This window comes from Taudactylus pleione, unplaced genomic scaffold (genome assembly GCF_031769625.1).
Source record: "Taudactylus pleione unplaced genomic scaffold, aTauple2 ptg001274l, whole genome shotgun sequence".
NCBI lineage: Eukaryota > Metazoa > Chordata > Amphibia > Anura > Myobatrachidae > Taudactylus > Taudactylus pleione.
In genome coordinates, this window is record NW_028285674.1 from 377,725 (window position 1) to 666,082 (window position 288,358).

At 43.7% G+C, this 288,358-nt stretch overlaps 1 protein-coding gene and 2 pseudogenes across 1 annotated transcript; all 3 read left to right on the top strand.

The window, feature by feature from the left end:
- Positions 1 to 28,567: 28,567 nt before the first annotated feature.
- On the top strand, positions 28,568 to 207,790 carry LOC148443417 (bromo adjacent homology domain-containing 1 protein-like). Its single transcript, XM_088462840.1, has 7 exons — positions 28,568 to 28,719; positions 150,073 to 151,683; positions 185,473 to 185,831; positions 189,027 to 189,186; positions 189,789 to 189,865; positions 197,387 to 197,478; positions 205,344 to 207,790. Exons 2-7 carry the CDS (start codon positions 150,180 to 150,182, stop codon positions 205,531 to 205,533), a joined length of 2,382 nt encoding a protein of 793 aa, XP_088318966.1. The 5' UTR covers positions 28,568 to 28,719; positions 150,073 to 150,179; the 3' UTR covers positions 205,534 to 207,790.
- Positions 90,494 to 110,957, top strand: LOC148443418 (uncharacterized; annotated as a pseudogene).
- A 64,100-nt stretch (positions 207,791 to 271,890) lies between the features above and the next one.
- LOC148443419 (carbohydrate sulfotransferase 14-like) lies at positions 271,891 to 272,948 on the top strand (annotated as a pseudogene).
- Positions 272,949 to 288,358: the final 15,410 nt, after the last annotated feature.

Here is a 288,358-nt window from a genome sequence, read left to right on the forward strand (position 1 = left end):
CACCTTCAGTGTGAGAATGTGATTCTTGACTGTACAAGTCTTCCTTCTCTCTTATCCTCCACCGGCCTTTGGCTTGGTACGAACTGAGGTGGCTCGGGGGTGGGGTATAAGGAGAGTGGACCCAGTGCATCCCGGTTGCTGAAAGCTTTAACTGTGTGGTGCCCGGATTCAGTTCCATCACCTACACCCCAAGGTCTCCCTGTGGACCCTATGAACTTCGAACCATAACTCTAATTTTTTTTGGCCGAATAAGACGGGATCTAATTGAATTGCCCGAAGGCAATGCAAGCTTTAAAATCCTGTTTTAGTCGCCCAAAAAAATATTGGGTGTAATTGAATTCCTCCCTTGGTTTCATGGCTGTCACCATTATCAGTATGTAATTGCACCAGCCTAATCCCTGGTGCTAAAGATGCATCTGAAAACAGGTGTATTTATGCATACACATATCTCTGCATAGCCTCCAATTCTATTGACATGGCTTCTCTGAGCGTAGGCAATGTGAGTACGCCCCATGACAACACAGTTCCGCATGGTCAAAACTGCAATTGGAGATGCGAGTGAATTGCATATGTATCACCCATAATTCTCCTTCATTCACAGGGGACACTGGAGTCAAGCCTATTGGGTATAGACGGGTGCAGAGTGGAGGCGGCATTTTAAGAATTTATAAGTGTGACTGGCTCCTCCCCCTCTGTGCCCCTCACCTCTTCAGTTTTTAGAAAAGTGCCTTCGAGGGAGCCGGTTCCTAGGGCACTCTCTTGAGAATTTATTTAATTATTATAATTTTTTTAATTTTATTATCTGCAACGCAGGAGCCGCCGGAGGGACCCGTTGCTGATTTTTGAGGCGCGCGCCGGGTCCCTGACCAGGTCTCATCATGACATCATGAAGTTAGCTGGGGACCCGTCGTAGCTCCGTGAAGCTGGGTCCGGGTCCACCGCGCATCGGCTGCAATGGCGGCGTGAGTACTTCCAGCTTAAGAAAGGCCGCGGTGTAGGAGCTGCTCCATAGATGGACAGCTATGTGTAAGCGGCCATTACAGAGGGGGCGGAGCTTCTTCCCCGGACTAGAGGCAGGTAATCTTCACTGCTTCCCGCATTAGAACAGCTTCTGGCCGCCATTAGACGCACAGCTCTCTAGAGAAACACGCTGTATGGAATGTTTAGTTCAGAGGGTGGGTCCTGGTTCTCAGGTCCAGGTGCCACCTCCACATCCTCCGACTAGAAAGAGAGCCGCACCAGCGATTCTGCAGTCGGATGACTTGGAGGATGACCGAGTTTCTTTAGTAGATGAAGGAGATCTCTTTCAGGATTCAGAGGAGGACCCTCAGGAGTTAGAGGGCTCTCAGGGGCTAGATACCCTCATTTTAGCAGTACGCCTGGTACTTAAAGTGTCGGATAAGGAGTCTCTTTTCGCTAAGCAACAAAGATCAGCTATCATATTTGCTCTTTGCTATTTCAAAGGAACTTGATGATCAGATGGCGGTGGCGTGGAAACTTCCGGAAGTTCCAGATCTAAACGTTTTCACTCATCCTATCCATTCCCTACAGACAGTAGGACTCGATGGGAACCTCCTCCACCGGTGGACTCTCCTCTCCTCCATCGGTATCCCGTCTCTTCAAGAAAACAACCCTTCCAGTTTCGGGAGCCATTTCATTGAAAGAGCCTGCTGACCGCAAGTTGGAAACAACTTTAAAATCCATATATACCATAGCGGGGGCCCTCCTTCGTCCGGCCTTGGTAGGTTCTTGGGTCAATAAGGCTACTGAACGATGAGCTGAAGAGTTAGCTAGAGGTTTGCGTGCCGGAACGTCAAGATCAGAACTCCTTTCTTTAGCGGAGCATTTTAGAGAATCAGCCATATATCTTGGTGAGGCTCCCAGGGATGTAGGCTTACTTGGTTCCCGGATTTCAGCTTCAACAATAGCGGCTCGCAGAGTGGCTTCGCTCCTGGCAAGCCGATGCCGAATCTAAGAGGGCGGTGGAGGCTTTACCTTTCACAGGGGATATTCTTTTCGGACCCGTGTTGGATAAGTGGATCTCTCCAGCACAGGAGGCAAATCCACCTTCCTACCATCCTCGTCCTCATCGACCCCGTTACCACTATGGTCTTATTCTGGGACTTCATTTTGCTGCTTTCGGATTCCCTCAAAGTTCCGAGGCCATGCAAGAGGCTCCTCTGTGGCTCCGCAAGGAACAAGAGGTAGAGGAGGTGCAGCTGCTCCCCCTCTCCGTCAGGACACTAAACCTGCCGACAAGCCAGTGGCATGACGGGCTACCAGCCCACCTGGGGGTTCCCATGGTGGGAGCTTGTCTCTCTGTTCAAGGAAATGTGGCTTCAAACTTATTCCGACGCCTGGGTCCGAAATCTAGTTTCACAAGGTTACCATATAGAGTTCTCGATCCATCGTCCTCCTGGTTTCTTCATGGAAGGACTTCTGACCTCGGAAATGAAGAGAACGTTGTAACTGCAGGTTATCACAAGGCTACTAGATTCAGAGGTGGTGGTTCCTGTTCCAAGACACCATAGGAATCACGGCTTTTATTCATATATTTTCATGGTCCCAAAGCCGGATGATTCGGTTCGACCTATTCTGAATCTGAAGTCATTAAATCCTCACTTGACGTTTTTCAGATTCAAGATGGAATCTTTGCGCTCGGTGATAGCAAGCTTGAAACCAAGGGAGTACATGGTGTCTTTGGATATCAAAGACGCTTACTTACACATTCCCATCTGGGAACCACATCAAGCATTTCTCAGATTTGCCATTCAAGATGCACACTATCAGTTTCGGGCTCTTCCGTTCGGACTGTCTTCGCCCCCTCCAGGGTATTCACGAATGTCATGGCCACCATGGTGGATCTTCTTCATCTTCATGCACCGCTTAGTGCGGCAGTCTCCAGAAACGAGAAATTCCCTTCTTTGGTGGCTACAGTCCAACCATCTCCTTGTCGGGAAGTGTTTTGGTCTGTGGGACTGGGTGATTCTTATGACGGACGCCAGTCTCAGTAGCTGGGGAGCAGTGGTTCTGGATCATCATTACCAGGGACGTTAGTTGGCTCAGAAGGCCCTCCTTCCGATAAATGTTCTGGAACTCAGGGCAGTTTACAACGCCCTTCAAGACTCCTTTCCTCTCCTGCCGGGGCTGGCCGTTTGAGTTCAGTCAGACAACGCAAACATGGTGATGTACATAAATCGACAAGGAGGAACTCGAAGCTGGGGAGCCATGAGGGAAGTATCCCACATCCTCCGTTGGGTAGACAAGCACGCCGCGGCGCTGTAAGCTGTCTTCATACTGGGAAGTGGATTACCTAAGCCGCCAGGATCTTCATCCAGGGGAATGGGCTCTTCATCCACAGGTTTTCCAGGATCTGAATCAGCGATGGGGCAGGCACTAGATCCATCTCATGGCGTCCAGACAAAACCATCAGCTCCCTCTTTATTCCTCCCGCTTCCGAGATACGGAGGCAGTGCCGGTGGACATGCTGACAGCTCCATGGCCGTTCCAATTTGTTTATCTGTGTCCACCTTTTCCCCTTCTACCTCGAGTACTCAAGCGCATCAAGAAGGAGAAGGTCAGGGCCATTCTGGTAGCTCCGAACCGGCCTTGCAGAGCCTGGTTCTCTGACCTAAACATGCTTCTCGCAGCGGATCCTTGACCGCTGCCTCTTCGTCCAGATTTCATTCAACAAGGTCCTTTTCTCTACCCCACCTTACACAGACTGCGTTTGACAGCGTTGAAACCATGATCTTGAAGTGGAAGGGTATTCAACATGCGGTTATTCCTACCATGATCTGGGCTAGGAAACTTGTGACCTCGGCCCATTATTATCGGATTTCAAAGGCCTATGTAGCATGGTGCGAAAGACGGGGATTTTATACCTCTTCTTTTCGTTTGGGCCGTCTTTTGGAGTTTCTTCAGTCAGGTCTGGAAAGTGGGCCATCGATTGGGATCATTGAAGGTTCAGGTTTCGGCTCTCTCTGTTTTCTTCCAATGGAAATTGGTGTTGTTTCCTGAGGTTCAGACTTTTTTACAGGGAGTCCTTCGCATTCAACCACCCTTTGGTCCTCCGACGACCCCTTGGGATCTTAACTTAGTTCTTTCTTTCCTTCAGTCTTCCGTTTTTGAACCTTTGGAGGCTGTTGAATTAAGAAATCTTTCTTGGAAAATGGTTTTGTTGCTGGCCTTGGCATCAGCAAGGAGAGTCTCAGAACTTGGCGCGCTGTCATGCCGCTCTCCCTATCTGATTTTTCATGCGAATCGGGCTGCCTTCTTGCCTAAGGTGGTTTCTTCTATTCATATGAACCAACCTATTGTGGTCCCACTTTTGATAGTGGACCTTCCGTCCTCTCGTGCCTTGGATGTGGTGCGGGCCTTGCGTATCTATGTAGACCGGACGGCTACAGGTCCAATTCCTTGTTTGTTCTGTATGAAGTGGCTAAACGAGGGCGTGCTTCTAAACGGGTTCTGGCACATTGGATACGACTGACTATTCATCAGGCTTATTTAGCTGCGTTGCGGTCTCCTCCAGCTTCCATTTCAGTGTATTCTACGCTTTCGGTTGGGCCATCTTGGGCGGCTCGAGGAGTTTTGGTTTCTCAGCTCTGCCGAGTGGCCACTTGATCGGGGACTCATTCGTTTGTTTGGTTCTACTGGTTTGACACTTTTGCGGCTTCTGATGCTCAGTTTGACCGTTCAGTTTTGCAGGTGTCGCAGCGCTCTCCCTCCCATCTGGGTGGCTTTGAGACCCCACAGTCTTGACTTTAGTGTCCTCGTTGGATGAAGGAGAAAACAGGATTTTGGTACTTACTGTTAAATCTGTTTCTCTGAGTCCACAGGGGACACTGGGCGCCCTCCCTGCACTGCTGTTCTGTTGTTTTTGTTGTGGTGTGACTGCTGTGTTCTTGCAGTTTGTTACTGTTCTTAATTTCCTTCTGCTTATTCTAATTTTTTCCTCCTTCCCTAGAGGTTCTTTCTCTAAGTTTCCTTTCGGCTCTTTTCTCTAACTGAAGAGGAGAGGGGCATAGAGGGGGAGGAACCAGTCACACTTATAAATTCTTAAAGTGCCGTCTCCACTCTGCACCCGTCTATACCCCACAGTCTTGACTCCAGTATTTCCTTTGTGAAACATTTTTAATGGTAAGTACCAAAATCCTGTTTTACGCATGTTTGCAGAAACGCAAAATACATTTGGCAAATGTAATGCGTTCAATTCGGCATTGGCCCATTCATGTTTGTTTCAAATCAAATTGTATGTGTAAAAAACAGTTCAGGATATCATGTAAACGCTATAAATCAGAACAAAAACAACCCATACAATGACAATAAAGAAGATCCACCTTACTTTTGAAATAGAGTCAAAAGATTGTGTGTTTTTTTTACAGTGGAGCTTTAGCTGATGACGAGTCCTTAGTTTTGATAATTTTCTAATGCATAGAAAAAATAACAGATACAAAAACAGAAACTTAGTGTATTTAATATGAAAAACACCCAGGTTAGTCAGATAGATTGCATTAAGGTGTCCATCACATGACAGGCTGTATGAAAGTGAAAAGCTAGTAAGGAGATACCCCTGTGGGGGAGTTACTCACTTCTTGGACATAAGACTAAAGGGTCATATAGCCATGGCCAAAAGTTTTGAGAATGACACAAGTATTGGTTTTCACAAAGTTTTCTGCTTCAGTGTTTTTAGATCTTTTTGTCAGATGTTACTATGGTATACTGGTTGGGAGAAGTTGCTCTTGGAGGATGTTTTGGTACTATTCTTTATTCATGGCTGTGTTCTTAGGCAAATGGTGAGTGAACCCAATCCCTTGGCTGAGAAGCAACCCCACACATGAATGGTCTTTGGGTGCTTTACTGTTGGCACTAATGCAGTTGGAGGCATATCAGGACCAAAGATACTTCCTGCCAGCATCGCAGATCCGAGTTCTGCATTCAAAGATGCAGCATCGGATCACCATCACGATCGTGTACTTGTGAATCACTAGTAAGTCATAACTGTGTTGTTCGATGTAATGAACAGGGAATATGTTTTTTTTTTTGTTAAATTGGAAACTACCTTTGTTAATTTCTTAGTAGAGTGGTTCTCCCCTGGTTGCAAAAGTGACCAGAGCAAGGAGTCTATTTAACAACTAGTATGCCCGTGGCAAACTTTTCGCCAATTTGAACCCAGAACATACTTACGGAAAATGCTTCGCTAGATAATGGTTAGATCATATGTTAATACGACGGAATCGGATAATAAAAGATGTATGTGACACATAACCGGCTAAGTCACGCATGCAGTAGTAAAGTGAAGTAAATTGTGCTTACCTGTCATCCTTAGGGTCAGTTATGTAGTGGATGACAGGTTTGTGCTTCTGTTTGTGCACATTTTTACATTACAGTGACCATAAATAATTTGATTTGGTGCTGGACCGCCAACCTGAGGCACCACTGCAAGTGTCCTGAGACACCCCAGAATGCCATGGCGCACAGTTTGGGAACCACTGCTCTAGGCTGTGATCATAACTCCCAACATTAAGTTTGTGATTTGGCATGGTAGGTGTGTCTACAAAAATGGGAAGTCAGCATGCCACCCTGGGGGCGTGTCTTTGTCATGTTGAGGCATGTCAAGTTCCGTGCTTGGGGTGCCTAGAGCTCTGAAGGGACGGTCGCCCCCAACCACTCCCCTAAAACTCTTCTGCATTGATACACACAGAAGTGGAGTGTTTAGTTAGTGCAGTTGTAATTAGAGTCTAGGCTGTCTGTATGGTATCCTAGAATTGGGACCTTTAAACCTAAGGACCTGATTCAGAGACGGATGCTAATGCGATCGCAGCTGTGACTTCGCATGGAATACAGCTGCAAAAATATGCTAATGTCTACAAAGATCACCCGAGACACCCACTGCTTCTTTCTTACCTGCGCGCTACGACGCATACCTGCGTAAATATTGGTAACACCGTCGCACATCGGTGGCCATCTTGCCCTTGCGCCAGCTCTTACCAGCCGCAGCCTTGGGAGCTCTCCTGACACGCAGTGGCTAATTTATGCACGCCCATGTAACGGCGTTCAAACAAACAGACACTCCTGCATTTATCTGACCACTCCATTACCCACCTCAAACACTGACAACCTGTCACTCACTTTACGATGGATTCCTATGTGCGACTGCAGTGCGATCGCTGCACATGCGTGAGAATTGCAATAGCATCCATCTCTGAATCAGGCCCTAATTCAAGATAACTGGGAAGCTTGTGATGGCAGCAAGTTTAAATATTTGCATAAAAAAGATGTCCTGAGCACTATGATTACAGGCAGGCGCTGTCATTCTCATATGTTAAAGATATAAATTAAATTAGCTTTTCTTGCACTTTTCTAGAGATCATGTACAAATTTGCACAGTTCCGTACCTACATGTCATAGAGCAAACTTTCTGTTTCTTTGCATCATTCTTTCCCAAACTTTAGTGGGCTGCGTATTAGTAACAGAGGGAAGAGGATGATCCACACGTTTCTGCTGTAAATATGTTTATTGTTAGGATATTTTTTTTATCTGAGCATGTTTAAATTGCTTGCAGTCTGCTAGAACTTTGTTCAGTAAAATAACATTATAATAGTCACTAGAAAAATAATATATTTGTTTTTAGAAATTAAGTGCTTTAAGGGGCAAGTTGCGGTTGCTGGCATTTCCACGCCGTTGCAACAGCAATGCAACTCGTCTCCCTTGTGGCCCAATCTAGCCCCAAACTCTCATATTTTTGGACACAGGGCTAATTCAGCAAGGAACGCATTTGCTAATATGCACACAATCGGCTGATTGTTGCGTTCTGCACATGCATCGCAGTGTGCATGCGCAAACTGGCCTTGCGATCGGGACTGTGATTGCAGTGACTACGCAGACCCATGACAGAGTGATTGACAGGAAGTGTCGTTTGTGGGTGGTGACAGGGGGGTTGGTCGGAGGAACGCAGGGGTGCCAGTGCGTTTCAGCGCCGTTGCAGGGGCGTGCATAAATTAGCCACTGCGATGACGTACGTAGCCTGAGGACACATAGCGTGCAATGAAGTTAGCAATTTCTGACTAAGGTCAGAGCTTTTGCAAGTGTGCATGAGGCTGCCATGGTACTCGATTGTACTTATGGTTTTGCAGTCTTGCTAAACATTATGGATGTCTGTAAGGTGAAGTGGGCGTCCTTATGTAGTGCTGCAGCGGCATAACAATCGTAATGGATTAGCATACTATCGCAGTTGAAATGCATGCGTAATTGCTATTGCATTCGCAGTTGTGATCCTCAATTAATCAGGCCCACAGCCCACTGAACAAAAATCAGCCAGTCTGGAGAAGTGCGGCATATAGCCGCACCTACTTGTGCCAGGAGCAGACTGACGGCTATTTGAATCGATCCCCTAAGTTTAATGCACTGAAAAGTTGCATTGTACAGTTTTCATGACTAGATTTTATGGGATCCACAGGTAATATGATCCACACCTCACGTGGCAGCCCTAATCTCCCTTTCCCCACCTTTTAATGCCATCTGTTGGGAAAATGCCAGAGATTGGTATACATCTACACCACCTATTGTGGCAAGAAGGCAGGTAAACAAAATGTTCATGCATGTGGATTTTACCTCTCTTTTAAATTAAGCAGCAATCCAATGGAAAAAAGTAGGTATTATTTTAACATATGGAAGGCTGTAAGAAGAATAAGAAGAGATATGGGAAAACCTTACCTTTGTTATCTCTATTTCTGCGAAGTCCATAGGGATCCACAGGAGACCTTGGGGTTTCGGCTGATGACGTCAGTCATCGAACACCTCGATAGTTAAAATTGTGCTCCCACAATGCACCAGGTCCCTCTCCTATACCCCGCCCCCATGCCAAGGCACCTCAGTTTCGTAACAAGCCAATGGCCGGAGGAGAAGAAGAAAGAACTTCTGAACACACAAGTATCACATTCTCACAAACAGAAGGAGACAGAAAACCGGTGACCAGAATATAGCCCATCTGCAGTACAGGTGCGACAGGGTGTTAGTCTTGTGGATCCCTATGGACTTCACAGAAATAGAGATAACAAAGGTAAGGTCTTACAATATCTCTTTTTTTCTACTGCAGGGTCCATATGGCTCCACAGGAGACCTTGGGGATGTCCCAAAGCAGTCTCCTTAAGTGTGGGGACGCTCCTGTGCAGATGAGAATCCACCGCCCGGAGGAGGCATCCTGAGAGGCAAAGGTATCTAATACATAATACCTTAGGAATGTATGGACAGTAGACCAAGTGGCTGCCTTACACAGCTGAGGCGCCACAACGAGATGCCCACGAGGGACCCACAGACCGAGTAGAGTGAGCTTTGACAGAGGATGGAACAGAAAGGCCCTCATGAATGTAAGCCTCTGATATTGCCAGGCGAATCCAGCCTGCCAACGTCTGCTTAGTGGCAGGCCATCCTTTCTTTCGGAAACCAAAAAGGACAAACAATGATTCCGACTTCCGAAATGAGTTGGTACGGTCCACATAGGTCTTTAGGGCCCGTACAACATCCAAGGAGGCCTCACCAGCTGAGATGTCTGGGGAGTTAAAGGCTGGCACTACAATTTCCTCATTAATGTGGAAGTTGGATACCACCTTAGGCAAGAAACCAGGGCGAGTACGAAGAACCGCCCTGTCCCTATGAAAAATCAGAAAGGGAGGACGACATGAAAGAGCCCCCAAATCTGAAACCTTTCTGGCCGAAGCAATGGCTAGAAGAAACACAGTTTTAATAGTAAGCCATTTTAAATCCACAGAGCCCAGTGGTCCTTGTAGAGCCCTAAGTACCACAGTCAAATCCCACGGAGCCACTGGTGGGATAAAAGGAGGTTGGATGCGATAATGGTGTGTACATCTGGAAGGATAGCAATCCTACGGTGAAACAGTACTGACAGGGCAGAAACCTGCACCTTCAGAGAAGCAAGGCGAAGACCGTGATCTAAGCCCGCCTGTAGAAATGCTAAAATCCTGGATAATCCAAATGTATCAGGATTATAACCTCTGGGGCGACACCATTCAATGAATGTGGGCCACACTCTATGATAAATTCTCACTGAAGCAGGTTTGCGAGCTCTGAGCATGGTGTTTACCACCGAGCTGGAAAACCCCTGGAACTCAAGAGGGCAGCCTCAAAAGCCACACCGTCAAAGACAGACGACTCAGGTCCGGGTAGAGGCAAGGACCTTGGGACAACAGGTCCGGATGTTGAGGCAACAGCATCGGGGTGTTTATGGACAGACCCTGAAGATCTGCCTACCAGTGACGTCTGGGCCACGCTGGAGCCACCAGCAACAGTGTACCTCCTTCCTGCTTGAACTTCCGAATCACCTGAGACAGAAGGGAGAACGGAGGAAACAGGTATGCGACCTGGAAGGTCCACTTGACCACCAGAGCGTCTACCAACAAAGTCCCCACGTCTCGTGTCCTTGAGCTGTACCTTGGCAACTTGTGATTGTGCCGAGATGCCATCAGATCTACTTCGGGAAGGCCCCATTTGTCCACCAGAAGCTTAAATACTTCCTGGTGAAGTGACCATTCCCCTGGATGTACGTCCGCTTCCCAGTTCAGGACTCCCGGGATAAACACCGCTGATATGGCTGGGATATTTTCCTCTGCCCAGGTCAGAATGCGGGACACTTCCCTTAGTGCCGCCTGACTTCGAGTGCCTCCTTGGCGGTTTATGTAGGCCACTGTGGTGGCCTTGTCTGACTTTACTTGCACGGGTTTTCCGTGAAGTATGAGACTTGCTTGCTGAAGAGCTCTTAGAACCGTCCTGAGGTCCAATATGTTTATTGGAAGCACGGACTCCTCTATGGTCCACCTTCCTTGGAAGAGGTGTGAACCTGTCATTGCACCCCAAACCCGGGACAGGCGTCCGTTGTCAACAAGACCCACTCTGGGTTCTAAAAATGGCGGCCCTTGGTGAGGTGACCTGTGTGTAACCACCAAGTCAGAGACAGACGTACCTCCGGAGACAGTACCAATGTCTGGGTTCGTATCCGACGTGGAGACCCGTCCCATATGGAAAGGATCAGTGTCTGTAGAGGCCAGGAATGAAACTGGCCATACTCCACCATGACAAATGTCGACACCATGGAGCCCAGTATTTGCATTGCCGAGTGAATCTACTCCCGGCGACTGTGTAAGCAGCTGCAAATCCGCTGCAGTAGTGTGGTTATCTTGTCCCTGGTTAAGAAAATCCACTGTTGTTGAAATCCAACAACGCCCCAAGATGTAGCATCCTCTGTGAGGGCGTCAGCGAGGACTTCTTCCAGTTGATCAACCAACCATGGCTTTGCAGCACTGTTATCGTCAGCTGTAGATGCTGCAGAAGCAAATCCGGAGACCTGGCTAACAGCAGCAGGTCATCCAGATAGGGTAATAGACGGATCCCCTGCAGCCACAGTTGGGCCGCCATTACTGCCATACGTTTTTTGAATACCCTGGGTGCCATAGACAGTCCGAACGGCAAGGCCTGAAACTGGAAGTATTGTTGTAACACTGCGAACCTGAGGTACCTCTGGTGAGCTGAGGCTATCGGGACATGCAGGTATGCATCCTGAATGTCCAGAGACACCATAATCCCCAGGTTCCATAACCAGTATAATCGACCGTAGGGTTTCCATTTTGAACCGAGGCACTCGGAGAAACTTGTTCAGGAACTTGAGGTTTAGGATAGGCCTGTATGTACCATTCGGTTTTGGAACCAAAAAGAGGGTGGAATAATACCCCATTCCCCTCTGGGGAGTAGGTACCGGAAATATAACTCCCTGCAGGAGCATAGATCGTATAACTTTCTGCAGTTCCAATGCCTGTTCGTGATCCCTTTGAAGTCCCGTTGGGAAGAATTGATGAGGAGGTCTGTTCTGGAAGGAAAGGGCGTACCCTTGAGAGACCACTTCCCTTACACAAGTGTCTGTAGTGGTTTGACACCACACTGGGCGAACTGTAGAAGTCGGCCTCCCACCTTGGGGTCCCCCAAGGAGAGGCCCGCCCCGTCAGGCTGGACGGAAGTACAAAAGGACTGAGTTCCTGATCCCGACGGCATTGGGGCCGAGGGTAAGCAGGCCGACTTAGCAGCAGCCAGTGTCCACGATTTTGTCCAAACCTGGCCATTAAAGGGTAAACCTTCTAATCCTTTCTTGGACTCAGCAACTGCTCTCCAAGATTGCAACCAAAGAGAGCATTGAGGCTTATACTGCAGCCGATGAAATGCGAGATGTCAGGAGACTAACATCCAAAGCAGCTTCATTCACATATTTAGCCGAGTCTCTGAGGAAACCTACCAGTTCAATTTGTTCACTGGTAGCCTCTACAGGTAATGATGAATCTAAGGTATTAGCCCAACGTTCCATGGCCCTGGCCACCCAGCATATAGCCATAGCCTAGCGACCGCCCCCCCCCCCCAAGAGGGAATAAATGGACTTTAGGCATAACTCCACTTTTCTGTCCGTAACATCCTTTAATGATGACATGGGCGGCATAGGAAGTGTCGCACTTTTGACAAGGCGTGTAATATGAGAAGCCACCTGAGGTGGAGTTTCCCATTTAGAGAAATACTTATCCTCAAACGGATAAGTGGCCTCCAACAGTCTCTGTGGTTGAAATCTCCTGCTTGGAGTTTTCCAGGCTTCTTCCAGATGCTCAACTAGCTGATCCGACAGGGGAAAAGCTGTCGCTGAGCTTTTGACTTACTTAAAGAAAGCATGCCTGTATTTGGCTGCTGGGGTATCCTCGTCCCCAATATCCATTGCCACACGGCCCGCCCGAATGAGGCCATGTACATGAATTTTGGACTTTGGTTCCGCCTCTTTTTGAGGGAGCTCTGTATCAGATAAGTCCTGAATTTCCCCATCATCAGTCGATACGTCGTCATGATAGTAAGTGGACTGGAACGACAGTACCTCCTTCCCAGCGGTATGCTGGAAGGACTCCCCCTGTAACACCTCCGTCAGGTTTTGCACCGTATTGGAGAGAGTATTAACCCATACAGGTTCAGATGACGCCTGGTAGGAAGAAGGTTGTAAAGGCATATTATGAGCCACAACCAACTGTCGGGGAATTCCCTGTGACGTAGATGGCAAAAGCCACCTGCGGAGTGTACCCCAATTGTGGGGTCACTTGAGGTGTAGCAAGCTGACCCATCAGGGTAGTTAGTGCTTGTGCGAAACAAGCCCAGGGCGGCTCTTGAGAAGAGCTGGGCCCAGCAGGTAATCCTGCATTTATGGTACATAGGGTACACAATCATACCACAATAATCTCTCCCTCTCTTATTCCAGCTAAACATCTGTTGCAGTACTGTGTGAGGGGAATATCAGCTTGTCCAGAATCACTGCCAGACATAATGAATGTATGTGTCAAACTCCTCAGCTCAGTAACAACTGAACTGTGAAGTAATTTGATCCCTCAGCAGCACTGTCACCGCAAGGGCTGGTGAAGTAGAAGTACAGGGGATAGTTAAAATGGCTGACAGAGAAAAGAATACAGTCAGACAGCACTAGCAACAGACACATACAATGCCAGGAAAAACCTTCACTATACTGCACTATCATCAACTAACTAGACTTTCAAAGGTATTCAATATGGGAGCGAAAAGTCCGTGCTGGACTTTTCGCTCCACATCGGAGATTTTCCAAGGATAAAGTATTGGGCGCGCGCCCGTTTTATCCCCGTATTCAGTATAAAAGCTACGAAAACGGGAACCTGCAAAGTGGGATCTGCGAAAACATACAAAATTTTCCTGGAATAAATTGTAGAAACCCCCCATAAGCTGTAAAAACATGGGGGATCGCTATGGGTACACCCATTTTAGCCTGCAAATGAATGTCGGGGTTTTAAATAGCCGCGGCAGGTTTTTTTTTTCCGACATTGAAGAAGTGATGCAGAAGAGCACTTAGGTTATTTTTTTCATTTTTTTAAGTGGTCCCATCAAATTTGGGGTACATAAAAATGGGTACTAGCATATTTTTAAGTCCCTAAAGTCTTTATTTAAAAATTCTGCATTTGTGCACCTGCCACTTATAATCTATTCTAGAATACACCTGCCGCATACTTGCAGAATAGGGAATCTATTTCCCTATTTTTAAACACTTTTTTCCCATTTTTTTTTACCCCAAATTTTAAATAATTTTTTTGGGGTGTCCCTATTTTTTTTTTAAACTTTTTTTGACACAGTTTATTTTAAAATGACATTCCCAGGGATGCAGGCTATTTTTTTTAAGCCTGCACCCCTAAACCCCAATTCTGCATTTTTTTTTGCCACCTATTCAGTGGTGAAAAGTTATCCGCGTTTTTTTTTAAAGACTTTTCGAACCTCCGAAAAGTCTTTGAAATTGAATATGGTGTAAAACCAAAACCAGCGAAAATTACATCATCGGTGCGAAATTATCGCAAAAACTGACTTTTCGCTCCATATTGAATACCCCTGTTTGTGTCTAGTAGGAATAGTGCTACATACACTGACCTACGTGGAGGAGAGGTATGCAGGGGGACCCAGGCTCCGCAGCTCCCGGTGAGACCAGCATTTATAGCACATAAAATGGCCGCCGGAGGACTCACAGGGGGCGTGCCTGAGGGAAGAGAGCTGTCTGCAACCGCCAGACCGCAGTGGAAAGGCGCGCAGAGCAGGGGGGAGGGGCCGGCTGTGCCTTACAGGAAGGCCTGCTCCCCTGGCATGCTGTTAACCCCAGCATGCCAGTCTGCACGCTGTGGCCCCCTTTCCCTGGTGGTCTAGTGTCAGAGCAGGCGCTGTGCCTGTTGACACGCTCAGCTCAACCCAGGGACCCCCACCCTGGGAAGTAAATTGGAACTTTGTATCAGCTGGCGCCTGCCGCGGACAGGGGCGCAGAGAGGGGGGGAGCGGGTACAGATTACCCGGGCCCGGGCTTCCTGAGGGGCCCAGCGCCATTCCCCCCTCCCTCACAGCAGCCCAGCACACAGCATGTGCTGAGCTGCAGTGGAGACTGCTCGTGGCTGCTGAGCAGCAGCCACAGCAGTCTCCGATGCCTGTGGGGGGAGCGATCACACTGATCGCGCCCCCCCTGGCTTTGAGCAGGGCTGAGGGGCTCAGAGCGCCCCCTCCCCAGCGCGCAGTGCAGCTGCATATCTTTATTTTTTCGGGAAGGGGGCATGGCCACGCCTCCCATGATTAGGCCACGCCCCCTATTACCCGGGCCCGCCGCGGCTCTCAGCGGGCCTGGCCGCGGACCCCCGCTGCTTACCTGAACGTCCCCCGTGCAGTCCGGCCACAGTTCTCGGTGTCTGAGGGCTTTTGCTAGCCAGAACCCCCAGACACCCGCCACGATCCCTGGCGCCGTGCCAGCGTCTCGGTGCCGGCGGGGTGTCAGAGTGGACAGCCCATGCTGACCACTCTTGAAGAAAAAAACTATTTTCAGAGGCTGTCCACGCAGCCCCCCTTGAAGTGACCCGACTCTGTGCCGAGCACCTATGAAACTGAGATGCCTTGACATGGAGGCGGGGTATAGGAGAGGGTACTGGGGGCGGGATATAGGAGAGGGACCTGGTACATCCTGGGAGCGCAATTTTAACTATTGAGGTGCTCAACGACTGCTGTCATCAGCCTATACCCCAAGGTCTCCTGTGGAGCCCTATGGACCCTGCAGTAGAAATTGGCATTTTTATTGACTTCTTCAGGTTGCTACTAATAATTTATAGCTACTTCTCCCCCCTCTGCATTCACATATTTTGAAAGTCTGATTCTGAGTCGTGTTTACAGTGGTCGTAATTTCAGGCGCTTTCTTTAAATGGCAATTCATACAAACGTCCGCCTTTATACTGAGTTGGCTGCATCTAATCGACTGCACCAGCCCCAGCCCTCCACTTGTGAGAGGAGCTGTCATCACTATTATCTGCATTAGTCGTATCCTTGGTGCAGGATAACGATTACATTTGGACAGATCTTTGCATATACTCACCTCTGAATAGCCCACAAATGGAACACTTCTCCTATATGCGAACGCCTCATTGACACCCTGTAAAACCCATTCAGCCGTAAGTGAGAAGTGTCCAAATATGTGTACGACTCTGAATTATTTGTAAATGTTCTAAATTCCATATGCCACGGTTTGCTAAAAGATTGCAAGATTTACATGCATTCAGAATTATGTGCAAATCTGAATCAGGCCCTGAGACTGTCAGTATTGAACATTATTGTGGTTTTACAATGAAGTACCAAAAGTCATGGGATAGATGACTAGTATTGTGTAGGATTCCCTCTTCACCAGGGAAGTGCAGCAACTCAACGTGGCATTGATTCCACAAGTAGACAGAAGACCTCTGGAGAGATGTTGACCCATGCTGTCTGGATAGTTTCCCACAGCTCCCTGATATTTGTAGGTGCAGGATCTTGGGTGCGAATGGATCTCTCCACCACGTACCATAAATGCTCGATTGGATTCATGTTGGGCAGAAATGGTTGCCACTCCATTCATCTGAACTCTCTAGAATGCTCCTAAAACCATATCTGGACAACTTGAGACCTATGACATGGTGCATTATCCTGGTGGAATATTCCATCGTTGTGGGGGTACATGAAGTCCATGAAGGGCTGCAAATGGTCTTCAAGCAATGCAACATAGTGGTTACCGGTCAATGATGTATTCAGATAGACCAACAGACTCAACCCATTCCACATTATTATGGAATCACATCAGCCAGCACTGTGCCTTGTTGACAACTAGGGTCCATGGCCTAATGAGGTCTGCGCCAAACACACCCAAACCCTACCATCAGCCCGAAATAACTGGAACCGTGACTCATCGGACCACACCACATTGCCAGTCCTCCAGGGTCCAATTAGCGATTTCACGAGTCCAGGTTAAGCGCTGTATCTGGTGTCGTAGGGGCGCTCTGGTGGGTCTTCTGCTCACATATCCCATGGAAGTTAAAGAATGCTGCACTGACCTGCGGGATATGCGTCTGGTACCTCCTGCATTGAATGTGGATGTGATTTTAACCAGTGTCGCTTGTCTGTTACACACGGACAATTCTGGCCAGACGCCGGTGGTCACGTTCATTAAGCACCTGTGGTCAGCCACTGTGCTTTACACGGTGGGTGGTAATTCCTTCCATGAGGTATTCCCAGTACACACGTGACACTGTAAATCGAGGAATGGTGAATGTCCGCACGACTTCGGAAATCAAATGTTACATCCGTCGGGCTCCCACTATCATTCCCCATTCGAACTCCGATAATTCACGTCACCTTGCCTTGAGCAGCCTAGCCGGTGTTCAAAGTGGCTCACGAGATGTCAGATTACAACTGTACAACTGATGCAGGTCTGGGAATTTCCACAACGTCACAGTACAGTGACGCCACCTACCATTACCTTTACATACTTCTATCCCATTTTGGCACTTCAGTGTAAATTACCTGCTTGCCTTAAACACGCCGAAAAGTGCTTATTAAATTTATCCCTATATGGAATTACTGCTTTATTTTGTTTTCATGGTTAGGTACACTTTCTAGTAGAGTGCGTCTTGCAGTAGTTGGATGTGAAGAATCTGAAGAGAATAAAGATTATTCACTCTTTAATGGCAAGAGCATAGTTTGCAATCCTCAGATGTCCAGCCTCCATGTCATGCCTGAGGGTTGGTTTGGGTTAGAACAGGCGTGGGAGGCTGAAGAGGAGATTTGAGAGGCTCTTGGCAATGCAAGCACCAACATCCACCCTGCAGCCCTTGCCCCTAATTGCAGGGCACCTCCATGCTCTGCAGTGCACCCCTTCATCAACCCCCCCTCCCTGTGCTCCCCGCTATTCCTGGGCGCCTGGGCCTGGGTGCATCTTCTCCCCGGCAATAACAAGCCGTCTAGCTTAAGACGCTGCCCGGCAGCTTCTTAAGCTAGACGGCAGCCTAGACGTCTGGACCTGGGGCATTTTCTCCATGGCAATAACAAGTCGTCTAGAATAAGATGCTGCCGTCTAGCTTAAGACGCTGCCCGTACCCCCGAATAGCCCCTTGAGGCAAACTGCATCAAAAAATGCATAAAAAAACACAAAGTAAACCCCAAAAAGCACTTTGAAAATGTGGGCAAAAAATTCAAAGTGGGGTTACCAATTCAAAAACTAGCGAAATAGCCTTTTGGGGGGGGTCTACAAGTATGGGGGAGGTTTTTCTTTTATTGCAGGTGTTTGCTGAAGGTGCGTTTTTTGGTGCACTTTAAAGCTTGAGTTTAGTGATTTTGTACTATGCTTGCACACATTTTCATGTACCCCAAATTTGATAGGAATACTTATTTTTTTTTAAAAAGTAGCAAAATGCTATTTTTTCACCACTTTCTCAAAGACGCCAAATAGCTCATATTGAGACTAATTAGGAACAAGGCCTGCAAGGTGTAAGTTGGGGCTAGCATTGCCAGGAGCGCTTGCATGGTTGAAAGGGCTGGCTGGGACCTGTAGTTCCACGATTGAAAGTAGCATCTGGAGATCCGCTGTTAGAGGGCAGCGTCTTAAGCTAGACGGATGCGCCCATGTCCAGGATAACGGGGAGCACAGGGGGGGTTGATGAAGGGGTGCACTGCAGCGCATGGGGATGCCCAGCAATTAGGGACAAGGCCTGCAAGGTGTACGTTGGGGCTAGCATTGCCTGGAGCACTTGCATGGATGAAATGGACAACTGGGACCTGTAGTTCCACGGTTGAAAGTAGCGTCGGGGGATGCGCTATTAGCGGGCAGCATGTTGGATATGTAGGCCTTTTTTATTGTCTAAAAGTAACGTGTCAATCTATTATCTGTCGATCTATTAGCTGTCGATCTATTTGATTTTGATCTGTTATTATGTCTATTTGTGTGGTGTGGATCTATTAACTGTTGATCTATTATTTGTCTACCTATTTGGTTTCAAACTTGGAACATTGTCTAACTATTAGTTGTCGATCTACGTTGTGTCGCCCTTATATACCTTTCGATCTTACATATTCGATATATTACATATCGATCTAATGTCCCATTCGACTATATTACTGTCTGACTATTGTTACTGTCGATCTATACTTTGTCTATCTTAACTTCATGTCGAACTAACGTGGTTGACCATTTAATGGTCGAACAAGTTGTGTCCGATCTAATAATCCACACCCTGAGCGGTATCCGGTTGTCTGATGCACTGCGATGCCATACGCAGCCTGAGGCCTGATAGCATGCGATGAATTTAGCAATTTCTAAGTAAGGTCACAGCTTGTGCATGTGTGCATGGGGCTGCGATGGTACTCGATTGTACTAATGTTTTCGCCGTCTTGCCAAACATTACAGATGTGTGTTAGGTAAAGTGGGCGTCTTTATGTTGTGCTGCGGTGGCATTGTGATCGCAATGAATTAGCATGCTATTCGCAGTTGAACTGCGTGCGTAATCGCTATTGCATTCGCAGTTGTGATCCGTAATGAATCAGGCCTTGTGACCATTCAGATACAGAGTACCTGGGAGTCCAGCATAGAGCTGTAACTTCAGCAAGAAGCGATGTTGTACTGGCAACAGAGGCCAGTCAGGTAATGGAATTTGTAGGGGAGGATCCTCAGGGATTGGATGCTACGATCAGCTGGTCTGGGAGCAGTGCTCTGAGTAGAGGCAGTGTCAGGTGACAGAGTCCAATATCTCTGGGGCCCATTTTGCAATTATATTGAGGTAACAGTGTTGACCCCAGAGGATTATTCCATCTTTCAACTACTCAGGGAAAGACATGCTTGAATGGGAGGTTGGGGTAAATATATGTTTGGTGAAATTAATATAACACTGGTTTTATTTATTTCCCTTTATGTTTCCAAAATATATATTTAAATACAAATTAATATAATTTTGCTTATTATCTGAGAATATGTTACAAATCCATTGCAACCATTAAACCGAGTACCACCTTCTATTGTCCCTTTCAAATAATCACCTTATGTTGACCCAAAGCCACCCTTTATGTTTTCTTCATATAAAATACTGTTTTTGCAATACTGAATCTTGTAAGAAAAATGTCAAGGTCCATTAAAAATGTTTCTCATCTGACACCATACCAATGCATTCAGAAATGTATAAAACACAATGAGGAAATGAACCTTATGCCAATTATGTTCCAAAAAAAAACCAATAGTCTTTTCTCACTTCACAATATGAAAAAAACAAAATAACATAAAAAACCAGGTATTAGAAAATTATCTTGCAGAATACTGTATATATACATGTACATTATCTAGGGTGCATGAGTTGTATGCCTTTTACTGAATACCTCAGAGGCTAATAAAAGAAACCTTTATAATGAATGTTAAACACCTTTGGATGTAAGCATTTATGTGACCCATGTTACATACTCCACTTATTGTGGAGGCTTCCTATGGTGGAATGGTTCATATCTAGACTCACCTGCATTCCTATGGAATCTCACCTTTATGCTTCCTGAATTAACACTCAGGGTGTGTATATATATATATATATATATATATATATAGCGTTCCCGCTAGGCTGTTTTAGCGGGGCGCGGCGCCCTGCCCTCCTTCTGGAGGGCAAAAAGCACCCTGCCCTCCAGGAGGAGGGCAAAAAGCGCCCTGCCCTAACAGCCTGCGGGAGCCGTTCTCGGGTGGACAAACATGCGGTGATCCGGTCACCGCCGGAGAATAGACGCCAGGCGCATGCGCCCGGCATCTATTCTCCCTTTCTGCAGCGCTTGGGGGGCTGCCCGGCATGTCCGTAAGCGCCGGGCACGCCCCCAAGTATCACGAAAAGGGGATGCGTCTTCTAGACACGCCCCCTTTTCATAACCACACCCCCTTTTCGGGGGCGCGCGCCTAAGGCACGCGCACAAGATTGCCCTCTCTAGCTCCGGCGCCCTGCCTGCCGCCGGAGCTAGAGGGAACACTATATATATATATATATATATATACAGGTTGAGTCTCCCATATCCAAAATGCTTGGGACCACTGGTGTTTTGGATATTGGAATATTCCGTTGTATGGAATATGTGCATAAAATAGTTAAATATCTTGGGAATGGGACCCAAATCTAAACACAATGCATTTATGTTCTATACACAGTCTGCAGATAATTTCATACAATATTTTTAATAATTTTGTGTATCAAAAAAAGTTTGTGTACATACATGAAATTCATTTATGTTTCATAGACACCTTATACACACAGCCTGAAGGTTATTTTATACTATATTTTAATAATGTTGTTCTTTAAACAAAGTTTGTGTACATTGAACCATCAGAATGCAAAGGTTTCACTTTCTCATTCATGCTAAAAATATTCCGTATTTCGGAATATTTGGATATGGGAGACTCAACCTGTATTAATTTTCTAATGCCTGGCTTTTTATGTTATTTTGTTTTTTCATATTCTGAGAAACTATGACATCATTGAAGGTGAGACAAATGATACATCTCATCTTTGATTTGAAGTGAGAAAAGACTATTATTTTTTTGGGAACAGAATTGGCACAAGGTTCATTTCCTCTTTGTGTTTTAGTTGCAAGTTGTGGTGACTTGTTATAAGGTTGTGATCTGCTGCCATTTCTAGTGCCCAAGTTCGGACTAGTACACTTTGTCATTTACATACAGAGATAAACCTTAGGATTGTGTAGGGTTATGATGCAACTTTTGCTTTTAGTTATTACTAATGATGATACTGCATGGTAATGTCAGTAAAAATAGCTGGCTATCAGTAAATTGGTAAAAATTTATCAAGCAAAATGTTGTCAATGATTGGCAACAATCTAAGGCGGCATTCAATTCCCGACATCAACGGAACGGCACTTCACATCCTCCTGAGAATTGCACGTTTTCTCTTGTGATGTTAACACTACCTTAGGCTTCATTTACTAACGAACGAAAATACCAGCGACAATTGCTCCAGTGTTATGGGCATGATCAACGGTCCGTCTGCGCATGTGCATGACAGTGCCTGGAAGATTTTGCTGAAGCCGGAAAGGCACCGCCGGGTCTCCATTGCCTGCAATGGGGCCCGCATCACTCACACCATCTAAAAGATGGCGAGAGCAATGCTGTAAACACAGCGATAATCTTAGATTACTGCTGTTTATTAAATGCAGGAAGGTGGCATAACCCCTTTAGTGAGCGCTAAAGGGGTTATGTTTCGTTAGTAAATAGAGCCCCATAATAGGACGATATGTGCGCCACAGCTACATCTGCGGCTCTTCCCACCGAATTGAACTCCCACTTGTACCCCTTTCACACTGAAAATCCTGGGTAATTCACTTCTACCCGGCAATTTGTAGAACCTTGGATTTTGCCCTGTGTGAAAGGGTCATCCCGGGGCTAAATTCCCGGGTCTCAGACCCTGGTCGTAGATGTCCCGAGATGAACCTTTCACACTGGGAAAAAACCCGGGTTGTTCTGCAAATTACCGGGTGAAAGTGAATTACTCAGGATTTTCTTTTTCCTGTGTGAAAGGGGTATCAGACCGAAAATGGCAAAAAACCTGGCATGCAAAATGGCAGGTAAAAAACGTTTTTTTGCCATTTTCTGTCTGAAAGTGGTATAGTTACTTTATATAAAAACGGGTGTTTTCAGGTGATTAAACAAATATACAATTATAAATGGGCCCCATTGGATATATAGGAAGTGATGCATTGATTTTCAGTGTGGCTCAAAGTGAAAGTGGCTCAAATATTGACTGTGTGATTTGGGTAGGATCCACAAGTGCCAGTATGCCCTGCAAGCCTTCTATAACCTTGTATGCTCCTAGTAGCTAATATTTAGCAAGAAGCGATGTTGTACTGGCAACAGAGGCCAGTCAGGTAATGGAATTTGTAGGGGAGGATCCTCAGGGATTGGATGCTACGATCAGCTGGTCTGGGAGCAGTGCTCTGAGTAGAGGCAGTGTCAGGTGACAGTCCAATATCTCTGGGGCCCATTTTGCAATTATATTGAGGTAACAGTGTTGACCCCAGAGGATTATTCCATCTTTCAACTACTCAGGGAAAGACATGCTTGAATGGGAGGTTGGGGTAAATATATGTTTGGTGAAATTAATATAACACTGATTTGGGTAGGATCCACAAGTGCCAGTATGCCCTGCAAGCCTTCTATAACCTTGTATGCTCCTAGTAGCTAATATTTAAGATCTACAATGTATTTTTCTGTGATATGATCTGCAGCCACAAAAGCCCACCTTAGTTGTATTACATGCTAGAGGTGAGTACCCTGCATGTTGGTGGTATTACATGAAAGTGGTGAGTAGCTGGCATTTTGATGGTATTACATGCAAGTGGTGAGTAGCTGGCATTTTGATGGTATTACATGCAAGTGGCGAGTAGCTGGCATTTTGATGGTATTATATTAAAGTGGTGAGTAGCTGGCATTTTGATGGTATTACATGCAAGTGGCGAGTACCCTGCAAGTTGGTGGTATTACATGCAAGTGGTGAATAGCTGGCATTTTGATGGTATTACATGCTAGTGGTGAGTAGCTGGCATTTTGATGTTATTACATGCTAGTGGTGAGTAGCTGGCATTTTGATGGTATTAAATGAAAGGGTTGAGTAGCTTGCATTTTGATGGTATTACATGCTAGTGGTTGAGTAGCTGGCATTTTTATGATATTACATGCTAGTGGTGAGTAGCTGGCATTTTGATGGTATTAATGCAAGTGGTGAGTAGCTGGCATTTTTATGATATTACATGCTAGTGGTGAGTAGCTTGCATTTTGATGATATTACATGCTAGTGGTGAGTAGCTTGCATTTTGATGGTATTACATGCTAGTGGTGAGTAGCTTGCATTTTGATGGTATTACATGTTAGTGGTGAGTAGCTGGCATTTTGATGGTATCACATGCTAGTGGTTGAGTAGCTGGCATTTTGATGGTATTAAATGAAAGGGTTGAGTAGCTTGCATTTTGATGGTATTACATGCTAGTGGTGAGTAGCTGGCATTATGATGGTATTACATGTTAGTGGTGAGTAGCTGGCATTTTGATGGTATCACATGCAAGTGGTGAGTAGCTGGCATTTTGATGGTATCACATGCTAGTGGTTGAGTAGCTGGCATTTTGATGGTATTAAATGAAAGGGTTGAGTAGCTGGCATTTTGATGGTATTACATGCTAGTGTTGAGTAGCTGGCATTATGATGGTATTACATGTTAGTGGTGAGTAGCTGGCATTTTGATGGTATCACATGCTAGTGGTTGAGTAGCTGGCATTTTGATGGTATTACATGCAAGTGGTGTGTACCCTGCATGTTGATGGTATTACATGCTAGTGCTGAGTAGCTGGCATTTTGATGGTATTACATGCAAGTGGTGTGTACCCTGCATGTTGATGGTATTACATGCTAGTGCTGAGTAGCTGGCATTATGATGGTATTACATGCAAGTGGTGAGTAGCTGGCATTTTGATGGTATCACATGCAAGTGGTGAGTAGCTTGCATTTTGATGGTATTACATGCTAGAGGTGTGTATACTGCATGTTGATGGTATTACATGCTAGAGGTGTGTATACTGCATGTTGATGGTATTATATGTCAGTGGTGAGTAGCTGGCATTATGATGGTATTACATGCTAGTGGTGAGTAGCTTGCATTTTGATGGTATTACATGCTAGTGGTGAGTAGCTTGCATTTTGATGATATTACATGCTAGTGGTGAGTAGCTTGCATTTTGATGGTATTACATGTTAGTGGTGAGTAGCTGGCATTTTGATGGTATCACATGCTAGTGGTTGAGTAGCTGGCATTTTGATGGTATTAAATGAAAGGGTTGAGTAGCTTGCATTTTGATGGTATTACATGCTAGTGGTGAGTAGCTTGCATTTTGATGGTATTACATGCTAGTGGTGAGTAGCTTGCATTTTGATGATATTACATGCTAGTGGTGAGTAGCTGGCATTATGATGGTATTATATTAAAGTGGTGAGTAGCTGGCATTTTGATGGTATTACATGCAAGTGGCGAGTACCCTGCAAGTTGGTGGTATTACATGCAAGTGGTGAGTAGCTGGCATTTTGATGGTATTACATGCTAGTGGTGAGTAGCTGGCATTTTGATGTTATTACATGCTAGTGGTGAGTAGCTGGCATTTTGATGGTATTAAATGAAAGGGTTGAGTAGCTGGCATTTTTATGATATTACATGCTAGTGGTGAGTAGCTGGCATTTTGATGGTATTAATGCAAGTGGTGAGTAGCTGCCATTTTTATGATATTACATGCTAGTGGTGAGTAGCTTGCATTTTGATGATATTACATGCTAGTGGTGAGTAGCTTGCATTTTGATGGTATTACATGCTAGTGGTGAGTAGCTTGCATTTTGATGGTATTACATGTTAGTGGTGAGTAGCTGGCATTTTGATGGTATCACATGCTAGTGGTTGAGTAGCTGGCATTTTGATGGTATTAAATGAAAGGGTTGAGTAGCTTGCATTTTGATGGTATTACATGCTAATGGTGAGTAGCTGGCATTATGATGGTATTACATGTTAGTGGTGAGTAGCTGGCATTTTGATGGTATCACATGCAAGTGGTGAGTAGCTGGCATTTTGATGGTATCACATGCTAGTGGTTGAGTAGCTGGCATTTTGATGGTATTAAATGAAAGGGTTGAGTAGCTGGCATTTTGATGGTATTACATGCTAGTGTTGAGTAGCTGGCATTATGATGGTATTACATGTTAGTGGTGAGTAGCTGGCATTTTGATGGTATCACATGCTAGTGGTTGAGTAGCTGGCATTTTGATGGTATTACATGCAAGTGGTGTGTACCCTGCATGTTGATGGTATTACATGCTAGTGCTGAGTAGCTGGCATTTTGATGGTATTACATGCAAGTGGTGTGTACCCTGCATGTTGATGGTATTACATGCTAGTGCTGAGTAGCTGGCATTATGATGGTATTACATGCAAGTGGTGAGTAGCTGGCATTTTGATGGTATCACATGCAAGTGGTGAGTAGCTTGCATTTTGATGGTATTACATGCTAGAGGTGTGTATACTGCATGTTGATGGTATTACATGCTAGAGGTGTGTATACTGCATGTTGATGGTATTATATGTCAGTGGTGAGTAGCTGGCATTATGATGGTATTACATGCTAGTGGTGAGTAGCTTGCATTTTGATGGTATTACATGCTAGTGGTGAGTAGCTTGCATTTTGATGATATTACATGCTAGTGGTGAGTAGCTTGCATTTTGATGGTATTACATGTTAGTGGTGAGTAGCTGGCATTTTGATGGTATCACATGCTAGTGGTTGAGTAGCTGGCATTTTGATGGTATTAAATGAAAGGGTTGAGTAGCTTGCATTTTGATGGTATTACATGCTAGTGGTGAGTAGCTTGCATTTTGATGGTATTACATGCTAGTGGTGAGTAGCTTGCATTTTGATGATATTACATGCTAGTGGTGAGTAGCTGGCATTATGATGGTATTACATGTTAGTGGTGAGTAGCTGGCATTTTGATGGTATCACATGCAAGTGGTGAGTAGCTGGCATTTTGATGGTATCACATGCTAGTGGTTGAGTAGCTGGCATTATGATGGTATTACATGTTAGTGGTGAGTAGCTGGCATTTTGATGGTATCACATGCTAGTGGTTGAGTAGCTGGCATTTTGATGGTATTAAATGAAAGGGTTGAGTAGCTTGCATTTTGATGGTATTACATGCTAGTGGTGAGTAGCTTGCATTTTGATGGTATTACATGCTAGTGGTGAGTAGCTGGCATTTTGATGATATTACATGCTAGTGGTGTGTACCCTGCATGTTGATGGTATTACATGCTAGTGCTGAGTAGCTGGCATTTTGATGGTATTACATGCAAGTGGTGTGTACCCTGCATGTTGATGGTATTACATGCTAGTGCTGAGTAGCTGGCATTATGATGGTATTACATGCAAGTGGTGAGTAGCTGGCATTTTGATGGTATCACATGCAAGTGGTGAGTAGCTTGCATTTTGATGGTATTACATGCTAGAGGTGTGTATACTGCATGTTGATGGTATTACATGCTAGAGGTGTGTATACTGCATGTTGATGGTATTATATGTCAGTGGTGAGTAGCTGGCATTATGATGGTATTACATGCTAGTGGTGAGTAGCTTGCATTTTGATGGTATTACATGCTAGTGGTGAGTAGCTTGCATTTTGATGATATTACATGCTAGTGGTGAGTAGCTTGCATTTTGATGGTATTACATGTTAGTGGTGAGTAGCTGGCATTTTGATGGTATCACATGCTAGTGGTTGAGTAGCTGGCATTTTGATGGTATTAAATGAAAGGGTTGAGTAGCTTGCATTTTGATGGTATTACATGCTAGTGGTGAGTAGCTTGCATTTTGATGGTATTACATGCTAGTGGTGAGTAGCTTGCATTTTGATGATATTACATGCTAGTGGTGAGTAGCTGGCATTATGATGGTATTACATGTTAGTGGTGAGTAGCTGGCATTTTGATGGTATCACATGCAAGTGGTGAGTAGCTGGCATTTTGATGGTATCACATGCTAGTGGTTGAGTAGCTGGCATTATGATGGTATTACATGTTAGTGGTGAGTAGCTGGCATTTTGATGGTATTACATGCTAGTGGTTGAGTAGCTGGCATTTTGATGGTATTACATGCAAGTGGTGTGTACCCTGCATGTTGATGGTATTACATGCTAGTGCTGAGTAGCTGGCATTTTGATGGTATTACATGCAAGTGGTGTGTACCCTGCATGTTGATGGTATTACATGCTAGTGCTGAGTAGCTGGCATTTTGATGGTATCACATGCAAGTGGTGAGTAGCTGGCATTATGATGGTGTTACATGCTAGAGGTGTGTATACTGCATGTTGATGGTATTACATGCTAGAGGTGTGTATACTGCATGTTGATGGTATTATATGTCAGTGGTGAGTAGCTGGCATTATGATGGTATTACATGCTAGTGGTGAGTAGCTGGCATTATGATGGTGTTACATGCTAGAGGTGAGTATTACGTGCTATTGGTGAGTTGCCTGCATGTTAGTGGTGTTCATAGCATATGTTACATGGGATTTTACAATAACAGCACAGGTAACCTGCTGTTATGTGCTGGTCACTCTCCATGCGCAGGAGAGCAGAGTAAATGATGCGTCCATGACGTGACGTGACGGGAGATGAAAAGTGACTTTGGTGAGTGACGGGAGGGGAGCAGCACCATGCGGGATAGTGTGTGACAGATAGATTTCCTGTGATCAGAGCGCACTGACACAGGAGGAGTGGGTGACAGACAGATGGCTCAGAGGGCACATGGAGGGGTATCACTATGTGACGGGGTGTGAGTATGGGATGATGGGGATACAGCGAGCTGCCCGTATCCATCTCCTGGGTGTGTGAAGCAGAGCCCCAGCCCTGGCCCCTATTGGAGCGACATAACACTTTGTTCCCCTCCCGAATTGGCCCCTTCACGACGATCACAGACATTGGCTACCAGTGCCGTCCCATCTTTTTTCATTGGTCAGCGCCCCGTCCCCTCCGTCTCCCATTGGTCGATCTGGTTGGGAGAGCGTCCGCAAACGATTGGCCTGACCTTTTTCCGAACGCAGCCATTGGCCGCGGGGGGCGTAGCAGGAAGACGCCACAGTCAGTGAGAGCTGCGGCGTAGCGGATCCCGGAGGGCTCCGTTCCTACCTCCACCGTCACCCGCCGGAGCCCTCCCACCAGCCTCATCGTCCCGGCAACCGCCTCCCTCAGAGCGGCGCCGCCGCCGTATGGTGGAGTTCCTGCGTGACAGGTGAGCGCGTGACAGCGGCGTGGGCGGGAGTGTGGTGACAACACGAGGGACCACGACACCCGGGTATAGGAGGGGGTGAGGAGGCATGGGAGGGGGGCACGGTTACACATTGGGGGGAGCAGAGGCTGAGCATGGTGGGGGCACCAGATGGAGAGATGGGCGACAGTGGCAGGTGTCACACCCAGAGGGGCTGCCAGCAGCTGGCTAGGCGTCACGCACCTACAGCTGGGCAATACATCACACAGGGATGGGAGCATATGTATCCTTATGTACGTTGCAAAGTTCTCCAAACACTGGCTTCTTTGTAAATATACCCATATATTCTGCAGTGCATAGGACTAGGAGCCAACTTTGTAAAATCATTAAAGGTTACCCCCGCCCATAGGCCATGCATAGACATGATTAGTGGCATCACAGATATTGGGGTTGCTCCTGCACCCACAGTGCTGGCTCCTGTGCTCCCATGCAGAATGCTGATAGCCTCTAAATCCACTATGCTAGTGAGCAGCTGCTGTAATATACATGGTGCTGGATTCCTGCTATAACTTTAGTTTGAAAGAGAAGATCAATCTACATGGCTCATGGCCACCTGGCTGTCACTGTGCTACAGGTGACTGAAGGCATATATTTGACATCTAAACAGCTTAATCGTTGATAATGGTTTATCGTTAAGTTATAGGGGTAAATTGAATTAGATGAGAGTTTGGTTCTGCGAGCCATTCTCAATGTGAACTAATACTGCAAATTACATTAGCAATTCAATTCCATACTCGCATTGATTTTCCAGAGCAAATTTGTGGGTTTTTTGTGTGCACCCCTTGAGCAAGTGAAAATGTAGGGAAAACCTTTATTTTAAACTAAAAATATTGGGACACTGCATAACCTCTGGTGCTCCACTCTCAATGAATATGTGTGCACTTGGGATTAAATAGCATCATTTGGCCAATAAAGACATGTCAGTGTTCAGGTGAATTTCTCATAAAAGCTCAATAATGAGTTAAATGATGTGGACCAGGTATGTAGAGGTGTTGTGGGTTTACAAACTTGTATAAAAACACTGAAAAATTACTATGCAGACATTGTTCTGTACCTCAGAATACAGTAAAGACTTTAATATGCTGAAAAACACTTGCTATCATTTTTCAACCATAATTAAAAAGTGCACAAATCAGCCAGTACTGTTCCTATGGCCACTAACTGTCCTCTATATTGTCCTGCTATCTCAGTTGTCACATTTTTGGGGTCCAGGATGTTTTTCTCACTTTTTTTATGCTCTTTTCTTAAGTCGCATTATGTAAAAAACTCAAAGCAACTTCGCTGCGATTACTGCAAATTGGCATTTCTAATTGATTCTCTCTTTTCTCTGGTGTGCGCGTTCATGCAATGTTTGCAAGTTTCATAAAACAAATTTGCTCATAATTGAATTGACCCCGTAATGTGGTAACATAAGACTAAATAAAGGTAGATAAGGGAGATTTACTGTCCGTTTTTCAAAGTCAATTAATGTGAAACCATGATTAAAAACAGCAACAGAAATAAGTGCTAAACCAGGCTTGTTTAGCGTTTATTTCCTTTGCCGCTTCAAATTAATCTTTTGAAAAACAGGTGGATAGTAAACCTAGCCCTTTGTCAGTTTCCCTAATAGTTAAGTGTACGCGCCACAAACATTTTTTATATAGGGTAGCATTTTGGATACATACATAACTTTATTTCTGCATATATTATATATTCATACATTACTCACCACTGATAGTGCATAATCATATTACCTCTCTGACTGTTCCTTAACTTTAAAAGTTGCCATTGCTCTGTTGTGATAAAAGATTTTTAGGAGTGATGATACTTGTTGTTATACCTCTCATAATAGTATGAATGTATTTTCTGGGCTTTATTTGCTTTATGTTCATAAAAATTGTTGTTGTTTTTTTTACATCTGTAAAAAGCATAAGACTATGACATGACAATTTAAAAGGCTAATTTAATTTTGGTGGTGTGTGTGAAAGATACATAAGTAAGAGTATTCTGACTAAAAGCAGTGGTTCTGTCATAATGCCATATTGGTTGTTTCTCCTGTTGGCAAGTACAGATCTTTTTTTTTTTTTTTTTTTCTTTCAGCCAGATATGGGTTTTCTCCAGCACCTTTTTGTGCATTTGATATGTCATGTCTGAAACCCAACATACATTTTATGGTACCATATAAATGCATAAATTATTAAGTAGTTTTACATTCTAGCAATTCCCTGGGTGGGGTGTGACGTCTCCATGCTGTGTAGAATGAAAAAGTTTATTGGCCAGGTCATTGCTCACCTGCTTTCTTTCTTTCCTAGGTTTGAAAGAAATATTGGTCATGTTAATGATCAAAACAAAGTGTGGCTGCCCATGTTTTCTAGACATGCATGCAATTTGTTGGGTACTAACCCAGTATTTTCCACTATGATCAATTTGTACAGTAAAATATAATTAGTTTGAAAATCATTTTAATATAATGCACAGTTAAAATATACTAACTGAGCAACCTGGAGTGATCAATCTGGAATGTGTTATTTCTTGCACACAATATCGTGATGGTACTGTTCTGCTTAGTTTTACATCACTGTGGAATATGTTGAGCACAAAAATAATAGAATTAATATATATGTCTGACCAGGTACACCATCCACATGTTCAAAAGATAATGCAATGACACTTAACATATGTTATAGTTTGTTTTCTATCATATTAACAAGGCAATGTATTATAAGCAATTTATTTCTGTCCTATAAAATTAGAAAACTGAAGTGCCACAAGTGTTGTGTTCTTTTATACTTTTAAGTATATTTTTCCACCTATAAATACAGGTTGAGTCTCCCATATCAAATATTCCGAAATACGGAATATTCCGAAATACAGAATAATTTTGGCATGACTGAGATAATGAAACCTTTGATTTTTGATGGTTCAATGTACACAAACTTTCTCTAAGGCACAAATTATTAAAATATTGTATAACATTACTTTCAGGCTGTGTGAATAAGGTGTTATATAAAACAAATTAATTTCATCTATGTACTCAAACTTTGCTTGAACCACAAAATTATTAAAAATATGGTATAAAATGACCTGTAGGCTGTGTGTATACGGTGTATATAACACATAAATGCGTTCTGTGAGTATATTGGTGTCCTATTCCCAAGATATTTCATTATGAAATGCATACGGAATATTCCGTTATCCAAAATACCTCTGGTCCCAAGCATTTTGGATATGGGAGACTCAACCTGTATAATTTAAAGCACTTTAAATCCCATTTGCAATATTTTGTATTTTATGCAATAATACTGGAAGTGTGTAAAATGCTTACTACACTGACCATGTTCCGGCTGCAAATTTAAATACTTGCTAAAAACGGTGTAGACATTTGCAATTACAGGAATTGATTTTTTTTTTTCTTCTACACCGCTAAAGCAAATTGGGCAATAGCAGTAGCTGGGATTTCTCCTCTATACTCTTCTACAGCAGGTTCAACAGTATATTTACTATACACACGGGGGCAGCACAGTTGGTGTAGTGGTTAGCATTACTGCCTCTCAGAACTGCAGTCATAAGCTCCATAATCGCTCGTAGACCATTTGTGACTCATGATCACAGTTCTGAGAGGCAGTAATGCTAACCACTACACCAACTGTGCTGGTACACAGTTGGTACCAGCACACAATATGTGTATTAACGTATGTTCTCCTTGTGTTTGCATGGGTTTCCTCCCACACTTCAAAAATATATTGGTAGGTTAATTGGCTGCAAATAAATGTATTCTTAGTGTGTGTATTTGTCCATGTAGTAGGGAATATGGATTTCTTGCTTCACTGGGAAGCAAATGCGCGGAATGTGGGCCTGATTCATTATGGAATGCAACAGTGCACGCTGCGGCGTACCTCATATGCATCACAGTGCGCGAAGGCTATACTACGATTACACAGAGCACCACGGTAAGCCACCGCAGAGTGAGTGACAGGTAGTCAGCATTTGGGAGTGGTGGCGGAGGAGTGGTAGGAGAAACGCAGACGTACCTGTCTGTTTGAACGTTGTTGCATGGGCGTGCATAAATTAGCCATTGCGACAGCAAACGCAGCTTGAGTGCTTACTGTGTGCATCGAGGTTAGCAATTTCTATGTAAGGTCAGGGCTGCTGTATTTTTTCGTGAGGGGCTGATGTTACTGATGTATACGCATGACTGCAAGATATTGTGGATGTGAGATAGCGGTAGTGGGAGGCAGTGGCCGTCTCTATCCTGGCAGTGAGACGGCATTGCGATACCATTCATTAGCATATTTTCACAGCAGACCTGTATTCGATTACGGAGCTGCAATAGCAATCCGTAATGAATAAGGCCCTTTGTGCGCTATAAAAATACCTGTTACTAAATAAATAAATGTATTCATCAAGTGATCAATCTTCTGTTGCAGATGTTGAATTTTATCATCAAGTTACAAATGTTCTCTTCTCTCCATCATTTTGTGATCTTTTACTTCCACAATGGTCTTATTTTATTAATTTTTATTATGTGAACTTGCCTATTTGGTGATTCACTGCTGATAGAGCATTGTGGAGACTGTTCACTGACAAGTTCCCGGTTCCAGGTCTGTTTGGAAACAATTTGGCTTGTCTTTAGATCAGCGTTACCATGCAGTCCTCTTGCCTCAGTGATACTTTGCATTGCTCAGCTGGGATCTTTCTGTGTCACAAAATTTTCACTAAACATGAATTAATGTTAAGCTTAGTAGCTCAATACAAATGTAAAGAACTCATATTCAATTGTTTGCGCCGGTGGCTCTGCCTAATGGGTGCACAACAGAGAAATTCAATTGTTGCTCCGTTAGGGTATGATGGGAGCCAGCGCCTCTCCTGAGGTGGCAAGCAGAAATGTGCGAAAAGTCCTGGTTGCCTAACAAGTATTTTAGACTGGTTTACTTGTTTACACTGCTTCACATGTCTAAACCATGTCTTTTTGGGCGCGACTTGTGCGATAAAGCATTGGCGCCCAAAAACAAATATCCATTCACAACCCGATCTCCAGTCTCTTTAGACATGAGATTGTGTGCGAAAAAACAATTGAGTCCCCCCCCCCATGAAATAAAAACCTTATATCAATAAGATTATATTCTACATCATACAACAATATGTCTAGGAGATTGCATTAAAATATGTAAAGAATCGGTAGAAGTGTATTTGTTACTGTAACTTTATTTGTAATCATTGCTTATAGTCAAGTTAATGAAGGTAATTCCTGTGTTTTCTTTTGCTCATATAAAAGTATGACCATAATAGCAACCCCCTGGGGTTCAAACGTTTAGTTGTCGTCATATTTTTTGTTTTTTCCTGACATCTTAACTTTTGCTGTTGTTCAAATAAGTATTCATTTAAATTGCACCTATTACACACCTGCATATAGCAGGCAGGTAATCTGTGGCCTGAACCAATACTGAGAATGCCTAGGTTTATGACCTGATGGATTTTGGTGCCACGCGGAATAGTTACTTCCATATAAGTGACAGAAACATCTAACATATGATGAAATATTTGCAGAGATTATAAATTTGCAGAGATTATAAATTTCCAGCGTTTGATACATCTTGGGGCTCGATTCAATTAAATAGCATCGGGAGGGAGCACCTGGAGCTATTCAATTCTGCGCGCAGTTAGGTTGGGGAATGCCCGTACTCCCGCCCCTTGCGCCTTAAACAGGGTGTTTAGTCACGAGAACGGGCAGTCTCCGACCAAAACTTCCCGGCGCGATGCTGTTTTCCCGGCGCTTTGGACAGAAAACAGCATCACGCCTGTACTTTTGTCGGATATCTGCTTGAGATATCCTTAACAGCGTGCTGAATTGAATAGCCCCGGGAGCTCTCTCCCGGTGCTATTTAATTCGTGGTCAATTGAATTGAATTGAACCCTTAATGTCCATTAGTGGCTGTGCCTTCTCTTTTTGTCCACGAAATTCTAAAAACAGAGACATGAGTGGGATAACATGTATTTATCAGCTGCTGATGGGTGTAATAAATTCTGCTGACTGTCAGGGTATATTCTGGAATTCTTTGTTCTACTTTCGACTGGAAAGTGTTGTATAGTTGTCCTGTATTTACAGTAGGGTACGTTTTCTGTTGCATACCGTAGACTTATGGAGCGTACACACGGTCAGATTTGTCAGACTTGTCAGATTTGTCAGATGAACGATTTGGACGATTTGACCAAAGTTTTGAACGATTTGAACGATTTGAACGATTGAACGATTTTTGACTGCATTAAAATGAATGGAATCGTCCAAGTCTGACTGCAAACCCATCAGATGTCAGATATCGTTATCTGACAAACGGGAACGCGCATCGTTGATCGTCCATCGTTCAGGCATGTCAGATATGAACGATTTTCCATCAGATATGAACGACTGAACGATTATTAAATCGTTATCGTCCATATCTGAAGAAAAAATCTGATCGTGTGTATGCACCATTAGGCATACTTTCATCAGTTAAATAATTTAATTTGTGATGAATAAAGTATGCTTAATTAAAAAGGGCTTTTGTTTTTGTTTTTTTAATAAACATTGGAGGTGATTCAATTGACCGGGATGTTAATAGCACCGCGATGTGGGTCCCTGATCTATTCAATTGTAGTCTGATTCTAATCACTTAAGTCAGAGAATGCCAGTTCTTGAGACTAAAGCATGGTGTTTAGCCGCGAGAACTGGCGTTTTCCGACTAAAGTGCTGGCTGCGAGGTTGGGAAATCCTGTCACGTGCAATCAAAATCTAAGTCATCGTAACTACATTTTCTCTTTCATCCACTAGGGGACACTGGAGGTGCTTACGCTGGGGTATAGAGGCGTGGATGGCTGGAGCCGGCACTTTAAATAATTTAGAAGTGTGAAGCTCCTCCCCTTTATGCCCTGTCAGCCCTCAGTTTAGAAAATGTGCCTCATGGAGCTGGTCACAATCTGCTGTGATCCAGCAGCACATATATGTTTATTATTTTCTTTTATTTAGGTTTATAGTGTTCACTCTAGCTCCGGCGGCAGGCAGGACGCCGGAGCTAGAGAGGGCAACCTTATGCGCGGTCATGAAAAGGGGGCGTGTCTATAAGACGCGTCCCCTTTTCGTCATACTTGGGGGCGTGCCTGGCGCTTACGGACATGCCGGGCAGCCCCCAAGCGCTGCAGAAAGGGAGAATAGATGCCGGGCGCATGCGCCCGTCATCTATTCTCCGGCGGTGACCGGGACACCGCATGTTTCTCCACCCGCGGGACACTGCATCCCGCGGGTGAGAACGGCACCCGCAGGCTGTGAGGGCAGGGCACTTTTTGCCCTCCTCCTGGAGGGCAGGGTGCTTTTGCCCTCCAGAAGGAGGGCAGGGCGCCGCGCCCCGCTAAAACAGCCTAGCGGGAACGCTAGGTTTATTTATTTTGTACACCTTTTACACTATATTAGGTACCCTTCGCCACCTCTCTAAAGGTGGGGTCCGGGTACCTGGCGCCCTGTTCTTAGTAGAACAGGAAGGAGTGCACAGCGCTTATTACAAAAGCACTGACAGCTCCTTATCGCCACAGCACAGCTCTAATAGGAAGAAGAGTGTGCTGCATGCTGTGAGAGCATCCGGGGAGCGCAGTGAGTATTGCTGCGCATTCCCCGCTCCGACCTGCACCCCCCCCCGGCGCACGTCGCCTGCCGCCCGCCCGCTCACCGCCCAGTGTGTACATAGCGCTGCTGCGCTGCTTCAGGCGGGGGCATACAAGAGAACAGCCGGATAGGCTGTAATCAGTCCCTGCTTGCCGCTAAGGTCTGCAGAGGGACGGAGGGGGCGTGCATTGCGGGGCTGAACTCCAACTTGCATCCCCCCGGCGCACGCCGCCTGCCGCCCGCCCGCTCGCCGCCCAGTCTGTACATAGCGCTGCTGCGCTGCTTCAGGCGGGGGCATACAAGAATAAGCTGTAATCAGTCCCTGCTTGCCGCTAAGGGCTGCAGAGGGACGGAGGGGGTGTGCATTGCGGGACTGAACACTCCAGGACTCCGCTGAGTCTATCCTGCACAGTGAGCTCCTCCGTTAGACGGGGCAGCCATTTCAGACTGCAGATAGACTTGATAACGCGGGGGGCGGAGCTACCCAGCGCGGTCTCTCACACTGCTAAGGCACAGAGCTGTTAAAAACAGCGTGCCTGCCATATTTTGCAAAACTTAATGCTTGCATTCTCTCCCTCCTGAAGGCAGAGTGCAGCTGCAGGGCTACAAAAGGCTGGACTCCTGCACAACCATTAGCCCTACATCCCTGGTACAGAAGGCTGTGAGAAAGTGCAGGGAGTCTAATCTGTGGGAGGGGAGGGGGTGTATCTCCTCCTCTGTGTCCCAGACCAGCCTTATGTTTTCAGTGTGTCCTTCTGAGTGACTGTGTGTATCAATGTCAAGCAGAACAAAGGCTTCTCAAAAGCTGTTTGTCTGTTCTTAGTGTAACACGTATGCCGCTGGGTCCACGTTATGTGACGTTTGTATAACAATGGATCCATCTATGGCTGTTACTAACTCACCTCCATGGGCCGCTGACATGGTAGGAGTTATGACGGACTTAACGTCACAGTTAGCTGAGACACGCAGGTCTCAATATTGGTTATCAGTACACGCATATCTGCGTCTACTATTTTCTCCCTGGGTGGCTGGGTTAACCAGATCTCTAGACACCATGGTACAGGTTATGGGTACAGCGTTGTCTGTACCCTCCAATTCACACCATTAACGGGAGTTAGAGTCCGCCTCTCCCGGGGTGGACTCTAATTTTGCCAGTTAGTTATATCCTCAATTTACCTAAGGATATAATTCCTGCGTCCCAGAGTATGAATTAGTTCATGTACACGGCTGTTTTTCCGTTGTCACAGCAGCTTTCTGTGACCTGTAAACAGCCGAATAAGTGGTTCAGAATTCCACGTCTATTTCCGGCTAGCTATCATTTTCCATCGTCCATGTTGGAAAAGTGGGAAGCGTCTCTTCATGTAGATGCGTCAATCTCCCGTCTCTAAGAGAACAGCACTTCTAGTACAGGAGCTACTGTACTAAATGACTATACTGCAGTGGAAGCTCAACATAGACTTACCCTTGTTACCGCCTGGGTTAACAGGGCTGTGGGTTGCCGGGCTGACCAGTTGATACAGGTTTGGACCCAAGTCATTCCAGAGCAGAATTACGTCTACTAGCACACATACGTGTGTCTGCAATTTACCTGGGAGAAGCCTCTAGGGACAGCCAGCAGAGCCCTCTGGTTGCGCGCTTGGCAAGCAGATGCAGAATCCAAGCGTTTTGCGGAGTGTTCACCATTCATTGGTGACTTTCTTTTTGGCCCGAAAATTGGACACGGGGGTGGGGGGGGTTTTGGAAAGTTTTCCTTTATCCCGTCTACTGCTCCATCTCCCAGAAGATCTTACACTGGACCTTGATTTCATTTCTTTCGCCACATTCCTTTTGTGGTAGAGCCAGAGGTGCTCCCACACAAGCAAGAAGCGGCAGAGGTAGAGGTCGACCACACACTGTTGCTTGTTGACAGGAGCCTAAACCAGCTGAGAAACTGGTGACATGACTGTCTTCCGTTCCACCTGGGGTTCCCTGCGATGGGAGCCCGCTTGCAGAAATTTCAACAAGTTCGGAACCAGACCTCTTTAGAACCGTGGAGACTAATTTCCCTGGAGTACCAAATAGACTTCGAGTCCCCCTTCCACCTCGGTTCTTCACTATGAGTCTGCCAGTACCTGCAGACAAGAGGGTTCTACATGAGGCAATCCAGTCTCTAATAGTATCATCTGTGTTAGGTCTGGAGCATCAACGAGGTATGGGATTTACTCAAACCTGTTTGTAGTGCCCAAACCGGATGGTTCGGTCAGACACATCTTAAACCTCAAGTCCTTGATTCTGTATCTGAAGATGTATTGTTTCAAAAATGGAGACTCTGCAGTTAGTCATAGCGAGCTTGGAACCAGGGGAGTTCCTACTATCCTGGATATCAAGGATGCCTTTCTCCATGTTCCCATTTGGGAACCACACCAGGCCTTTCTGCGCTTCGCCATATTGAAGGATCATTATCAGTTTCGGGCATTGCCATTTGGGTTATCCTCGGCTCCCTGCATCTTCACCAGACTCATGTCAGTCATGATCGCCCTCCTTTGGTCATCAGGAGTGAATATAACCCCTTATTTGGATGACCTGTTACTCAAGGCTCCATCGGTATCTCTTCATGCCTTACTGACATATCACACTCTAATCCAACACGGTTGGATAATCAACTTCAAGAAGCCGAATCTCAATACGTTCCAGAAACTTCTGTTTCTGGGCATGATATTGGATATGGAATCGCAGAGGATTTTTCCTTCTAACAGACAAGACCAGGGATATCCGGTTGTTAGTTCAGCTGGTCCTCAGACCAAAGAAGGTGTCAATGCTTCTTTGTCTGCGTCTCTTACGGATGGTGGTAGCTGCTTTCGAGGCACTACAGTTTGGCCGGTTCCAATCCAGGGTGTTTCAGCTCGACCTGCTAGCACAGGGATCAGGGTCCCATCTGCTTCTACATCGACAGATCCGTCTGAGTCTGGTTACCAGAGTGGCCCTTCTTTGGTGGACACAATCTGTTAGCTGGCAGAAGATTCGGAGTGTGGGACTGGATCATCGTAACAACGGATGCCAGCCTTCAAGGATGGGGAGCAGTAGTCCTCGATTATCACTTTCAGGGTCGATGGTCCCTTCTAGAACAGAAGTGGCCCATAAAGGTGTTGGACCTCAGAGCGATTTACAATGCTCTGATACAGGCAACAGAGTTTTCTAAAGGCTCGTCCGGTAAGAGTTCAGTCCGACACAACGGCCTTCACTTGCATCGATCGCCTAGGAGGGACTCTGAGTCGCATGGCTATGCGAGAAGTAACTCTGATCCTCCGGTGGGCCGAGAACCAGTAATCCTGTCGGCGTTATTCATCCCGGGTGTGGACAACTGGGAAGCAGATTATTTAAATCGACAGAATATCCATACCGGGGAATGGAGGCTTCATCCAGGCGTGTTCAACACGCTGATATGTTGATGGGGATGTCCTCAGGTGGACCTCATGGCGTCACGATTGAATCGTCAACTCCCAGTATACGTGTCAAGAACTCGAGATCCGTAGGCGGAAGCAGTAGATGCTCTGAAAAGTCCGTGGGTCTACGACTTCGTTTACCTTTTTTCCTCCGATTCCGCTTCTTCCTCGTCTTCGAAAAAAGCCTCTGTAATTCTCGTGGCTCTGAACTGGCCTCAGAGAAGTTGGTTCTCGGACCTTCGGTTCCTATTGTCAGATGATCAGTGGTCCCTTTCCCTGCCAACGGAGCTTGTACAGCAGGGCCCTTTCATACACCCCAACTTAGCGCAGCTGCGTTTAACGGGGTGGCTCTTGAAACCGGTATCCTAAAACGCAAAAAAATCCCAGACACTGTTATTCCCACCATGCTATGCACCAGGAAGCCAATTTTGGCTGTGATTATCATCGCATCTGGCGTGTTTATATCTCATGGTGTTCCGGTCGGGGTCTTCCGTCTAGGACTTTTAGTTTGTCCCGGTTTTCGGTTTTTCCTTCAGACGGGTCTGGATTCTGGCCTTCGTCTGGGAACCTTAAAGGTGCAGGTTTTCTGTCTTTCCCTTTTCTTTCAAAGAAATTGGCCCTCATTCCTGAGGTGCAGACGTTTCTTCAAGGGGTCTTACGAGTGCTCCTTTTGTACCTCCAATAGCTTCCTGGGACCTAAACTTAGTGCTTCTGTTTCTTCAGTCACCCATGTTTGAACCTTTTGGAGGAGGTTGATCTTAAGTACCTGTCTGGGAAGACGGTACTGCTCCTGGTTCTCGCTTCAGCTCGTAGAGTTTCGGAATTGGGTGCTCTGTCCTATAAGCCACCTTACCTTGTGCTTCATTCTGATAGGGCGGAACTCCGTACGGTAGCAGCTTTCCTTCACAAAGTTGTGTCGGCTTTCCATATCAATCAGCCTATTGTGGTACCATCGTTGGTGGAGGGCACTGGTGGTTCTTCTACCTTGCATGTGGTTAGGGCTCTCCGCATCTATATTGCCAGGACAGCGTCCATCCGTAAGTCTGGGTTGCCTTTTGTCCTCTATGATGCTGTTCGGAGGGGTTGGCTAGCGTCTAAGCAGACTTTGGCAGGTTGGATCCGGCTGACTATTCATCAGGCTTATGTTAGTGCCGACCGTCGGCCTCCTTCGTCCATTTCGGCTCATTCCACACGTTCTGTGGGTGGCCGGTAGAGGAGCCTTCACGTCACAATTGTGCCGTGTGGCCACTTGGTCTTCAGTGCACACGTTTGTCAGATTTTACAAATTTGATACATTTGCCTCTTCGGCATTCTGTTTTGGCCGCCTTGTTCTGCAGGCACCGCAGAGCACTCCCGCCCATGGGGAAATCTTTGGCACGTCCCCAGCGTAAGCACCTCCAGTGTCCCCTAGTGGATGAAAGAGAAAATGGGATTTTTGTACCTACCGGTAAATCCTTTTCTCTGATTCCACAGGGGACTCTGGACGCCCACCTCTGCGCTCTTCGCCTGCCTGTTAGGCTTGTTCAGTATGTTGTATGATTCAGTTATTGTGTGTTCTTCTCTCTTTTTTACTCCGCTTGTTCTCCATCTCCTCTCGGTCTTCATTTTCTAAACTGAGGGCTGATGGGGCATAGAGGGGGAGGAACTTCACACTTCTAAATTATTTAAAGTGCCGGCTCCAGCTATCCACGCCTCTATACCTCAGCATAAGCACCTCCAGTGTCCCCTGTGGAATCAGAGAAAAGGATTTACCGGTAGGTACCAAAATCCCATTTTCACTAGATAGAACCAGCGAAACATAGTCCTTATGATACATTAGGTGTCATGATAGGCTTTTATCATGCATGCAATATACTGTGTAAGTGAGAATAAGGGCGGTATCTAATTAGCCCTGAACATTGTTCAAGCGCCAATGGATCCCTGCAATCGTCGAAAATCGGGGATTTTTCACCGATTATTCCTGTTTTTCGCCGATGTGTTTTTTTCACCCTATCCCATTATTTAGAACAAAATAATAGGATATATCTCACAAAAAACACTTAGGATATTGTGTCCCGAAAAATAATCCACCCGAAAAAAATCCGCAATAAGTGCCGGCATCGGGTGGCACTTCGTGACTAATAGGATATCCCCGCCATGATCATTTAGCAGCGCTACTTTAGTGCTGCTAATTGGATATCCCCCTAAATGTTTATTAAAGCATGTTGGCTAAACTATAACATATGAAGAGTATTTTAAAAATAAAAATGTTTCTGTGAAATTAATCACATACACAACTTATTTTTGCCTATAGATGAGATATGAAACAAACAGCTGTAAGAACCTGCTCCAATCTAGTTCTATCTGGTTTAAGGATGGAAGGAAAATTAGATTTTCATATTGAATACTTGAAGTGTTGGAGAGTGTGAGACATGGGAGCCATACTTTTGTCCATCAAATGAGTGATGTGGCTGATGGGATAAACCATTATAACTAGTTTCTCTGAAACCAGCATTGCTTCTCAAACATTCCCAACATCTCAGCATTTTCAGGTGTGAAAAATAAATCAAGAAACATATTCTGTTGGGGTACTACAGTATAGTAGAGGTTCAAAAACATGCTAACAAAAAAAAAAAAAACGTCATGATTTCTAACTGGACATGACTGGCTAGATAAGTGCATTTTCTATGTATGAGGTTAATCCGGACAGTATAACGGGAATCTTGTAATATAAAGAAAAATAGAAAACTTGAGAAAATGTCCACTATTAATCTTCATACTAGCTGACATTAAAATATAAGTGTTTACTTTAATTCAAAAGGCTACTACAATGCATGTAAATTGATTTGACAGTAAAACTTATTGCTGATGATGAATGCAGTAAATTATGGTACTTGAGTTCGGGCATATTCTAGAATGCTTTGACTTTATGTTGACTGGAAAGTGTATATTTTCTGCATTTACAAAAGGGGTTCTTACATTAACTTTTGGGTACCACAGACATAAGCATACTTTCAGTGGCAGTATTGCCTAGCAAATAAGCCATCAATATAGTCATCAGTACTTAACATCTCCTCCATATATCTAGCCCTTTTGCCTAGTCAGTCAGCAGTGCTGTTGACCACCAGAAACATATTAGAAGAAAAATGAATTAAGCTTTAGTTTTGCTGATGCCAGGTCTCAGGTGGAATGCAGAAGGGCTGAGAGTTGGCTGCCAGATATATTCTCTGTATTATAGTACTACAGAGTAATTCTGTAGGTGTCATTTAGAAGTACAGACTTATAAAAGGCACAGTGCAGGAGATGTATGAAGGGGCTAACAGGTGGTAAATTCTGGACCTGCTTCGCCCATTTTGAGGCAAAACAGTCCAGACGCTGCCTGCATGTATTAAAATTAGTTTTGCCGAAGAGGAAGAGTGCTAATTCACCAGTCTGGTTGCATTGCCCTCTACCTCTTTTGGCTGTGTAACCCTGTCGGAACCAGGGAGGGACAGCACTGTGTGGTGCTGCAACGACAGCTTCAGCTTTTGAAATCAATAGCTGCAGTTGTCGTAACGGTGGCACACTATCTTGAAGTTACAGATGTGTCCACATACATCTATCCTCCGTGCACTACAAATTGCGTTACACAACGCGTGAGCTCTGTGTGACTTGGTAGTGGCGAGCATCTTTTCGTGCGACTTTTTCCTTTAAAATACGTCTCATTCGCAACTCGATGCAAACAGGACGCACAAGCAGCTTATGTTGATTAAGCTGATATGCGTCACCTTCTTAATGCCTATATTCTTTGCGGCTATATCTGCATGCAAAATGCTACGTAACAGTGTCTGCAACTGCAGCTGTATCTGCATGCGAAATGCTACATTACAGTGTCGGGCTGTGACACTGTAATGTAGCATTTCACATGCAGAAACAGCCGATTTGGCACACAAGATATAGGCATGCCACATATCATTTTGTTCGTCCTCTTGGCATCATTTTGCTAATGAGACACATTTTAAGGGCAAAAGTTGCACAAAAAGACGCTTTGCACTCCATGCTATGGAGCGACTAGAAGGGCTGTTTAATGCACGGCACAAGGAGGCTAGTGTATGTGGACACATCTGTAGGAGCGTCTAATGATGGGGGTGCATAGCGCCCACATCATTATGCACACATACTGCATGCGCAGTTACATGTTATCCCCCTAATGCATGATCTACTCCTGTGTTTGCTTGAGAAATATGTCCAACATACCTGTGCTCGTACAGAATATGTCCTGACATAAAATATAGCCAACATATATTAATAAAGTAAGAATTCTATTATGATGTTCACCTTCAGCTTGCATTTATCTTGTATTTATACATTTTGATGAGCTGTTCTGGCATTCATAAAGTGGAACACCCTCGTTCTATTTCCACAGGAGAGAATCCTGATGATCAGATTTAATCAGGCTCTTACTTCCCAAAGGTTCCTTTCAAGAAAGAGAAGTTGTGTTTTTGAATGTAAGCATAAAATCTGAAAATCAAGGAAAATATTTTTTCTATGCGCTCTGCTTACTCGGCCAAGGAAAAGTCTTTCAGAAGTTTTTTTTTTTTAATGATCACACTTTGCTGTTGTTATTGCTGTGCCTTGTGCTTTAATATAAAAATATAAGATTTTTATATTTTCACTCCAGTAAAAACAATTACATTTATTATGTTTGATCAAAGTGATAAAGCAATAATGTTCATTTTATTGCTACTGTGTGACCTTTGACGTATGATCTAAGAAAATGGGTATTTTTAGATAAAGATAACATCAGATAGACTATATGTACAGTCGTACAGTGCCATGCAAAAGTATTCACCCCCTTGGCTTTTTTACATTATTTGTTACATTACAACCTGTAATTTATTTATTTTTTTAATCTGAGTTTTATGTGATGGATCTGCACAAAAGAGTCTAATTTGGTGAAATGAAATGAGAAAAATATATATAAAAAAGAATCTTTATAAATAATAATCTGAAAATTGGCATGTGTATATGTAATCACCCCATTTGCTATAAAGCCCCTCAAAAGTTCTGGTGCAACCAATTACCTTCATAAGTCACACAAATAGTGAAATGAAGCCCACCTGTGTGAAATCTAAGTGTCACATGATCTGTCAATATAAACACACCTTTTCTGAAAGGCCCCAGAGGCTGCAGAGGCATTACACCATGAAGACCAAGGACCTCTCCAAACAAGTCAGGGACAAAGTTGTTGAGAAGTAAAATTCTGGGTTGGGTTATAAAAATAATATCCAAATCTTTGATGATCCCGCGGAGCACCATCAAATAGATCATCAACAAATGGAAAGAACATGGTACCACAACAAACCTGCCCAGAGAGGGACGCCCACCAAAACTCAGACCGGACAAGGAAGGCATTAATTAGAGAGGCAGCACAGAGACCAAAGGTAACCCTGAAGGAGCTGCAGAGTTCCACAGCAGAGACTGGTTTATCTGTGCATGTGACCACAATAAGCCGTACTCTCCATAGAGCCAGGCTTTATGGAAGAGTGGCCAGAAAAAAAGCCATTACTTAGTGTTAAAAATAAGAAGACACGATTTGAGTTTGCCAAAAGGTATGTGGGCGACTCCCCAAGTGTATGGAGGAAGGTACTCTAGTCAAATGAGACTAAAATTTGACTTTTCGGCCACCAAGGAAAACGCTGTGCCTGGCGCAAACCCAGCACATCCCATCCCCATAGTGAAACATGGTGATGGCAGCATCATGCTGTGGGGATGTTTTTCAGCAGCAGGGACTGGGAAACTGATTCGAGTCGAGGAAAAGATGGATGGTGCTAAATACAGGGATATTCTTGAGCAAAATCTGTCTCAGTTTGCCTGTGATTTGAGACTGGGACGGTAAAGCAACACTCGAGTGGTTTAAGGGGAAACATTTAAATGTGTTGGAATGGCCTAGTCAAAGCCCAGATCTCAATCCAATTGAGAATCTGTGGCCAGACTTGAAGATTGCTGTTCACAAGTGGAAACCATCCAACATGAAGGAGCTGGAGCAGTTTTGTCTTGAGAAATGGGCAAAAATCTCACGGGCAAGATGTGGCATATAGCTCATAGAGACTTATCCAAAGCAACTTGCAGCTGTAATTGCCCCAAAAGTTGGCTCGACAAAGTACTGAATGTAGGGGGTGAATAGTTATGCACACTGAAGTTTTCTGTTATGTTGTCCTAAATGTTGTTTGAGTCACAATAGAAAAAAAACACAACTTCACAGTTGTAGGCATGTTCTGTGAATGAAATGATGCACACCTTCACACAGTCCATTTTAATTCCAGGTTGTGAGGCAACAAAACATGAAAAATGCAAAGGGGGGTGAATACTTTTGCAAGGCACTGTATATAACAAGACTTGATCCAAGGGAGCGACTTAATTGTTGTGTGGGCTCCCAGTGTTGCAATCCTATTCTGGGCGCCCATTAATTATTACCATCTTCACACCCAATTAGACAGGCTAAACCCGTGTAAAGTCCTGGTTAGTGCGCCCTAACCATGGGTCTATCGCACATTTTTGCAAACAGAAATTATGTCACCGGCGGCTGTCGCGCTCAGTCGGAGCAACAATTGAATTGCTACATTGTGTGCCTTGAAAAATATATCCTATCCCTGTCAGTGATCAAGAAATACGCGCTATAGCGCATTTTTACGCGATACAGGAAGTGAGGGAAGTTACCGGGTCCCATGGAATCCGGTCTCGAATCCCTCTCGTGTGTGCTCGCTGCAGAGCAGCCGATCAGTGCCGGCGGTGATTGGCTGGGGAGATGCTGCCGGCGGTGACTGCCTGCTGCAGCGAACACTCAGTGGGCGCAGCAGGCAAACAACGCCGGCGGCGTCTTGTCCAATCACCGCCGGCAGCATTCACCAATCAATCTTGCTTATCCCAGGGGTAGTGGATAGATCCCCCTTCTAGGGCTCTGTCGTAGAACAGGGGTTCCCAACCACGGTCCTCAAGGCACACTAACAGTCCAGGTTTTGAGGATAGCCATACTGGAGCACAGGTGACTTAATTAGTACCTCAGTTATTTTGGTTTAACCATCTGTGCACAATCATGGATATCACTAAAACCAAGACTGTTAGTGTGCCTTGAAGACCGAGGTTGGGAATCACTGTTGTAGAAGGACCCTGATGTTGTGAGATGGCTGTGTAGGTAGTATCACTTTTAATGGCAGCAAGTAAATTATATTTATTATAGCACCAGAGGAAATACAGCTGCAGCACCCTCTAGTGCCCTGTTTGTTATATCGGGAGACTGACTTGTGTCCTATTATAATAATAGTGGAGTAAACTATTTATACCCCTTCTGCTCTCCTGTGTAGTCTCCTCTCCCACCCCTGTGCCCCCTGTTCCCCTTCTCTCCTGTGCTCTTTGCCCTCCCACCCCGTTCCCCCTTCCCCATTTCTGTACCCCTTCTGCTCTCTTATGTACTCTCCCCTCCCACCTTTGCCCCTTGTTCCCCACTCCCCCATGTCTGTACCCCTTCTGCTCTACCGTGTACTCTGCCCTCCCACCTCTGTGCCCCGTGTTCCCCTCCCCCCATATCTGTACCCCTTCTGCTCTCCTGTGTCCCCTCTTACCCTCTCCATGTCTTGCCCCTTCTGCTCTCCTGTGTACTCTCCCACCCCTGTGCTCTACTCCCCATGTCATTCTTAGTGCAACATATGTACTATAGCGCGTTTGTACGCACTATAGGCGGTGAGACATAAATTGTGATAGGACCCATACACTGTAGAGTAGGACCCCAATTTTTTAAAGTGAGGGGTCCCTGGGACCCCCATTTTTTTTTCGTTCAGCGCGATCACTGCCTTTTTCGTTCAGCGCGATCACTGCCTTTATCAAAATCCACTGCCAATAGCTTTCTGCTCTGGGTGTCTGAATCCCATAACATTGGCTGAATGACAAGAATAGGTTACCTGTAATCTCATGTTTCCCTGCAATCCAATAGTTTCCAATGGAAAACTAGGGAGCCGATTTCAATTCAGTGCTCTATTGATGGCACCGGGAAGGATTTTCCAGAGCTATTCAATTCAGCGCTCTATTGATGGCACCGGGAAGGATTTCCCGGAGCTATTCAATTCAGTGCTCTATTGATGGCACCGGGAAGGATTTCCCGGAGCTATTCAATTCAGCGCTCTATTAGGTCGACTAAAGGATTTCTCTCTCACCCTCCTGAAGCTGCAGAAATCCGAGTAAAGTGCAGGCTGCGAGGCTGTTTGCCGGCTTAAGGCCATATTCAATTAGAAGCGAAAAGCCACTTTTTCGCAGAAAAAAACTGATCGCCGATCGGGGCTTTTCGCGTGATCGGGATTTATCTCCAAATTCAATTAGATGCTTTTTGCCTACGTGCAATAGTCAATGCAAAGTAATTGGGGGGGAAAAGATTTGCCTAAGAATAGCAGGAGAAAAAAAAGTGCAACATTTTTATTTTTGGGTGCAAACGTGGGGAAACCACTCAGAACCCTTGGGACGGCCCCCCAAAGGACAACTGTGTTAAAAAATCCCTGGAAAAATCATAACACCCCAAAAAAGTACTTTCATTTTGGGGGCAAAAAAAGTAGAAAGTGGTGGAACATGCATGAAAAAATAGCAAAATAGACTTCTTGGGGTGCTATAAGGAGGGGCCAAGTGTTTTTGGGATTGCAGGTGCATGTATGAGGGTGGTTTTTTTAAGTTTTTTAAAAGTTCACTTTAGAGACATAAAAATATGCTAGCACCCATTGTCAAGTACCCCAAATTTGACAGGAGTACTTGTTTTCACCAAAAAATACTGCTTAATGCCATTCTTCACCACTTATGCAAAGACGCTAATAAGAAGCTGTTGAAAGAACTTAAGTACCCCAAATAGTTTTATTAGGGCTATTCGGACACATCTACATTGATCCAAAATGTTAGTGCATTTTTTTGTGGGGTTCAGGCTGGTTTCCCCAATTCTGACAGCACTTTCCGCCTGTTTTGAATTCGCCGCTTGCCGTTTTCGCCTACTTTGTAATTGAGTACGGTGAATACATTCCCGCGTCCAAAACACGCGATGTCGGCGAAACATTTCCACGGATGCAAAACTAAGTGGGCACGATTATATACAACGCAAAGTGAATAGCGCCGGGAATTAGCTCCAGGAAATATTCAATTCATCGCGCTGCTAAGCCCGACTTAGGATTTCTTCTCGCATCCTTCCTGGGATGCAAGCAGAAATCCGACAAAAGTCCAGGCGCGATGCTGACAAGACATATGTTAGACACATTCCACTGTCTTTTTAAACAAACTCTTCTTAAATGTACAAAAAGATTCTCAGAAACTAAACTGCCCTTTGCGCCGGGAAAACAGTATTGCGCCGGGAAGTTTAGTCGGAAAATGCCCGTTTTCGCTCCTAAACACCCTGTTTAAGGTGTGAGAACGAGCCTTCCCCGACCTAATTTTGTGCAGAATTGAATAGCTTCGGGAGATCATTCCCAGCACTATTCACTTTGCGTTTAATTGAATCGTGCCCATTGAATACGGCCCTATGTATGGCGCTAACACCCTCGTGACATACTTTAGTCAGAGAGTGCCAGTTCTCGCGGCTAAACACCCAGGTTAACCGAGAACTGGCATTCTCTGACTTAAGTTGTTTAAAGTCGGACTAAACTATGAGGTGAGGCTCTGGGACCAACTTCCCGCTCTGAATTGATGTAGGTAGTCTTGGTGAGAAAAGAAGCCAATATATGCACCTTAACAGAGTGTAACCATTCTTTTTTATTATTGTATTTGTAATTTATATTATATATGCAGTCTCAGTTTTGATTTGTGTGGAAAGGGAATACACAGGACTTTTTTGTGAATAAGCCCTGAATGTTTTGTCCATTCTTCATTATTTTTACTACAAATCAACTTTATCATCACTAGAATATGACAGAGCGCTCGCTCTGAATCAGGGCCGCCCCTCACTTTTTGGAGCGGCCTCCTGACCGCTCGCATAGCTGTGGGTAACCACCCACAGCTATAGCGAGCGGCCAAAATGATGGTCGCGATGGTCAAGACAATCGGGCTTGCGACGAGACCCTTGTGGTAGGGTCTCATCTGCCGCAAGCCCTGGAGTGCTTTTGGCTCTATCAGAGCCGAGAGTACTCCCACTGACATCACTAGTGATGTCAGTGGGGCCGGCCCCAGACGGTAGGCGTTCCCATGGGAACGCCTCCGTCTGGGCAGCCACGCCATTGGCACGCCCCACCAAAGGGAGCGTGCTGTCAATCACCATCGACAGCACGCCCCCTTTGGTGCGAGACCCATAACGACGGCTTGGCGGCGTTATTCGGGTCTCGTGCATGCGCACGACGGAGCCGCCTCCGTCGTGCGCATGTGCACTTGGGCAACAACGACCCGCTTGCGAGCGCTCGCGAGCGGGTCTGAATCAGGCCCTGAATTCCTTGTATGATGTATGATTTGAAAAATTACTGAAAATCAATTAAATTTCATTTTATGACTGGCAAAATGTGTACTTGCTTAGTTACCTTATATTGTCTGTCAAACACTGATCATTTTATGTGGCAACTTTTTGTGTTTAGTTTTTAATACATTATGAAAGAGAACCTTTTGCTGACCTGGTTACTAATTTGGTTGTTCTCTTTCCATAATCCTGTCTCTCTTTCTGTGTGCAGTGCACCTTATGTCCATAGTCACACTTGTCCATCATCTCTGTTACAGACACAGGAACTGAAAGTATAAAATAAATTTTCATTTATATTCTGTTTCAGTTTCTGTCTTAAACATGTGCATATAAAGATTGTAGAAGTCATGATGGAATGTTAGACACATTCCACTGTCTTTTTAAAGAAACCCTACTTAAATATACAAAAAAGATTCCCAGAAAGTACAATACACTTTTATAGATGCTGTTAAGTGAGAGGATGCTTTTAATGTATTAAAAGCATCCTCTCACTTAACAGTTTCATTACCAATGTAGAAAACGTAATACAAACTCCAGTAATGTTACATAGAAAAACAGTTCAATTGATGCTATTGCCCTTTTCAAGATACATAGAGGGGTATTCAGTTTGGAGCGAAAAGTCCGGAGTTTCCGCATGGTGAGGTTTTGCCAGCGAAAAAGTATCGCACGCACCCCTGCTGAAGGTTTTTGGGGTCTTTAAACTGGCTCAATAGCTGCTATTTTGGGGATTTGGGAAAGTGAAGAATAGTATTTAGGAGTTTTTTTTTTTTCTGAAAATAACTAGTCCTAGCAAATTTGGGGTACTTGAAAATGGGGGTCAGCATATCTAAAAGTTGCTACAGTGAAGTTTTTAAAAAAGTGAAAATCCTCCTGCCGCAAACACCTGCAATGAAAAAAACACCTGGGGCATACTTGGGGACTCCCCTAGATTGTAGTTCGCTAGTTTTTAAGTTTGTTCCCCCCAATTTTTTTTTCTCCCCCAAAATGAAAGTGCTTTTTTCTCTTTCATCCACTAGGGGACACTGGAGGTGCTTACGCTGGGGTATAGAGGCGTGGATAGCTGGAGCTGGCACTTTAAAATTTAGAAATGTGGAGCTACTCCCCCTCTATGCCCCACCAGCCCTCAGTTTAGAAAATGTGCCTACGGAGCTGGTCACAACCTGCTGTGCTCCAGCAAGTCATTTATTTTATTTCTTTTTATTTAACATATTTATTTATTTTTATTTTTTTATTTTATAATATCTTTTACATTGTTTTTGAGGTACCCTTCACCACCTCTCTAAAGGTGGGGTCCGGGTACCTGGCGACCTGTTAATCTCCTGGGTTAATATGGAAGGAGTGTGCAGTGCTTAAACTAAAAGCTACTGACAGTTCCTTAACGCCAGCACACACAGCACAGACTGCCTCCAGGAAGAAGCTGTGAGGAGAGTGCTGTTAATACAGAGGAGCCGTCCAGAGGGGAGCGCAGTGAGTATGATCACATGCACTTTCCCCGACTCCTGCCCCGCTGCAAGCGCTGGTTTCAGAGAGCACTAGAAGCGCTGCTCAATGATTTGCTTCTCCCCGCTGACGAGTGCGACTAGCGGCTCCTTCTCAGCGGGGCTAGCGCAGGGGGGAGGTGATAACAGCGTGGTGGCCATTTTACAGTCCCTCGGACTTGAGAATAAGGGGGCGGAGCCTAATAGCGCGGGCTCCCTGGTCTAATTAACGCGGCAGCGGCTGTTAGAGCAGCATGGAGCCGCGTTTTAACCTGTTGTTTGCCTGCATCTCTCCACCACAGGTAGTGTGCAGGCACATGCAGAAGGCTGATTCTCCTGTCTACATCCCTGGCAAGAGGCTGTGAGTAACACTGGGGTGTCAGTGCAGGGAATCTAATCTGTGGGAGGGGGTACCTCTTCCTCTGTGTCCCAACCAGCCTTCTGTTTTATTTCTCATCACTGCTGTGTGTCTGGGTGACTGTTGTTTATCCATGTCAAACAAAACAAAAGCGGCTCAAAAGATGTTTGTCTGTTCTAAGTGTAACAACGAACTATCTAAGCCGCATGCCATTGGGTCCACGTTATGTGATGCTTGTATAAGAATTGATCCACCGATGGCTATTCCTGACTCAGTTGCTCAGCCATGGGCCGCTGACATGGTCGGAGTGATGTCAGACTTAGCTGAGGCGCGCAAGTCTCAACCTCCCTGGGTGGCGGAGCTAACTAAGTCTCTAGACACCTTGGTACAGGTTATGGGCACAGCGGCATCCGCACCCTCCACTTCCTACCAGAGACCGAAGCGTACACTGACGACTGTTCTCCAGTCAGAGGAGTCGGAGGAAGAATTCCTTACTATGGAGGATACCGAAGAAGGACAATTGGAGGTTGCGTTACAGGACGACACACCTCAGGAATTAGAGTCCGCCTCTCCCGGGGTGGAATCTTTAATTTTGGCGGTCAGAAAGACTCTGAATTTACCTGAGGATATAATTCCTCCATCACAGGAGTTTGAATTATTTAACGAACAACCGAAGAGCTCTGCAGTTTTTCCGTTCTCGCAGCAACTTCAGCAACAGCTCTCGGTAGCTTGGAAACAGCCAGATAAGAGGTTCCAGATTCCGTGCCGGTTTTCATCTAGTTACCCTTTTCCTTCATCCATGATGGAGAAGTGGGAAAACCCTCCTCCAGTAGATGCGTCTGTCTCCCGTCTCTCAAAGAAAACAGCACTCCCAGTACCGGGAGCTACAGTGCTAAAAGATCCGTCGGATCGTAAGTTGGAGACAACGTTAAGATCTATTTATACAGCAGCGGGTGCTTAACACGTGTTACCGCTTGGGTTAACAAGGCGGTGGTTTCCTGGGCCGATCAATTGATTACAGGATTGGACTCAGGTAACTCCAGAGCAGAGTTACATCTACTAGCAGACCACATCCGTGAATCTGCAGTTTACATGTGAGAAGCTTCAAAGGATATCAGTCAGATTAGTGCTCGCATATCTGCTTCTGCGATTTCGGCCCGCAGAGCCCTCTGGCTACGCGCTTGGCAAGCTGATGCAGAATCCAAGCGTGCGATGGAAAGTCTACCATTCACTGGCGACATGCTGTTCGGGCCGGAATTAGACAAATGGATATCCCAAGCCACATGGGGTAAATCTTCTTTCCTCCCGTCAGCTGCACCGGCTCTCAGAAGAAATTACACGGGACCTTCGTTTAATTCCTTTCGGGCGACACATTATTTTTGTGGTAGGACCAGAGGTGTGCCCACGCAACCAAGAGGTGGCAGAGGTAGAGGTCGTCCACACACGGTTGCTCGTAGACCAGACCCTAAACCAGCTGAGAAACAAGTGGCATGACGGTCTTCCGTCCTACCTGGGACCATCTGCAGTGGGAGGCCGCCTGCAAAGATTTCAACGAGTTTGGAACCAGACTTCCATAGAACCATGGATCCGAAGACTAATTACCCTGGGGTACCGAATAGATTTCGAGACCTCCCCTCCACATCGGTTCTTCACTACAAGTCTGCCAATACAGGCAGAAAGAGCCAAGGTTCTACAGGAGGCTATCCAGTCTCTAGTAGTATCTTCTGTGATGGTTCCAGTTCCGGAACTTCAACGAGGTATGGGGTTTTACTCAAACCTGTTTGTAGTACCCAAACCGGATGGCTCGGTCAGGCCCATCTTAAACCTAAAGTCCTTGAACCGGTATCTGAAGATGTATCGTTTCAAGATGGAGTCTCTAAGGTCAGTAATAGCGAGCTTGGAACCAGGGGAGTTCCTATTATCCCTGGATATCAAGGACGCATATCTCCATGTTTCCATTTGGGAACCACACCAGGCCTTTCTGCGTTTCGCCATTTTGAAGGATCATTATCAATTTCGGGCATTGCCGTTCGGGTTATCCTCGGCTCCCCGCATCTTCACCAAACTCATGTCAGTCTTGATCGCTCACGTTCGGTCATCAGGAGTGAACATAATACCTTATTTGGACGATCTGTTACTCAAGGCTCCATCGGTGCCTCTTCTATCAGATCATGCCTTACTGACATATCACATTCTAATCCAACATGGTTGGATAATCAACTTCAAGAAGTCGAATCTCAGTCCGTCCCAGAAACTTTTATTTCTGGGCATGATATTGGATACGAAAGCTCAGAGGATTTTTCTTCTAACAGCCAAGGATATCCGAGTGTTAGTTCAGCTGGTCCTCAAAACAAAGACTGTGTCAATGCTTCTTTGTCTGTGTCTCTTGGGGAAAATGGTAGCTGCTTTCGAGGCACTACAGTTCGGCCGGTTCCAGTCCAGGGTGTTTCAGCTGGACCTGTTATCACAGGGGTCAGGGTCTCATCTGTTCCTACATCGACAGATCCGTCTGAGCCCGGTTACCAGAGTAGCCCTTCTTTGGTGGACACAATCCAGCAATCTGTTATCGGGAAAACGGTTCAGCATGTGGGACTGGATCATCATAACCACGGATGTCAGCCTTCGAGGATGGGGCGCAGTAGTCCTCGATTATCACTTTCAAGGTCAATGGTCCCCTCTAGAACAGAAGTGGCCCATAAATGTGTTGGAACTCAGAGCGATTTACAATGCTCTGTTAGAGGCAACAGAGTTGCTAAAGGCTCGTCCGGTAAGAGTTCAGTCCGACAACACGACGGCTGTCGCTTACATCAACTGGCAAAGAGGGACTCTGAGTCGCATGGCTATGCGAGAGGTAACTCTGATCCTCCGATGGGCCGAGTATCAGTCAATAATCCTGTCAGCGGTATTCATTCCGGGTGTGGACAACTGGGAAGCAGATTACCTAAATCGACAGGATTCCATCCTGGGGAATGGAAGCTTCATCCAGACGTGTTCAACGCGCTGATACGTCGATGGGGATGTCCTCAGGTGGATCTCATGGCGTTACGATTGAATCGTCAGCTTCCAGTATACGTGTCAAGAACTCGAGATCCGCAGGCGGAAGCAGTTGACAATCTGACAAGTCCGTGGACCTACGACTTCGTTTACCTTTTCCCTCCGATTCCACTTCCTCGTCTTCTAAAAAGAATAAAACAGGAGTCAGCATCGGTAATTCTCGTGGCCCCGTACTTGCCTTGGAGAAGTTGGTTCTCGGACCTTTGGTCCCTATTATCAGACGATCCGTGGCCCCTTCCTCTGCGCCTGGATCTTCTACAGCAGGGCCCTTTCATACACCCCAACTTAGCGCAGCTACGTTTAACGGGGTGGCTCTTGAAACCGATATCCTAAGACTTAGGGTTATCCCAGACGCGGTTATTCCCTCCATGCTACGCGCCAGGAAGCCAGTTTCAGCTGCGCATTATCATCGCATCTGGCGCGCTTAAATCTCATGGTGTTCCAGTCGGGATCTTCCGTCTAGGACCTTTCGCTTATCCCGGTTTCTGCTTTTCCTTCAGACGGGTCTGGATTCTGGCCTTCGTCTGGGAACCTTAAAGGTGCAAGTTTCTGCCCTTTCCATTTTCTTTCAAAGGAAATTGGCCCTCATTCCTGAGGTGCAGACGTTTCTTCAAGGGGTCTTGCGCGTGCAACCTCCTTTTGTACATCCAATTGAACCTTGGGATCTTAATCTAGTTCTTCTGTTCCTTCAGTCGGCCATGTTTGAACCTTTGGAGGAGGTTGATCTTAAGTACCTATCTTGGAAGACTGTAATCCTCCTGGCTCTCTCTTCGGCTCGTAGGGTTTCGGAATTGGGGGCTCTTTCCTATAAACCTCCTTACCTAGTGTTTCATGCGGATAGAGCGGAACTCCGGACGATAGCCGCTTTCCTTCCTATGGTCCTGTTGGCTTTCCATATCAATCAGGCTATTGTGGTACGATCGTTGGTGGAGGACTCTGGTTCTTCTACCTTGGATGTAGTTAGGGCTCTCCGCATCTATGTTGACAGGACTGCTTCCCTTCGTAAGTCTGAGTCGCTTTTTGTCCTGTATGATGCGGTTCGGAGGGGTTGGCCAGCGTCTAAGCAGACTTTAGCACGTTGGATCCGGCTGACTATTCATCAAGCTTATGTTAGTGCTAACCGTCTGCCTCCTTCGTCAATTTCGGCTCATTCCACACGTTCTGTGTTTGCGTCATGGGCGGCCGGTAGAGGAGCATCTACGTCACAATTGTGCCTGGGGGCCACTTGGTCTTCAGTTCACACGTTTGTCAAGTTTTACAAATTTGATACGTTTGCCTCTTCGGCGTCCCGTTTCGGCCGCCTTGTTCTACAGGCGCCACAGTGCACTCCCGCCCGTTGGGATAACTTTGGGACGTCTCCAGCGTAAGCACCTCCAGTGTCCCCTAGGGGATGAAAGAGAAAATGGGATTTTGGTACCTACCGGTAAATCCTTTTCTCTGATCCCACAGAGGACACTGGACTCCCACCTCTGCGCTCTATGCCTGCCTGTTCCGTTTTGTTCTGTATGTTGCAGTTATTGTGTATTCTTCTCTCCCTTTCACTTCGCTTGTTCTCCACCACCTCTCGGTCTTCATTTTCTAAACTGAGGGCTGGTGGGGCATAGAGGGGGAGGAGCTCCACACTTCTAAATTTTAAAGTGCCAGCTCCAGCCATCCACGCCTCTATACCTCAGCGTAAGCACCTCCAGTGTCCCCTGTGGAATCAGAGAAAAGGATTTACCGGCTGCACAGGTGTTCCCGCAACGTTGCACCCCAAAGCCCCAATTCTGCACTTTTTTCCGCCACCTATTCATATGCGATACTTTTTCGACGAGTTGAATGCATTAGACTTTCCGCCTAGGCGAAAAGTTTTCAAATTGAATACGGGGATAACTTTCCGCCGGGCGAAACGACGTCATCGGCGAAACTTTTTCGCCGATTCCGGCTTTTCGCTTCAAATTGAATACCCCTATAAGACAGGAAAGGATTACATTATAAGGGTAAAGAACACAATAAGAATGCTCACATAGTGCAGTATTTTAAAATGCTAGCACCTTTTTTTCCCAAAGTAGTGCACTCTGAAATAAAAGTATAGAGGATTATCTGGGTGGAAATGTAGTTACCAAACAACCTTGGCAGCAGTATTACCCCAATTTGAGGTCCTGGATGTTGAATCTGCATTTCACACTTAAAATTTGTTTTTTCTGCGTTTAAATAAATCCATTAGGACTTTACACATTGTATTTATTTTTTTAAGCAAATCGCTTTCCAACCGGTAGCTGGGACGATGTTGTGCCGATTTGGCCAGATTTGATCGACAAATCAGGTATTGTAGTAGTGTTCCCTCTAGCTCCGGCGGCAGGCAGGGCGTCGAAGCTAGAGAGGGCAATCTTGTGCGCGTGAAAAGGGGGCGTGGTTATGAAAAGGGGCATGTCTATAAGACGCGTCCCCTTTTCGTCATACTTGGGGGCGTGCCGGGCAGCCCCCAAGCGCTGTAGAAAGGGAGAATAGATGCCGGGCGCATGCGCCCGGCGTCTATTCTCTGGCGGTGACCGGATCACCGCATGTTTGTCCACCCGCGGGACACTGCGTCCCGCGGGTGGGAACAGCTCCCGCAGGCTGTTAGGGCAGGGCGCTTTTTGCCCTCCTCCTGGAGGGCAGGGTGCTTTCTGCCCTCCAAAACAGCCTAGCGGGAACACTATGTAGTGTGTATGCACGATATACACACTCCCGCAGCCGCAGGCGACGTGGTCAGGCTTGATGTACTGCACATCAAACCTTACAATATTGCATGCGGCCCCATTCATGGTAATTAAGGATGAAACTAGTGATTTTTCCGTTATTCATTACATAGTGCTGATGTGTACCCGCGGTACAATATGTCTGGTCGACATATCGTTCCGGTACCCGTCGTCCAATGTGTATCCACCTTTACTGTAAAAATGACCAGTTAGGCTTCACTTTCCACTGACATGGTAACAAAGTTTCAACAGCTGAAAACACTTCCTGTGTTAAACGGTTTCACATGAAATTAAGGCACAAACCATCTGTGATTTCTGTCTGATAGAAGCTCCATAATTTTCCTCTTCATTGCCTGCACACTCTAGGAAGATGGGCCCATCCCTGCTAAACTGTAGCTTATGCTAATTATTACTGAGAGTGTAAGGAAACAAGTAAAAGGCCTGAATAGGAATGAGGCTCTGAATATGTGGGTATGAGACATGGCATTAATGGGCATGAAGCTGGACACAGGGATGTGTGTAGTGGGCTTTAGACAGTAAGGGGGCTATCCAATTAGCAGCGCTAAAGTAGTGGCAGGGCTATCCTATTAGCCCCAAAGTGCTGCCCAAAGCCGGCACTTATCGTGGATATTTTTTGGGACCTGTTAACTCCTGAAAAATAATCCATGATGAGTGTCGTTTTTTCAAGACCTAAATGGCGAAAACATATAGGTCTGTGAACTTATTGCGGGTCTTATTTGTTTTCAGGAGAATAATAATAGGATAGGGTGAAAAAAAATCACCAAAAAATGGGTATATTCCCCATTATTCGATGATCGCGGCTATCCATTAGCAACTGAACTATGTTCAGAGCAAATTGGATACCGCCCTATGACTTTGTACAAGGTTGTGTGGGAGAAATATCGCGGGTGTTAAACTAATTGAATACGGCCCATTGTTGGGTTTTTGAGCATTTCCTGGAAAAAGACCTATTTCACATTGCGCATTTCCTGTCATTATATACTTGTATTTAATGAGTGACCGTCTGTCATGGGCTATTTATTATTATCCTATGATGCCATAAAGGGTCCGCAGCGCAAAGCACAGAAACCGTATGAACAAAACAAGAAAAAAAAAAGGAATCATACTGGATATGCAATATATTATTAGTACAGCCGATGAAAGATATATTAAGTGCATCGGAATTTGTGTACACAATACATCTGCAGCATAGCAGATGCAATACATCTGAAAGATATAACATTCACATCGGCCTATGTGCATGCACGTCAGACCAACCGACCGGCCCATAGTCCATTTCACACAATGACGAGCTGCCTCACCTACGCCACAGGCTCACAACCTGAGGGGGTGAGGTTATGTCACCTGACAAGCTAATCATAGCCCACCATAGCCATTTGCATGGTAATGCGTTAAGGCTTGTGTCTCCATGCGTGAGCACGGCACCACGAAGTTACATGCCCATAGTCAGTGGCTGAACTTTGTGGCCAACCTCCCACAAGGGGCGGACAGAGACTGCTGCAGGAGGGTGTGGGTTCAGAGGTGAATACAGCAGCACCATCTTGGTTAGAGAGCCTGTGGCAGCAGGACCAGGGTATGTGTATGTGCACATATCATTTGTATAAAGCCCTCACCAAATCACTACATTGGTCAGCCATACGGTCTGTCTGCCAATCCGTCATTACAGTACGAAACAATGTAGCACTTGGACTACAAGTATATAAACATCGCTGCATCAGCAGTCATAATACCCAAATAAGCTGTGCTGGCTGAACCCAAAAGTTTGATGCAGTTATTGGCAGTGGGGAGGAGATAATGGTATAAGTGAGGGAAGGAAAAGCACATGAGGGCAAGGGCTCTGCTTGTGAAAGTTTACCATCTAAAGGGGATTGGCAGATAGAAAGGGGTGACACAGGGGAGAGAGAGCGAGGCGCATGGAGCAGTGGATTAGAATGAGAGCTGGAAGACTTTGATAAAGAAGTGGGTCTTGAAAGCCTTTTTGACGCTTTTTGGAGAACCTGATAGGCAGAGGGAGAGTTTGTGTTACTGTTACATAATTTGTAGTTTGATAAAATTATACTTAACTAGTAAAAGCATGATTTAAGACACAAGTGTTAAAGAGCCTTAGATTCAGATTACACTGTTACAGTACTGACTGTAATATACTTCCATGCAGGGGCAACGGAGACCAGAGGCTCACTTAACATTTACTAGTTAATTTTCTAATGACAGTGAGGTCACCGATCTCTCCTATAACCTTACTGGTGTACTTTTCCACATTGAGTAACGCAGAGTTGGTCTATGTGTGGAATGATGTATTGGTTTCTGCACAACCTCCAGGAAGGCTCCAAATGTATGCATTGTATCCTTCCACACAGGCACCATATAAAGTGGCTGGACTTGTCCCCTTTGCTCAAAGTACCAGTGTGTTGCAAAATGTCAACATTTAGTATGTTGACATGTCATAAGTTGACATTCACAATGTTGACATTGTGAATGTCAACAGTCCGTATGTCAACAATGCGGTTTTCTATTACCGAGGTAAGTATCACTAACCCTAATCTCATCCTAAATCTAACCCTAAGGTCATTAAAAATCATCTGTCAACATTCTATTTTTTACATCCACGATGTAGACATGTCATTTAGACATCCTGTCATTTTTTTACATTGTGAATGTGAACATTCTGTACATGTCGACATTCTGCACGTATACTCTGAGTACTGCATAGGCAAAGAACAATAAAAATTCTATGATGTAACATGTTTGAGCCAAGTCCTGCCTTGACCCACCAAACTGCAAATTAAGCAATGGGTAATTATAGAAAATAAAGTAATGGGAGAGAACTTGATTGAATTTATCCCATGGATCCACAAACAGAACAGACCAAAATCGTTTCTTTTTATTTCCACAGTTACTCTGGCCCTCTTATATGAAGATAGTGTTATTATGGTCTCGGCATCGAGCATTTCCCAGCCTTTAAGCTCGTCTGATGTCTAGTCTTGTCATGCACCTGGGAAGTGGTGTCATTGTATAATTACAACTTGTGTTATTTTATTAGTGATAAGGCAGGCAGTCGTTTTTAAAAGATCCCTGGTGGCTGCCACGTATACAGTACACATTATATTCTGACGGGTCACTGTTAATCCCTATGAGGAAACAAATTTTGGATTGAAAACACACCTTGGGGTCTAGTTACTAAGCAGTGTTAGGAGACAAACTGAAAAGTGATAAGTAAGTGATAAGGTGCCAGCCAATCAGCTCCCAGCTGTCATTTTTCAAACACAGCCTGTGAGATGACAGTTGGGAGCTGATTGGCTGGCACCTTATCACTTTCTTATCACTTTTCACTCTGTCTCCTAACACTGCTTAGTAAATAGGCCCCCTAATGACTTAAGCTGCAAAGCAGTGGGGGTAATCAGGCAAGTATTGAATTACAGTCCCTTTGTTCCCTGTGTTTACCAGTCTTTGTCAATCTCTAAGTTCTAGCAGGGAAGGTTACCTGGAATAATGCTGGGTACACACTGACAGATATATTGGCTGATCAATTGATCTGCCAATATATCTGCTGCACGTCGGCCAATGTGTACCAGCGATATGTCTGAACGGCGTCGTTCACAGACCATATCGCATTGGCTGCACTGCACAGCCGATGGACAGATATGTCTGCAGACATATCTCTCCATCGGCAGGTGTGTACGGGTGGACTGCAGACTGTTCATGCAGAGCGACAGCCGCAGGGAGGGGCGCGGGACACGCCCCCGGCCACCGGGACACTCCTCCGTCACGGCTGCCGGGACCTGCTGCAGCATGCAGATGATGGTTGTTCAGTATGTATGAACAACCATCACCTGCAGATATATCTGCAGATCACTCGATCTGCAGATATATCGCTTAAGTTCAGGTCAAACAATTGTGGTTGTACACACTGATACATATCTGTGCTCTCAGGAGGTTGGGTCATTCTCCCTGTATGCCTCTCCCATGGTGACTGGTCATACAGACCTCTGTATCCTACTAGGCCTGAGGCTGTTCGTAGTGAACTAAGAGCTAATATGCATATACAGGTTGAGTCTCCCATATCCAAATATTCCGAAATACGGAATTTTCCGAAATACGGAATAATTTTGGCATGACTGAGATAATGAAACCTTTGATTTTTGATGGTTCAATGTACACAAACTTTGTCTAAGGCACAAATTATTAAAAAATATTGTATAAAATTACCTTCAGGCTGTGTGTATATGAAACATAAATTAATTTGATTTCTGTACACAAACTTTGTTTGAGCCACAAACTACTTGAATATATTGTATAAAATGACCTGCAGGCTGCATGTATAAGGTGTATGTACTACACAAATGCATTCTGTGTGTTTATTTGGGTCCTATTCCCAAGATATATCTTTTATGGTATGAAATTATTCCAAAATACAGAATATTCCGTTATTAAAATACCCCTGGTCCTAAGCATTTTGGATATGGGAGACTCAACCTGTACTCATATAAGGGGATTTATTATGCATTGCATGTGACTTTGAAAGCTGCTGTGTGTGGTATTGCCTTTTATGTCTTTATAACTGTCAGTCTGTTAACCTATCACTGCTGTTTCTCCTTATAACCCTCTACTACAGGTGTGTGGTGTAGTTGTCACCTGCGCTCAGAACTGTGCATAAAGATTTATTATGTCTAAAGAATCTGAAAGACAGGTGGTGGAGGCCCCTGTGCTGGTGTCATGTATGGCCTGCAAAGCGGGGTTATCCCCACAGGATTTCATACAAAATGGATTATGTGGTCACTGTTTTAAGGAGTCACCATATCAGTCAAACTTACCAGCCTCTGGACAAGAGCCCCCTTGGGCTTCTTTTTCCCAGATCATGGCACAGGTTACGGAACAACTGGCAGCCTCAGTATTGAGAGATCCTCAGCAGTTGCAACCAGCTATGTTTATGCATCCATGCCTTCTATCTTGGGTGGACATGTATGTGCACTCTGGTCATGGTATGGCCTCATCTTCAGCAGCTTTTCAGCAGCCGCTACAAGTAGCTAGATCAGTGCAGCCAAAGACCAGAAGGCGTTCGGTCTCGCATGCAGGCCAGGCCTCAGACTCCGGTACGTCCTCTGATGGGGTTGAGGAGGCGCATGATTCCTCTCAAGAATCTCTTTTGGGAGAGGACGGGGATCATTTTCCAGCAGCAAATGTCCATTTTTTTTCCTTCATCCACTAGGGGACACTGGAGTATCAGTACAGTGGGGTATAGATGTGGGTTAATCGGGAGCTAGCACTTTAATAATTTTGAATGGTAACTAGCTCCTTCCCCTCTATACCCCCCTACAGGTCAGTCTAAATTTTGTGCCCAGGGAGCTGGTACACTCTTTTAGGGCTTTCTATAATAACAGAAAAGATCCTCTATCAAGGCAAGCTGCAAGCTGATGATCAGACAGGCAGCTCACTGCCCCTGCTTGGCTGCTGCGTTGGAGCTGCCGGGGAGACCTCACTGCAACTGCTTGCGGTGTGCAATGGGGTCTTCTGCTCTAGGGTCACAGTCTCTGGGGAGTACCAAGACCTGCGGCGCACGTCGCGGTGTCCCACTAGCAATGCCCCCGCTGGCAGCACTAGGCAGCATCAGGTTCCCTCGGGGAAGCTTCAAAGAACATATGTAACCTTTCCGCTAGATCCTCGGCTTTGGCTATCTCAGCCCTGTCAAGCTCTTTGGCTACGACAGTGGCAGGCCGATGCGGAATTTAAAAGAGCAGTGGAAGCCATTCCTTACACAGGGGATGTTCTGTTCGGAACCAAATTGGATAAGTGGATTTCGCAGGCCACAGTTGGTAAGTCCACTTATCTCCCATTGGCTGCTCCGCCTCCTAGGAAACCTGTTGCAGGACCGTCTTTTCGGTCCTTTCATATTCGAGGGAGATTTAGAGACCTTTACAGTGGAGCCCCTGCTATTTCCCATGGTTCCAGAGGCCGAAGTAGATCCACTGCATCCTCGTCCCAACAGGACAAGCCTGCGGTCAAACCCTCTGCATGACTCACTCCCTTCTCACTTGGGGGACCCCAAGGTGGGAGCTTGCCTGCAGAACTTCAAAGTAGTATGGATCCGGTCTTGCCAGGACGCCTGGGTCCGGGACATCATTACTCAGGGGTTGAAGTTGGATTTCAAGATTCAACCACCTCCTCGCTTTTTCATGACCGGTTTGTCACAGTCAGTGGCAAAACGAGTTGTGATGCAGGGAGCAATAGACTGGCTTCTGTTGTCTCGAGTGGTAGTGAATGTCCCAACCCATCAGCGAGGTCATGGTTTTTATTCCAGCTTGTTTGTAGTTCCCAAGCCGGACGGTTCGGTGAGACCCATTCTTTACCTGAAGGAACTTAATCCTTATCTGCGTGCTTTCAAGTTCAAATGGAGTCTCTAATGTCTGTACTCGCAGGCCTTGAGAAGTAAGAGTTTCTCGTGTCCTTGGATATAAAGGATGCCTACCTCCACATTCCCATCTGGCCTCCTCATCAGGCATTCCTTCAGTTTGCAGGACAGAACTCTCATTTTTAATTTCATGCCTTATTTTTCGGTCTTTCCTCAGCACCAAGAGTTTTCACAAAGGTCATGGCCGTGATGATGGCCCTACTTCGGATTCAGGGTGTTACTATCGTCCCGTATTTGGACGATCTTCTTATCAAAGCCCCATTATTAACTCAATTGTTGCAAGATATACAGTTAACTCAGAGTCTGCTCTTGAAACACTGTTGGATGCTCAATTTCCAAAAGTCTTATCTACAACCAACACAGCGCCTGCCATTCCTAGGGATGATTTTGGACACTGTGGAATAGAGGGTGTTTCTTCCTCAAGACAAGGCCTCCTCCATTCAATACATGGTGCTGCTGATACTGCATCCTTGCAGAGTGTCAGTACTTCTCTGTATTCGCCTATTGGGAAAAATGGTGGCGACCTTCGAAGCCATCCAGTACGGGAGATTTCATGCCCGTCCATTTCAATTGGACCTTCTTTCCCAGTGATTGGGGTCCCATCTCTTTCTTCACCAGCGAGTTCTATTGTCTCCCAGAACTTACCTGTTAGCAGGCAAGCGGTTTGCAGTGTGGGAATGGATTCTCCTCACCACGGACGCAAGTCTGAGAGGGTGGGGGGCAGTGACTCTGGGAAGACACTTCCAGGGCCGCTGGGCTCAGCGGGAGGCAGCACTGCCCATTAAAATTCTCAAATTAATGGCAGTGTTCTATGCTCTTCATCTAGCACATACTCTGTTGCAGGGTCAAGCAATCAGAGTGCAGTCGGACAATGCCACGGCTGTGGCGTATATAAACGGACAAGGCGGCACCAAAAGTCATGCCGCCATGAGGGAGGTAAACCGCATTCTGCTTTGGGCAGAGGAATTTGCAATAGCGATTTTCAGCAATTTTCATCCAAGGAGTAGAGAATTGGGAGGCCGACTACTTCAGTCGACAGGACATTCATCCGGGAGAATGGTCGCTCAATCCGAAGGGGTTTCAACAGCTGATTCAGCATTGAGGTCGACCTTACGCGGATCTCATGGCGTCGAGGTTGAACCATCAATTGCCTCTTTACTGCTCACGAACAAGGAATCCACAAGCAGTGGCAGTGGATACGCCTTGGCAGTTTCAGTACGTGTACCTGTTCCTGCCAATTCCGCTTCTTCCTCGTCTGCTTCAAAGAATCAAAAGTGAAAGGGCCTAGGTGTTACTGGTGGCTCTAGATTGGCCCAGACGAGCATGATACTCAAACCTACGACGTCTGTTGTTAGACGATCCGTGGCCTCTGCCTCTACAAGGCGACCTCCTTCTACAGGGTCCATTTATCTATCAGGATTTAAAGTGGCTTAGTTTGACGACGTGGCTGTTGAAAGGGCCATCCTAAGAAAAAAGGGTATCCCTTCAAGTGTGATTCCTACTATTCGGGCTCGGAAGGACGTTACGTCAAAACATTTATCGTATCTGGAAGACGTACATAACTTGGGGTGAACCTCTGTCTGAGTTCAAGGTGTCCCGTCTTCTTTTTCTGCAGGCTGGTTTATCAGCAGGCCTTCGTCTAGGATCTTTGAAGGTTGAGGTGTCGGCGCTGTCCGTTTTCTTTCAGAGAAAATTAGCATTATTGCCGGATGTACAAACCTTTCTACAAGGAGTAATCAGGATACAGCCCCCATTTGCGCCTCCAACGGCCCCATCGGACATGGATTTAGTCCTTTCCTTTCTTCAGTATGCTATGTTTGAGCCTTTACAGACGGTGCAGATAAGTTTTTAACTTGGAAGGTGGTTCTCCTTTTGACACTCGCCTCCATAGACGTGTGTTGGAGCTTGGGGCTCTCTCCTGTCGCCCGCCTTATCTAATTTTTCATGTGGATAGGGCTGAGCTTCGTACGCAGATGTCTTTCCTTCCTACAGTGGTGTCTGCGTTTCACATAAACCAACCAATTGTGATTCCGGTGTTTACAGAAGACTCTCTGGCTTCCAAATCATTAGATATTGTTAGAGCTCTTCATATCTATGTTGAGAGGACAGCATCTATACGAAAATCGGATGTGCTTTTTGTTCGGTTTGATCTGGCGCTACCAGGTTGACCGGCTTCCAAACAAACTATTTCTCGTTGGATTTGTCTGACAATCAGACAGGCTTATCTAGCTGCTTTAAGTCAGCCGCCTGTTTCTATTACTGCGCATTCAACACGCTCGGTAGGTCCTTCATGGGCGACTGCCCGTGTTGTATCCTTGACTCATCTTTGTCGAGCGGCCACTTGCTCAGGCAGGCATACTTTTTTATAAAGTTTTGACACCTTTGCAGCCTCTGCTCCGCAGTATGGCCGTGCTGTTTTGCAGAGTTCTCATCCACAAGTATTTCAGAGCCTGGTGGACAGATTTGGTCTTCCAGAATAGACCTCATGGCCTCAAGGCACAACCACAGGGTGCCTTGGTACGGGTCCAGGACCAAGGATCTGATGGCTGAATTTGTAGACACTCTGGCAGTGAGGTGGAATTTCAGACTAGCGTTTCTGTTTCCGCCTTTGCCCCTTCCCAGGGTCATCAGGAAGGTCACACAGGAAAGCAGTATGGTAATGCTAATGGCTCCTGTGTGGCCCAGATGCCATTGGTTCACTGATCTACAGAGTCTCTCCATAGACAGTGGCCTCTTCCTCTAAGGCTGGACCTGTTAATACAGGGGCCTTGCTTGTACCCAGATCTTCCTCGTCTGTCTTTGACGGCATGGCTCTTGAGGCCTCCATCCTAAAGACAAAGGGTTTTTCGGATTCTGTAATACGGACAATGTTGAGGGCACGAAAACCTTCCTCTGCCCACATTTATTATAGAATTTGGCACTCATTTTTTCAGTGGTGTGAACTGAGATAATATGACCCTAAAGTGTTTAGGGTGTCTCGAGTGCTTTCTTTTCTTCAGACAGGTTTAGAGCGGGGTCTCAGTCTAGCTCCCTGAAAGTTCAGGTTTCTGCACTTTCAGTTTGGTTTCAGAGGAAGATCGCTCCGCTGCCTGAGGTAAGGAAATTTTTTCAGGTTTTCTAATGGTTCAGCCAACCTTTGTTCCCCCAGTAGCCCCTTGGGATTTGACAATAGTTCTCAGGGCTTTACAGGCTCTCCCATTTGGCAGCTCTTTCTGTCCGCTATCCTTTTTTGATATTCTATCAGGATAGAGCGGTACTGGGTACTAGGGCTGGATACTTTCCTAAAGTGGTATCGCGTTTTCATATAAATGAAGAAATTGTGGTCCCAGCTTTTCAGACTTCAGGCCTTTCGGTAGGTGAGGCTTCTCTGGATGTTGTCCATGCGCTATGTATTTATGTGGATCGCGCCAACAACCTGAGGAAGTCCGATTCTCTGTTTTTGTTCTGTATGGCTGTCATAAGCGTGGCTGGCCAGCCAATAAGCAGACTCTGGCCAGATGGCTTCGTGTGGCAATTTCTCAGGTATACACTCTATATAGGTCTCTAGGTCTGGTGGTGAAGGACTCAGTAACTGCACATTCTAGTCGATCAGTGTGACCTTTATGGGCGGCTCGCTGGGGTGCCTCTGCGGAACAATTATGCAAGGCAGCCACATGGTCTTCCATCCACACCTTTGTCAAGTTCTATACATTTGACACCTTTGCCTCTCAGGATGCTTCCTTTGAGTGTAGGATTCTCCTTTCTACTAAGACACAGTAGCGTCCCGACGCTTAGGGGAACTGCTATGGGACATCCCCAGCGTATTTGCTGTGGACCCCGAAGAAGAAAATAAGCGTTATGGTATAACATACCTTCGTTAACTCTTTTTCTTTGAGGTCCATGGGGTCCACAGACACCCACCCTAACGCACCTGGTGTTATTGGGTAATCTTTTGTATCTCTGTGATTTCCCTCTTCTGTGAGAGAATGGTCTAGAGAACAAGGGTTCTTCCTTCTTATCCTTTGCCTACTCCTGCTTGGGCTTTGTAACAAACTGACTGCCTGTATCCGGGGGTGGGGTATATGTGGGGAGGACCCTATGGATACCTACTTAAAACCTCTATGCAATCCTGTTTATAGCTTCTAAAATCCTGCCTATATCTTCCAAAATTGTCGTTATTTAGCGTAATGAGTCGCACAGTAAATAAATGCTTTCAGACTGAGTGTGGTTCAAAAGCACAAAAAGTTATTATTCAATATAAAACAGATGGTTACACGCTGTGATCTAAAGACAATTAGCGCAGATAAATCATACAGACCCAAGGTACAGTTGTTATATACGCACGCGCTCTGGGCCCAGATACCGGCATCAGCTTTAGAAACCTCAGTCAACAGCACAGCAAGAAGACTCTCGATTGGGGTCAGAGAGCGCACATATATACTCTTACAGGGATAGGCAATACAATAGACAAGTTTGGCATGATTCCATTGGTTCTTCTTAAAGGTGCTTCTGTTACAGGATAGTTCATAGGTCAATTTGAATGGACACAAACAGCCTCTAACAACCCTTTGTGTCCTTTTTCCTGCTGCATGCTAATCTAAGCTGCTAACATTACAGAGTACATTTTAATGTTTTAACTCTCCATAGTCCATAGTTTGCAGATGCATGTTGCGATCTTTTCACCGATGATACCGGAAATCTGTGGAGACACAGTGGAGACACAACACCAAACATTGTCTGCTTACCATGTACTAAACCTTAGATATCAAATAACCTTTATTACACAACATTAATAATTACTGCATAAACCTTGGATATTACACTTTAATGCTAGGGAACCTTTTATGTAAGTGTGCAGTGTGTAAGTATTGTGGGAAAAGGTGCTAGTTAGCGCTGTGCGACTGTTTTGTGGAGTACACCATGGTACGTGTTTTGCAGGGATAATCATTTTATACGTATTAGTGACTGTCTGTTTTTATGTGGTGAGGACTTTTAACTTTCTATTGCATGGGAATCGCACGACGCTAAATAATAGCATCGCCGTATTTACTTATAATGGTGAGTTTCACTAAAATGGCGCTGGGCGGCCAGTCGCAAAATGGCGTCTCATTGCCATTCGCAAGATGGCGTCGCCCCAATCTAATTTTAAACCGATCCTGTCTCAGCCAATTATTCGGCTTCGACAACTCAGTGCATCCTGTGAACTGAGAGCTTGTTTTAACTGTTTGGTGCCTGGATCACTCCAACCATATACCCCAACGTATTTGCTGTGGACCCCATGGACCTCGAAGAAAAAGAGTTAACGGAGGTATTTTATACCATAACTCTTATTTTTTACAGGCCAATCTTTACAAAATCGGCTAAGTTGGCGAGCATGCATGAAAAACCATAGATATCGTTCATGTGGGAACGCGCATCGTTGGTCGTTGTCAGGTTGGTGACTGCAAAAAAGTGAACGATAATGATATGAACGATATTGTTAAAATCGCTCATAAAAGTCGTACCGTGTGTACGCACCATTAGGTGTGTGTACCCACCATAAGACTTCTAGATGAGGAAAAGCGGATGGAGCGCAGTATTGTCTCCACCTATCTGAACCTATGGGAGGACCCTTCCTATGACCAAGTGGGAAAGTGGGTTAGAAAGCATGGGGATATCAGGTTCAATGTGCTGTTCTTGGGGACTGACTAAAGATGGCCATACACTAGACCAACTTACATTCAGCCATCCAACTAGTTGGTTGGAATGAAAATCTGGTGAGGTATGGAAGCCAATGACAATCAACCGTTTGCTCCCAAATCCCGGAAAATTGATAAAAAATGTTATTTAAACAAACTGTTTAAATCAAACATTTAACTAACTTGTCTGAATGACCATTTCTGTATGTTTTCCAGCATTTTGGAGCAAGTTGCTGATTATCATTTGGATAACAACAAACCATTTCTTCCTTTGTTAATCACTATTTTACATTCTGACTAAAAAAAAAAAAGTAAGCCATTATAATTAATTATCTACAGAGGAATTACATGTAATATTTGGGCTTTCCAAGGTATTTAGCTTGGTGTAACTTTGTAAAAAAAAAAAATTGGAGTTTGATATTCCATGTGGAACAATTACCCCTCATAGAGTACTGTGTATGCTGTGAATTTGAATTTGTTTTTATCAGTTCCCCCACCAGAGATAGAGGTCAATTTAGGGGAAAAATTAGCAATGTCAAAGTTCTCTAATAAAAAAAAGTAGACAAGATTGATAACTCAAAATGTGTTTGCCAAATCTTTGAGCATATAGCTATTCCTCCCCAAAAAAATACAGCTCTGAAATGTTATTCCTTCCCACTGACATACAATCCACAAAAATAAAAATCTGACAATTAACTTTGGGCTTGAATTTCAATCATAAGGAAGTGACGTAGGGAAATAGTTATATGACAAAAAATGTAGCTTCAAATGTACTTAAAATATTTTTTTATCCCAGCTCTCTGACTTTTCTGAGCTGCGATATTGCATTTACCCCAAATGTCCGGAACAGTGAAAAATGTCATACGCCATGATACAAAAATGGCCGCCATCTTCATATGAAGGTAAATAAAAATAAAGTAATGGTGGTTTCTGACTACTAACTTACAGGGGGTCATCACACCACACAAAATATATTTTCCCAAAAAAATGGTCAAGCAACCAATTAATTTAATTCTAGACCATTTGATATAGATTGACCCATTTGAGACCTTAGTCACTGTAGTGGAGGGTACACACTGTCAGACTGCTCAACGGTCAGATAACGATTGTTATCTGATCGTCCTGCATGTGCTGGATCGAACATCCAGCACAGGCAGCAACCCCAACTACTATAACGACCTATAGTAAACAGGCAAACACGGTTGATATCGACCATGTTGGCCTGCATGCATGGGTGATAGTCGATATCTATATTGACCATTCCTGCCCGCGCATCGACCATTGTTTGGACGTTGAAATGGGCAATATTCCGGACGATATAAACAATTGAACGATGAACTATATCATTATCGTTTATATCGACCAGAATGTCTGACCGTGTGTATGCAGCATAACTCACCTGACAATTGTTAATGTGTGATTTATAGATTAGTATTGTAATTTTCAGTTGCTGTGCATAAAATATGTATTGTATTGTTGCCTGAGTCATCTAAAGAACGCCTAAGGGAAATGGGTTCACTTTCCAGCATAATAGGCTGCCAGGGTCAGACAGCTGGTTAGAGATATTGCGACGGTTTTCTCACACTCGCCACTAAGCACCTCTTTGGGAAGGTATTAATTTGGCAGTATGTCCCACATTGCTGCAAAACCTGGCTGTGCACTGTGAGGTTCTGGTTTTGTTGTGGGCCCGGGGTAGTAATAGGAGCAGACACTGAAGCAGATTTAAAAATAAACGTGGAGTTTTTATGAGTGACTTAACAGACATGAATGTGGAAAAACAAAAAGTCTGGGTATAGCACTAAAGTGCACTTGGGAACTGTAGTGAGGCAATGGGAAAAAGTCCAGGTAGTAATAACAGAAGGTAGTCCAGTATTCCAGGGTTCGTGAGGCTGAAATGAGTTGCAGGCTGAAGTGAATGGCAGGCTGAGAAATAATGTCCAGAGGAATGCAAGTGGAGGCAAGGTGCAGGGTAACAGCTGACACAGGTACTCAAGCAAGGGAGAGGAAATGGAGGAGGCAGGAGAATCCAGTGGGCTGGAACTGGTAGGGTGAAGCAGGCTAGGTAATAATCCCAACAGACAGGTGAACAAGCACAGGAACTCTCTCTCAGCTCTCGCTGAGAAACACGTTGCACTGGCAATGAAAGGAAGCTCTGCACTCCCTTAAATACCCAGTGCCGCACTGTGACAGGCTAGAGAGAGCATGTGACACACCAGGATAGGGCAACTAGGTCACATGTCCGGAGGCAAGATGGCGGCGCCCATGCCAGAGCAGAACGGAAGCACCACCAGACCTAAACAGACCAGAGTGACAGTATGCCCACACAGGACTACGCACAGCCAATGCACCCCGCCAGATACAATTGCCAGACGCCACTCGCCATAGCGTCCTCACAGGTAATACCTGCCGGCATGCCGAAAAACCCTGGTCGTGACATGCACGTATCAGCCAATTATGGTAGTACAGGCACAAAAAATTTTCCCTCGCACCTTTAAGGGGTGCGAGGGAAAACTTGCAATGCCGGCAGGACACAATGTACCGTTTGGAACAGCACACAGAGTTGATGCCGGGAATTGAATTCCCCCTACAGTATGTGATTATACCTTATTCCCACCAGGACAAAGCAGTGAGATGGCCACTTCAATGAAAGCAGCAGGTATCATGCGTTTCCATGTGATGGGGAACTTCGCTCCACTATGATTGTGTCCTACAAGACAAATGTTCATTACAAGTTTTGGGGCAATTCAATTCAGCGCAAAGTTGAATAGCCCCGGGAGGGAGTTTCCGGGGCTATTCAGTTGACTGCATTGTTAAGTCAGACTACAGGATTTCTCCTCGCACCCTCCTGAGGTGCGAGCAGAAATCTGACTTAAGTGCCATCCGCTATGCTGGGAGGAATACTTACCAGAATGTTGGAGCTTTGGAGGTCTGACCCGGAAGCAACAGTTACATGAACACCAGCACCTGGAAGCCACGCTGGATCTGCGGCAGCTGCCAGGAGCAGGTAATTGACCACTAGGCCAACAGGGATGATATGTCGACATTCTAACATGTTAACATTTAGTGTCTTCATGATGGCTGTTGACATATCCTACCAAACCCACATGAAGACAGCACTGCATATATCCTCACACCTATAATCCCCAATAAAAGATGTTAACAAGCATTCAGACTCATAATCCAAGTACTGCACCTTATTGCACGTCACTGAAAAAAAAACTATACCCACACAACAAGAAGCAATAACCCTTTTTTATTGCGTGACTATATAACCAGCCTACTGAAAATATCACCATAAAGAAACTCTGCAAATTGTAAGACGCATGGTACAGTACAAATACCATTCTTTTCCAAGTTCCTCATAAGGCATAGATATTTAGTGGACACCCCACAACTGACTTTCTCTGCTCCCTCCATATCCTCTTTTTTGTTTTCTCCTCTCCACCTGCCTCATCCTTCCATCACACCTTCAAATCCCCTTAACTTACTCCTTTAACTACACAACCTAAGATGAAAAGAAAATCTTCCCAGCACTCCCTACATTTGATAAATTTGCAAAACAGAAACGTAACACAGAAGGCAAGCTTGTATTTTTTAATTTTATATACTGACGTGTTCTTTAAAGTTGGGTACACACTAAACTATGTGTAGCCAGCACGATATCGCGAGTGGCGGGATCCGGCAGGGTTGCTGGCATCTGCAAGTGCATATATACTTGCCGAGGGATCATATATACTAGGGAGCATTTGGCAGCATGGCCCCTGCTGGCGATGTCGCTGAAGATGCACGGAAGCACGTATCAGCAACATAGCGGGTACACACTGACCGGTATGTCGTCAGATCTGGCGGATTGGACAAGATACCGTCTATTTGCTCACAGACACTGGAAAATAGCCAAAAATGGTCGTTCAGACAAATTGGTTAAAACACACAAATGTAACCAATTTGAACACAATTTTTTTGTCCTTTTTTCAGTGTTTAAAACCTTATGATCGACTGTCATTTTCTCCCATACATTACCAGGTTTTCATTTCAACCAGCCAGATTGGACAGATATCTGACAGATAAGTGTATAGTGGATGCCCAGCTTTAGAGGGCCAACCAGTTGGATAACCCTGATCTACATAATGTTAAAATTAGTAACATTTCCAATAATATCCGTAATATGTGCACATATTTAACATTCTACAGTGCCAAACATGTACAATTCATTAACAGGTTAACTTAAAGTAAACATAAACCAATTTGGCATGTGTATATACAAAAGGATACACAGTGTAAAATAGTTTAGATATTTTGGGTTATGTCTTCATTTATGAAATCTTTTACTGATGAATGAGAGCACATTCCAGAGGTGTGACTCAGTCATTCAAGGAGGTTGTATTTATACATGGATATAGAGTATATGTTTCTGTTTTCAGTTGTCAAAGGGTCCTTGTCACCAGGTTTGCTGATGTCATTTTATTGCTGTAAATCATAGTTCCTTGTGCATTTTATAGTTAGCAAATGTATAAAGCAAGATTTGCCCAGGAGAGAGCAATTAAATCCAGCATATTTTTATAGGCTATTCTCTCTCCTGTGTCTAGCAGAAAAGCTGAGAGGTATAGAGGAAGCTGGCCAGGGAGAGAGATCTTCACGCTTGTGCGTCTCTCAGACTGTTCTATGTTAGCTCCCGGGCATTAGTCTAATATGCTGTCCATGGTGAAGATTGATTTCTGCTGGACATTATGTTCTCCCAGAAATTATCTGCCTCTGAAAATGTGTGTAGTTTTTTCCATGGGATCTGAGCTACAGAATCGCTACTGTGACTGACAGACTGACCAATGAAACAATTCATTTTAGTGGCACAATATTTTGGCTGTAAAAAGAGCTATAATAAAATCTGTGAGAAAACCCCAAAGGTGACACAATCCTTTCCCCCCCCAGCTGATTTTTCAACTTTAAGTAAAGTTGCCCACGGTTGTGTTACAGCATGCATGGGTAGGCTCAGTTCAGCTAAGTATGTACTCATTGGGTCTGCGTTTCTGGATAGTGAAAGTGGTTTTAGCAGACATGAGATCTGCTTTATTTTGATCACAATGAGAATTCTTTGGCTTTACTGGTTGCTGGAAAGATCAAACATAAAAGAAGTTGTGGTAAGATTCTCTTCTTGTGAACTTTTTCCGCAGTTTTGCTATTTCTTCCTCAATTTCTCCTTCATTAAGCAGGGGACACTGGAGTGATACTCATGGGGAGATGTAGACGGGTGGAGAGTGGAGCCGTCACTTTTAAGAACTTAAATCTATATGCCTCCTCACATCCTCAGTTTTTTAAGAAATGTGCTGAGGGAGCCGGTTCTTGGCAGCATATCCTGCATTTTTTTTTTAATATATATTTATTTAATTGGCACAGGCAGACAGTAGCCCCTGTCTGCCAGCACCGTGGGAGCCGCCCGGGAGGACCCCGCCGCCTCATGAGGCCCGTGTCCCTTTCTACAGCAGCTTTGGCTGCTGTAAAAGGGAGACCAGCCGCAGCTGCACATGGCTGGGTCCGGGTCAACCCAGGTCCACCGAGCGGCATGGCGGGGTGAGGCAACCCAGGTCCCCGTTGGCGGAGTTAGGCTGGGTTAGCGGTTTAGGAGCGCACATACCTCCTGTGTGTCAGCGCCTGTCTCCCGGCGGCTCTCCTTAGGGCTTGCCGGGAAGGACATTACAAGGCCGACGGTGGCCGGAGCTTCTTCCTGGGCCTGGCGGTCACTCAACGCGGGCTTATTCCCCCTGCAGAGGAACGCCCGCGCTCCTTCCTCCAGCTTCCCAACAATCACCTTCCCTGTGCTCTGCCTGCAGCAGCTTTGGTGTAGGGATGGACATCGGAAGCCCACCATCATATGATGGCAGTGCTTCCACCATTGAATCTTTCGATGAAATGGTAACTAACTATCGCATCAAAATAATTCAATTTAAAAACTATTACCTATGAATAATAAAGGGATGGGTTGGGGCTCAGACTCGAAGCAAAAAATAAAATAAATAAACAGCGCAGGCAGAGCTGACTGAGGAGGAGAATGAGAAACACTGCCATACTGCTGTGGGCACTTAAAGCAAAAAAAAACCTGGTCTAAAAACATGCAATAGATATACACTCAGTAATACACAAAGAAAATAAACCTCTTAGAGCACCTGCAGAGAAATCACTCTCCATCTCTGCTGGTGTAAACGTTGTTAGCTGTCACTGTGTGTGTCTGTGAGTGACTGCTGTTGCAGGGCCAGGGCTACTAACTGATGTAGCTCTCGCTGTCTCAGAGAGCCAATCAGAGCTAGCAGAGAGATTGGGGGGGGGGGGGGGGAAGGTCTCAGGCAGTGAGACACAGCCTCCAACGATCCAGCAGCATGAACCAGGAAGTTTATCCGAGGCAGAGACACAGCACGACGGCAGTTAGGGGAGGCATAGCCTTTAGAAATTAAAGAACAGAAGCCACCATCGGAACACCATTGAATGATTACCATTTGATTGCAGCAAACATCGGAATGCTGCCATCGAATGGTAAAAACGCTAACATTGGAAGAAAAACATCGATGGTCTGCAAACATCGACCATCGATATCCATCCTTAGTATGGTGGGAGTGAGCATACAGCACCCGGGCCTCATTCCTCCAGCAGCCTCCAGACTCCTCTGTCATCACCCTGTTCAGCTTGCACTCGGGGACAGTGAGTTTATCATTGGAGTGAGAGGGCTGGTGTTGGGGAGCCCTGCAGAGGGATTTGTATGACATTCCTCCCTCTCTATTGCTGTGCCTCTCCTCAATTTCTCTTTTCCTCACTGTCACTGTGTGCCTGTGTGTTGAGTTGATTTATTTTGCTGTATCTGTTTCCTCTGTACTCATTATGGCAGGAAGAGGGACAGCGACAAAGGCTTCTTAGAAGCTCTATGCATGTAACAAGTGCAACACTAAGTTCACTCGGGCTCACTCTGATGGCACCCTGCTTTGTGATTCCTGCGAGGGGGGCCGACCCTGCTCCTCCAATGATCTCTCTTCCACAAGACCCAACTCCGTCCTGGGTTGCCGCACTTACTGGAGTAATATTGGATCTTCAGCAGAGTTAATAGAGTCCCGCAGGGAAAGAGACGGCAAGGATGCAATCTGAACCAGCTTGGGCTCAGGCCTTCCATGTGTCTGGTCCATGTGGTGGGTTTTTCCTCACAGGGGCAGCCTTCACCACCACAGCCGCCGCCTAAACTTTTTTGCCCTCTGGAGGAGGGTGAATTCCTGCAGTATTCAGTTGAACAGGTCCCTCCGGAGGATAATATTCAGGAGGTGGACGTGGGCCCTCAGGGCTTGGAAGATCTCATCCTCGCGGTGCGTGAGGTACTTAAGGTGACGGACAATGAGTCTCTGGCCCAGGCGTCACTATTGGGTAAGAAACAGAGGTCCTCAGACACTTTTCCCATTTCCCAGCAGCTCGACGACCAACTGGCTGTAGCATGGAAGCATCCGGACAGGAAGTTCCGGATATTCAAGCGTCTCCTGGCTACTTATGCTGGGAAACAGACTACCTCAGCCATCAGGATCTTCATCCTAGGGAATGGGCCCTTCATCCGCAGCCTGCTTCAATGTTGGGGCGTTCCCCAAATCGACCTCATGGTGTCCAGATTCAATCAGCTTCCCCGATATTGCTCCTGCACTCGGGACCCGGTGGCAATGGTGGTCATCGCCTTGACAGCTTTGTTGCAGTTCCAGTTTGCGTATTTGTTCCCGACAAACCCTCTTTCCTTGGCTGCTCAAGCGCATCAAGAGCGAGAAAGCCACTGTTATCCTGGTAGCCCTGAACTGGCCCTGCAGAAGCTGGTGCTCCAACCTCCGGATGCTCCTGATAGACGAACCATGGCAGCTTCCTCTGTGGCCAGACCTCCTCCAACAGGGTCCGTTCCGTCACCCTGCCTTTCAGTGGCTACGTTTAACGGCATGGCTGTTGAGTCAGTGCTTTTGAGACGCCGGGGCATTCCACTGGCGGTCATTCCAACTATGCTGCAGACTAGGAAGCCTGTTACTTCAGTTCACCATCATCGGATGTGGAAGTCCTACGTGCCTTGGTGCGAAAGGTGGGATTTTCCTACAACCTCTTTTTGCCTGGGACGGTTTCTGTTATTTTTGCAGGCGGACCTGGATGCCGTCCTTCGGCTGGGATCCCTGAAGGTTCAAGTTTCCGCCCTGTCAATTTTCTTTCAACGCCGGTTAGCCTTGCTACTGGAGGTTCAAACCTTCCTACAGGGGATCCTTCAGATTCAGCCTCCCTTTGTACCCCTGACAGCACCATGGGATCTTTCCTTGGTTCTATCCTTTCTTCAGTCGGTGCTTTTTAAGCCTCTGGAAACTGTTAATTTCGGTCTCCCCTCGGACTCATTTCTGTAACTGAGGATATGAGGGGGCATAGAGAGGGAGTAGCAAGTCACAGGTTTAAGTTCTTAAAGTGCCGGCTCCACCCTCCACCTGTATATACCCCCCCATGAGTATCACTCCAGTGTTCCCTGCTGAATTTGTAGAAACTGATTTAATGGTGAGTACCAAAATCCTAGTTTTGCTTCGTAGGGCCAGATTCAATTAGGCTTGATACTTACCACGCAAAGAAAAGGTTTTGTAGCCTCTGACTTTCGTCAATCGAGCGTTAACACATAGCTTCCAGGATAAGTGCCCAGAGCTATGGGTTAATGTGTTTGAAGCAACAATGATAAGTGCACAAAGCCCTACTTTCTGCAGATTTCTGTTTAGGCCTCAGGAGGGGACTAACAGAAATCTACGTTAAGTGCAGCATGTGGGATGCTGCAGGCTGCAATCGAATAGCCCTGGGCACTGCTTATAGAGCCTAATAGGTGCTTTGAGGCTAATTGAATCCGGCCCTTAGTACGCAAATAGTGTACTAAGTACTTAATATTACTTTTTTCCAGAATTTTGGCATCTACATAGTCCCATACGTGAGCATTTTCAAAATTCACAGATTCTGCGATTTGCCCCTCCTCCCCAAATCACAGATCTACCGACTGTTGGCAAATCAGTTGATTGTCTCCATACACTCCCAATGCCCCCCATGTGTCCCGATCACTGCCGATACAAATAAAAATCCCAATAAGTACACCAGAGTTCAGAAAATATTCTTGGTAATTCCAGTGATAATATGGACTTCAGAACAGACTCTCAAGATTGGGAGTTTTATTTGTATGCAGTTTGCATTGTATGTTTTATATAATTAATTGAAATGTACACTTTGTTACTGAATAACATTTGTGCTCATTTATGAAAGGTTTCTTTTATAATTCTATTTTATTATGGAGGATTTTTGAGAATACTTATTAGGAGCTTCATTTGAAATAGGAGATCATTGGATATATATCTTCCTATCTCTTTGATTTGTGCCTCAATTTTATAGTAATTCCTAGAAATAACCTGCACTTTGGTTCATCTTAATCCATCAAGGTATGTATGTATGTGTATATATATATATATATATATATATATATATATATATATATATATATATATATATATAATATATATAATCTCTCGCAGAGTGAAAAAAATTGTGGGTCCCGGGGACTTTACACTTTAAAAAATTGGGGTCCTACTTCACGGTTTCTGGCTCTCGTCACATATTATACAGGTTGAGAGCAGGCAGGAGTTCGGACAGTGCTGGGGGCAGGTAGCAGTTGGGGTAGAGTTGCGGGTAAAGGCAGATAAAAGGTGGCGTAGAGGGGATTAAGGGCAGGCAAGGCTGGGGGAGAGTAGGGAGGGGATAAGTGCAGACAACAGTTGCGACAGTGCTGTGGGACAAGGAGGGGGCTAGTACTGGGGGGCAAGGAGGTGGTTAGGGGCTATTACTGGCATTGCACAGTAGGGTCCCATCACAGACTGGCAGCACCCTGGCACTGCACAGAAGGCTCTCACTATACCCTGGCCCTGCACAGAAGGCTCTTGCCATAAACTGCCAGCACCCTGGCACTGCACAGAAGGCTTCTATCACATACTGGCAGCAACCTGGCACCACACAGAAGGCTCTCACTACACAGTAGAACCACCCTGGCATTGCACAAAAGAGTCCCACCACACATGGGCACAACAGAGCAGGGTCCCACCACACAATGGGAAATGAGGGTCCCAAAACACAATGGAGAACACCTGGTGCAACACAAAGGGCCTCAGCTCACCCTGGTAACCCCATGTACCGCACAGTAAAGCAACACTACACACTGGTACCACTTTGGCACTGCACATCATAGGAGAGCCCCCTCCCCACTGGGCACCGATTAACTGATTAACACAGGATGTGGCCCCAGAGAGCGGCTACTCACAGTCCAGGTGCTTTTTTTGGGGGCAATCTCATGGTTGCTGGCCTTGGAGATGATCCTGATGCAATCTGTGTTGCTCTGGTCGGACATTGTAGCTCCAGACGGGGGTATGACATGAAGAGGATGGGGCCCGGGAAGAGGGAGGGGGATCCGGCATCACCTGACCGCAGAATGGAGCATGGAGGCCTGGAGCACAATCACGCTGTTAGCCCATGCGGCGCAGGGAACAGCAGCTGCTGAAGAGAGCCTGGAGGCATGACGAGACTGGGAGGGTGGGATCCGGAGTCACCTAGCCGTATACCTGTGCATGGAGGCCTGGATCAGTCACGCTGTCAGCCCGTGCGGCTCAGGGAACGGCTGCTGCTGCAGAGAGCCCGGTGGCATCACGTGACCGGGAGGCGGAGGTCTCAGGAACCAATTGGAAGATGAGACGCCGACATCCGCGGCCATTGGTTGGTAGACACTAATGGATGTCACTGAGCCAGCAGCTGCGGCGCGCACACACAGCACGTCCTGCAGGACCCGGGTACTTTTAAAAACTGGGTGCCTTAGTGCCTGTAGCACGTCATATATAATAGTATATCTAATTATTTCATTAATACTGGATCAACTCCGCCTCGTCCCGTCCTCCACTGTCTAGCCCTGCCTCCCGTTCTCACAGCTCCATCCTGTCCACGGTGCTAACACGGTAAAGTTTTTTGTTTTTGTTTTTTTTAAACTATAAACTATTTTTTTTTTGCAAAAATGTCCCCAAGATTGTATATTCTGTTTTAATTATCACATTATTTAAATAGCTATTTAAACTTGATTTTACATGTTATGTTTAACAAAATATATATTGAATCAGGCTTAAATAGCACTTATTTAAAAAATATTAGCCCGTCAAATGGTTAATCGCAGATGTTTTGGGGCCTTTATTTATAGTGTACTAGGTACTTAGGATTACTGTTTTGACGTGACTCAGTAGCAAAGCCCTGGGCGTGATAAACCTGGCTACTTGGGGTGATTTGAGGATAGGTGTTTGCGGACATATCTGTATGTGCAGTGTTTGTCTATAAACTGCACTACCTAATTATAAGTGTTCCATATAGTGATGCATAGATTGCCACTTTGAGTTTGCTTAGACTCTGTTCACTTCACTGCACTTCAATGCAGAGCTGCACAAAACATTTGTGACTACAAATCTGTACCTATTTCCCTCTACTTTTATTTTTTTGCATTAGTGGATCCAAACTTCTGATTTAACTTTAGGGGGGAATTAATTTAGCCTCGGTAATTTACCTTGTGCTAATTGTTCCCCCGGGGCTATTCAATCAGCCCCAAAAGCAGCCTGCAGGCTGTTAAATGTTGAAAAGACCCTGTTAACACACAGGTCCGTGAACATTTTACTGATTCTATGTGTTAACGCACCAATTAATTTAATGGGAGTGAAAAAGGGGCTCTGATTGAATAGCCCTGGGCATTAAAGCCCGAGGCTACTACACTTTGTCACATCCTTTACATTAACGGGTCTAATTGAATTCCCCACCTTAGTCTATAATAGTGAATTCAGTATTTCAGCATGATAATTTGTGGAAAAGACAAAAAACTATGTATTTTTAAGATTATTAAAGTCCTCTGTATACCGCCGTCTTAATCATGCCAAAATCAGCATTTCAGGAAGGTGGCATTATAAAGAAGGAGAGGAAACTTGTGAGAGCACATCTTGTGTTTGTGGTGGTGTTATAAAGAGGGAGTATTTTAGTTAATTCTACTGTCTACTACATATTGTTGGTGTTAGAATAATTGAAATGTACATTAGAAGTTATGTATAGTAGAAAACTGTAGCATCACAGCTGAGCTACAAATACCCACTAAATTTATGCTTGGAAATATATTGATATTTGGAAGCCTGAGGCATCAAGAAAATTGTGATGATGAGTTAATGCGTTCTGTGGAAAATTATTTGACAAAGTGATTCAGAGTTTTTTATCTTATAATTATTTGATTTAAATGCTCATTAAATACATTGTATAATGTCAGTCCTCACCACTATCTCTTCCAATTTATCGAACCCCTCCAGGCTCTTAGGTTTATGAAATAGTCATAAGGAAATTTGACAGTGAATATATTAGAGTGAATCCGACAGCTTGAAAGGGGTTGGGTATGAAATGCAGACAGCCGGAAGCCGTCTGACTAAATCCCGATGCCGCAAGCCCGAACGCTGAAGATCCTGACTGGGGCTGGTAAGTACCCTAACTCTCCTCCCCTAACCCCCCTCCCTTAGTGGTGCCTAACCTCTCCCCGGTGGTGCCTAACCCTAACCTCCCCCTGGGGGTGCCTAAACCTAACCTCCCCCCTCCCCGCACCCTAAACCTAACCCTCCCGGGGTGATGCCTAACCCTCACCACCTCCCAGGGGTCCCTATCCCTCCCGGGGTGGTACCTAACCCTCCCCTCCCCCGCGGCTAAGCACTAACACTGCCCGGCTTACCTTTGTTCGGGAAGCCGTCTGTCTAGATTCCGGTGTTGGGATATATACGGGCGTTGGGATTTCCACGCGTGTCTTTAGTCCCGCATCGGTATTTAGATGTCGGGATTTAGTCAGACTGCTTGCCGGCCGTCAGCATTTTGACTGTATCCCCTTGAAAGAGCCTATTGTATTTTGTTTCTGATAATGTAAATATTAAATTAGGTCTGAATATAGTTGCTTATTATTATTTTTTATGGAAAAAATTATATATGGGAAAATATAGGAGTAGTCATAATTAATATACAGAATTCAGGAGACTGTTATGTCTGTAAAAGCCAGAAGCTGCTGAAAATTTCAAAAATGCTAAATTTTGGCAATTGTGAGAACACAAAACTTAATTTTTTTTCAGGCCAGTATTAATATATTCTGAACAAAATGTTTTTTGAAAATACAACAGACTTTATTTGATAATACCGTATGACTAGGTATAAGGAAGTCAACATTTCATGGTTAGAAACTCAACAGATTAAATAAAAATTGGTTTAAGATTGTCAAAAATGTGTTTGTTCCTTTAAAATAGTGTATCCCAAATTTGAAGTTGGGATCTCAATGGAATCTTCTATTTTTAGTTGTTTATAACTTTTGATAATTGACTGCAGTATAGTGCAAAAACAAAAAGTTAACAATTTTGGTGTTCTGGTAACATTTTTAATAAATTGGTTTCATTAACTGTCCTTATACCTTGGAGACTGCAACATTAATATGTATTATATTATAAGTTGATTTTTTTTTCTTTCTGAAATTATATTTGGGTAAACTTTTTTGACAATCTATTCTGGAGAGTGGAGGTGTTGACCATAGTCTAGATAGATTCTAGCTATCATTTATCTAGTATAGTCTTGGACAGTGGTTCTCAATCATTCCCCACCTGTGTACCCCCTGGCAGCCTAGTTGCATTATTTGTAACCCCAACATTTGCAAAGCAAATACTTTTGTAATGAATTAATTTATATTAGATAAAATGTAGGCACTACTATATATAAAAGCAATAAATGTGCTATAAACAAAATAAAGAAAATGCACAATAGATTTTAATTGTTTTTATATATTTCTAACCTATCACTATAGTGCACATACAGTATACTTTCTGTTACAAGGATACACTTCTTCATTTTGTTATCAGGGTCCTACTGAGGTACATGGGGCTATAGATTCCTAGGACACTGCATATCCTATGTGTCTAATTATCACCTGGATGTCCCACCACACCATTACAGAATATATTTAAGTACCCCCTAGGTATACTAGTACCCCAGATTGAGCACCACTGGTCTAGGAGATAAAAAAAAAAAAGGAGAAAAGTAGTGGCGTTGCCCATAGCAACCAATTAGATGTTTGTTTGTTTTTTCAAGTTTTGATAAGTGTTGAAATGCTTCACCATAATCTTGTCAGTCTTGTTCAGAAGTGACCAATTCTGAATAATCTGAAAGAAACATTTGAACTGTTCAAAAGTTAGTACCCAACAGAGAAAATTGGGTTTTCAGAATTTGCTTAACTACATCCTAAAAGCAGTATTTTAGGTGGAAGTGGGTACACATTCTGTTTCTGTGTGTGTGTACAACTTATCGTAATGTTAAAATAATTAGTGGAGCAAAGTATTAGGAGATGGTATTGGATGATTTAAAGTGATTGTGATGAGTGATTATAAAGTATGCTTAGCAAAACGAATGTATATGCCAGCAACTCCAGAGTGCCCACGGATCGGTTAAAGAAACATCTGATGAACTAACTGGAAGTGGAGAGGCTAGAAAGATTTATGTACAGTGAGTGACGAGTACCAATTTGAAACAGTTACTAAAAGCACTGAAGATCTTGTCTACCGCAATCTGCATTCTACAACTATCTTAAAGATAACATTAGAAAACGATGCAGCCATTAGTTTAGACTGCATGATGGCGATTCAATTCAGCATGAATCCTGGAGCTGATTCTGGACTATAGATAGACAGTAAAAAGGTTGACAATGTCTAGATAGACACCAGATGTTTGTCTAACATCTGGTGTCTATCTAGACATAGTGAATAGGTCGACTGGGACAAAAGGTCGACACTAAAGGTAGACATTTAAGAAGGTCGACATGAAAATGGTCGACCTGGGTTTTTTGGTTTTTTTTTAGGGTTAGGCACTTACCTAGACGGTAAGGGTAAGGCACCAGGAGGGAGGGTTAGGGTGAAGATTAGGGCTAAAAAGCTAAAAAAATTAGTGTCATCCTTTTGACCTGATCGACCTTCTTACATGTCTACCTTTTGTCCCAGTCGACCTATTGACTGTCTAACATCTGGCATCTATCTAGACACTGTCAACCTTTTTACTGTCTATCTGTTAATCCACAACCCTCGGAGCTATTCAATTGACCAAGCTGTTGAGTCCCACTAATGATTTCTCCTTGCACCCTCATGAGGGTGCGAGGAGAAATCCAACTAAAGTGCCAGCCGCATGGCTGTTTGCCGGCTTAGAGCGGCGCTAACAGCCTCGCGGCCGGCGCTTTAGTCGGAGAATGCCTGCTCTCTCCACTAAATATCATGCTTAAGTTGCGAGAAGTCATCCAGCACTATACATATCACAATGAATTGAATTGCCCCCCATGAAAACTGCTTTTTTATGGTACAGAATGAAGCTCCGTCAAGTGACAGTACATCCCATATTACAGTAATCCAGATGAAATCAAATAGAAAAGTTTTTTTGTATTTATTTTTTTTACTACATACTGTATATGGAAGGCCAAGTCCATACCAACACCAGAGCCCTGGATAGTGTTGCTTTTAAATCTTTCAAAACAATTCACTGTTATGATTTATAATATTACCCAAATGTATCAAATTATATATCTTTTCACATTTCATAGGAAAGAATTCTCAATTTATAATTACTTCATTGTTGCTATCTGAGTTATAAGGCAGTTAATGAAACCAAATTATGGAAAAAACACGGTCATACAAGTAATTTTACTGCAATCTAGTGCAAAATAAAATGTTCATATGTTACTATAAACAAAAATTGCTAAAAACTGAAAATTTGGTATGAAAATTTTTAAAACCTTTAGGAACAAACACAAAGTTAATAAATTTTAAGGTTTTTTTTTTGTGCAATCTATTTTTTTTTATAAGAGTTGATTAAATTAGGTGCGAAGGGGGCTAGTTGCCATGGCAACGGCACCTACTCTCGCCCCCCGCGCAACCCGATCTCATCCCTGACTTGCTTATTTTTGTACACCGCCCTGCGGTAGCCGCACTTACTTGTGGGGGCGAGTTAATTGAATCGACCTCCGTGCATTGAGTCTGTGATTTTCAAATGCTGACTTCTTTAATCCTAGTCATGTGGTATATCAGATTAAAGCCTGAAATGTTTTAATTTTTGAAATGGTTTAATCATGGACTCAGAAAATTTGATTTTTGTATGGAGTAAAAATTTGTAAATTTTTGATGATTTCAAACCCTTGCTCAAAAACTATGAGATCTAAGAAAAAATATAAATATTTGAGACCATTTCTTACAGTATTAAATGTTAGCATAGAATGAAAATAAAAGGTAATTTGCATTGGATCATTTGATATGGAATGGCCAAGCAGTATTTTCTAAGAGCCATAGCTACTTGGCCTATAGGTCTGTGAGAGTTAAGCTGGGTACACAGTAGACGATATTTTTAACGATTTACCGATTTCCGGCCGATCTTAGTGATTGGTCAAATTGGCCACTGTGTATACACTAAGCACGCTCGTGGTGGTTCGTCCTTAGCATCTTCAGATCTGCCGCACATTCTGCTTAATCTGAAGATATAGTCCATGATTTTACGCAAATCGTGCAGTCTGTATGCACTACCAGACAGCAGGGCAATATGTTAACATAATATCTTAATGTTCGAACGACAGAACGATGCACAATATATTGTTTGGAAGATCGCACAGTGTGTATGCACTATATCGCTTGTCCGGGAGTTCAAGGGAATTGGAATGATTTGCACATCGTCTAATGTGTACCCGTCTTAAGTTCCTCCTATTATAACTTACTGGAATTTTAGAATGCACCAAATGATTCCATTAACATTTTTGGTACATGGATTTCAGGTCACAGAAATCAATCAGTTTATAAAGATTGTGCCAACATATATATTTTTACGTACTTATTTATCAACATCATCTGTATTTTCTAATGTTTCTCAGGTATATTTATAGGTAACATTTAGGGTTTATACTGAATTTTTTAGCATGCAGTTGAGTAGTGTTACAGCTTTCAGAACACATCTTGTTCTAATTTGTGTCTCTCCTTCATCCACCAGGGCACACTGGAGCCTCAGTACAATGGGGTATAGGAGTGTGTTAACTGGTAGCTAGCTCCTCTCCCTCTATACCCCCCCCCCCCCAGGTCAGTCTAAAAAAATGTGCCCTGGGAGCTAGACGTAAGCCTCCTTAGGGCCCCGGAAATATACTCTACAGCATGAGGACAGACAGGCAGCCTACTGCCCCTGCCTGTCTGCGACGAGGGAGCTGCCGGGGAGATCCTCACCGCTGCTGCATGCGGTTTGCGCTGAGGTCTCCTGCTACAGAGACCTCAGTCTCTTGGGTACCCAAAGACGCGCTGCATGCAGTGCACGTCGCGGGACCCAGTAGCATATGCCCGCCGCCGGCAGCACAGGCAGGGCTAAGGTTAGTGTTCCCTGGCTCCCTGGTAAGCAGAGGAGCCAGGACAAGTATTTAGGAGGGCATTCACAGTGCGCTCCGCTAGCGCTGAGAGCGCCATAGCGGTGGGGGGGCGGAGCCTAAGTTTCCCTTCTGCTCCTGTCTCCCAGCAGCCTCATCGCTTCCAGAAGGACGCTGGTGGCCATTTTACACGCACTACAGGGTGGAGAGAGAGCTGTGTCAGGAGTCAGGCTAGTACTCTGTGTATCAGCACTTGCAATTTTATTCTTGTTATCAGCACTATTCTGTTAGCGCTGCAAGCATTATAGTTTATCTCCCTCTGTGTCCCTTTCAGGTCTCTGTGTGGTGTGATTGAAAAATATGTTATTGCATTACTGTCCTTTTCTCTGTGTGTTTGGGTGTGGTGCCTGTACTACAGACATGTCTACCAAGGGGTCTAAAGCTGCACAAAAGTCTTTTTCATGCAAGACTTGTGGTGAAAAATTCACACAGGGACAATCTAATGCTTCCTTACTGTGTGATAAATGTGTGTCTTTACCTCAAGATACTGATCTTGAAGTCCAGCCTAGGTAGTCTGAACAATTGACTGCAGTTATATCAAATCTGTCATCAGAGCTGGAATCAGCTCGTAAGGACAGGGAGAGGCTGAGACAAACAGCAGCTGAACCAGATTGGGCTTGCTAGATTATGTGAAACTCCTCCAGCAGTGGACCCGTCAGTAGCCCGTCTTTCTAAGAAAACGGTGCTTCCGGTGCCTGGCGCGGTTTCCCTAAAGGAAACCTCGGATAGGAAGATGGAACACACATTAAAATCCTTGTATACAGTTGCAGGGGTTTTGATCCGTCCAGTTGGGTAAAGAAGCCCATTGAAGCCTGGGCACTGCTGCTGGCTGAGGGGATTAAGTACCTCATTCAGAGTCGGTCGTTGCGGCCGCACGGTCGTACGCCACTGATCGCTAAACTGCGCATGCGTAAAGTTTGCAATGCGCGTGCTCAAACTAGCTGCTATGATCAGAAATTTCTCTCTCCTTGAACACAGCCAGGTCGGTAGTTTGAGTGACAGAATGAGGCGTTTGTGGGTGGTAACGGGAAGATGCTTGAAAACGGGGGAGTGGAGATCCGAACGCAGGCGTGCCTAATTATGCAAACGGCAATTTATGGGAGTGCATAATTAACAAAGTAGTGTCATGGCACACGTGACATGGGTGGTTTGTACACTGACCTGATCGTAGTGCTTAAGAGAGGGTATGGTCAACCTTAAGCTCTACGACCAATTCCGATGGTTACCGATGGTCTTGATTAATCCTTATATGGCCGGAGATGACGTGTAATGCGTACGAGAAGGGGGTGTATTTTTTGTCTGACTGCCGCATCCTCCCCTTGGTCGGCCAGCTAACGATCCGATCTTAAGGACGCAACTTGCGAGTGCATCATTTGCATATCCGGCCCCTTTTTCCTTACGACCATGCGGCCGCAACGACCGACTCTGAATGAGGTCCTAAGACAGGTATGCAAACTGAAGACTTGAATCAGTTAGCCGAACAGATTGCAGAGTCGGCTGCTTTCCTTGGAGAAGCGTCTAAGGACATTTGTAATCTATCCGCCAGATCTTCAGCATTAGCTATATCTGCTAGAAGGGCTCTGTGGCTGCGTCAATGGCAGGCAGATGCAGAGTCCAAGAGAGCGGTAGAGGCCCTTCCCTTTACTGGGGAGGTACTTTTCGGATCGGAGTTAGATAAGTGGATCTCACAAGCTACAGGTGGGAAATCCACTTACCTACCATCTGCAGCTCCTTCTCCTACTAGAAGACCTTTGACAGGTCCCTCCTTTCGATACTTTCGTGCCTCTGGAAGATTTAGAGGGCGTTCCAGAGGAGGTCCTGCCTTAAGAGGTTCCAGAGGCCGAGGTAGAGCTTCAGCATCAGCCACCTCCAACACTCAGCAGGACAAGGCAGCTGCCAAGCCTGCCACATGACGCCCTTCCTTCTCAGTTTGGGGATCCCAGGGTCGGGGCGCGCTTTTTACGCTTCAAGGACATTTGGATCCAGTCTTGCCAGGACGCCGGGGTCAGGGACATCATTATTCACGGCCTGAAATTGGACTTCAGGGTCCAACCTCCTTCTCTTTTTTTCAAAACCGGTTTACCTCTGGTTGCAGAAAAACAAGAAATTCAGGAGACAATACAAAAACTCTTACTGTCTCAGGTAATAGTGAATGTTCCGACCCACCAGAGAGGTCAAGGGTTTTATTCCAGCCTGTTTGTGGTGCCCAAGCCGGACGGCTCCATGAGACCCATACTCAATCTCAAGGATTTAAACACTCATCTTCAAGTTTTCAAATTCAAGATGGAATCTCTCCAATCCGTTATAGTGGGTCTCGACAGGAACGAGTTTCTGGTGTCCTTAGACATAAAGGACGCTTATCTCCACATCCCCATCTGGCCCCCCCATCAGGCTTTTCTTCGTTTTGCTGTCCTAGAGTCGTATTTTCAATTCCAGGCCCTACCTTTCGGACTTTCGTCGGCCCCAAGTATTCACAAAAGTAATGGCGGCAATGATGGCCCTACTGTCTGGTCAGGGGGTCGTCATTGTTCCATACTTAGAGGATCTATTGATAAAGGCCTCTTCGGAAGCTCGGCTGTTAAGGGACATTCGCTTAACTCAGAGCATCCTCCTGCAACACTGTTGGATACTAAATTTCAAAAAGTCCTCCCTGATCCCCTACACAGCGTTTACTATTCCTGGGAATGATACTGGACACAGTGCAGCAATAAGTTTTCCTGCCTCAAGACAGATCGGCCTCCATTCAGCATATGGTGCGCCTGGTCTTAAAACATCGCCGAGTGTCTGTACATCTCTCTATCCGCCTTATTGGGAAGATGGTAGCGGCTTTCGAGGCGATTCAGTATGCAAGAATTCACGACAGTCCTTTTCAACTGGATCTCCTCTCCCAGTGGTCAGGATCCCACCTCTTTCTCCATCAGAGAGTTCTCCTGACGCCTCAGACTCGAACATCTCTCATTTGGTGGCTGAACCTTTCCCACCTGCTGGCGGGGAAAAGGTTTGCGGTGAGGGATTGGACCCTCGTCACCACGGACGCAAGCCTGAGGGGCTTAGGAGGAAATGCTTCTGGGAAAGCATTTTCAGGGGCACTGGACGCAGCAAGAAGCCAGATTGCCCATAAATATTATAGAATTGAGAGCTGTATTTTATGCTCTCCAGCTGGCGCATCCGCTGCTGTAGGGGCAGGCAATCAGAGTCCAGTCGGACAACGCCACTGCAGTGGCCTATATAAACAGGCAGGGTGGCACAAAAAGCAGAGCTGCCATGAGGGAGGTAACAAGGATTCTACTTTGGGCAGAGGAATTTGCAGTAGCGATTTCTGCGATCTTCATCCCAGGAGTAGAAAACTGGGAGGCCGACTATCTCAGTCGGCATGATGTTCATCCAGGGGAATGGTCACTCAATCCTCAGGTGTTCCAGCAACTAACTCTGAGGTGGGGCTGTCCTCAAGCCGACCTTATGGCGTCAAGGTTAAACCACCAACTACCGGTTTACTACTCCAGAACAAGGGACCCACGAGCAGCTGCAGTGGACGCACTGACGGCTCCGTGGAAGTTTCATTACGTCTACCTATTTCCTCCGTTTCCGCTCATTCCGCGCCTGCTTCAAGGAATCAAACGAGAAGGGATCAAGGTGCTTCTGATAGCACCAGATTGGCCCAGACGAGCGTGGTATTCCCAGATACAGAATCTGTTAATAGACGAGCCGTGGCCACTGCCTCTTCAGGACGACCTCCTTCTTCAGGGCCCATTTGTTTATCGCGACTTAAGGCAGCTTCGTTTGACGGCCTGGCTACTGAAAGGGCCGTCCTCAGAAAAAAGGGTATTCCGTCTAGTGTGATTCCCACAATGATTCGGGCTAGGAAGGAAGTCACTTCTCAACATTACTACCGCATATGGAAGACACATGTGGCTTGGTGTGAGAGACGTCATTCTCCTCCGTCAGTCTTTAAGGTATCACGTTTCCTTTTTCTTCAGGTTGGTCTCACAGCAGGCCTTCGTCTTAGTTCATTAAAGGTACAGGTATCCGTGTTGTCCAAATTGGCTTTGCTCCCGGATATACAGACCTTTCTCCAAGGAGTTGTGAGGATTCAACCACCTCTTGTGCCTCCAACGGCACCATGGCATTTGGATTTGGTGTTGGTCTTCCTCCAATCTGATACTTTTGAGCCATTACAGAGAGTGGAGATAAAGTACTTAACCTGGAAGGTGGTTCTGCTTTTGGCACTTGCTTCGGCAAGGCGTGTGTCAGAACTCAGTGCTTTATCCTGCCGCCCTCCTTATCTTATTTTCCATGAAGATAGGGCAGAGCTGCGTACTCAAAGGGCTTTCTTCCCAAAGTGGTAACAGCTTTTCATATAAACCAGCCTATCGTGGTTCCTGTGTTTAAGGATGACTCTTCCAATTCAAGATCTTTGGATGTAGTCAGAGCACTCCAGATTAACGTTGACAGGACTGCCTCCCTCAGTAAATCAGATGCTTTGTTTATTCGGTTTGATGTGGCCGGTCCAGGTTGGCCGGCCTCCAAACAGACCATTTCTAGATGGATTTGCTTCACTATCAGGCAAGCATACGTGGTGGCCTCCAAACAACCACCGGGTCCTATTACGACGCATTCTACACGCTCGGTAGGTCCTTCATGGGCGGCTGCTCGCGGGGTTTCCTTAAACCAGCTTTGTAGAGCCGCCACTTGGTTAGGCACATACCTTCCTTCGATTCTATCGTTTTGATACTTTTGCCGCCTCCGCTTCGGAGTTTGGCTGTGCGGTGTTGCAGCGCTCTCCCACCCGGGATGTAAGCTCTGGGACGTCCCCATTGTACTGAGGCTCCATTGTCCCCTGGTGGATGAAGGAGAAAATAGCATTTTGGTACTTACCGATCCCTTTCTCCGATTCCACAGGGGACACTGGACACCCTCCCTACGCTGTTCTACTTGCATTGTTACTGTTTTACAGGTTCAGACGCTGGTTTGCGTTTAATGTTGTCTGACTGACCTGTTCTTGTTTTTTCATGTATATGTTGTTTTCTTATGTATATGTGATTAATGTAGCTTTTCTGTCTCCTTCTCCTTACTTTCCAGCTCCCCTCGGGCACAGTTGTTTTTAGACTGACCTGGGGGGGGGTATAGAGGGGGAGGAGCTAGCTACCAGTAGTTTTTTATTTAAAGGTGCCAGCTCCCGGTTAACACACTCCTATACCCCATTGTACTGAGGCTCCAGTGTCCCCTGTGGAATCGGAGAAAAGGATTTATCGGCAAGTACCAAAATCCTATTTTAATGCAGATGACCTCCTGACATAGTAACAAATCCATGTCAAGCATAGCTAATAGTTCTTTTAAATGCAAAAGAGGACACTGCTTGTTGTGCCATAGAATACATTGTCATATAAGTCCTGAAATAGTGGTACGGCATCTTTGGGAAATATGGGTATTAGACAGTATTTCCTTGTTGAAGCTGCAAGTATTGAGTCCCTCCTTTCCCCTCATGTTGTGTTTGTTTGGCAAGGTGACACCTTGCTGTGGAGAAGCTGGGGGACGCGCTTTATTATGTTTTATCTTGTAACCATTTATTTTTAGAACATTGAGTTTCAGTTTGACTAAAACAAATTCTCAAAACTGTATTAAGCTGAGCTGGTTGATAATAATTGTAAAGTTGTATTTGAAGGAGCTTAGTTGCACAATTTCACCTTCTGGATGGGTTAATTCAGTGGTCTCCAACGTTAATTGAGGTGTGAGCTACTTAAGAAAAATGAAACCTCCTGAAGAGCTACTAAAATTGTAGAAAAAGAAATCTGGCTAATAACTGAACAATTGATGGTAATTTAATGAAAATGAAAAAAATGTTTCAAAGAAAATAAAAATGTATTTCAATATTAGTGATATTGTTGTAGTTTGTAAATAAAATTTAAGCACAGGCACATTTCACTGTTGATTACTGGCTCCAAGGAGGTACGTGCAGTAGAGGAGCAAAAGTTATAGGCAGGGCTGCTGTGTGATTTTCCGACTGGGCGGGAGTCACTCACTATGCCGTAGCATAGACTACGTGGGCGGAACCACGTGGAAGTACGGCGGGTGATTGCTGTAGAGGCTGCAGCAATCATCTGACGTGTTTCCCTGTGGCTCCACCCATGGCGTCCATGCCACGGGGGAGCACACGTCAGAGGTCACTTCCTCCTAGTTTACTTGGCAGTACTTCAGCGAGGTGAGCTACCAAAATGATGACCGCGAGCTACAGCTTGGAGACCACTGGGTTAATTCAACACTAAAGGAGGTACAATGGGGTAAATTTACTAAAAGTTGATGTTGGTTCCATTTAAAATTTCCCGAATAGAGCCAACATCTCTACAAATTCGACCACAGTGTTTCTATTTAAAATAGATGATTTACCAACAGTCGATATTGAGTTCCATTTGGTGGTGCATTGGTTTCTTTTTGAAGTTCTATTTGAAGTTCAAAATGTGTTCTATTCTCCCTCAGTAGAATCCAGAATCGAACCAAAGTTGACACAAAATTATACAAAAGCATACCTATTGGCCAAAACATGTCACATGCACCTTCATCCCAGTGCTAATTTGCATATCCACAATTTTTAAAAAACATTGTTATGCCTGATTTATACATCCAAAGTGCCCCACATGCTTCTCTCCTATGTTTTTTGCCCATCATAGTGAGTTTTTTTCTTCTAGGACCTGTCCTCCTAGAACAGACAGGAAGTTTATTCAGGGACCGCCCCCTCTGCAGTATATATTCAGGCCTCTTCCTCCTCCTCCTACTTGTCTTTTTCTTTCTGTCTCCTAACAGTATAGAAGTAGTGCAGGGAAGTTTGTTATTTCTACTTCAGGGTCCATAGGGTATCCACAGGATACCTTGGGGTATAGGTGTGACGTCAGTTGCTGTGCACCATAGAGTTAAGCTTTTCAGCCTCCCAGGATGCACTAGGGTCCCCCTCCTATACCCCGCCCCCGAGCCAAGGCACCTCAGTTTAGTTTGGTGCCCGGCCGGCGTCGGGTACACCTGTCGGAGTGGGGGCTAGAAGAGCCCCTGAAGCTTTCTTCAGTGCAGCTGTGGCTGCACATCTGGATGTACAGCATGGACAGTCAGTCCTGACGTCCATGCTGTCTTCCCTACACCCCCGCCGGTACCAGAACGCCGGTGCCGATCCGGGGATGCTGGTGAGCATCTGGGGTCACAGCTAGCGGTGACCCCAGATGTTCCGGACCATGGCCGGATCCAAGGGGGACAAAGGTAAGCAGCGGGGTCCCGCGGTGGGTCCCCGCTGGTCACATGGTCCTAAGTCCCCAGGCAGGGGGCTCCCTGGGGACTGGCTGCAGCGTGGAGCCAGGCGACCAACCTGCGCTTTCCACTACCCCCTGGGACAGCGGACCGCAGCAGAGCGGTAGCGCTGCGGCGTCCCAGGGGTTAAATGCATGCCAGGGGAGCGCGCCTTTCCTGTCTCACAGCCGGCGCCTCCCCCGCTGCACACAGCCCTCTCTGCATGCTGCCGACTGGTCCTGTGTCAGCGCTCCTCCCCCAGGCCAGCCTCCTCTCTGCTCCTCGGCGGCCATCTTCTCCAGAACGCATGGTGAACGCTGCTGGAAGCGCTGGACGGAAGCATCGTGGTCTGGGTCCCCCCGCATACGTCTCCTCCGCTGTGGCTCAGGTCTGTGTATGCAGCGCTGTGTCCTACCAGGCCCTGTGTCTGTGTAGTTGAGTGATCAGCGCTGTTAGTGCAGGAATTGTTATTTCTCTGCATTGTATGTGACTGTGCTAGCGCTGCCTGTAACTTTTCTTCTCTAAACTGTCAGCTTTATTACTGTCCCTGTTCTTTCTGCTAAAGCCCTTGCGGTGCGGTGCTGCAGGGTGGTCTCTCGCCTATTTAATACTTAATTGGTGAGAGAGGTCACATACGTGGTGCCATCATGTCTGAAAGTGATTTTCCCCTCCGGCTACAGTGTACCACGTGCAAAGTACTGTTAGCGGAGGGGGAGGGTAGCGCGGAGGGCCTTTGCCGGCAGTGTTTGTCCATGGCGCGGCCTATTACGGTTACAGCACCGGTACAGGAGCCGCCCTGGGCTTGCTTCGCTCAGGCGTTAACAGCTTTAGTGGGCCAGTTAGCTCCGCAGCCCGCGTTTACTCCGATGGGTTTGCCCCAGCAGTCTGTGGTGTCGTCACCCATGCAGGGGTTCCCACGACAATTGGTGGTACCCCACAGTCTCCCTAATTCCCCGCTCCAGGGTTCTCAGGAGCCAGCGTGGGTTAACTCCCTGACGAGTTCTGTACAGCACTTGTCGGATGTGTTGCAAGGGGAGTCTGTGATGCGGCCTCATAAAAGGCCGGTGGCGTCTCTGTCCGCTCCTTATGAGGATGACGAAGGGACGTCTGATGATGGGGAGATTCTGGATCCTTACGATCAGGAACCTCTCCATACTAAGGACGCTGATGCTAAGTACAAAGTATATATTCTTGGACTTATTCGGGCGGTCCGCACAGCCTTGGTGATTGAGGACGAAGTTCCCCCAGCGGCTAAATCTAAGTATGCCTTTTTCAAAGATGTGAAGGGTGATGCCACAGTCTTTCCTCTTTCGGGTCAGTTGGTGGACCATTTAGAGGAGGCGTGGAAACAACCTGGCAAAAGATACCAGCCGCAGAGACGCCTGGCGGTGGCTTATCCGTTTGCGGATAATTATTTTGCTAAGTGGGAATCCCCTCCACAGGTGGATTCTCACGTGACCCGTCTTGTCCGTAGTGCCACATTGCCGATGCCATCCATGTCCTCCCTTAAGGATGCTACGGACCGCAAGGTAGAAATCTGCCTGAAGTCCGCTTATTCCCTTGCAGGGGGGGCAGCACGGCCGGCTATGGCCATTTGCTGGGTTGCCAGAGCGATGGAGCGCTGGGCGGATTCATTAGAGGCTTCTTTTGAATCCGACTGTCCGGCCGAACAGGTGGAGTTGATTGGCAATCTCCGTGATTCGGCCACCTACATCAACGAGGCGGCTCTAGACATTAGTACTCTGGTGTCTAGAATTTCTTCAGCAGCGGTAGCTGCTCGTCGCACCTTATGGCTGTGATCCTGGAAGGCGGACGCAGATTCCAAGAAAGGTCTGGAAGCGTTGCCGTTTACCGGAGAAGTTCTCTTCGGTCCGGATCTGGATAAGATTGTGGCCACGCTGGCAGCAGCCAAATCTGCTTGTCTCCCGTCGGCCGCTGCTCCTTCTGGTTCTGAACCATCGTCCTTTCGGTCATCTAGGGCCCAGGGCAGGCCCAAACCACAGTCGTTTCCTCGACAGGCTGGCCCTAAGAAATCGGTCAAGCCCCGGAAGCAGGCATGGAGTACCAGACGTCCGGCCCCCAAGCCAGATGACAAGCCTGCGGCCTGACGGTCCGGGCCTCCCTTTGGGGGATCCCAGGGTGGGAGGCCGCCTGCTACAGTTCGCCCAGTGTTGGTCGACCACTACGACAGCCACTTGGGTTCTGGAGGTGGTTTCCCACGGATACGCCCTCTCCTTCCGGCACAGACCCCCGGCTCGCTTCTTCACCACAGGTCTACCATCAGACCGGAACAAGGCTACGGAGCTGCGGAAGGTATTGCATACTATGCTCCAGGCTGGAGTTATAGTGTCTGTTCCATTCTCCCAGAGGGGCCAGGGTTTCTATTCAAATCTATTTTTGGTACAGAAACCCAATGGGTCATATCGTCCAATTCTCAACTTCAAAGCACTCAACAAGTCTTTGCGGGTCCCGAAGTTTCGGATGGAGACCCTACGGTCCATCATTCTGGCGCTGGAACCTGGGGACTACATGGTGTCATTGGACATACAGGACGCTTACCTGCATGTCCCTATTCTTTTGCGCCATCAACAGTTCCTCAGGTTTGCAATCCGCAGCGACCACTTCCAGTTTCGGGCGTTACCTTTTGGCCTGGCAACAGCACCACGTGTTTTCACCAAGGTGATGGCGGTCATGGCGGCTTCTCTGCGGCTGCAGGGAGTCCGCATGTTGCCGTATTTGGACGACCTGTTATTGGTGGCAGGATCTCCAGAGCTCCTGTTACGCCACTTGGACCTGACCATTGCACTGCTGCAACGACACGGCTGGCTAATCAACTGGCAGAAGTCCACTCTAATCCCGTCTCGGAGGATTCTGCATCTTGGAGCCTTATTGGACTCGGGACAGCAAAGGATCTTCGTGACGGAGGACAAGATCTCTGCTTTACAGTCAAGGGTGCGCAGTTGCCTGCACTGCCGCCGGGTGTCCTTACACTCGGCGATGAGGTTACTGGGCTCCATGGTGTCGGTGTTCGATATGGTGGAATACGCCCAGTTTCACTCCAGACCTCTGGAGCACCTGATCCTGTCCAAGTGGAACGGGCTGCCTCAGTCTCTGAAGTCACAGACGATTGTGCTCACCCCGGAGGTTCGCCTGTCCCTTGCGTGGTGGTTACAGACGACCCACCTCAACAAGGGACGTCCGTTCTGGGTTCCAAATTGGGTCCTGTTGACAACGGACGCCAGTCTTCGGGGCTGGGGAGCAGTTTCGGGTCCACACTTGTTCCAGGGCAGGTGGACGCCGACAGAAGCGGAGCTTCCAATAAATATCTTGGAACTCCGTGCGGTCTTCAATGCTCTCCAGCAGGCACAGCGGTTTCTCCAGGGTCGCCCGGTGCAGGTCCAGTCGGACAACGCTACCACCGTGGCCTACATAAACAGGCAAGGAGGAACTCGCAGTCGGGCGGCTCTCGTAGAGGTCTCTCGGATCCTGGTTTGGGCGGAGCGCAATCTTCCGGCCATATCAGCGGTCTTCATCCCGGGAGTGCTAAATTGGGAGGCGGGCTTTCTAAGTCGCCAGGACGTTCATCCGGGGGAATGGTCCCTGCACCCGGACGTTTTTCAACTAGTCTTCCAGAAATCGACCTCATGGCGTCCCGGCACAACAACAAGTTGCCGGTGTACGGGTCTCGCACAAGAGACGAAGGGGCATCTCTGGTGGATGCTCTGTCCGTCCGGTGGACGTTCCGGTTCGCATACCTGTTCCCTCCGGTCTCCCTTCTTCCACGGGTAATCCGGAAATTCAAACAGGAAGGAGGGACGCTCCTGTGATAGCTCCCGCGTGGCCCAGACGGCACTGGTTCTCAGACCTTCAGGGTCTGTCCGTGGACAGTCCTCTGCGGTTGCCGCTACGACCGGACCTTCTGTCTCAGGGTCCTTGCCTTCACCCGGACCTGACTCGGCTGTCTTTGACGGCGTGGCTGTTGAGACGGCCATGCTGAGGTCCCGGGGGTTTTCCAGCTCTGTGGTGCGTACCATGTTACGAGCTCGGAAACCGTCTTCCGCGAGGATATACCATCGCGTGTGGCATACGTTCTTCCAGTGGTGTCGACCGAGAGGTTATGCACCGCGGGAGTTTCGTCTGTCTCGGATTCTCGCCTTCCTGCAAGCGGGACTAGATCATGGGCTTCGCCTTGCTTCTTTGAAGGTACAGGTTTCGGCCCTATCTGTCTGGTTTCACCGTAGGATTGCTACAATCCCGGATGTGCGCACCTTTATGCAGGGTGTTCTCCGCATTCAGCCGCCCTTTGTTCCACCTGTGGCGCCTTGGGATTTGGCTGTGGTCCTGAGGGCTCTCCAAGGACCGCCGTTTGAACCACTGGGCTCAGTGGATCTTAAATGGCTAACAGCTAAGACTGTTTTCCTTCTAGCCATTGCTTCGGCCAGACGTGTTTCTGAGTTAGGGGCTCTTTCTTGTAGACCCCCTTTCTTGGTTTTTTATGGGAACAGGGCAGTGCTCCGCACTCGGCCCGAGTTTCTTCCCAAAGTTGTTTCCCAGTTTCATGTTAACGAGGAAATAGTTGTTCCGGCCTTTAACTCACCGGGTCTTTCCGTGGGTGAGGCCTCTTTGGATGTTGTGCGGGCCTTAAGGACTTATGTTGACCGCACTTCTTCGTTTAGGAAGTCGGACGCTTTGTTTGTCCTCTATGGCTTCCGTAAAAAGGGTTGGCCTGCTTCAAAGCAAACTTTGGCAGCCTGGATCCGTATGGCTATTTCTGAAGCTTATCTTCATGAAGGCCTACCGGTCCCTCCTTCTCTGAAGGCTCATTCCACTAGGTCTGTGGGTCCTTCGTGGGCAGCTCGACGTGGTGCCTCGGCAGTTCAGATCTGCAAGGCTGCTACGTGGTCCTCTGTCCATAACTTCGTGAGGTATTACAGGTTTGACACCTTTGCCTCTCAGGATGCTTCCTTCGGGTGGCGGATTCTCCTTTCTGCACAGGAGCGTCCCCACCCTTAAAGGATACTGCTTTGGGACATCCCCAAGGTATCCTGTGGCTACCCTATGGACCCTGAAGTAGAAAATATGAGATATGGTAAGAACTTACCCTTGTTATCTCTATTTCTACGAAGTCCATAGGGTTCCACAGGACTCCCGCCCTGTCGCACCTGTGCTGCAGATGGGCTCTACTCTGGTCACCGGTTTTTCCGTCTCCCTCTGGTGAGAATGTGATTCTTGTATGTGTCCAGATCTTTTTTCTCTCTCTTCCTTCTCCTCCTCCGGCCTATGGCTTGATAACTAACTGAGGTGCCTTGGCTCGGGGGCGGGGTATAGGAGGGGGACCCTAGTGCATCCTGGGAGGCTGAAAAGCTTAACTCTATGGTGCCCAGCGACTGACGTCACACCTATACCCCAAGGTATCCTGTGGAACCCTATGGACTTCGTAGAAATAGAGATAACAAGGGTAAGTTCTTACCATATCTCATATTTTTACCTAAATAAGGCTTATCTTTCTATTGCCCAGTGTGCCCCTTGTGCCGCAGGCTGAGGGCGGGGTGGCACCTCAGGTTCGTTATCATGAAGGCTGATGTTTAGGACCGGTACTATACCGAAGTTAACTTGACACCCACACTTCAGTCCGGGGATGTTCCTGGAGCCGCTGGAGCATTGAGCTGAAGCTCCCGGCTGATTATGAACAAAGTACGCCCTGCGGCGTGGAGCTGGCCAGCGTGCGCAGGCGCACATCAGTAAATCTGATGATGCGCGGACCAGAATTCAATTCGGCCGTCACTGTGCATGAGTCCGACCGGGTCTTGATCAGAGGGCTTTGAATATGGTGCCGCACACCGGAGGTAGAGAGCTGTGTTCTCTCCTACCTATTATAGCTACCTCTATCGTTTTGATACTTTTGCCGCCTCCGCTTCGGAGTTTGGCTGTGCGGTGTTGCAGCGCTCTCCCACCCGGGATGTAAGCTCTGGGACGTCCCCATTGTACTGAGGCTCCATTGTCCCCTGGTGGATGAAGGAGAAAATAGCATTTTGGTACTTACCGATCCCCTTTCTCCGATTCCACAGGGGGACACTGGACACCCTCCCTACGCTGTTCTACTTGCATTGTTACTGTTTTACAGGTTCAGACGCTGGTTTGCGTTTAATGTTGTCTGACTGACCTGTTCTTGTTTTTTCATGTATATGTTGTTTTCTTATGTATATGTGATTAATGTAGCTTTTCTGTCTCCTTCTCCTTACTTTCCAGCTCCCCTCGGGCACAGTTGTTTTAGACTGACCTGGGGGGGGGGTATAGAGGGGGAGGAGCTAGCTACCAGTAGTTTTTTATTTAAAGGTGCCAGCTCCCGGTTAACACACTCCTATACCCCATTGTACTGAGGCTCCAGTGTCCCCTGTGGAATCGGAGAAAAGGATTTATCGGCAAGTACCAAAATCCTATTTTAATGCAGATGACCTCCTGACATAGTAACAAATCCATGTCAAGCATAGCTAATAGTTCTTTTAAATGCAAAAGAGGACACTGCTTGTTGTGCCATAGAATACATTGTCATATAAGTCCTGAAATAGTGGTACGGCATCTTTGGGAAATATGGGTATTAGACAGTATTTCCTTGTTGAAGCTGCAAGTATTGAGTCCCCTCCTTTCCCCTCATGTTGTGTTTGTTTGGCAAGGTGACACCTTGCTGTGGAGAAGCTGGGGGACGCGCTTTATTATGTTTTATCTTGTAACCATTTATTTTTAGAACATTGAGTTTCAGTTTGACTAAAACAAATTCTCAAAACTGTATTAAGCTGAGCTGGTTGATAATAATTGTAAAGTTGTATTTGAAGGAGCTTAGTTGCACAATTTCACCTTCTGGATGGGTTAATTCAGTGGTCTCCAACGTTAATTGAGGTGTGAGCTACTTAAGAAAAATGAAACCTCCTGAAGAGCTACTAAAATTGTAGAAAAAGAAATCTGGCTAATAACTGAACAATTGATGGTAATTTAATGAAAATGAAAAAAATGTTTCAAAGAAAATAAAAATGTATTTCAATATTAGTGATATTGTTGTAGTTTGTAAATAAAATTTAAGCACAGGCACATTTCACTGTTGATTACTGGCTCCAAGGAGGTACGTGCAGTAGAGGAGCAAAAGTTATAGGCAGGGCTGCTGTGTGATTTTCCGACTGGGCGGGAGTCACTCACTATGCCGTAGCATAGACTACGTGGGCGGAACCACGTGGAAGTACGGCGGGTGATTGCTGTAGAGGCTGCAGCAATCATCTGACGTGTTTCCCTGTGGCTCCACCCATGGCGTCCATGCCACGGGGGAGCACACGTCAGAGGTCACTTCCTCCTAGTTTACTTGGCAGTACTTCAGCGAGGTGAGCTACCAAAATGATGACCGCGAGCTACAGCTTGGAGACCACTGGGTTAATTCAACACTAAAGGAGGTACAATGGGGTAAATTTACTAAAAGTTGATGTTGGTTCCATTTAAAATTTCCCGAATAGAGCCAACATCTCTACAAATTCGACCACAGTGTTTCTATTTAAAATAGATGATTTACCAACAGTCGATATTGAGTTCCATTTGGTGGTGCATTGGTTTCTTTTTGAAGTTCTATTTGAAGTTCAAAATGTGTTCTATTCTCCCTCAGTAGAATCCAAAATCGAACCAAAGTTGACACAAAATTATACAAAAGCATACCTATTGGCCAAAACATGTCACATGCACCTTCATCCCAGTGCTAATTTGCATATCCACAATTTTTAAAAAACATTGTTATGCCTGATTTATACATCCAAAGTGCCCCACATGCTTCTCTCCTATGTTTTTTGCCCATCATAGTGAGTTTTTTTCTTCTAGGACCTGTCCTCCTAGAACAGACAGGAAGTTTATTCAGGGACCGCCCCCTCTGCAGTATATATTCAGGCCTCTTCCTCCTCCTCCTACTTGTCTTTTTCTTTCTGTCTCCTAACAGTATAGAAGTAGTGCAGGGAAGTTTGTTATTTCTACTTCAGGGTCCATAGGGTATCCACAGGATACCTTGGGGTATAGGTGTGACGTCAGTTGCTGTGCACCATAGAGTTAAGCTTTTCAGCCTCCCAGGATGCACTAGGGTCCCCCTCCTATACCCCGCCCCCGAGCCAAGGCACCTCAGTTTAGTTTGGTGCCCGGCCGGCGTCGGGTACACCTGTCGGAGTGGGGGCTAGAAGAGCCCCTGAAGCTTTCTTCAGTGCAGCTGTGGCTGCACATCTGGATGTACAGCATGGACAGTCAGTCCTGACGTCCATGCTGTCTTCCCTACACCCCCGCCGGTACCAGAACGCCGGTGCCGATCCGGGGATGCTGGTGAGCATCTGGGGTCACAGCTAGCGGTGACCCCAGATGTTCCGGACCATGGCCGGATCCAAGGGGGACAAAGGTAAGCAGTGGGGTCCCGCGGTGGGTCCCCGCTGGTCACATGGTCCTAAGTCCCCAGGCAGGGGGCTCCCTGGGGACTGGCTGCAGCGTGGAGCCAGGCGACCAACCTGCGCTTTCCACTACCCCCTGGGACAGCGGACCGCAGCAGAGCGGTAGCGCTGCGGCGTCCCAGGGGTTAAATGCATGCCAGGGGAGCGCGCCTTTCCTGTCTCACAGCCGGCGCCTCCCCCGCTGCACACAGCCCTCTCTGCATGCTGCCGACTGGTCCTGTGTCAGCGCTCCTCCCCCAGGCCAGCCTCCTCTCTGCTCCTCGGCGGCCATCTTCTCCAGAACGCATGGTGAACGCTGCTGGAAGCGCTGGACGGAAGCATCGTGGTCTGGGTCCCCCCGCATACGTCTCCTCCGCTGTGGCTCAGGTCTGTGTATGCAGCGCTGTGTCCTACCAGGCCCTGTGTCTGTGTAGTTGAGTGATCAGCGCTGTTAGTGCAGGAATTGTTATTTCTCTGCATTGTATGTGACTGTGCTAGCGCTGCCTGTAACTTTTCTTCTCTAAACTGTCAGCTTTATTACTGTCCCTGTTCTTTCTGCTAAAGCCCTTGCGGTGCGGTGCTGCAGGGTGGTCTCTCGCCTATTTAATACTTAATTGGTGAGAGAGGTCACATACGTGGTGCCATCATGTCTGAAAGTGATTTTCCCCTCCGGCTACAGTGTACCACGTGCAAAGTACTGTTAGCGGAGGGGGAGGGTAGCGCGGAGGGCCTTTGCCGGCAGTGTTTGTCCATGGCGCGGCCTATTACGGTTACAGCACCGGTACAGGAGCCGCCCTGGGCTTGCTTCGCTCAGGCGTTAACAGCTTTAGTGGGCCAGTTAGCTCCGCAGCCCGCGTTTACTCCGATGGGTTTGCCCCAGCAGTCTGTGGTGTCGTCACCCATGCAGGGGTTCCCACGACAATTGGTGGTACCCCACAGTCTCCCTAATTCCCCGCTCCAGGGTTCTCAGGAGCCAGCGTGGGTTAACTCCCTGACGAGTTCTGTACAGCACTTGTCGGATGTGTTGCAAGGGGAGTCTGTGATGCGGCCTCATAAAAGGCCGGTGGCGTCTCTGTCCGCTCCTTATGAGGATGACGAAGGGACGTCTGATGATGGGGAGATTCTGGATCCTTACGATCAGGAACCTCTCCATACTAAGGACGCTGATGCTAAGTACAAAGTATATATTCCTGGACTTATTCGGGCGGTCCGCACAGCCTTGGTGATTGAGGACGAAGTTCCCCCAGCGGCTAAATCTAAGTATGCCTTTTTCAAAGATGTGAAGGGTGATGCCACAGTCTTTCCTCTTTCGGGTCAGTTGGTGGACCATTTAGAGGAGGCGTGGAAACAACCTGGCAAAAGATACCAGCCGCAGAGACGCCTGGCGGTGGCTTATCCGTTTGCGGATAATTATTTTGCTAAGTGGGAATCCCCTCCACAGGTGGATTCTCACGTGACCCGTCTTGTCCGTAGTGCCACATTGCCGATGCCATCCATGTCCTCCCTTAAGGATGCTACGGACCGCAAGGTAGAAATCTGCCTGAAGTCCGCTTATTCCCTTGCAGGGGGGGCAGCACGGCCGGCTATGGCCATTTGCTGGGTTGCCAGAGCGATGGAGCGCTGGGCGGATTCATTAGAGGCTTCTTTTGAATCCGACTGTCCGGCCGAACAGGTGGAGTTGATTGGCAATCTCCGTGATTCGGCCACCTACATCAACGAGGCGGCTCTAGACATTAGTACTCTGGTGTCTAGAATTTCTTCAGCAGCGGTAGCTGCTCGTCGCACCTTATGGCTGTGATCCTGGAAGGCGGACGCAGATTCCAAGAAAGGTCTGGAAGCGTTGCCGTTTACCGGAGAAGTTCTCTTCGGTCCGGATCTGGATAAGATTGTGGCCACGCTGGCAGCAGCCAAATCTGCTTGTCTCCCGTCGGCCGCTGCTCCTTCTGGTTCTGAACCATCGTCCTTTCGGTCATCTAGGGCCCAGGGCAGGCCCAAACCACAGTCGTTTCCTCGACAGGCTGGCCCTAAGAAATCGGTCAAGCCCCGGAAGCAGGCATGGAGTACCAGACGTCCGGCCCCCAAGCCAGATGACAAGCCTGCGGCCTGACGGTCCGGGCCTCCCTTTGGGGGATCCCAGGGTGGGAGGCCGCCTGCTACAGTTCGCCCAGTGTTGGTCGACCACTACGACAGCCACTTGGGTTCTGGAGGTGGTTTCCCACGGATACGCCCTCTCCTTCCGGCACAGACCCCCGGCTCGCTTCTTCACCACAGGTCTACCATCAGACCGGAACAAGGCTACGGAGCTGCGGAAGGTATTGCATACTATGCTCCAGGCTGGAGTTATAGTGTCTGTTCCATTCTCCCAGAGGGGCCAGGGTTTCTATTCAAATCTATTTTTGGTACAGAAACCCAATGGGTCATATCGTCCGATTCTCAACTTCAAAGCACTCAACAAGTCTTTGCGGGTCCCGAAGTTTCGGATGGAGACCCTACGGTCCATCATTCTGGCGCTGGAACCTGGGGACTACATGGTGTCATTGGACATACAGGACGCTTACCTGCATGTCCCTATTCTTTTGCGCCATCAACAGTTCCTCAGGTTTGCAATCCGCAGCGACCACTTCCAGTTTCGGGCGTTACCTTTTGGCCTGGCAACAGCACCACGTGTTTTCACCAAGGTGATGGCGGTCATGGCGGCTTCTCTGCGGCTGCAGGGAGTCCGCATGTTGCCGTATTTGGACGACCTGTTATTGGTGGCAGGATCTCCAGAGCTCCTGTTACGCCACTTGGACCTGACCATTGCACTGCTGCAACGACACGGCTGGCTAATCAACTGGCAGAAGTCCACTCTAATCCCGTCTCGGAGGATTCTGCATCTTGGAGCCTTATTGGACTCGGGACAGCAAAGGATCTTCGTGACGGAGGACAAGATCTCTGCTTTACAGTCAAGGGTGCGCAGTTGCCTGCACTGCCGCCGGGTGTCCTTACACTCGGCGATGAGGTTACTGGGCTCCATGGTGTCGGTGTTCGATATGGTGGAATACGCCCAGTTTCACTCCAGACCTCTGGAGCACCTGATCCTGTCCAAGTGGAACGGGCTGCCTCAGTCTCTGAAGTCACAGACGATTGTGCTCACCCCGGAGGTTCGCCTGTCCCTTGCGTGGTGGTTACAGACGACCCACCTCAACAAGGGACGTCCGTTCTGGGTTCCAAATTGGGTCCTGTTGACAACGGACGCCAGTCTTCGGGGCTGGGGAGCAGTTTCGGGTCCACACTTGTTCCAGGGCAGGTGGACGCCGACAGAAGCGGAGCTTCCAATAAATATCTTGGAACTCCGTGCGGTCTTCAATGCTCTCCAGCAGGCACAGCGGTTTCTCCAGGGTCGCCCGGTGCAGGTCCAGTCGGACAACGCTACCACCGTGGCCTACATAAACAGGCAAGGAGGAACTCGCAGTCGGGCGGCTCTCGTAGAGGTCTCTCGGATCCTGGTTTGGGCGGAGCGCAATCTTCCGGCCATATCAGCGGTCTTCATCCCGGGAGTGCTAAATTGGGAGGCGGGCTTTCTAAGTCGCCAGGACGTTCATCCGGGGGAATGGTCCCTGCACCCGGACGTTTTTCAACTACTGGTGGACAGGTGGGGTCTTCCAGAAATCGACCTCATGGCGTCCCGGCACAACAACAAGTTGCCGGTGTACGGGTCTCGCACAAGAGACGAAGGGGCGTCTCTGGTGGATGCTCTGTCCGTCCGGTGGACGTTCCGGTTCGCATACTTGTTCCCTCCGGTCTCCCTTCTTCCACGGGTAATCCGGAAATTCAAACAGGAAGGAGGGTAGCTCCCGCGTGGCCCAGACGGCACTGGTTCTCAGACCTTCAGGGTCTGTCCGTGGACAGTCCTCTGCGGTTGCCGCTACGACCGGATCTTCTGTCTCAGGGTCCTTGCCTTCACCCGGACCTGACTCGGCTGTCTTTGACGGCGTGGCTGTTGAGACGGCCATGCTGAGGTCCCGGGGGTTTTCCAGCTCTGTGGTGCGTACCATGTTACGAGCTCGGAAACCGTCTTCCGCGAGGATATACCATCGCGTGTGGCATACGTTCTTCCAGTGGTGTCGACCGAGAGGTTATGCACCGCGGGAGTTTCGTCTGTCTCGGATTCTCGCCTTCCTGCAAGCGGGACTAGATCATGGGCTTCGCCTTGCTTCTTTGAAGGTACAGGTTTCGGCCCTATCTGTCTGGTTTCACCGTAGGATTGCTACAATCCCGGATGTGCGCACCTTTATGCAGGGTGTTCTCCGCATTCAGCCGCCCTTTGTTCCACCTGTGGCGCCTTGGGATTTGGCTGTGGTCCTGAGGGCTCTCCAAGGACCGCCGTTTGAACCACTTGGCTCAGTGGATCTTAAATGGCTAACAGCTAAGACTGTTTTCCTTCTAGCCATTGCTTCGGCCAGACGTGTTTCTGAGTTAGGGGCTCTTTCTTGTAGACCCCCTTTCTTGGTTAAAAATGGGAACAGGGCAGTGCTCCGCACTCGGCCCGAGTTTCTTCCCAAAGTTGTTTCCCAGTTTCATGTTAACGAGGAAATAGTTGTTCCGGCCTTTAACTCATCGGGTCTTTCCGTGGGTGAGGCCTCTTTGGATGTTGTGCGGGCCTTAAGGACTTATGTTGACCGCACTTCTTCGTTTAGGAAGTCGGACGCTTTGTTTGTCCTCTATGGCTTCCGTAAAAAGGGTTGGCCTGCTTCAAAGCAAACTTTGGCAGCCTGGATCCGTATGGCTATTTCTGAAGCTTATCTTCATGAAGGCCTACCGGTCCCTCCTTCTCTGAAGGCTCATTCCACTAGGTCTGTGGGTCCTTCGTGGGCAGCTCGACGTGGTGCCTCGGCAGTTCAGATCTGCAAGGCTGCTACGTGGTCCTCTGTCCATAACTTCGTGAGGTATTACAGGTTTGACACCTTTGCCTCTCAGGATGCTTCCTTCGGGTGGCGGATTCTCCTTTCTGCACAGGAGCGTCCCCACCCTTAAAGGATACTGCTTTGGGACATCCCCAAGGTATCCTGTGGCTACCCTATGGACCCTGAAGTAGAAAATATGAGATATGGTAAGAACTTACCCTTGTTATCTCTATTTCTACGAAGTCCATAGGGTTCCACAGGACTCCCGCCCTGTCGCACCTGTGCTGCAGATGGGCTCTACTCTGGTCACCGGTTTTCCGTCTCCCTCTGGTGAGAATGTGATTCTTGTATGTGTCCAGATCTTTTTTCTCTCTCTTCCTTCTCCTCCTCCGGCCTATGGCTTGATAACTAACTGAGGTGCCTTGGCTCGGGGGCGGGGTATAGGAGGGGGACCCTAGTGCATCCTGGGAGGCTGAAAAGCTTAACTCTATGGTGCCCAGCGACTGACGTCACACCTATACCCCAAGGTATCCTGTGGAACCCTATGGACTTCGTAGAAATAGAGATAACAAGGGTAAGTTCTTACCATATCTCATATTTTTACCTAAATAAGGCTTATCTTTCTATTGCCCAGTGTGCCCCTTGTGCCGCAGGCTGAGGCGGGGTGGCACCTCAGGTTCGTTATCATGAAGGCTGATGTTTAGGACCGGTACTATACCGAAGTTAACTTGACACCCACACTTCAGTCCGGGGATGTTCCTGGAGCCGCTGGAGCATTGAGCTGAAGCTCCCGGCTGATTATGAACAAAGTACGCCCTGCGGCGTGGAGCTGGCCAGCGTGCGCAGGCGCACATCAGTAAATCTGATGATGCGCGGACCAGAATTCAATTCGGCCGTCACTGTGCATGAGTCCGACCGGGTCTTGATCAGAGGGCTTTGAATATGGTGCCGCACACCGGAGGTAGAGAGCTGTGTTCTCTCCTACCTATTATAGCTACCTCTAAATCCCTATACCCAAATATCGCTATTGTGCCCTGCAAATCGCATAAGAAATATTTGCTTTCCAATCCAATTGTGGTTCCAAAGCACAAAAAGTTAAATTATTTCAAGAAAAAGTATAACACCCTTTGATCTAAACAATTAGCGCAAAAAGCAAGTAAATACAAAAGTACATGCTGATACATACGCGTGCGCCCCTGATCCAGGTCCCAGTCATCAATCCTGACGTCTGCGGTCATCAAATGGGTATGACTGAGATCTAGCCCCAAAAGCACAAGCCTATATACCTTCCAGAGTGTTACACCAACAATAGGGACAAGCATACGTGATTTCATTGATTCTTGTCATTCTGGTACGATGCAGGCAATAGGACAGTTCATATTTTGATAACGGGTATATGGTCCATCCCTCCAAACGAGTTAAGACACTACATACAGCGTACACATTCTAACCAATAATTCCCCATAATCCATAACCACTGAACACAAGATGCGACTCCTTCGCCGATAGATTCAGATATCTGGAATTAAACAGGATGTCAGTATGATACCAAACACGACATGTCTACTATCATATATATATACATTTTACACCATAATGATTTGCTAACAAAACCTCTAATATTACGCTCAATGATAGGGAACCTTCTATATATGTGCTTGCATAAGTGAATGTGAGATATTTACGGGAATTCATCAGTATGTATTATGCGTCTGTATATTGAAACAGCAACTAGGTATGTGAGTATGCATGTAAGCGTCTGTGTACGCATGTGGATACACATGCGATCGTCTATATGTATGCATGTATATATGTGTGTGCAAATGTGCATCATTGTGTGTGTCATGGATTTATATATATCTATATATATATATATATAATATTAATATATCTTTATCCATTAACTGGCATTTTTTATATTATATCTGTCTGATTCTAATTCCAAGGTGTCATATACAATGAAGTTGTTCTGCTCACAGGTGACATAGCAAGCCTTTGCAGGAGTGAAGAAGTCTGATTACTCAACAAAGGCTTTCCTATGCTTATTTAGAATGTAAATGTCAGTCCCTCTTAACTACAATAGCATTGAACACAAGGCATACAATTGTTAACGATAGTCAAACTTCTGACAATTGTATCTAACTTTGCAATTGAAATATTCCTAAACACCTCCATAGTATCTTTGTGTATTTTAATTACTAGTCACAGACATGTACCCAGAACCTGTTTCTCATCACTGACTTAACCATGCATAGACATAAATATACATATATATATGCATTTGTGCAAATCGGATTTCGCCAATGCAGAGTAGCGTCCAATCTATTCTTTATCAGCCGACAGACGACTAGATCGTCAGATAATAATTACAAACGATTATAACCAATTATTTGACTTCGACACGATCCACATACTTGCTAAGCGGAGTTCTGCAAACCCAAAAGGATGTAATCTAAGCCTTCACCCAAAAGCCGAATTCTTAGTGGGTGCATAGGTATGTAGTTCTTTAGTATCTGCCTAATATGGGAGCAAAGAAGAAGTTGCCTAAGAAAAAGCATGTGAAGTGTCTGTATGTAGCTTTTGATAAGCCATTTTCATGGATACAAAGGATGGTCTTTTGAAATTTTTTTCAGAAGAGTCCCACACCTGTAATCACTCAGCAGTCTAATCAGTTGCAAGAGTTAATGGACTGAATAAAATAAAAAATCAACCATTTGTATCAAAAGTTTAGAACTATGCATATGTCTAAAAGGTCTAGATCTGAAGCAAGTCTTGATTATGAAAATGATACTCTCATATGAATATGGTCTTTTTGAAGAGTGTGATGATTTATCTAGTGAGGAATCTGTAGAGATTCGTGAGGATGTAAAAGCATTTAATGTAGATCTGGTGGAAAGCAAGTTGAAAAACATTTTTATAAAATCTTGAATTATACAAAGGTCCCAGAACAGAGGAATGAGCAGGTTTACTGTATAAGGACAGAGTTAAAGTGGTAGAAGTGTTCCCGCACACAAGGTGATGAAAGAGTTTGTCATTAAAGATTGGCAGAACCTTGATAGAGACATGTTAATCTGTATCGTGTTGAAAGTATGTACCCTATAGAGATGAAGATATGCTTAAAGGATGTGTGCTAGCTAAGGTGGATGCTGAGATTGCAATAACAAGAACTATCATTCCTTAGAGGATGGTACTGCTTATAAGATGCAATGGATAAGAGAATGGAGAATTTATTTAATAAAAAAATAAATAAAATTATTACATACTTCTACAGCTATAGCTCTAAAGTCTGGTATTGCTATAGTCTCTGTTTCTAGATTCTGGAGTGCATCCTTGCACATTGAAGATCAGATTTTGAAGAAATATCTTCAAAGAAATTCAGAGATTATGCAAAATACTATTGAATACCTATGTGAGGCTTCATTGAATGTTGTATTTTATGTGGCAAGGTCTATGGCTACGCTACAGGGGTAACATAGAATTTGACGGCAGATAAGAACCACTTGGCCCATCTAGTCTGCTCCTTTTTTAAACATATTGTTCTCTCAACCCTTATTGATCCTTACTACTTCTGAAGGATATCTTTAGGTCGATCCCATGCATGTTTAAATTGCTCTACTGTCTTAGCCTCTACCACCTCTGATGGGAGGGCTATTCAACTTGTCCACTACCCTTTCTGTGAAGTCATTTTTCCTAAAATTTCCCCTGAACTTACCACCCTCCAGTTTCAGAACATGTCCTCTTCTCTTTCTTTGAAGAATGTCTCCTTCCTTTACCTTGTTAAAACCCTTTATATATTTGAACGTTTCTATCATGTCCCCCTTTCCTTTCTCTGCTCCAAACTATACATATTAAGATCTTTTAGTCTTTCCTGGTACGTTTTGTCGTGTAGACCTTGCACCATTTTGGTTACCCTTCTTTGTACAATCTCTAATGTATTAATATCCTTCTGGAGATATGGCCTCCAGAAATGAACACAGTATTCGAGATGAGGATGTACCAATGACCTGGTATTATCACTTCTTTCTTTCTACTACTGATTCCTCTCCCTATGCAACCAAGCATCTGACTTGCCTTCCTCATTGCTTTGTTACAATGTTTGCTTGATTTTAAGTCACCTGAAATAGTGATTCCTAGATCCCTTTCCGCTTCAGTATTTTCCAGTATAGTGCCATTAATACTAACTATATTTAGCCTTTGGATTTTTGAGACCCAAGTGCATGATCTTGCATATTTTGGTATTAAACTGTAGTTGCTACGTTCTTGACCATTCCTCTATTCTACCTAGATCATCAATCATTTGTTTTACCCCTCCTGTGTGTGTATACCCTGTTGCATACCTTTGTGTCATCTGCAAAAAGGCATAACTTTTCCTTCAATACCATTTGCAATGTCACAAATAAAGATATTAAAAAGCACTGGTCCAAGTACAGATACCTGTAGCCATGATCTTATGCTTTCAAATATCTTTGTACCCAATCCCATGCTGTCCAGTTTATTTAACAGTCTGCGATGTGGAACAGTGTCAAAAGCCTTAATAAAGTCTTCATAAGCTATATGTATGGCCCCCCCTTTATCTACTTCCTTAGTTACCCAGTCAAAAAGTCAATAAGATTTGTTTGACATGATTCCCCCCCCCCCCCCCCCCAGTAAATCCATGCTACTTGGGATCCTGAAAATTGCTGGATTTTAGATAATTTACAACTTTCTTTTAAGAGTGTTTGTTCCCATCATTTTCCCAACTACAGATTGAGTCTCCGATATCCAAAATGCTTGGGACCAGGGGTATTTTGGATAACGGAATATTCCGTATTTTGGAATATTTGCATATCATAATGAAATATCTTGGGAATGGGACCCAAATATACACACAGAATGCATTTATGTGTTATATACACAAAGCCTGCAGGTAATTTTATACAATATTTTTAATAATTTGTGCCTTAGACAAAGTTTGTGTACATTGAACCATCAAAAATCAAAGGTTTCATTATCTCAGTCATGCCAAAATTATTTCGGAATATTTGGATATGGGAGACTCAACCGGTACTGATGTAAGGCTCACTGGTCGGTAGTTGCTTGCCTCTTCCTTGCTTCCACTTTTGTGCAGTGGGACAACATTTGCTTTTTTTCCAGTCCTCTAGAATTAGTCCAGTAGCTAGTGACTGGTTGAATAATTCTGTTAATGGTGTTACCAGCACCCCTTTAAGTTCATTTAATATCCTTGGATGTATCCCATCAGGCCCCATTGATTTATCCACTTTCAGTTTTGAGAGTTCTGTTAGGATCTTCTCCTCTGTAAATGTGCTTGTTCCTACCTCATTTTTCTAATTACACCTGCAACTTAACTGTGGCCCCTTTCCCTTTCTCTCAGTAGTGCATAACGTACAAAAATAATTAAGATGATCAGCTGTTACATTGTCTCCTTCAACAAGACTCCTTTCGCTTATATACTTAAAAAAGTTTTGCCCCCTTTACCCACTGACTGTGCCATGTTCTCCTCAGCTTTTGCCTTTGCACATCTGATTACTTTTTAGGCTCCTTCTGTTTTACAAGATACACCTCTTTGTCTTCATTATTTTGCGTCTGCTTGTATTTCCTAAAGACCATCTTTTTTGCATTCACAATACTTGCTACCTCTTTCCCAAACCACACTGGCTTCCTTTTCCTTGTGGTTTTCGTAACCCTTTTGATACAAAAGTCTGTTGCCTTTAATATTGCACTTTTTAAATTTTCCCACCTCTCCTGCACTCTTTTCAAGTTCCTCCACTCTGCCAAAGATACGCTTATACATCTTCCCATCCCTGCAAAATCAGCCTTCCTAACATCTAACGCCTTTGTTTTTGTATGGAACGAGTCAGTATCTTTATACTGAACCATACTGCTTGATGATCACTGGATCCCAGGTTTTCACCCACTTTTACATCCGATATTCTGTTTCCATTTGTAAGTACTAAGTCTAATATTGCGTCTTTCCAAGTGGGCTCCCTCACCATTTGCTAGAGGGAGGCTCCGTGCAATGAATTCAGGATGTCCTCTACATGGAACTTGCCACAGACACCTCCCAGTTTATGTCGGGTAGATTAAAATCTCCCATGATGATAACCTCTCCTTTTAATGCCATTTTAGTGATGTCCTGCAATAGTTAATTCGCCAGTTCCTCTACCTGACCTGGTGATCTGTAGATCACTCCATTACGAAGAATCACTTTCTCCCCTGTTTCTATAGTCTCCCAAAGGGACTTGGTTTTTTCTTTAATACTATGTATTAATGTAGTATTTCTGCTTTCCTTGACATACATTGCTGCTACTCCTCCTATTCTTTCCATCCTGTCCTTCCTAAATAAAGTATGTCCCGGCATAACTATGTCCCAGTTACGATTTTCATTACACCATGACTTCGTAATAGCCACAATATCCAGATCATCCCTTGTCATTATTGCAATTAGTTAAGGGATTTTATTTCCTAAACTCCTAGCATTTGCACACAGTAGTAGCTAGAAGAGCATTATGGTTGCGATCTTGGATGGCTGATGCAATTTTTTTAATTAATAATAAAAATATATATAAATAAATATACTGGCAACGTTACCGTGTTATTTGAGATCAAATTAGATTCCCTGATACTAAAGATGACCGGAGGTAAAATCTTATCAACTGCCATAAAGGAGATATGGGTATCAATTACCTTGATCAAAACAATACTGAGACAGGCCAGGGCCTACAGGCCAGGATGCCAATATATAGAAGATATTCTTGAGGAGTGACCAGAAAATCCTTTCGGCAGAATTTTAGGAGAGTTAATTCCTGACAGCTATGACTACAGGACCCCTATAGAACTAGCTGTCTGAGGAAGATTATCTCAGTTTGCCAGCGCATGAATGGGTATCGGATATAATATCCACCAGATATCGAATAGTATTCAAAGAACAGGAAGAGACAAATTTGTACAATCAAAGATGCCATTTGCGAGACTGGAAAACATTAGTATGGTAGACAATTTGGAAAAACTAATTGGGCTACAAGCAATAAAAGCAGTGCCCATTGGAGAAAGGAAAACCGATTTTTAATTCACTTTTTCTGGTAAAATGTCAGGAGACTTCAGGACTATCCTGGATCTAAGGAGACTGAACAAGTACATCCTGACGAAAGAATTTCATATGGAGATGCTAAAATCTATTCTAGCAGGCATAATGAAAGGTTACTTTCTGGCATAAAAATATCTAAAGATGCTTTTTTTCATATACCAGTGAACATTGATGATCAAAAATGAGGTTTTGTGTAGCAGAAAAACATTTCCGGTTCACATGTCTTCCCTTCAGCTTATCAACCTCACCCAGAACATTTACCAAAGTTCTAGTAACTATGATAGCGCACTTAAGAGCTTAAGGCAGTGGTTCCCAAACTTTTTTGAATCACGGGGCACTAGTGCATCAGAATTGTTTTCACGGCACCCTTGAGGCAACAGTTTGTTGAGAAATTCCCAAGGTAATGCTTACCTGTCATCCTTAGGTATGGTTATATAGTGGGTGACAGGTTTGTGCTTCTGTTTGTCCACATATTTATATTACATTGGTCTTACTTAGACAACATATTGCTCTCTGGAAGGACGAAAGAAATTGTGCTGAAAATGGTGGCCAAGTTCTACAGTGTCTAGAAATGCATAATTTGGTCATAAATTAAAAAAAAAAAGGGTTGGTTGAATTCAGTTTCCAGGAGTTATAATAGATAACCAGAATTATGCGGTCAGCCTCTCAGAAGAAAGATGTATGAAAATACAGAAACTGGTCAGAAACGCAGCAAAATTCAACTTGAGACTGATTGGTACGATTTCTTCAACTATAGACGTTGTCCCATGAGCAGAGTGGCACAGGAGACAATAGCAATGGAACATATTAAATTTAATTCACAGGAATGTGCTTCTTTTCCATCATATACGGCTGAGACGAGACGTAAAAAGATCTCTGGACTGGTGGAAAAGTGTAAATTTGGAGAAAAGTTAAACACCACTGTTATAAGTGCGGTACCTAGTCCTACAACAGATGCAGGTTCCTGTCACAAGCCGCCGCACTGCCAATGCTGTGCGGGATGAATGCCGGGCAAGCGTTCGCTGAAGTCACCTCCTTCCTGTTTGGATCTGTGATTAGCAGCACATTATTTGCAGTTCCAGTCTTGGTTGCTGCTGAGCCTCTGCACTAATTACTGCCTGTCTGTGTGCAGTGTCAGGTGCACTCTGATTGATTCTTCTGTCTGTGCACAGCCCAGCTGCTAATTAGGGAGGCTTGCTCTGGTTGGGCCCTGTTTCTGTTAAATTCCAGCCAGCCCTTCACTCCATGCTGGTGATAAAATTTCACGTGTTTCCGGTTTGTTTTGGTCTCCTGTTCACAGTCGAGTTCCAGTATCCAGCCAGCTCCTTTGCTCCTGCCGTTTGTGTCATCCACGCGGCACAGTCTGCATCTGCACTACCTGCCGTTTGTATCATCTGGGCGGCACGGTCTGCACCTGTATTACCTGCCGTTGGTGTCATCTTGGCGGCACGGTCTCCATTCCTGCCTTGCTGTTTGTGCAATCCAGGCGGCACAGGCCACACTCGCAGTCCTGAGTGCGCGACCTAGCGTCCAGAGTGCACAATCCTATGTACACCAGCTTTTGTTATCCCAGTGGCATTTAGCACACTTTGGTGTCCTGAGTATGCAAACTTGTGTACAACCGCTTTGTGTCATCCCAGTGGCATTTAGTACACCTGGGCATTTTTAATACGCATTCCTGTGTACTAACCGCTGGTGTCATCCCGGCGACACTGGCGCACCACAGCGTCTTCTAGTCAAGTTTTCCTGCCCTCAAGGCAGCATCCAGCCTAGAGGCTGCTACTGGCCCAAACGCCGCATCTCAACTAATAGGCCCATAGGCCTCTTCCAGCCCAGAGGCTGCTACCGGACTAAAGGCCGCACCACAACCATTTTCTCTCTAAGCCACATTTGGAGCTAGCTCCCTCAGCCATCAAGGCAACCACCCGGCTGCATTCTGCCAAGGCATTCCAGCCCTCAAGGCTGTTCAAGACTGTTCCTTTTGGCTACCACAGAGTCGTAACAGTTCCTCAGGATGGGGGGCACATTTGTCACGATTGGTAACACAAGGTTAGTGGACTGCACAAGAAAAGTTATTCTTTTCAAACAAAAGAGAGATGAAAGCGGTATGGGAGACAATATATTACTTCCAAAATCATGAGTGAAAGTCATTTAAGAATATTCTCAGACAATTTAACTGTGGTAACATAAATAAATCGTCAAGGGGGTACCAGAAGCAAGGCCGTCATGGAAGAAGTTTAAAAAATTATGACCTGGGAGGAGAAGCATCTTCTTTCTCTTTCAGCACTCCAAAGAAAAACTTTGTGGCAGACTTTCTGAGCAGAGAACAAGAGAATGGAAATTGAAGGCAGAGATATTCCCAGCAATTGTAAAAAGATTTTGGATGTGGTTATTTTCAACAGTGCTGGAAGAACCAGGGATGCTACCAGTCAGGTCGGACATACTAACCCAGGGTCTATTATTGCATCAGAATCCAACAGTCCTCAATTTAGTGGTCTGGAGGTTGAGCAGAAAATTGTTAAAGAAAAAAGGGTTTTCAAGACAGGTGTTATAGCTTTTACTACAAGCAGGGAAAGAGAGTTATTCATAGGTTTACTACAGTATTTTGAAAACCTTTATCTCTTTTGTGGGTAGTGAAGTCGAAACCATGACAGCAGACATAACACAACTATTACAGTTCCTATATGAAGGATTTATTAAAGGTCTGGTGGTTACAACAATTAAAGTACAAATATCAGACCTTGTTACACTTCTGGATAGGAAGTTAGCAGAAGATGAATTGGAAAGATTCTGCCAAGCAATCAAGAGGATACTTCAACAAATCTTTTACAGCTCCATGGGATCTGAATTTAGTCTTGAAAACTGTAATGATGACACCATTTGAACCTCTAGAAAACATTTTCCCTAAAGCATCTAACCGGAAAAGTGTTTTTACTGATCACAATTACGTCAGTTTTATTAAAGACAAATCTGAAATTTGTACCAAAGGTAATTTTGTTCTACCTTCTCAATCAAGATATACTTCCAACCTTTTTTTTACCCAGTCAAAAGATGACGACGGAGAAATACATACACTGGATTTGGTTAGAAGCTATTTCTATTTATCTTAATAGAGTGGGTGAATGCAGGAAGACATAGCACTTAATTGTCTTACCAAAAAGGAATTAGACAGGGCAATAGTCCCACAAAACAGGCCATCGCAAGACAAATACAACATTTTGCCTATGAAAAAGGTGTTCTCAAGGCACCTGGTATCGTTAGAGCACACTTGACTAGGACGTTAGCTACTTCTTGGGCAAAGTAAATGGAAGCATTAATAAAGGAGATCTGTAAAGCAGCAGCATGGTCTTCTGTACTTACATTACTAATCATTATGCTCTGGATCTGTCAGAGTTGCATTTTGGAGATGAGTCCTCAGAGAGTCATTCAAATAGACAACATTTGTTTTGCAGACTTTGAAGCCTTATTGTTATTGCCCTCCCTGTGTTTATGAGCTTTGGTATGTCCCAAGGTGAGGCTGCCATGTTGGAGCGAAGAAGAAAACATCGGATTATACTGATTAATTCTATTCCTTCGAGATACTCCATGGCAGCCTATAAATACCCTCCCTTGAGTGTTTTTTTTCAGGAACCGATTATAAGGAGACACTCAGAAAGACAAGGAGGCGGAGGAAGGGGCCAGAATATATATTGCAGGGGGGCGGTTCCTGAAAAAACATACTATTTATACTATATCCCAAGGTGAGGCTGCCATGGAGTATCTCAAAGAAACAGAATTATCAGTGAGTATAATCCGATCTTTTCAGACAATTCTACATGATTTCAAATCAAATAGAACTGTTTCTGATGGTTCTATTGAAAATGGTGATTTGGGGTCGATATTTGGTCTATTAGTAAATAAGCTTTTTCTACTTTTGGCCATGGGGATGTACCAATAGTCTTTTTGAAATTCTATTTGTCTGTGAAGTCGAATTTCTGGGAATTTTGAGTCTGTTTTGCCTTTATTAAATACCTGATTGTCAAAATCACCACCAATTCCCCTCAAAATCACCACAAAATAGAATGGAACTGAAAATTGACCATTAGTAAATGTACCCCAATGTGTCTAATATTGTTACAAGTCACAGTCACGACTTGACACTTTCTGACAGTATGCCCAGACAGGACGGGGTTACTCCAGTTCTTCCTTTTGCTAGGAGATCGGCACGCCTCAGGAAGTGATTTGTATTGCACTGGGACTTCAGCCTATTTATACTCACTGATCTATTGCACCTGTGCCGACTATAGAGTATCTCTGAGTTCCCTCAGTCTGGCTGCAGAGTCAGGTTGTTCCTGTTCACTGAACTCCCACACGGTATCCTAGCCGCTCCAAGTAGCTTCCGTGCTACTACCAATCTCCAAACGGCTTCCTAGCCGTATCCAGCAGCTCTAGTGCTGCCAACGTTCACCATACGGCTTCCTAGCCGCTAAAAAGTAGCTTCCGTGCTACCACCAATCTCCAAATAGCTTCCTAGACGCATCCAGCAGCTCCCGTGCTGCCAACATTCATCATACGGCACACTTGCCGCACCATCGGCTCTCTTAGCCATTATCAAACCCTAGACTGTTTATCTACGGCAACCCCAACCCAATTACCCCAACATTGGCACCATCGCTGCAACATCGGTGCACTTGCCGCACCATCGGCTCTCAGCCATTATCAAACCATATACTGTTTATCTACGACAATTGCCCCAACATCGGCACCATCGCTGCCACGTCGGCACCCTTGCTGCACCATCGACTCTCAAAGCCATTATCAAACCATAGACTGTTTATCTACGGCTGTTGCCGCACCATTATCGCACCATCTGCATAATTGCCGCACCATCGACACAGCTGCCACACCATCGTCTCCCAAGCTCTTGTCCAAAAAACCAAACTGTACTCTTGCAACATCTGGACCATCGATATCCTTATCATCAACTGTGTCAGTCCTAACTGTACATTATTTACCTATTGAATTCCCCTGTATCTCCATGTGAGCCACTACTACCTCGAGCATAAGTCCAGGTGGCCGCCTAAGTACCGGTGAACGTATCCTAGTTGTAAAGGAACAACGGGCGGTTGTTATTGGCAGAAGATCTTGCTAGCTGGGTTCTTGTGGTGTCACATGGGGTAGTCATCGCAATTCGTAACAAATATACATTTAACCCCCTTCAGTGTGCGGTGTGGTGCAAGGTGTATTTGGAGTGATAACACCTCCCATTGCCCCAGGCTAACTCTCCAGTGTGTGGGCAATACCTGAGAAGGGGTCCCTCACACCTAGATACAGGTGTGAACATATGCAGTAACACCTCTTATTGAATAATTTGGGCACTGCCGTTATTTCTCTGGTTACTGCAAGCTTCTCTCCCTCCAGCTCATAATACTTGGCATGTCAGATGACTTAAGGATATGGTTACAATACATCACTTTATTCACCACCACAATCTTTAAGCACAGTTGCAATAGATGCTTTAAACATACAGGGCCACCTAGCCCTATACTGGCTGGTGCTTGTAGTTCCACAGCTTCAGATACATCTCTGCCCACAGTGGGTTGGGTACGGGATCCCGGCGGTCACAATACTGACAGTCAGAATCCCGACTACTGAGTGTAAGTGCCCTAACCCATCTTTCCTGCAGCCTAACCCTAAACCTCCCCTCCCGCAGCCTAACCCTATCTCCTTCCTCTCCTACCCCCCTCCCCTCCCTTTGCAGTCTAACCTTAACCACTACTCTAACTCCAAGCCTAATACTTACCATCAGGATGCTGTCGGTTGGGATTCCAGTGCTGGGATACTGGCTGCCAACTTTTGGAATGCCAACTACATCCCCCACATCTGTTACTTTAATGGAGTACACACCCTACGCCAGTGCAATAATCCTTAATTGTGTGCTGCTACTACACTCTGCTTTTCTTTGTCTCTCTGCAGACAGAATGCCTCATACCCAGTCTGCCTGGCCGTATACAGATGGTCACTTACACATCTGCCTCTTTCCACCCCTTCTCCTTCACATGGGACAGCAGAATTCAGACTTATAGAATACCCCTGCATAGCTTCAAACGTGCACTGAAAACCCGCCTGTTCATGAAAGCATAGGCTCACGCCACCCTCCTGCCTCAGTTATCTCTACCTTGCCTACTTCCTGCCTTCAGGTCCCCATCCACACTGCCTGATTCCCCTCTCCCCTAGATTGTAAGCTCCTAGGAGCAGTGTCCTCCCTACTGTCTCACAGCCTTCTTCTCTAGCACTTCAATGACAGCCTTCACCTTCCTTGCTGTATTGTGTACTGAGACTTGTGGTGGTAATTCTTACTTATGCTCTATTTATCTATTGGTTACAGTATTGTAATGTAATATTCTGTCTACCCTGTACTGTCGTATAAACAACAAATAAATAAGCAGCGCTTAGAACATTCAATAAATAGGGAAAAAATTAATTTATTCACACATAAGTCAAGTATAAATATAAAAGGACATATACAGTTCAAAGCAAACTAAAAAGAGGAGAAATATATATCCCCACATGTACAAAAAAGCTAAAATACTAAAAAGTCACAGCCTATGCATATAATGACACTGAAGGGTGAAATAATGAAAAACGGAACTTGCATATATTCAATTTAAAGAATCCTTATGTTTAAAATAAGTATACAAATAGTTCCAAAGGCAATGGTGTCTCTTTCTGTTGGAAACAAAAACTGAGTATAAGAAAGAAGTATTCAAGGCAATGTCCCGATGTATTGGAGAGCAATGCGGGATACACTGAATTCACTGTGTAGCCCCGTACCAGCCCTCTATGATATGAAGGTAAATGTCTCACATCCAGGTGGGGGGATAATCACCAGGAATAAATACCTGTATTGCCTGCATTTGCCTCTGACGAAGCTGTGACACATAGGGAAACACGTTAGCCTTTCACTGAAGGGTGGCTGATCCAAAGCCATTTGCCAATACCTGCATCTCTTTGAACTGAGCATTTCATCTATACGGGATATCCTGTTATAGTGACAGGCCAGAGTGGTTACTGCATGTACGGAACCCCCAGGACACATGACAAATATAGGAAGAGCCTGCTCTTGATGCAGACTATCCAGCCGCACAGTATCAGATTTCCTGTCCGTGTGGGTTACTCTGCAGACTACAGTTGCCGAACTTTACCGCATACCCGGCTTGGTCACAAAGCCAGTTACCAATTTTGGATTACAATTTAACTCACTGCCGCTGCCAGTCACGGTATCCAGGGGTGCATTATATCTCTCATCACGAGGGAATACCTCCCACGGCAAGAAATATTACCGCTGGCCGCACTGTTGTCCTAACCTCTCATCTACCAGCTCCACCTGGTGAACACATCAGGGACAATACAGATATTTATTCCAGGTGATTATCTCCCCACCTGGATGTGAGACATTTACCTTCATATCATAGAGGGCTGGTACGGGGCTACACAGTGAATTCAGTGTATCCCGCATTGCTCTCCAATACATCGGGACATTGCCTTGAATACTTCTTTCTTATACTCAGTTTTTGTTTCCAACAGAAAGAGACACCATTGCCTTTGGAACTATTTGGATACTTATTTTAAACATAAGGATTCTTTAAATTGAATATATGCAAGTTCCGTTTTTCATTATTTCACCCTTCAGTGTCATTATATGCATAGGCTGTGACTTTTTAGTATTTTAGTTTTTTTGTACATGTGGGGATATATATTTCTCCTCTTTTTAGTTTGCTTTGAACTGTATATGTCCTTTTATATTTATACTTGACTTATGTGTGAATAAATTAATTTTTTCCCTATTTATTGAATGTTCTAAGCGCTGCTTATTTATTTGTGGTCTATATTTCTATATTATACCAGGGCACTACCTAGGAATTTTTTGCAGCAGCTTTAGCATCCAGAGATAGAGGAACTTTAGAATATTCTATGTAGCGCTACCTTTATTTCTGTTTATTACCCTGTACTGTCGTACTGTTTTGCCGTATGTATGGCGCTGCGGACCACTTGTGGAGCCTTATAACTAAAATGAAATAATAATAATACAGCTAAGATGCTGTCAACAGTGTACTCTCAGCTGTAGTCCACCCCTCTACTACAAGGATTACGTCTATAGGCACACTTCTCCAAACAGTGAACTCCCCCCCCTTCTAGTAGCTGCTGGGGGATCTCCCTCTTTGCAATACCTCTACAACTCTTAACCTCGCCTAGGTGCTGCATGATGGTGAATCTCACTGGGCTGCTCACACTGCAGGCTTCCAGTTTTTTTTTTTTTTCTCTCTCTCTCTCATTAACAGTCATACCTCCGCTCTCGGGACAGACCGGAGGTGCTGACTGTGGAAGCAGGCACCCAATATCCTGCGCTCCCAGGGGTTAATAGTCAGCCAGGGGAGACAGCTCAGCGCGCCTTTCCTCTGAGGTCTGACTTTGCTGAGCTGTTTACTCCTGAAGCCACGTTCCCTCTGAGGACTCCTGTGATGCACCATCCAAGGGAAAATGGCCACCAATCTTCCAGGACAGCGTGTGGTCCAATCCCCCTGCATACTTCTCCCTTGGGTTAGTGTATGCAGCGCTATAGCCTTCCCAGACACTTAATCTGGGCAGTTGATTGTAGTGCCAATTTGCAGTATGTTAGCATTCCCGCTAGGCTGTTTTAGCGGGGCGCTGCGCCCTGCCCTCCTTCAGGAGGGCAAAAAGCGCCCTGCCCTCACAGCATGCGGGTGCCGTCCACCCGCGGGTCACTGTATCCACCGGGTGGGGAAATGTGCGGTGACTCGGTCACCGCCGGTGAATGGGCGCATGTGCCCGGCGTCTATCCTCCCTGTCAGCAGCGCTTGGGGGCTGCCCAGCGTGTCCGTAAGTGCCGGGCACACCCCCAAGAGTGACGAAATGGGGACGTGTCTTATAGACATGCCCCCTTTTTAATGGCCACACCCCCTTTTGCCTTCGGCGCGCGTGTAAGTGCCTTCTCTAGCTCCGGTACCCTGCCTGCTGCCGGAGCTAGAGTGAACACTAGTATTAGTGTTCACTCTAGCTCCGGTGGCAGGCAGGGCGCCGGAGCTAGAGAGGGCAACCTTGTGCGCACGCGCCCGAAAAGGGGGCGTGGTCACGAAAAGGGGGCGTGTCTATAAGACGCGTTCCCTTTTCGTCATACTTGGGGGCGTGCCCGGCGCTTACGGACATGCCGGGCAGCCCCCAAGCGCTGCAGAAAGGGAGAATAGATGGCGGGCGCATGCGCCCGGCGTCTATTCTGCGGCGGTGACCGGGACACCGCATGTTTCTCCACCCGCGGGACACTGCGTCCCACGGGTGAGATTGGCACCCGCAGGCTGTGAGGGCAGGGCACTTTTTGCCCTCCTCCTGGAGGGCAGGGTGCTTTTTGCCCTCCAGAAGGAGGGCAGGGCGCCGAGCCCCGCTAAAACAACCTAGCGGGAACGCTAAGTATATGATATAATTCTGCATTGTATGTGACTTATGCTAGCGCCGACGGTCGGTGTCTTTTCTCTCAACTGTCAGTTTATATCTATCCCTTTCCTTTACTACCATCCGTAACAGGTGTAGTTAGGGTGGTTTTTGTACCTCACATATATAGATTACAGTATTTGTGAAATCTGTCACGTATTGTTGGACCAGTGAGTTGCATACGTTGTAAGTGGGGTCTTACAGCTATTCTTAGCGTTAACCAGTGTAGCGCTGCCTGATTTTCCACTATATTGTCAGACATGTCTGACCAGGAGGTTGAGCGCAATGCTGCACCCACTCTGCTATCCTGCAGGCTATGTGCTGCAGGGGTGAGTCAGGAGGATTTAACTCGAGATGGGTTATGTGTGAGGTGCTATCAATTGCCTGGCCCCTCAAACCCCACAACAACGGGACAGGATCCCCCCTGGGCTTTTTTTTTCCACAAGTCCTGACCTCTATTGCGGGTCGTCTGGAGGACCCGGCCGTTTTGCCCCATATGGGGTTACCTCAACAAGCCACCCTTCCCTCTCAGGGTATCCTGCATTGTTTGCAGTCTACTTCTGTACTACAGTCTGTCACTCCCTACTAGGGATTACCACAGTATATGCAATTCCCTTCGTATCACAACAGTCTGTCGTTCCCTTCCAGGGACTACCACAAGCTGTTTTTATCTAATTCAGTTCAGAGTTTAAGCAGCTTCCTCTACAGCCTTTCAGACCATGTTGCAGAATGAAATACCTAAGAAGGCATCTAAATGCCCTGTGTTGTCATCCCAGTCTACACAACTCAAAAAGACAAAGGAAAAAGTACATCTGCACACTAAAGATATAGTTATGAACGTAACCCCATATTACATTTTGTGAATCACATTCAGACTGAGGGTGCTGCCATTCAGATAGTTAGACAACTAGTACATTTCTAAGGAAAGAAAAAGAAGAGAAAGCTCTGTCCTATTGTATGGCGCACAGTAAGATTTACATAAAATGAAAAATCTTTATTAGATATACATTAAAACAATATATTGAGTAATAATTGTTCGGCGAAATAAAGGTTAATAAAGTGACTAAGTGAAAAATGTGAGAGGTTAATAAAGTGACTAAGTGAAAAATGTCACTTTATTAACCTTTATTTCCCTGAACAATTATTACTCACTATATTGTTTTAATGTATATCTAATAAAGATTTTTCATTTTATGTAAATCTTACTGTGCGCCATACAATAGGACAGAGCTTTCTCTTCTTTTTCTTTCCTTAGAAATGTACTAACAGTCTACACAGCTATCAGACACTGAGGTGTCGTCGATTGATGGGGAAGTGGATGATGCGTCTGATTCCCCTCCACAGGAGGTGCAGCCTAAATCAAGTATTAATGTACCGGCTTTGGTTCGGGCAGTCCGAATCATACTAGATAAATAAGATGACGAACCTGCCCCTAAATCCAAATACCCTCAGTTTAAACAGGTAAAGGTGTTTCCTCTCTCTGACCAGCTGGTATTCTATATGGTGGAGGCTTTGCAAGCATCTGGTAAAAGGTATCAGCCGCTAAAGCGTTTGGCCTCATGTTATCCATTCCCCGAGGGGCACTGTAAGAAGTGGGAATCACCTCCTGTGGTGGATTCTCATGTTACTTGCTTAATTAAAAGTGCCACACTACCCATGCCTTCCATTTCTTTCTTGAAGGATTCTACAGATAGGAAGGTGGAGACGTGGCTGAAATCGTTTTACTCTCTCTCAGGAGCGGTTGCCTGTCTGTGCATGGCTATCTCGTGGGAGGCTTAGGAGATAGAAAGTTGAGTAAATGTTCTGGAGAACACTTTCCCCGAGGAGGCTTCTGAGACTCAGAGGTTTTTGGTGGGCCACATTAGAGATGCAGCTGCTTATATTGGTGAGGCTACTTTGGATGCCAGTCTACTGACCTCCACAGTCTCGGCCGCGGCAGTATCTGCTTGCCGCTCCCTGTGGCTGCGCTCCTGCTGACTCTGTGGCAGATGCGCTCCTGTGCCCTGTGGCAGATGCTGACTCTAAAAAGGGAGTGGAGGCCTTGCACTACAATGGGGAGATATTGTTTGGCCCGGACCTAGACAAAATTGAAGACACACTGGTAAAATCTAAGTCAGCATTTCTGCCATCAGCATCTGCACTTTCCAAGGCTAGAACCTCTTCCTTTCATTCTCAAGGAAAGCCCAAAGGACATTTTTTTCCTAGACAAACAGCGACCAAGTTGACCAACAAGCCTAAGAAACAGGCCTGGAGCGCCAGACGCCCTGCTTCCAAGTTAGCTGATAAACCCTCAGCCTGATGGGATGGGCCTCCCTCTGGGGGATACCAGAGTGGGAGGCCGACTTCTTCAGTTCGCCCCGTGCTGGTGTCACACCACCACGGATGCTTGGGTAAAAGAAGTGGTCTCTCAGGGGTACGCCCTCTCATTCTGACGAAGACCTACCCACCAGTTTTTCTGTACGAGCCCTCTCTCCAACAAGAACAAGGCCTTGCAGATCCAGGAAGCCATAGAGTCCTTGCTGAAAGCAGAGGTAATCGTACCAGTTCCACTATCTCAATGAGGGACTGGTTATTCTTCTACTGTTTCTGGTTCATCGGCCTATCCTCAAATCTATGAACAAGTTCCTCAGGGTGCCCCATTTCAGGATGGAAACTTTTTATGTTCCATCATACTGGCTATGGAACCTGGGCCACCTCCCAGCAATTTCGGCAGTGTTCATTCCAGGAGTTCTCAGTTCGGAAGTGGACTTCTTCAGCCGTCATGACGTGCATCCAGGGAAATGGTCTCTTCACAAAGAGGTGTTTCAACTCCTAGTAGACAAATGTGGCCTCCCAGAAGTGGACCTCATGGCCTCCCGACACAATCACAAGTTACCAGTGTACGGGTCCAGAACAAGAGATACCGAAGGAAGCTTGGTGGACGCTCTGTCAGTAAAGTGGACCTTCCAGTTTGCGTACCTCTTTCCTTCAGTATAGCTGCTTCCTCGAGTTCTTCAAAAGTTCAAACAAGACTGAGGCATAGTCCTACTGGTGGCTTCAGCTTGGCCCAGACTTCATTGGTACCCAGATCTTCAGAGTTTCTCCATCGCCACTCCGTTCCTGCTGCCTCAACGTCCGGCCCTGTTGTCTCAGGGTCCTTGCCTTTACCCGGACCTGGATCGTCTGTCTTTGACGGCATGGCTCTTGAGACATCCATCCTAAAATCCAAGGTATTCTCAAGCTCAGACATCAGAACGATGCTCCGAACTTGTAAACCTGCTTCAGCCAGGACATACCACAGGGTGTGGCATACATATTTCTAGTGGTGTCGCTCACAGGATTACAACCCTCAGTTGTTTCGTATTTCCAGGATTGTAGCATTCCTTCAAGCGGGACTGGACCTAGGCCTTCGCCTGGCCACGTTGAAAGTACATGTCTCTGCACTGTCAGTGTGGTTCCAATGAAGGATAGCTCCGTTCCCGGATATCCACACCTTCCTACAAGGTGTTCTCCAGATTCACCCTCCCCAGTGGCTCTTTGGGATTTGGTGGTTGTTCTTCGGGCCTTCCAGGGTCCTCCATTTGAACCACTAGATTTGGTGGATCTCAAGTGGTTAAAAGCTAAGGGCCTGATTCAGAGCCACTCGTAAGCGACCGCTCGTTCGCTCCGAGCGATGTTTGCCTAACTGCGCATGCGTACGGATCGTTATACGCATGCGCTAACCAGTCAGTGCGGTCGAAATTCATGTGCTCGCAAAATAGCGAATGCCTGAAAATTTGAGTGACAGAAAGAGGCGTATGTGGGTGGTAACGGGGGAAGGTGCTTGAAAACGGGGAGTGGAGATCCGAACGCAGGCATGCTTAAAGGTCAAAACGGGTATTTTATGGGTGTGCATAATTAAAACAGCAGCGTCATTGACCACGTCACTGGGTTATTTTATAGCCAGAACTGCTCGCAAGATTGTGGTAGCAAAAACCAACCCCAAGAATAGCGAGCAGTTCATACCCTGTCGATGTACTCGATTAATCTAATAAATAGCGGACATGACGTAGGATGCGAGTGGCAGGGGGCTTATTTTTCAAAAAAACGGCCGCAAGTTTTGTTCGCTCGTTCAGACCTAGAGGCGTGAAGAGACCGCAAAGAGCGAACGGTTTATTTGAATAGCCACCCCTATTTTCTGGACGAGCGAGCGCTAATTGCGTCCGGCTCTGAATCAGGCCCTAAGTCTCTTTCTTCTGGCTATTGCTTCTGCCAGGAGGGCGCTCTCCTATCGTCCCTCCTTTCTGATATTTCACCTGGACAGGGCTGTGCTTTGCACTCACTCTGAGTTTCTTCCTAAAGTGGTTTCTAATTTCTATATTAATCAGGAGATTATTGTACCGGCCTTTCAAACCTGATCTCTCAGCAGGTGAGGCCTCATTGGATGTGGTCCCTGCTCCGGATTTATGTGGACCGGACCAGTTCCCTTCGGAAATCAGACTCCTTATTTGTGCTCAATGGATTTCACAAGAAAGGATGGCCAGCCAATAAACAAGCATTGGCCAAACCTAATCCCCCCCCTTCCCGCAGCCTAACTCTTCCTTGGGGGGTAACCCCTAATATCAGGATGACGGTTGTTGGGATTCTGATGCCGGTATCCTGATTCGTAAGGATATAGCGGCGTCAGCTTTATGCCCGGCGGCGGGAATCCGGTGTCTGTATATCGACAGCTGGCATCTCGTCCACCGGGATATGCACTACATCCCCTTTAGGGTTCAGGAAGCATTGTGGTAATGTTCCCGAGCTGAGCTGAAATAATAATAGATCTAGCATTGTGAAGAAATGAGATGTTGAGGAAGAAAAGGAAAACATTTACACATAAGGTAGAAATATTAAATGGTAGATAAAGATGCATTGTTACAGCATTTATTATAAACTGTCCCCTTGGATCTAGGCACACTCTCACCTGGTTTCACGTGACACACTCCCATCATTACTGGTACCCTAATATCTTGCCCACATTCCCTGGCACCTTCCCCTCAAATTAACCCCGTAAATGTTACAAAATGTGCTGCTCTAGAAATTGAAACACAGATAGACAGACATATTACAGGTTGAGTCTCCCATATCCAAAATGCTTGGGACCAGGGGTATTTTGGATAACGGAATATTCCGTATTTTGGAATAATTGCATATCATAATGAAATATCTTGGGAATGGGACCCCAATATACACACAGTATGCATATATGTGTTATATGCACCTTATACACACAGCCTGCAGGTCATTTTATACAATATTTTCAATAATTTTGTGGCTCAAGCAAAGTTTGTGTACATACATGAAATAAATTTATGTTTCATTTACACCCTATACACACAGCCTGAAGGTAATTTTATACCATATTTTTAATAATTTGTGCCTTAGACAAAGTTTGTGTACATTGAACCATCAAAAATCAAAGGTTTTATTATCTCAGCTATGCCAAAATTATTCCGTAATTCGGAATATTTGGATATGGGAGACTCAACCTGTATATTAATATTTGTCTATTTTTTGATCTAATAAATAAATGTCTGTGTAGTTGCATAACCCAGAGGGCTATGTCACACATGCCGGTTTTCACCAGCTGGCAAAAAACAGGTTTTTTTTTACCGTGTATAAAATTTAAGAATGAAAACGGATGGGTTCTTTCAGACTGCACGGACGCATTGTTACAGCCAGAAATATCCACTGAAATGGATGGCTGCCGTCCATGGTTTTAATGTTAAAGATTGGGGAAAAAAACATAAACACGGCAAAAGCATCACACACTGCACGAAACCGTTGTGTGTGAAAGGAAAATATCCAATGGGAAAAAACTTCCTAGATTTATGCCGGCTGGTGAAAAACCGGCGTGTGTGACACAGCCCTTAGTCACCTTTCTCCGCCAACAGTGATTTGAACGTCTTGCACCTACTGGATCTTGGAAGTTGATGTTGACGGAACTGAAACTGTTATTATTTCTGAGCTCAGCTTGGGTAGCATATAAGATGTTCTGCAGGAATTGGGTACTGTTGCTGCTGCTTGCAGTTGGCCATCTGACCGCTAGCAGCTGCGACCAAATCAGCTGCTGGGATGATCAATAAAATGAAGTCAAGACATGCAGATTATACAAATATTTACAGAATGTCATTTAACAATTTCCATTGATGTGTATTATAAAACAATACATTTTAATCTGCACCATGCTTTCAAAATGTAGTAATTATATAAAGAATGTTTAAATTTGTTTACTTTTAATGGAGCTTTACTACTTAGTAATACCACTTATGACCCCTTAGCTACCCATTTACATCTGTTTTGTTCTACACAGCATAGACTTCAATACAGGCACCATGATCATTTGATAATAAGTCCACTGGGATCTGTTTGAATGGATGCTATAAACTCCTACTCTGCACACTATAGTTATTCAAGGGATGACTGGCGGTAGTTTGCAACATGTTTCTTCATAGGTAGTCTGAGAGTATACCGTTTCACAACGCATGGCCTGATTCATTACGGATCGCAACTGCGATTACGCAGGCATGTCAGTGCGTTTGAAATCTGTTACAGAGGCGTGCAGAAATTAGCCACTGCGATGGTAGCTCCCACTGCGTGCAACGAGGTTAGCAATTTCTGAGTAAGGACTGACCTTGTGCAATTGTACGTGAGGCTACGATAGTACTGTTACCGATGGCTTTGCAGACTTGCTAAGTATTACGGATGTGAGTAAGGGGATGTGGGCGTCCTTATGTTAGGCTACAACGGCATTGCAATTGCAAATACTAGCATATTTTTGCAGAGAGTCTGCCTGCGTAATCGCAGGTGCGATCGTAATAGCGATCTGTAATGAATCAGGCCCACATTTCTTTCTCTTTATGAACCATAGATAAATGTAACCCACATCATCTTGCGGTTATAAATAACTAGCTGAAGTACCCGGATTTAAATCTTCAAGTTAAGTTTTATTATGTGGTGTCGTCCAAATCCTTCCAGTGGAAGCCCCTGAACAGGCTCTCTGGGCCAAAGTTTTTACCAGCGCACTCCGCCGAAAGGTCTGATCGGGACCCCAATCACTCCATTAGTCATCCCAGGCCAATTGCCACCCCTCTGTGAAGTTTTCATCCAATGGAAGGCCCAGAACAGGGTCCCCAGGTCAAAGTTCTGCCCAGCATACACTAGCGGGAGGTCCGACCAGGACATCAATCCCCAAGTATGTCTTCTGGGATCCAATGTTACCACTCTGTGAAGTTTTCGTCCAAATTGATCCAGTGAAAGGCTCAGAACAGGCTCCTTGGATCAATGTTCTTTCCAGCATACACCAACGGGACTTCCGTCCAGGACCCTAACCCCCCTAAAATCTGGCCAGGATCCAACTGGACCACCTCACGATAGTTTCATCCCAATTGCAGGGGTGTCTGAATGCATAACTGAACAGACAAACAAACAAGCACCAATTAATTTTATATATAAAATTCACACTGTTGACCACTCTCTTCTCATACAAACAGTACAATCCCTGGGTCTTCAATACAAGCCCTTTCTTTGTTCTCATCCTACCTATCTAATCGCTCTTTTACTGTTCGCTTTTCTGATTCTACCTCCACTCTATCAGTTGGAATAACGCAAGGCTCAGTCTTAGGTACTCTGCTTTTCTCATTCTTCATTCTATACCAACTCTCTTGGCAAACTAAACAGCTCTTTTGGTTTTCAGTATCCTCTGTACGTGGACGATATTCAAATCTACTTATCCTCTCCAGATTTGTCACCACCTGTGCTGGTCCGTCCGTGTCACTGAATGTCTCCTCTGCCATTTCATCTTGGAGGGCATCTTGCCACCTCAAACTTATTATATCCAAAACAGAATTAATTATATTTCCACCTGCCAATAGTAGTTACCAACCTGATATCTCTATCACTGTTGACAACTCAACAATCAACCCACTCCACAAGCTCGCTGCCTAGGTGTCATTCTTGACTCTGAACTGTACTTTGTTCCCCACATTCAATCTGTCTCAAAATCCTATTACATACATCTAAAAAACATAGCCAAAATACGACCATATCTTACACAAGACTGCAAAAACTCTAATCGATGCACTCATTATTTCCCGCATTGACTATTGCAATAGTCTCCCTACTGGTCTTCCCATAAACAGACTCTTGCAGCTACAATCCATTATGAATGCAGCTGTGAGGCTGATCTTTCTCACCAAACGTTCATGGTCTGCTGATTCACGCTGTCAGTCCCTCCATTGGCTACTGGTCTTCTACCGTATTTCATATAAAATACTTACTCACACATAATCTCTTAACTCATCTCAAAATATCTCCCAACATTTCCGCTCAGCACAAGATTTGCGTCTCTCATCGCCCGCATTATTTGCCCCCATTCACGGTTACAGGACTTTTTTTCGGGCTGCATCCACCATGTGGAATTCCCTCCCACGCACAATAAGACTTTCTGCTAGTCTCCAAACATTCAAATGTTCTCTGAAAACTGACCTCTTCTATCAGATTCCAGAACCGCCCACATAAGCTTCATAGCTTCCCTATCTAACTCTCTTACAATATACACATATCACATTTTCTTACCTGTCATTGCTGGGTGCTTATTAATTTTATTCAATGATGCCGGGTGATTATTAATATTATTCAATGATATTGAATCGATGGTTAAAGTATGATGTGGATGGAGTACTCTCTCACCTGGTTGTCAGTGAGATCAGTCAGTCTGCCTGCTTAGAGGAGGTGAAAAGGGCTAAAATGTTTCCTCATCCTGTGCAATGGTCCTGCCTGACTGACCATTGCACAGTGCTACATAATATGTTGGCACTTTATCATTAAAGGATAATAATAATAGTCCAGTTTACATTCCGAAGGGTAGGAGCAAGTGGCACAGTTGTAATCATATTTCAGATTGATACAAGCCTCCTAGAATTAGTTTGATGTGTCTTATTTTATCTTTATTCTTTTTTGTGTTGTGTGACCTTGAGGTACTTATTGAATAAGAAAAATGTAAATTAGTGGGTATTATTAGTGCATGAAAATGTTGGTTGCACTGGCACTTTGAAAAAAAAACAGATAGTGGAAATAGAGAGAGACCAAAAAATAAAATTTCTTGAAAAATATTGGATCCAATATATATTTAGCATTTGAAAACTACACCTTTGGTCATTTATGGTGACGGCAAGAAAATTTCCTCAGTTTAGTTACTCTTTTGGACATTAGTACTTGATGCTCCCTATACTTAAAACTAGAGATGAGCGGGTTTGGATTCCAGAGATCCGAACCCACCCGAATTTAGCATAACCGAGTCGGATCCAAGCAGGCTTGGAGTTTCCCTCCTGGTCGGATCTCGAAACCGAGGCAAAACGATAGTTGGAAATCTCGCGGTCAGAAACGCAAGTTGCAACCTAGTGCTGCCTGACTCCAGTCGTCATCAATCGTTGCTCTGAGGCCAAGTTCTTCTGGAGCTGACAAAAAATAAACATCATTTTGTCTTTTTTTCTAATATTTTTGTGTGTGCGCACGACTGCACGTGTGTGAATTTTGTAACCACACCTTGGCTACACTATTGGTGATTGCGACACTGCTTCAAGACTGCAGAAAATATGGAGGTCTGTCAAATGACAGGAGAGCAAGGCCAAGAACCACATATTGTAGCTGCCGCCAGCAGTGCAAGGCGTCAACTTCCTCGTCCTCTATGAAGGCCCATGCCCCAGGGCTTAATTCACGCCATCGAAATGGTAAAGCAAGTTTTACTGAAGTTAATAAAAAAAAATGTAAAGGATATTTGCCTGTAGATAAACAAAAAATTGGCAATATGCCATTCACTACACGAAGTGGCAAGGAAAGGATAAGGTCTTGGCCTTTCTTTATGAAGACTGCTGATTCTGATAGCCCTTCTGCTTGTAGTAGCAGTGTCCGTCCCACTCCAGAGACGTTGTCATCGGGAGAGCGGTGGATCTTGTCAGGTGGTGGCGGGTATCCGGAACCTTCTACCCTGCATTGTTTACAACAAAGATTTGCCGGTATTCCCTGTACAACTGACCCAGAAAGTGCATCTATTTGGTGATGCGATATGTCTGTTATTTTTATTGAAATGTGAGTGCAATATTTTTTTTAATAAATTGTTTTATTTGTGGAACATAATGCACTATTTTCTTTCTCCTCTTTTTGAGAGTTTTCGATCTAAAGATATGCACCATTGATGAACAAAGGTTGAAACCCATTGAGCTCTGAAAAGAACTTGGACACTATTTTAGATGTAAGAACTTTTCCTTTATTAAACAAGACAGCGCTGGACTGGAATTCTATATATTTTTTGCATTCTACTGTTTCAGAGACTTGTAGGTAGTCTCTTTAGATACCAGTATCTGCAGCGTCAATTGCACAGGTTCAGAACTATATTTTTGTATACTTAAGTAAGGCAACAGCTGTTGCCCATGGTTTGAAAAAGCCAAAGACCGTTGTCATGCCGGGACAAAAGACAAAAAAATCTACTTCTCATGTGTGGAATTATTTCCATCCCGATCCGGACAACAGTTGTCAAGCCATATGTGCCGGTTGCAATGCAAGAGTGAGTAGAGGGAGTGACCTAAACCACCTAGGAACCTCCTCCTTGTTACATCATTTGGAGCGCATTCATCAAATATCAAAGTGTACGTTGCCAAGTTCCAAAACTCAAAACGTAACCAGTCCAGTGTCACCTACCTGCTCCCTCTCTGTGAGATCCAAGCGCCTTTGATCTCCCAACACCTGCATCATCAACATCCTCATTCGTCATCGGAAGTAGTCCTGCGGCATCCAATGTTGGTATTCGAAGCATGATCGACTCTTCTATCTGTGATTCCTCAGAAGGATCCTAGATGACTACGCCTGTTGCTGCTGCTGTTGCTGTGAGTGGATCTTCATCCCTGAAGGGGACCAGGAAGAAGACTACTTGTAGCATATCCTCCAAAAAACAATTAACTGGCAAACAATCGGTTGCAAGGGCAAACAAGTACAGTGGGGCAAAAAAGTATTTGGACAGCCACCGATTGTGCAAGTTGTTGCACTTTAAAAGAGGAGAGAGGTCTGTAATTTCCATCATAGGTACACTTTAACTGTGAGAGACAGAATCGGAACAGAAAATTCCGGAAATCATTGTATGATTTTTAAACAATTTATTTGTATATTCTTTCGCAAAAAAAAATATTTGGACAATCATAAAGTTTAACTCAATGCTTTGTAAAGTAACCTCGGTTGGCAATTACAGAGGTGAAACGTTTCCTGTAGTTCTTGACCAGGTTAGCACACACTGCAGCAGGTATTTTGGCCACCTCTTCAATGCAGATCTTCTCTAGATGTGTCATGTTTTGGGGCTGTCGCCGGGCAATACAGACTTTCAATCGTCAATCTATTGAAATCTGAAAAATGTATTTTGGCCACCATTGTGGATCCTAGGTGTAAGTCCTACCTTGTGTTTTTTTTTCCAACAGACCAAAATCTAAAACTATGCAAAGAGCTGTTGGTCGAAAAATTGTCAGCTGCAGCCGCATGTGAAATGCCATCATCTCCTCCTTCAGCTGCCAGGAAAAACTCAATTTTCCTTACAGGATGCCTGCTGGTCATGCAGATCATTCACCAAAAAATGACATCTGGTCGGGCCTGAGAGAACTGCCTACTAGTGACATGTCTTCTACCATGACTGTGTGATACGGTTTCCATTCACAGAATGGTGGAGGACTATTTCAGATATAACATCCTAATAGACATGTCAGACAGTCCCTTTCAATACTGGCAGGAAAATTAGGCAATTTGGGGTCCCATACACAAACTGGCTTTGCATTACTTTGCCCACCCTCCAGTGTGTACTCCGAAAGACTTTTCAGTGCAGCTGGCAACCTTGTCAGTGACCGGCGTAGGAAGTTACTTCCTCAAATTGTGGAAAAGATGATGTTCATTAAAATGAATTACAAATTCCACGAGGAAGACCTCTACCAACAATTACATAAAAAAATTACAGAGGCACCTATGGTGGATTCCAGCGGGGACAAATTAATATTGTGTGAAGGAGAGGATATATACACTGATGGGGATGACGAGGACAACTTGTAATGTAAAGCCAGTTTGTGTATGGGATCATTTTCATTTCCATGTCCAATGCACATTGGCAGCTTATTTTATGGGGGTCCAAACAAACCAATCATTTCAGCCACAATTGGCAGTCATTGTCGCTGAAATGGTTGGTTTGTTAAACTGTCCTGTTTCGTATTCAACATAATGGATGGGAGGGCCCAAGGACTATTCCATCTTGCACCTTTTTCCTTTTCATTATGTGCTGGTTAGGGCATTGCTGCCTGACATTTTAAATTAATGTTATGGTTTGTTTAGGAACCAATGATTTATTTTTAAATTAATTTATGATCAATTTAACATTCAGGGGCTGCACCCAATGAATTGTTTTTAAATTAATTTATGATCAATTTTACACCTGGCTGTCACTGTCATCGGCGTAGCTGCTCAGGGGTGCTGTGCTCCTGTCTGTCGAGGGGCTGCTGCCCAAAATAATAAATAATTTTTTTTGTGTGCATGTCAGCCACACCTGACACTGGCATAGCTGCGCAGGGGTGTTGTGCTGCTGTCTGTCAAGGGGCTGCATGAATATTGCAATGAAAACTTATTGTTAGTTATTGGGTTACAAAAAGTTTTTTTTTTGAATCTTAAACATAGCAGAAATGTTATCCTAACAGCTTATAAAGTTATATGCTCTAAAAAACTAATGCCTATATTTGTAAAAAACTAAAACCTAATTCTGCCAATTTTCAGAGGAATGTATGAATAAAACTGTTCTTGTAATAGACTTCCTAGTTGCTATAATAGCACTAATAAGTCTTCAGGCAGAGCTCATCATTCAGTAAAGATGACATGGTCTCACTACTTTTCTCCAAGTACATTAATCTTCTCAAAGCTCTCTTGCCAATTTCATTGAAGTGTGACAGTTCTGTCACATTATAAAAGGTTCATGGTGTAATATGGTAGCAAGGGATGTGTGACATCACTGAAGCCAGGATATTACCTCATTGATGATGTGGTTAGGCTATCACGAATGGCAGAGAAATGCCACAGGCCCTTGAATGTTCTCTTACCCAGCAGAGAGAGAGAAATTAAAGCATGCATAACATTTGCATTCCTCTGTGGAGACACCTTTAAGAAAATAACAGGTTAAGAAGTGTCAAGTGTGTGGTTCAGTGAATTGCCTGCTAGGTGTTACTGCTCATATTTTAGGGATTGCTGTATATCTTGCATTTGGCTTAAGAAAGCCATATTTGTGCTGTTTCCAATGTTGCCGGTTTCATAGTTCTCTGCTATATTTGATTATTCAGTGATCTACTGAGTGGCAGTTTCCTGTGAGTGTGGATTGTACAGTTGGGATAGCTGCGGAAAAGGTAGAATTACTTTTTACTTTCGTATGGAAATTAAATGCATATAACCGTAATCCTACACCATCCATAGTTCCTCTTCGGTATTGCATTCTATTTTGTTTTTTGTTTTGTTTAGCAATACCTTGTTGAATGCTATTTTACTAACCACTCTATTGATCTAATACACATTACCCCGTGTTCACCAACTCCATGACAGATACCATCATACTACTGTCAGAGTATACGGTCTATACATACATACATATATACACCATATACATCATATACTTATAGTGTATATTGTAACTTGCATTTTTCTTGTAGTCTGCAACAAATTGTATCAAATTCATACAAGAGGATTGATAGTCATTTGAACTTTATTGCTCCCTTATTTTGTTTTATTTAACAATTTTTTGTTCATCAGAAATACTTTGGGGAAATATCTGGTAACTTTTTAAACTACCACTAATAGGTGTAAATGTCGTTTTAATATGTATTAAAGTAGCTGAAAAAGCTACATAATATAAAGTTGTTGTAGCTGTATAGGAGAAGAATTTCTGATGTGGATTTCTTAAGAGTTTTTAAGACCGCATTTGTTAAATGGGGTTGCTTAGGAAATCAAATAATTATGAGCTTGGTTTCGGTTAAAGGAGAATTATAGGTCACAGAACTTGTCTAACTGGGTTGATACTCTGAGACTGCGGGATGTACGGTAGTTAAGATTCAGACATTCAAAACTGAAGGCCCCCATACATCAGAGATTGATTGCAGCAATCGTGCAATTTGCAATTGATTGTGTATAAAAATTTTTCCCTTTTTCAGTCGATTGCAGAGATGCCACAATCGATTGAAAAAGGGAAAGATTTTTACACACAATCGATTGCAAATTGCACGATTGCTGCAATCAATCTCTGATGTATGGGGGCCTTTAGGCAATCAAAAAGTTGATGTATAGTCAAATGGTTGACAGTGAATAAATTTCAAGTCAGGGTCAAAATGTCAACAATGAAAATATTGACACAGTTAAAATATAGTGCAGTGCTTCCCAAACTCATTCCTCAGGGAGCACTAACAGTGCATGTTTTCCAGGTCTCCTCACAGAATTACAAGGGAAATAATTAGCTCCAGCTATGGATTTTTTTAAAATGTCAGCCAGTAATGAATACACCTGTGCATAAACTAGGAAAAATGGAAACCATGCACTGTTAAGCTGGGTTCACACTTAGCGATTTTTTTTTTTAACGATTTGCCGGATTCCGACAGATGGGAATAACAAATTGTTGAAATCACTAAGTGTGTACCCACTAGGACGGGCGGAGCACGCTCCCGTGGGGTCGTCTGTCACATCATCAGGTCAGCTCAACCTGACAATGCAGCTGACGACCCCATGCAGTGGGATGTGGCAGGGTCTGGCATATTGGGCGGACACCAGATCGTCTAATGTGTACCAGCTGCCCTATATGTCGGCAGGGGGAGTCGTCAGTCGGATTACTGGGGTGCACACATCGTATATTGTGTACCCAGCTTTAGTGCTCCCTGAGGAATGAGTTTGGTAAACACTGATCTAGTCAATTCATATGGTCGACAACCAAAATGTAGACAGTTAAAATGTCGACAAATAAGAACTTGTGGTAACCAGTAAATAGTGACCCTGTCATGTGTAGACTGATTGCAATTAGCATGATACTACAAATCCATTGTAATGCCAATTGCAATGAAACTGTTGGAACAGGGCATGTTTTGATTCTCAACATTATGATTTGTTTATATTTTAAAAGTAAACTTTTTTTTACTGTGTCTACATTTTGGTTGTCGACCTTATGATTTGTCTATATTTTAAATGTCTATATTTTGACCCTGTCAACATTTCATAAATTCTATATATTGAATGTCAAATCTTTTTACTGTATATATCTGGTTGTCTAAATATTTTACCTGTCAACATTATGATGTCTGTTTTGAATGTCTGAAATTAGACTGTCTAAGAAATGTATCCAACCCACCCAATGCGCATAGACCTTATTTGTTTTGGACAGCTAAAAGAAAAGTGACAGATGGTCAGTTTTGCTTGCATTTAATCAATCCCTTGAGCACTATGGTTGTGTCCTGATTTCCCTATATTTACTTTCTGATAGAAGTTAGTGAAATTTGGGCTAAAGATTCCAGCGGTCCCAATGCCGACGCCGGCATTTCCGACGCCCTACACTTATCAGAATACCGGCGCCAGCATCCCGACCGCTGGAATCCCGAAGGTAAATACTGGGATTAGGGGGAGGGTAAGGGGTTAGGCACTTGTAAGGAGGGATAGGCTGCAGGGGGGGAGGTTAGGCATCGGGATTCTGCCCGCCGGGATCCCGAGCGACGGCATCTCGTACCCAACCCCAGCTAAAGCAATGCACATGTAGGGATTTGTGGCCGAGTAAAGTATCCAAAGAATATGGATGCCATAGGCAGCACTGGCTATATTTGCATAATGGTGCTACCATTATGCAAATATAAGCAGTAGCCTGAGGTCTCCAGAGCAAGCGTCGCTCCTGTGCAATGGCAAAGCACGACATATTACTTAACATCTAAAATGACATCAAGAGCTCTCATCAAGCATTATGATGAGAAATTGATATAACATTATATCACACTGCAACATAAACTGACAAAATCCAACACCAGGCAGCATGTTGCAGACAGTATGCAATCACAGAGAAATGGTATGAACTATAACACAGGGAAATCATGGCAGAACAGAGCAATGTATATAGTACTGTCATAGGTCTAATGCAGAACACTAGAAAAGCTTGGAGAAATATTTTGTCTGAGTAATGATAGCCTGAGTGGGAGTTTACATGATTTTTGTGATTGGGACGGTTGTCAAGGTAAGGGTGTATGAGGAGATTAAAGGGACTTGGAAATGAAGGAATTGGCTGGGCAGGATAGAGGACTGTTTTAAGAGTAGCTGATTTTGGTGAATGGAGAACAGGTTTGTGATCGCAGCCAAGTATTAGTATACTGTTTTGCTGAAGCATAATGTAGTATTCATCATACAGCATAACGAAGTAAAGGTGGCCATACACGGTGCGAAAAAAGAGGCTGATCCGACGGATTGGTACGATTTGGCTGCTATATCGTACCTTGTCTGGGCATGATATCGGACAGAGTGCGAACCCGTGGGGTCGTACATCGCACCCCCAGATCTTACTGCAGGTTCAGTTGATCTGGGGATGCGATGTGCGATCCCATGCAGCGATATGGGGTGGGCGTTTGGCCACCCGATCACAAGTGTGTAGGGACCGCCCAATATGTTGGACGTTGGATCGCACCGTGTATGACCAGCTTAATACATATATCATTCATCAGACCTATTTTCATGTATTTACATTACATCCAGTTCACTGGGATTCCATTATTTCCAAAAATTACTTAATACAGGTTGAGTCTCCCGTATCCAAAATGCTTGGGACCAAGGGTATTTTGGATATCAGAATAATCCGTATTTTGGAATATTTGCATATCATAATGAAATGTCTTAGGAATAGGGCCCAAATCTACACACAGAATGTATTTATGATTCATATACACCTTATCTACACAGCCTGAAGGTAATTTTATACAATATTTTCAATAATTTTGTGGCTCAAACAAAGTATTTGTACATACATGACATTTATTTGTTTCATATACACCTTATACACAAAGCCTATAGGTGATTTTATACTTTATTTTTACTAATTGTGTGCCTTAAGCAAAGTTTGTGTACTTTGAATCATCAAAAATATGATGGATGTCGTTTCTCCGAAATGGCGTAATAAACACCCTGTGGTTACTTCCCAGTTTCCTCTGCCGTCTAACATAGGGTGAACTGGATGATGTATTGTGCTCCTTCCCTCTCACACGAAGGGAAGCCTAAATCAAGTATTGCTATTATCCCTGCTTTGGTGCTGCCAGTCAGGTCCATCCTAATTATAGAGAATGTCGAACCTGCACCTAAATCAGACTCCCTCAGTTTAAGCATTAACGTGTCTTCGGCTGTGTTCCCCGTCTCTGACCAGCGGGTGGATCTCATGGCGGCAGTCTGGCTATCACCAGATAAGAGGTATCACAAAAGCGTTTGGCCTCATGTTTCCCATTCTCTGAGGGTCATCACAAGTAATGGGAATCACCACCTGGGGTGGATTTTCATGTTACTCTGATTACGAGCGTTACTACGCCTCCCATTCCTGCCCGGACGGATTCTACGGATCCGTAGGTGGTAACTTTGCCTGAAGTCAATATATATCGCTTTCAGGGGCTGTTGCCCATCCTACCATGGCTATCGCATGGTTGGCTAATGCTATTGCATACTGGGCTGATGCATTTGTAAAGCTTTTTCCCTCCAACACTTCTAGGGATCAAAAGTCTTTTGTCGCTCACATAAAATATGCAGTTTTCAAATGTGGGAGTAACTACGTTGGATGCCAGTCTCCTAACTTTCAAGGTTTTGGCTGTGACTGTATCCGCCGCCATACCTTATGGCTGCGCTCTTGGAAAGCGGAGTTGCAGATATCATATATTGGGAACTGACCTTGAGAAAGATTGTAGCAACATTGGCAGTATCACTAACTGAAAGATTTCCGCCTTCAGTTATACAAGGCCTCGGACTAAATCTGTTAAGTATTTTTGTCCTGAGGGTCAGCCTTAAGGCTTGTTTTTTTCCTAGGCTGTCGGCCTCCACAAGGGCCGCCATACCCGGTACCGGGCAGACCTTTGCATCCAGACGCCATGCTACTAAACCTAAGGTTAAACCCTCAGCCTGATAGGACAGGTCTTCATCTGGGGGATTCCAGAGTGCGATACCGACTTTTTCAGTTCGCCCAGTGCTGGTATCAAGTCACCACAGATGCTTGGGTAGGAGTTGTAGTCTCTCACGGATACGCCCTCTCATTGCTCAGACGGCCTCCTCACATGTTTTGTTACACAGGCCCTTCTTCAGACCTGAGCAGGGCCTTTCAAATCCAGAAAGCTATACAGTCCTTGCGGTAAGCAGAGCTATTTATGCCAGCCCCACTATCTCAGCGAGGGACTGGTTATTCTACTTTCATTCTGGTGCAGTAGCCGAATGGTCCTCATTGGCCTGTCCTCTGTCCCAAATCCCTGAACCGGTTCCTAAAGGTGCCTGGGCTCAGGGGGAAAGCCCTACGCTCCATCATCCGAGATTTGGAACCTGGGGACTTTATGGTATTGCTGAATACTCAGCACACGTACCTACGGGTACCTTTAGAGCCCTCTCATCAGCGTTGGCTCAGCTCAGGGTTGCTGATTGTACAATTTTCGGCCTCTGCCCTTTGGACTGTCCACACCACCACCGGGGTTTACCAGATTTATGGATTTTATTACAGCCCACCTGTTCAGTATATCCGACTGCTCCAGTATCTAGACGGCCTCCTGCTCTTAGCAGGATGACCAAACTACTTTGAAGCCATTTCAAGTTAACCATTGCTTTCCTTCACAAGCACAAATGGTTAATCAACTGAGAAAGTCCTCCCTGAATCCCTCACAGGGTATGATTCATCTGGGAGCCTTACTGGATTCTCAGAATCGGAGAATCCTTCTGACGTCAGACGAGATATCCACTCTTTATCTACGAGTGCGCAGATGTCTCCACAATCGACAAGTGTCATTACACTCTGTAATGTGGGTTCTGGATTCCAGGGTGTCTATCTTCGGAAGGGTGGAATATGCTCAGTTCCATTCCAGGCCTTTGCACAAACTAATCCTCTCCTGATGGAACGGGTTTCTCCATCGGATCACGGTTCAGACGATGATGCTGTCTCCGGAGCTTTGTCTGTCTCTATCTGGGTGGCTATGGCCATCTCATCTTGGGTAATCCTTACAACAGACGCCAGTGTCTTGGGCGCAGTGACCGGTCCGCACTCCTTTCGGACAGTTGGATGTCTGGTGATTCCGCCTTGCCAATGATCTTATTGGAACATTAAGCTGTCTTGGGCCCTTGTTCTGGCCTAACACATACTTCACTGTAAACCTGTAAAGGTTAAGTCCGATAATGTCACTACGGTGGCTTACATCTAGTAGACATTCGTAGTTGGGCAGCAATGACAGGAATGTCACACATTCTGACGTAGTCCAAGGGTCTCCACCTGGCCTTCTCTGCAGTGTTCATTACGGAAGTTCTCCATTGGGAACCGGACTTCCTCAGTCGTCATGATGTGCAAGAGAAGTTTCAACTCCTAGTGACCAGAGGAGGCCTCCGAGGGGTGGTCCTCATGGTCTTCTGACTCTATCGCAAACTGCCGGTGGTAGAGTCCAGAACTAGAGGTACTGAAGCAACCTTCGGTGACACATTGTCAGTAAAGGCGACCTTCCACTTTGTGTACCTGTCTCCCTTTATCGATTTCTTCGGAAGTTTCAATCGAGACGGAGGTACTTTCCTGCTGGTGGCTACAGATTGCCCCAGATGTCACTGGTACTTAGATTTTCGGAGTCTCCCCATCGACACTCCGTTCCTGCTGCTTCCATATCTGGACCTGTTGTCTAGAGGACCTTGCCTTTCCCTAGACTTGGATCGTTTGTCTTTGACTGCGTCCCTACTGTGGTCCTAAGGGTTTTCTGGCTCTGTCTTCATCTGGATGTTTAGAGCGTGTAGGCCAGCTTTTGCTGGGCTCTACCACAGAATGTGGCATACATAATTCTTATGGTATCGTTCCTGTAGTTACGATCCTCAGGTGTTTAGGATTTCCAGCAGTTCTAGCATTCCTTCCAGCTGGCTTGGGTCTCTACCTCCGCCTGGCCTTCCTGAAAGTGCGGGTCTCTGCACTGTTAGTATGGTTTGGATGTGGAATTGTTCCACTCTTTGGTATCCATACTCTCCTTCCAGGTGTTTTCTAAATTCCACCTCCCTTTATCCCCCCTAGGGGTTCCCTTTGATTTGCCAGTGGTTCTTCGTGTCATCCTGTGACTTCCATTTGAACCACTAGTTTTGATAGCCCTTACGTGGTTTATGGCTTAGACTCTCTGTCTTATGGCGTTTACATCTGCCAGGAGAGTGGCGGAATTGGGAGCATTCTCATCTGGTTCCCTCTTCTGGATATTTCACCAAGACAGGGTTGTGAGTCGCACTTGCTCTGTGTTTCTTCCTAAAGTGTTTTTTAGGTTCCATATTATTCAGGAACTTATTGTACCTACATTTCAGTCTCCAGTCCACTCGGCTTGGGTGCCCTCATTGACTGTGGTCCGGCCTCTCCGGATTTTCGTGGTCTGTTCAAGTTTCTTCAGGAAATCAGACTCCTTATTTGTAGTCTATGGATTTCACAGGAAAGGAGGGCCTGCCGATAACAGACATTGGGTAGATGGCTTTGTATGTCTATCTCAGGGACCTATACATAGGAAGGCATTTCTGTTTCTATTGATGCTGCTTCTACTCGGGCTGTGGGCCCCTCATGGGCGTCTCGCTGTGGCGCCTCGGCTGTTCTGCCTTGCAAGGTGGCCACGTGGTCTTCTCTCCACACCTTTTCTAAGGATCTATGCATTGGATTCCTTTGCCTCTCAGGATGCTTTCTTTGGGCAATGGATTCTCCTCTCATCACAGGAGTGTCCCCACCCTCATCAGAACTGCTTTGGGACATCCCCAAGGTCAACCCTGTGGACCCCCTATGGACCCTGAAGAAGAAAATGAGAGATATGGTAAGAACTTACCCTTGTTATCTCTCTCTCCGAAGTCCATAGTGTCCACAGGGCACCCGCCCTGACGCTCCTGACTTCATATGGGCTGTGTTACTGGTCACCGGTTTCCAGTCTCCTTCTCTGTGAGTATGGTTCTTGAGTGTTCCAATCTTCTCTCTCTTTCTTTCCTTCTCCGGCTTTTGGCTACTTACAAACTGAGGTGCCTCTGGCTTGGGGGCGGGGTTATAGGGAGAGTGGACCCAGTGCATCCTGGGAGCTAAAAGCTTTAACTGCGTGGTGTCCGGATTTGGTTTCCAACCTATACCCCAAGGTCAACCCTGTGGACCCTATGGACATCGAAGAAAGAGAGATAACAAGGCTAAATTCTTACCATATCTCTAATTTTTTTTATTCCTGTTCCCAAAGGCTTCTCAAAATGATGCTGGCCATACACCTATGCGATTTTGGGCTGATAACCCGATTTTCAATGCGCCGTACAATAAATCGTGTGGTTTTTTTTTTAGGTACGATGTGATGCGCGCTCCTGCAGCTGTCAAAACATATCGTGTGATCAGATGTGCAGTCCATCTTAACCATCGTGTTCGTATGCTGATCGTGCTGTTTAATCAGCATGCGATGCATTGTGCGACCAAACGGCTTCATTTGTAAAAAGACTGATGCACGCACGGGGAGATCCGTAATGCATGCATCTGTCTGTAATAAAATAAGCATAGATGCAGGGATGGTTCAGTGAGAACCATCCATGCACCTGTGAAAAAACTAAATAAATTAAGTATTTTTAAAAAAAATAACTGCGTGCACCCCCCCACCCCCAAGAGCAACCAGCCCAGGCTTTTAGGGACCCACTGCTGGTTAGGCAACATACAGGGGGACAAACGACGATTGGGTCCCCCGTATGTAAGCACAAAAGCACTGGGCTAGTCGGAATCAGCCCTGGTTGCCAAAATACGAGGGGACAAATGACATAGGGGTCCCCCGCATTCTACGCAACCAGCCCCCTGCTAGAAAAAGTCCGATGCTGGTTCTGGAAAATACAGGAGAACTTTACTCATTTTTTTTTCACCTGTTTCTCCAGAACCAGGACGGATCAGAGCCCAGTGCTGGTTGCACAGAATACGGGGGACCCCTATGGCATTGAACCATCCCTGCATCTGTGCTTATTTTATTACAGACAGATGCATGCATCACGGATCTGCATGCATCAGTCTTTTTTTTTTTTTTTTTACAAATTAAGCCACTCACACGACGGAAGCACGATGCATCGTATTGTGAGATCGTATGTACATCGTATGTCATTCATGTGGCCGGGACTGCCAGGGAGCTGCCGCGGAATTGAAGGAAAACGGCACGGTGAGTCGATGCTCATTGTGTAGGTGTATGGCCAGCATTAGTGTATAACATACTTTATGTACAAAAAAAATGAAACATATACTTTTTTTTTTAAAGATATTCATGGTCAAAGGTCACATCATGTGACCTTGAAATTTTGAAGTCAATATTTAAATATAAAACTATTTTTAATATAATTTATGGTCCCTTAGCTTCAAAACCAACATGAAAGTTCTACAATAATTTGAAGCAAAGTTATGATTTGTTGTAGTTGACCAGGCAAGCATAAATGTAACATTTTATTTTGTTGTCCCTGTTGCATGAAGGTTGTGCATCACTGAGGGCTATAATTTTACATATGAAAGTTACTTTATTTTGTCTACCATCCTACCAAATTTGCCGAAAATCTGAGATGGTTGGGTTGAAAAGTAATTTTTTGGTGATGATTTGGCATGGAACGACCCCCAGGTGTGTCCTTTTCCACCTAGCGTTTTGCACTATATGGCATGATTTTAAACACCACAGGAAGCCATTCTCGGATTTTGGCACTTCAGCATCTTTTTTACACTGCACAGCGTCTTTTTCCTTTTTAGGAAACTTACCAGGCGCCGTCAGGATCTTCATCTGCCGGACTTCCGGCTTCGATATTTCATACGCCGGGCTGGCCCGGCGGTATGTCCTACCGATTCCATACAAGGTACACGTACTTTGTGCTTTTATTGCATTAGCAGTGCAAAACATATGCAAATTCAGTAAGAAATGCTGAGTTATGGGAAACATGCCACAGCTTAGTCACACTTTTTATGGCAAGACAATCATTCCTATTTGTCGCGATTTGAGGTTAGGTTAGTGAGGACGTGTAATTTGACGCATCTTGCCTAAAAGACTAAAACACATTTAAACCTTCCCCCTGTCTTTCCTCGCATTACATTTTACATCCTCTTCCTCTTACTGAAGCTGCTAATAGGGCCTGATTCTGATGTGGATGGATTTAGCATCACTGCTGCATGTTTGGATGCAGCAGCGATGCTGTAGTAGGAAGACCTGCTTCAGTGATGTGCAGCCGATGGTTTCACACTACCAGGTCCAGGAAATCTGTGTCGGAAGATTCATTTAGCCTTGTTATCTTACCGCATGAGGAAAAGGGTTGTAGACGCAGACTTTCACGCCTGAAGCTATTCAATTACAAGACCTTTTCCTTGTGCTGTAAATCTGCAGCTAATGTGCAGTAACCCATAGGGGTTTTCAGAAGTGGAGAATGTTGCCCATAGCAACCAATCATCAGATGCTATTTAATCTTTATCTAGCACCAGATAATAGGTAAAATCTGATTGGTTGCTATTGGCAACATCTCCACTTCTATAAACCCGCACGTTAGTAAGTATACCCCATAGATTCTGGTATACGTACCCAGAGCTATGGGTTATGCATTTGATTCAGCCACGATAAGGGCAGAAAGCCCTACTTAATGCAGATTTCTGTTTGAGGCTCAGGACGGAGTGAACAGAAATCTGCGTTAAGTGCAGCCTGCGGGCTGATCTTGGTCTTTGGACGCAGGTGCTGTGCAAAAGTGTTCATCTCTGAATCAGGCCCCACGTCATGGAATAGTCCTGCGAGAGACAAGACAAATTCTGGGTACACACTGGCCGATATATTGGCCGTTCAATAGAATCTACTACCAGCCCAATACATTTATATGTATATAATACATTTATATGTGGGATAGTGAGCTTTCAGCCATTGATCTATAATCATCTGCAGTGGGGAGAGAGTTGTTCTTTTTAATATGTTAATACTGATATCACTGAATTGATATCAGAACTCACTGTTTATACAGCTAGCGTTTACTGGAGTATACTGTATGTATATGTGTGTGTACGTATGTATGTGTGTGTGTGTATGTATGTATGTATGTATATATATTATAATATAAAATTTATAGAAAGATTTTCTGTACATTGTTCTTTAGAAATATTTCTCTCCCCTCCATTTTTTAAATAAAAATATATTTATTTGTTAAACAATGTATTTGTTACCACATTTAGCTGATCATTAGCAGCACAGCTAATTTATTTTATGCACATATGGGCCATTATTATGGTCCCTATACTGACCAGAATTTCACTATTGTAAAGTATTGTCCTGTAGGATACAATAGTTGGGCACAAAATGACAGGACCATGGTTTTGTGACTGGAGACAGAGGTTGGGATAGCAAACTCAGCAGGGTGTGTACAGAATGCCCTGTCATTCTCTGATTAGTCATGTTAACTTTCCAGGGAATTCACAATAGAGAAAGGGGAAGAGAACTGGTGGAATCACAGAACTGCAACATTGCTAGAAGCTAAATTCAGCACCAAAGCTAGTAGCTGCATCTGCCTACGTACGGCATCACACAGCATTGTCAGATTATATACCTTGCTGCCACTACCAGACTTGCCATGCAGGCAAGAGACCAGTCTCATTGTAGGAAAGCTTTGCTAGCGTTAGCTGTATTACTAAAAGTCCTAATTTTAAACTCTTAATTAAAATCCTATTATGCCTCTTGAATTTTTGTTACAGTAATAACTATACTGGTTGTGTTGCTTTGAACAGGCTGTGTGTCTTTTTCTTTTTTTTTTTTTCCTTAAATCTTTTGACCTAATCACTTCATTAGAATTCGCAGAGAAACATCTTACGCAATACATTTTTTTTCTTCGTTTTTATTTTTTTTGAGCCACTGTAATTGTTGAACTAAAATAATTTTGTGCTTTAAATATAATGTTTTAGTGGTATATAGGTTGGCTTTAATATTTAGACCATGTTAAGTTGTATTATTTTGCTTAGTTGCAAGTTTTGCTTGAGAATTCATGATTTTGTTCTGTTTGTAACACAAGTTGTTCTAAATTGAATAAATGTATACACACAATCTAATATAGTTAATTAACCATATTGTATATGTAAATCGCACCATTCTGAATTGCAAAATAAACAACATTAATACACAATGGTTTCCTGATGTTTTTGAGATGTTATTTGTTTGATTGTTGTGTAGTGACTGTTTATAGATCACTTTACTTATCTATATTTACTTATCTCCACAGGTACACAACATAATCACCATGTCTGAAGAGGAGCATTTTCTTTTCCGCTGAAGAAAAAAATAGCTATGTTGTTCCTGTAGACCAAAGTGTGACACACAGCAAGCTTTATGATGGATAGTACCCAAGCAGGTTACACAGGTCAGAGTCTTTTCAAGAACTTAACTTGCCATGGACGGGTTAAAAATAGAGGAAAATTAAATCAGGATATACGAAATTCATACCAATTGCATGGACAACTGTCACCGAAAATGAACGAGAAGACCTGTGCTGTTGTTCTCACTAGGCTGGAAGATGTGACTGGGTCCTGTATTGTGGAGAGTCAGGGTGGGACATCACCAAGCATTTCTTGCTGGGTGGATGAATTTGGAACTCTAAAAGTTCATACTGGCCTTCCCTCAGAACCACGAAGGATGGGTTCTAAAGGAAAACTTTTCCCACGGGTTTCTGCTGGGGCAGGTTCTATAATCGATTTTCCAGAACCCCGAAAACGTAGGCTAGCTTCTCTCAATGCTGAAGCAGTGAATAACTTACTTTTCGAGAGGGCTGATGGTTTTTCTTCCAGGAGAATTAATAAGGATCTAAACAAAGCTGGTGAAAATTGCGAATCTATTGTCGATTGGAATTCCTTAAAAAAGCCAGGTCATCCAGCAGTCAGCAAGAAGAACAAGCAGAGTTGCATAGCCCACCTTAGATCATCTTCAGACGATGTGTTTGATGACGGCGTAAAGAGAGAGGTTAGTGAAGTGTCTTATTCTCCTGCGCCAAAGAGGTTGGCAAGTTTGAACGCTGTAGCTTTTTTAAAGCTTACTAATGAAAAAGGCCATCCTTTGAAGCAAAGGAGCAAATCAAGTGGAGACGGTGGCCGTTCTATAAACACTTGCTCAAAATCTAAACTGAAGTCAACAAGATCTCCTAAAAAGAACTGTATTAAGTCTAAAAAAGTTATTTTGCATCATAAGTCTGAGGACTACCCTGGTTGGCAAGGGGGATCTGAAGTTGGATTTCTGAAACCGAAGCATCAGGAGTCCACAAAGTCCTTGGATAAAATGGAACGCGTTCATGTGGAGCAGTCTTCCAAGCACTGTAGTGGCCCAGAACCTTTGTACCACAGACTTCCTTTGTTAATGGGAGGACAGGCTTCTATGAAGCCAGAGTATGGAAGGCCAGGTGAAAAGTCTCCCACTCCCAAACAAGACTTCCAGCAGCCTTCATTTCCAGTACAGCAGCTTCATCACTTGCCAGTTCCAGGCAGTCACACGGATTGTGTATGTCTCTATGGCTCTTCAGACATACATTCTTTGGACGGAACCTACATTTCTTATGGCCAAAGTGGATTACCATATAATGGGTATTCGGATTTCTCCATGTATCCAAAAGATGAGGTGTTTTCACAGCCAGTTCACTGCGAAGAACTCTTGGTATCACAGAGCTCTTTACACCCCAGTGCAATGTTTGAACATCTTCCCTGGTGCAATTCTCGTTATTCCCATGGAGAAGACACTGGGACCAACACAGATAGTCTCTATGGTGTAATACGGCTGCCACTTGGCAGAGTTGGCAACACTCATACGGGATCTAGTAGCTATCCATATAAAAAGCCTTTAACAGCAGGTATGCAGTACTCATCTTATTCTTACAGTATATTTAAAGTTTCATATTATACTTTCATTCTATACTAATTCAATGTTCAAACTGCAATGCCTGTTATGCAGCAGATCATTAAATGGTAAAATAGGTGCATTTGGTTTTACAGGAGACTAAATTAAATTTTCTCAGTAATAAGTTACATTTGCAGAATCACAAATTTAGCAAAGATTTTAGAAAAAAACAATATGGTCATGAATGGACCACTACACACGGCAAATGAAAATATATTTATATGATCAATGCTACATGTAGAAAAAAAAAAAGCACTGTTAAATAATAACATATATTTCTTTTGGAGCTTTGTTAAATAGACTGCACTATTTAAAAGCAGGGAATATATTCTTTTCTAGCACAAGTTTACCACGTCTAAAGAGTTCCTTTATTAAGCAACATACATTTCAATGGAGCCCTTACTTTATAAGCATACTCCCTGGATATGCACAAGTCAGAAATTGACATTACTGACTTGAAAACAATTACAGATGTGTCCACATACATCTTACTGCTGTGCACTACAAGTCGTAGTACACAATGCTGGAGCTCTGTGTGACTCTGTAGCTTCTTTTCGTGCGACTTTTTACCTTCAGGTGCATCTCTTTTTTTTTTTTTTGTACAGCGATGTGAATAGGACACACAAGCAGCTTCTGCTGATTAAAATGGTATGTGGCATGCCTATATTCGACTGAAAAGACTCTCTGCACTACCATGTCACGGCATGGCGCAACTAGAAGGGCTGTTTAATGCGCAAAGGAGGCTAGATGTATGAGAACAGATCTGTATAATGATGATACAGATGTGTCCACATACATCTTACTTCCTTGCGCGTTAAACAGCTTTCTAGTCGCGCCATGCTGTGGCATGACTCTGTAGCGCCAAGCAACTTTTCATGTGACTTTGTACCATCAAATGTCTTATTCGCAAAGCAATGGAAATATGACGCACAATCAGCTTTTGCTTATTAAAATATGCAGTATGCCTATATTCACAGCCGCTGACACTGTAACGTAGCATTTCGCATGCTGATACACTCACAGTCGCACACAGAATATGGGCATTCTGCTTGTGTGTTCTATTCACATCACTTTGTGAATAAGACTCCTTTCATGGTAAAAAGTCGCATAAAAAAATAACTTGGCGCTATCGAGTTGCACAGCACTGACAGGCGTTATATTTAACGTGACTTGTAGCGCATGGAGGTAAGATGTATGGAGACACATCTGTAGGTGCTAACTACCTAGTGTAGCTTGTTTGAAAACGAAAGTAATATATTTTTAGCTTTTTTATTTTTAAATAAAAAAATCAATGCTGTTAAATTATTTAGGAATACCTAAATGTCACCTATATTTACTGCTATTAGGGTTATTTTACTATTTAACGTAGCTTTTAGGTGCACAATTTGCATTAAATCGCACCAAATATCAGCTTTTATGTGTCTCCAAATTAGACAATGTAACAAGGTGTCATATTTGTTTGTGGTGTTCAGTGAAATGTTAATAAATGGCCCTATTACAGTGGTTCCCAAAGTGGGTGCCATGGTACCATGGAGTGCCGCGGGGCACTTGCAGGGGTGCCACCGGTTGATGGTCCAGGACCAAATCAAATTATTTATGGTCAGTGTGATAGGAAAAACTAGTGCTGCTGGTCATACAATATTTAATAAATAAGTGCAACGCTGTCCACGTAACTGAGCCTAAGTATGACTGACAGGTAAGCACAATTTATGCAGAATTTCTCAATAAGAACCATTTGGCATAGGGGTGCCATGAATAAAATTCTGATACTCTACCGTGATTCAAGAAAGTTTAGGAACCACTGCCTTATCATGTTTCATTATATGCTCTTTATAATCATTTTCTCTTTCATCCACTAGGGGACACTGGAGGTGCTTACGCTGGGGTATAGAGGCGTGGATAGCTGGAGCGGGCACTTTAAAATTTAGAAGTGTGAAGCTCCTCCCCCTCTATGCCCCACCAGCCCTCAGTTTAGAAAATGTGCCTACGGAGCTGGTCACAACATGCATTCAAATCTCTGCTGTGTCTATTGTGTCTGGGTGACTGTTGTTTATCCATGTCAAACAAAACAAAAGCGGCTCAAAAGATGTTTGTCTGTTCTAAATGTAACCACAAACTATCTAAGCCGCATGCCACTGGGTCCACGTTATGTGATGCTTGTATAACAATTGATCCACCGATGGCTATTCCTGACTCACTTGCTCCGCCATGGGCCGCTGACATGGTAGGAGTTATGTCAGACTTAACGTCAGAGTTAGCTGAGGCACGTAAGTCTCAACCTCCCTGGGTGGCGGGGCTAACTAAGTCTCTAGACACCTTGGTACAGGTTATGGGCACAGCGACATCCGCACCCTCCACTTCCTACCAGAGACCGAAGCGTAGTCTGACGACTGTTCTCCAGTCAGAGGAGTCGGAGGAAGAATTCCTTACTATGGAGGATACCAAAGAAGGATAATTGGAGGTTGCGTTACAGGACGACACACCTCAGGAGTTAGAGTCCACCTCTCCCGGGGTGGAATCTTTAATTTTGGCGGTCAGAAAGACCCTGAATTTACCTGAGGATATAATTCCTCCGTCACAGGAGTTTGAATTATTTAACGAACAACCGAAGAGCTCTGCAGTTTTTCCGTTCTCGCAGCAGCTTCAGCAACTGCTCTCGGTAGCTTGGAAACAGCCGGATAAGAGGTTCCAGATTCCGCGCCAGTTTTCATCTACTTACCCTTTTCCTTCATCCATGATGGAGAAGTGGGAAACCCCTCCTCCAGTAGATGCGTCTGTCTCCCGTCTCTCAAAGAAAACAGCACTCCCAGTACCGGGAGCTACAGTGCTAAAAGATCCGTCGGATCGTAAAGTTGGCAACAACGCTAAGATCTATTTATGCAGCAGCGGGTGCTCAACTCAGGCCCACACTTGTTACCGCTTGGGTTAACAAGGCGGTGGTTTCCTGGGCCGATCAATTGATTACAGGATTGGACTCGGGTAATTCCAGAGCAGAGTTACGTCTACTAGCAGAACACATCCGTGAATCTGCAGTTTACATGGGAGACGCTTCAAAGGATATCAGTCAGATTAGTGCTCGCATATCTGCTTCGGCGATTTCAGCCCGCAGAGCCCTCTGGCTACGTGCTTGGCAAGCTGATGCAGAATCCAAGCGTGCGATGGAAAGTCTACCATTCACTGGCGACATGCTGTTCGGCCCGGAATTAGACAGATGGATATCCCAAGCCACAGGGGGTAAGTCTTCCTTCCTCCCGTCAGCTGCACCGGCTCCCAGAAGAATTTACTCTGGACCTTCGTTTAATTCCTTTCGGGCGCCACATTCTTTTCGTGGTAGGACCAGAGGTGCACCCTCGCAACCAAGAGGTGGCAGAGGTAGAGGTCGTCCACACACTGTTGCTCGTAGACCAGAGCCTAAACCAGCTGAGAAACAAGTGGCATGACGGTCTTCCGTCCCATCTGGGACCATCTGCAGTGGAAGGCCGCCTGCAAAGATTTCAAGTTTGGAACCAGACTTCTACAGAACCATGGATCCGAAGACTAATTACCCTGGGGTACCGAATAGATTTCGAGACCTCCCCTCCACATTGGTTTTTCACTACAAGTCTGCCAATACAGGCAGAAAGAGCCAAGGTTCTACAGGAGGCTATCCAGTCTCTAGTAGTATCTTCTGTGAGAGTTCCAATTCTGGAACTTCAACGAGGTATGGGGTTTTACTCAAACCTGTTTGTAGTACCCAAGCCAGATGGCTCGGTCAGGCCCATCTTAAACCTAAAGTCTTTGAACCGGTATCTGAAGATGTATCGTTTCAAGATGGAGTCTCTAAGGTCAGTAATAGCGAGCTTGGAACCAGGGGAGTTCATATTATCCCTGGATATCAAGGACGCATATCTCCATGTTCCCATTTGGGAACCACACCAGGCTTTTCTGCGTTTCGCCATTTTGAAGGATCATTATCAATTTCAGGCATTGCCGTTCGGGTTATCCTCGGCTCCCCACATCTTCACCAAACTCATGTCAGTCATGATAGCTCTCCTTCGGTCATCAGGAGTGAACATAATACCTTATTTGGACGATCTGTTACTCAAGGCTTCATCGGTGCCTCTTCTATCAGATCATGCCTTACTGACATATCACATTCTAATCCAACATGGTTGGATAATCAACTTCAAGAAGTCGAATCTCAATCCGTCCCAGAAACTTTTATTTCTGGGCATGATATTGGATACGAAAGCTCAGAGGATTTTTCTTCCAACAGACAAGGCCAAGGATATCCGAGTGTTAGTTCAGCTGGTCCTCAAAACAAAGACTGTGTCAATTCTTCTTTGTCTGCGTCTCTTTGGGGAAAATGGTAGCTGCTTTCGAGGCACTACAGTTCGGCCGGTTCCACTCCAGGGTGTTTCAGTTGGACCTGTTAGCACAGGGGTCAGGGTCTCATCTGTTCCTACATCGACAGATCCGTCTGAGCCCGGTTACCAGAGTAGCCCTTCTTTGGTGGACACAATCCAGAAATCTGTTATCGGGAAAACTGTTCGGAATGTGGGACTGGATCATCATAACCACGGATGTCAGCCTTCGAGGATGAGGTGCAGTGGTCCTCGATTATCACTTTCAAGGTGGATGGTCCCCTCTAGAACAGAAGTGGCCCATAAATGTGTTGGGATTTACAATGCTCTGATAGAGGCAACAGAGTTGCTAAAGGCTCGTCCGGTAAGATTTCAGTCCGACAACGCGACAGCTGTCGCTTACATCAACCGCCAAGGAGGGACTCTGAGTCGCATGGCTATGCGAGAGGTAACTCTGATCTTCCGATGGGCCGAGTATCAGTCAATAATCCTGTCAGCGGTATTCATTCCGGGTGTGGACAACTGGGAAGCAGATTACCTAAATCGACAGGATTCCATCCCGGGGAATGGAAGCTTCATCCAGACGTGCTCAACGCGCTGATACGTTGATGGGGATGTCCTCAGGTGGATCTCATGGCGTCATGATCGAATTGTCAGCTTCCAGTATACGTGTCAAGAACTCGAGATCCACATGTGGAAGCAGTAGACGCTCTGGCAAGTCCGTGGACCTACGACTTCGTTTACCTTTTCCCTCCGATTCCACTTCTTCCTCGTCTTCTAAAAAGAATAAAACAGGAGTCAGCCTCGGTAATTCTCGCGGCCCCGAACTGGCCTCGGAGAAGTTGGTTCTCGGACCTTCGGTCCCTATTATCAGACGATCCGTGGCCCCTTCCTCTGCGCCTGGATCTTCTACAGCAGGGCCTTTTCATACACCCCAACTTAGCGCATCTACGTTTAACGGGGTGGCTCTTGAAACCGATATTCTAAGACGTAGAGGTATCCCAGACGCGGTTATTCCCACCATGCTACGCGCCAGGAAGCCAGTTTCGACTGCGCATTATCATCGCATCTGGCGTGCTTATATCTCGTGGTGTTCCAGTCGGGATCTTCCGTCTAGGACTTTTCGCTTATCCCGGTTTCTGCTTTTCCTTCAGACGGGTCTGGATTCTAGCCTTCGTCTGGGAACCTTAAAGGTGCAAGTTTCTGCCCTTTCCATTTTCTTTCAAAGGAAATTGGCCCTCATTCCTGAGGTGCAGACGTTTCTTCAAGGGGTCTTGCGCGTGCAACCTCCTTTTGTACATCCAATTGATCCCTGGGATCTTAATCTAGTTCTTCTGTTCCTTCAGTCGCCCATGTTTGAACCTTTGGAGGAGGCTTATCTTAAGTACCTATCTTGGAAGACGGTAATCCTCCTGGCTCTCTCTTCGGCTCGTAGGGTTTCGGAATTGGGGGCTCTTTCCTATAAACCTCCTTACCTAGTGTTTCATGCGGATGGAGCGGAACTCCGGACGATAGCCGCCTTCCTTCCTAAGGTCGTGTTGGCTTTCCATATCAATCAGCCTATTGTGGTACCAGCGTTGGTGGAGGACTCTGGTTCTTCTACCTTGGATGTGGTTAGGGCTCTCCGCATCTATGTGGACAGGACTGCTTCCCTTCGTAAGTCGGAGTCGCTTTTTGTCCTGTATGATGCGGTTCGGAGGGGTTGGCCAGCGTCTAAGCAGACTTTAGCACGCTGGATCCGGCTGACTATTCATCAAGCTTATGTTAGTGCTAACCGTCGGCCTCCTTCGTCAATTTCGGCTCATTCCACACTTTCTGTGGGTGCATCATGGGCGGCTGGTAGAGGAGCATCTACGTCACAATTGTGTCGTGCGGCCACTTGGTCTTCAGTTCACACTTTTGTCAAGTTTTACAAATTTGATACGTTTGCCTCTTCCGCGTCCCGTTTTGGCCGCCTTGTTCTGCAGGCGCCACAGAGCACTCCCGCCCGTGGGGATAACTTTGGGACGTCCCCAGCGTAAGCACCTCCAGTGTCCCCTAGTGGATGAAAGAGAAAATGGGATTTTGGTACCTACCGGTAAATCCTTTTCTCTGATTCCACAGGGGACACTGGACCCCCACCTCTGCGCTCTATGCCTGCCTTGTTCGGTTTTGTTCTGTATGTTGTATGATTTAGTTATTGTGTGTTCTTCTCTCCTTTCACTCCGCTTGTTCTCCACCTCCTCTCGGTCTTAATTTTCTAAACTGAGGCCTGGTGGGGCATAGAGGGGGAGGAGCTTCACACTTCTAAATTATTTAAAGTGCCAGCTCCAGCTATCAACGCATCTATACCCCCCAGCGTAAGCACCTCCAGTGTCCCCTGTGGAATCAGAGAAAAGGATTTACCGGTTGGTACCAAAATCCCATTTTTACAGTGGACACTAGTGGTCTAATTAGAGAACAAATGCAATTGGAATGCTTTTCTGTTTTTAGATGGTGTTTTTTTTTTTTTTTTTAAAAGCTTCTCTCCTTATTTGCATTTACTTTAAACTACCAAAAGCTATACAGTAACTTGACAGTTTATATACTTATCTCAACTTTAAAATAGTTTTCTCAAAGAATCGTTGAGCCGAAAGATAGCTCTAATAACTTGTCTTGAATATCAGAACTGGTCCTGACCAATTTGGTGCCCTAGGCAAGATATTAGCTGATGCCCCTTACATTACAGCCAACTCCACCGCCAAGAATTGTGTTCATGTGCTCACACAGAAACTGCTACGCAGCTGTATGTCTTACAGAGGACGACTATTTCTGCACCCAGTTCGCATTATGAGTCAAATAAGATATAGTGGTCCAACACCAGTTGCTTGACCATTTAAAATTAAATATTATTTTTTTGTCATTCATCACCCTTATATGTCAAGAATTCAAAACCATACAAATTTTTCTTGCACTCCCTTCCTTATAAAAATGGTAGCCATCTTTAAATTATGGCTGACCTGATTTTTTAATTTTTGCTCCACTTGAGCGCAACATTTCTGCTCGCTGTCCCTTGAGGTGACGAGCAGAAATGTGCTAAGGGACCCATGTTTGGGCCCTAACCAGGATTTTAGGCTGGTTTAGCCACTTAATGCTGCTGAACCCGGTGATTTTAGGAGAGACAAGTGCAATAGTTATTGGGCGCCCAAAACAATTGCATTCCTCTGTCAGGAGCCCATTAATTATCACTACCCAAAAAACATTTTGATCGCCCCCTTAATTGTTTCAGATCATCAAACAAAATTGAATATAAGACAGACACTGATTAAATGCGAAATACCATTATCCAACACCTAAATTACCAATGTGAAAAATGACTCTGCCACTTTTACCAGTTGCAACTGCAACCAAACACTCCTGATAGCTAGATATCCATCTTTCACATCTATGTTGAGGGGTTTTGTCAGAATTGCTTTAATCTAGCCATATTGGAGGGCTATGCACTGTCTGTTTAAGTCCTGCCACAGCATTTCAATTGGATTCTAGTCAGCCAATCAAAAACCTTCATTTTGCTTCTTCTGAGCCATTCAGAGGTGGATTTGCCTTGCTTCATAACCCAATTGTGCTTAAGCCTCACATCACAGACTGATGACCTGTAATTCTCCATCAGAATTGTCCGGTAGAGAGCAGAATTCCATCAATTGTGGCTATTCGCCTAGGTCCTGTAGCAGCAAAGCTTCCCCACACCATCACTTTACCACCACCATGTTTAACTGTTGGAATGTTCTACTTGTGGAATGCTGTTAGCTTTACGCCAGATGTAAATAGACCCATGTCTTCCAAAAAGTTCTGTTTGGCTGATCAGTTTACAGAACATTAGCCCAAGCGATTTTGTTTTTTTGGCAAATGTGGGAAAACCTCTTGGTTCCTCTTGGTTAGTAGTGGTTTCAGCCTGGTAACTTTCCCATGGATACTATTTTTGACCTGTTTCCGGTTTATGCTTGAATCATGAATGCTGACATTAACTGATGCGAGCGAGGCCTGCAGCTCCTTAGATATCGTCTGGGATCTTTTGTGACTTCCTAGATGAGTTGTCGATGGGCTTTTGGGGGAATTTTGATAGGTTGGCCACTCCTGGGAAGATTCATCACTGTTCCAAGTTTTCACCATTTGGCGATAATAGCTCTCAATGTAGTTTGCTGAAGTTCCAGAGCCTTAGAAATGACCTTGTAACTCTTTTCAGACTGATATATTTGAATCACTTCTTTCTCATCTCTTCTGGAATTTCTTTTGATCGCGGCATGCTGGGCTGCGTGTTGCGAGATATTAGTCAATTTCAGATTTCTGGAAAGGTTCTATTTAAGTGATGTTTAGATTCAACAGGGTTAACAATAATCAAGCCTGATTGTGTCTAATCTAATTGAACCCATTATCAGTTCAATTTTGTTCATTGGTTAAATGAGTAACTAGGGGGGTAATTATTATCTTGCACAGGGCTAGGTGTTGGTAATTTTTTTAATTTATTGAAGGAAGAAAGTTATTCAAAAAGTGTATTATGTATTTACTCAAAGTATCTTTGTCATAAATACAATTTGGTTTGAAGGTCTTAAACAATTGTGACAAATATGCAAAAATAAAAGAAATCAGGAAGGGGCAACAGTTTTTTCACACCACTGTAACTGATAGAAAATGACATTTAAAAAAAAAATATGGGAAAGCTGAAAATTCAAAATGAAGCCACAAATTGATACCCCCAGTTCAAATGATAATGTCACAAATTGATGTCTCCAGTTCACATAATGAAGCCTCAAATTGATGCTCACAGTCAACATGATTGTTACACATTACTACCCCCAGTGTAAATAATTTTTGTCAAACATGAATATGCCACAGGTTGATGCCCCTTGTTTGATGACTGAGGTGGTCATGCTGCTGGATGAGGATACGTAACCTGTTGGCAGCTCCTCCATTCGACACCTCCCTGGTGCTGACGTACTGGATAGAAGAACAGCCAGTAGACATGACACTTCTCAGCTGCGGTGTTACATCACTGCTTTTTGCAGCATTGTGACAATACAGAAAAAAAAAACACTGTAGTGTTGCTGCTGAGTGGTCACATCTACTGGTGGCTACTGTCAATATGTGCTGGGTGACATGAGGGCAGGCTGCTGGGAATAATTATGAAATCGCGAAAAACATGTTGAGAATATAAATTAAATTAATTCTTGCTTGGGACTTACACACATCTACAGTATATTTCAGTACTATAGTAGTGAACTAGCACTTCCATAATAAAAAGGCTTCTTAGGCACAGCAGCAGTGTTTGCATTTATCTTGGATTGTCATTTAAATAGCAATAATTTATATTTTTTAGATCTGGTTATGATTGAAATTGAAAAAATAAGTATACCATTTTTAGTGAAGTACAAAAAGATAAAATTGGAAGTTCTACTTTGAATGTGGCTTTATACTACAGTCTCCCATATCCAAATATTCTGAAATACGGAATAATTTTGGCATGACTGAGATAATGAAACCTTTGATTTTTGATGGTTCAATGTACACAAACTTTGTCTAAGGCACAAATTATTAAATATTGTATAACATTACCTTCAGGCTGTGTGTGTAAGGTGTATATGAAACATAAATGAATTTCAGTTCTGTAAACCAACTTTGCTTGAGCCACAAAATTATTGAAAATATTGTATAAAATTACCTGCAGGCTGTGTGTATAAGGTGTATATAACACATTTTGTGTGTATATTGGGGTCCCATTTCCAAGATATTTCATTATGATATGCATGTATTCCAAAATACGGAATATTCCGTTATCCAAAATTCCCCTGGTACCAAGAATTTTGGATATGGGAGACTCAACCTGTAATCGTGCAAATCCCCTAGAAGACTCACAGTGGTCCAGTGCTGCAATTATCTCTTCTACTAGCATTGCTATCTATTCCCTTTTTTCTTTTAAACCCATTTTATTAAGTGAATCACAATAAAAATACATCATATATACATAAATCACATAATAATTAAATGGTGTGAAATCTAGAGTGTATCAAACAGAAGCACAGTGATTCATTTTTAAGAAAAATATAAGAGAAAAAAAATAATCTAGTAGTGACAGTGTGGCAAGCCATCCGGCGGAAAAAAAAGTAGAGAAAAGACTGAAGGAAGGGAAATGAAAATAGAAAAAAAAGTACAAAAGAAAAAGGGGACAGTAAGTAAATAGAAGAGGGGATGACCTCTGTTTCAATTCTACTTATGGGCTTTGTGACTAGAGGATTAAATGCTGAATGGGGAAGAGATATTTTGGGAAGTCAGCCAAGGGGACCATATTTGTCAAGGGACTTATCTATTTCCTTTTTTTCTTTCATTTCTCATTTGCATGAATTGAAGTGGGAGGGAGATTTACGAGACTGACATTAGGTTTCAAAATATCTGGCTTTTGTTGGAGAGACGATTGCTATGTTGGACTGTTAAAGCTTTCAGAGGGACTTTCCAGATCAGGGAATTACTAGTAGAGCTTTGTACTTTATCTTGGTAAACATCACCCAAAATACATTTATTCTGTATTTGGTTTTTGGGGGCTCTAAGAGAACTCCAAAAAAACCCCCAAACTTTGTTTTTTATTATTACATTTTATTTATAGGGCGCCACAAGTGGTCCGCAGCGCTGAACATACAGTAAAGAGTACACAGAGCATTACATTACAATACAGTAACCAAAATATAAACAGAACACAAGTAACAGTTATCAACACAATTCTCAAAACACAATACAGCTCTGAAGGTGAAGGCTGTCATAGAAGTGCTAGAGAAGAAGGCTGTGAGACAGTGGGGAGGAGGACCCTGCTCCTAGGAGCTTACAATCCAAGTGATCATGTGATCAGACAGGTCCTGCAATGTTGCTAATGGTCCTATTGGGAGATCCTCTCTACGGTTCAAGGCAACATTTATTTAAGGTGTCCATGAACTTCTCATTCATCTGTGATGGAGGGGCCTTTACAACTGCACTAGCAATTTCAAAAATTATAAATATATATGCTATATTGCACTACTGTGGGGTAACTGCTCGGTTAGTGAAATTTTTTTAACATAATTCCCCGAAGTTCACCAAAAATTAAGTTCATAGTTTTCTGTGGAAACTCCCAAATCAATAATTAAATATTTTTACTGGTATTCTGTTAAAACCATATGAGCAGTTGTCTTACAACCCAATCATGTACAGTATTTGTATTTAACATTTGAGTGAATGGGGGGAATTCAATTAGGTGCGAGTTTGGTCCCGCAAGATGAAATCACTGCAAATTTGCCTTGCCAATTAAATTCCAAACTCGCATTTCTTATTTAGAGTAAATTTGCCTGTTTTTATTTGCACCCCCTAAGCAGGTGAAAAGGAAGGGAAAATCTGTATTTTAAGGTAAAAATGTTGGAACTTGCTACAGAACCCCTTGGCACCCCCCTAATGACTAATTAGGCATTTAGAATTTTTCAATTAGGTTAATTGGGCCAATAATTACATGTCATTTTTGGGGTGAAAAAAATAAATTGCCTCAAATTACCCCAAAATAAGTTTTTTTTTTTTTTTTTGTTTTGTTTTTTTAGCTAAATACACCCCAAATTTAATGAAAGTATTTATTTCAACAAAAAATTATTGTTTTCTATAATTTTTTTACGTTTTAAAGTTGCCTCAAATTACCCCAAAAGCACTTTTTTTTCTACTTTTTAGCATTTTCCGTTTAACTCCTTTGTAATTAAATGAAATTCTACAGCTTTTTACTTTTTATTTGATTTTTTTTTTTTAAATGCACAAATCAGTAATTTGACACCTTTTGAAACTACACAGTACTTTCCTTATGGCCACTAATAGTCTTCTACATGATTCTGCTAATAAAGTTTTTCACTTTTTTGGGATCCAGGATGGTGTCTCCACTTTTTTATGCTATTTTCCCTATTCACTTTTTGGACAAAATTCAAACACTGTAACTGCAAGTAGTGCAAATTTGAATTTCTAATTGAATTGTGCATATCTCGGGTGCGAGCATGATGGCGAAGTGAACGAGTTATAGGGCGAAGTGTGCAAGTCTTTCCGCTTTTTGCAAACTCTCACCTAATTTAATTCCCCTGATTGGCTTGTAGAATCCTAGGTAACAACTGCTCTGTATAAATTTCAAAATCCCCAAACTTCTGTGGTTGGGCCTGCAGTAACCATCAGCGATGGTAAGGAACAATTAGAAATACGTGCACGTTTTAGTCTTTCTTAACTAACATGCAGCTTGCAAGATGTACTTGAGCATTTGTTTGAGTACATTTGCTAATGGTCTCTTAAGTTCACCAATATACAGAAAGAACACATTTATTATATTTGGTCACAAACTTAGATGTTTGATTAGGTGAAATTTCTGCATTTTTAGGCTTGTGGCTAGTTTAGAATTGGCAACAAATAATTTTCTCCTTTGACTTAGCATCTTTTAAAATTATCTACAAGTTATTGGATTAACACTAAACTTAAACTAATTTGCCCTAACAATAGCATGTGCAGCCTGACCCTCACAGCAAATTCTGGTTGTATCTAACAAACTGAGAATAGATGCTGCCACATCACTTATCCTAAAGATCAATGCCTGTCTGACTTACCAGCAGAAGTCAGTGATACTGTCTGGGCTACTGTATATGGTAGAGGTATCTGATACTAATGACTGCATGTAACAAGTGATCTAGCAGGATTCTCATAGTTACGGCAGATGCCTTTTTTTGTCAAATCAGAGCCCTCTCTGTTAATTGATTTTTTGCTAATAAAGACATCCCTACTGTGTTAGTCCTGATTCTACATTATCGCTTAATAAAAGCAGACATTCTACAGTTTGAGTGAATCAATGTAGCTATTTCCAGCGCTGCATGACTTCATGATATATATTTACCTTCTGTGAAAATAATTATATATTTTTTATTTTGTTCATTATTTGCTGCCACCATTGAATCTCCACTGAAATACCACATACATTCTGAGCCTTTTGCATAAGTTTAAGTGGTGAGGGAAAATGTCTTTAACTGCTCTGCCTACTCTTCAGTGTGTTTCCAGGCTGCCAGTCCATCACCTGCTGCAACTTTTGTAAGAAGTTGCCCTGTTTCCAACAGTGTATAAGTTAGACAAACTGTATAATAGGTCAGGTGAATGTGCAGTGATTGGAATGGTTTCATTAGCAACGTAGTTCTAATACATACAGAGCTAAGGGAACCACTTATGGATTTTGCATGAAAACGCAATACTTAAAGAAAAAAAAAACTTGGGCAGTTAAACATATTTGCCTTTATGCATTAATAATGTTTACATCTAGCACAATCCTATATTCTTTAACATCCTTGTTTCTGCAAACGCAACTACCAGTTTATTTTGAGGATTGCTTTATGCTTCATTCACATCTACCTAATGGAAGTGCTTTTGGCTGGTGCCCGAATTACTGCACTTAATCCCAAGGCAAGATATAGCAGCCAGAAGGGAAATTGTGGTTTTTTTTTTTCCTATTCAGAAATGTCCTTGGAGCTGAAATCATTACCTAGCCATATCACTGTATGCGGATCTTACACCGCTCACATTCATGTTCCATATCAGGACTATGCAGTGTGTAGACTACGTGATCCGGATAGCAGCTTAGTTTCAGTTGTTGGGGTTTCCACTGACCTCAGTTTAATCTATGTTGGTACGCATACCATCATGGTAACTGGCTTTTTGGGGCCTATTCACACGGGTGTACAATGCATGCATGTTTCTAAAGGAACGTGCAGTAGTGGTCTTTCTACTGTACAGTTAATGGACTCCTTTTTAACATTTTCAAGGTGTATTTATATCCAAACAAGTGTTTACCATTATTTTAATAACCAATATAATCTAGGAACATACAAGCCAGTAACCTAATGTGACATCAGAGATTAACCCCTCTTTAGATGGATAAATTCAAGGTATTACATGGTATTTACAGACAAATACACATGCTTGCTGCCCTCACATTGTGCAAGACTCTTTTTGTTTGTTTTGTTTTTTTTACAGGCATGGTTGCCACCCAAATTATGTAATGCCATGCACTAAAACATGCCGTAGTATGATTAAATAAATGGGTTAATTTAGCTTCAGATCAGGATGTAAAGTGTGTCCCCAGTTTTGTAATTCCATGCATTTATTACTGTGACAGTATTGACAGATTTCAGCCACAGTACAGTAGGTAGCAATTACTTACCTTTTTCTTCTCCACTGCAAATGCTGGGATTTCTAAACTATAGGTGTTGTCAGTATCTGTACACAGGAGAGTTGCTGAGTTCCATGAGACAGTTTCTAAGCGGCAGGCAAGACCAATAATTTGCATTATATAACCTAAAGTGAGCTTAACGCTCATTCAAATGGGCAGGCCTGCTACTTGTGTACTTAGCAAGGAAGTGGCTAATGCATCTAGTAACAGCTGTGCTGGGGGCATGATACATGTTACTAATGCTTTTGGTTTTGTCTTTTTTTTGTGTGTGTGTAATTCGAACATAACTGTGCATGAGACTGATCTGGAGGAGAGCCATACTTTTGCACGGCTTTGCGAATACCCGCGTGCACTTTACCATAAAATCAATGGAGCCGGAATCATGTTACACGCAAGTGAATGTTGCCATGAGAGCATTGTGCACTTCACAGTGCAAACTTTTGAATATATGCCCCTGTAAACGATCTGTTCTGCTGCTTATACTTAGTAGATGCAGACATAAGTGCTCTGTTTTTGGATAAATATTCAGAGGACAGCTCTTTATGTAAAAGTAACCTGCAGAACAATCATGAAAAGGGGATTTACCTCCAAACTTTCGCTACATAATTTCCATAAAATTAAAAATGTTTGTTCCAGAGCGCTTACCATTCAGACATGAAGTAGTTAAAAAAGAACCACCATTTTATTTAGAAATATATTTATATTATAGTACAGTGGTTTTTTTTTTATACAATGCCCCTTTCGCCCACATTTTTATAATGGTATTTCATAGGCTGTTGGATGCCAGAGTCCAGCCATTAGACCCAAAGGTGTAATAACTTTGTATTGCAGAGCTTAAAACATTTTTCTAAAGGAGCCAGCAAATTGTAAGGAAAAAACCTTGGGGTGTGCAGAGTGTGATGTACAATATTGCCCAATACAGTATATACCAGTGGTCTCCAACCTGTAGCTAGTCAACTACTGCTCGCGGTCTTCATTTTGGTAGCTCACCAAGCTGAAGTACTGCCGAGTCAACTAGAAGGAAGTGCCCTCTGACGTGTGCTCCCCCAGCCCCCACCAGAAAATATGGGGCCCTTGACTGACAAAATAGGTAGGGCCCCCCATAGCCTCTACATTATCCTTATAGTGCCTGACTGTCTGCATTTTTCTTCTAGTGCCCCCGTCTGCATTATTCTTCTAGTGCCCCCTGTCTGTATTTATATTATAGTGCCCCCTTTTTTATTTTGCCTCTCCCCATTATTATTTTCTTTACATACAGTAGCTCCTCACCACACCCCCTGCCGGTTGTTTATTACATTAATGTGCTCCATCCTTACCCCTTTCTCACACACACAGCCTGTCTGTAACTGCCACAATGTGTACTCTGCTCCCCCTCCACCTGTATGTTCCTGATAGGGCTCTCCTTCCCCCACCCACGATTAATATCATGCTCCCCCAGGACTATAGCCTACTTACTGTACCTACCAAGAAAGGCGATCTTCTTTTTGTACCTTCTGTTTTCTCCCGGGCGGCTCCTCTGAGGCATTGACACATCATCATTACCTCATGAGTGCGACGCTTCCAGGAGCTAGGTGCTGCTGCCTGGTCTGCAGTGAACACTGCATAGAGATCATCGGCGCCGGCCATTTTTAGGAAGCAGCACCGGTCTCCGGTAGGCAATTGAAAGGATTGATGTGCAGCTCTCATCAGCATGTGTGGTCCAGCACTGCACTGGTGCTCCCTCCTCACCGGCGATCATGAAACATCCCAGCTTGCCCCACCTTCGTTACGCCACTTATTGCAGTAACGGATGGTACTAGGAGTGAGCAGGCCCCCTAAGTGTCTGGCAACGGTGTTGGTAGGAGGCGGGAGGGCGTCCCTGGGCTGGACCTGTCAATCACTCACTGCTATTGTGTGGTGGCGGCGGGGTAGGAGCAGACAGGCCCCCCGAGTGTCTGGGCCCGGCACTACAGTCCCGGTAGTCCCCCCTGATGACGGCCCTGCTCCCCCATGGCATCGACACCATGGGTGGAGCCACAGGGAAGCATGTCAGGTGATTGCCGCAGCCTCTACAGCAATCACCGGACGTACTTCCCCGTGGTTCCACCCATTGTGTCTACACTACGGCGGAGCGTCTGACTCCCGCCCAGCCCTGTCAGAAAATCACACAGCAGCCCTGCCTATATCTTTTGCTCCTCTACTGCATGTACCTTCTTGGAACCGGTAATTAACTGTAAATAAAATGTAAGCACAGGCACATTTTACTAACTACAACAATATCACTAATAACTAAATGCATTTTTTTCAATGAAATATTTTTTTTCATCAAATTACCTTCAATTGTTCGTTTATTAGCCAGATTTTTTTCTACAATTTTAGTAGCTCTTCAGGAGGTTCCATTTTTCTAAAGTAGCTCACACCTCAATAAACGGAGACCACTGGTATACACCAACAGTACACAGCATGTACCAACAACACCCTACACATTTTCCAAGCATGCTACAGCAGTGCTTAACAAATTAACTCCGTAATACCCAGGATGAACCTGAAAATAAGAGTTATGGTATAACATACCTTCGTTAACTTTTTCTTCGAGGTCCATGGGGTCCACAGCAAATACGTTGGGGTATGTGGTTGGCGTGATCCAGGCACCAAACAGTTAAAACAAGCTCTCAGCTCCCAGGATGCACTGGGTCCTCCCCACATATACCCCGGCTACAGGCAATCAGTTTGTTACAAAGCCCAAGCAGGAGAAGGCATAAGGATAAGAAGGAAGAACCCTTGTTCTCTAGACCATTCTCTCACAGAAGAGGGAAAACACAGAGATATAAAAGATTACCCAATAACACCAGGTGCGTTAGGATGGGTGTCCTGTGGACCCCATGGACCTTGAAGAAAAAGAGTTAACGAAGGCATGTTATACCATAACTCTTATTTTCTTCCCTGGGGTCCATGGGGTCCACAGCAGATACGTTGGGGATGTCCCAAATCAGTTCCCCTGAGGGCGGGGATGCTCCTGTGTTTCAGTAGAAAGGAGACTCCTACGCCCGAAGGAAGCATCCTGAAAGGGAAAGGTATCATGCGTACAATTTGACAAATGTGTGGACGGAAGACCACGTGGCTACCTTGCATATTTGTTCAGCAGAGGCTCCACGACGCACCATCCATGATGTTTCCACAGATCAAGTAGAATGTGCTGTGACCGTGTTCGGCACAACAAGATCAGCTTGTGTGTACGCTTGAGAAATTGTCATATACAACTATCTGAATAGTAGGTTTATGTAGCGCTCAACCTACTGATAGCTGAATTAATTACTTCTAATTAACCCTATATATGTCAAAAGAAAATGGATAATGTGCGGATTTGGTTTAATGGGTTTTACTGTGTAAATAAAATGCTGTATATACAATACATATGTTATACAGATTATGCAACAATGGGTCTTGTAGATAATTATGCAAATAAGTATAAATGCCTAATACACACAACTACAGTATATTAACACAGACAATATGCACAGAAATAAAGGTATATGACTTTAAAACAAACGAAAAAATAGAAAAAAATATTCCTAAAAAGTACACAATAGTAACCCAATCTATTGGTGATGATTGGAAAAAAGGTTGAATGAAAAACCAATTGAAAGTTCAGGTGCTGAAATTGTTGCTGATGGGGAAGCTCAATAAGATGTCAGTAAGTCAGAAATGTAAATAGTCAAACAGACTGCGGCGTCCCGCTAGTCTGTGTGGTACTGATGTAAGTCCGTGCACATACCGTTGCAGCTGATGGTAACCCCCTTTCCCGATCGGAACCTAGATGGTGGTAGGTGCGCCAGGCCGGGTATAGCTGTAGCTCTGGTCTCAGCGCCAAGCCTGGTCACAGGCCTAACACCGGGATCTAGAGTCTCCAACTCGCCGACTATGGTCTGCGGGGGTTCAGTCACGGCTAAGAGCTCCACCGGAACTGATCGCCGGATGAACCGCCGCCTGACAGAGACTTACCCTTGCACTCGATCCTCTCTGGTATCCGTTTCAGATCTCACCATCCCTCGGTGTCTTCTTTCTTCAGGTGCCTGCTGGTGTCTGGTCTCCGTACTCCTGGGTGCGCGTGTCAGCCGACGAGCGCTCAGCTGGTGCAGGATACTGACGATGAGCTTCTCTGTGCAAATGTTAGGTGATCAGTGATGGAACCCCAACGCGCTTCAGCCTCTTCTGGCCTTCCTCTGGGAGTAGATGTGTATGCAACCATCTGGCCAAAGTCTGTCTGTTAGCTGGCCAGCCTCGCTTATGACAACCATACAACACAAATAAAAAAAAACCTTCTAATGGAGTTTGTGTGATCTACAGAGATACGTAATGCACAAACAACATCCAGTGATGCTTCACTAGCCGAAAGGCCTGAAGCTTGCAAAGCCGGATCCACAATTTCTTAATTTCCCATGAAACCGGGAGACCGCCCTAGGAAGGTACACGGCTCTAATACAAAGAACAGCTCTATCCTGCTGAAATATCAGCAAAGGAGAGTGAAAAGACAGGCCAATTCAGAGACCCTACGGGCAGAAGCGAACGATAGCCAGAAGAAAACTGTCTTCGCTGTCAACCACTTTAGGTCTACTGATTTCAGGGGTTCGAATGAAGGAGCCTGCAAAGTCCTGAGAACCAATGTCAAAACCCACGGGCTACCGGGGGGACAAAGGGTGGCTGAACCCTCAGAACACCCTGAAAAAATATTCTAACGTCAGACCAATGGGGCGATCCTTCACTGAACCAAACTGAAAGTGCAGAAGCCTGAACTCACAGGGTGGCCAGACGGAGACCCCGTTCTAAACCAGCCTGACAAAAAGAAAACACTCGAAACCCTAACCACCCTAGGGTGACATTTTCTCAGTTTACATCGCTGAAAATACGAGTGCCAAATTCTGTAATGCGGCCAGAGGAAGGTTTCTGTGCCCTCTGAATTACAGAATTGGAAAAACCTTTTCCCTTTAAGACGGCAGTCTCAAGAGCCACGCCGTCGAAGACAAACGAGGAAGATCTGGATACAGGCAGGGACCCTGTATTAACAGGTCCAGCCTTGGAGGAAGAGGCCACGGAGTGTCTATGGAGACACTCTGTAGGTCGGTGAACCTCTGGTGTGTATATCCTGCTGGCTTAGGAAGTCCGCTTCCAAATTGAGGACTCCTAGTATGAACACAGCTGATCTCGCTGGAAAATGACATTCTGCCCAAATCAGAATGTTTGATACTTTTGCCATGGCAGCCTGGCTCCACGTGCCTTCATGATGAATGAGGTAGGCTACTGCGGTTGCGTTGTTGGAATTGTACCTATACAGGCCTGCTACTTTTAGTATTGCCTGAGTTTGAACAATCGCTCTTGAATACTGCCCTTAGTTCCAGGACGTTTATGGACAGACGGCTTTCCGTTGTCGTACATTTTCCTTGAAACGTATGTCAACCTGTCCCTGCTCACCATGTGTGGAGGCTGGCATCATTCGTGAGGAGTACCCAATCTGGATCCAGAATGGGCGACCCTTGTTGAGACTGTACGTCTGCAACCAGCATGACGGGGACAGTTGTACTTCTGGCGAGAGACAGATCGTCTGTGCCTTTATTTGAAAACCCAGGCCGTAGCCATGGCCAGGCAAATAACAGCTCCTGATAGAGAAAAGACTGCCTTGAGACAGGCTTCAAGTCTTTTATCAGTGGAACATTTAAAGACTGATGCAGATGGTACTGGAAAGGGATATAAGGCCTCAACCTTTCTTGTAATATGGATTTTCCTGTCCGGATAACTCCATACTTCCTCCCTAAGTTCCGAATAGATGCTCAGATTTGGGAAATTGAGCTTTCACAACTTTCTGGCATTTGAATACTGGAGCCTTTCTTTGTACCGGCTCCACATCATTTGTTTAGCACAGCTTTGACCGCTCTAATCAGAGAGGGGACATGTGCTAATGGAAACCAGTCGTCCTCTCCTGAGATTGACTCTTGAGAGGAGACCCGTGTATCCCCCTAATCACCAGAAGATGTACCAGAATCTGAGGGCTGGACGGCATGGGAGACCGACTGCCTTCTGGTTTTTGGCTGTACTGGCCTAGCTGCTTGCGGTTGCTGGAAAGCTGCTGAGGACGAAGCCACCTTCTGACCCGATTGAGTATACATGTCCCTCCAGGATGGATGCATAGGGGGCATAAACATAGTAGGTTGCAGCTACTTGAGGGTACTCCATTATCAGGACCGGCGTAGGAGCCGCCAACCTGTCTGCAACCAGCTCCATGATCTGGCAAAGGCAACCCAAGGAGGCTCCTGTCCAGAAGCTGGTGTGGTGACTCCTTAAAACAGTGACCACATAAACCATCTTGTATTAAATCCTGTGAGGACAAACCCGCTTACAGGCCATACATGACACCAGCACAGGGGCTTCTGCAACCAGTTTTTCAGTTTCTTTGGATAAATTTAGAGATATTGTTATGTCCAAAGTCTGAGTATCAATGTGACAATCGTTTCGCACTCAATATTTTCCACACACCTGTCGTAGAGGGTTAATGAGGAGAAACAGCAGTGATAGGTTATGACTGACAAAGCAGCATAACACGGCAGATTTCATAAGTCACATGCAATGCACACAGATATTACAATCTGAGATATATATATATATATATATATCTATACACACACACACACACACACACACTAAGCTCTCTAGTCAACTACCAAACACCAGGTAGGATATAGAGTGCCTTGCAAAAGTATTCACCCCCTTTGTATTTTTCATGTAGTGAACAAAATAAAAAATATATAATTATTTTCACAGAAGGTAAATATTTATCATGAACTCATGCAGCACTGGAAATGGCTACAATGATTCACTCAAACTTTAGAATGTCAGCTTTTGTTAAGCGTTAATGCAGAATCAGGACTAATACAGTAGGGATGTCTTTATTAGCAAAATATCAATTAACAGAGAGGGCTCTGATTTGACAAAAAAAAGGCATCTGCCGTAACTATGAGAATCCTGCTAGATCACTTGTTACATGCAGTCATTAATATCATATACCACTACCATATACAATACCTTGCAAAAGTATTCACCCCCCCCTTTGCATTTTTCATGTGTTGATGCCTCACAACCTGGAATTAAAATGGATTGTTTGAAGGTGTGCATCATTTCATTCACAGAACATGCCTACAACTGTGAAGTTGTTTTTTTTTATATTGTGAATCAAACAACATTTAGGACAACATAACAGAAAACTTCAGCATGCATAACTATTCACCCCCCTAAAGTCAGTATTTTGTCGAGCCACCTTTTGCGGCAATTACAGCTGCAAGTCACTTTGGAAAAGTCTCTATGAGCTATATGCCACTTCTTGCCCCTGGGATTTTTGCCCATTCCTCAAGGCTCTGCTCCAGCTCCTACATGTTGGATGGTTTCCGCTTGTGAACAGAGATCTTCATGTCTGACCACAGATTCTCAATTGGATTGAGATCTGGGCTTTGACTAGGCCATTCCAACACACTTAAATGTTTCCCCTTAAACCGCTCGAGTGTTGCTTTAGTAATATGCTTCGGGCCATTTTCCTGTTGGAAGCTGAACCTCCATCCCAGTCTCAAATCACAGGCAGACTGAAACAGGTTTTGCTCAAGAATATCCCTGTATATAGCACCATCCATCTTTCCCTCTACTCGAATCAGTTTCCCAGTCCCTGCTGCTGAAAAACATCCCCACAGTATGATGCTGCCAGCACCATGTTTCACTGTGGGGATGGTGTTCTTGGGGTGATGGGATGTGTTGGGTTTGTGCCAGACGTAGCGTTTTCCTTGTTGGCCGAAAAGTTACATTTTAGTCTCATTTGACAAGAGCACCTTCCTCCATACATTTGGGGAGTCGCCCACATGCCTTTTGGCAAACTCAAATCATGTCTTATTATTTTTATCACTAAGTAATGGCTTTTTTTCTGGCCACTCTTCCATAAAGCCCGGCTCTATGGAGTCTATGGCTTATTGTGGTCACATGCACAGATACACCAGTTTCTCCTGTGCAACTCTGCAGCTCCTTCAGGGTTACCTTTGGTCTCTGTGCTTCCGCTCTGATTAATGCCCTCCTTGCCCAGTCTGAGTTTTGGTGGGCGGCCCTCTCTTGGCAGGTTTGATGTGGTACCATGTTCTTTCCATTTGATGATGATGGATTTGATGGTGCTCCGGGGATCATCAAAGATTTGGATATTTTTTTAGAACCCAACTCAGAATTGGACTTCTCAACAACTTTGTCCCTGACTTGTTTGGAGAGCTCCTTGGTCTTCATGGTGTGATGCCTCTTGCTTAGTAGTGTTGCAGCCTCTGGGGCCTTTCAGAAAAGGTGTGTTTATACCCGCAGATCATGTGACACTTATGGTGCGTACACACTGGGCGATTAAAGTGGACGACTGAACGATAACGATATCGTTATCGTTCCGTCGTCCACTTTATCGTCCATTTTTAACACAAAAAAGATGAACGATGACGACGACGCGCGTTCCCGCGGGTCGTTCGTCATCCTCGTTCATCGGGCTGACATGCAGGCCAACCTGACGACCTCGTCAGGTTGCTGCATGTCAGGGAATGGGTGAGAGAGCCCGGCGCTGAACGATATCGCTAATGATATCGTTCAGCGGCTGTGCTCAATGTCATGAACGACATTGAGCACAGCCTGCCGGGGACACACTAGACGATATCGCTCAGGGAGCATATCGTCTAGTGTGTATGCACCTTAAGATTTCACACAGGTGGACTTCATTTCACTAATGATGTGACTTCTGAAGGTAATTGGTTGCACCAGAACTTTTGAGAGGCTTCATAGCAAAGGGGTTGATTACATATGCACGTCAAGTTTCCGAATTTTATTTATAAAGATTCTTTTTTTATATATATATTTTCTCATTTCACTTCACCAAATTAGACTATTTTGTGCATATCCATCACATAAAATTCAGATTAAAAAATAAATAAATTATAGGTTGTAATGTAACAATAAAGATAAAAAGCCAAGGGGAGTGAATACTTTAGCAAGGCACTGTGTATGTATGTATGTATGTATGTATGTATGTGTGTGTGTGTGTGTGTGTGTGTACATTTCTGTACATTGTTCTATGGGAACCATAAGCGACTTGTCATCCAATTTCTGACCACTTTTGCGGGACTTGGTCAGATATGGAGGGAGGTAAAGAGAAAGTGGCGGTCAAGGGCTGTCTTTATTATTAGCCTCAGGATTTCCCCTTCTACAAGAGAACCTGCTTACCCATCCCTGTCATCTAGGAGCATTACTACAGCGGCCCCCATAATTAAATACGGGCTTTTTACAGTTCCTAGGGCCTGAAGGTTATCGGTGTAACGGCTCTCCTGGATTCACAGAGATATTTGCCGCGGTGTACGGAGCAGAGTAAGTGCTCGTATAAGACTTGGAGTTAAGACATCAGCAGTACTTTTCATTCGGAAACCACTAAAAGATTTCAGTCTTCCTATTGAGATTTGTGGACATAAGACTGTCATTTTTGTGGATTGCTATCCGGTGAGATCTACATGCTTTTCAATTTGACTGAAATATATGGTCCTCATTATAGATATTTGTGCATACAGTAATTTGTAGAAATAGAGGGGTTCATATACATGTATATTAGATTAGTCTGTATAGACTTCTGCAGAAGGTTTGTCTATTTTGCATGTTACATTTTATTGTACTGTTATATTTTTAAGCAATTTTGTGTAAAGATTGATGATCTTTTGCTACTTTTGGTGTCTTGATTCCATTTTCTGCTATATTCAGTTATTGCTATACTAATCAGATCACTAGCGCAACATCAGTATTGAATAATTTGTTACTGATCACCATCTGGTGGTCTTTATTGGGTGTACACAGACCCATAGGTGTGTGTAGCTCTTCATTGGATAATAACATTAGCCTTATTTGCGCCAGTCTGATCCATTTTGTTTGCATAAAATATGTATAGTATTATACTTGCATATTTTATTCCTATTAGTTCGTCAATATAAAAACACAAACAAGAGAATATAAATCTTAAAATACCTCATAAACTAGGTACAGATAATTTTCTTTGTCCCAGTAATCTCCATCAAAAACAAATGCTATATCAGACAAACCTTGAATAATCACTGGAAACTCTGTATTTATAAGGTGACACACAATGTATCAATAAATACCTGAATGTTGCAATGGTTATGCGTACTCTAGAGTAGAAAATGACAGTGTGTACATATGCAATTTAAACCTCTACTTATACAACTAATACACCAAGTATAAAAACCATGAAAATATATAACCATATATGCAGCTGTGGCAAACTAGGCTAAAAACCATCAAAATATAGTCTGGATAAATCAAGGCAGATCTGTAGGTATTTTTCTGATGTGCATATAGCCCATGAAACTTCTGCTCAATAGGTGAAGTCCATTAATGTTAAGGAGCTCAGGAATTACTTCTGCTGGGCATACACGGCCAGATAGAATGTCTGTCAGACCGACAGACATTTTATCTGGCAGCCTACCAGCCGCAGATGTCGCCGGCAGGCTGCCAGATAAAATGTCTCAGTGTATCTCACAGTGTATCAGCCCGACATCCGCGCTCCGCCCCCGGGGGAGGAGACATTTCCCTGTTCCTTCCGTAGGAAGGAACACAGGAAATGTCTGTCTATCGGCCGCGGCTGGGCATACACTGCCCGATGCGGCCGACAGTTTAGCGGGTAAATATCGCATCGGATCGGGCATGCTGGACAATCCGGCATGCCCGACCGAGCAATATTTAACCCTCGGTCGCCCGCACACATGCTACAATTATCGGGGAGATCCGCCGATATCAAGTTCCCTATTAGGAACTTGTACGATATGGTCGCTGAGGGACAGGGCTCGTCCTCGAAGTCGGTGTCCCGATTACAGCAGTGAACACAGATGGATGGAATCATATGCCGGCACCTGGACAATGTGTGTCCCACCTTCTCGAGTAGCCGAACTGATTGTGTGCGGCTACAATGAGGGACCGTGCGATGTCTTGCAGTTCTGCTTGTGTGCTCAGGCACAGGGCATTCAGTATGTCAGCCGTGTTGGTTGTACAGGGCTAACAGTGCACGGTTCCAATAGACTTCTGTGTTATGCCGTGAAGCCGCCGGAGTCTGCCGAACAGAGAGAAGTTCTGTCCGGTTGTAGTCACATAACCTGCGATGACGGGCTGGAGAAAAGAGCTGCAGGTGAATATGTAATGTCGGATCTGCTGAAGGGGAGGAGCTCTCTGACTAGTTTCGTCCATGTGACTGGACTTTCTCAAAGTGTGCTCCATGGATCTCCTGCTCCTCCCCTTATAGTACGGGGCTGTATAGGAATAAAGTCCATGCAGATGTAGTTAGTTAATAGCCGGATTGAGCCATATAGGTCAGAGACCCTCTCATTATTGCTAGTATAATTGCTGCTAGCAATTTTTATCAGAGTTAAACATTCTTCAGCCCATATTAAAGCAAATATATAGATAAATAGATAATAAAAAAAATAAAAGTAAAAATAAATCTAAACCTAAAATGAGATGATATACATTGACACATTTTGGATGCAATGTTGTGTGGCATACTATGTATTGGGGGCACTATGGTGTGACATGCTATATATTTGGGCACTGCAGTGTGGCATTCTATTGGGGGGCACTGAGGTGTGGCATGCTATTTACTGGGGTAGTGTGGTGTGGCATACTATGTATTGGCTCTATGGTGCGGCATTCTATGTTTTCGGGTCACTACGATGTGGCATACTGTATGTATGTATTGGGGGAACTAAGGAGTGGAATACTATGTATTGGGGTCATACTATGAATTGGGCACTGAATGTGTGCATTGGGGTCTGCTTCAGTGACTATCATTGAAGGGGCATGAGTGATCTATAGAAGTTTTCGTATACTTTGGTTGCGGACGATAGTCTGGCTCCTTAACTTTTATGCTGGCTCCTATATGTTTGTCAAGCCCTGTTTTGAAGTTATTTTATTTGTATATATTAACGATACTGAATTAGAACCTCTATATACCCCTGCCTATACCTTCTAATAATCCTACCTATAAACCTCTAAGGATGACGCTAATTTGCGTACGCAGTCATACAGCAAATCGAGACTCCAGACTTAGAAAATGTGGTTCCAAAGCACAAAGTAGTATTCAAGTAAAAAGTACAGTCAGTTACACGCTATTGATCCAGACACAATTCGGCGCAAAGGAATTATACAGACCCAAGTACAGTATACATACGCAGCGCTTCCGGACCAGATGTTAGGCATCAGCAAGAAACCCCTCATTTATCAGCATTCAGCACGAAGACTAAGAACCCAGCGTTTGAGCACACATATTTATACCCCCCAGGAATAGACAAAACAATAGAGACGTTTGTTGCTGATGCCATTGGTTCCCAAGGGGGATACATCTGTTACAGAGCATTTAACAGGCTGATTCAAATAGACACAACCCAGCCTCCAGCAACAGAGGGTCCCTAGATTCCCGCCACATGCAACATCCTAACAGTTATTCATATCATATACATTTTGTTGCTTGAAGTCTCTGCAGTCCATAAGTTGAGAATGCATGATGCTATCTCCCCACCGATAATACTGGAATACTGTGGAAAGAGTACGCATCAGTACAAAACCAAACATGGCTTACTCATGTATAAAACCTTAGTTACCAAACAATCTTTATTTCATAGCATTTATACTTAATGAACAAGTTTAAATCTTATACCTTAGAGCTTATGAAACCTTGTATATGAATATGTAATGTGTGAGTATGCTGGGTTTGATATAACAACGCTAGTTAACTGGGGACAGATGCGTGCGCAATTAGCTACTAAACAGCGTTTTCATATAGGGTCTTATGCATTCGCTAATATGCGACCAGTTAACAGCGCAATTGTGCGTATTAATGTGTATATGAGAAATGATGAAAGATGCAATCGCATGGTGCTAATAGTAATATCGCCATATGTACTTATTTGTGAGTTTATCTAACATGGCGCTTGGGCGGCCATTCGCAAAATGGCGTCTTGCGATCTCATTTCCAAGATGGCGTCTTGCGGCCAGTTGCAAGATGGCGTCGCCACGATTCAATTTTATACTGATCTTGTCTCAGCCAATTATCCAGCTTCGACAATATTAACAGTTGGAGTTATATACTAATCACCCCTACTTTGGCCCAGAGCAGCACCTAGGGTTCACCCCCTTTACTTTTTCATCCATCTCGAGGATGCCATTACTTCTGCGTTATGCGTAGTGAGGTGTGGAGTCGGGCACTAACTAATTAAAACTGTCTCCACCCCCTATATAATCCCTCCCCTTCCACTAGAACCTCAGTCTTGTTTTTAGGTCCTAGCTTTTAGTTAGGTTTAATTTCTTTATTTTGCTGTTTGGTTGGGTGCTTAGTTCCTGGCAGCAGACGACAAGCACTACCAGAGTGGGATTTAGATAGAATAGCGGTTTGCGTGTAACCCTGTATCCCACTCTAAAGACAGCCCCTGGGAGAGTCACCAAACTACATAGTCCCTGGGTCTCTCTCCATACCAGTCCTTGTTGCTGTATTTACTGTTTCCCGGCACGCCACTTTTAAGCAGAGCAGCCGGTCATGTTACTACTCACGTGGCTGCAGCTGTAAGGCTGGCGTGACTCACCTCCCCGGGCTTCCACAGTACCCGCCGCTTTCAAACCCTAACGGTTCCTCCTGGAGGACCGCCGGCTGCTATTACAGAGCAGCAACATGCTGCTGGCTTTGTGGAAGAGAGAGGCTTGTTGGGGAAAAAAAAGTCGATCATTTTTGTGTCCACCACTTTCATGTCAAACTTTTGTTCCTGTCTATCTATTGACTGTCAGACACCAGATGTTAATCTAGACATTGTCAATCTAATTACTATCTATAGTCCAGAACCCCCTAAAAGGCTTGGGGGTGTTGGTTCTAGGCAGGCACTTACAGGATCTTTGGTCCGTCCAGGAAGCTTCTCTTTCCATAAATATACTGGAATTAAGGGCGATTTGGTATGCATTGGTTCAGGCTCAATATCATCTAGGGAGCCTACCAGTGTGAATCCAATGAGACAATGCCATGGCAGTTGCTTATTTAAACAAGCAGGGTGGCACACACAGCTGGCAAGCAATGAGGGAGGTTTCTCACATCCTCCATTGGGCAGAAAATTGGGTTCCAGCTATTTCTGCAATTTACACTCCAGGGGTTACCTGGGAGGCAGACTTTTTAAGTCGCCACAGTTTGCATCCAGGGGAATGGGAATTACACCAGGAGGTGTTAGCGGAAATAGTTTCCAGGTGGGGATTGCCAGACATAGATCTAATGGCTTCTCATCTCAACAAGAAACTTCCAAGGTACTGATCTCGGTCCCAGGATCCTCAGGCATCTCTGGTGGATACCTTGACAGCACCTTTGGTATTCCAGCTGGGTTACATCTTTCCTCCTCTGGTAATGTTACCAAAGGTAATTCAGCGGATTCAATCAGTAGCACGGCCGGTCATTCTGGTGGCTCCAGACTGGCCGCTCAGTCATTGATACACAGTTATTCGGAACATGCTGACAGATGTTCTGTATCGTCTGCCCCTGCGTCCAGATCTGTTACTTCAGGGTCCATGTTGTCAGCCCTGTTTACCTTGGTTGTCTTTGACGACATGGTTCTTGAATCCATTATCTTGAGAGCCAAAGGGTTTTCAGAATCTGTTGTGAAAACCATGATACAGGCTCGCAAACTGGTCACTTCCCAGATTTATCATCGGATATGGAAGATATATATTTCTTGGTGTGAACGACACAAGTTCAAATCATAAAAGTTCTGTGTGTCTTGTCTCGTCATTTCTGTGAGAGGGGTTGGTTAAGGGTCTTTGATTGTCCTTTCTTAAAGGACAAATTTGAGCCATATGGAAGGGGAGGGGATATATAGGAGGTGGGAGACAGTTTTAATTAGTTAGTGCCCGACTCCACACCTCACTACGCATGACCCATATGTAATGGCATCCCCCAGATGGACTCCAAGGAAGAGATTTTATGGTGAGTAAAAATCTTATTTTTTTCCCTAGGTACAGTGTCTAGACATTCTCCCCTCAGCTTGGTTTGAAGTTCCAGCAAGCCACTAAGTATGACTCCTGCTTTCAGTACAGATAAACAGGTGGAGAATGTTGTTCTGAGATGGGACTTGATATTAGTGGCTGCTGGTGCTTTATGCAGAGCTGGGGAGAATGGCAGAGCTGTGTTTTGGGCCATAGCTACTAACAGCTGGTGCAGCAGCAGCAAACTCCCAGCTCTTCAACTTTTAAGGGGGCGATTCAATTCACTGGGAGTTGAATAGCGCCAGGAAGGAGCTCCCGGAGCTATTCAATTCACCACGATGTTTACTCTGATGGGAAGCAGTGAAATCAGAGAATGACCGTTCTCGCAACTTAACCATGGGTGTGTATTCGTGAGAACCGGCATTCTCCGACTAAAGTTGCGGCCGCGAGCTGTTAGCACCACACTAAGTTGGAAAACAGCCGCGCGGCCGGCACTTCAGTCGGATTTCTCCTCACACTCCCAGGAGGGTGCAAAAAGAAATCATTAGTCGTACTATACAGCGCGCTAAATTGAATAGTTCCGAGAGCTCCCTCCCAACGTTATTCAATTCCCGCTGAATTGAATCGCCCCCTTTGACTGTGATGGGTGAATTTTGTTTTTTTTAGAATATTTTTCTGCAACCCAATTGTCATTAAGTAGTTGTCATGCAAGTTCATTTTGGTAAGTATCCACAAATTAACATTTAATGATCTGTTAATATACTGTATACGAACTAAATAGTGAGCAGTAAAAGATGAAGGGGTTGCGAAGTGAACAGCAATGTATGCTATGTATTTCATTGCAATGTATCAGTCTTGACATTTCAGAGGTTGAAAACAGTTTAAGCATTGTTTGCTTACATTCGCTATACTACGCTACCCACTTTATTCTGAAAGTAGTAGAAAGTGTCCATTGGTCCTTAAATCTGGGTACGCACCTGTACAATTGTTGGACTGTTCTTTCGATTCCCAACCCGTTCATGCCATAAGAGTGTGTACACACCTCCGATCATGTTTTCTCGGAAGAAACCTGGTCCCATTGAAAGATAGTTTTATGTGCAGATTAATTTTCTTTGGATTTGACGGCACAATATTAGACACAAAGGGCCAAATGCAATAGGCTGCAAATTTGTTACAAATTTAAGTTTAACGCTAAACTCACATTTTTTACTTACTCTCAAATGTAATGAGGTGTAACTATAGTAAAACGCACATTTTTGGGGTTTTACTGTTGCTTGCATAAATACATCTTGCATACAGATGTTTTCCCATTCAATAGATGGAACTTCGGCAATGTAATAGAGTGCAAGTGCTTAACTCGCTCATATTACTGCCTGAGAAATCGCAAAAACAATAGACCAACTTCAGGATAGCGAGTATATCTTGAGAAGGTCAGAGTAACACAGAAACATGCACATATCCATGAGAGATACACAGGCACACAGACCGAAGCCTTCAAGGATCTCGCTGATCCATGAAGGCTTCTGTCGCAGGCTATTACATTTGCGAGTCCCGGCACCAACTCGCACCTTCAAAAAATGCGAGAAGGTGTGAATTAGATTTAAACTAAAACTGTAACCCTATTACTCTTGGCCCAAAGTCTCTAGCTTGTACACACTTTCGACCGTTCTGTCCGAAATCTCTGCCCATACTTCTCCAGCAGCAGCCCTGCCTTTCTGTCTTTTCAGCAGCTATTTTAGACCACAAGTTCTCAAACTCCTCAAGAACCCAAACAGTAAATGTTTTCCAGGTCTCCTCACGGAATTACAAATGAAATAATTAGCTCTGCCTGAGGATCTTTTAAAATGTGTCAGTGAGTAATGAATACACTTCTGCATCTGCAAAATTACCAGGAAAACGTGTACTGTGTGGTGCCCTGTGGACGGAGTTTGAGAACCACTGTTTTAGACAGATGGGGGGGGTCGAAGATTGCAGGTTAGTTTGTTTGGGTGTGTACGCGCTTATCGGCACTGTGATCGGGACTTCCAAAAATAAATAAAATCGAAAGTGTGATTGTACAAGTCTGTACCCATATTCTGGTAAAATGTGTGTTCCATCTATTTACTTCTGTTTACAGCTAAATGCACCAAGACATCAATGCAATTCAAGCACTACATGTACTGTGGGCAAATGAAAACTGAATCCTGAGCGGTGTTAAAACTATTCACGTGTTTGTTTCATCTCCCCCATATACATATTTTTTTTTCCACTAAGTTGTATACATTACATCTTTGTCTCCAACATATTACATGGTATCTGTACCCAATGTCATTTAATGTCTGGAGTAGGACACGTAATTTATTTTCAAACACCTGACAAGACCTAAATCTCTGTGTGGGGATGCTTGGTTGTGGGATCACTCACAATTTTGCCTAAGAACACAGCCATGAATAAAGAATGGTGCCAAAACATCCTCCAAGAGCAACTTCTCCCAACTATCCAAGAACAGTTTGGTGCTGAACAATGCCATTTCCAGTATGATGGAGCACCTTGTCATAAGGCAAAAGTAATAACTAAGTGACTCGGGGAACAAAACATCAAAATTTTGGGTCCATGGCCAGGAAACTCCCCAGACCTTAATCCCATTGAGAACTTGTGGTCAATCCTCAAGAGGCGGGTGGACACACACAACCCACAAATTCTGACAAACTCCAAGCATTAATTAGGCAAGAATGGGCGACCATCAGTCAGTATGTGGCCCAGAAGTTGACTGACAGTATGCCAGGGCGAATTGCAGAGGTCTTGAAAAAGAAGGGTCAACACTGCAAATATTGACTCTTTGTATAAACTTAATGTAATTGTCAATAAAAGCCTGTGACACTTATGACCACTGAAGCAGCAAAGTTTGTGAAAACCAATTCTTGTAATTCTCAAAACTTTTGACCATGGCTGTACAGTATAGAATTCTTGATTCTGACATTGTGCCTCATAAAAGATGAAAGGGCAGGAATATATATGTTTGCGATATGGAATCTACGACTAGCTTTAACTGTCAAACAAAAGAAACTGACTCTTGCAATCACATCTCAACAAATAACAGCATCCAGTTTTATATAGAATTTGTTTTTATTGCTACAGTATCTTTTAGAACCAGATATTTGCATAAGTTTTATAAATAACCGCTGTTTGTTTTAAAGCACGATCTGACGTGCAGCTTCTATTTTTTTGTTTTCATCTTTATCCTAATGTTTTATCAAATGAAGGCGATCCACAGGTTGTTTTTTATATTATTATTATTATTATTATTATTATTATTATTAATAAGCAAAACTTCTTTATAACTCAGATTTAACTGACTACTGTTAATTATTGAGAGAAGCTGATGTGTGTGTGTGCTGGTTTCTACCATTATCATACACTATATTATAACACCGTGTAAGACCAGAATTCTCTCGAAGTCTCTAAATTGTACAATACTTTTATAACTTGATAACATATTGCTCACTAATATTCTTATAAGATAAATGTGTTTTATCCCAAACCAACCAAGTTTACGTTACTTGTGATTAGGGATGTGCAGGCTCGGATAGGTTCGAGTTTGCACGCCGAGTTCGGATTTTTCCCTCCAAAAATCAGGTCTCAGAAAGAGGCAAAAGTCCATGGAAGATGTTTGTCCATGAAAGATGACATTTTGCCTCTTTCTGAGACCCGATTTTTGGAGGGAAACATCAGAACTCTGCGTGCAAACTCGAACCTATCCGAGCCTGCAAATCCCTACTTGTGATCAGTGTAGGACAAATTATTTGGATCATGATAAATATTTACTTCCTAAAGGTTACAGGGCATATGGGCTGTTAATGGGGTTAAAACATACACCAGTGTCTGTTTTTTAATGAATTGGAAGTGTGTGAATGAATCCTCTCTCTTTAGTGTACATAAATGTTGATACTTTCTCAGCGGAGCATGTAATGTAGAAAAATAGCTGGCTGCTCAACTTTCTGTTTTATTGTTGATTGTCTCATACTTCAAGTTATCTACATCAGAGAAAAGTGGAATAATTAGGAGTGCAGCAGGCAAGTGCAGTGGGATGGAGGGAACCTCTGCTTAAAAATTATAAGTTTCTTTTAACTGTTATGTCACTGCTATTAAGCATAATTTGTTATCTCCTGCTCTTTAGAAGGATACAAATCACTAGACCAGCTCAGCATAACAATCCCCACAGCAGGTCACCCTGTGTCTCCTGCTCACCCACTCTCAGGATGCCCAGTACCCAGTGTCCCACCAGCTGCTGAGCCAGTCCCCTACCTACAGACGCCTCAGACAATGACCATGCTGAAAACTGCACGGGAATGCCCACAGAGCTCCAAGCCCCCAAGTGGCTCCAAATCAGGTGTCCGGAACACATTAGGGTGTGTCCATGCAGCTGACGGCAAAACAAGCAAAAACCACCCCAAGCAGCAAAGGATCAGCAGAAGAAGAGCTACAAATGGCTGGATGCCTTTGGGAACAGCTTGTGAGAAAGCAGTTTATGTGGTGGTATGTATTTCAAAGATAAATACTCTGTACAATGTATTCTGCTCTAGATATCCTCAGTAATGACTAAGAACAAAAGCTTGCAGTCGGCTACTTGCCAAGTGAACATACAGTCAGGGCCTGATTCAGAGGTGGACGCACTGCTAATGTCTAATGTAGGGAAGCCATTTTTGTTTTTTTTGCTACTGCACATACATCCCGATTGTGTCCATACAGAGTCTCACTTGTGATTTCAGATGCACGCATGGAGAAGTGTATTGAAAATGAAGTAGGCGTTCCTGTGCAGTGACAGGGAGATGCATTAGTCTTATGGACGTGTTAAACCTTAAAATTGGTTGCATACACTGATGCTCAAATGCTCTCGTAGGATGCCAAACTCAGAAGGAGAAACCTCACCTGCCAAAGGGCTGGTGCAAGTTTCGATGGTGTGACCGATGGTACGTCTAAAGATACACCAATCTGCATTACAGTGTGCATGGAAGCTGAAAGTGGGTGTCTCAGACCTTGCACATCCGGATGCACAAATGTACACCAAGGAAGGGTTTTGTAGCTGAATTTGCATAAAGTTGCAGGCGGGCGACCGTCAATAGATGCACCTCTGAATCAGGCCCTCAGTCTGTCCTAATGTCACTATTAACCATACATTTACAATACAGCTTCAAAGTTTTAGAACACTTCAGTTTTTCCAGTTTTTATTGAAATTTAAGCAGTGCAAGTTTTTAATGAAATTTAAGCAATGCAAGTCCAGCGAATAACCTGAATTGGTACAAAGGTAAACGGATAAATATTTTTTTTTTAAAAGTTTAGGATAGCAAAAACTAAAAAATAATGTATATTTCAGAGTTCTAAAAAAAAAAAGCAGTCGTTTTCAGGGAACAAGTAATGGTCTAGGAAAAAGAGGCTTGCCTAGGCCATGTAGAACCACCAGTGGTCTACTGACCACTTATGGACCAATGAATCAAAATTTTAAATCTTGGTCTTCACACAGGGTTTTGTATGCCTTCAAGTAGGCGAAAGGATGTTTCATCAGCAAAAGAGCCCAAGACCATAACTCATTGTCCTCCACGTTTGACTGTTGGCTTCACAGTGCTTTTTTTTTCTAAACAGCGTCTTTCAGAAGCCGCTGCTTCCCAACATGTTTAATCCCAAAATTTAAAAAGGGAAATGCTTTTAATAGCAAAACAGTGCATGTTTTCCTATTTAAAGGATTAACCTTTTACATTTCGGGCTTAGACACGCATGAGAAACTGTCAAACGTAGAGGAGGAGGAGGCGGCGGCATGATATCTGGGGCTCTTTTGGTAGACCTTAAGTCGGTGACTTGCACAGAGTGGCTGGCATCCTGAACCAGAAGGGCTACCACAGCATGTTGAAGCACCATGCAAAACGCTCTGGTCTACACGTAGTTGGTCAAGGGTTCATCCACCAGCAGGATAATGCCCCCAAACAATACCTCAAGGCTATGTCAAGACTATCTTTGTCGAAAAGAACAAGATGGTAGGCTTCAAACCCATGAACTGGATGGAAGGGTGAAAGCAAAGCAACCTACAGAAGTTCCACAGTGTTGGGAAGAACTACCTGACCAATATTTGATTTCCATTGTAGAAAGACTCAGCAGAATGAGGCTACTATAATTAATATAAAATTTAGATCAAATTTCGTTACAATGCTTTACTGTGAGAGTAAAATTGAGACCTTAAACTGTGTAAATTTCAATAAAAACTGGAAAAATGGGGTGTTTAAAACTCTTGCCTGGAAGTGTAAATGGCCACATTGGGCAGATCTGTTCAGTGTGCATGAAGAAGATGACCACATACACACCCATAACACCCACACTGTATATGGTCATCAGCTGCTCTTGTTTTTAATTGAGTATGCTAGTTGTAAATCAATTGTATGTTCAGAATCCAAAATAAAGTATTTGATGCTGCATGGCTACAAATGATCCCCTCAGCAGTGGCTAAATGAGGAAGAAATTTGCCAACCTTTAGAGAAAAAAACGCATTAAACAATATAGCTGTGTTCACAGGGAATAATTCAGATAAATGACTGATGACATTTTCTTTTTAATTATTTAATCAATAAAAGCATCAAGCACCAACAAAGAAATGTAAACAATACTTACCGTAACATTCTAACATAGCTTTAGATCAATTGCTTGGCTGTGTAAATATAAAAACCAAGTAATTGTTATAGTTGGGTTATGTCCCTTTTTATGCTGATAAAAGAAATGGAGGATAAATACAACCGTCGGATCATTACAGCAGTCCTTTCAGGTTTGTATTGATAGAACATGCAAACGGGAGTCAGTTAAAACTTTAAGGCAACTTCCAGTATCAAATGTCCACTACTGTTCAGGAATTTTTTACAGGGATTCCTATAGCAGAGTTTTAATAATACTGTAATAATAATTTATATAGGGCTATCTAGGAAGATTGAGTATTGGCCAGAGCTTAGAAAAATTCCTCTTGGGAGGGTTATACCCCTTTCGCACTGCCAGCAATTATTGCACGTGAACACGCAGCAACCTGGGTTATTGTGCAGTGTGAAAGGACCCAGTTAAAATAACCTGGGTAGCGAGCAGGGTTGAACACGGGTTAAACCCTGCTCATGGTGCAGTGTGAACGGGTAACCTGGGTCGATGCAACCTGGGTCCCGTTCATAGCCTAGGAAGAGCCGGCTCTTGGAGGTCTCTCCAAGCGTCGGCTCAGCGCCTGATGGTGGTGATGTCATCGACCCGCAATAAGCCGGGTCGGGCCGCCAATCTGAAAGGAGTCTTACCCGGGGTGGACCCATGTACAAAATCCCGGGTGTGACCTGGGTTGGCAGTGTGAAAGGGGTACTATTAAATGTTAGCAAATACTCGGAAAGTTAATGTACAAACCGTCTGGATGCAATGCACACCCCAAACTTAGCCCGACTGGACGCACCTTCTGGGCCCTTGCTATAGTGTGCACCGCTGAGGGACAGGTGCACCACTCAAAATTCTATCTGGCAATCTCAGCGTGTACCTCAAAAGTTCCTAGCACCTTCTATATTCAGGTCTATTTAAGGTCTAGGAACTTTCTCATACAAGTCTATTTTATAACATACCCTTGCATATGGGATTAGCTTTTATTTTAGGTTTAGATGTATAACTTGCATAAATGTGACCTCTCTACACATTTTCCTTTATATTCTACTTCTACTTTGTCCCCAGAATGAGCCTGAGCCTGCTCTCAGAAGGAGTTATCAAGCTGTGGAGAGGAATGGAGAGATTATTCGAGTCCGAGACACTGTCCTTTTAAAATCCGGTCCCAGGAAAAAATCCATGCCATATGTGGCCAAGATATCTGCCCTCTGGGAAGAACCCAAAACCGGTACCAGAAACCTTCAATTGTGTCTATTACTGGCTGGGATTTGTCACTTACAGTCCCTATTAAGAAAACAGGGTTTATGTACAGTTTTTCTGGTCATATATGTTATTTGCACTGCATACTTGCCACTAGATATGAGCAGGTTATAAGAACTGTTCCAGGGAAATATTTGCCTCATTCCACATTTGTCTCTAAGTTGCACATTTTGCTGACTAAATTTTGCCTTAGGCGTTCCCAGTCATTCCCCAACTACACCACATAGCCCAGTGCCTTCACTGTTGTCATCCTAGCTCTATTTATAGCCTAAATGGTGCAAAATTTGCATTTACAAATACATTGCGGAAAAGCAATTTGAGGAATGGTGAAGCAAATGATTGAGTCACAGGAAAGTTTCACCTGCAAAACAGCCTCTTCTACCACAGAACTTAAATTGCATGAAATGTCCCTGCAGCTTCACTTATGTCTATTCGTTATGTTCTACTATCTAGCTGAATAGGCCAGAATCGAACGTTTGGTCCCCAGTTTTATAGAAGTGTGTATTTATTTATGTGACTCTTCATATACAGTGTTTTTGCTACTGAAGCATTGCTTTGTGTTTCTGCCAGGTGAGCTGATGATGAGTCTCTTCTGGTACTACCGGCCAGAGCACACTCAGGGAGGACGTAATCCCAGTATTCACCAGGTGAGTGACACATCTTGAGTACACTAATATTTGATGCTTTAGCTCCACCTAGCTGCTCATATATATATTGCTACCCATTTTTATGCTCATTCAAAGTATTTTTTTCAGTTTACACAGTGAATTCAATTGCTGGCTATGCCCACAATGTACTGTTGCGATAGCATTGGAAAACCAGCAATGGCACGCCCTACTGTAAGTGCGGCATATGCATGCACTAAACTGCCCAGCATCGCCAGCAATTGAATGAACCACTAACATTAAATTAAACCTTGCCATCCCCATACTTTTTTGTGGGACTGTCCCCTAGGAGACACTTCTTTAACCAGCGTTTAGATTTTACGAACCGCTCGTGTCATTTTCTGAGACACATAAGCAGCACTGTAGATGATCAGCTGATGTCCAGGCTGTCCACCCTGCATTCATGCTAAGCACAGCAAGTGGTGGAGGCCACAGGAAAGTAATCTCCACCAGAGTACTCTTATAGAGCAGAAAAGGGTTACAGCGGATAACACGATTAAAGGCATTTTTAAGCTAGCCGTTTTCTATCACTTAGTCTAGTAGGTTGTACATCAAATATCTATATTTGATGGAAAAATTTAAACTATAAACAAAGTGTAGAAAAAATGTGATGAAACGTTATCTGAAATACCAGTTGTGTTTTGATGGAAGATTCTGTTTATTTTAGTTTTATTTCTGAATCTAAATTGAGCTGATAGTTACTATACTTTCTTGTATTTTTTGTGTGCTTCTGAGGTGTCAATTTAATTAGCAAGTTTGGGAAAGCGAGTTTGTTTCATGCAAGTCGCATACATCACGTGAATGTGTGCACCCGAGAAATGCAAGACTCAATGAAAAATGCCAATTCACAGGACATGCAGCGAGTTTGCTCTACTTTTCTACTAAAAGCAACCTGGGAGAAGGGCATGATAAATTGGGGAGACCATCCTGGACCCCAAAAAAGTAGCAATTGAGATAGCAGAACCATATGAAGGTTGTTAGTGGCCATTAGAAAAGTACTGTATGTTCTTAAAAGTTGCGAAATGGCTGATTTTTGCACTTTTTTATTAATGATTCAAGCAAATGTATTTCATCAATTTAAATTCTTTCCAGCATTTTGGGGAACAGAAAAATGTCTGTAGTTATTTTTTTTTAGAGCTTTAATTAAAGTTTGCAAAAAAATACTTTTTAGCTCCAATATGCAAGTTCTAAAACGCCTCTCCCATCAATACAACACTTCACCTTGCATGTCCTACATCATTTAACCCACTATTGAGCTTTTTAGAGAACTGACACGTCTTTATTGGTCACGTTATGCTATTAAAACCCATTCAAGTGCGTGATTATTTATTGGGAGGGGTGTACCAGAGGTTCTGCACTGTGCCCCGACATTTTTACATTATTTTGCAACATTTATTTTTTTTAACAGCTGTTTATATAGCGAAAACAGTGTTCTAGCAGGGCAACGCGCACACTCCCGAAAAGGGAAGGGGCGTGTCCTTGTAATACGCCCCCAATTCGTCACACTTTGTTGGCGTGCCCAGCTGTTACGGAGATGCTGGGCTTTCCCCTCACTGTGAATAGATGCCATGCGCACTGCATCTATTAACCCAGCGGCTTGCGGTAACCGCAATTTTTCCAACTCGTGGGACACTGTGGTCCGCTGGTGGGGAAGACACAGGACATGCTGTTTTAGCAGGGTGCTGCTATAACGGCAGGGCGCATTTTGCCATTTTAAAGTTGGGCAGGGTGCAGCGCCCCGCTGAGACAGCTGAGCTGGAACACTACAAATATATAACGCAGTGCTTTTACAGAGAATATTTGGCCACTCACATCAGTGTCTGCCCCAGTGGACCATACAATTATTATTGATTAACAGTAACTGAATTACAGATGTGTCCTTACACACCTTTGTATATCTGTGTGCAACTGAGCCTCTGAGTCTGTATACATTTTAAAAAAAAATAGATGCCCAACACTAGCAGAGTAGCACACTCACGCCAGGCAAGTCGCGCTCCGTGCCATATTGAGGCTTGATGTATGAGGACACATCTGTAGCACTAGCATATTCAGTTGAGCTTTACAATTAGTAATAAATATACAATTCGTAATAAAATAGTATTACAAAAAAGATTGGATAATAGCAGACAGACAAATAGATAAAGAGTGACCTGAAGTTTACAATGTACAGGGAAATAGGCATTGCTATACAATGTCCAGCCAGATTGCAGATGTCCTTGGTAGGCTGTATGATCCCATCACACAAGAATGTTGGCCTGGGATCAGAATGATGAGTAAGTGATGAAAGAGAAAATATATATAGTTATGCATGGACTGTCTAGAGGGGATGTAATTGGGTAGAATAGCTTATGGAGATTATGCGGGTGAAACCGGGGTTTAATCAGCATTCTTGTGTTTACTGTTTAAATAGTATAATCTACCCTCCAAACATCTAGAAGTTTTCCTGTGGTTGCTTTTACTTGGTCTTTACTCTCTGTGAAATAGACAAGGCTGCCATTCATCTTGTTTGGAGGATTTAAAAACTTCAGGACAGACTGCGGGGGTGGGGGGGAGGTTAGGTTTAGGCTACGGGGATGGAGGTATAGGTTTAGGCACTGGGGAGGGGAGGTTAGGGTTACTTACCTGAGGGCTTCAGCATTCTAACATGTTCGGGATGCTGTTGCCTGGATTCTGATCGTCGGGATCCCGAGCGCCGGCATCCTGTACCCAACACGTTATTGTAGGTCTGATTGTGCCACTGTTTTGGGACTGAAATGCATATGGTTGTGAATGACATTTCAGCAAAAATAAACGGTCAGACAAATATAGGAGGAAGTTGGGACACTGAAAGCAGATACATGCTGTTGCAGTCTGGATGTCTAAGAATAAATAAATATCTGATGACCTGGTGATGGCTTGGTAATGCCTGCCTTGATAACACAGTTAAGGCGGGTATCCACTACCCTATTAAACAGAGTCATTGAACGATAACGACATCGTTATCGTTCAGTCGCTTGTTAATCAGGCAGCTTAATGTCTAGAACGACCAGCGATGCATGCTACCGCTAGTTATTTTTGACATCTATCATCGCCCGAACATGCTGGTCAATCTGCCGATAACGACAGGTTGCCCATGTTCGGGGATAAGGGAGGGTGCTTACACTGAATGACTGATCGTTCAGTGTAGGCACAGCACAGACTGTGAAACGACTGCAAGATGACAATGTCGTAATTGTGCAGTTTCACAGTCTGCTAGTGGATACGCACCATTACACAAACCTCAAATTGTGAACACTAACATTCAAACTAATCTTTCTGGAGAATAATGTATTGCAAAAAGACAGTCATTTATACCTCCCAAATATCCTGAGTTCTACCATCCCATCCGCGAACATGTCTGTCCCATGGTGTGAATGCCAGGAGATATGTGCCGTTCACTGCGGCGCATGCGGCAATTAATGGGTGTTTATAGGGGATGAGGCTAATGAGCAGCAGCGCTTGGCATATCTCTTTGCTAATGGCATACTTGCCCTCTTTTAAGAAAGCATTTCAGGGAAACTGAAAGCAACACCTATGAGCACTGCGTTAAAGTGAACATGTACAAATACATCCGAGAGGTGTGTCATTAAATTGATTTACATATGTGATGTACTGACTGGTTTGTACAGTGTTGCACCACTAGCACCAGGTTCAGGTGTGTTCGGATTGCTTCGGTGGCCGATTTCCCCTTGTTCAGATAGGACACACCGTGACAGAGAGGCAAGCCTGTATTCCCCTTTTGCAGGTACAATGACCAGACAGGAGGGAAGGTGCAAAGCAATTTTATTATTTGTTAATAATTAACAACAAATGACAGGAGATATTTACCATTTACAGATGGAATGAAATTACTTACACTATTCAATGACAAGGTATTTATTTATTACCTCCCCGTCATCTAGCGGTGACCCCAGCTGGCAAGCAATGTGAAACCATCAAGAACTTTAATTCCTGCAGAACTTTACCAAAAAAACAAATGAGACCTAAATATGAAACCTGCTGGTCTAGCTTGAATCAATTGTGCTCTGGCAGTCTATAGCTGTGAAATACAGTCTGGGTTAACGCTCCCTTTTTTGCTGAGAAAAACGTGGGAAAACACATGCAGGTTGGATAGGTTCTTGTAGTGCGCCAGCTGTAACAACAAATAGTCCATGCAAAATAATTAGCTGCAAGCAGGGTTATGCACCTGCAGGTTGGATAGGTTCTTGTAGTGCACCAGCTGTAACAACAAGTAGTATATGCAAAATAATTAGCTGCAAGCAGGATTATGCACATGTAGGTTGGATAGGTTCTTGTAGTGCACCAGCTGTAACAACAAATAGTCTATGCAAAATAATTAGCTCCAAGCAGGGTTATGCACATGTAGGTTGGATAGGTTCTTGTAGTGCACCAGCCGTAACAACAAATAGTCTATGCAAAATAATTAGCTGCAAGCAGGGTTATGCACCTGCCGGTTGGATAGGTTCTTGTAGTGTAGTGTAATTTAAAACACTATGACTCCTTTCTACACCCAGTTGTGTGGGATTCTAACCCCCGGTCCCAGGTTTTACACAAAACCTAGTCTCCCAGCCTAATCATGGTTAGCCACAAGGTAAAGGATAATGCAATAGACCCAGGGGACCCAGATAGGATAGGTGTACAGAGGGGCAGGGCCTTAATGGAGGGAATATAGGAGCTGTGGAGGGACAGAGTTTAGGGAGGTTCTGGTATGATCTCACCCCTGGCAGTGGCCTCCTCCGATGTCCAGGGAAACTCCGGGATGCACAGCACTGCACCAGAGCTCCCAGCTGCAGACCTCCAGCAGGTATTTTACAAGGAGCAACAGGTGCAAAATCCCTTTCCACAGGGGCTCTGTCCAGCAAACACACACAGCAGCAGGAGGAGTCCTGAAGCACTCTTCCTCTGGGGCTGTCTTTTCTTCTGCCCGTGCGGGTGCCAGCAGGGTTTTTGTCACTGGCGGGACCTTTTCCTCAGCTGGGGCTTCATCTGCGACGACGGAGCGATGAGACCTCCTTCCCAGGCAGCTCCTCTTCTCTCCCAGCATGCGCAGACTACCATATGAAGTGACTCCTGATAACAGGCACTTAGGAAGGCAGTCCTTTATTCAGAGGGGGCTTCTTCCAAAGCAGGGTGCTCTAAGCAAATCCCCAGGCAAGCTTCCTCCAGGGACTCACATCCAGCATCAGAGCACCTCTCTCGGCAGATTGGAAAGGTAGCCTTCCAGGCTAATGTGAAGGCCGGTAATTGTAATCCAGGGCAAACATAAAAGTTATAGCATCCTTATTTTTACAGCTCCAAGGGCAGTGCACAGCAACTCATTACAGACAGCATACCAAGTGCAGTATTTGTAATCCTGGGTAAATGAGAGGGGTTACTGCACCCCTATTGTACAGATCTAGGGACACTCCACAGAAGCACCTCACAGACAATCCTTTTTCAGAAATTCCTCCCAGACTCTGACAGCCCTGAGGAAGATATTATATAAGCTCTCCCTCACTCTCCTCCCTGTCGGTCTGGCATCTATGAGTGGACAGGGGGACCCCAGCAACAGGCCGCCTAAAGGGATCTCTGCCTGGACACCTAGGCTACCAATCATTGGGGCAGGATTTTCCCTCCAAAAATGGGTCGCTGACCAAGGGGCACTTTCTACCTCCCTGTCTGCACATGCTCAGTGGGGTTCAGGGAGAGCAAGGTCAGTCAAAGTTCACTATACCTGCCTATTATATGGAATGGGGCTGCAGTATATATATGTAAAAGAAAATTGGGGGACCCCTATTTGGGAACTAACTTGGGGGTACCACACATCCAAATGTAAACGAGCCCCAATGCAGTTAGATCTACTTGTTTATGAAAACACACTGGTAATTTTCAGAAAATGCATGTAGCTATAGGGATCATTGTGGCAGATGTATGAAGCTCTGGGAAGTGATAAAGTGGAGTGATAAACGACCAACCAATCAGCTCCCAACTGTCATTATTCAAACACAGCCTGTAACATGACAGTTGGGAGCTGAGTAGCTGGTCGTTTATCACTCAGCACTTTATCACTTTCCATAGCTTCTTACATCTGCCCCATTGTGCCTTAAATAAATATATCTATATATCACAGTTTTTTTTTTATGTAACAGCTACATAATGGGGGTAAGGTGCAATCAAGAAGATTACTAGACTCTTCAGGGAGTCAGGGTGATTGCTACTATTTCAGGGAGTTGGCAAGCTCATGGCCGTACCCCTAGCATGAGACCGCCACACTCCCAGTCAGAATTTATGCATCTGAATTGCTTAAAGTACAGTAATGTTACTAGTCTTATAACTAAATATTTTTTAGGTAAACTGCTCCTATGCAATATAATTAAACAATACATATGGGTAAAGGTTCATTAATTAGTGTACTCCCAATTGTAACTTTTATGTTTCAGTATATGTTGTGTTTTATATTGTAATGAATTTCAACATTCAGTATTGTTTACTTTGATAGCACATATTAAGTTGTTTAACTGGCCTACATCCTAATAATCTCTGACACACACCTACAGCCCTCCCTGCTCCACATGCAAGCTATACTCCAGTGAGAAGGTTAGCGTGCACTATGGAGTTGCTGGTGTAGGAAAGAGTACAGTTAGCATATTCAGCACACGTGTTATCTGTCCCTCTTTTGTGTGACGAGGTGCAAAGAATTTTGCAATAGCCTGTACTTACTGTAACAAAAGAGGGCTTGAAAGTGACAGATGTAAGAGGTCCTTTATAAAGATGGCTTCCAAGGAAAATAGACAAAATCATTGCTGTGTTTCCATAAACATCATAATAAAACGCTGTTATAACAACTTATTTATTTCTCAAACGTTTTTTTTGTATTCTTTCCTCTGTAAACTTGTATTCTGCCTGTAGAGATAATAGCTAGATCTGTGTATGTGTGTGTGTATATATATATATATATATATATATATATATATAGTGTTCACTCTAGCTCCGGCGGCAGGCAGGGCGCCGGAGCTAGAGAGGGTAACCATGTGCGCGCGCCCAAAAAGGGGGCGTGGTCATGAAAAGGGGGCGTGTCTATAAGACGCGTCCCCTTTTCGTTATACTTGGGGGCATGCCCGTCACTTACGGACACGCTGGGCAGCCCCCAAGCGCTGCAGAAAGGGAGAATAGATGCCGGGCGCATGCGCCCGGCTTCTATGCTCCGGCGGTGACCGGGTCACCGTAAATTTTTCGACCCGCGGGACACTGAGTCCCACGGGTGAAGACTGCACCAGCAGGCTGTGAGGGCAGGGCGCTTTTTGCCCTCCTCCGCTAAAACAGCCTAGCGGGAACGCTATATATATATATATATTTATATATATATATATATATATATATATAGTTTACTATACTAGCATGCAGCATTATATACACTGCTTTATTTCAAATCCCTTTTATACAATATATGGTGCAGTTTTATATTCTTTTTGCCACTTATCAAAAATAGAATCTTTGTATTCCCAGAATGAGATCTTCGCCTCCCGTCATCAAGATGAGAACAGTATTGCCTGCATTGAGGAAAAGTGCTATGTCCTGACATTTGCAGAGTACTGCAGGTAGGTGTCGCTCTTTAAACATTAATATCTTCTAGTTAAAGCCATTGCTAGTAACTGCTATTTTTGTAGTGTATTTCATTGCTTTCTTTTTCCATTTTTATAAAGTTATTTCAGTTGAAGTTAAATCGGTCATCCCTTTCCACAAAATAATAAGTCAGTGTTTGCTAATATGCGTTACAATGTATCTTTTGCTATAAAATAGCTGTGAGGGGCTAAAGACCAGGTTGCACTACTGCCAATCACTGCCTTTTGGGGCTGCCAAATAAATGCTCCCTAAATCCTGCTTCAGAGGATTCATGAGGCTCCTGCTGTAACTTTGACGGCAGATAAGCACCACTTGGCCCATCTAGTCTGCCTCATTTTTAAACATATTGTTACCTCAACCCTTATTGATCCTTACTTCGTGAATAAGGAAATTTCATTGTTGCACCTATGATATAAGTAAATTATATAGTTTTGTTGCAGCAGGCAATAGTTCAATTGTACTAACGTGTCCTGCTCTGAGACGTTGTAAGGTCCATGGTTCTTGAATAATATAAATCCTGTGTCTGTTTGGAGGTCTGACAGTCTGAGATCATGTTGGGTGATTTCATAGGCAAAGAAAATACATACAGATGTGTCATTGTTGCTGCAGTTGCGTTAGTCAACTCTTCTAGTCGCGCCTAGTCCCATGCAAGTTTATTCACTCTTAGCGCCTTTTTATGCGTCTTTTCAACGCAAATGCATCATATTTGCATTGCGCGGCAAGATAAACACACAAGCAGACTTTGCTTATGAAATTGATATGCGGTATGTGTATGTTCTGTGTGTGACTGCAGCTGTATCTGCATACGAAATGCTACATTGCAATGTCAGCGGCTGTTTTCCGCACCACTTTCCGTTGTTGTGAACACTCTGCCGCACACAGAACATACACATGCTGCATTTAATTGTATTCAGCAAAACCTGCTTGCATCGCATTGCGAATAAGACACATTTGCGGTGAAAGACGCATGGCGTGGCCGAGTCGTACAACGCAGTGCAGGGAGGATAGACAAGGAAGTGCTTCTGTATAAAGAGGCTTGTAGAAAGGTCTGATGAGCATTTAACGGGCATATGAGGGAGGTATAAGGGGCATGTGGAGAGTGTTATGACTTGTGAGGGGGTCTTGGGGCAATTATGAGAAATGTGCGGAGGGGTGAGAGCATGCAAGGTGCATGTTGGGAGGTCTGACTGGCATTTAAAGGGCATACAAGGAGGTCAAAATTATAAATTATGATGGGCCCCAGAAACAGTGAAGTAACAACATCCCATTATTTGTTTTTTTTTAAATGATACATCTCTGCGACCCACATAATTATGGGCCTATTGCTGAATTCTCTTATGTTTTTGCAAACTTTATGAAAAATACAAAATAAGGTGTTTTTAATATTGCTACAGAGAAAATGATGTACTCTGAAGGCATATATTTTCAGTACCGAAACAGACTATCGATTACTTTGCCTCCACCTGTGGTATTTTGGCCAGATTTATGTCCACCAATTGGAATACACAGCTGAACCAGTACTGTAGATAGTGTCCAATTTACCCTACGAAGAACTTGCGATCAGGCATATATATATATATATATATATATATATATATATATATATATATATATATATATATATATATATATATATGATGTAAACAGCGCCACAGTACACCAGTCTCTATCACACAATTTAGCAGAACTCAGTCGTATTTGACACTCAGGCAATGGTAAGTGGCCTATATAAACAAATTGTAAGACAAAAAATAGGTTGACAGCGACCTCTGGTGTCCCAAGCCCGTAAAATTATGACTGAGCAGTGTGTTAAAAATATAACATCAGTTTTATTTGGTAAAATCAAATCAGGCAAAAAATATATTCCATAAAATATCACTTTGAATGTAGGCTAGAAATAGGTAGAATAATAAAATCACTAAAAAAACAACACTAAAGTAAAATATATAAAATCAGACACTTTTTCTCTAGCAGTCAAATAAAAACGGCACTTTAAAAAAAAAATCTATATATATTTTTTAAAAGATATAAAGTCTATATATATATTCGTTGTGAAGGCTTGTGAGCGTATATTAGGAAAACAAAATATCCCCAGCTCTGTCTAAAACACCACTCTATAGATAAAATCAAACCTACTCTGGAACATCTCATTTACTCATACAATGGATGTTCACTAGTGGAAGTGGAAACTAATGCAATTTTCTTTATTGAATGACAATTACGAACTTCTTTACTTTGGAGTTTGAATACTCCCATTGGTATACAGAGAGAGTAAAAATCCCTGGAATAATGTACTGTAATATCAGTGATAATGACAGTGTGTCCTGGGGAGGGCCCCTATAGTAGACACTTAAATAAATGATATAAAATATCAGTTCCAGAAGTCAATATTAACATTTAATACATTAACAATAAAAACAAAAGGCAATTGATAAAATTAACAAAAAATATAAACCCAGCGCAAAATCAATTGGTACTGTATAATGTCCACTTATGTATAATGATCAAAAGTCAATAGTCCATTTATATCACAAATCTTCTTTCAGCATGTATCTTGGAATAAACGTCTTTCTCCCGTCTCTCTGTTTGGAAACAAATCTCTTGACTGAAAATTCATATGTAGATAATGATGTCCCTCAAAGAGAATTATAGAAACGGGGACAGACCATAGTGTATTATTGACACCAACAATTTTATTAATACACACAAACAATAAATTGCCTGCGTACCGTAGGGAGCCTTCAGACCAAGGCAAGTGTTAATCGCATATAACAGAGGACTTTAACTCCGGAAAAAGTCCACATCAATAGGCTGCTTTCACAATCCCCTCAGGTTCCCAAACAGGCCACAGTACTTGTAGTCCCACTCCTGTAGTCACCCTAACGCGTTTCGGCTGGATGCCTTTATCAAAGTGTGACTCTTTTCAACAAGTACCAGCTTCAAATACCTATAAACACACCCCCTATACTGATTAGAGAGACAATCTCATAGGTTGCAGTTCAAGCCGGAAATGGCATCATTATGTGGTTTCTATGAGCTTTATGATTGGGTTTTATTGTGGATTTTTAAATAGTTTCTCCAAGCTTGTTTTTATGCTTTTTATGTTATTTCTCCTCATATATGTAATGGATGTGGTATTAATAAGTGTATATTTGCTGCTATGTTTTTTATTAAGTTTTTATTGGTATGTAATTGCTGCTTTAAATATGCAAATTAGCACTCTAGTCATATACATAAAGTTCTTCCGGATTTAAGGATGTGTTTGATAATATATCTGCAGAAACCGGATAATGACATAATGATGCCATTTCCGGCTTGAACTGCAACCTATGAGATTGTCTCTCTAATCAGTATAGGGGGTGTGTTTATAGGTATTTGAAGCTGGTACTTGTTGAAAAGAGTCACACGTTGATAAAGGCATCCAGCCGAAACGCGTTAGGGTGACTACAGGAGTGGGACTACAAGTACTGTGGCCTGTTTGGGAACCTGAGGGGATTGTGAAAGCAGCCTATTGATGTGGACTTTTTCCGGAGTTAAAGTCCTCTGTTATATGCGATTAACACTTGCCTTGGTCTGAAGGCTCCCTACGGTACGCAGGCATTTTATTGTTTGTGTGTATTAATAAAATTGTTGGTGTCAATAATACACTATGGTCTGTCCCCGTTTCTATAATTCTCTTTGAGGGACATCATTATCTACATATGAATTTTCAGTCAAGAGATTTGTTTCCAAACAGAGAGACGGGAGAAAGACGTTTATTCCAAAGTTATATGAATTTGGTAGAAGATACATGCTGAAAGAAGATTTGTGATATAAATGGACTATTGACTTTTGATCATTATACATAAGTGGACATTATACAGTACCCTAATTGATTTTGCGCTAGGTTTATATTTTTTGTTGATTTTGCATTTCAGTGTGGTGGGGACCACATATTAATCTAGCTGCATTTTCTATAGTGTAGAGTGCAGAATTTTACCATTTTGTACAAATTGATAAAATTAGCACGTAGAATTGAACAATATGAAGTGTATATATAAGAGAATAAAGCATAATATTAAAAACAAGTATTCTCAATTTTAGAAGGTACATAAAGCTGCACGTTTTATGGTCACTGTCTGCTTCCTCCACTAGTGAACATTTAGTTGTGCTACAGCTCATTGTATGTATGTGGGTAATTAAACTGTTCCATAGTAGCTAGCACTATATATACTGTAGATGTGTCGACATACATCTAGCCTCCTTACGTGTTAAACAGCCCTTCTAGTCACGCCATGCAGTGGCCTAACACTGTACTGACGAGTGTATCTCTGTGCGACTTTTTACCTTCAAATGCGTTTTATTAACACTAATATGTGAATAGAACTCACAAGCCACTTCTGCTGATTAAAATGATATGCAGTATGTCTATATTCTGTGTTTGTCTGTTGGTGTATCTGCATGCGAAACACTACGTTAGTGTCAGTCACTGATAGTGTAATGTAGCATTTTGCATGCAGATACACCCGCAGTCGAAGTTGCGTAACTATAAAGTTTGCTCCCCCCTGGCAAAAAAATGGTGGGTATTGTGAAGGAGTAACCCTTAGATTATTCAGGATGTCCGGTGAAATCATGATGCCAGGGCCAGTGAAGCTGCATCCAAGGTTACAGGCACTTGCTTGGGCACACCCAGAAACGGGGCAGAAATGACACCGTTTTCTGTAACGCTGCCTGTCGCAGCCCCCAAACACCAGCAGTATGTCAATCATGCTGTGACTTTTGGAGCACTGTGAGTGACATTGCGGAAATCGATCTGCACATAATTAATTACTAAAAAGTAATTTTAGTAACTCCTGCTTAATATAAATAAAAATGTATATATAGTGCATAATTAAAAAAAAATCTTGTCCACCAGGATTTTATATTCAGCTGAATCCTAAAACAAGAATTTTGTGCATTTGTAATTATTATAGTTCACTCTGCAACATGTAATTATGTTATAGGTTATTTTTTGATATACACTGAAGTGCCGAAAGTCATGGGATAGATACCTAGTATCATGTAGGATTCCCTCTTTCCCGGCGAAGTGCAGCAACTTGACGTGGCATCAATTCCACAAGTGGACGGAAGACCTCTAGAGATGTTGACCCATGTAGTCTGGATGGTTTCCCACAGCTCGTGATATTTGTGGGTGCAGGATATTGGGTGCAAATGGACTTCACCACCACAACCCTTAATTATTTGATTGGGTTCATGAGGGGTGAACTTGGTGACCACACCATTCATCATAACTCTACAGAATGCTCCTCGAACCAATTCTGGACAACTTTCGAGCAATAACACTGTCATCCTCCTGGAATAGTCCTTCGTTGTGGGGGTACATGAAGTCCATGAAGGGCTGCCAATGGTCATCAAGCAACGCAACATATCGGTTAACGTTCAGTGACGCGTTCAGGTTAACCCAACCTATGCCACGTGAAACTCAACACAGTTATGGAACCACCATCAGCCTGCAGGTGCCTTGTTGACTACTGTGGTCCATGGCCTAATGCAGTGGTTCTAAAACTCGGTCCTCAGGACCCCACACAGGTCACATTTCCAGGTCACTGGCAGGTGCACAGGTGTATTCATTACTTAATGACACAGTTTAAAAGATCCACAGGTGGAGCTAATTATTTCACTTGCAATTCTGTGAGGAGACCTAGAAAACATGCACTGTTTGGGTTCCTGAGGACCAAGCTTGAGAACCTGTGGCCTAATGGGTTCTGCGCCACACCCAAAACCTATAATCAGCTTGAAACAACCAGAACTGTGACTCATCAGACCACACCACATGTTGCTAGTCCTCCAGGGTCCAATTGGCAATGTCACAATCCCGGGTGAGAAGCTGTGTCTGGTATCGTAGTGTTAACGGGGCACGCTGGTAGGTCTTCTGTTCCCATGATCCATAGAAGCTAAAGAACGCTGCACTGATCTGCTGGATATGCATCTGTTACTTCCTGTACTGAATGTGGATGTAATTGGAGTCGGTGGGAGGTGATGTATTTATAGTGGCACGTCTTTACCGAGGCGAAGCAGGAAGCACTAACTATGAGCTATGTTAACTCCCCCTCCTGCGATCTCTGCCTGAGTACACAGCGAATGAGCCTATTGCTGATGCGCTATGTCTTAGTCCTGGCCGGCTTCACTGAGCATGCACAGGATCTCGCAAGTATCGCGAGATCCCGCATGCAGCCCTGGAGCCGGCAGCCACTGTTGCAGGGACAGCGCTGTTCCTGCTGTGGGGATAGGGCATCGCCAGGCTGTAACTGTCGGTAGCGACAGCTGCAGCGGGCAGAACGGTCAGGCGAACTGACCGTTCATACATTGCCCAGGCTATCGGCGCTGCTATGATAGCAGCGCCGATAATGATGGGCGCATAACTCCTCTGTCATTTACCGCCAAACCCCCTAATAATACATCTGGGCAAAGCAGTATCAGCGCACATAACGTGTGTTGATGTCACTTGGAAGCTTCATACATCTCCCCCAGGGTCGCTTGTCTGTTACCATGGACAATTCTTGCCAGACACAGCTGGTCCGTGAACATTAAGCACCCGTTGTTGGCCACTGCGCTGTCCATGGTGGGCGGTAATGCCTTCCATGCAGTATTCCCTGTACACATGTGACACCATAGATCGAGGAATGTTGAATGATCGCACAACTTCGGAAATTAAATGTTCCATCCGTCGGGCACCCACTATCCTCTCCTGTTCAAACTCCGATAATTCACGCCACCTTGTCATGAGCTGCCTAGCCAGTCTTCAAACTGACTCACAAGATGTACAGCTGATGCAGGTCTGTGCATTTCCAAGACGTCACAGTACGGTGACGTTACCTACCATTACCTTTAAATACTGCTATCCCATGACTTTTGTCACTTCAGTGTATATTTATCGGTATGTTCAGTAAGACATGGCTATGTTATTGTTGCAAATTTTTCTACATATTTGCATTAACATGGATTTATAGAACGGGATGCGGTTAAAATGCCGACTGAGGTCAGAATGCCTGCGCCGGAATCCCGACACCTATCAGAATCCCGGCGCCGGCATCCCGACTGCCGGAATCCCGAAGGTAAGTCCCGAGGTTAGGGGGGAATGTTAGGGTTAGTCAATATCGGGGGTGTTAGGGTTAGGTGCTAAGGGGGGAGGGTTAGGTTTAGGGTAGGGGAGGTTATGTTTAAGCACTGGGGTGGGGGGGTTAGGGCTAGGCACCTGGGAGGGAGAGGGGGAGGGTTAGGATACTGACCGACAAAGCTTCGGGATGCTGGCGTCTGGATTCTGACGGCTGGCATCCCGTACCCATTGATCAGGGGACTATATTTGAAGCATACATCTATATAATAATTCTGCCCTGTCTTCAACATACATGTGCAGTGGGAGCTGAGGTACGGGCTCCAATGGCTCCCACTGCTAGGGAGATGGGACAGACCTGTCCTGGGAGTAGGACCCAGCTGGTTGCCGGGAACGGGTTAAGTATTGGAGGGGACCAAGCTGGGCGGGAAGGGACACGGGGTGGTGTATCAGGACAGATCAGCAGAATACTAATGAGTTAGTACTGTTGATGCTTCCCCAGACAGAAGAAAAGGAAATAATTAATCAAAATGATAGATCAGATGCATGTGTTTGCCTTACAAGAGCTTTTTAATAAAGATTGTCTTTGTTTTAATGAGTTTTGCAAAACATACTGTTATTTAAGTGTATTATGTTTCTTAAGTTTAATTATTTAATTTTATATTTTTGTATGCTTACCTGCTATGTGCTGTTGACTTATTGCTAGAGAGATAAAGTACATTACTCTGACTGTGCAATTCCTTTTAGATTTTGTGCCTTGGTAAAGCGTCGAAAGGAGGGCTGTCCAAATAGGAAAGCCTTGATTGTCCCTCCCTCAGAAGAGTATTGCACCCCAATACATCGCAGGGTTCCAGACAGCACCGACGCAGAGCTAGTATTCCTGTGCCGACATGTGTACGATTTCAGACATGGTCGTATCCTGAAGAACCCTCAGTAGTTGCAGCTTCCGAAGGACACATTGACATGCATAAGCGGCATAAGAGTGCAAGGCCTCTGCAGCCCAAGACTGTTTCAGACATCGTCCCAGCAGCATCCCCAAGCACAGAGGGGAGTTGGGAACCTCTTGTAGTAGCCTCTTGGTTCTGGATTCAGGAAAAGACACTGGTACAAGTACTCAGCAGATGAAAGCACAGCACTTCGTTAGAGATGAGCAGTAATTAAAAAGAAATGAAAATGAGAAAAAAAATATATAACAGAAATATATATATATAAATATAATAAAGTATATATATATTATATATATATTGGGGAAACATAAGCCAGTACTTCAGGTCAGGAATCATGTTTGCAAGGATGTATGTTAGTGCATGAATGGACCAAGCTTGGTTCAAATGCCTTAATGTGTCACACAGGTCCCTGTCAAACCCAGACAGAAGTGTCATTACTTCTGCATGGTCAGATAGGATTTGTTTTCTTTTTGTGTTGCCTTTCTCATTTGTGTTGAGAATGACCTGTTGCAGACTGAGCACACCCTCTTCTTTTAATAACTTAATTTATAATATTCCCCAACAATTAAATTATCAGTTTGCCAGCAGTTTTTCTTCCCATTTATGTCAACCCCTGAGTAGATACTACAGATATCAGCTATTGTCAATCTTCATCATATATATATTTTTTTGCATCCAACCAAATTATATTTCAGTATTCTCTATGATAAAGATATATATCTTCTTAGCTGTCAGACTTGATTGTTTTTCAGGCCTTTCTCTTAGTGGAAAGTAAAGTAAACTGGTTAGTGAATAGTGTGTACAAGAGACAAGCTGCTTTTTATTGTTCTACAACAATTGTCCCCATTTCTCTGTGTAGGGTGGAAAGTAGTAGAGCGAGGTTAAATATAATACATGTAACAAGTACTGGCTTGCTCTGTGATGATAGATTACTAAAAAAAATTTTTAGTGTTTTAACAAAGTTCACTTGTCCAAAAGAAAGAAAAATGCCTCTTTCCTTGGCCGCCAATAGTGACCAATCACATTACTCTCGTTCTAAGAAACTGCTACCTGATTGCTCAATATACTTGCCATTTGCCTTATGTGTATACAATCTAGATATACTTTTGTTTATCAGAAGAACCAGCTATTCAATTTTAATAGTAAAAAATAAAATTAACAAAACACAAAAAAACCAAAGGACATTTATACCTGAATACATTAAATTAAATCTGAATAACTGGTAGATAAACTTGTAGCTTGCACTAATTCAAAGAATGAATTATCACACTGTTTTCATACTCTTGCTGTAATCATTTAAATTAGAATTCTGCATGTTAAGTTTTAATGCCCAATTTTAAACATGAGAACTAGGGTTGCAAGGGCACAGACCTTTGAATAAAATGCTAAAGTATATTTAATGCTATAAGAATTCTGTGTAGCCAGAGAGAATTTGGATATTATTTTTTTTATAATGATACCAAAGAGGTGATAGAGCCAGATGCTAGAGGATCTATATACAGGGCCTTGCTCTCTAATTATTCATGTGATTATTTTATTAAATTGTATTGTAAAAATTGGAAAAAACGAAGCCTAAAATGACCAACTACAATACTATAATTTCAGTGTTTTCTAGATAAAAGCACTTGTATTGTGTTTTTGTAGTTATAAATCCAATTCTTAACCTTGGGGTCCCCTAACGGACCAAGGCCTCTGGGTATATAGAAGTTTAGGGTAATTTAATTAAATCTGCCAATGTTGTGACCCTAGGAGACTCTGTCGGGCAAGTCTAACTTGGAATCCTGAATAATAGTTACTTGGCAAGAGAGATTATGCCTTTTATATATAGTCACAGAAGCCCATGGTGATAATTATCTTTCAAATGTATATTCGGAGATAAATGAGCACATAGGCAGAACATTATGGCAAAGTGACCTTACTGTAGTAGGATAATACCATTTTAGAAGGCTAATTCCACTCTAATGTTTTTGGTGAAACTAAGTAACATGAAATAAAGTTCAAAGTTTTACTTACTAGCATGTAATGTTCAGAACAGTATTTCATGCCTCATAATCCCTCAGTACCTTTCAATGCAATGCAATCCCATACAGTGACGTTCACATGAATCTAATGTTTATGTAGATCATGTTTTTGACAACTTTAAATAAGGAATAATCAAACAGGAGAGCCGATCTTCTGCTGGGGTCAATCCATGTGGAGTGGTCCAGCCCTGGTTGCTTGACCATTTTTAAATAATTTTATTTTTTGCGTGTGATGACACCTGTAAGTTAGTAGTCAGAAACCACCATTACTTTATTTTTATTTACCTTCATATGAAGATTGCGCCCATTTTTGTATCATGGCGTATGACACTTTTCACTGTTGCGGACGTTTGGAGTAAATGCAATAACTCAGCTCAGAAAAGTCATAGAAATCTGGGATAAAAAAAAACATTATTTTCAGCACATTTCAAGCTACATTTTTGTCATATGACTATTTCTCTACTTCCTTATGACTGAAATTTAAGCCCAAAGTTAATCGGCAGATTTTAAAAAGTCTATTTTTTGGATTGTATTTCCGTTGGAAGGAATAATATTTCAGAGCTGTAATTTTTTGGGAATGGCTATATAATCTGAGGGGTAACTGTAAAAAATTTGGATTTTGATATTCTCTTAGTGTAGCTTTGTCAAACTCCAGGTTATTGTTATAGTTACCCCTCATAGAGTACTGTGTATTTTAAATTTTGATCAGGTTCCCCACCAGAGATATTAAAGGTCAATTTACGTGAAAAACTGAAAAAAATTGTAATTGTAAAGTGCTCTAATAAAAAAAAGTAGACAAGATAGATAAATCAAAATTTGTTTGGCAAATCTTTGAGTATATAGCGGTTTCCCCAAAAAAATTATAGCTCTGAAATTTTATTCCTTCCCACTGAAATACAATCCAAAGGATATACTTTTTTTTTTAAAAAATTTGCTTATTAACTTTGGGCTTAAATTTCAGTCATAAGGAAAGTGAGGTAGGGAAATAGTTACATTATATGACAAAAAATGTAGCTTGAAATGTGCTGAAAATAATGGTTTTTATCCCAGCTTTCTATGACTTTTGTGAGCTGAGATATTGCATTTACCCCAAACGTCTGCAACTGTGAAAAATGTCATATGCCATGATACAAAAATTGCCGCCATCTTCATATGAAGGTAAATAAAAATAAAGTAATGGTGGTTTCTGACTACTAAATTACAGGGATTATCACATGCAAAAAATAAAACATTTTAAAAATGGTCAAGCAACCAATTAATTTAATTCTAGACCATTTAATATGGATTGACCCACTCATATTGATAGCATTAGGTTGCCAGCTTAAATACCTGATCCACTCTGTCAGTGATTCCCAACCTCGGTCCTCAAGGCACACTATAATAGTCCTGGTTTTAGTGATGTCCATGCTTGAGCACAGATGTTAAATCAAAATAACTGAGGTACTACTTAAGTCACCTGTGCTCAAGGATGGCTATCTTTAAAACCTGGACTGTTAGTGTGCCTTGAGGACCGTGGTTGGGAACCCCTGTACTATGTGGTGGTAAGTAAAACTTTTAGTTTTTCTCAGGTCACCTAATTCCAGCCAAAACAAAAGTTTTTTTGTTTTTCTTCTTGTTAACATGACCGCTAAATTAAATATGGTTTGAACACTTGAATACCACAGCAGGCAAACAATGGCTATACTAGTGTGCACCTGGACCTGTGCCTACTTTTCTAAAAGTGTAAAATCTGGCAGTCCATACACCTTTGAAAGTTAAAGATGAGTTGTGTGTTCCGTGCCAAAATCTATAATCTGCTATTGATCATCTTTTTTGGTAAATATATGCCAGGATCTTCCACCCACTCATTGTAGAGTAGCAACAATTACCACAAGATACTCAGAATTTGCAAATGCTTTCAAAATAAGCCTATGATGGCAAAAAAATATATATTTATTTAAAATTATAAGTACCAGTTGTGTTTCAACAGTGCTTTTAACATTTTGTGTGATTTTATTCTGGTTTGTTCCAAATATTTTTTGTGAGCTGTCTAAAATGAATTTAAATTTTGGTTATATGTTTGTTACCAAAAGAACTTAAAGTGCATTCATTTATACTTTACAAGGGTTTATTGGGAAAGGTGACATTTTTAAATGTAATTTACTTTTTATTTAGAGCAGGATCACCTGACTCCCTTCACTGACATTTTGTTAATTTGCGCTTAACCATTCAACATTATGAACTATTTAAAAATGTAATGTACCAGAGTTTGAAATGCAGCTTTAAGTGATGTAATATGTTGACGGTTTTTGAATTTATATTATGTTAAATGACTAGTTTGAACAATTTAGCACATAAGCAATTTGTGAGGTTTGTCTGTTGATTGATTATTCAGTTTGTTTCTCCTCTTGAGTGTTTAAAATTTTATACTAGCACTTGCCTAGATTCCTTAATAGTAGAAAGGTTTTTTTAAGAAAAAAAAAATATATATATATATATATTCCATTAAAAATAGTGAGACTATTTTGAATTTGCAGCCATGCACACTTCTGCACACTGTTTAATTTTGAGAAATAATTTGTCCTTTTTCTTTTCCAAAGTTATCCAAAAATGATAGTTAGATGTGTGTAGTTCTGAAAATTTGAAGTTACAATGAAAGTATTTCTATAAATTGTAGACATTTGTTCTTTTGATTATTTTATTATGGGAAATTAAACTGCAGCACACACCTTATGTATTAAATGAAATTTTGCTAATAGTCACTTTGTTTATGGTAATTTACCCTCCAGAGTTTCAGAAGATAGCAACCGCTCCAATGGGTAGTTCTCCAGCTACAGATGACAGGAGGATGTTTATTTAAATTTAGTGCTTCCAACACAAAGGAGGATCTCATGATTTATATAATTATAAAATAGCGAAAACGGGGTCAATATAGTTATGCCACTTGGTACATGCTATATTAACCCCAATCGAAGGATGTGAAAAGAGGTTTAAAGTGTCTTGTTAAAAAAGAAACTAATGGTGGGTACACTAAACTATATATGGTTCATACAGCCAACATTTGGCAGTTGGCAAACCTAATATATCTGTGAAATACTTCTTTCACAGACATATTGCATCAGCCATGCTGCACGGCAGATGCGATATAGCTGAAATATATATCTTTCACATCAACTTGTGTGTACATACGACCGGCCAAACCTATTGGGCGGCCGATTGGTAGTAGTGTATGCACAAGGTAATTTGTGCATAACCGTGCCAAATCGTTAGATCGATTGGTGTATCAACCGTTCTAACGATTTGTTGTTGAAGTGTGTATTCCACATTAGATTCATGCAGACAAAAATTATCTAAAGGGCCATCTAGTCCCCTTTTTTAAGGTGAATTATGGTCAATTAAAAATGGCAAAACAACAAGAAAAACAACAATTCTGCATGTTTCAAGCAACAAAGAAATGTCAAACTGTATTTATAAAAACATACATACAGTAATATGTACAGTATTCTATAAGAAGTCAATTGAGGCAGATTATGTGAAGTGATTTGCAGTGGGTGCAGATTCATGGGGAGATGTATCAAACCTAAAGAGGACAAGTGGAGAAATTGCCCATGGCAACCAATCAAATTCTACTTATTTTATAGAATGTACTAGATATGATAGCTAGCAGCTGTTTGATTGTAATGGGCAACTTCTCCTTTTAGAAGGTTTGATACATCGCTCTTTAGCCTGCAGACTAAATTACGCACCTTTTATCCCTGACACAGTATATCCATCTATTATTAAAACCTGATGCTTTAAACTCCCCCTGCTGTGTATACTTAGGTTTTTGTGCTGCGCAGATTTTTAAGATGCATTCCGTTTATTTATTTCTTGGTTTTATTTATAACATGCAACTGCATAGGAGTCTTTCAATGTGATCAGTTGTACTCTGCATGTATTTTTCAGTAGTGATAAATAGTTTCAACATTTTTATTGCAGCTAATAGTGCTAAAATATACACTTCAGAATATTTCAGGGCATACTTAAATTATTGTGACATGACTACATGCAAACAATGAGATTTAAAAATTCTGTTTATTGATTTGTGTTTAACTATCCGAGTCGTTAAGCTACTTTGTTTTCTTTTTATTCACAAACATTTTGTAGACTAGTACGTAACATATCCACATTTCCACATTTTAATTGTAGCTTGTCATGTACAGAAAAAATATAAAATGATCAAATGTAATGGCAGAGGAGACCATGTAGTATGTGTGTTGTCGGACAATGATAAAAATAAGTTTGTATTCTAGATTGCATTTCAATTCTTGTACTAAAAATATATATATATATATATATATATATATATATATAAAAATTATTATCTTTATAAAATGTTGGAATTGAATTCAGTGGCTTATGTCTACATTCCACCTATAATTGTAATTTATGCAGCAAAGCCTTTGCAGATGACACTTCTGCTAGGCAATATCACATCAAACTGGATCTCAGAAATATTATTTAAGAAAAAACGTGTTTTGCAAACTAAAATAGATGTATAAAAGAATGGTGTTATGCATTTTCCTTCAAATGCAGTGTAACTGAATTTGTGGTAAATTTAAAAAATATATAAATTATATGTCACATTTTGCAAAGAACATAGAACCTCTCAAAAAACATGTTTTTAGTATAAGTTGTTTAACCCATAAAAGTATTTGGCCTCATCTTGTATTTGCTGAAGATCCAAATAGTGAACAATGTACCCATAATGCACCGCTTTCCCACCTTGTATTTACCACTTATCTGGAGTGGTGGAATCAGATCAGCCACGTCGCCAATCACTGTTGCCAGCAATAATCGGGCAACCTGTTTGCATCCCCACCTGGCGGCTGCAGAGTAGCTTGACTGCAAAGTAAACATAGCAGGCATGGCTTCTCTCAGTCTGTCCTGATCACTGTGGCCAGTAGTAATTGGGGAGACCAGCAACACCACCTTTAGTGCACTTGAGTGTGCACTACAAGCAAGACAGCCGCAGCTATGCACCTAATGTGTCCCAATCACTGCTGGCCACAGTAATGGGGCAGTTAAGTGTCACTTCCCCCCAGTGACCCCTCTTCCAGGCATCCAGCAGCAGTTATAGGCGATACCCAGAAACTCCCACACACTGCTGCTGGCTTCTCTTGCAAAAAAAAAAAATATATACATTACTGTGCAAAAGTTTAAGGCTGGCATGGATAGAGCTTTGAAATGGATCAAATCCTGTGTATATTATTCCTGAGTGCCACCGGTTTGGAATTATTTATATACCAGATCACAGGGGCGGATTGGGACAGCGGGTAAGTTCCCGCTGGGCCGTTCCCATTCCCACCTCTGCCGGACCGGCTTACCCAGTTTGCCGGGCCGAGCCGCTATGACTACCAGCCCGTGCTGATGATTTATGCTTTTGGCCTGTCACTGCCACTGGCTGATTGGTGTACTGCCGGGATTTGCTATCCACGTGAATCGCAAAACCGGAAGTTGTTACAGGCTCCGGATAGCAGGCACTTCCGCGTGCTGTTAGCTAAGAACAGCTCTGCTGCTAGCCCGCAACGTGATCCCGGCGGTCGGCGTGCTCTACAGGTACCGGGGTCTGGCTCTACTAACATGCCTGGGTCTCCTTGCTGGGAGCCTGGGAAGATAGACAGCAGTGGCGGCTGGTAACGGGGACAGCGCAGGGGAGGACACACAGCTTCCAGCCTGGCCCAGAGAAGGGAAGTAATGCCCATAGATGCAGATTACTCGCTGCCCGGCCCAGGGACACACACAGGCAGGTAACCAGGCTCTCACCCTCCATCAGCAGTGATAATATATAAGGTGGTCTGTAGATATGATGAGACCTCCCAGTCCAGCCCAGCTCCTAGACACAGGACTCACTAGGCAGGGGATTAATGAAGGTCAGCCCAGGGAAAAAAGCCTAGCAGTGACGAGAGCTGTCCCAGTTATTTATCACAGCTATGGTCAGTCTCTGGTCTTAGATTTCTATTTTGCACATTCTTCTGCATAAATGCACACCGTGGAAGGGGTTTGTAGCAGCATTAACAAAAAGGTCGCTGATGCAACGTAAAAGACGCTAGAAAGTCTGCGACTGTGTCCAACTCAGAATCAGACCCTATGATGAGGGATCCTGCCCCCTTGACAGGCCCCACCCCACCAACAGACCCCACCCCCATTAGGGCTGTTACCATAAATTTCCGGGCTGGTTTTCCATCCCAATCCGCCCCTGCCAGATCACCTCAGTCTGCCCTGCCCCCCATTGTCTGGCCTAACCCCTCTTCGTTACTCTGTTCACTGCTTTGACTACTGCCTGTTCCCGTTCCTTTTTGTGCACAGCTCCGTTCCACTCTAACACTGAGAATTTGATTATTTCAAAAAATGTACAATTTTGGGGACATTTTTGGAAAAAAATATTCAGTTTAGTGGTTAAACAAAGGTCAAACCTTTATTATCTGGAAAAGTAATCCATACTTTATTTTGTTACATATACACTGATGGGGTATTAATCAAGAATTTTAGGGAACACTCCATTCTAGCAAAATCCCAAGATTAATTTGCACTGTCTGACACCTAAAAGTTAGTAATAATTTATGACCCATGTGTCACTGCCTGAAAAATGTTTATACTAATAAATCCTGAAACACTCTATAATATAATTGTCAAATGTGGTTCCTATATTTTCAGTTTGTGATAAAGGCTATTTCTTCTGTAGGCCATTTTAATTGTGTCATTATACTGATATAGTCATTGATTTCAGTTCAGATATGGCAGCGTACTTGATGTAGCATCTACATAGTAGTTAATTTCTCTGCTTCATGCATGACATTACCTCCATGGCACTGGTTTGTGTGATATTTAGAGTTTTAAACCTCCTTTATTCTTTCAATGACCCCTATTTACTGTTTTGCTCAATTTTAATTTTGACTATGGAAAATTAGTAATAGTATGTCAATAAATATTTTTTATATAAAATGTAGTCTGATGAAAAAAAAAATCCTTATTTTGATAGTACAGGATTAGAGGCAGGGATTAAAACTTGGAAATGTTTAGGTGAATATCCTAGGGCGAGTCCTGCATGACGGGGATTTCTATAAAATTGCCCGATGACAGAGGAAGATTATAATCAGGTCCCCTCTATATGTTAAGAACATACTTTAATTAAGTCAATAATGTGGCAGTTTCTCTAATAAGCATTTTATTTAAAATATATGGAATCATTCTTTTGCATGAGCTAATGTGGTCATTTAAAAAGATGTTTTTTTTGTTTGTTTTATTTTCATACCCAGTAGTCTTCCTGCAGAAAATTTGTTGAAAGCAAACTGCAATAGGCCTTCATTAGGCAGAAAGTATTATAGAACTGTATATTGCCCACAACTGCAGAGCACATTTTCTACATAGTAATAATATGTAAGACGACTTGTAATTAAAGTTTAGTTGTCCTTAAAGAGTGACGACTTTACACATTCCCAACAATGCACAATAGTTACAGTATAACCACTCTCTTTTTGAGTATTGAAATTATTGCTTCACTTAGCAAAATGCTAATACAGGTTGAGTCTCCCATATCCAAAATGCTTGGGACCAAGGGTATTTTGGATAACGGAATATTCCGTATTTTGGAATATTTGCATTTAATAATGAAATATCTTGGAAATGGAACCCAAATTTACACACAGAATGCATTTGTGTTATATACATCTTATACACACAGCCTGCAGGTAATTCTACACAATATTTTCAATAATTTTGTGGCTAAAACAAAGTTTGTGTACAGAAATGAAATTCATTTATGTTTCATATATATACACCTTATACACACAGCCTGTAGGTCATTTTATACATTAATTTTAATAATTTGTTCCTTAGACAAAGTTTGTGTACATTGAACCATCAACAATCAAAGGTTTCATTATCTCAGTCATGCCAAAAAAATTCTGTATTTCGGGATATTCTGTATTTCGGAATATTTGGATATGGGAGACTCAACCTGTATTGTTTTTCTACATGTTAACACATCTCTGAAGCAGAGATCTGAATTGTGTGCTGCAAAAATATGCTACTATTTGGTTCAATAGACTAAATGTGAAAAGCAAAGTGATTAGTCAAACAGTGGGTTTATAGATTGTTAGAATTTTGAGAAATTTTGTAAAACCAGGAGAAACCCATATAACAAGCCATCAGTTGGATAAATATATATCAGAAAGTAAAATTCTTAAAAGATATTATCTTTGTTTCCTTCATTCTTGATATTCACTCTTCACAGATTGCAGGTACAAACGCAGGATTTCAGAATGCTTGATTTTGGAATGAAGCGCAGAAAACCAAATTGCTGCAATGATGAAAGAAAATACATTTAGTAACATGTTAAATCAAAATAATGAGGCATAAACATACTTTACATTAAAAATGTGTTAACTTTTAAATAATTTGACCATCTTACAAAATTAATATAATGCCTTGTAAATGAATACATCTCTTCAGAATGAATACAAATATCTTCTCATATCCAGTTAAGTAATAAAAAAAGAAATACAATTAATATTATTTATTTGCCTGGGCAAAAAACTGCAGAAGAGGGCAATTAACTTATTTAGTTTACTGTAATTTTTTTTTTTAAGTCACAAAGTTTCAACCAAAACATGAGAAAACTATACACCAGTGTAAAAAAAAAAGAATGAATAGTAGTGGTGGCCATTTTGTTCAACACACAAACTTATCTACAAAAAAAATAAGTTTTAGGGCTACAGTACATGTAAAAGCATGCAAGTTGCAGGCACCTGCGTGTTTTCTGTGATTTAGCTGCTAGATTTAAAGTAAGTAATCTGTTGAAAATGTAGTGACCATACACCTGAACTTTAAAAAGAATACAGGATAAGTGTAGACAAAAAATGTTGTGTACCTTCCTGCTTTCCTTGTAAAATGCAATTGTCTGGATCTCGACTGAATGGAGATAAGCTTAAATGCATTTAAAGTTAGGTTTAGGACCTTATGTTTGGACATATCTTGAATTGGACTAATCCAAGTGTAAGCAATTTGTGAAAGTCATCAGGAATTAATTATACATGATGCAATATTCTGTGTATAGTATTTATTCAGACCAGTGAAATGAATGACCAGCTTTATACATACGCTATATTTGCTAATGAGTGTGTCTGTTTCATTGTGAAATGTCACAAAAAACATTTGCCCTAATGCACATTTTCATAGCAGAATGTATACTTTGTTAGAAGCCAATGTCACTGCTAAATGTGAGTTACTAGTCTCTTCTAGCAGCATGTTGTGGGTCGTTTAGAATGTACTAGTTTTATCAGCGTATTTGCTTACTGATCTTGTTTGTTTGTTTTTGTTTTTTTTGCGTTTCTCTTAAACTATTAAGACATTTTTAATACTGAAAATGCAGTTGGTAGTTTTAAACATGGTGGGGAAGATACTAAATACATGTAAAATTTATTTTAGTTGATTTTGTAACATGCACTTTTTTTGATCTCCCAGATCTGTATTACAATGTTTACAGATGGAATGACAAAGCATTCCCAATAATCTTCTGTGAAAAAAAATCTAATAGAATGAATTCTTTAAAATAAAATACAATAAATTTCAGCAAATGTATCGATTTTAGAAATGTTATATTTGTGTTTTGATTCTTGATTTTTAATGTTTTTTTTTTTTCTTTATGCCCAATTACTACTGGTTTATGAAATCATGCATTTGTCTAGGTCTTTTCAAGTATGACCAACAAGAGAGATGGTTTGGAATGGCAAAAATATTCTCATTCCTTGAACATAATGTAAGCTTTGCATCCCTTCAGAATGCAGTCATGAAGTTGACACGGTGTACAGTGAGCATGGGAAGTGGCTGTGTAATACCGTACAACTAAAATGTAAATTCAGCAGGAGGTGTCTGTAGAAAATAGACAAATTCCTGCCGCATCTGCGACTCGAATGCTGCGTCCAAGGACACAGTATTGGTTCACCATCGCGACCGGTCGTAGCCCTCGGCCATCCCGTGTAACCCGAAACCCCCCCACCCATTTTGTACAAAAGTCTAAGTCTCCATCCCCCAAATGCTGCAGCATGTCAATCATGCTGTGGCTAAGGGGTGGTCTGTTGATCCTAATATCTGATTGGGATCTGTTGGTTAGCACTGAAAGCAAATATGATTATTAAATTGCAACAACTACTCATGTATGTGGTAATCATCCAACTCTGCTAGTGGTTTTTTATCACACCCAGGTGACCATGATCTGGTAATTTGTATGTGCGTGTATGTCCAAAACTAGCATCTTGAAGGAGTATGGGCACCTTATACACAAAAATCCCTTTATTCCCCCCACCACACCAGTGGTTTTCCTCCGTGCCTTTTAACCACTTAACTGGCATGGTCGCATGGGATGCGAACGCAATCAACTGTGCTTCAGCTGACAAGGTGCGACCACACAGCCCCGCTGTGTTTTTGAAGAGGAAATCCGTTCTACACATGTGCAGAACGTATCTCCTCTGACTCCCCGGACTCTCCTGCGGACCCGGCAATTTCCGATTGGTTTGCCGGAGAAAATCGTCAGTTAAGTGATTAAAGAGAAAAGTTTAATCACATTACTGTTGTTTTTTATTGTTTTATGACCCTTCGTTCTGTGTCTCATTTGTTTAGCTGGCTCAGGCAACCAGAATGTAGTAGTTTTCTGTGTTCAAAAAATAAGATACCGTAGAAAATAACATACCCAGAATGCGGGACAATGCTCTCTGAAAAACCCCTGACCACTTCCCATCTTACATAAAAATTCTCCTACAAATTGCCGGCTGATAGTACAGTGACCTTTCCATAGACAGAACTAGAGACCATTTACTATTAGGGATTTCAAGTGATACAATTTGACATTATCTAGGCTGTCATTTGGTTAACTATTTTATGCGACACAACATTATTTAGTAAAGATCTTTGAACAAGCATGTCTCCACCTGGTGTTTATAAATGATAACCACAGCATATAAGTATATACATACACCTTGATGGCTAAATAAGAGGTTTAAAATAATTTTAGTAAATAAAGTATAGTGCCACAGTGTCTATCCCGGACCCAAAAGACACACAATCCAAGTAAATACAAAGATAATTTTTCTACCTCAGGGTCCTTAGGGATCCACAGGGATACCTTGGGGTATAGGGCTTGGCTGCAGCCATGGGCACCACATAGTTAAAATCTCCATCCCAGGATGCACCGGGCTCCCTCATACCCCGCCCCCAGGCCAAGGCACCTCAGTTTCAGTAGGTGCCCGGCCGGGAGCTGGGTCATCACAAAGGGGGGGGCTGTGTGTAACAGCCCCTGAAGATCTTCAAGAGCGGTAGCATAGGACAGTCCAGCTGGTGTCCATGCTACCGCTCCGACACCCCTGCCAGTGCCGACCACCGGTAGTGATCCGGGGAACTCGGCAGGCTCTTGGGGGTTCTAGCTAGCGGAACCCCCGGGGGCCGTGGACTGGGGCCGGATGTACAGAGGGGCAGCAAAAGGTAAGCAGCGGGCATCTGCGGTATGCACCCGCTGTCTCACAGTCCGGCGTCCCCAGGGCTGGGGGCTCCCTGCGGACGGCAGTATAGTGGAGCCAGGCGGATGCCTGCACTCACACTAGACCACCAAGGATGTGGGGCTGGAGCGCTGCGGAACACGCTCCAGCATCCCGGGGTTAATAGCCTGCCAGGGGAGGATGTCTTCCCTGTAGCACACAGGAGGCTTCTCCCCATCACTGCTCTCCAGCACCTTACATTGAGGTTTTGGCGGGCTGAGAGTGATCCTTCCCCAGGCCCGCCTCCCTTCATCCTCCGGTGGCCATCTTATGTGTCAGACGCTGTGGTGCAGGGTGCGGAGCCTGGGTGCCCCTTACATACCTCTCCAGATAAAGTCAGTATGTAGCGCTATCACTGCCACGCTGTAAGTCTGTGTAAGTGATAGTGCACTTAGTGCAAGATTTTTCTGCATTGTATGTGCCTTTATGCTAGCGCTGTGTGCCTGAACATTTCACCTGTCAGTTATTTTAGCTATCCCTATTTCTCCTTGCTGACCAGCCCTCTCAGTGCCAGTACTGTCAGGGTGGGAATCTGCCTCGCAGTTTAAAATGTATTACTGTGAGAAAGTGTCACATACCATTATGTCCAGTGAGGACTGTTAGAGGAGCACCTCCCCTATTTTTACTGCTTCAGATGTAAAGCAGGTGTGGGGGAGGGGGCGGTACTTCAGGATGGTTTATGTGCTGCATGTTTGGCCATCCCTGGTACCTCTGCTGTACCCAGCACATCTCAGGAACCACCTTGGGCTTGTTTTGCGCAAGCGTTGACTGTCCTTGTAAATAGGTTGGCAGTCCCTCCTGCGTTTCCCCAATCGGGGTTCGCACAACAGGCGGTAGTCCCACCTCCAGTTCTAGGGGTACCAAAGTAATTACGCAGTGCCCCCCGCAACAGGTCCTTACTCTGGCAGACCCAGGTTTGTCTAATTCTGGGGTGCAGAACACTCAACAGGATCAGTATAGACCTGCTAAAAGACCATTATTGTCATATCCATCCGCACAGGATGATGAGGATGACGGGTCTTCTGATGAGGGCGAAATTCTAGATCTGTCAGACACTGACACTCCTCATGCAGGGGCAGAGGCTAAGTCTAGTTCATTCCAGGTCTCATACGGGCAGTCCGTGCGGCCATGGTAATTACTGACGACAACCTACCTGCAGCGCCTACTCATGCTTATTTTAAGGAGCTTAAAGGAGCTGCAGCTGTTTTTCCTCTATATGGTCAGCTAGTTGATCACATGGAGGAGGCATGGAAATCTCCAGGAAAAAGATTTCAACCTCACAAGCACCTGGCCCATGCATATCCCTTTGCAGAAGATTATTTCACTAAATGGGAGTCTCCTCAGGTGGATTCCCATGTGATGCACTTAGCAAAGATCGCAACTTTGCCTATGCCGTCTGTCTTCGCTGACGGATGCTGCAGACCATAAGGTGGAGGTGTGCCTTGCTGTAGGAGCATCTAGACCAGCTATGGCTGTCTGCTGGGTGGCCCAGGCTATGGAAAGATGGGCGGACTCTTTGGAGACATCATTTGCTTCTGAGGGTACCAGCGAACAGGTGGTGTTAGTGGGTAACCTTCGGGATTCCGCTATGTACATTAACGAAGTGGCTTTGAATTTGAGCTTGCTTGCTTCTAGGATTTCTGCGGCGGCTGTGGCCGCTCGATGCTCCTTGTTACGTTCTTGGAGGGCGGACGCTGAATCCAAGAAAGGCTTGGAATGCTTTCCCTACAATGGGCAGGTCCTGTTTGGACAAGATAGTGGACACGCCGGCAGCTGCCAAATCTGCATGTCTACCTTCAACCCCGACTCCGTTAGGGTCTGAAAATCCGTCCTTTCGGCCCTATTGCCCTTCGGGAAAACCTAAGGTTCAGGCCTTTCCGAGACCTTCAGGCCCCAAAAAGGCTGCCAAGACCAAGAAATAAGCTTGGAGTACCAGACGTCCAGCCGCCAAGCCGGATGACAAACCCTCATCCTGACGGGCTGGGCCTCCCCTTGGAGGACCCCAAGGTGGGAGCCCAACTTCTGCAATACGCCCAGTGTTGGTTCCAAACCACCACAGACAATTGGGTAAGGGAGGTGGTATCTCAGGGATATGCCCTCTCCTTCCGCAGAAGGCCTCATCAGTTTTTTGTAGCAGGCTGTCCTTTAGATCCAACGAAGGATCTAGTGATCCAAGAGGCGGTGCGCTCTATGCTTCAGATGGGAGTATTAGAGCCTGTTCCGTTATCCCTGAGGGGAACCGGATATTACTCCAACCTTTTTCTGGTTCAAAAACCAAATGGATCATTCTGACCTATCCTCAACCTCAAGTCCCTGAACAAGTTCTTAAGGGTCCCTCGGTTCCGAATGGGGACTCTGCGTTCTATTGTTTTAGCTATGCAACCTGGGGACTTTATGGTGTCCCTGGATATTCGGGATGCTTACCTGCATATCCCCATTGCCAAGGCTCATCAGCGTTACCTCAGATTTGCGGTGTCGGACCTCCATTACCAGTTTCAGGCTCTACCATTTGGCCTCTCCACGGCTCCTTATAGGTGTTCACAAAAGTAATGGCGGTCATGGCGGCACACCTGGGGTTGCAGGGGGGTTCGCCTGTTACCTTACTTGGACGACCTTCTGTTGTTGGCAGGGTCACCACAGGTCCTTTGCAGCCATCTACAACTGAGAATATCAGTATTGCAGGCTCACAGCTGGATAGTGAACTGGAAGAAGTCCTCTCTAATTCCTTCTCAGAGAATGGTCCATCTCGGGGCATTGTTGGACTCTCAGCAACAGAGGATTTTCTTGACGGAAGACAAGATAGCCCTGTTGCAGTCCAAGATATAACAGATAAAAATGTTCTAAGGAGTCGCCGAGTGTCTCTTCTCTCAGCGATTAAGTTACTGGGTTCCATGGTGTCAACGTTCGACATGGTGGAATATGCCCAGTTCCATTCCAGGCTTCTGCAGATGTTGATCCTCTCCAGGTGGGACAGAAATCCCTGTCGAATAAAGATGCAGATGATCAGGCTCACTCTGGAAGTGCGCCTGTCTTTGACTTGGTGGTTACAAAAGTCCCATCTCAGCAGGGGACGTCCGTTTTGGATTGGGTCCTTCTAACGGATGCCATTTCGGGTGTGCTCAACTGGGAAACTGACTTCCTCAGCCGCCATGATGTACACCCGGGGGAATGGTCTCTTCACCAAGAGGTGTTCCAACTCCTGGTGGACAAGTGGGGTCTTCCCGAAATAGACCTCATGGCCTCCAGACACAACCGCAAACTGGGCGTACAGATCCCAAACAAGAGACGCAGGAGCTATCCTTGTGGACACACTGTCGGTTCGATGGAACTTCCAATTCGCGTACCTGTTTCCTCTGTTCTCTCTGCTGCCTCGAGTAATTTGAAAGTTCAGCAGGAAGATCCTGCTGGTGGCCTAGACGTAGTTGGTACTCGGATCTTCAGTGTCTGTCCATCGACACTCCATTGCTGTTACCTCAGAGACCGGACATGTTGTCTCAGGGTCCTTGTCTCTCTACCTGGACCTGAGTCGACTATCTTTGACGGCATGGCTCTTGAGTCTTCCCTCTTAAGGTCCAAGGGTTTCTCTAGAGCGGTGGTGAACACCATGCTACGTGCTTGGAAGCCGGCTTCAGCTAGAATTTACCACAGGGTGTGGCATACCTATTTTGAGTGGTGTAGTCCTAAAGCGTATGATCCTCATGAGTTTTGGATATCAAGAGTGTTGGCTTTCCTACAGGCGGGCTTGGATTTAGGTCTACGCCTTGCCTCGCTGAAGGTGCATGTTTCTGCCCTGTCTGTTTGGTTTCAACATAGGATTGCTACGCTGCCTGATATCCATACCTTTATGCATGGTGTCCTACGCATCCAGCCTCCCTATGTCCATCCGGTAGCTCCATGGGATCTGGCTGTGGTCCTGAAGGCGATCCAGGGTCCTCCTTTCAAACCTTTGAGTTCTGTGGATTTGAAATGGCTTACGGCAAAGACAGTGTTCCTTTTGGCTATTGCTTCAGCCAGAAGGGTGTCTGATTTGGGGGCTCTTGTCGTCCCCCATTTCTAATTTTTTATTCGGACAGGGCGGTACTTCGTACCTGTCCCGACTTTCTTCCTAAAGTAGTGTCTAGTTTCCACATTAATGAGGAAATTGTGGTCCCAGTCTTTAATTCATCGGATCTCTCGGCTGGTGAGGCTTCATAGGATGTGGTATGGGCTCTGCGAATTTATGTGGACCGTACCAGTTCTTTAAGAAAATCGGACTCTTTGTTTGTCCTATATTGATTTCATAAGAGGAGTTGGCCTGCCAATAAACAGACTTTGGCATGCTGGATTTGCATGGCAATCTCTGAGGCATACACTCATGAGGGGCTTCCAGTGCCACCCTCTGTGAAAGCTCATTCTACAAGATCTGTGGGACCTTTGTGGGCAGCTCGACGTGATGCCTCAGCTGTTCAGCTTTGTAAGGCGGTCACGTGGTCCTCTGTCCATACTTTCATCAAGCATTACGCCTTTGACACATTTGCTTCTCAGGATGCTTACTTCGGGCAGCGGGTTCTCCTCTCGGCACAGGAGCGTCCCCTCCCTTGAAGGATACTGCTTTGGGACATCCCCAAGGTATCCCTGTGGATCCCTAAGGACCCTGAGGTAGAAAACAGGAGATATGGTAAGAACTTACCTTTGTTATCTGTTTCTACGAAGTCCTTAGGGTCCACAGGGCGCCCGCCCTGACGCCCTGTGCTTCTGTAGGGTGTTGTTCTGGTTGCCAGTATCTGTCTTCTTTTTCTACGAGAATGTGAATCTTGTGTGTTCCAGACTTTCTTCTTCCTTTTTCCTCTCTCTCGGCCTATGGCTTGATACTAAAACTGAGGTGCCTAGGCCTGGGGGCAGAGTATAGGAGGGGGCCCGGTGCATCCTGGGATGGAGATTTTAACTATGTGGTGCCCATGGCTGGAGCCAAGCCCTAAACCCCAAGGTATCCCTGTGGACCCTAAAGACTTCGTAGAAACAGAGATATCAAAGGTAAGTTCTTACCATATCTCCTGTTATTTTACTCAATGTAGAAATATATATCACAAATTGATAACTTACATATTAAATTTTTACAGTAGATAATATGAAAACAGCTCAATGTCAACTGATCTGTATATATATAGAAATCCAGACACATACACACATATATCATAGAGAACTCAGTAAAGAGCACCAGCTGTGTGCTTTATTCTCAAACAATTGTTTTGTGTTTGTGTCCATTTGTTTAAAAATTGGACAAAAAAGTTGCATATGCAAAAAAGTATCCTTTCTGTAAATGTGCAATATTCGTTTCGTAGCCAATTTGTAACCAATCCTTTTTAATAGTCCAGATACTTGTGTTATTTGATCTGATCCACATATAGTCTCAGCGTTTTAGAAATTTAAAAGGGTCAATCAGTGTGGCATCTTCCCATGTAGGCTATATGTTATAGATGGTAGGGACCAATATGCGTGTCCACGAGCAATCTCTGCTTCCATATCAATGGAGATGCGGAACCCGGTCATGAGGTGAGCACTCAATTTGTTCACAATCCCCAATTTGAGCCGACAAGTGGACACTCATATTGGTCCCTACCATCTATAACATATAGCCTACATGGGGAGACGCCACACTGATTGACCCTGTTAAATCTCAAATGCTGAAACTATATGTGGATCTGTAGCTGTACTGACATCAAATAACACAAGTATCTGGACTATTAATAAGGATTGGCTACAAAACGAATATTGCACATTTACAGAAAGGATACTTTTTTGTATATGCAACTTTTTTATCCAATTTTTAAACAAATGGACACAAACACAATACAATTGTTTGAGAATAGAGCATACAGCTGGTGCTTTTTATTGAGTTCTCTATGATATATATATGTGTGTGTCCGGATAATTTTTATATATGTACAGATCAGTTGACCTTGAGCTGTTTTCGTATTATCTACTGTTAAAATTTAATATGTAAGTTATCAATTTTGACACATTTGTGTACATTAAGTAAAAAAAATTATCTTTGTATTTACTTGTATTGTGTGTCTTTTGGGTCTGGGATAGACACGGTGGCGCTATCCTTTATTTACTAAATGTGTACTCGAATCAAGGGTGTTGGTAGACCCCTAGGAGAGCTGCCTATCACGATTTAAGTCCCGAGAGGTGGGTGCCCACATACTGTATGTATACATTTCTAATTAAAATAATTTTATTTGCTTTTTGTCACTAGCTAAGCAAATCTTATTTTACATATATAGAACCGAGATCTTGTAACAGCGTGGCTTAAACCCATTATTTTGCCGTTTATTTAAGTAGGAGAGGGATGCATCCTCACTATTCTGCAGCTAGCACAAGCACCCCCTGTTAGGTGAGCGCTAGTCACACCTCTACAGTTTGCAGGATCCAAAGACCAGCAGTTCGATACGTATGGGAATTTAAGAGATTAGAGAACATAGGGCTACTAAAGCCTGCAATATTTTTACACAACTTAGGGAAACCACTTCCCCACATGAAAAATTAAAAAAATTGTGATGCTTTCCTTCAAATAGAAAAACTCATTAATAATGAAATTAAACTATGGTGGGACAACAGAACTCCAGTGATATCTGACAAACACACCAAGGGGTTTAAGAATCAATATGGGAATCAATCTTACATGAGTGCTCAAGGATTGGCATAAAGTTAATTATAGAAACATGAATCAGACCTTCAAATAATAGACAAAGAATACAACAACTGAATGAACAACTAGACTCATAGGAGTGACAAAATTTGCAGAATTAGAAATTCGCTATAGCAAAATGAATATATCATAGCAGCCAAATCTTCTAAGATCATTAGAGGCAAAATAGGTTAGAAACATCCAACCAAAAAATTGAGTCAAGCAAATCTTACTAATACACTGGTTAAACCTTCAAAAATAATTAGATCCAAAAGAGATATAAAGGAGCTAGGAGGACAGAAAGTCCGAACCAATATACAAAAAAATTAAATCTGATATATCAGCAGTTAATGACCAAATTGCACACTGAACAGAGGAGTACAACCAGAAGCTGTATGGACACCAACAGATGAACAAGTTACATTAGAAATATCAGTGAGTGATTCTTCAATCAACTCCTCTTATTCGGCATACAAGTTGATAACAAGAGGAGTATAAGAATTTAGCTAGATTGTCCATGGAAAAGGGATTCTATAATGTAATACAGATGTGTCCTCATGCATATATCATATGGCCTCAATATGCCATGCAGCACGACTTGCCTGGCGTGAGCGACCTGCCAGATCTCGTACTACTGGAACGATGGGTGGTCTTTTTTTTTTTTTTTGCTGAATGTGTTTTAAGTCGCTGGTTTATTTGATATGCAACACTTGTATATCTTTGTGCACCCGACTCTGTATATGAAGCACAGTAGAACTTGGCATGACCAGAAGGAACGTGTTTATGCTGTGAAGATACAAGATCGTTATCATCTGCACCAACGAATTGTTGATGCTTGTGCTCAGAATCAGCCAGACAATGTTGGTCAAGGTTCATCAGGAATGGGAAAAGAGAATTGCCTTAACACTGTAACATGGTGGACAGCACTTCAAACTTCCTATAAACTTTGTTAAAACTTGAGAATGAATAAAGATACTTTAAGACGAAGAATACCATTGTTTGTTTTTCTTATGAAAGTCTGCATCTATTTGATATGTCACATGACTAGCTTCCCAATTTAAAAAATCAGTTGCATTCAAGAAGACCGCCATACTGGTGACATACTTTAAAAAGTTTTCCCTGAATTCTGTATCATGTGTAGACACTAGATTAATATTTCCTTACTCATTTCCTTTTTATAAGGGTGTTTCCACACTTATGGACCACCCTGTTGTTAAAATAAACAGGAGAGGAGGAGACTTTGATAGGATTATAAACAAGAAGGAATTAATATGAATCTTTACACTAAACACTTCAATAAATTCACAAAATATTCTTGGAAAATTCTTGAGCTTCTTTACTAAAGACCTCAAGGTATGAGGGTAAATTAAATGAAAGGTATCACAATTACCATGTATAGCAATAACAACACTCTGGGAATCATTAACATAATAGAGACATCATTTTATGTTAAGTATAATGGAAGAAAATACAGATCAAAGATTATTAAAAAACTATGAGGATGACGGCTAGAAGTTGAAGTAAAGACAATAGATTAGACCAGTGGTTCCCAAACCTTTTTAATCACAGCGCCCTAGAGTATCAGCATTTTTCCACGGAACCCCTGGGCCAAAAGTTTCTTATTGAGAAATTCACCAGAAATTAAATTGTGCTTATATGTCACCCGGTTCAGTTATGTGGTGGTTGACAGGGCTGCTCTTCTTTTTGTCCATACAGTTTTTAATTAGCTGTCATTAGCACTGGTTTTGCCTGTCACACTGACTACAAATCATTTTATTTAGTACTGAACCACCAACCCGAAGCACCCCTGCAAGTGCCCTGAGCACCCCAGGATGCCACAGCACACAGTTTGGGAACCACTGGATTAGAGACAGTATGTTAACAATTAAAACAACATATAACCATGGAAGAGATTATGAAATATATTAATCACTGTCAAAGATTATTACAAGTCACAGAATGCAGCAATGAGGGAGTTAGCCTCCGAGTTCTGAATCCAAACAAGGACACGTCACATCTCTATAGTAACCGGGATTCCTTTCAATGATGTGACATCAGACATTTGAGGATAAAAAGGTCTGATCCCTTCAAATCCAACATATCCCTGAAGAAGGCCAGGAAGCTACTACGCGTCAGATCGAACATCACCACATTTTCTATGAGTAATACTACAGAAATGAGAAGACCAAAACAGATGGCCATCTGAAAAAAAACAAAGAAAAGTATTCTGAGACTTGTACCCGGAAGTCTTGTGGCTGCTGAGAAGGAAACCTCGGCACCACGTCAGTGTGTGGTACTACACACATTGGAATACAGGTGCCAGGATTGCCACCAGGAATCAGGTTCTTGTGGCTAAAGAAATCCCACCAGCAATCCCAGGAATCTGGTAGAGTGCGGGAAAGAACAGGACCTGAAGGGCTATCTGAATCCAGGAGCGTGTAAGAATGGGAACTTCAGTAATGCGGAGTGCTGCGCTCTGAAAAACCCCTGACCACTTCCCATCTTATATAAAAATTGACCAACAAACTGCTGGCTGGCAATACAGTGACATTTCCATAAACAGAACAGAGACTATGAGCCTCATTTACTAATGAGCTTTATCACCCAAACGAGTGATAAATGTTACTGTGTATGATAAATGCTGCTCCAGCCAATCAGCTCTCAACTGTTAGAAAATGACATTTGGGAGCTGATTGGCTGGAGCCTCATTTATCATACATAGTGACATTTATCACTCGTTTTAGTGATAAACCTCGTTAGTAAATGGGGGCTGTTAAAGTGTATTTTTTGGTGGTCTGCATGACTTCCACTCCTCTCTGAGGATCTAATAGTTACACAATCTTCTCTTCAGCAATAGTGACAATTATAATTCTAGGAATATGACACAATATTTTCTTATTTAATCTATTTTCTCTGTCTGATATTGCTACATCTGTGACCCCCTAGATTACTTTATTAATCCTCCATACAGTCTTCTTACGTATTCCATCCTTTACCATAAAAACCCAGACAGAGGGTTGCCATTGTGATGCTAGGCATAATAACCAAAGCTCCATGTGAGCTAAACATGCAGGCTTATATGGGGCCGAAACCTCCCAAATATCCCTTGACAACTCTATCAAGCCCCCTGATTATCTTACCCATAATGTATTATTACATATTAATTAAACCTTGAAATCATTCTCAGTTCTCTGCAGACCATGTACATGATATAAAAGTATTTTACTCCATAAACGGGAATTGCAAGGTAATAGATGGTTTACATGCGAATAATACAAAGATAATACAGTATGCAGTACAGTACATAACCTCAGAAGCGAATATCTAACTTTAATCCTAGTAATGAATTACCCCATGCAGTTGATAAATAAACTTCAATGCAGATTCTATTTAATCTTTCACTAGTACCGTATATAACCTTGGTGTTCGTTCAAATACAGTCAGGTGCATAAATATTGGGACATTGACAGAATTTTCATATTTTGACCTCTATTTACCACCACAATGGCTTTGAAATGAAACAAACAAGATGTGCTTTAACTGCAGACTTTCAGATTTAATTTGAGGGTACTTACATCCAAATCAGGTGAACGGTGTAGGAATTACAACAGTTTCTATATGTGCCTAACACTTTTTATGGGGCCAAAAGTAATGGGACAAACTAAACAATCCTAAATCTAACTTTCACTTTTTAATACTACTTTGTTGCAAATCCTTTGCAGGTAATTACAGCCTGAAGTCTGAAACGCATAGACATCACCAGACGCTGGGTTTCATCCCTGGTGATGCTCTGCCAGGCCTCTACTGCAAATGTCTTCAGTTCCTGCTTGTTCTTGGGGCATTTTCCCTTCAGTTTTGTCTTCATCAAGTGAAATGCATGCTCAATCGGATTCAGGTCAGGGGATTGACTTGGCCATTGCATAACATTCCACTTTTTAGCCTTAAAAAAACTCTTTGGTTGTTTTTGCAGTATGCTTCGGGTCATTGTCCATCTGCACTGTGAAGCGCTGTCCAATGAGTTCTGAAGCATTTGACTGAATATGAGCATATAATATTGCCCGAAACACTTCAGAATTAATTCTGCTGCTTTTGTCAGAAGTCACATCATCAATAAATACAAGGGAACCAGTTCCATTGGCAGCCATACATGCCCACGCCATGACACTACCACCACCATGCTTCACTGATGAGGTGGTATGTTTTGGATCATGAGCAGTTCCTTTCCTTCTACATACTCTTCTCTTCCCATCACTCTGGTACAAGTTGATATTTATCTCATCTGTCCTTAGGATGTTGTTCCAGAACTGTAATGGCTTCTTTAGATGTTGTTTGGCAAACTCTAATCTGGTCTTCCTGTTTTTGAGGCTCACCAATGGTTTACATCTTGTGGTGAACCCTCTACATCTTGTGAAGTCTTCTCTTGATTGTTGACTTTGACACATATACACCTACCTCCTGGAGAGTGTTCTTGATTTGGCCAACTGTTGTGAAGGGGTTTTTCTTCAGGGAAATAATTCTTCTGTCATCCACCACAGTTGTTTCCGTGGTCTTCCGGGTCTTTTGGTGTTGCTGAGCCCTCCAGTGGATTCTTTCTTTTTAAGAGTATTCCAAACAGTTGATTTGGCCACTCCTAATGTGTTTGCTATCTCTCTGATGGGTTTGTTTCGATTTTTCAGCCTACTGATGGCTTGCTTCACTGATAGTGACGGCTCTTTGGATCTTATATTGAGAGTCGACAGCACCTGATTCCAAATGCAAATGTCACACCTAGAATCAACTCCAGACCTTTTACCTGCTTAATTGATAATGAAATAACGGGGGAATAGCCCACACCTGTCCATGAAATAGCTTTTGAGTTGATAGTCCCATTACTTTTGGCCCTTTAAAAAGTGGGAGGCACATATAGAAACCATTGTAATTCCTACACCGTTCACCTGATTTGGATATAATTACCCTCAAATTAAATTTGAAAGTCTGCAGTTAAAGCACATCTTGTTTCATTTCAAAGCGATTGTGGTGGTGAATAGAGGCCAAAATATGAAAATTCTGTCAATGTCACAATATTTATGCACCTGACTGTATATGTATATATGTTTATATGTGTGTATGTAAGAAAAGTGTATGCAAGTGTTATATAATTTAGCTCTTTGTGTGAAGAAAACATGTGGCTGGAAGTAGTGTGAGAAGGGTACATGCGTGTGTGTATGGGGGATATATGACATACTGTAATTAAGGGATAACTGTTCCCCCTTGCACTTCTGGCGAAACTAATAGTCTATAGATAAATTGTGGAGGGCAATCTATCAGAGAAAACAATTGTGTGTATGGATGTGCATATGTGAAATTAGAGAATACATGTACGGGTATAGAGAGAGAGTGTGCTTTGTGTTGCAGCCTCATGGCATGGTAGCCATGATGGCATCCTTGTGTCTTTGTGTTGCTATGTATGTGGGGGTGGGGTGAAACCTCATGGCAAGGCCTGGTAGCCATGATGGTGTTGCATGCCTGTGAGCATGTACAGTAGATGAGACAAAGAGAAAGAGAGAGAGAGGATTTCAGATTCATTGTCCTATCTAGTGTGAGTATTAGCTTTTACAGATATAGGCAGGGAAGGAAAGTTTAGGCAATACAGGCAAGTTATTATAGAAAGTAAAGGTAAAACAGAGGGGAGTTATTATAGTAGGTACAGGCAAGTTATTACAGAGGAGAGTTAATACAGAGTACCTTGAATAGTCAGGGAAGTCCAGTGAGCCAGGTAGGTGTCTTATAAAGCAAGTGTGGTATATCCAGATCTCAGGAAGCCTGGTGTGTGTGTGTGTGTCTCTCGGATGGTAATGGCAGAGGAAGAAAGATTTTTGGGCTGTTTCAATTTATATAGCTCTTCCCATCATGCATTGCACCTGCTCAAACCCCCACACATCCACATGGCCTGAAACAAGAGACCCTGCAAGGTGTTATATCCTGCTGTAGCTCCTATTACATTCATGCTTGTTCCTTTGTTTGAGTTTTGAGCTATTTAAAATCTAAATCTTCTGGCCCTTGCTTATCTATCTAATGGCACTTAGATAAGTTAATATTGGAGCTCTTTCACAGGTGCCTATGTTACTATTGAGGATACAATTTAACATTATCTAGGCTGTCATTTGGTTAACTATTTTATGTGATACAACTTAACATTATTTAGTAAAGTTCTTTAAACAAGCATGTGTGTCCATCTGGTGTTTTTAGATAGATCAATTGGTCTCAATTTCACTAACCACAGCATATAAGTATATACATACACCTTGATGACTAATTAAGAAGTTTAAAATGTTTTATTTTATTTGCTTTTTGTCACTAGCCAAGCAAGAGATAATTCTACATATTTAGAATAGAGAGATCTTGTAGCAGAGTTCGGCTTATACCAACTATTGTCCAATTTATTTGAGGAGAGGGATCAATTCTCACTTTCTGCAGCCAGCACAAGCACCCCTTGTTACATGAGCGCTAGTCACACCTCTACCGTATATACCCAGAAATAAGGTTCCTTCAGATGGGTAATGAAAATTAAAAAGAATGGGTACATAGTGTATACCTGATATATAGTATTAAGTGCAGTGATTTTGGACTTCCGCTTACAGTATTCCAGGCAGTGGGTAAACTTTGGGCAATCCAACACCATTGCACGCTGTTGGGTGTGTGAACAACATCAAATGTATTCTTCAATTCCCTTTTATTCTCTGTGATACAAGCATAAAGAGCGAAACAAACAGTGTAATTCATTGGCAGAGAGAAGGTGAATCAGAGGAAATATGTTTATCACTCACTGTCAGTGATGGAAAAAGTATAAGATCGCAATGAAACCCTTTTGAAAGAAAAAAATCTGCATACTTCCAGTTGCATAAAAATGATTTGCCCTAGGGCAATGCCAGGTAGCATTGTTGAGCCTTGAGGCAATATTTAATCCATAATAACCTGGATACAATGTTAAGTAGTAAAACAGGGTATTAATAATAAAAGGTTATTGAGTATATAATTTCCAGTATAATCCGGCACTCTCCCTAAAACTCATCAACTCCCTGCATGCTCGTGCCCCATATCATATGTATTCCATAGGTAGGTAAACAAACCACACCCTGCTCGGCACTGCAGTATAAAGCGATTGTATTTTCAAATGAACCGCATTACAGCAACGTTTCTGGACCACGCAGGGTCCTGTCCTCAGGCTGTCATAGATATCAACCTTGTGCTAAAACAATTTCTTACCTTATAATCCCCACCAGTGTAGTGCATGCCATCCCGGAGACTGGAGGCGCGCTTCAATGTACCGGGTCACTGCTCAGTGACGTAGGTGCGGTGCGCCTGCTGATTGCCAAGCAACCTGCGTTGTTTCCCACTCCGGGATACAGCTGAACAGACTGTGTAATGGTTAGCATTACTGCCTCACAGCACTGAGGTCATGGGTTCGATTCCCACCACGGCCCTACCTGTGCGGAGTTTGTATATTCTACCTGTGCTTGTGTGGGTTTCCTCTGGGTGCTCCGGTTTCCTCCCAGACTCCAAAAATATACTGGCAGGTTAATTGGCTCCAAACAACAAATAACCCTAGTGTGTAAGTATGTGTGTGTACATGCGGTAGGGTATATAGATTGTAGGCTCATCAAGGGATTGATGTGAATGGACAATTATTCTAAAGCGCTGCGGAATATGTGCTATATAAATAACTGGTAATAAATAATATCTAATGGCAGGCTACTAGATGGGCTAAACTATAAACTAAATACATTATAAAGTTTACGTAGACACTGACAGATAAATGTAAAACAATGAAATATGTAGTAAACCATGGGAGATGATGACAATAGGGCACTGACATGAATACCACGCCATCAGTAACATTAATGCAACTAAAAGAGATAAGGATCTGGTCAAATTGGCCTTATGAAACAATGTGGCACGTTGATGTACATAAATAATATATACTAGAGGGGAACAGAGTCCTGCCAATGAATTTGTGTGATACGATCTCCGGTAAGTCTCGATCCAAAAGTGGCTGGCTGATTTATCATCCGTCATTGGAAAGCGTTCCAATAAACATGTTCATTCAATCCACTGGTTTTTATGGTGTCCAATGTATATATCCATGCGAGACTTTAGTCTCAATAACGCTTCATTCTGATCTCCTCCCCTAGGGGATGCTGGTACATGGTCTATAATTTGATATTTCAATGATGCCAAAGAATGGTTTTTGACCTCGAAGTGGCGGGCCACTGGTTGGTCACTGTCTTTTCCAGATAGAGCCGACCTGATAGCCGAACGGTGGAGGGCCATCCTCTCTTTGAACATGCGGCTGGTCATCCCTATGTAAAAAAGACTGCAGGGGCAAACAATGTAATAAATAACAAATTTAGATGAACACATAAGGACATATCTCGATGGATATATAAATATATATAAATTGGACACCATACATTCCAGGGGACTGAATGAACGTGTTAATTGGAACGCTTTCCAATGACGGGTGATATATCTGCCAGTCACTTTTGGATTGAAACTTACCAGAGATACTGTAGTATCACACAAATTAATTGGCGGGACTCTGTTCCCCTCTAGTATATATGATTCATGTACATCACGTGCCACATTGTTTTTTATGGCCAATTTGACCAGATCCTTATCTCTTATAGTGGCATTAATGTTACTGATGGCGTGGTATTCATGTCAGTGCCCTATTGTGGTCATCTCCCATGGTTTACTACATTTTTCATTGTTTTACATTTTTCTGTCAGTGTCTGCGTAAACTTTATAATGTATTTAGCTTATAGTTTAGCCTGTCTAGTAGCCTGCCATTAGATATGCCAATTTATTTACTTTTTGCCAATTTTTTTCAGCCGTATCCCAGAGCAGGAGACAACGCAGGTTGCTTGACAACCAGCAGGCGCACCGCACCTACGTCACTGAGCAGCGACCCGGTGTATGGAAGTGCACCTTCAGCTTCCGGGATGGCATGCACTACACTGGTGAGGTTTATGAGGTAAGAAATTGTTATAGCACATTGTTGATATCTATGACAGCCTGAGGACAGGACCCTGCGTGGTCCAGAAACATTGGTGTAATGCGGTTCATTTGAAAATTCAATATGGGAAACAACAACTATAAGATGTGCTAAGAAAATATATGGTGGAGAGTATCAAAAATTTACGTATTTTATTTCTATAACATAAAACAATCGAGACTGAGTAGTGCTAAAAAGAAAAAAGGCAAATGAAGGCTGCTCCAAAATTGCTACACACTTCTAGTTCACACTCTCCTCAGTAGGCATGCTATACAATGCTCTTGTGTATTGTATAGCATACAGTTCTCATCTTCCTGCCTCTTTGCCAAACATGGGAAATGGGTTCAGACACAACAATATTTTACTTAATATTGTTGGAGTAACCACCTAAAACATCAGCAAATTGTAATCTTCTGTCTATTACCCTTGTTTAAATTGCTAGCAGCACTGTCTCATTACCTCTCCATCCCTACTCACAGTACCACCTGGAGAGGAGTGTGTTCACTCTGCTTTGAACTAGGGGTGTGCACCGGCCACTTTTCGTGTTTTGTGTTTTGGTTTTGGATCTGGATCTTTCTTCGTGTTTTGGATCTGGATTGGTTTTGCCAAAACCACCCTTCCGTGTTTTGGGTTCTGGGTTTTGTGTTTTGGATCTGTATTTTTTTTAAAAAAAGCATAAAAACAGCTAAAATCACAGAATTTGTAGGTTTTTCTGCTCCTATGCTATTATTAACCTCAATAACCTTAATTTCCACTCATTTCCAGTCTATTCTGAACACCTCACACCTCACAATAGTGTTTTTATGTCCAAAACGTTGCACCGAGGTAGCTGGATGACTATGCTAAGCGACACGAGTGGGCGGCACAAACACGTGACCCATCTAGGCGTGAAACTGCAGTGGCAGACAGGATGGCAGTTTGAAAAACTAGGCCCCAAACTGTACATAATGCAAAGAAAAAAAAAAGGTGCAAGATGGAATTGTCCTTGGGCCCTCCCACCCACCCTTATGTTGTATAAACAGGACATGCACACTTTAACAAACCAATCATTTCAGCGCCAGGGTCTGCCACACAACTGTGGCTGAAATGATTGGTTCGTTTGGGCCCCCACAAAACAAGCTGGCAATTAATGTGTCCCTGCACAAACTGGCTCTATGGAGGCAAGATGTCATCCTCATCCTCCTCATCCACCGATTCCTCACCCTCTTCAGTGTGTACATCCTCATCCTCACAAAGTATTAACTCGTCCCCACTTGAATCCACCACCACAGGTCCCTCTGTACCTTCTGGAGGCTGGTCTCCCTGGAAGAGCTGATAATTCATTTTGATGAACATCATCTTCTCCACATTCTGTGGAAGCAACCTCCTACGCCTTTCGCTGACAAGGTTCCCGGCTGCACTAAACACTCTTTCGGAGTACACACTGGAGGGGGGGCAACTCAGGTAAAATAGAGCCAGTTTGTACAGGGGCCTCCAAATTGCCTCTTTTTCCTGCCAGTACAGGTATGGACTGTCTGCCATGCCTACTTGGATGCTGTCACCGATGTAATCCTCCACCATTCTGTCAATGGTGACAGTATCATATGCAGTGACAGTAGACATGTCAGAAATTGTTGCCAGGTCCTTCAGTCCGGACCAGATGTCCAAACTTGGTCCTGCCTGCCCTGCATCACCGCCAGCGGGTTGCTTAGGATACCTAAGTTTTTTCCTAGCAGTCCCAGTTGCAGGAGAAAATGAAGAAGGAGCCGTTGACGTGTCACGTTCCGCTTCAGCTGACAGTGTGTTCACCAGCAGGTCTTTGCACCTCTGCAGGCTTGTGTCGGCCGGAAAGAGAGACACCACATAGGCTTTAAACCTAGGATCGAGCACGGTGGCCAAAACGTAGTGGTCTGATTTCAACAGATTGACCACCCTGGAATCCTGGCAAAGCGAATGAAGGGCTTCATCCACAAGTCCCACATGCCGAGCGGAATCGCTCCGTCTTAGCTCCTCCTTCACTTTCTCCAGCTGCTTCTGCAAAAGCCTGATGAGGGGAATGACCTGACTCAAGCTGGCAGTGTCTGAACTGACTTCACGTGTGGCAAGTTCGAAGGGCTGGAGAACCTTGCACAACACGGAAATCATTCTCCACTGCGCTTGAGTCAGGTGCATACCCCCTCCTTTGCCTATGTCATAGGTGGATGTATAGGCTTGTATGGCCTTTTGCTGCTCCTCCATCCTCTGAAGCATATAGAGGGTTGAGTTCCACCGCGTCACAACCTCTTGCTTCAGGTGATGGCGGGGCAGGTTCAAGAGTGTTTGCTGGCGCTCCAGTCTTCGGCACGCAGTCGCTGAATGGCGAAAGTGGCCAGAAATTTTTCGGGCCACCCAAAGCGTCTCCTGCACGCCCCTGTCGCTTTTCAGAAAATTCTGCACCACCAAGTTTATTGTGTGAGCAAAACATGGGACGTGCTGGAATTTGCCCAGATGTAATGCCCGCACAATATTGGTGGTGTTGTCAGATATCACAAATCCCCAGGAGAGTCTAAGTGGGGTAAGCCACTGGGCGATGATTTCCCTCAGTTTCTCTAAGAGGTTGTCGGCGGTGTGCCTCTTACTGAAACCGGTGATACACAGCATAGCCTGCCTTGTAATGAGCTGGCATTTCTGAGATGCTGCTACTGGTGACGCTGCTGCTGTTGCTGCGTAAGGTGATACATCTACCCAGTGGGCTGTCACAGTCATATAGTCCTTAGTCTGCCCTGTTCCACTTGTCCATATGTCCGTGGTTAAGTGGACATTGTGTACAACGACATTTTTCAGGACACTGAGGACACTTTTTCTGACGTTTCTGTACAGTCTCGGTATCGCCTGCCTAGTGAAGTGGAATCTAGACGGGATTTGGAACCGGGGACACACTACCTCCATCAATTGTCTAAATCCCACTGCACTAATGGCGGATACCGGACGCACGTCTAACACCAACATAGCAGTCAAGGCCTCAGTTATACGTTTTGCTTCAGGATGACTGCTGTCGTACTTCATCCTCCTCGCTAAGGACTGTTGGAGGGTCAATTGTTTAGTAAAAGTAGTGGTGTTCCTACTTCCTCTCTGGGATGATGAACGACTCCCAGCAGCAGCAACAGCAGCAGTAGGCGTAGCAATGCAGGATCCTCCAGAGGAATCCCGGATAGGAGAGTCAGTCATGCCAGTGACATGGCCTGCAGGACTACTTCCGATCCTGACTAAGGAGGAAATTGACGAGGAGGGAGTTGACGGTGTGGTTTGCAGGCGCTTGGATACAACAGGACAACGGGATTTAGGTGTCCCTGGACTGCTTACGGTCTTAGCCAAAGTTTCTGAACTTGACAGTAACTTTTTATGAACGCGCTGCAGGTGCCGTATAAGGGAGGATGTTCCTAGGTGGTTGACGTCCCTACCCCTACTTATTTCACCTTTACATATGGTACATATGGCAAGACAGTTGTTGTCCGGATTTGGATAGAAATATTGCCAGACCAAAGAGGTGGAATGTTTGGTCTTCTGCCCAGGCATGACCGTGATGGGCTTTTTCATCCCACGGACAACAACTGTCTCCCCCGGAGCCTGATTTAAACAAACCACATCACCATCAGAATCCTCCTCGCCAACTTCCTCCTCAGCGCCAGCTACACCAGTATCCTCATCCTGTTGTACTTCAACAGTGACATCTTCAATTTGCATATCAGCAAGTGGACTGTGGGTGCTCCTTTCAGCACTTGCAGGGGGCGTGCAAATGGTGGAAAGAGCCACCTCTTCCCGTCCAGTGCTGGGAAGGTCAGGCATCGCAACCACCACCACACTTGGACTCTCCTTGGGGATTTGTGATATCTTCTTAGAAAGCACAGTTCTTCGCTGTGCTTTTGCCAGCTTAACTCTTTTGATTTTTTTAGTGGGAGGAGGGCTTCCATCGTCATGTGAAGCTGAACCACTAGTCATGAACATACTAGGGATCGACCTTAGCCGTTCCTTGCCACTCCGTGTCGTAAATGGCATATTGGCAAGTTTACGTTTCTCTTCAGCTGATTTAAATGTCTTTTTCAAGGTCATTTTCCTGAACTTTGCCATTTGGGATTGTATGTGCCCTCTACTATGACATTGGGCATCGGCCTTGGCAGACGACGTTGATGGCATGTTATCGTCTATGTCATGACTAGTGGCAGCAGCTTCAGCACTAGGAGGAAGTGGTTCTTGATCTTTCTCTATTTTATTTTTATCGGAGAAAGTTTGGTCCTCCATTTATGTTATATCGATTTGATATATACGTGCAGCTAAACACAGAAAATAATTTTTTTTTTGGTTTGGACTGGAGTGTACTTTGTGGGTTACAGCACCCTTTAACGGTCAAGCCAGCCGGCCCTTTACTTATGACACAGGCGCACGCTTGGCACTACTTTGTTGATGCACGTGCGGCTACTGCGCACACAATTCACAAACACAGAAAATAATTTTTTTTTGGTTTGGACTGGAGTGTACTTTCGGGGGTTACAGCACCCTTTAACGGTCAAGCCAGCCGGCCCTTTACTTATGACACAGGCGCACGCTTGGCACTACTTTGTTGATGCACGTGCGGCTACTGCGCACACAATTCACAAACACAGAAAATAATTTTTTTTTGGTTTGGACTGGAGTGTACTTTCGGGGGTTACAGCACCCTTTAACGGTCAAGCCAGCCGGCCCTTTACTTATGACACAGGCGCACGCTTGGCACTACTTTGTTGATGCACGTGCGGCTACTGCGCACACAATTCACAAACACAGAAAATAATTTTTTTTTGGTTTGGACTGGAGTGTACTTTCGGGGGTTACAGCACCCTTTAACGGTCAAGCCAGCCGGCCCTTTACTTATGACACAGGCGCACGCTTGGCACTACTTTGTTGATGCACGTGCGGCTACTGCGCACACAATTCACAAACACAGAAAATAATTTTTTTTTGGTTTGGACTGGAGTGTACTTTCGGGGGTTACAGCACCCTTTAACGGTCAAGCCAGCCGGCCCTTTACTTATGACACAGGCGCACACTTGGCACTACTTTGTTGATGCACGTGCGGCTACTGCGCACACAATTCACAAACACAGAAAATAATTTTTTTTTGGTTTGGACTGGAGTGTACTTTCGGGGGTTACAGCACCCTTTAACGGTCAAGCCAGCCGGCCCTTTACTTATGACACAGGCGCACGCTTGGCACTACTTTGTTGATGCACGTGCGGCTACTGCGCACACAATTCACAAACACAGAAAATAATTTTTTTTTTTGGTTTGGACTGGAGTGTACTTTGGGGGTTACAGCACCCTTAACGGTCAAGCCAGCCGGCTCTTTACTTATGACACAGGTGCACGCTTGGCACTACTTTGTTGATGCACGTGCGGCTACTGCGCACACAATTCACAAACACAGAAAATAATTTTTTTTTTGGTTTGGACTGGAGTGTACTTTCGGGGGTTACAGCACCCTTAACGGTCAAGCCAGCCGGCCCTTTACTTATGACACAGGCGCACGCTTGGCACTACTTTGTTGATGCACGTGCGGCTACTGCGCACACAATTCACAAACACAGAAAATATATTATTTTTTTAGCACTTGGGGGGAGCACCCCTGATGGACAGAGCACCCCCTGGACAACACTACAGCACTCCTTTAGGACTGGGACACTGCACAGGACTTTGGAGTGGACACAGCCCCTATGGAGAACTGACTGCACAACACAGTCCAGCCAGCCCCTATGGACTTTGAAGTAGTGGACACAGCCCCTATTAACAACAGCAGCACAGCACAACACAGCCAGCCCCTATGGACTTTGAAGTAGTGGACAACAGCAGCACTACACTACACTACACTACACAGCCCTAACTCCCACCCTCCCTCTTCACTGTCCACAGCCGAGTGAGAAAATGGCGCCGACGCGGGTACCTTATATAGGATCCAAAACCCGCGAGACTCGGAAGGCGGGATGATGACGTTTTGCCTCGATTTCAGATCCGAGTCAGGCGGGAAAAGTCGAGCCTGACTCGGATCGGACTCGGATCGGGGGGGCTCGGGGGGGTTCGGATTTCAGAAATCCGAACCCGCTCACCCCTACTTTGAAAAGGCATTGGGTTTAAAGAACAGCTCAGTGCAAACTGAAGTAATGAACAGGTATTAGTACTTTAGCTTACTTTTCTGATGTAACTTTTTTGTTTTCACTACTACCATTTTCTGGACTTTGTATTTGAAATCTGCATTGCAACAGTACTGTGCTTACTGACATCTGGCTTGTCTTTGCCTGATCCTTAGTATTTAGATCCACTTGGCACTAGGAGCTCCATAGTTGTGTGTACCTACATGTGGGATGTTCTAGGATGAAGCCCATCAAACTCCAGGTCTCAGGTGAGCTAGCAACAACTGCTAGCAGAACAGAAGGTTCACAATATCACTCTAATTTTGAGGCTGACGTTCCTTATCCTTCTCTAGTTATGCAAGGTCTCTTAGAATGAATGGGAGAACAGGAGGTCAAGCAAGCCTAGGTCTGGCGAGTATGGAGGGTGTTCTAGCACTGAAATCTGTTTTTCGGCTAAAAACTACTTCATAGAAAGAGCTGTGTATGGGCTGGTGCATTGTCCTGTTGGAGGATGAAACCATTTTCCCACAACTCTGGCCTCTTCTGATTCTTTCTCGCAAAGTTGCTAGAACATTTTTGTAGTAATATTGATTCAATGTTACGCCTTCTGGTACCCATTGTTCCAAAATAGCACCCTTGATATCTCAGAAAACCATTAACATGGCTTTGAAATTAGATTTGCTTTGACATGCTTTCTTCATTCTTGGTGATGATTGTGTTTTCCAGTGCATGGATTGGCATTTTGTCTCAGGATTGTACTAGGAGTACTATGTTTCATCACAAGTAATAACTTTATCTAAAAAATTTTAATCTGTTCCAAAATGTCTGTACAAATTTGCTTTCAATTTTCTTTGTGCTTGGCAGTGAGAATCCTTGGAACCATCTTGGCACAATTTTTTTTTTTATGATCTTGATGCAAAACTTACCTAACCGTTTCTTTGTTGATAAAAATGATAGTTTCTTTGTTGATGTTTACCATTTCTGCTATCATTCGGATGCAGAGTCGACTGTCAATTCGAACACTTTTCAATTTTTTTTCCATATTTTCTTTTGTTTTTGATATACAAAAGCTTCCTGGAATGTTTATCACCTTTGACATTCACACGTCCCATCACTAGATCTTTTGTGCCACTCAAACACACGTGCACATGCCATATAATCTGCCCTGTAAGCTTTGGTTAGTATGCCATGGGCGTTTTGTTCAAAGTAACTAAAATTTTAAGTTAACACGTTGCTCTACTTTTGAACTAAGCATTTTTACCACGCACAGGAAAAAACACAACTTCTTTGAATGCTGTGTGACAGCAAACTATCTGCGTGATAGAGGTGAAACTTACAAAAAGATTTTGGGATAGCCCAAAGTCCGTTTTCCCACCCCCTTTTAATTCACACAGTATTATTTATTTTTTACAAGTACAGGTTGAGTCCCCCATATCCAGAATGCTTGGGGATAACGGAATATTCCGTATTTTGGCATATTTGCATATCATAATGAAATATCTTGGGAATGAGACCCCAAAATACACTTATGTATCATATACACCTTATACAAACAGCCTCCAGGTCATTTTATACAATATTTTCAATAATTTTGTGGCTCAAGCAAAGTTTGTGTACAGAAATGAAATTCATTTATGTTTCATATACACCTTATACAGGTTATTTTATACAATAGTTTTAATAATTTGTGCCTTAGACAAAGTTTGTGTACATTGAACCATCATAAATCAAAGGTTTCATTATTTCAGTCATTCCAAAATAATTCAGTATTTCGGAATATTTGTACATGGGAGACTCAACCTGTACAGTCTTGTTATTTAATAGCCACACCTTCTATTGGGTTCTCTGAACATAGACAGAATATACTTAAACTGAAGACACAGTTTATCTCATCCTATTAATAGTTACCAAGGGTGTAGTTTAGATGGTCTAACAGTTAAGGGCACTGAAAAATACAGTAGAGTGTACAAAAAGTGGGATTGACCTTTTCCAAACATGTAATAATGAGGCCTTTTGGATTTTTCAATTAAATACCTTGGTTCCCCATGGTCTCAATGACACTGAAACTAAATCAAATGTAATTATTTTTTTTATTGTTTATATCAACATCCTCCATGTGACACTTTAGTTCCCCATTAGTAATATGTAGGCTTTCCATTGTCAACTTTAAGGTGTAATGTTTGTCAATTTGTTTTTATTTCTATTTGTATCTACTCTTATGAATTGTCCCTTTTAATTTAATATGTTCTATAGATTTTTTTGAAATAGTCCTGTCCTTTTATTAATTTTAACGAGATACTATGATATCATTACAACAGCATTCATTCTGTTAGTTTTTATTATCCAGCCTCAGTTAAAACTTATTTTAGAATGGTTGTATAGGTGTATCCCACTTGTATAATGAAACCTTTCAATTGTTTAATCAGCTTCAGATGTATTCTATTTACCACGTTTATAAAGATTATCCCCAGCAACACTCTACCTCTCATAAAACTCTGGAAAGTGATGAATTGGAGAGTGATAAACTACCAACCAATCAGTTCCTAACTGTAATTTTTCAAATACAGCCTGTAACATGACAGGATCTGAGTGGCTGGTAGTTTATCACTTTCCAATTTATCACTTTCCAGACCTTTGATACATCTCTCCTATGTGACTAGGACCAAGAAGTAGGAAGCAGCGTATAGCTGTACTCTGCACTGAGCTGTGAACCGCCATGAGCTGCTGACTGAGCCGCTGGAAGCAGCTGACTGGGAAGCTGAGAGCTTCTGACTGATACATCAGACATTGCTGACTGAGGTGCTGGAGGCCACTTATGGTGCATACACACAGTCAGGTCTGTCAGATCAACAATATCATTGGACAATTTATCAAAAACTATAAACGATTTGGTCAACGATTTGAACAATTATTCATTAACGATGAACGATATCTGACAGATCTGACAGTATTTAAATTAAGAATAATTACAATTCCAATGATTGGTCCAATTATTCTTGAAGGGTGTATACTGGGCAGGTGTGTGTGATATGGTGGGAGGGGCTACCATGAGGAAATAAGAAGGTGGTGGCCATTTTAAAACCTTGCATTTCTTGCTCTGTGGCTAGTTTGGTTCGGTTTATACCTGCTAAACATTGTTGCATTGCTAATTTGCTCCGCTTTGTTTTTGGCTTGCCTTTTACAAAGTGTGTCTATTCTGATATTGTGACATGGAACCCATTCGTCAGCGAATCATGTTTGCGTATGCAGGAGTCACGATCTTGTCTGAGGAGAGGGCCGAGAGGAGGAGAAAGCCTCGCTTGGACAAAGGAGTGGCTGCTGCGGTGGGATACCATGTCCCACATGCCTTTATTGATGGAAATTCGTGAGAATAATCCGGACGACTACCAGAATTTATTGCGAATGGACGAGGTGATGTTTCAGGAGTTGCTGTAGGTTGTGACCCTGGCGATATCGGCTGAGGAGAGGCTGGTGGCTACCATGTGGTTTTTAGCTACTGGAAGATCCTTGGCAGACCTTAAGTTCGGTTCCCTTATTTCACCACACGCTTTGGGCATCATCATACCCGAGACGTGTAAGGCCATATACCAGGCCCTCAAGTCTGAGTACTTAAAGGTAAGATAAATTTACACATTATGCACTTAGATAAATGCATGCAATGACACACTGTGGGACATATCCAATCAGCTCAGAAAAGTCAATTTCTGTGGAAAAGTTTCCCCAGTGACTTATTTTCATCCAGCAAAATCTTATCCCCGTTCTCAATTCTAAATACATTTTGACGGTGTGGAAAGTCAATGCATTTGAATTGTCCAAAATAATTTGCCTCTGAATGGAGGTGGTAAAAAGTGCAGATTTGTGGTGCAAAGTAGCAGGAACCCCCGTGCAGCCTTAGGACAGTCCCCCAAAGGTAAACTGTGTTCCAGAAATTGCAAAAAAAAAACTAAGAAGACCCCTAAAAATGACTTTGAAAAAGGGGGTGAAAAAGTCCAAATTTGGGGGACAAACGTAAGTTGCAAAATTGACTCCAGGGGGGTCCCCAAATATGCTCCAGGTGTTTGTAAGTTTGCATGTGTCTGCGGCAGGTTTATTTTTCATGTTTTGTAAAACGTCACTTTATCAACTTAAAAATTATGCTAGGTGGAAAGGGGATGAACAGCGCTAGTGTTATATAAATATAAAACAAATCAATATTGTGTATGTAATAACAAATAAGACTGAAATATCAAATTCAATATATATAGAATTAATCTATATAAATAATATGGATACTCTATATGGCTTGGTAGAGATTAATATAAAACAATTTATTCTTATAAAAATATAATACACACATAAATAACATAAAAACACATATAATAAATAAAATTCAATCATGGATGAAGAATATATTGAAGGCTTTGAAAAGCAACGGTGGGCTCAAGCCCAATGACCAAGTTAATGGATCACAATAGTCACTGGCCTGTGCGTATGTATCCGAATATTGTCCAGCTATTATCCAATAGCTGGACAATATTCCGGATACATACGCACAGGCCAGTGACTGTTGTGATCCATTATATACCAGACTCAGTAGAATGTCCACAGCCTGAGGTGTGTGCAAAATTGGATGCACTGGCGTGCTGACAATGCAGAGTGGAGACTGGAAAGCAGGTGCAGTGATGCCGGTCCGGAACAAATCCACAGGATGAGTGCTGTATAAGGTACAAGTGGGGAGCTAAACGCGTTTCGCTGTGGCAGGTCCCATAGCTTCTTCAGTAGCATATACCCCCATATACAATGAAGGGCTTATATACCCTTATATTGCAAATAATCATGAACAGCCGTCGTTTGTTAAAAAACTAATCATTCAAGCCATATAGAAAACCAAGATGAATCCGCTATATAATATATCGTATTGGTACATACACATTGCGGAAATATAAATATCGTAAGTTTGCTTACACAATAAATCACTAAAAATACCTGTATTGATTGTACACAGAGCTCAATGTCCGATCATGTGATCTCGATGTAAGTCACGTGAGTCAATATAGCCTATAGAGACTCTATGGTTAATCACACGTAGTAAACAGCCCTCATAGATGTAGCTAAATTATGTGTGGCCGCATCTCTTGAATTCGATCACGTGGTATAAATAAAAACCACGTGATTACATCTAGCTGCTCGAGAAATTATCACCATATAAATCTAATATATATTATGTCGTGTTAACACCTACACTTGATAAGAGTATAGGTGTCACAAGTTTACTTACACAATAGATCATTATTTGTTTGTATAACACACGGAGGAGCACAATGTCCGATCATGTGATCTGAATATGAATCACGTGACTCAGTATGGCCTGTAAGGGGCTCTATACTGGGTCACATGTAGTAAACACTGGCCTCATACTTGTAGCTAAGCTACACATAGCCGTATCCCATATATAGGGTCACGTGATGTAAATAGAACCATGTGGTTTCATTCAGTCTTTTTTGCAAACAGCGCCCAGTTAGGATATATCATCAGGTCATGTGATGTAAGTAACGATCACAAGATGGAACCAATAATATACATTAATTAATCTCATATGATTATAATATAAATAAAAACCTATATATTTTAATACCTATAGACAATTACCAATATAAAGACATCATATAGTTTATTTATATATATATTTATTATTTAAAGTGTTAACTCACTATATATATATATATATATATATATATATAAAATATAATATGTCGCCCTTTGTATATAATTTGCTTAAAGACACATGTAATCAATCATATTGCTAATAGCAACCCCATAATTAGATAGACAGAACCTATCAAAACTTATTGGAGAATCCATTCTAGTTGGAATATTTAAATATGTATCTCATATAATCATAATAGCAAAGAATGGGTGATGGGGATCCTATCTATCTAATCCAACCATAAAGATTACATAATCGTATTCAATTCAACAGATTCATTCAGGCCATCTGGATGTAAAGTATTTAATTTGAACATCCAGAAGACCTCCTGACGGCAAAGGGTTTTGAATCTGTCTCCACCTCTAAGGGTGGATTGTATATGTTCTAATCCTATAATATTCAATGAATGTGGATCACTATTGTGTTCTTTCAAATAATGAAAAGATAGACTATGTGTAGTTATTTTATTAATGATGTTACGTCGATGCTCCATAAATCGTCTCTTTAGGGGTCTTGTAGTACGGCCCACATAATATAGTCCACATCCACATGTAATTAAATAAATCACATATGAAGAATCGCAATTCCTGAAATTGTTGATTGTATATACATTATTTGTGTCCTTGAATGTTATAACACTGGTCTTTTTAGCTGTATAGGAACACACAGTGCATCTAGTTTTACCACAACGGTGAAAACCTGGTGGCCTCTGAGGTAACCATTGTTCACATTTTGTGGTTGCATCAGCAATTCTTGGATTTGGTCTAAGGTGACTTGGTGCTAAGATAGATTTAAGAGATGTATTTTTTCTATAGACTATAAAGGGTTTTGGGGGCAAAATGTTCCTCAAAATATTGTCCTGCTGTAAAATACGGTAGTTTCTTTGAATAATGTCTCTAATCTGTTTGTGACAAGAGCTATATTTACAGATAAATGCAATGTTAATTATGCTAGCACCCATTTTTGTGTAACCAAAATTTACTAGGAGTGCTTCTTTTTAACCCAAAAAATGGCTTAATGTTATTCTTAACCACTTATGCAAAGAAGCTGATTAGTAGCTATTGACAGCATTTAAGTACCCCAAATACCTTCAACAGCATGTTTTAGGGATATCTATACTGCAAGTTCCGAATTCGCCAGGTCCCATTTTTACTGTAAGTGGGGACGAGTACGATACTTCTTCACATGGAAAACCAGCGATGCTGAGAAAAAGGACAGCATTTTTCAGAGCTAATTCACTATGTCCCTGTTTGTGATATCTGTTCAGGTCTATGAACGGCAGAAGCGTTATCAGTGTACGTTATGTAAACTGACACCGCTTTTCCCCTACGTATTAATGGTGGTCCGGCTAGTAAATTATACGGGCACTATGCATATGGCGTCATCAACGCTGCTACCTACAAGATAGCATTGGCGATAGTCTTATTCGTGTCGCTGTAGCTGTTACTATGGACAGCTACAGCCTGGCAACGGTGTATCTTCACAGCTGGGACAACTATGCTGATGTGGTGAGGTCTCTAGCGGGTAGCGCCGTAGGGGTGAGTGCCTTTTAAACAAAAACCCAAATCATACATGGTGGTGAAGCCATATCATTGCACACAGCGTTTGCTGATGCGGCTTCATCTGATAATACATATACACCTTTGTATTCGGATCAGTATCTGTCCACCCAGTTTAATTAAATAGTAATTTTACATGTGCTGATGTATTTGTAACTATAAAATGTGTAATCCATTTATTAACACTTTATTTTTCTAATTTCAGTTTCCTTCTACTGTTTCTGATTGGCAGAGCATCGCTGCTGATTTCGAATGGAAATGGAACTTTGCAAACTGTGGCGGTGCCATTGATGGCAAGCATATCAGGATAACCCAACCAAGCAACAGTAGCTCCTTGTACTTTAACTACAAGGGCTTTTTTAGCATAGTCCTTATGGCTATTGTTTCTGGAAATTATGAGTTTATATTTGTAGACGTTGGAAAGTATGGTCTCGCCTGTGATGGGAGTTCTTTTTAAAAATACATTTTAAGACAGATGATGAAGAAAACCTTAAATCTTCCAACAGCAGATGAATGTGCTCATGGTTTGTCATATGTCTTTGTTGCAGATGAGGCATTTGCCTTACATGAACATGTACTTAAACCGTACACCAACGGACATTGATGCCAGAAAGGCGTGTATTTAATTACCGGCTGTCCCGAGCATGGACAGTGGAGAATGCTGTTACGATTCTCAGCAATCGCTTTAGAGTTTTCCACACGCCAGTCAACCTGAGGATCGATAAGATCAATTGGGTGGTCCTCACATTGTGTCCTAAATAATTTATTGCTGCGCAACACCCAAAGACAAATAAGTTTGTCCACTGGAAATTCCACAGAACCTGGTGTTCACAAGTGGCCCTCAATGAGTCGCCCTCAAAGGAAATCAGGGAGCAGTACCTTGCATATTTCAACGCTGAAGGTGCCATTCCCTGGCAGGCAGAGCGTTATGCCTAATGTTTAAAGTTTTCAAAAACTAAACTGTGCAGTACCAAAATTAAAAGGAATTGTTAATTAAACACATCTTTGGAAAATGTTTTCTTGTCTCAGCCTTTAATAAGTGACACTAGGTATTTTGTTGTAACTGTATGTGTGTGTGTATGTATGTATATATATACTGTGTATATATATGTAAATAACTGTTTAAACATTTGAAATATATATATGGCCAATACTCGGACCTCAACCTGCTGTTAAACTACAAATTCCGGCATGCCTTGCAACAGCTTTACCATGTCCAAATAACAAGACTCTGGCAGGGCATGTTGGGATGTGTAGTTCCATAACAGCTGTGGGGCCGCTTATTGGTCACCACTACTGTAGGCGCACCCACAAAACTGGAACAACGCAGAGTCTGACTTCAAGTGGTAGGTACCCCCAAACCATCCCTCTTCCTAACAAACAACAAAGCCTATTTCACTGTTGGTCAAATACCCACTCTCAGTGGTTTCTTTTTCACTAAAGTACACGTAGGTTTGTGATTTGTCTCCCCTCCTCCTCCCCCACCAAATACGTTCCTAAACCATAATCCATAATATACCCTGGTTATTGCGGCCTACTATATTGAGTATCTAAATGACAAATGCACAATGTAAAATACACTATGGCGTGTTTTTTACCAAGGTTTACAGACAAGGGACTCCCTTTTAAAAAGGGGACGTGCTGTGCTGTGGACAAACCATTACAAACTGTGAGGGATTAGCCACAGCACAGGGTGTCACTGGGTATCCAGCACAGCCGCGCTACAGAGAACCAAATATACAGCGCAGTTTAATAGGTGCACCGCAGAGCAGCAGGGAAGATACTGCCAGCAGTGACTGGCTGCTGCAGTGTACACACAGCAGCCACAGCAGCCAATTACTGCCGCCGGCCACACTACCAAATGCTGCTGCCTGTGGGTTCCACATCACTTGTGCACAATTAAGATGTGCGCCATGGAGTTAGTGAATCTCAGGGTGTCCTGAAAGAGGTGTGTTCCTGGGGCCCATCTTCCACTGTTCTCCGCGAATCCTCTGCGGGAGAGAGACAGGTGCACAGGGCACTTGCAGGTAATTTGTGTCTGGGTGTTCAAGTACACAGCAATGTCCTGTTAACAGTGGGCCATAACAACTCTAAATTTTTCAAAGGGTGTTATTACTGTGGAAGGAATAGCAGAACATCATGCTGATAACAGATGAAAAACACTTGGAAACAAACACACACTTTATATTCAGTTTTAGACTGTGTACCTTTAATTGAAAAAGTGAGGTATGTTTAGGGTATAAGTATGGTTTGCCGTACAAACACTAATGCTAATAAAACATCAGCTCTCCTGTGTACTCTTCCTTTCCACCTCTGTGCTCCCTTCCCCTCTCCCCATGTTTGGTCCACTTTGCCTTTCCAGTGCCCCCTCTTACCACCTCTCCATCTCTGTAGCCCTTCTGCTCCCCTGTGTACACTCCCCTCCCACCCCTGTGCCCTTCTTCCTGTTTAATTGTCTATTCAAAATATGCATTATAGCATGTTTTAATACACTCCACAGACAGTGGGCCATACATTTTTGAGGACAGAACAAGGGGTGGAATTGGCCAAGAATTTTTTAAAAGCCAGGAGGCCATGGGACTCACATTGTAGGACCTTTCTTCCTGATCACTGATTAGAACCTTGTAATCGTACAATTGCTCCTCAGTTCCTGTACTCCCTACACGAAACAATATGTTGTCCAGATTGAGCGTCATGTTGTGATAATGAATGATGTGGAAAATGACCAGCGGGGAGTGTACATCACCGGTATTTTCTCACATTAAATTGTGTAAATAATGTCCGGTTTTATTGAGCAATTGAAGGATAACGATGTTGCTATATGTTTCAATTGCTCATTAATATCGCCAAGGGGATACGTGTGATATGGTTTACCTTTGTTGGACAAAAATTTTAAATTTTTTAAAATAGCATTAAAATACTTTTGTAAAAATATGTAGTAAATAAAGACAGACAACCATTTTTGTTTGATTTTGAATTTTTATATAAATAAGGTTAATGAAAAATCAAGGGAGTACTGGACAGGATCTCCTGTTTTGTGCCATGCCAATGAGTGTCTTCAAAATAAAGAGTACTCAGATCAGGGCAACAAGGCACATCAGCTTCTGATGAAGTATTGCAGGGGCCCATAGAAAAATGCAGACCTAACTGGGTAAAGCAGAAGATCCAACAGACTTCCGAACAGTGCGTTTGGATGTCACTACAAAATATGGAATGCCAAACATTCAAAAACAAGGGCAAATGAGGTGAAGAAAGTCCAACTTTATGATACTATTCACAACTGATTCACATCCTGAAGAAAGAGCAGGAAAAATTGGGCAGAAACAATTTTAAAAACATGCACCAAAAAAAAAACGACTCTAAAAAACTTACGTCTCAAAAAAATCATCGGCAAGGATGGACAATGCACTCCGCCAAGCTGAGTGCATGCCACTTGAGGAAGGCCCAGGGAGGTTGGTTGGTGGTGCAGAGGTTCCCAATGCAGAAGGTGTATAACACTGCTGAGGGGGATTTTGGGGATACGGTGCTTGGTGGTGACAAGTACTGCAATCTGTGGGAGCACTTTGCACGGGTATGTATGGGGTTAGCTTCGTGGTTTCGTCAACCTCATCCACCATACCACGACAGACAACCTCATACATAAGCCTTCCGCAAAGATGCTGGGTTTTGGGCTTCATTTTCCTCAATTCATTGCCCATGTTGAGACCAAAAATGGTTAAATCATCCGAATTTGTGTGCAGAACCTCCTCGGCATGCTTTAAAAATGTATCTGCCCGACCTGGTCCGGAACTTGAGATGCCTTGCCCGCCGAGCTCCACTTCTTGACGGCTGGCTGGGAAGGTGGTGGAGGCACCTCCACGATGGTCTCCTCAAGTTCCAATAGCTCACTGGCCGGAGGGCCAGGATCCACTTGCTCCGTAGGAAGAAACTAGGAGAGAAACAAATGTTAATTATCCAATAAAATACAAAACTAAAATGGCCAATCATTACTCCCATGAAGGAAAATCACTCTTGAGAAAGCAATGATTGACATTTCTACTGGTGGCTTCATGACTACATCCCATGTGTAAACTCAAAAATTAGAAAAAAAAATTTTTCTTAGAAACTGGTTGATGTACTTACGGAATCCTGACTCCTCCAGTACTTCCACAGGACGAACCTCCTCCACGTCCTCATCCAGTGAGCTAATAGACCGACTCTCCGGCTCTTTCGCCAGGACAAAGGACAACATGTCATAGTATCATAAAGTTGGGTTCTTCACCTCATCTGCCCCTGCATATTTTGTGTGCTCCCGCATGAATTTTGTCCGGAAATTTGTTGAATCGTGCAACTGAACCTTTAGTACATTCCTGCCTATAAACCTCTAAGATTCACCTGCCTAGAACCTCTAAGACAAAACCTGCTTATACCTCCTAAAACCATAAGGTGTCGCTAATTAGCGCTGTGTTTTAAATAATACCATTAATAAGACTCTAAGACAGTGGAATAGCGGTCCAACGCGCTAAAGATTATTATTCAGGTAAAAGTACAGATGTTACCACGCTATGATCTAACAATGAACGCAAACTAAATTGTACAAACATTTAGGTCATAAGGTACAGTCAATGCATACGCGTGTGCTCTGGGACCAGATCAGTAATGAAACCTTCGTCGAAACAGCATAACAGGACCACCGCAGACTGGCATCTCGTTTCAGAGCACTCGCATATATACCCATACTGGGATAAGCAATACAATAGAATACGTTGGCAGGTTCTCATTGGTTCCTCTTCTTGCTTCTTCCATTACGGTACAATTCATAGGTCAGTGCAAAGACTCAAACCAGCCTCTAACAGCCTGATTGTGTCCACTTTCCCGCTGCATAATAAATCTAGTCTAAACTATGGCATACAACATTTCAAGAAGTTATTCTCTCTATCATTCATATTTCATAGCCGCATGTTCTGATCTCCTCACCGATGCCACCGGAATGCTGTGGGAAAAGAGTAGATCAGTACGGCACCAATCACGGTCCATTTGCCATTTACTAAACCATAGTTACAGAAAACATTCATTTCTTCATATGCTGACATTGCGATTAAACCAAATAATAATCATTCCTTTCGTGCTGCGGGACCATTGCTTTTAAATGTGTATGCGGGGAGAAATGACATTAAATTGTGTTGTGCGTTTGAGGGTCTGTGGGGCACTTAGCGACCAGCACTAAGTTGGAAAGGCTTCTGTGTATGTGTGTGAGCATGCCAGTATGGGTTTGGGAAAGATCACTAAAAAGCTGGCTGTGCATCTAAATAGCTATTTTGCGTTGTCCTCATGTTTAACATGAAGTGCAGGGAAAACACCACTAATTTGCTACTTTTTGCTACATCGCGTGTGTTAATGTAAATGCAGGGGAAAACACCACTACTTTGCTACTTTTCAAATATGTCTGTGATGACTTTAATGTGTTGGAAAGTTATTTTATGTCTGCTAAACACTGTCGGTAGGTGTTTGGGGAAGATTGTGAAAAAGCTGTTCGTGCTACTTTTTAGCAACTTTGCGTTGTGAGTAGCAAAATTGCTACTTTTAGCAATTTTGCACTGTGGATTGTGTACTATGTATTTTTGACAAAATGGCGCTTGTGTAAGCTTTCTTTTCTAAAATGGAGTCTTGAGGCCTGTCACAAAATGGCGTCGTCGCGATTAAATTTTAAACTGAACTTGTCTCAGCCAATTATTCAGCTTCGACAGTCCACCCTTTGATAGCAAACAACATGTTATCACATACTGCTATTAGGATTTAATTTAGGCGTACATTTATATATTATTTAGTGTTATTATGGGATGGCACAAGGTGGTTCTTAATCCATCAATAATGTGCCTCTGGGTGGGGACATAAAACTACTATTATACGCACACCGCGGATCTTGGGAGATCATGTGACAGGTGTGGGAATGCACCAGTCTTATAACAGCAGTCTTGAAGGGGAATTTGAGACTTTACATTTTCTGGGTGTTCTATAAATAACATTTCAATAATATCCTCTATGCATGTCTAAATATTACACATTTAAATGATGGTACTTCTTAGCTCAGGGTTGTAATGCAGTTCTGTATCTACCTCGGTATACATATTATCATTTCTAACCACCATCACAGTTTCATTCCTTCGTTTCACTCTGTTTTTACATTTTCCACACTTCAACACAATAGGAACACACCGGACGCATATGCCAATTACTATGATGACAATCAGTATAAGGATCAAGAATTTGCATATGCTGGTGATCACTTCCTGGACCCATTCCCCTAGACCCGAGAACCATTTCACTGGGTTCAGCCATGACACCCATCCTTCTATCTTTTCCCCTACTTCAGCCACTGAAGCGTTATGGTTCTTGCGAAATTCCCACTTTAGCTGCAGAATATCATCCATCTTCCGGTCTATCACCTCCTTAGGGTCGCTGGTATCATTGGTGACATAGGTGCAACATTTTACTCCAAATTGAGTGGCCAATGTTATGCAATACCCTCCAGTAACAGCTGTTAAATAATTCAACACTAGCCTGTGTTGCACCAGTTCTTTCTTGTACGCTTGCAATTCTCTCCCTGTGTACCTGAATGTGTCATCGTACATCTCGGTGATATTATCTATTAATTTAGCAAGTTCTTGGATATATCTAAAATTTAATGTACCCCTCGCAATTCTGGTGGGATCCAGGGCGACTAAAACTTGGAAGCCAGTTGTCTCACTGATTAACTGAGCGGCTTTATGCATATAACCAGGTATCATATTTCTCTTGCCTCTGTGTTCATATTGAGTGTGAAGATATGGTGACGGTGTGTTTTTATGTATACTCAGCATTTCAACATGTGTGAGGGTCATAACTTCTGGGACTACTCTTCCCAGGTAACACAAACCATCGGAACTCGGGGAGAGCCATTTATACGCTTTTCTTCCACATATAAAATATACATTATCAGGGAGAACATAAGGAATGGTATGCATCATTATCATTAAACATATTTCTCTTGCAAACAATCCTATCTCAGGCTCTTCCATCTGGTATATGCAAGTTTCTGGTTGTATTATTTTAGCACAATAACCATCTGGTACTTTACCAATCATTTCTTTGGTGGAACTCAATGTATACCGGTACCTAAAATATTTCCCACTTGATTTAATTGAGCGTAGCAGATCATAGTTTATGGACTCATTATCAGCTCTTTGTGAGAAGGTCATCGTCTGATTATTCCCCGTCACTTCCCAACCTCCTGGTTTATTGGGGTTGGTTATGTTCAAACACAAAAGTGATCTATCTACTTGGAATTGATAGAGTTTGAAATGAGGTGGTTTGGATGAGAGGAATTTTCCATCCAATGTTTTCCCTTTTTGCAATTCTAAAATTTCCGTGATATTCAGCGGAAATGGCACCAACCCTACATTATGCTGTCCCTGTGGCACATGTGAACACACCCAGCAATCGGTTTGATTTAACACTTTGCCTACCATGCTGTGATAATCCTCTAAAGGATACCCTCCCCAGTACGGATTATATTTTGGTTGGCACCGTTGGATACAGTTCTCATCAACTAGGGACCCACAAAGCTCACAAATACAGGAATCCTCAGACGATAACCCTCCACACCTTCCCCGAGTATCCGGAATGATAGCACTTTTAACAATAACAGTACTAAGATTGGAAAGACACTCCCCTGATTTGCATTGCACTCCTCCTGTCTCCACTCCATCGGCACTGCCATCAGCTCCCGTTTCCTCAATCGGTCCCCCATCACAGACACTGGATATCCCTGGACTGACCAGAATGGTGAACACTCTAAAAGAGAATATGAAAATGAACACAGCAGGCCTGTCCATTTTAACAACAAGTCCTGCAAAATTTCTCTCGGTTCAAGTATCTCACTACGACCTTTTCAATCCTCCCGGAACAAGCTCGCGAGTGACAGGTTCACACTATCAGCCTTGTTTCCGACTTGTTTCTCCACCGGTTGATTGACCTTTTTGCAGTGAGTCGAATGGACCCAGGTATCTCTCTCGGCCACCTTCAAAGATGTAGTACTCGTCAGCAGCACCTGGTATGGACCTTCCCACCGGTCAGTCAAACACCCTGAACACAAGAAATTTCTGATCATTACATATTCTCCTGGTTCAACATCATTCAACATAGTTTCAGGCATATCATTAGACAACAATTTCAGTTTCTGCTGCTGTTGCTTTAACTGCCTACTCATTGATATAAGATACTTTACAGTTACCTCGTTGTTACCCTTTAGATCTTCCTGTGGACTTATAATCAAATGAGGTTGTCTACCGAACAATATTTCAAATGGGGACAGATTCAGAGGAGGTCTAAGGACCAAGGGTAATGCTTCTGGCCATCCTAGTCCAGTCTCTGCCATGATTTTACTTAGCTTATTTTTAATAGTCCCGTTCATCCTCTCTACCTTGGCACTGACTTGCGGTCGGTAGGGGGTGTGAAGTCGGCTATTAATACCCATCAGCTTACACATATTTTGGAAAACATCACCTGTGAAATGGGTACCCCTATCACTCTCGATGATTCTAGGGATACCATACCTGCATACAAATTCCTGAACTATTTTCTTGGCAGTAAATGCAGCAGTATTAGTGGCCGCTGGGTAGGCCTCAACCCAGTTAGAAAATACGTCTGTGCACACTAATACATACTTAAGGTTCCTGCAGGGTGGTAATTGGATGAAATCAATTTGTATCACCTGGAAAGGTCCATCAGTCGGTGGAATGTGGAACGGTTCGGTAGGGATCGCTTTCCCTATGTTCTTTCTCAAGCAGGTCAGACAGGACATTGCTATCATCTCTGCTTGTGAAGAAAAACCTGGTGTGCACCAGTATGCCCTCACAAACTTGCACATACCCTGTTTACCCAGGTGAGTCAGACCGTGTGCTGCCTCAGCCATGCTGGGGTAATATGCCTTGGGGGCTACTGGTTTACCATGTCCATCCCTCCAGAGCCCAGAGGACTCTTGCCCACACCCCTTGGACTTCCAAATGGATTTTTCCTGAATTGAACACAAATTTTGCATCTCAATTAATTTTAGCATGTCAACGGTTTGGAATGACATAATTGTTTCAGTTGGAGAAAACATTTTTAATCCTGCTGCCCATTTTGCAGCTTCATCGGCTCTGTTGTTGCCCAGTGACACCGGGTCATCCTCACATGTGTGGGCTTTACATTTAATTACTGCCACTGCCTTGGGCAGTTGGATTGCTTCTAAGAGATGTTTTATGTGTCAGGAGTGTGCAACTGGTGTGCCTGCTGCTGTCATAAAATTTCTCAGACGCCATAGAGCCCCAAAATCATGCACTACCCCGAACGCGTACCTCGAATCAGTGTAAATGTTAGCAGATTTGCCTGCTGCCAGTTCACATGCTCTAGTCAGTGCTACTAACTCTGCCACCTGGGCCGAGTGAGGAGGACCGAGAGGTTTAGCTTCCATGATGTCTGTGTCATTTACAACAGCATAACCTGTACATAACTCACCTGTGTCTGTTAGTCTATGACAACTCCCATCCGTATAAAAAGTTACATCCACATTCTCTAAAGGTGTGTCATGTATGTCAGGTCTAGCAGTAAAGGTCTGATTCAGATATGTCATACAATCGTGCATATCATTATGTCTGCCGAACTCACCTCCCGCCAGCAACTCTTCTCCTTCCACCCTTTGTACATCATGTTGTACATATGGTAGGTATGTTGTTGGATTCAGCGTACTGCAACGTTTAACAGTAACATTTGCAGGAGTGATTACGGCTAGTTCCCATTTGGTGAACCTAGCTGAGGAGACGTGTCTGGTTTGAGCTGAGTTCAACAGAGCAGATACAGCATGGGGAGTGTAGACAATCATATCATGGCCCAATACTACGTCCTCACTTTTACTCACCAATAGAGCGATAGCTGCTACACTTCTCAAACAAGTGGGGAGTGATCTTGCTACCGTGTCCAATTGGGCACTGTAGTATGCTACGGGTCTACTGGCATCACCAAGTTTTTGTGTAAGGACACCTGCAGCACAACCATCGGCTTCCGTACAATACAAATCAAAAGGTTTTTCATAATCAGGTATTCCCAATGCAGGAGCTCTTGTCAGACTATCCTTAAGATTAAGGAAAGCCTGTTCTGATTCCTCTGTGTGTATGACACGATCGGGCTTTGAGGAAGAGACTAATTCCTGTAAAGGTAAGGCCAAAATAGAAAAACCTGGGATCCACATTCGGCAATATCCACACATTCCTCAGAAGGTACGAATTTGCTGTTGATTCTGCGGCAGTGTCATGTTTTGTATGGCTTGTATTCTGTCTGTTGTAAGGTGTCGTAACCCCTGGGTTAGGCAGTGTCCCAAATATTTTACTCTGGATTGGCACGGCTGTAGTTTGTCCTTAGCCACCTTGTGTCCTGTTTGTGAGAGATGAAGTAATAAAAGTTTAGTATCATTCAAACATGACATAAACGAGTCAGAACATAGCAATAAATCGTCCACATATTGAATTAGAACAGATCCATTGGCAGGTTGAAAAGATTGTAAACAGTCGTGCAATGCCTGGGAGAAGATACTGGGGCTGTCTATGAAACCTTGAGGTAATCGTGTCCATGTGTATTGTAAACATCTGTATGTAAATGCGAATAGATACTGACAGTCAGGATGGAGAGGCACAGAGAAGGAAGCAGAACAGAGGTCAATGACAGTGAAATGGGTTGCATTTGGTGGGATCTGCATCAAAATGACAGCTGGATTTGGCACTACGGGGAATTGGCTCTCTACTACCTTATTAACACCTCTAAGGTCTTGTACCAGCCTATAGCCCCTCCCACCACTCTTCTTCACTGGAAAGATGGGACTGTTGGCTACACTAGCTGTACGGACTAAAATTCCTTGTTGTAACAATCGCTCAATTATTGGAAACACCCCTAATTCTACCTCCTGTTTTAGTGGGTACTGGGGAATTTTTGGAGCTTGCCTACCGTTTTTTAAGTTTACCATTACAGGGCTTACATTTGCCATTAATCCAGTGTCCTGTCCATCCTTAGTCCAAAGGGAATCTGGAATTAGGGACAACATTTCGTCTACTTGTGATGGGGTTTCATTTACAACTGTAGAGTGATACATTATCCTTTGAGGAGTGTCTAACATATCCCGCACCTCATATACCATTCTCTCTGGGATATCTAAATATACCCCATCAGGGGTGCAATATATAACACATCCCATCTTACATAACAAGTCTCTGCCCAGTAGGTTAGTAGGAGCCGCAGCAGCCAGAAGGAATGAATGTCTGGTATGCAACGGCCCAATAGTAACCTCTGTGGACTTTGTTAAAGGATAACGTTCCACTTTATCTGTTACACCCATTGTTGGTACTGTCTCATTGGTCACCTGTAAATTAACGGGATATTTCATCACTGACCTGGTCGCCCCTGTGTCTACAAGAAAAGGATATTCAGTACCAGCTACATCAACCATCATGACCGGTTCTTCCCTAGTACTTCCCGTTAACCTGACTATCTGTAGACTACAGGTATGACCTGACCCCTAGCGTTGGCTACCGTTCTCCAATAAAGCATTTACGGCTACAATTGGAGCTGGTGCCTGTTGAACATTTGCTGGCCTTTGTGCATATCCTTTATGGGGATATCTAAATTTTCCCTGATGTGGGATTCCTACTCTTTTTACTGTGCAGTTTCTACTTAAGTGTCCTGTTTGTTTACAGTTAAAGCATGTTCGTGTTTCGGGTGAAGACGTGGTGTTGTGAGGTTTGCGCAGAGGGTAAAGGTGGTGGATATGGGTAAGGATAGGGAGGGTAAGGGTATTGTGGGGGATAAGAAGTTGGTGGATAGCCTGGGACCTGTGGTTGCATCGGGTTAGTGGGATAGAGTTGCGTTTGTTGTTGAGTGGGGTTAGTGAGAGTGGGTGTGTGTGCAAGTGCAAGCATGTCTGTTGGCTGTGATGTTACAGTCATTCCCTCCAGAGCTTGTATACTGACAGCCATCAGTTTCTCCCTCTATGCTTCTCTCTTTTTGGAGATGTTCTTATCATGTTCAATGGCGGTTTCTATGAGGGTATCTATTGTAAGTCCCCGCCAGCCAGGCTGTGAGGTCTGTACCTGAGTTTTCAAACTCTTTCAGACCGTCCACAAGTACTGTGACTATCATTCCCCGGGGGTGAGTTACCTGGCTGGGGGTTTAATCTGCTGCTGCTACGTATGGTATTAACAACTTCCTCTATGGGTGCAGAGTGTGTTAACACTTCCCTTGCTGTTACCGATGGAGATGGCGGCACCACCCGTGATTGTGGTGATGCAGCATCTATCATTTGCACAGCATGGGAAATGGCAGACATTACAATAGGCTCATCATCCACATCATAAACATTTTCTTTAAGGTTGCTTAAGAGAGGGTACAATTTGTTTGTTACATTTTTATGGGTTTTTTTTTTCATTGACTGCACCTACACCCCCATCTGCATAGGGTGGTGGTGGTGGTGCGCGTGAACCATCTGTACTACCTTCTGTGACGCTACCTTGCAGTGCGTGCGCGCTATCAAGCGATGCGTCTGTGGCGCTATTTAGCGTCACCGATGCATTGCCCGTGACTGTGCCCGCGACGCCTGCTTGCGTCGCGGGTACCTCCTTCAGCCACATTTCCCCCTCGTGCTGCCACAGTTTTAAACATTCAAAATATTTAATCTTTTTCTCTCGGGATCGCATCAAACTGATGTGATCCCGGACATTATCTAACACATTTTTATCAAAACTACCAATTCTGGGAAACGGTCTGACACTCTTCCTCGTCATATTAAACCATAAATCACAATACCTTATTGCATAAGTACCGTATTTGGTATGCATGATACGACGGGCCGATCCGATCTGCACCTCCATTGGAAGCACATCATTGCCTAACATTTCTACTGTTTGCATGGCTCCCATTCTGGGACAATTCCTATGCTTTCCAATAAAAATTTAAACCGGTGAAAGACAATCAAGATACTTTCACTTACCTGCGGACGATTTAAGTCGGCGGCGCCCACACACCTGGATAAGATTTAGTAAGGCAACTTCCACACCTGGATAAGATTTGAAAAAGGCAACTTCCACACCCGGATAAGATTTAGTAAGGCAACTTCCAAGCCTATGAGAGTTTATATGTCGGCCACTCTCACGCACCTCTATACAACAAAAGACAACATGTACACCTGCTACTGTGTATAGAACGGTAAAGCTGCTTACCGAGCGACTATGCTACCCTTGCACCTAGCCCTTAAGGATCATACGATACCCTTAACTTTGTTCAACAAATATTCACTGTTACACACTTTTTTCCTGCGCAGAAAAATACACGTTTAACCCAGATATTGGTAATAGAAAAAAAAATGTAAACCTCAGTGGATTTTTTCAAACACGTGGCAGCACAACCGGAAGTACGTGTACACAATTGTGTGACTAGTCGCATACACAGTGATGCGACCAGACCCACGTGTTATTACCTTAACGCTATTATGCTACTCCCTCTAAACTTTTATCAACGAGAGAAAATAATTTTTCTCTCCTTGTCCCTGGATTCTGATCAGCGCTTCCTCTACACAATAACCGGCAGTACGCTCTCAGCAACACTGTGGTAATGAAAGACTAATGCATCTCTCAAAAGGCGCCTCCACCCTTTTGCTGAGAGGGAACTGACCGAGTGTTACCGTGTATCAGATAACGTGATAAACCTACGAGCCCCCAACTGTTGAATCGTGCAACTGAACCTTTAGTACATTCCTGCCTATAAACCTCTAAGATTCACCTGCCTAGAACCTCTAAGACAAAACCTGCCTATACCTCCTAAAACCATAAGGTGTCGCTAATTAGCGCTGTGTTTTAAATATACCATTAATAAGACTCTAAGACAGTGGAATAGCGGTCCAACGCGCTAAAGATTATTATTCAGGTAAAAGTACAGATGTTACCACGCTATGATCTAACAATGAGCGCAAACTAAATTGTACAAACATTTAGGTCATAAGGTACAGTCAATACATACGTGTGCGCTCTGGGACCAGATACCGGCATCAGTAATGAAACCTTCGTCGAAACAGCATAACAGGACCACCGCAGACTGGCATCTCGTTTCAGAGCACTCGCATATATACCCGTTCTGGGATAAGCAATACAATAGAATACGTTGGCAGGTTCTCATTGGTTCCTCTTCTTGCTTCTTCCGTTACGGTACAATTCATAGGTCAGTGCAAAGACTCAAACCAGCCTCTAACAGCCTGATTTGTGTCCACTTTCCCGCTGCATAATAAATCTAGTCTAAACTATGGAATACAACATTTCAAGAAGTTATTCTCTCTATCATTCATATTTCATAGCCGCATGTTCTGATCTCCTCACCGATGCCACCGGAACGCTGTGGGAAAAGAGTAGATCAGTACGGCACCAATCATGGTCCATTTGCCATTTACTAAACCATAGTTAGAAAACATTCATTTCTTCATATGCTGACATTGCGATTAAACCAAATAATAATCATTCCTTTCGTGCTGCGGGACCATTGCTTTTAAATGTGTATGCGGGGAGAAATGACATTAAATTGTGTTGTGCGTTTGAGGGTCTGTGGGGCACTTAGCGACCAGCACTAAGTTGGAAAGGCTTCTGTGTATGTGTGTGAGCATGCCAGTATGGGTTTGGGAAAGATCACTAAAAAGCTGGCTGTGCGTCTAAATAGCTATTTTGCGTTGTCCTATGTTTAACATGAAGTGCAGGGAAAACACCACTAATTTGCTACTTTTTGCTACATCGCGTGTGTTAATGTGAATGCAGGGGAAAACACCACTACTTTGCTACTTTTCAAATATGTCTGTGATGACTTTAATGTGTTGGAAAGTTATTTTATGTCTGCTAAACACCGTCGGTAGATGTTTGGGGAAGATTGTGAAAAAGCTGTTCGTGCTACTTTTTAGCAACTTTGCGTTGTGAGTAGCAAAATTGCTACTTTTAGCAATTTTGCACTGTGGATTGTGTACTATGTATTTTTGACAAAATGGCGCTTGTGTAAGCTTTCTTTTCTAAAATGGAGTCTTGCTGCCATTCACAAGATGGTGTCTTGAGGCCAGTCGCAAAATGGCATCGTCGCGATTAAATTTTAAACTGAACTTGTCTCAGCCAATTATTCAGCTTCGACAAATTGTTGATCTTCTGCTTTACACAATCAATGTCTGCATCCTTATTGAGGTGCCTGCAATACTCCAGAAGCTTCAAATATGCCTTGTTTTATAGGGCACCGATCTGAGTACTCTGTTTATTTCACATTCCACAGACACTCATTGGCTTGTCACATTCCACAGACACTCATTGGCTTGTCACATTCCACAGACACTCATTGGCTTGTCACATTCCACAGACACTCATTGGCTTGTCACATTCCACAGACACTCATTGGCTTGTCACATTCCACAGACACTCATTGGCTTGTCACATTCCACAGACACTCATTGGCTTGTCACATTCCACAGACACTCATTGGCTTGTCACATTCCACAGACACTCATTGGCTTGTCACATTCCACAGAAACTCATTGGCTTGGTACAGTCCAAGAATCCTGTCCAGTACTCGCGCTTACCAGTTATGTCTGAAATTTGAAAGTTAAAAAAGAGGCATTACAAACCAAAACTATAACTAAAAAAAATTTCAAAACCACATTAATCACTTCATTACATCTGGTCCATAAAAAATGCAGCGTCCCTTATGCTGTACCCCCATGTTGCTGTGCTCTCGTTATGCTATGCCACCTGCTGTGCCTGTTGTCATCATGCACAGCCCCCTTATACTATGGCCCCTTTATGCAATGCCCACTTATTCAGTGCATAGCATATTATGCATATCCCCCATATATGCTGTGCCCCCTTATTTAAAGCCTCCATATATGCTGTGCCCCCTGCTGTCTACATTACACATGCCCGGTTTGCTGCTTGCAACACATGCCAGGTTTGCTACACATGCCAGGTTTGCGGTTTGCCAAACATGCCAGGTTTGCGGTCTGCTACACATGCCAGGTTTGCTACACATTCCATGTTTGCTGCCCCCCCCCCCCCCTGCACTGGGCCCCGTTGGACCCCTATACAGTGCCCCCAACATTGGTGACCAGCGGTGTCTGGGAAAAATAAAAAAAAACTTTTGGGGAGAGGAAGCAGGTGCCTGCTGAGCTGCAACTTGTTGCTCCTGTCAGCGTATCGACCTTCACAAAATGGATGCCGGGGAGTGGCTGCCTTGGCAAAAATTGTTCATTGTTAAATCATTTGATCGTTCACATTGAACGATTTCAACGAAAAATGATGAAGGAAATCTGACTGCAAACACATCAAATGTCAGATATCGTTATCTGACAATCGGGAACGCGTATCGTTCATTGTTGCCCACATGTCAGATTTTTCTTTCAGATATGAACGATTAAACGATTTTTAAAATCGTTATCGTTCAAATATGACAGAAAATCTGACTGTGTGTATGCACCATAATACAGACACAGGGAGCCAATGGAAGTGTCATAAGTAGGTGCAATTTTCTGTGCCTTGTACTCAGAGCTCCCTTGCTGAGGGCATCATTGTACCAGGACAAACTGACTCCAAATTATTGCCAGCTGCACATGTGGCCAGACCAACATTGGTGTCCCTTGGAGCAAGAAAGTGGACATTTCTGTTGTACAGGTGCCCCCCTTTGAGCCCGGATATTCCCAGCACATCTGTCAGTAAATGTAACAGTTCACATTTACTGGAGATCCTATATGTGATTGCAATCTAATTATTGATATTTAGCTGTACAGCTGAGCTACATCTTATGGCCGCCGGTCTCAATACCTACATCAAAATCCTGACAAGGGACTTAAGATAGGCGTCAAAATACTGATGTCTGTCTTAATCCCGACGCCGAAGGACGCCAGCAAGAACGAGGAAAATCCGGGGCGTCCTTAGCCGTGGGGGGGTGGGTTTAGGGAGCGTAGCTGGGTTAGGTTTGAGGGGAGGGTTAGGCACCCCCCTGCGAGAGTTAGGTTTAGGGTGCGGTAAGAGGGGGTTATGGCTAGGCACCCCCAGGGGCAGGTAAGGGTTAGGCATTGAGGGGGGGTGGTAGGGTTAGGCACCACTAAGGAAGGGTTAGGGGGAGGAGAGGGGTAGAGAGAGGGTACTTCCCTGTCCTGTCAGCATCTTCTCCCTTTGGGCTGCCTGTGTCTAGATATGAAGCGGCTATTCAGCTGCCGGGACTTCATACCCATTCCATGTTATGTGCTGGTGAACATTTACAACCTCTGTTTGGGCTGATGATACTAACAAAGACTGCATTAACATCTGCCTCCACATTGGCCATTACATTTCAGTGATCTTCAGATGCTCTTGTAATGTTTTAAAAGCTTCAACTTTACAGACAGGCTGCTTCACTAACCTATTTACTTTATTATGCTGCGCTAATATGGAATTTTAATTTTCATTAATTGCTATTTTATAGACTATATGGTTGAATTGTCTCTACTTATATGGTTGTTTCCTCCTGGAACCATTGTTAATTTTATTATTTTTGTTGTATATTATCAGTAAAACTTATTGCTCTACATAAGTGCTCCCTGTTTGTTTTTCTTCTGTTTAATGTTTTGTAAGCATCAGCACCCACTTTTGAGGTGAGCACCAGGTGTGTGTAAAGCTAACTGGTTTGTTTGATGTTGGACACTTTTACACATTCGCTCCTGGGTATTTCCTTTTTTTACACACCCGTGGAAACCTGTAGTGACTGTCAAGTAGTTGGATAGGATATAATGTTCAGCCTAGTCTGGGTGATATCGAATTCAAGAAACTCGTATACTGTACAAGAGATATGACATGAATAATGGTAATACTTGAAAAATCTGCCTAATTTCTGTTCTGCTAATGATTATTACACAGGTGTTTGGTGAGCATTCAGCTACTATGTAGCGATAATGTTTAAACAAGAGGTGTTAGCAATAGCAACATTAATTTTCAAGTTCTAGAAAATCGTAACTACACAAACCCAGTTGTAAACTCCCTGCTTCCTTAGCATTATGTGGTTCCCACCCGTTAGTATGTAAAATGTAGATGGCAAAGGCAATGGTGGGTTCTGAGAGAATGTAGGGAATATGGTCGGAGGGCTGAAATAATTAATTGTGAATATATGTATTTAAATAGTTTTAAAAAAAAAAGCGGTATCCAAAGTGATATACTGTGATGAATTTGGATGTAAGCATAAAACACTTTCTGGTGGAAGACTTTTGCTATTAACAATGTGTAGCAGTTTTGCATGTTATAGCAATGTAGCAGAATATCAGGAATACTGTTTGTTTCAGTCACAGTCAATAATGTAACACTATCCTCATACAGAGTTGACAGCAGTCATTTGATAAAGTAGTATAGAAGATCACTAGACAATGTTGTCGATTCAGTTAGTATCGACCTGCAAGTTCGTGTGAGTAAGTGGGGGTATATGCTGCACATACGGTAGCTTCGGACTAGCTGACTTTTTGTTCACAGCCCCATAGAGCTGCGTACAAAAATATTATAGTCCGGGCCGCAAGGGGACGAGATGAGGTGTTGTTGCCAAGGTTTCGACACCACCTGGCTAATTCAATCGACCCCTATAGCTGACAAGTAAAACACAAAGTAAAATGTTCCGTCAATGGAGAAATCTAAATATTTTGTCAAATAAAAAAGGGGTCAACTCATTTTATGAGGTAGTTTGTCTATTTTAAAAATGTTAGGCTGTGTTGGACTGCCATATTATTTCTACACATAGTAAGAGTTTAAATTGAGATGGCAAAAATTATTTAAAAAAAAAATTTCAAGTGCAGATTTTGTTGGTGTAAACGACAACATCGAAGCCTGCTGTTTGCGATTTTGGGAAATTGGATTAGTCTTGAAACAAGAACCACAACTTTTTTTTGTGATGTTTATAAAAAATAAAATCATGTTTGCTCTTGGTTCACTTTATTACTACATTGTATCATTATTATTATTATTATTTTTTTTTTTTTTTACTTTTGCCCACTTTGGTTAAATTTTATTTTATGTGTTAGAATGAACAAAAAAGACTAGTGGTATTTTCTGAAAACCATCGCCTTAATAAAAAAAAAAGTGTGGGGATTGCACTACAGCCACTCTTGGACTGGTCATCAAAACTTTTAGATAGAATTTTGTTACTTTTTGCAGCTTTATGAAAGTCAACTGTTTATCTTCTCTAGATCTCATTTGTACAAGTCATGACTAACATTAGGAAATGCTTCCTGTGAATAGCGAACTCAATAGGGCATCAACTCTAACACCTGCAATCTTGTCTCATTGATTGGACTCCAACTTAGTTAACCTCTGACGCCAATTAGCTTCTTAAGAAGTCAACAGTCTCCTGATTCACACACTTTTTCCAGCCTATACTTTCAGTATTAAAAATATATATTCTATATGGACAGGAAAAGTTATATAATTTGTGTTAATGTAAGTAGACTATGTATGTTCTTGTAGTCTATATCCTATAGAGATAAGATAATGTCCTATTTTGATGACCAATTGCAGAAACCCAATGAATTCCAAAGAGATCACATACTCACTCTTGCCACGGTACATAAGCAGGAGAAATCTTTATATCAATTGATCTCTATAATTACATTTTAATTCCAATATCGAGATTTAGATTCTAATTGTATTTGTTATTCAATTATATTATTTCCACTAGTTTTATATTTAATTTGCTATTTTAATCACTTCACTGACTTCTGAAACAAAATAGCGTGCCTGTGGTGAGATCAGAGGTGTAAGGCATTGAGAATAACTGTTTAATCCACTAGACATTGCCTTCTCCTCAGACTGTATATTATTGCTTGTACAAATATTGGTTTTATGCCTAGCTGTAAGTATTTTTAAATGTCTTCAGTAGGGGTCTCTTAGTGCTATTGCAATGTTCATTTGTTCTTTAGGAGAGTCTTTACGCAACCAGCATATGCCCCTTTGGACAGACATTTTACAACCAGGTCACATATGGTGATATGACGAAGGTGAAGTGACCCAACAGGGTGTAAACGGCAGAGATGGATGATTGTTGTGCTGGTAATCTAACCAGTGCCAATACGGGTTAACTGGTTAACTTAATTTGGACTGTAGGCAGGGTGGTAAGGATTAACTGTTTTGAAGATGCTCAGACCCAGTCATCTAGCCATCACAATTTGGTCCTTGTCAAGGTTGCTCAGATCGCCCATTTTGTTTACACTTGCCCATTTTTCCTGCTTCCAACACATCAAGAACAGAGTGTTCACTTGCGTTCTAATATATCCCACCCCGTGACAGATGCCATTGTCATGAGAAAATCAATGTTGTTCACTTCACTTGTCAGTGGTTTTTATGTTATGGGTTGATCAGTGTATATATGTGTCTTTTGTCTCTCTCCTCATTTCCCCACCAGAGACTAAAGCTGGGTACACACTATACAATTCTCGAGTCAACCTGTCAGTTATTGGGTCGATGGCCAGATAATTTAGTGTGTAAGCTGCAAAAGGGCCCGACTGTCAGTCAACCCATCAGATCTGTCACCAATGTAGCGTGCGCTGCCCACGCTATGTCGGTCCATTCAGAAAGGCATTATTAAGAATATGTAGTGTGTACGGAGATTGGGCCAATCGTGCAGCTTAAAAACATCACCTCAATGGTTTAAAGTCTAGGTGATCATTTGAAACGATGCAATTATTGTGTAGTGTGTGCACTCCACATCTGGTGTTATCTGAATCGTTATGGTGTCTGAATTTGTCTAGTCATTTGCAAATCTGTCAGGTGTGTATAACTTAATAGATATACGAAGATGGTTCAATAAGTAAGATAAGACCTCTCACATGTAGTGGTCTATATTTCATTAGAATTTTCCACCAGGCCAGGGCATGAAGACCATTGCTTCCCCTCACAGCCATTAGACAGTGCCTCACATCAGTCATAATGTTCCAACATCAGTTGTAATTTGGCGGGGCTGGTAGAAACATGGTCAAACATTGAGGTGCGTACTCTGTTTAGATTTCTGTGGGGCACAAAGGACACATTCAAGGCATCAGCAGCTGAAATTCAGTACCAACTTGTTGAGGTGTATGGTAATATCATCTCATGGAAACAGTTTTGGTGTATTGCCTTTGACACATCTTCAAGATGAGCAGCGCACTGGCCCAGCCAATCACGTCCACCACAGATGACAATTTGTGCCGCATTGAAGGTCTGATCCAGGGGGACTGATGAATTCAAGTTCATGATCAACTTGGGTACAGGAAAAAGTGTTCACGCTGGGTACCGAAGCAGCTCACAGGAGTTCACAAAGCCAATAGGATGGGGATTGTCTCTAGTGCACTTGACACTGTACCATGGGGAGTGCAGTTCCTGCAATGTATTCTTACAAGCGATGAAATGTGAGTGCATCAGGACAGAACACACTATACAAATGTTATCCCCTTCTCTCCACCTATCAGATGGAGATAATGGTACAAATTGTCATTCTCGTGAGATACCACAATTTGCATTATGAGATTGGTCGTACTGGGTGCCAGTCTTATCACCTGTTTGTGATGTTCCTATATCAATGATGCAAGCCATTTCTGCATCAGCTTTGTTTTCAAATGCAACATTGTTGCTGTATTACTGTTATATGCAGCTTATGTATGTGGGGTATGTATGGGTACACACTTAAATGACGTATTGGTCAGCAGAATTATCCGCTGTCCGAGCGGCCAATTTGTAAGCTATACACATACCAATCAGCTACTCGATATGTCTGGCCTGACATCACAACCCCAACACCTGCATTTAAAATTGAAATGCCCACCCAGTTGTGATAGCAGTGGTCCCTGCAACCAGTGTATGGGCGGTCGGCGGGTGGTCTGTACATAGCCAGATGTATCGCTACAGGACTGACCTGATATGTCTGTGGATGACGTAACTCACAGACATATCGGGTCTACACACCTGCCGATGCACTTGTGATCTATCTTTCTGTGAACAAACTAACGATATATCGACAAGCAGTGGCATAGGTTCATCCTGAAGAAAATTTTACGAAAAGATGCCTGGCGCTCCCGAGTCACTCAAAGATAAGATAGTGACCTGTAGGATGCAATTAGCTCAGAGTCCTCCTGTTGAATGCCACCGGAAGTGGGGTGGGGAGCCCTCCCGATACCCCTGATGGAGGGGAAAATCACCTGATTTGGTGGCTTTGAGGACTGAGTTTGTCAAGATGCTGTACTGGAAGACTGCCACTGTGCTGGGACTACAAATCACAAAATGCCCAGTCTACTGCCGACTGCATCACATGCCGGGAAGTTACTCCACCAAAGATCTGCCCCCAGAGTCAGTCACTGGTGTCCCAGGCCCCGCCTCCCATGCCCTCTTACCTGCAGCTCTGTCCGATGCATACTTGTTGACATCCAGCTCCAGGAAGAAAATCTGAAGCCGCTATTATGCTTGGGCCTGCCACTCAGGACTCTGCTGCACGGCTCGCAGTTAGAGCTGCCACCAGGGAGGAGTGGGATGGGGAGTTGTTGGTGAGTGGGGCACTGGGACTGCTTCACGGCTCCGCGGCTAGGGTTGCCATCATGGAGGAGTGGAATGGGGAGTTTTTGGTGAGGGAGTGCATCGGGACTGCTGCATGGGTCTGAGGCTAAGGAGGAGTGAGACAGAGAGTTGTGGGTGCGGGGGGTGCCGAACGTGTCACACTGACATAAGCAGCGACACCAATGAGTAGGAACAGACTGTAGATAGATGGAGGCGGCAGCTGATAGTCTGACATGGAGCTCTCCACTAGTGTATGGTGGCTTCTCAGGTGCCGGGAAGAGGTGCCATGTATTTGATGGCCATGACGGTACACTCGAGGTACATAATTACAGCCCTAAGTGGGGTGAATATATTGTGAGCAATGGAGGTGCTCCTTCAGGTCTGACAGGCGCCTCCATTGTCTCCTATAGTTCTGTACAGAAGTATTACCCATTTTTGATGATTGAGGAACTTTCCGACATACTTTCAAATTATGGACTGTGGTGTTGTATTTCAATATCTTTAGTGCTTTTTTATTCTTACTCCCCATCACATATTTTGTCACATTTACCCTCACAACATTCCATTTCCAAATACCTGCAAGTTCAAAACATCTTGTTATCAAAGGACTTTATCCTGTGTTTTCTTTTTTTAGTGCTACGTGTTATGTTGTGATTTGTGTACCTCATTCTTTGTACTTAATTTATTTTTACTTCATACTTTTAATATGTCACCCTATGTACTAAGAACAGTAGCTGTGGTGACACTGGGGAAGTTAACAGAGAGAAGCTGCTGCTGTATGTACATTCATACAGTTACACCGGGAAGATACAGTAGATGTAGCTGGCCGTGTGTCACGTGACTGTGTGAGTGTGTTGTGACGTCGTTGCGGCAGCTGCCACTGGGCCCCTCGCTAGGCTCGCTCTCCCGTAATGAGGATGATGGAGGCTGCTGTGTGTTGCTGATACAGGTTTATGCCCAGGACAGGGGCCGCTGCTGCTGGCACAGAGATGACTGCCCTAAGCTGCTCCTAGCGCATTGAAGAATGCCGACGGCTGCGGGATCTGCCGTCTTACAGTGGCCTCCACGAATCCACTGAGCAGAGATCCAGAATTCATCGCCACTGCCCAGCCAGATGCCCCTGTACCAGCTGCCCAAGGGCTTTCCCATGGGTCCAGAGACCCTGAGGCCGATCCCCTCTTACCAACTGCCCCATCCTAGGGGCCACAGCACCCTTCTGCTCTCCATGCTGATGTTTGGGGTGATTGTGGCATCAACTGGGCTCCTCCTGATGATAGGGGCATCCTGGCCGAGGTGAAGACACCGCCTCCCCTTCGGGACCAGGCAGCTGGAGCCTGGGCGGCCGGGGAGGGGGAGCTGGAGGTGCAGGTCCTGCGGGAGATCAGGAACAGGACCATGAGCAGTGTGTGCGGACAGGGGAGCATGCCACATAGCATGTGGGAGCTGCCAGGGGGCCAGCGGCGGACTCTGCTCCGGCACATTCTGGTCAGCGACAAATACCACTTCCTCTACTGCTACGTGCCCAAGATGGCTTGTTCAACCTGGAAGCGGGTGCTGAAGGTGCTGGCCGGCCGCCTGCAAAGCGTAGATGAGCGCCGTAAGATGGACCACAACAGTGACCTGGTCTTCCTGGCCGACCTCCCGGCCGAGCAGGTCAGACACCGCCTGCAGCACTACTACAAGTTCCTCTTTGTCAGGGATCCCATGGAGCGGCTGCTCTCTGCCTACAGGAACAAGTTCGGGCAGATTCGGGAGTACCAGCAGAAATACGGTCTGGAGATCGTCCGGAGGTGCCGACAAAGCCCTGGGCTGTCCAAGGGGAACGATGTCACCTTCCCGGAATTCCTGTGCTACCTGCTTGACGTGGAGTGGATGAACGAGCACTGGATGCCCATCTACAACCTCTTCCAGCCCTATGCTGTGCGCTACAACTTCATAGGAACCTACGAGAGGCTGCGCCAGTTTGCCAGCCATGTACTACACTGCATCGCTGCCCCCGTGCACATCCAGTTCCCGGAGATGCAGGTCTGGTATAAGCCCGTCACTAAAGAGACCTTAAACTGCTTCTTGTGCAACACTCCAAAGGGGCTGATCAGAGAGCTCTTACCGAAGTACATCCTGGACTTCTCTCTGTTTGCCTATCCATTGCCCAACACCACTAGTGAATACTGTAGCCAGTGAAGGGTTAAGGGAACTCAGGCGTCAATTTACAACAGGACATGCTGCAGGTTTTGGGGACAATTTATTAAAGCTAAAGAGAGAAGTTGCCCATAGCAACTAGTCAGCTAGCTTTTATCTAGTACAGTCTATAAAATGATAGCTAGAAGCTGATTGGTTGCTGTGGAGAACTACACTCTTTAGAACAGTGATGGGCAACAGTCCATGGGGCCGCATCCAGTCCTCTTGCAGCCCCCAACTCATTCCTGCTTAGTTGTCATATTGTCTATTTAAAAGGCCTACTGATATGGGATTACAGATAGGCGTCTCTCATTGATTAGATGTATTTAATTTATTTTAGTCACTGGGATTAAGAGTAACATGTGGCCCTTTGGGGTGTGAGTTGCCTATTGTGGCCCCTGAAGTGGTTTAAATTGCCTGTCACTGCTTTAGATGGTTTGTTGCAATCCTAGATCAGATTCAGATGTATTTCATTTTTATACTTTGTAACAATATTATGCATAAAAAATATATGTATGGCAGCGTATATTTCAGTAGTGCTTATCACATCCTACTGCAGTAATAATTTTCTTAGTCTGTTAAACTAACATGCATACTTCCTAATCACATTCCTAATCTATGCAAACAGCATTATTTATATACATTGTTTACATAATTCCCAATTTATACTGTTCAGTCAACTGGAATATGCCTTATGTATTTGCTGTCTTTTTTTAACCAAAGATTTTATATTAACCGGAAAAAAGAAGAAAAAGCATATTTTGCAAACTGAATATATTTTCTATTGTATAGTATTTTCCTATATGAACAGCAGTTATGCTCTGCCTATTACATAGCCTTTGGAGGTTATTCCAGGCAGGTCTGTGCTTGTTATGTTTGAAGTATTACTTTAAATCTTTGTTAACCCATTCAGGATAAAGTATCCTTATTTCAGGCATACCAAGAAGACAAGCTTTTAAAAAAATTTCTAACAACATTAAAGTATGAATTGAATGGACATTACACCCATATACGTTTTTAAGTAAAAGCAGTGCTCTATTTTGTTTGAGTTTTCCGTGTGTTAGAGTGCAACACTGTAACCCTCTGATGTACGATTTATCAGAGATTATTGAGAGACATACAAACTGTTGCTCGATGGCACTGTGCAAGGATGCTGTATTTAGTAGTCACAGTTATTGCAACATATTTATAGAAATTGTTGCACAATGGCATATACAGAAAATAAGTCCCAGATATCAGATTAGTTGCATTTGTGGAATAGACCAACTACATACAGTAGGGCATTGGCTTCACAAGGCATATTTGGTAGTAAAACAAGGAATAGCAATGGTACAGGGACAAACATTTTCTATATTTATTTTCTGAATATTCGCCAGCAGCAGCGCATATGCTGCTAAATGCGGCCAATTTGTAAATTTAGAATCGTATCAGACGGACATGCTGGACGATTGGGCATTTCCAGCTGATCAATATTTTCAGGTCGGTAGCGCGCATACACAGGACAATTATCTGGGCGATCCGCCAATGTTAGTTGGATCGCCAAGATAAGTGCATAGAAACTTTAGTTAATGTACCCCAGCATAAGCGGGAGATTAACTAAGCTTTTAAAGAGGGAAGGTGTTGCCTATAGAAACCAATCAGATGCTACCATTTTCAATAATGTAATAGATAAATGATAGTTTTAATCTGATTGGTTGCTATGGGCAACACCACTTTTCATCTTTAGAAGCTTTAGTAAATCTAACCCTAACTCTTCTCCAGCTTCAGAAGTGATTTGATTTGAGATGAATGATTTAGAGGCTCACGTAGAGTTGAATGCATTTTGCGTCCACTATAATGTGCCTGAAAAAAAGATGCATTTTGAACAGCTTGCAGATCTGGATGAGTCTCATGATGTGTCCAGCACTGCAAGGGAGGCATGTACACCACTTTTACGCCATTAAAGAACAGTATTACATACTCCAGATTTAGGGGTCTATTTATTAAACGTAATAATTGCATTTCACCAGCATATTTGCTGGAGAATGCAATATTTAAGCAATCTCCATATTTAAGTGCAGTGAAAAGTCCTGAGAAATCACTGATTTCTCTGACTTTTCAGCTGTCACTGTAGATCATGCAGCCCCCAGTGTTGGGGGCGGAAGGGGGGGTAATGGGAGCTACCACAAGGCAATGTTTATTTATAGTAGAAAAGTGAAGGCTTTATACATACCTTCCACTACCCTAAATGCTGTCGGTGGCTGGGACTCAGGCACTCGCAACGTCATCTCCTCCCTCTAGGTCCCATAATGCATTGCTCTATAGGCTCCTCCCCACAGCTCGCCGAGTAGACAAAGAACCGGGGCATGTGCACTTAAGGAAATTAATCTTTCGCATCTACTAGTAAGTGCTCTGTGGTACAGCCCTTTTTCGCATTGGCTGTCCCGGCAGCTAATCTCATATAAATATAGAGAAATTGTATTTGTTATAAGCAGCAATTTTTATGTACATAGGTGTAGGTTTTACTAAATAGACCCCTTACTCTTGGGTAAAACGTTAGGTTTATGCCAGAAGATTCGGCAGTGTTCCTAGTAAATACTAAATTTAAAGTCAACAGTTCATACTGTCATTATCATATAGCAAGGCAGTCTGTGTCTGGTGGACAGTGTTATTAATACATATTTAAAACATATAAAATACAATTAAATCCGGATGCAATTCCAAAATTAAAGTACTAATTAAGTTTAAATTCAGACATTTATTGTAATTTCTTTTAGAAAATCAAACATTGCTTGCGTGCCATCACCTGATTTTAAATCTATATAATATCTAGGGTTACAAAAATAACACCATGCCATGGGCGTGCACAAGTACATGTTGCCGTTATTGTTTGTATGCAACCACGTTGAGAGTCTCCACTTCGGGGAAAAAATCACACTACAATCATAAAAACCTACGCTGGCGCTGCTTTTAATGCATGGGTCACATTTGCACCATCACTTCCTTAGGGATGCAGTCAGGAAGCCGACGGTCAAAATGCCGACCGCCGGCTTCCTGACTGTCAAATCCCAGCAGGGTACTAATGACAGGCATCGAAATCCTGGCACATGTCATTATACTTATGCAGGGAGCCCGACGCCTGGCATACCGAACAAAGGTAAGTCAGGCAGCGAACGTGGACAACCGCGGGGGGGGGGGAGGGTTAGGTTAGGGGCTCCTGGGGGGAACTTACAGTTAGGTAACCCCCCGGGAGGGTTGGGCTAGGATAAGGGGGGGTTAGGGTTAGGCACCCCCCTGGGAGACTTAGGTTTAGGCTGCAGGGACAGGGGAGGTTAGGGCAGAGCCGGCCCTAGGCATAGGCATTATAAGCAAATCCCTAGGGGCGACTCAGAATGCTAGGGGCATTCCAGGGCTGAGTTCTACGGCTGCCTCTGCCTGTCTGTCCTCTGGCTCCTACCCCCGCCGCCGCCTGCCGCTAGCCTCCGCTCCCAGTCCCACCTAGTGACCTACCCACTCTCTCCCCCCAGCGCGCTGCCGTGATCGGAGCACTCCGATCGGGCAGCGCAGCGGGTGGCCAGGCCGGTCATGTGACCGGGATCTGCATCTGCCCGGCCCTTAGTCAGAATGAGCTTCTGCATAGAAGCTCATTCTGACAGTCTACAGGAGGAGCTAAGATGGCCACGGGAGGGCATGCTGTGCATGCCCTGCCGCTGCCACACCTCCCATGGGCCTTTGCGGAGCAGAGCCATGAGTGACAACTCACGGCTCTGTCTCCGCCTCCAGATTAGCCGCCGGAGCCAGTACCATCGCGTCGCCTATTGAACTATCATGAAGTATGGCAGCAGGGTGAGTGAGCCTCAGGTATGCGAGGTCTATCTCAGGCTGGGTGACAGGAGGAGAGGGGCAGGCAACCGCTGGGCAGAGAAGAGGGGTGCTACTGAATCTGACACTGAGAGGGGCTGTGTCATGTCACTGTGGATTTGTATAGATATATCTATCTATACATACAAATACTGTATGATATAGATTTTTATATGTATATCTATAAATATATATATATATATATATATATACACACACACACACAGTATAATCCTTGTGGCTGACATTAAAGATAAATGTGCGTGTGTATATATATATATATATATATATATATATATATAGATCCAATGGTTTGGCACTCCAGTAATGTGGTAATGTAGCCCCCGTGCCCTCTGCATAAATGGATGTACAACGAAAAAAAGGCAGCGGCACTGAGGGTCTTAAACAAATATAATATAACATATATTATATTATATATATATATATATACACACACACACACACACCGATTGGCAGCACTCGGGTAAAAAAAAAAAAAAAGGCAAGCTGCACGTATGAAATCAACGACGTTTCGGAGCCCTTTATTGCCCCATCATGAAGGTCAAAACATACACAAGCATGAAGAACTCACTTATACCCTCACCGCAACACGTGAAGTCCACACTGTCCAGCGTCCAGGACCAGGTCGCATACCAATGACATCATCCGACACATCCAAGCCCCGGTGAGCACGTAGGTGCCACCAGACATTGGAGGGAGGAGGCGCCATCAGATGACGCACCCTCGTCACCATGACAACAGACAGCCCTAGACATATAAATATCAAAAGTGATCACTTTTTTTATAGTATATGTCTAGAGCTGTCCGTCGGTGATTTCATACCTGCGTCATGACTGTTTTTTTTTTGTGCCGCCGATCTGTACATATTGTGAACAGTTGCTAGTCCTAACGGAGGACACCAGGGACATTATTGTATATTTTTTGGGAGTGCCGCCACACGTGGGCTTGTGTTATATATATATATACACACGCGTGCGCGCGCGCGCCCGGCACAAAAATAAACCGAAACAGCTATAGTGTGCATTTTTCTTAATTTGCAAGTCCTGGAGTGCCTCATTGGTTTGTATATTTATATGAGCGGTCCGGATTCCAATGAATCCGTGATGTTTGGGGGCCCAAACATGTCACTTTTCACACATTTCCGCTCTCACCCCCCTGGGGCTGCGAGCTGAAATGTAGCGCTGGCAGCTGATCGTGCCCGACAGGAGCAAGAATTGAATAGCTCCGTCGGGCGCGTTGGGGACAGGAATCGATTGAATTCCGCCAATAGTATTTAAGAAGGAACACTTTTTCAAAGATTTTCTTCTAGAAATATATCTCATGGTGTTTTTCACTCTACAAAATGAAAATAATATAAAAAGATTTATTTACAGCTGTAATTCCCACTACTGAGTATTAACTATTAAACATCCTTCTGTTGTTTGGTCTATTTCAGTATGGTTACCCTGCCAAATGGTTACTATTTGACCTGTAGACTAGTGTCATATGGAAAATTTTGTATGTCTTCATTTTTTAGCAAGAAAATACATATTGGTTTTAAGAATGTTTCATGCATAGCCATTGCCAAAAGTTTTGAGAATGACACAACTATTGGTTTTCACAAAGTTTGCTGCTTCAGTGTTTTTAGATCTTTTTGTCAGATGCTACTATGTTATACTGAAGTAAAATTACAAGTATTTCATGTGTCAAAGGCTTTTATTGACAAGTTTATGCAGAGTCAATATTTGCAGTGTTGACCCTTTTTCAAGACCTCTGCAGTTCACTCTGGCATGCTGTCAATCAACTTCTGGGCCACATACTTACTGACTGGCCGCCCATTCTTGCCTAATCAATGTTTGGAGTTTGTCAGAATTTTTGGGTTTTTGTTTGTCCACCTGCCTCTTGAGGATTTACCACAAGTTCTCAATGGGATTAAGGTGTGTGGAGTTTCCTGGCCATAGACCCAAAATTTTGATGATTTGTTCCCCGAGCTACTTTGTTATCACTTTTGCTGTATAGCAAGGTGCTCCATCATGCTGGAAAAGCCATTGTTCGTCACCAAACTGTTCTTGGATTGTTCGAGAAGTTGCTCTTGGAGGATGTTTTGGTACCATTCTTTATTCGTGGCTGTGTTCTTAGGCAAAATTGTGAGTGAGCCCACTCCCTTGGCTGAGAAGCAACCCCACACATGAATGGTCTTGGGATGCTATACTGTTGGCATGACACAGGATGAAGACTTTTGGTGCATGGCCTGGTGTCAAGAAGGGCAGCAAAGAAGCCACTTATCTCCAGGGGATGTAGTCTGGAACCCGACGGTCTAAATGCTGACTGCCAGCTTCCAGACTGCTTTATCCCGACTAGGGACGAATGACAGGCATCTAAATGTAGACGCCTGTAATTTGCCCGACGTCGGGAGACCGGTGCCCGGCATCCCGATCGAGCGGATGCCGGGCACTGCAGCGGACAGCCGCGGAGGTGGAGGGTTAGATTTATGGCTCCCGGGGGGAACTTAGGGTTAGGCACCCCTCCCGGGAGGGTAGGGTTAGGCTAGGGGGAAGGAGGGTTAGGGATAGGCACCCCCCCTGGGGGATTTAGGTTTAGGCAGTGGGGAAGGGGGGGGTTAGGTTTAGGCACAGGGGGGGGGTTAGGGTTAGGCACCCCTAAGGAGGGTTAGGGGGGTTAGGTTAGATTAGTTGATACTTACCTTTAGGACTATCAGGATTTCCTCCTTTGTCGGGCAGCCGCTGTCGGGAATTGAACCGCCGGCCATGTGCCCGGCGGCAATACATATCACACCCATCTCCAGGAAAAACATCAGGGACAGACTGATATTCTGCAAAAGGTACAGGGTTTGGACTGCTGAACACTGGGGTAAAGTTATTTTCTCTAATGAAGCCCCTTTCAGATTGTTTGGGGCATCTAGAAAAACGCTTGTCTGGAGAAGGAAAGGTGAGCGATGCCATCAGTCCTGTGCCATGCCAACAGTAAAGCATACTGAGACCATTCATGTGTGGGGTTGCTTTTGCTGGACATATCTGTCCAGCAAAATTATACAAATATAGGCTGAGTGAGAAATATAAAGGTTATTAATGGTTTCACTAAGACATCCCCAAAATGGGAATGTTGGTCGGTCAGCAAGATGCCTGTAGCCATGAACAACTTAATAATTATTTAATTCAAAGTTTGATTGTATTTTTTTATTTTATTTTTTAGTAGAACTTATAATGTACAGCTAACATATATTGGCTCTATCAATGAGCTTCAAACAATTTTAAAGTCCTCTTTTCCTCTTAAACAGGATTTGGTTAACTTTAATTTCCCTAAGGGTCTATTTTGTAAATATAACCCTTTTACTATAGATATATATTTTCTCAAATAGAGTGTATTTCACAGAAAAATTAAAATAATTACTTTTTTTTTAGCGTCTGTCTGCTGTTGGTTAAGGGGCCTATTACAGTATACTAATGACTTCCTCCACTGCTCTAATATTCCAAACCCCCCTCCTGCTCACGGTTTTCTGTTAACAGTATTTAAATCCCCAAATATGGAATTTCTTGACATGGAAGTGCCATTGGAGAATGGCAGACAAGAACCTTTTCACAATCAAATGAGTAGACTTAAAGGAATTCATTATTGACTTTGCTGTGAGTTTGAGTTAATACCAATGGGTATTTGCAGGTTGTGCAGGGTCATACAGGGTTGACAATGCCGACCTTTTTTAAATAAATGGTATCCATAACAGTCAAAGTCAGGAATAATTAGCAATTTAAGTTTCTGCATTACAATTTTCAAGTTCCTTAAAGTATACCTTGATGATTATTATTATTATTACATGTTAGCTCACAGGGACAGCAACAGTGAAATAAATGTAAGCATTTCCTGGAGTACTGTTCTCCTTTTTTTTCTGAGTATAGTACGTGTGGACCTAGATTTATTTATCCTTTGAATTGTAGTGCCCACTTATCCCTCTGATTATATGGATACTGTAGATAAATAGATAAAAATATATTTAACAGAAACGTAGGACAATGTTGGGTGTATGCATTTCTTGCATCAATTATAGTGGTTCCGCAAATGATGTGAACACATTTTTTGCAAGGCATTCGTGGAAAGTTGTGGTCTTCAATAGGAATGGGTGCCAGATTTTTGAGGAAGGACAGTAAGCAGAGATGCAACAGATTACATGGTAATGATTACATGCATGCCATTATTCCTCCAGCCACACTGTCCCAAGGCAAGTACAGAGGAGAGTGGACATGTCCTAGCATTTCCTCCATATTTACCGAGATCCCCTAGACCCCTAGTGGTTTTTTCTTTATCTCAATTGTAATATTAACAAAGTTAACACTTTGTGGCAGATTTTTTAATACCTATTATTTTCTCTGCATATTTTTAATTAAATACACATCTTATAAACCTTCATTTTCTTTGTAATTATTATTCTCTTCTCTCAACCACTCTTTTAAATGCAATTTTCCAAGGATAACTATGCCACTCCATACAGGAAACTACTCGGATCTCTATAACTGCAAAATCCTGTGCTTTTGCTCAAGATCCCCTTTCACTCTACACATGAGACCCGGGAAATTCCAGGATCGACCCATTTCAGACATAAGCTGGGTTTTTCAGGTTGCTGTCATTTAAAGGTGATGCTATGCTGGTCCACAATGATAAGGTAATGCAAAGGTGGGTGCTGGCTATGATGGGACTGGGTGGGGTTCCCATAATGCATTGCTATAATCATGGCTGACAAGCACGTGTAGCATGGAGACCTTGATTTCTCTGGTGCACATTGTCACCGCTGGCACTATTCTCTGCACACCACCTGCACTGACCACCTCCACCCAATGGCACTGTTCTCCACCCACTCTCACAACTGGCACTGCTTTCCTCCGCATGTGTGCAGTGTCTGTGGCCTCTCTATCTCTCTGGCTGCCACTGATGATGTTATCAGCATGCATCAGGCAGCTCTGGCCAGCCAATCAGCAGCTTCTATGGGCGCATCTTTCACACATACGGGGGTATTTAATTTGTAGCGAAAAGTCCGTGCTGGACTTTTCGCTTCAGATCGGAGGTTTTGACGGGGATAAAGTATCGGGCGCGTCCCCGCTTTATCCCTGTATTCACTTAGGAATCAGCGAAAATGGGCCCCGCGGAAAGGTATCGAAAAAATTAGGGAATTTTCGGGAACTGTTCCTGGGACCCCCCTAAAGATGTCCAGACATGAGGGATCACTTTGGGTACCCTCCTTTTTGCCTGTTGAAGGGAGTCAGGGTTTTTAAATAGCTGCGGCAGGTGCATAAATGCAACATTGAAGAAGGATGGAAGAATAATACTTACCTAATTTTTGGGGGCAAAATAACTATGTCCATCAAATTTGAGGTAAATAAAAATGGGTGTGAGCATGTTTTTAAGTCCCTTAAATGATTTATTAAAACTCTTCAAAAATGCACCTGCTGCTACTACCCGCAATGAAAAAAACACCTGCATATATGGGAACCCCTCTGGATTCATTTTAGCTATTTTAGAAGGTTGTTCCCTATTTTTTTTTTTCACCCCCAAAAATAGTTATTTTTTTGGGGTGTCCAGACTTTTTTTTTTTTTTTTATTGTTTTGACACACATTCTTTTTAGGGAACATTCCCATGGGATAATTAAAACAGGTGAAAATTACGGCTTTTCGCAGCCAAATTGAATACCCCCCATAATCCAAGTTGTTTACCTGTGATGTAAGTTCCAGAAAAAAACTTGGTTCCCGGTTCGGTGCCTTTCAGAAATAATTGAAACCCGGATTGTTTGGCCGAGCCCCGGCAAAAACCTGGGAATCTCGCTATGTCTGAAATGGGTATAACTACTTATTCCCTCAGGAAATAAGACATCCCTACTATTGCTGCAAGTAAACACCCCCAGAAAAAGCAACAACAGGACCGGAATTCCTGAACTCCCAGTCTTGGCAGCACAAATCACCAACAGAACGCTACAGCGTGGCCATTGGAAAATGTTTTATTATTAAAATAAATATTTTTCATATTTTTTACTTATTTCCTTTTTTAATAAACTCTTAAAGCTCCTTGATACCTAACTGGGCAAGCAGTACACACTGCAGCGATGTCGGGACGAATTGCCGCTTTTTAAATGACATATCGCCTACATCACTCAGTGTGTACGCATAATTGTGTGCTGCCACGGTCGCAAGCGACGGGCACCAGGTTTGATGTGCTGCACATCAAACCTGGCAAAATCGCTAGCAATTTTGTGCCGATCATGCAGTGCAGTGTGTACGGAAAACCAACGACAAATGATTTGTCGTACCTATTTGACATAATCCTCATGTCCCGCCCTGCTCCTCCCTCTTCCCTCTGCCATTTGTAAGCCGGACCCCGTGCAAAGCGTATTTCAGCGTCAGCAGGAGCAGCAACAACAACAACACAACATTTTCAAGTATACGCTACTACTTTGGTATGGGTAATGTGTGGGCTGGCTTTTGCAGTTTTGGGGGGGCTGTTGCCAGGGTGATGTAAACCTTGCTGTGTTTATTATTATATTGGGGCTGGTTCTTGCAGTTTTGGGGGACTATTGCCAGGGTGATTATATAACATTTATTTAAAATTTGGCAGAAATGTTAAAGCAACAATTTAACATTAAAAACCAAACATATCAACAATAAAAACATTAATTAAGAACTTATAATACAGTTTAAACATTAATAGAGAAAAAGTAACTAATTTGGGTAATGCCACCATTTGTATTACTCAATTTTATGTCCTTTATTTTTTTTTTTAAGCAAATGTCATGAATGTCTTTGGAAGGTTTGAAGCAAGGAGTACTAGCAGAAATGTGCCACAGCAATCCAAACCCTCATCTGCATAAGCAAGCCATACCACAGAAATGCGGATTCGCAGAAAAAAAATCAAAAGTTACAGAACGTTGTTCCTAAAGGAACACAAGAAAATGCAGGCCTTAAAGCAAAGCGATCTGGGTTTGGAGCAGATGAGATGTACCACTCTAAATTGTAGTATTATGACTTGCTGAAGCTTACACTTGACCAAGGTGAACAGAGAGCCTCCTTGAATTCAGAATACATGCCAGAAGGGGAGGAAGATGAGGACCTGGAATGTAGCGGTATTGAGGTGGTAAAGTGCATATTGTAATCATCTAACCAATTCATCTTGCCATGGCGATGCACTCACACCATTAAAATATGCCATGTAGTCCTCACGGGTCTGCCTGGCACATGAACTCAGTGATTGAGTTCCAGTCCCTCTATCCTCCTCCTCCTGCATTCTCCACTTGATCTAGCAAAACACTGGAGTTGGGCCTTTGATGTTGGCTTTTGCAGCGTAGGAAATAATGCAATACACAGCACACCATTACCACTCAGTCCATTTTATCCACACACAGATTGATGACTGTGTGAAAAATGTGAAATCTATTACTTAGCATTTCAAATGCATTTTCAACAATTCGCCTAGCTCTTGAAAGCCTAAAAATCTACCTCTCTTTGGTCAATGTCCTTTGCAGGTATGGCTTCATAACATTCTCTAGTAAAGCAAAAGCCTCATCAGCCCCAACAACAAACCATTGACTGTGTTTGGTTTCTATGGTAGATGGTAGGTTCAGAGAGCCTGATTCAGAGCCGAACTCTCTGAAAGAGCGCTCGGCTCAGAATCAGGGTGTTTTTTTTTTTTGTGGCCCTCTGGCCACTCGCATAGCTGTGGGTGACCACCCACAGCTATTGTGAGCGGCCAGGTGATGGTCGCAATGGTCTCGACCATCGCGACCATTGGGGCTTGCGACGAGACCCTTGTGGTAGGGTCTCATTCCCGCAAGCCCCAGTGAGCTTCTGGCTCTTAATAGAGCCGGAAGCTCACCACTGACATCGCTCGTGATGTCCGTGGGGCCGCCTCCAAACGGCAGGCGTTACGTTGGGAACGCCTCCGTTTGGCTAGCCACCCCCCCTGCCCATCTCCAAAACGGGGCGAGCTATCGATCAACATCGACAGCTGCCCCCTTTTGGTGCGAGACCCGGAGCGATGGAGCGCCTGTCGCTAGCCAGGTCTCGCGCATGCGCACGTCGGAGCCATAAAGACATAAAGCATTCACAAATCAGCAACTGGGGCTTATGCATCAAGCAGTGCAGAGAAGTGCCCGGTGGAGGAGTAGCCTATAACAATTAATCCATTCTTATAATTTAGAATTGCATATTGTAAGTGATATGTAGAATGTGATTGGTTGCTACAGGGAACTTCTACACTGGCCCACTTCTGCTTGATACCTAAACCCCTGCTTTTGAAAGGTGCTGATTGGTGACTGCTTTATCTCTTTCCACTTTATATGTGTCCACAATTGGAATAATTCACTTTTGTTTTCTAAAGGATTTAGTTTTAAAAAATATATATATTTTTTTACTTCTTAATGTTGGTATTTTGAACCTATCTGGTCCTTTTTCTTATGAATTGCTATGCAATTGTTACGCATTTCTAGTGCAGTAAATGTAATTGACGCTGCTTGTTGCAGTGATATTATTAATAAAAACATGTTTAAGACAAATCTGTGTTCTCATTTTTTTTTACCTTGAGGTATTGCTGTCTATAGGCCTGATTCACTACCGATCGCAACTGCGATTATGCATGCAATCGGCCAATTTTTGCGCTTTGCGCATGCTTATGCATCACAGTGCGCGAGCCAGCCACTGCGATAGGGACTCCGCGGATCCATCGCAGGGTGATTGACAGGAAGTGCCGTTTGTGGGTGGTTGGAGAAACACAGGCATGCCAGTGCACTTGAACACCATTGCAGGGGCATGCATAAATTAGCCACTGCGATGCCATGCGCAGTTTAAGAACTCATAGCGTGCGCTGAAGTTAGCAATTTCTGAGTAAGGTCAGACCTTGTGCAAGTGTGTGTGAGGCTGCAATGGCTCTCGATTGTACCAATGGTTTGTAGTCTTGCTAAACATTACAGATGTGTGTAAGGTAAAGTGGGCTTTCTTATGTTGTGCTGCGGTAGCATAGCGATCGCAATGGATTAGCATACTATCGCAGTTGAACTGCGTGCGTAATCGCTATTGCATTTGCAGTTGTGATCAATAGTAATTCAGGCCCTAAGGACACGTATGATGGCTTTGCAGGTCTCATGGATGATGATCCCCAAAGCTTGCGGAGAGATGAGGGAGCCACACTTGAGATCAGCCAGGGACCTGTCTGGTAGCCAGAATGCGTAGGGTTACCACCAGTCTCTCCTCAGCAGGGATGACTCTCCATAACTTGGTGTCTCGCTTCTTGATGTAGGGAGTCACCAGATACAGCAACTCCTGGAAAGTGGCATCATCCTTGCATAGGAAATTGCGATAATCATTGGGATTATTCTCACGAATTTCCATGAGCAAGAGCAGCCACTCCTTGGTCCAGAAGGCCCTCTTCACTCTCTTGCGAGCCTTCTGTGTATCAGGGAGTGATGCCAAAATGACAGCATAGACAGCCACAGCTTGAAAGTCCAGAACCCCTACTCCCCGGTCCGAGTGGCATCCTCCGTCCTGACCAGAAGGTACCCCGGGCCACGACACCCATTGGAAGACATATCTGGACTTTGTATACTTACAGAGTGTACAGCGGGACACCGCTGCACACACAAACTGTACACAGCATCAGCATAATTCCGTGGTCGCATCAAAAACACCCACTTACTATAAAACTTCATTATCAGCAATACCTTGGAATATCTTTAATACTAGTGCATTATTACAGACTCAGTGTATACAAAGTTCTCTAAGGAGACCTGTTTTTATTCACCCTTATTTTGAAATACCAGACACAGAGTGTATTTGTATTATACTGCATTGATAGGATTACCAGACACAGATTGTTTTTGTATCCTATTGCACTGATAGTAAAGAAGTATTCAATCAATACAGACCATTGTCATATGTATACATTCAGGGCACAAACCATCATTAAATAGGAGATTTTGAGCGCTGAGTTAACCATTGTTATACAGAATGTTACTATTTGATAAGGCCAGACACCCTTCAAAACCTAGCAGCCCTCTCCACAGCAATAGACAATCCCAGTGTGCAGTGTTAGAATTTTATATCTCTATTGAAACATTCACTGGCTGTGGCTTTATCCGCTGCTGTACATTCGATGTCGCAACATCGAACGGACATCTGCTGCACCATCAGACATTAGAGCAACCCTATAGTTGATCAGCATATACGATGGTACATGGTCACTGGTGCTATTGGAACTGCATCTTCTAATGCAGTTCCTGACACCGGCTCGGCCACCGAAACACCCACAGACAAAAGTTAATCATCCAGTCAACGTCTAGTGCAATGTTATATGCAGCTGCTAAATAAACAGTATGTATGTAACAAAAAGTATGACCTTATGTTCCTTATGGTGTTTGGATTTCTTTCAAATTGATAAAAAAAACACCTAAAATCATGCAATTTGAACTTGTTTTTGTACATTATTATTATTAACGTTAATAACATTAATTTCCAGTCACTTGAAGTCAATTTTGACTACCTCACAGCTCACAATATTGTTTTCACCAATATTGGACAAAGGCTGCAGTGAGCTGGCTGGGTAAAGTAAGCACAAAGTATAAGCAAAACTAAAATAAAAAGCACATCTACGAACCATAGTGGCATAGCAGTGGCAAACATGGGAGCAGTTTAATAAACTATATGATCCTACAGAATGTTTTCATTAATCAAGAACTAGATCAGAGGCCCAATGCCAGCACAGGTAAATGGAGGTGGAGGATTTAGTGGAAGCTAGGTAAAGGATTGATTAATTACTAACAGTACTAAAAATTATAAAGAACAAATCAGAGACATGGAAAAAACTATTAATAAACAAGTGGAAACTGAATCCAAACAGCAAATTACAGACCTCAGGACAATACAAGAGATTCAAGGCAGAGTCAAAACAGCCTAGTCAAAATTTTATAATTCTATGATTGGTGATATTACTCTATATCTGTGGTGTAGCTGCTGGAAATTGGGCCTATACGCCTGGGTGAGAAGCTGGTAATGGATGGCCTTGCAAGATACAAAAGAACATGAACACAATCTTGGCAATGCCTATAATAAAAAGTGGTGTGCGATGGATTTGTAATTGGGCCCTTCCACCCACCCTTATATTGTATGTTAAAAAGGACATGCACAGTTTAACAAACCAAGCACGTAAGTGACAGGGACTGACACTTTTGTGGCTGAAGTGCTTGGTTTGTTTGGGCCACCACAGTTGGAAGATGCCATTATCATCCTGATCATCACCACCCTCATCACTGTAGTTAATATGATCTTACAATATTAGCTTATCCCAACTGGATTCCACAGTTACAGAAGTTTCTGTAATTTATTGTAATTGGCGAGAAAAGGCTTCCTCATAACATTTGTAGTTCATTTTTATGAACATCAGTTTTTTCCCCATCCTGTGGAAGTTGCTTCCTACTCCAAAAGGTTCCCAGTTGTGCTATACACTCTTTTCGAGTACACACTGGAGGGTGGACAGTTTAAGTAAACCAAAGCTAGTTTAAACAAGGGGCTGCAAATTTCCTTTTTTT

Coding starts and splice junctions, on each gene's coding strand:
- LOC148443417 (XM_088462840.1), top strand. CDS start 150,180: ATGATGGATAGTACCCAAGCAGGTTACACAGGTCAGAGTCTTTTCAAG. Junction 151,684..185,472: donor TAAAAAGCCTTTAACAGCAG/GTATGCAGTACT, acceptor CCTGCTCTTTAG/AAGGATACAAATCACTAGAC. Junction 197,479..205,343: donor ACATTTGCAGAGTACTGCAG/GTAGGTGTCGCT, acceptor AATTCCTTTTAG/ATTTTGTGCCTTGGTAAAGC.